The 285,918-nt window shown below is 37.8% G+C and overlaps 1 protein-coding gene and 1 long non-coding RNA gene across 4 annotated transcripts; both read right to left on the reverse strand.

Annotated features, from left to right (window-relative positions):
* Positions 1-16,474: 16,474 nt before the first annotated feature.
* LIN7A (lin-7 homolog A, crumbs cell polarity complex component) lies at positions 16,475-200,047 on the reverse strand. 3 transcript variants are annotated; one of them, XM_072655475.1, is made up of 6 exons: positions 199,939-200,047; positions 155,763-155,881; positions 96,778-96,849; positions 93,178-93,387; positions 39,464-39,685; positions 16,475-17,744 (listed from the first exon to the last, which is right to left on the reverse strand). In XM_072655475.1, the coding sequence occupies exons 1-5, from the start codon at positions 199,979-199,981 to the stop codon at positions 39,464-39,466; spliced, it is 666 nt and encodes a 221-aa protein (XP_072511576.1). In that variant the 5' UTR covers positions 199,982-200,047; the 3' UTR covers positions 16,475-17,744. The 3 variants fall into 3 exon arrangements, with proteins under 3 accessions (XP_072511576.1, XP_072511579.1, XP_072511578.1); XM_072655478.1 differs by lacking the exon at positions 16,475-17,744 and adding an exon at positions 180,247-180,384 and having other exon boundaries at positions 38,817-39,685; positions 199,939-199,993; XM_072655477.1 differs by lacking the exon at positions 16,475-17,744 and having other exon boundaries at positions 38,817-39,685.
* A 21,004-nt stretch (positions 200,048-221,051) lies between these two features.
* LOC140534431 (uncharacterized) lies at positions 221,052-225,931 on the reverse strand. Its single transcript, XR_011977296.1, has 2 exons — positions 225,370-225,931; positions 221,052-222,075 (listed from the first exon to the last, which is right to left on the reverse strand). It is a non-coding gene; the product is annotated as an uncharacterized lncRNA (long non-coding RNA).
* Between the last annotated feature and the right edge of the window lie 59,987 nt (positions 225,932-285,918).

Below are 285,918 nucleotides of genomic sequence, written 5' to 3' on the forward strand. Positions count from 1 at the left end.
TAGAGTGGTTTGCCATTTCCTTCTCCAGCTCATTTTGCAGAAAAGAAAATTAAGGCAAGCAAGGTTAATTGAATTGTCCAATGTCACACAGCTAGTAAGTGTCTGAGTCCAGATCTGAACTCAGGAAGAAGTCTTCCTGACTTCAGTCCCAGTTCTCTATCTACTATGCCATTTGACTGCATGGATGGATGGATGGATGGATGGATGGATGGATGGATGGATGGATGATTGGTTGGTTGGTTGGTTTGTTGGTTGGTTGGTTTTACTTATGTTTCCTCCCCTAGGGAATGTTAGCTCCTTGAAACAGGAATTATTTCATTAAAAAGTAAACAAAAACAACTCCCCAGTGCCTAGCAGTGTCTGCCTCATGGAAGGTACTTAATAGAGATTGCTTGATAGAGTCACAGCCTTGCTCTCATACCTGCATTTTCAATCAACTCCTATTTCTTCCCTTCGTTCATTATTCATTCTAGTTGGATTGGTACACTTGCTGTTTCCCATATCCCACACTGAATTTCCCACCTTTCCTCCCTTAGTACAGGTTATCCCCTGTGCTTAGAATTCAGTCTCTTCTTTTCTGTCTCTTAGAATCCTTAGCTTCTTTGAAAGGACAGACTACATACTCCCTTCTGCATAAGTCCCTTCATGGCCCCCCTCCAATTGTTAGCATTGTTTCCTCTCAAGATTGATTTGTATTACTTAATACAATTTCTTACCTACCTGCCTTTCTAGCTAGCATTACTTATGTACATATTATTTGTCCCAGTAGAATATGAGTTTCCTGAGGACAGTGACTTTCGTTTTGGTCTTCATACTCCCCTAACACAAGGATTTGATACACAGGAGGTAATTAGTAACAGTATATTGGTTTGAAATGAATTCAGAGAAATTTAGAGTTGAACACTCTTAGAATCATTTCTCTGGTTTAAGTCATCATTATCATCAAACATTTATTCATTTATATTAATTATTTTATATAATTCTCATGTGCCTACGATGGTGCTGGGAATACAAAGACAGATCATGTTTTTACATCATCTCTTCCTTCAAAGAGCTCACATTTAAATGGGAGAGATAATATGCAAACAATTATGTGTGTATATATATATATATGATTTATACAGTGTACATGGGAGAGGAGCTCAGAGGGAAGGCTCTGACAGCTGGGAGAATAGAAAGGCCTCTTGGAAGGAGATAAGATTTGCACTGGCCAATTTTTTTCTAAAGGCATTCGTTAGAATATAAATATTGCTATGTAGTGTCAATATATTATTAGAGTAAGAAACACTTTAACCATTCATTTTCTTGATTTATGAACAGAGAATAGAGCTCATAAAATATAGTAAAAAGACACATGAAATTCCATGGGACAGAAGTCAAGAAGCATCTGGTGCTAAATGGATAAAATTAGAGAGAAAGAACACTAATTGAATTACTCTTTATGTCTCACCATTTCCACTCCTTCATAGGCAATTGAGTTTGGGGGTTTTTTAAAAAGAGAGATAAATAAATAAATAAATAAACCTACCATGAAGCCTTATGCTAACCCTTACTGACAATGCATTTTGCTTCATCATTATCTAACAAAATGAAGAAGCAGATTTATCAAATATCAGAGTTTGATTTTTTAAGTAAATTACTAATGTATATAGTAGGATTTTTTGTTCATAGAAGACTAATAATTTGGAGATATCCTAATAACTATACTTAATGAAATATTGGGATCCTTCAGAGGGTATCTAGAGTGCCATTACAATTTTGCCATATGGACTTTGTCCAGACTTTTGCACAAGATCCTTGGGGGAGGTACTTGAAATGGTGATATTTGATCTCTACAAGTATCAAAAAACTTTCCGGAAGGGGAGATGTGAGAGGGGGAGCTGCTAAATACATCCTAGTTGATTTGGTAGGGACAGCAAACATTTAACATGGTGGGGATCAGGTGTGAGAGTAATCCGAGAAAGTTACTCTCTCCCTTCACCTACCTGATTGGACTAAAAGGACAACTCAGGAATGCATGGAGTCAAAACGAGCTCCAGTAGCCATTTCCAGGGCTGCATGTACTTAATGCTAAAGAACTTTGGGATGACAGAGCAGTCTCTTAGTACTTATGATGGATGACATCAGGAAAACGTACTTGTGCTAAAAACAGTTAAAAATGGACGACTGAGCCAAGAAGAGTGTCTTACTCAGTAGATGAAGAGAAATGATTCCACCAATGGCATTTTTCTCTTCACATCTTCCAAGACTGTTAGGAAGAGCTTGCTCTCTCTCTCTCTCTCTCTCTCTCTCTCTCTCTCTCTCTCTCTCTGTGTGTGTGTGTGTGTCTCTGTCTCTGTCTCTGTCTCTCTGTCTCTCTCTGAATTTCTTCTCTCTTTATACGGTTCAGTAGGAATAACAACTACCTGAATATTGCAGAGAACATATGTGCCAGCATCAGTGAGTGTAAGATTGTATCTCAGGGCTCTGATTGTTGTTTTTTTCCTGTTCTGTATCTTTCTCTGAGCACCCATGACTGAACAGCAGTCCTCAAGTGTATGTTTCTAGCTTCAGTGACTCCCATGTTAAGAGGTCTGAAGTCCTTGGGTGATTTTAGATGACTGGAAGAAGGTGCTCTTTGCAGCTGCTGCAATTTTTCTTGGAGGAGGTAATAATCACTGCTGGGGGGTTATGCCTGAGCCATTTCTTGGATTGTCTAGAATTAATGGAATAGTGTGATTAGCAGGGCTGAGGTGAACATATTTAATGCCTATTTAACAGTTTTGGGTGGTTTTTCATGTTTCAAGTATTGACTTTTCAGGAAAGTGTAACAGTAATTATAGGTTACTGTATTATATTTTAAGTTTTTGTCAGTAAGTGTTTATGAGTCTTTAGGGTTTTAAACATTTATTTTTTAGGGAGAAGATATAAATTGCTGTCCTATAATTGATATAACCTGAACCTCAATGCCTGTCTAGAAAGAGCTCTGTCAATTCCTTTTGGAGAGACCTTATAATTGGGCTTTAAGTGATTTCCCCTTAGGCTCTCAGATGCAGGCATACTAAACAACTGTAATCAACAAGAAAGAGCCTGACTATTCTCTTTAAAGGTGAGGCTCCTTCAGGGCTGAATCTAGATCATGTGAGTCCACAGTTAGGGATTCTTAACTGGAGGAATGTTGTCTCAGCCCTCTTGGGCTAACAGGATCCATTACACTAATTTGGAGCATGTCATTTGAGATGCTGATCCTCACTAGCACTTTATAATCACTTATATAACATATATAATTGTATACTCACTTTATAATATTGTATATAAAGGACATTTTTGCTCTGGACCTCTGTTCACAATTCATTTACTTCAGCTTGAGCCCATTCCAGCCCTTAACTCCTGCCCCTTTGTTATCAAGAGGAATACTGCAAGTTTCCATTGACTCTGAATTGAAGTGAATGTTACCAGCCAAATCATTTTAGGAGGAGATTACTTTGTCTGTTATTAAAGATTTTCAAATAAATCTTCATTTTTATATGACCAGGTGAAACTGACATTCATGATAATAACAACTGGCATTATATAGCACTTTAACATCTGCAAAACACTATACATGTTAAATCACTGATCTTCATAATAAATCTATGAAATAGGTGTTTTACCAGTGTTTTTTTTTTTATGGGTAGAAGATGTATTCTTCTTTTTTTATTATTTGTTTTCAGTGTTCTACAATCACTATCATATAACTTAGAATTTTTTCCCCTTCCTCTCCCTTCTTCTCCCCTCCCTCCCCCCTCCCTCCCCAAGATGGCGTGTAATTTTATATAAGTTCTACACATACATTCTTATTAAATATATTTTCACCATAGTCATGTTGTATAGAAGAATTCAAATGAAAGGGAGAAATCATATAACAAACCAAAACGTAATACAAAAGAAAATATTCTGCTACATTCTGTGATTGGATCCCATAGTTCTTTCTCTGGATGTGGAAGGTATTTTGCCTTAAAAGACCTTTGGGAATTTTTGAAGTCCTTGCATTGCAATGAAGTTCTAAGTCTACCAGAAAAAATCCTCACACACTGTGGTTGTTGCTGTATACAGAGTTCTCCTGGTTCTGCTCCTTTTGCTCAGCATCAGATCATAGAAGTCTTTCCAGGCCTCTCTGAAGTCTTCCTGTTCATCACTTCTCATAGCACAATAGTATTCCATTACATTCATATACTATTTTATACAGCCATTCCCCAATTGATGGGCATCCTCTTGATTTCCAGTTTTTGGCCACCACATAGAGTGCTTCTATAAATATTTTTGTACATGTGGGACCCTTTCCCATTTTTATGAGCTCTTGGGGGATATAGTCTTAGAAGTGCTACTGCTGGGTCAAAAGGTATGCACATTTTTGTAGCCCTTTGGGCATAGTTCCAAATTGTTCTTCAGAATGGTTGGATCAGCTCACTGCTCCACCAACAATGAATTAGTGTTCCAACTCTCCCACATCTTCTCCAATTTTTATCATCTTCCTGTTTTGTAATGTCAACCAATCTGATAGGTATGATGTGCTATTTCAGAGTTGTTTTGGTTTGCATCTCTCTAACCAATAGTGATTTAGAACATTTTTTCATATGACTACAGATATCTTTCATTTCTTCCTCTGAAAACTCCCTGTTCATATCTTTTAACCATTTATTGATTGGGGAATGACTTGTATTCTTGTACATTTGACTCAGTTCTCTGTATATTTTATAAATGAGGCCTTTACCACAGACACTAGTTGCAAAAATTCTTTCCCAGTTTTTTGCTTCCCTTCTAATCTTGGTTGCATTGGATTTGGTTGTGCAAAACTTTTTCAGTTTAGTGAATCAAAATTATCCATTTTGAACTTCATAATGCTTTCTGTCTCTTCTTTAGTCAAAAATTCTTCTCTTCTCCGTAAAACTGATAAATACGCTATTCCTTGCTCTGCTAATTTGTTTATAGTATCAATCTTTATACCTCGATCATGTATCCATTTGGACTTTATTCCTGTGTATGGTGTCAGGCATTTGTCTGTGCCTAATTTCTGCCACATTTTTAACCAGTTTTCCCAGCAATTTTTGTCAAACAGTAAGTTCTTATCCCAGAAGCTGGGGTCCTTGGGTTATCAAACAGTAGATTTCTATATTCATTGCCCTGACTGCTGTGTCTTGAGGACCTAGTATATTCCACTTATCTGCTCTTCTGTTTCTTAGACAGTACCAAATGGTTTTGATAATTGATGCTTTATAATAAAATTTGAGATCCGGTAGAGCTAGACCACCTTCCCTAGGATTTCCTTTCATTAGTTCCCTTGCTATTCTGGACTTTTTGTTCTTTCAGATGAATTCTGATATTATTTTTTCCAGCTCTAGAAAATAATTATCTGATAGTTTGAAAGGTATGGCACTAAATAAGTAAATTAATTTAGGTTGAATTTTCATTTTTATTATATTGGCTCAGCCTACCCACAAGCAATTGACGTTTTTCCACTTACTTAGATCTGACTTTATTTGTGTGAAAAGTGTCTTGTAATTGTGTTCATATAGTCCCTGGATTTGTTTTGTCAGGTAGACTCCCAAATATTTTATGGTGTCTACCCTATCCTCAGGTGCTACGAGATGGTTTGCCCCCTCTGCTGATCCCATTGATCCAGGATTTTTCTGGGGAAATATTTTATGGTTCTTTCAAGGTCAACAAATGGAGGGGGAGAATGTTTACCAATCACTCTGCCATTTTGGCTCCCAGAATTTCAAGTAGGTTACATTTAATTTGTGGGCTGAAAGTCTCAGACTCAGCTGCTGCAGATACTTGGGCCTCCTTCCACAGCTCTCATTTGCTCGACTCCATTTGACTTTTGCTCTGAGCTGCTATCTCACTGTGTTGCTGCTTTCTAAGACTATCCTGGGGCTTTTCTGCTTGACCCTGCCACAGCCAGGAGGCACTGCACTGTGTGCTGTGTGCTCCTCCAGCCCCATGGAACAAATCCTTTCTGTCAACCTTCCAGTCTGCCCTGGGCTGTGAATCTGCCACAATCTGTCACCTATTGGATTCTGCACTTTCAAAATTTGGTCAGATTATCTTTTTAGAGGTATGTGAGGGAGTTTGTCTAAGAGCTTAGGTGAGTAGTTGCTCTTACTCTGCCATCTTGGCTCTGTCTCCCATTTTTTTTTTACCAGTGTTGAAACTGAAGATGAAAGTGGTGAAATAATTTGTCTGAAGCAGGATTTGACTTTCTGGCTCTAGGTCTAGTGCTCTAGCCATTATATCATCTTGCTGTCTTTAGACAAAAAGGTCTTCAGCTGCAAAGAAGGAGGTAGGTACCATTCAGATCAAGGAGATACAATGAAAAGGAGATGCATAAAGAAAGAAACCAGGTGAGAATCCTGGGAAGCAGAGAAAATTCTAAAAGAATAAGATGTAAATTTTTTTCAAATCCTTGATTCCCACCCCACTGCTATTCCTAGTTGTGGGTTCTGATTTTTCATTTTATTTATAGACTTTTTAAACCAAGCTTATATATTTTTGACTAAAACAGCAGCCCAGGAGACTGGTATATAACAAATAAAGGAATATATGGTAATTTCATTTCCTATAAGTAAGATTAGCTTCCCAAAATTGGTCATTCTTCTTTGATATAATCTTAATTTGGCATCTACACTTCAGTGGCATCATATTTTTATACCACATGTGTGGAACTAATATTTTTTGTTGCCTTTACAATTTTACAAGGTAGAGATTTAGGTATTGGATGATTTTTTTAGAAGGTCATATTAACATCTTGCTAAAAATGAAAGCAGGACATATTAAAAAGCTACAGTTAAATGGAAGAAGAGTTTATATTTTTTTGGACATGAAAACAAGGAATAAGGGAAGTTGGTTTTATTATACAGCCAAAAGCAACAAGGAAAGCCATATCATGATACTCTTAGTCATCTTGCTTTGTGGTACTTCCTGATGAGGGGCAAGTAGGTGGTGCAATGGATAAGAGCCTCAGTGCAGGAGTCAGGAGGACCTGAGTTCAAATCTCACATCAGACACTTGACACTCACTAGCCGTGTGGCCTTGGGCAAGTCACTTAACCCCAATTGCCTCATCCTGGGTCATCTCCAGTCATCCTTTTGAATATCTGGTCACTGGATTCAGGTGGTTCTGGAGGAGAAGTGAGGCTTGTGACCTGCACAGCCCTCCCTCACTCAAATCAAAGTCAAGTGCAAGTCATGTCATTATTTCTGTGATGGCATGGTCTTCTTTGGCAACAAAGGACAAACACACACACTTCATGATGAACAGAGTACCAGATGAAATTAAATCTAAGTTGTGTACCAATAAATGCTTTAGAAAATTATGTGAGATAATATATATTACTTGACAAGAGCTATCAAATGAAGCCCCAACATATGCCTTTAATACATGCATTTACCTATATGGGACTTTCAACATGAGGTAGAATGATAAAACCTATGGTGAAAATGTGGTTTGGTGTCAAGAAATGTAAAAGATTTGTAGCCTCCTGTCAAGTCATGTTAAGCTAAGCATAAATAAAACAAGATGGAGGTAGGGAGGGATATTAGTAAAGGTATTGATTCAATTTCAATTTCTTAGAGAAATTTAATTGATGGCAAAAGAAATCAGCAAAATGAGGTGGCTGAAAGAGCTCAGAAACCACCATTATTATTTTTAAGAAAAGCACTTGACTCAATAAATCAAGATGCAATTTTTAAAGACTTTCCTCACACAAGATGTTTCCCACACATATGTTAATAAGTTGCACAAATCTATGGCAGAAGCAGCCATAGAAACATATATTCAGCTAACTGCTGATTATTAATGTTAATTAGAGTATAAAACTAGGGATTCAGATTCACATATGGTGTTACTGTAGTCATGAAGGATATACTTAGCAGGGTCTAATCTGAAGGATTTTGCTTTAATGCCAACTTTTACTAAATGTTCTTTGGTCACAAATGATCTATTGCACTGAGCTTTTGAACATTTTACAAACCAACTCTGTAAAATTCATAATTTTTAAAGAGATTGGTTTCACCATCCATACAGAGAAAAAGTGGATGAAAAGTGTATTTTTTCCAGCTTTTGACGTGCAGCTAAATGGAAAGTCCACTGAGTAAGTGGAAGAGCGGAGAGGGGAATACTAGCTGCAGAGTAAGAGCATCTGGGTTCAGATTCTGCCTGATACCTACTACCTGTGGGACCTTGGGCAAGTCATTTTATCTCTCTGAGTCTCAATTTCATCACCTGTAAAATGAAGAGATTAGACTGGATTGCACTTTAATTACCTTTAAGCTCTATACATAGGCTCCTTTGATCCTGTGTGCCTATATCTTGGACATAAACTGCAAATGGCCAATGAACTAGGCCTAGGTAAAACTAAGTTTAGATAATATTTGGGAAAACATTCAATGTTCCCAGTGACCCAAAGTTACTCATTACTATCAAGGTCCATTTTTTTTCTTTTAAAATTAATTTTATTGATATTGCTTCTTTTTATAACTCCTTCATTTCCTTCCTCACTCTTCACCCAAAAAGCCATCCCTTATAATAAAGACTAAAAAAAGAGAAAAGAAATTCAATTTAGTAAAATTAGGTACACTTCTATTAATTCTGGTAGCATATGTAGCATATCATATTTATATGCCCCCAACTCTACAGATAAGGGAGGCATACTCCCATAATTACAGAGCTTAGTTTAGATTTTTCTCGCTCTTTTTCTTGTTCTGTTATTGTGGATGAAGTCATTGTATGTATTTCTTCCTGGTTCTGCTTACTTCACTTTGCTTCAATTCCTATAACTCTTCCCATGATTCCCTATTTTTTCATATTACCGTTTCTCTTAGCACAGCAATATTCTATCACATTCATGATTTAAATACCTCAGTTTTTATTCAATTAAAAATTAATTTGCTAGTTTTAGTTCATCTCTCTGTACTTTAAAAACCCACAACACTCCGCTTGAAATGGTCAAGATTCTGCCAACCCATGGGATGTCATACTTTGATTCTCAATGGATATTGAACACCATCAGTGTGTATATTCCTGCCACTACGATAGACTTTAACTCATCCATTCTTTCTTATCTGCTGGATAGGATTTAATAATTAAATTCATGATATCATCAAAATTTGTTTAGCCAGTCTTTAAAAGGTGAGGAACTCTGTTTTCAGATTTTTTGCTACTACAAAAAAAATTGCTATAAATATTTTGATATATTTTGTACTTTATTGTCTCTGATTTGCTTGAGATATAGTCACACACACATATACACACACTCATATATATACATATTTATATAAATATATATGTATTGTGTATACTTATATGTGTATACACACATATGTATACACACATGTATGTCTAATGGTTGCATCTCTGTATTAAAGGTTGTGGATATATTATTAACTTTCGTACCATAATTTCAAATTACTTTCCAGGCAGATCCACCAGAAGCCCATGAGTGTGCCTATTTTCACATCTCATCTAAAGCTATTACCATCATTCTAAATTTTATGACAATTTGCTATCTGTGAGGTGAAATTTAATTTGATTTAAATGTCTCTTATTAGTGTTTTGGAGCAATCTTTATTTTAGTTGTTAATAGTTTGCAGTTATTTTAAGAAATATTTATTAAAAGTTCATTTCTTTAACATAGCATAATTGCAGAATCCCATGATTTTAGAAAAATCAAAATAGCAAATGATTCCAAGAGTACATGAGAGACAGTGGTTGTAAGGAAGCTAAGGTATATTTCATGATACATGGAAGAAAAGGCATAAAGGACATAAGTAACTAAAAATAGAGATGGACTAGCAAACAGGGAGACTAAGGGATGATTGAAGAATAGCCTATCTATAACCTAGGTACCTTTGAAACAAAAGGATAAGAAGAGGGCCTTAAGTCTGTGGGGCCAGTCTCATAATAAAATATTTATTAAATCCTATCCATCAGATAAGAGAGAATGGATGGGTTGTAATCTAAAGTAGTGGTAGGAATATACATACTGATGGTGTCCAATATCCATTAAAAATCGAAGTATGACATCCCATGGGTTGGCCGAATTGTGACCATTTCAAACTGAGTGTTGTGGATTTTTAAATTACAGAGGGATGAACTAAAACTAGCAAAGTAATTTTTAATGCAGTAAACACTGAGGTAATTTAAAATGTGTCGCTTTCAAAATGGAGATGCTTTTTCTTGCTGCAAAATATTTACAAGCAAGTTAAAAGATAAATGTTGATCTTGTTAACATCAGGCATAGTGATGAAGCAAGAAGGAGGTACTAAATTAGGATGAGAATAAATGTGATGAGATATGTGAATATTGCAGTGGTGGGGAGAGGGGTCCAGCACAGTGCACAAATAGAGATTCCTTTTAGATTATAAAGTTCTCCTGATGCTCTCACTTGTAGATGACATCTTGCTCAGTAATCAAGCCTTAACTGGGATCCCAAATTACTCAAAATACTTTGACCTAACAATGCATGTGGGGGAGGGGAGAGGAAGTACATAAAGAATGCTTATTGCCCAGATCACAGTATGCAGTTGGATAAAGACCCATGGAAAAGGTCCATCAGTTCATATATGGCATATTGGTACTGCAAAATAGACATTGGAGATGGGTCAAAAATTGAACAGTAGGAGAGCAGGCTGAATTGCTTTTGGGAAATTGTAGCTATTTTAATGATCCTGAGCTTTTTCATGAAGCAAAGACCAATATTTGTAATACCAATATTCTTCTGGTGGTAAAGGGTTATAATAGATGAAATAATTGCATATTCTCCAAAGAACTGAAGTTGGGGATCACACATGGCAGAAGAATGGTGCAACATAGCACTAATGAGTAATTATGCTGGAGTATTAGTGTGGACAATATCATTAGAAAAATCTAGGACCAGAAAAAAAAGATTGACTTGTCCTGTAGCAAGAATGACAGTCCAGCGTTGAACACTGTGTGCTTTATTGGTATTCAGATAGCAGAAGAATAAATGGAAAAGCCTTACAGTGTTGAATGGACTTCTCATTATAGATTTATAGGGGGACTTCTAGAAGAAGCATACAGAAGTATATCTGGATATCAAGCTGCAACATTGAAGGGATTACCATATTATTGAGATAATAACTCCACTGGAGCATATTAGAGAGCATGTGAATTTGGGTCATGTGGGAAGTCATAAAAGCAAGTGCTGAGGGAGGTATGAGTAACTAAGACTTTGCATTAATAAGCTCAGCTCAACTTCAAATCCAGGGACCTTTGATAACAGATAATTCCTTTAAATCCAGCTCCTAAAGTAATTTGAAACCACTTCTTGATAATAAAGACACCACTCCCAGTTGTATGTCTAGTATTTTATACTTCCCAGCAGAATGATACCACTTTGGTCAAGTTGAAATACTGCATCACATTTTGCAGTTCATAAAAATGAAAAATTTTGAGATACATGATGGGCATGCAGTGGCAGGACAACATTACAAATCATATTATATCTTGTAAACCTAAAATACCATTGAGTTTTACCCTACACTGTATTTCTAGAATAAGCCCTTTGTAGCAAGGACTAAATTCTTCCATATGTTGTAGCACCAAGTAGACAGTGTATTTTTTTAAGAAATAATATTGAAAAGGCATTAAAACACTTAAAATATCAGAAAGTTTTCTGGATTCCCAACTTTTGTCCATGCATCTGAAGTACTTTTACATAGTAACCAATATAGCCTAATACAGGGTCACAAATCTAGAACTGAAAAGGACCTTCTAGGTCATCTAATTTGTAGTGACAAGCTCATATAGAAATGGGAGACATTTTTGTTAAATATTTCCCAGTTACACTCTAATTGGTTTTGGCTATGCTGGGGAATTTCACTAGTCATATCACAGTCTGCATGTTTGATACCTCTGATCTACTCCAACTCTCTGATTTTACAAATGAGGAAACTGAGATCCAAGGTCATACAGATAGTAAAGGGCCAAGCCAGAAGTTGAACTCAGGTGCTGAGACTCAACATTCAGCACTCTTTTCTTTGTGCATATTCCTTCTCATAAGACACACAACTGCATGACTTGAGTTACAATTCTGTTTGTGCCACTAACTGCTTTATTGCATTCCTGATACTGTATTTTTGTTAAATATTGACTATTAAAATAATACCTTGAATTTCTAGCATGCTTTATGCTTTTCAAATCATTTCTTGCACATACATTGTCTCAACTAGTTAGGAAAATTAGGGATAATGGTACTGGGTGGTCCTGCCTACTGAGATATTATTGAATCATTGTTGATTTATCCTTTGTTTTTGAAGAGGACTGATGACTTCATGGGTTGATGTCTTGACTTGCATGTGAATCAGATTAAGTGAGGCAGAATTGCATGAAGTTTTTAGCCTCACTCACTCTTTCAGCATCAGTGAGGTCCAGTCCAAAGACAAAAACTGTAACAAAGTACTGAAGCAAGTTCTTGGGTCCAGTTGGATAATTGAGCTCACATATACCTTTGGAGGGGGTACTCAATGGCTCTCCATGGTTTCCTTGGTAACAAGTGAGGGGACTCATGTAGGTGTACCCAGCAGGGTGTTAGTAGCCACTTGGTGAGTCACTAACTAAACAACATAATGAATTTCTTCTTGGTATAAACCAAGTCTGAGAACAACGTGAGGAAAGTTAAATTTTAGAAAAGAGCTTTGTGGAGCATATTGAATTCCTTGAGAGTAAAGGGAGGTAGAGATAAATAAAAAAGTGTGTCATAAAAACCAAAGTTGCTGTTACTACCAATGTAAGTATTTTTGCTAAAGACAGTTATTTTACCTGATCTTAAAAGAACAGACTAAATCTAAAAAGTAATAATACTTGTAAATCGAATCCTTTGGTAGCTTACTAGTGCCAAACACTTTGAGAAAATCTCAGGATCAAGAAAAGCTTCCGTTTCTTGAAGGTTCAACCTCATCTCACTTAGCTTTCCAAAATTGGTCTATTAACTTAAGTAGCTCCTACAATTCTCTTCAAATTTTGTGACTAAGTTGAATGAAATGAAACTCTTCTAAGTACTCTTTTAACTCATTCCCAGTCATTTTACAAATACTTCTGAAAAGCAGTTGAATGGCACAGTGGATAGGGTATTGAACTTGGAATATAGAATCACAGGTTCAGACCTGAAAGGGATCTTAGAGATCCCACCTCTTTTCTTTATAGATCTTTATAGAAACTGAGGCCCAAAGAGATTAAGTGACTTGTCCAAGGTTACATGGGTAGTGAGTGAGAACCATGATTTGAACCCAGTTGCTCTGACTACAGACTCAGTCCTTATTCCATTGAACCACCTAGCATAGAGCTCAGTTTGAATTTTCTTTTCAACATTTAGTATTTATATGACCATGAGTAACTTAAGCTTTCTGAATCTTGTTTTCTATGTGCCAAGTGGGGATAATAATATATTCTCCCCTCAAGGGAAATTATGAAGAAAGTGCTTTAGGAGACTTAATGGAATAGAGAAATGTGAGCTACTATCAAGGCCATCTAATTATCGTTTATCATTTTTGCTGTGATGGAATTCAGAAAGAACATTTAACCTATTGGTACAGGTTGTGCAATGTTTAGAGCTGAATTATGTGTGTACCAAAGTTCTTAGTGCATTTCTAAAGTTACTAAAGCTTTAAAAATGTACTAAGAATTTTGCAGCACCTTGTGTATTTATTATCACTTTTTTGGTGGGGAAGGAAGATCATTCAAGATTTATTTTTTTCTCCATGTAGATAATCCTTATACCAGCATAGATTTCAGTCTCATCCATACTGCCACTAAAGAGACATATCAGTGTTTATCTAGAAACTATTGAACCAAATAGGCTACTGTACTAAGGGAACTTTTTATCTCAAGTCTTCCCTGGAACCACTCTAACTTACCCAAGGGAAAGGGAATGGAAATTGCCTAGGAATGATTTGAGATCTCCTCTTGATCTGTAGAAGACAAGCCTTTCTTATTTGTAATTTCTCCTAGGGCTGATCCCATTCATGGGTACAATTAAATATCTAGATTAAAAAGTTAAAAAAAAGTCAGTCTGTTATCTGTATGTTCCTAAATAACTTTGGCTCTTCAGAATAGCATAAGCATTTAAATGTGCAGATATCATAAAGACCCAACTGAACAAGTTAATCATAGATCATAGGATCATACATCTGGAGCTGTGAGTGATGTCAAAGGCCAACTAGTCCATCCCTCTCAATTTATAGAAAAGGAAAATGAGGCACAGGGTATTTAAGTGTCTTGCCAAAGGTCTTACTGATAAAAATTAGAGGCAGCATTTAAACTTAGGTCCTCTCACTCTAAACAAGTGCTTTTTCCATTTCACTATAAAAAAGATAAAATCAATTTAATGGTTAAAAGCCGCATTTGAAAATTGGCATAATTTCTCTGCATTCCAAGAGAGAAATATCTAAATCCATAAAAAGCCCATAAATACTAAATTTTGCATTTAGGTCTTAGAATTGCCTTACAGGATAGTGGTGATTTGTGTGACTAGAGAGCTACTTATTGATTATATGATTGAGGGAGCTCAGAAGTCTGTTATTCTTTCTACAATCAATTGTAATTTAAGTTCATTATCTCTTTCCCAGAGAGTCTCTTTCAAATGGCAACAAAATTAAAATAGAAATACTCCATTGAAAAGCTAAGATTGTCTGTTTCTTGTAGCTTCTGTTATAACCTTGTAATTAAGGGGGCCAAACCATTAAACACCAAGTGCATCAACTTGTTGAAGAGGAGGAGCCCAATTTTACTATTGTTATGGGTAGAGGGCCATGTTACTTTAAGTGTCCATTCCTAGTTCATTTATAGTGCACGATGTAATGCTGCTTGGTTTGAGCTCTAACTCATGTCTTGATTAATATCATCGACTGCTCTAATGAAATGTTATTGCCGATCATAGGATTGATACACTTTGGAACAGCAAAATCCCCTTCTCCCTATGTTGATTCAATAAGGTTTGAAGGAGCTATACATAGCACCAGAATATCCAACCTCAGCCATCACTTTGGCAGAGGAACCAACTAATCAAGGAGTAATTGTACTTCTGACAGCTCTTGAAAGTTGTTCTATTTGCTAATGATCAGTGAGTAATACAGATATGAAGACACAATCTAGTCTTCCTACAATGACTTTTCAGGAGACATGATATAGATTTAGCAGCAGTTCACTGCAGTGCCCAACTGGTCATGTATTTATCACCAGTATTTGAGTCACTGAATCAAAGTGAAAAAATACCAGGCTTCTTCAAAGATTACTGGTGACCATGTGTAAGTCATTGCCCCTGCCTCTACCTCAGTTTCCTCACTTGCAAAATAAAAGGGTTAGACCCGATAACCTCCAGGGTCCTATCCAATTTTGTATCTATGATCTGGTTGCTGTTACACTGTCTGACACTGTTGTACTATATTTCAAATGCATGCACAATTGGCATTTGATTTTGGAAGATCCTTCTTTAACACCACACACATAATAATGTTTTTGTATTAATGCAAAATCACCTAGTGACTTTAATATTCAGATAGTATTTGTGGTCAAGTAAAGACATTCTGTCTTCTGAATTGGCTTGATATATTGAATGCTGAAACTTGCAAATTTGTTGAAGAAATCACTGTCTCCCTTGTAAAAAATGTTTCATAAAGGAGAATCACACTCAGTTGTGCTGATTTTTCTATGTAATAACAAATAGCTTTTTTAAAAAGTAAAAACTACCTTTTGCAAGCTTAGCAAGTATCATCTAAGGATTTCCTTGCACCATATTTGTTCTCTTTTCATTTCTGCTGGTTGCATGGTGTAGCATTAGGGGCTCCTACTTCAGTCCTTTCAAATTCAGAGAGAATGGGCTTGAAGAATTTGGCATTTAATTACTTCAGCATGGCAATGTTTAAGTAGCTGATGGTCTGCTCTCCAGACTCCTTGCCTTTCAGTGGGCTTGTGCTCTCTGTTGTTAAGTAATTATCACTGTGGAAGATGTCAAAGTCTAACCAGCTATTATAATAGTGAATCGTTTGCTAAGACTTGGAAGGGGAGTTGAAAACTGTCATCATGCACAATAGTTTCGTTTTCTGAGAACAAGTAGAGTGTGCAATGGCTGTTTCATGTTTTTTAAGTTAATTAGAAAGTTTTGCTGAACCTATTTCACTTTGGTTAATAGACTTTCTCACTGAAGTTACCCATTTGTTTGGATGGTAGTCTTTCCCTTTCTACCTGGTCAAGGAAAATTCATTGTATAGCTCCTTTCTTTTCTCTGTTGAGTCAGTGTTGCTTCTTATGGGCTCTTTTGAACTCCTTTTTTGTGTCTAATCATTATCTGGGTAAATATTCCTTACTGAAATATTCTTCACTCTCTGTACAAATACATATAGATGTGTGTAGAATTTGAAGTCTATTTTTTCCCAAGGAAGAATTAGTATCTATCTATTTAGACTTTAGAGCATATAAAATCATTATTTCTTGCTCCTAATTGTTAAGAGAAATGATCTTTATTTTCAGTCTTCTAATCTCAGAAATTCCATCTAATAATCTTTGGGAAGGTAACCATTGAGACTTTGTATAACATATGTTATTTGTATGTATATATATGAAATATATATATACATACTTACATATGTTATAATTTGGTTTTTAAAGGTCTAAACTTTGATATCAAATAGACCTCTAAGACAGGAGTAGTGTAGATAGAAACATTTTACAGACAGGACAGTGTAGATAGAAACATTTTACATTTCTCCAGAGTTTGTTAACCATAAAATAGAAAACTTAAAATACAGAAAGCTGGGGTATATCTGTCATGTATTTACTGTTCAATGAAGCTGGGTCTTTTTTTGTGTAGTATTCTCTTACCAGATTTTGAATATATATAGTAAGAAAAGACCATAAATCTGTAACAAATACAATCTGACAATATATATCTTATGGAATTAAATATACATTATATTCAGTTAGATCTCAGAAGAGTAGTTACAAGCAATACCTAGGTTTAAAAATACAGTACTAGAGTTCTCTACTCTTGCTGCTAAGAAAGCAAAAGGTGACCTAAAGTTGCCCCATTCTATTAATTAATGCATAATAAAATTCATGGAAACACCAAGAGTAAAAAGCCAATTGCTTCTACAACCTGAATACAGTATAAATATAGTATAATAACTTGATATTTTTTTCAGAAAAAAAGTTTTGCATTTGTTATAAACTGGAAGTCCAATTCAAACAACTCTGCAATGTGTATATAGTACAGGGCATGAGGATGTTAATGTTGATGAGAAGGGTTTATCTTAAATGGCAAAATCCTTGAACTGATGCAGTTTGATCTATAGACTAATAAGGGGTGTGTTAATCTCTGGAAAAGCTTGAAACCAAAGACTCACTCCATTCCTGACCCTAGGAAGGTATTTAAAAGTCAGACTTTTTTTTGCTCCTTAGAGTGTTAAAGTCTGCAGATGGAGCCAGCAGCCTGTGGAGAAGCCTTCATTTTTACACATAGAGAACTCCCAGGGCTATCAATGGAAGGGCTGTGCATTTAAAGTGCACATGATTGGCAGGGGGTCAGACTCAGAGAAAGAAGGTATAGAGTTGCCTTGGTAAAGAATTTACACCACTTGTTCATAGCTTCTTTCTTGACAGGTATGATTATTGGTGCTTTCTTTGCCTTTCATCAGATGCTATAACCCTGAAGCACAGTTCCAACTCTACGTGATGGCCAGACCACTGGATCCAAGCATTTTTTTCTCGGTGACCTAAAAGGCAGAAAAAAGAAAAACCTGAGTTAAGAGAAATGAGCCATTTTTCTCCTCCATTGATGAAAATATGCTCAGACTATCCACACAGGCACATTCATTTGGAATTTTGTCATTCAGGCACACTGTTTCTAGGTGTGAGACGGGCATTGGATATCTGTGAGAGAAATATTTTGAATGAACAATGAAAAAGCAACACATCACAGGGAAGGAGAGAAAGGATGCTAGAAATAGCACTAGGCTGGAAACCTGAAAATGGGGAACATTTAGACTTTCTGTTTTAACTCAACTCAATTCAAGAAATCCTTATTAAATATCTCCTGTGAGCCAAGGGACTGGGGTAGGAAATACCAAGTCAGAAATAAAAAGTGTCTATGACCCTCAAGGGGATGATAATACACTTAGGGATAAATCATATGAAGAGAGAAAGAAATTGCAAGGAATCTGAGAAGGGAAAGGGCACTAATGACTAGGGAGAATCAGGGAAGACTTTCTTAGGTGGTACATGAATTGAACATTGAAGGAAGACATTGATTCTAAGAGCCATAGCTTCAGAGGATGGATATTCCAGGCATGGTTTCATATGCAGTCATTTTTTCCCTATTTTCCTTTGTACAGGGAAATGGTCATATTTGTTGGTGTTTGTTAAGTTCATGATAGTAAAAAGCAATTAAAATAACATATTAGGTCATTATTAGTACTTCAGCATCAATATATTTCAACTAGCTTGAAGAAATGACAGACAAATCTTCAGGGGGAGGTGAATGGTGAAGGCTGGAGCACTTCATGGTGATCAGGAAGGGCAACTGTTACTGAAGTGTCATTGTAGAGTGGTTTTAGCAGCTTGAGGGCCCTTTGAGGTCTAAATTTGGACCCTATTTGAGGGAATGGGATTTTGATTTCTGGGGAGATGGAAAGGTGCTGCAGAGAAATCCCATATATAGTACAACATAATCTAACCTTATGAGCAAATGAATGAGTCACATGTGCATGCTTTCAAGGTATTTGCTGTTATGGATATATCATACTCCATCTCCTACCTCCATGCCTTTACAAGACTGTCTTCTATGCCTTGAATTCACTCTCTCCTTAGTTTCCCGATCTTAGAGTGCCTTGTTTCCTTCAGTATTAAGCTCAGTGGCCCTCTTCTTACAAAGTCTTCTCTGATCCCATTTCTCTCCGGATATTAGTGTCTTCATTCCTCTAATTAACCTTCCATTTAATTTGTATGTGTTTTCGATATGCTTGCATAGTCACATGTTACTTCCACTGATATAATATAAGCTCCTTGAGCATAAGGATTATCTCATCTTTCTCTTTGTGTCCTCAGTGACTAGTAACGTGCTTGGCACATAATAGGATTGCTGAATGATGGAGTAATTTCATTTCTGAGGGATTTTATCCCCTGTACACCATTAGATGATTTCACATTTATAAAAATCAACTGCACAAGTCAAATCAAGCATTCATTAAGCACAGTAAGGATGGTGTCTGGCGCTGTGCTAACTAGCTGACACTTGAAATTTCACCAGAAGATAGAAATGTGAAGATCTAAAGATCCGAGTGGGTTGTAAACTCAACACAAGTCAGGTATTAGGAAAGCATACAGCAACAAGCAGACCTAGCGTAGCTCAGATGGAGAAAATAAGTGCATGCCAGGTCCTAATGACAGTCCCCAGGGCACAGCTTAACCTTTTGGAGATTAGAATTATGAAGTCCTGGCAGATGGAGATATCTCATTTTCATAGTTCTTTGTTCCCAATAAAAAGAAAGAACATCCAGGGATGGGATAAGTGAATGAATGACTCAATAAAATAACAACAAATAGAACAACCTGTATGAAGAGTTCACCATATGCCAAACACAATGGACACAAATGCAATATCGACAGTCCCTACCCTCAAAGAAACAGCTTACAAAGGATAGCAATAGTTATAGATGAGTTTTTAGGACAACTAGGCAAGCAGTAAGAATTTAATAAGCACTTACTATGTGCTAGGTACTTGAGAAAGTTCTGAAGTTAGAAGCAAAAAGATAGCCCCTGACCTCAAGGAGGTTAGATTCTAATGGGGGGAAGAGGACAGCACACAAAAGGAAGTTGAAAATGGGGGTAGAGGGAAGAAGAAGGAGGGGAAGGTATATTTTTGATGGTATGGTAACTAAGTTCAAAAAGTCAAAAGCACAAAAGTTCTGATTTAAGTTACAAAGAGGGTGAGTGAAACAATAGAACGTGATTGAATTTGAGAGTCGTGTGTGGGGTGGGCCACAAAAGTCTGAGGTTAAAAGGGACACAATCGATGCTTAAGTATTTTATGGGCTGTCATATGAGGTTAATAGATACTATCTTGGCCCCAGGGAGAAGTACTAGCAGCCATGGGTATAAGCTAAAAAAAATAGATTTTATTTTAATATGAGGAGAAAAACAACTTTCTAACAATTTGAAGTTGCCAAGAAGTAGTCATATTCCTCTTGTTAGCTGTCTTCCAGGGGAGATTGTATGGACACTGTTCAGGGATGATATACAAGGATTCAGGTACAAATTGGAGCAGATACTTCAGGTCCCTTCCAACTTGGGCATTCTGAGGGTTTTGGTTTTTGTTTTAATACTCGGTGAAGAAGGCAGAGATAATGGTGCTGGGGGAATTGTCCTCTGGTTACTGATTCCAAAGGTACCTTGGATATATTGATGCTAACTGGAATTTCCTTTGCACAAGAGTATTTTAAAAAGCATTGGATGATCATTCATGCCTTTAGCTTCCTAAATAAATCCACACTGACCTTCAAAGAAGAGGCTTTATGCCTACTCAAAGCCTTGCCTTTCCTGGGATTCATGAATCATCTGTGAATATCCACATGTGATTGGTATACAAATTAGAAGTACTTTAGACTGGTGCTTATCGATTGTTGACAGTGTGGTAAATGTGGCCTGGAAGGAGATGAGGCTTGACTTCAGCACTGGTGTTAATCATGGTCCTCTGAGAATTATATCCATTACATATTAAGAATCTAATTATGGATGATTGTCATAGAGTTATACTATGTTAAACTTACAACCAAGTAGTTTCCAGCTTCAGAGAAAAAAAATAGCTGATGCTATCGAGAGTGATTGATGACACTAATTCTGGTGTTGGCATTTGTATGCCACTGTGGCACACACAGCAGTGGCTCCTATCTTCTGACCCACAGCATAGATTCTGCTGAGGTTTCTGGCCGTAGCTGCTGATGGAAGAAATGGATGTTGCTTGCAATTCAGTATTTTCTCATAACTGGCTTCACTTACCAAGTGCCACCTAACCCAAATCTGACTGAGTAACCTTGCCTTCATCTCCCATAAGATTCCAGCTAGGCCTTAATATTTGGAATTAGGAAAGACATCTAGATATACATAAGGTGCACTATTAAACTAAATGAAAGAAGCTTGACTGTGTGTACAAAGAAGCTTGTACGTCTGTGCCTCTGTGTTTCCATCTTACAGTATTGCTAGTGGATAGGAAGAGGATGAGAGTATACTTAAAAAAACAAAACAAAAAACCTGATGTTTAGGAAGTAAGGATAGGGAAGCAAGAGAGACAGAGGCAGCAGACAGAAGGGAAAAAACGGTCAGCTTCTGAAGCGATTTAGTCTAACCCTCTCATTGTAAAGTTGGGAAAACTGAGACCTAGGGAGGATATGTAATTTGAGCAAGGGCCCACAGGTCAAGAAGCATCAGAGGCAAGATTTGAACCTATGTGTTCTAATTGCAGGGCTAGTGTACTTTCCATACTGTACTGTACTGTAAGATAAATGGGGGGAAAAGGGGAACAGGTGGAAAGTGCTGGTTGACAATCTGGAGGTCTAACAAAGTCATTATGGAGCAGTGTTGTATATAGAGAAGGGGATCATGAGGGTGGCCAGAAGACTGACCAGGCCAAATAGAGAGGCTTAAGGCTAGACCATCAAGAGGATCACAGCAGCTAGGAAAGGAGTATCTGAAACCAAGAGCAACTAGGGATGCTTAGGCCACAGAGGATTGGATTTGGCAGGGGTGGATGAGAAATGCACATAGTCCTGAGGTTTGGGAAGGCTGCCATGAGGAGGAGAGACTTATATGCTGGGCCTCCAAGAGTATTTCTGGGAGCAATGGGGCGATATAAAGAAAAAAACGATTCCTAACAATTAGAGACATATAAAAATGGGGAGTCCATGCTCTCCTCTATCCATGAAGATTTTCAAGTGCAGATAGCATGATCATTTTCAAGTAGAGTTCTTATTAATTTTGTACATGCTTTGTATCTATATACTCATTTTATCCTTATCTGTCTCCTCTCTCCCGCTAGAACATAAACTCCTTGATGGTAGAGAATGTTTGCATTTGCTCTCTATACTGAATTCCTGCACAAGCCTTACATATTGTAAATTATTGATAAATAATACTTGTAGGATTGAACTGGATTAATGAAGATATAAAAGGCAGAGCCCTCTCTGCTCAACGGAGACTCAGAAATTATAGGTTTAACCTGGAGAAGGCTCTGGTTGAAATTGAGTTTAACTACAAAGCTAAATTAATCTATCTTGGTTTGAAGTTATTGTAGCAGTTCTGCACAGTGTACCTGGAGAAACGTCTTGTACAACCTTTCATCGTTTTTCAACAGATATTTCTTTGCTGCAGTGAGCTGTCTGTATTATGTGTAACAAGCCCTGGCAAAGGGCTGACTGGCCACAAAGCACTGCAATTTGTACTCTTTCAGGTTTGAAAAATCAGCCTCTAAGGTGGTAGGGGATGGGCATGGCAAGTGGAGTTTTTCACACATGACTATGGTGGGCTGTGTGAAACTTTGGATGAGAAGAGAAGGGAAGCATGTGTGCCCTTTGGCAAATTACCTAAACTACTTGGGGTTCTCTCAGGGTAGCAGGGGCCTGCCATGTCTGCAGTTTCCTTCAGTAAGAACATGAGAGATGGTCTCCAATTCATTAGACAAGCTGAGAGGTATATGGGACTGTGGGTGTTTTATTTTAGACGTTTGCTCACTCAGCAGCAGGCAAAGGACAGAAACAAGCCTAAGGAGAGAGGAACACTGGACAAGCCCTGCCCTGTCCCATATTCCTTCCTTTTGTGGTTTTATTAAATGTATCCTGGTAAAGAATGTACTTGCTAGATTAATATTCTCTTTCATCAGCACTGTGATCTAACCTGTCCTTGGATTGCCAGATGGCTCTTTGTATGGGAGTGAAATGGGAGCCAGGCAGGAAAGAGGAACCCATCCCAGTGCAGGGCCTAGGAGTTCACTCCCATAGCATTGTTAGAGGTAAATTGGGGACATAAGCATGAGTGATTCATCACTACTATTCTATGCACAGCATTACTATGAACTAGGTCATAAATCTACCCCGTTGTAGATATTTTACCTTATTGTGGAAAGAAATCAGCTCAATCACAGAAGCCATGAGTCGTCCAAGTTACATATGTATCAAGCTAAGTTATGTCTGCATCAGGCAAACTTACTTATATATCAGGCCATGTTACATATGTATCAATCCAAGTTGTCGTGTTACATCTGCATCTGGCCATGTTACCTATGTATCATCTTTATCCTATTTGTTCAGATACCTTCTTGAAGTTAGTTGTCTTTACCATCTATCGTTTATGTCTTTATAAAAGCAGATGTTTCTTAACTGTGAGGTTGTTTTTCTGTACTCCCACATATTCCTGTACTTTGCTAATACTTCGAATCTGAATAGATCAAAAACAGCTTCTGATTTTGTTCCTGTTCTGTAAAAAGAAAGCCCTATAAGGAAAAAAAAAAAAACCCTAGTCTGTCTGTACTCAGAGACATCGTGTCTCCTGTTTCTATACTGTTGACTCATTTCAGAGATTTTCTTTCTTATGCCACAACATAGTCCAAACCCTTCATTTGACAATTTGGTCACTGAATCCCAAGTAGGTTAGGTAATTTGCCAAAGGGCACATATGTAGTAGGCATCAAAGGTGGTAGGATTTGACTCCTCTGACTACAGAGCCCGATTTCTCTCAACTCTACCAGATTGTCTCTCTAGAGTGCATCAAAATATCAGCTATGACAGTTACAGCTACACATTACATAATGGGGTGGCTACCTGGATTTCTGCCTTCACTTACATGGTCCATTAAATATCACTGATAAACTTACCACCAACACCACTTCCTCCTTGATTCCTTTCTCCTGGTCACCATATCCCTTTGCCTAATTCGTTAAATAACCTGTGCTGTCATCCCATCTCCAGATCTTTCTTCAGTGATGTCCCACTCCCTCCTGCATCTTTAATCTCTTCTACTCCAAGAGCTCCTTCTCATCTGCCAATAACATGCTCAGATCCCCTCTTTGTCCTTTTTACTCCATCCAGCTGCCTTTCCAACCTCTTCCTTCACTTTTCTGACAAAAAAAGCTTGACAAAAAGTTATCTGTATTTTGGGAGTGAGGCAGTCAGCAAAAGAGTGGATTAGTAAAAACTTGTCTAACCCTCCTTCATGCTCTCCCTACCTATAATTAATTTTTCATACTAGTTCAGGAATATTCTTAGCCACATGTAGATTTTATCATGTCATTCCTTTGTGAAAATATCTGTTGTGGCTCCCTAATGCTTTCCAAGTTAATCATAAACTTCTTTGCTGAGCATTCAAGGTCCTCCACCCTTACATGCAATTTATGTTCCAGTTAGAATGTTCTCTGTGTCACCCCAAGAGTGCCCTGTGTTCTCCTACCTCGGCTTATGTGTCAACTGTGTCTGATCGTGATACCTATCTTTGTCTATTTAATGTCTTCCTGCCCTTGAAATTTCATCTTATTTGCCATATCTTTCATGAAGTCTGCCCTGATCTTATTGGCCAATAAAGTTACATTCCCATTTGGGCATCACACAACCTTTTCTTTGAGTAAATTTCTAAAGCATTTATGTGATGTTGGGTATTATAGTTACCTGCATTTGTTTCTAGCTACTGGACTGTAAGTTCCATGAGAGCATGGGAGTGTCTTATTTATTTTTTAAAATTTCCCCTAGCTGTTAGCATGATGCCAAAGGATCACCATCCTGTCCTCTCCCAAATATAGCCTAAGGCATAAGACGGATTAAAATGAGATTAAGAAATGTTTCACAAAATAAGTGAAAATACAATACAACATAGATAATGTCAGTTTATTGTTTTCTAAGTCAGTATACTTCCCACGGGGATCTATTTCTATTTCAGTTTTATAGCACTGCTCTAGAATTCTTTGAAATCAAATCTCCATTTCTAAGGGGCAGGGGAGGAGAAAGTTACTGATTTTTTTCCTTGAAGAAATTTTAAGTATGAAAGTATGTAGTATAGTTTCTGAGGAATATTTTTTCTACCTGCATGCTGCATTATTAGTTGTTCTTTGACTTAAACGCCCACAGATAAGGTAAAAATAGATGTGATAACATATTCAGAATGTACAAACTGCAGGCCACTTAAAAGAGAGCAAACCCAAATCAAACATACATTTTGTAGATTGGCTTCTATTTTCTTTAAGATTGATCCCATTGAAAAACAAAAGTGTAAAAGACTTTTCCCAAAGCAAGAAGGTAATGATGAGGTCAGATCTTTTCTCAGAAGCAACATCCATCTGAGTTAGCAAGTGGAACAAATCCCACTTAAACCTTAAAAATCCAATTAATTAAACATTAAATTAATAAGTGACACCAAAAATCTGTTTGACTGGATACCACATCATACCCACAAGTAACTTCTTGTTTTATTCTTTTTTTTTGTCTGGACCTCATGAAATAATCAGGTTGTCAAATCATATGATCATAGATTTCTAGCTGGAAAGGATATTAGAGTTCATGTAACCCTGCCTTCTCATTTTACTGGCGAGGAAGCTGGGGTCAGAAGGGTTTAAGTGCTTTGCCTAAGCTCCCACAGGTAGTGATGGGGACCAGATTTGACCACAGGTGCTGGACTTCAAAGCCATTGAGTGATCATGCCAGCCTGAGGAATCTAGAGAGATCATCATCGACAGGTCAATCAACTAGTAAACATTTATTAAACATAGTTGTAGATATTAAGCATAAAAGGATAAAATGAAACTTATATCCTATGTCATACACTCCATTTTGTCAGAGAGAAATATCCATTTCTAATCTCATTCATTTATATATCACAGAGGCAGTGCTTTAGAATGAAGAAGACTTGGGTTCAAGTTCTGCCACTGTCATATACTAGCTGTAGGACCCTTGGCAACTCACAACCTTTCATTGTTCCAAACAGCTCTCTTATACTATCATAGATTACTGAGCAGTAAATGAATTACATTGGTGGAAGGAGCTTCAGTATCAGGAGTTTTCAATGCCTATGAAATCCATTTCATAGACAGTTCTTCCTCCTACCCTCCAAAAAATCCAGGGCCAACATAAGAACATTATATATACTTTACAGATATCTTGTTAAAATTATGTTAAAGCAATAGCATAACAATAGGCTGTGGGAGCATTTGTAGTTTAAATGGATTAACAATAAGGGAACAGAAATGGAATTAAATGTACTTTGCCACAAATTTCTGTAGGGCTAAACTTGGCACTTCTAGACACCCATAAATGATTATAATTGTTGAAACTGGTAGGTCAGTCATTGCATTCTGTATGAGACGTGCCTTTTCAGATCTTCAGAGTAAAAACATTAGGATCCCTCTTGGTAATTCAAATGGGTAATTTACTATGGGATGTTTTGGGAAAAGGGGGGGGGGCATAAAATTCCCTTATGTTTATATGATACCTAATTATTGCAAATAACTTTTAAAAATTTAATTAGAAGATTATTATCAAAAATAAACTTTCCCTACAAAAAGAAAGCCTGGAAATCAGCATGTTAAACAAAACTGTGAAATCTGTTACATACAGAGTGTTTCTTTTAAAATATACATTGAATTAAATGTGGTAGCACTAATATTGCCATGCTTGTCCATGTCCTCCTCTGAACTCCTGTCTGGGCTCCTCGGTGTATTTCTAAAGAAGTGGGGCCTTTTTACTTTCTCATCTATCTTTTCATTTCAGTTTTTTTAAACACTTTTTATTTAAAGTTGTGATTTCCAAATTCTATCACTTCTTCCATTCCAGAGATGGTAAGCAGATATAGGTTATATATGCGTAATCACATAAAACATTTCCATATTAGATATTTTGAAAAGAATGAAAGAAAGAAAGTAAAAAATAACATGCTTCAGTCTGTATTGAATCAATATCAGCTCATTCTCTGGAGGGGGATAGTATGCTTCATTATTAGTCCTTTGGAATTGTCTTGGATCGTTATATTGCTGAGAATAGCTAAGACATTCATAATTGATTGAACAATGTTGCCGTTACTAGGTACAATATTTCCCTTTCTATTCACTTCACTATGCATCAGTTGTGTTAAGTCTTTCCAGGTTTTTCTGAAATTATCCTGCTTGTCATTTCTCAAGGCACAATAATATTTATTACAATCATATGCCACAACTTGTTCAGCCACTCCCTAATTGATGGGTATCCCCTCAATTTCCAATTCTTAGCTACCACAAAAGGAGGTGTTATAAATATTTTTGTACAAATAGATCCTTTTTCTAGTTTATGGATGTCTTTTGGATATAGACCTAGTAGTGGTATTTCTGGATGAAAGGGTATGCACAGTTTCAAAGTCCTTTGGACATAGTTCCATATTGCTCCCCAGAATGGTTGGATCAGTTCACAATTACACCAACAGTGCATTAGTGTCCCAGTTTTCTCACATCCCTTCCAACACCCCAAATTTTCCTTTTTTGTAATATTAGCCACTTTGAGAGGTGTGAGGTGGTGCCTCAGATTTTTAAAAATTTGTGTTTCTCTGATCAATAGCGATTTAGAAAATTTTTTTTCATATGACTATAGATAGCCTTGATTCTTTTGTCTGAAAACTTTCTGTTCATATCCTCTGACCATTTATCAATTGGAATGTATTTTTATAAATTTGACTCAGTTCTCTATATATTTGAGAAATGAAGCCTTTCTCAGAGATACTTGTTGAAAGTTTCCCTCCCCCACTCCTCCAGTTTTTTGCTTTCCTTATAATTTTGGTTGCACTGGCTTTGTTTGTGAAAAATTTTTTTAAATTTTATATAATCAAAATGATCTACCATTTTGTAATGCTTTCTATATCTTCTTTTGTACTAAATTATTCTCTCATCCAAAAATCCAACAGATAAACTATTTCATATGCTCTCTTAATTTGCTAATGGTATCACCCTTTATAATTCATAAACCCATTTTGACCTTATTTTGGCTTATGGTGTGAGATGTTTTATACCTAGTTTCTGCCATAATGTTTTCCCATTTTCACAGCAGTTTCTGTCAAATAATGACTTTTTGTTCAAAAAGCTTGGATCTTTGTTTTTATCATAACTAGATTACCATAGTCTTTTACTATAGTGTCATTTATTCCTAGTATATTCCATTGATCAAGCACTCTATTTCTTAGATAGTACCAGATTATTTTTGATAATTACTGCTTTATAGTACAGTTTGAGATCTGCTGCAGCTAGACTGTCTTTCTCGTTTTTTTCCCACTGACTCCCTCAATATCCTCTTTCATCTTCCAGATGAATTTTGTTATTATTTTTCTAGCTATGTAAAATACTTTTTTTGATAGTTTGATTGGTATGGCACTGAATAAGTAAATTAATTTAGACAGAATTGTCATGGGTTGGCTTGGCCTACCCATGAGCAATTAATATTTTCCCAATTATTCATATCTGACTTCATTTGTTTTATAGTTGTATTCATATAGTTCCTGGGTTTCTTTTGTCATGTAGATGCCCACATAGTATACATTGTCTACTGTTATTTTAAAATGCAATTTCTCTTTCTGCCATTTGTTGCTGGACATTGTTGGTAATAAATAGAAATGATGATTTGTGTGGGTTTATTTTTTTCTCCTGTAACTTTACTAAAGTTGTTAATAATTTCAAGTAGTTTTTTAGTTGATTCCCTAGAATTTTCTAAGTATAACATCATATCATCTGCAATGATAGTTTTGTTTCCTCATGGCCTATTCTAATTCCTTTAATTTCCTTTTCTTCTCTTATTGCTATAGCTAACATTTATAGTACAATATTAAATAATAGAGGTGATATTGGGCATCCTTGCTTCACCCACGACCATAATGGGAAGGTTCTAGCTTATGCCCATTTCAGGTAATGCTTGATGATGATTTTAGATAAATATTACCTATCATTTTAAGATAAGCTCCATTTATTCCTCTGCTCTCTAGTGTTTTTAATAGAAATGGATGCTGTATTTTGCCAAAGGCTTTTTCTGCATCTGTTGAGATAATCATATTATTTCTGTTGGTTTTGCTTCTGATGTGGTCTGTTATGCAGATATTTCTCCTAATATTGAACCAGCCCTGCATTTTTGGTATAAATATCACCTGGCCATAGTATATGATCCTTGTGATACAATGCTGTAATCTCTTTGCTAGTATTTTATTTAAAATTTTTTGCATCAATATTCATTAGGGAAATTGGTGTATAATGTTCTTTCTCTGTTTTAGATCTTTCTGGTTTGGGTATTAGCACCATAATTGTGTCATAAAAAATAGTAATACTCTTTCTTCTGCTTTTTTCCCCAAGTAGTTTATAGTGCTTTTCATTTTCATCACTCAGTCATCCCATACTCTGACCCCTTTACTCCTCCCCCCCTTCCAAAATAGCATATTCAAGCAAATCCAATTTGGGTTGCAATGGTCCTGTCTAGAAATGTTTATCTCATTTTGCACCTAGAGTCCATCACCTATCCTGGAAGAAATAAAAAGCATACTTCATCATCATTCTCCTCTAGACATGATTGGTTATTTTGTTGAACAGAGTACTTAATTATCTTGATGTTGTCTTTTGTTCAGGCAGAAAATCTTTCAATTTTATATAATCAAAATTGTCTGTTTTGTGTCTTACAGATTTTTCTCAATCTCTTGGTTTGGTCAAAAACTGTTGGCTCATTCATAACTGTAAAAAGTATCTCTCGTTGGCTACTCTGTTTGTGATACAACTTTTTATATCTAGTTTGTATATTCATTTGAGAATTGTTACCATATATGGTGTGAAATGTTGGTTTAAATTTAATTTATCTCAGACTAATTTCTAATTTTCTCAGCAGTTTTTCTACAAATAGTGATCTTAATGTTACTATAAATAGTAATACTTGAGTTTTTACCATGCTACCATATTTGATTGCTTCCATGTCAGGAGTATATATTCTTTTCCATGGGTAAACATTTATATTTTTAACTAGTATCAAATTGTGTTAATGATTATATTTTGAACTCTGGTACTGACAACTCCCTTCTTTTTTCACTTATTTTTTTTTTCATTTTTCCTTCAAGTTTCTTGACTTTTTTTCCCCTGGAGTGAATTTTATTACTTGAAATAGTAGCTTGAAATAGCTCTAGCAAGCAATCCTTTGGTAGTATGATTAATATGACATTGAATCTATAAATTAATTTAGAGAGTCTTCATATTTTCATTAGATTATCTTGTCCCAAGAATGAACAATAAATTTCACTCCAATTATTTAGGACTGTCTTTATATTTTGTAATGGAGGTTTTGCAGTTCCATTTGTATAATTCCTATTTGTTTTTAGTCTTAGTTGTTGTTTTAGTTGGATTTTCACAACCATCATGCCATATGCCAAAAAAAGAAACCAACAAAAAAATAATTGTTACATTTCTTTATTATCTTTAATTATTCCACCAATTTCTTTTTCTTGTTTTATTGCTATGAAAAGTGTCTCTAGAACTATATCAGATAATCATAGCGACAATGGGCATCCATTCTTTACCCCTTATCTTCTTGGAAAAATCCCTGGTTATTCTCCATTAAAGATATTAGCCTTTGGTTTGGCATAGGCACTAACATGTTAAGGAATATTTCATTTATTCATTTGCTTTTAAATTCTTTTAACACAAAGGAGTGGTATGTATTGTCAAAAGTTATTTCTGCCTATATTAAAGTAGTCATGTGATTTTATAATTTTAAATATTAATATTGTCTACTATGTTGATAGTTTCCTTAATATTGAACTAATCCTGTATCCATCATAAAAATTCAACCAGTTAATGATGTATAATTTAATATGCTATTATAAATTATTTGCTAATATTTTATTAAATATTTTTGCTTTGATATTTATCAGATGCTGACTTATTGTTTTATTTATCTGCCTTATCTCACCCTGGTTTAGGTTTCAGGACCAAATCTGTCTTACAGCAAGAGTTTGATAAGATGCCATCTTTCCCTATTTTTTTAAAACAATGCTTATAAAATTAGGATTCATTTTTATTTAAATATTTGATAGCGTTCATAATTCTATATGATCCTTTCCCTCATCCATTCTGGGGAGTTTATGTGTGGATTGTGTAATTTCTTTTTTCTGTGTTCAATTTATTTCATCTCTTTGGTTCTTGTTCTGTTAATGATGGTATTTTGTACTTTTATACAAATTCATCCTCTTTATTTAAGGTACTGAATATTTGATAGTGGAGTTTTATTTTTATTTACTTCTTTTTGGGGAATAAGGCTTTAAAATGGTTGGTCTGTTTTATTAATTTTTTTTTTCAAAAAGCCAGTTCCACAAGAATTTCCATTTTTTCCTCCTTTTTTTCTAGATATTTTAACTGTAATCTCATTTTTATTAGGTTATCATGTCCCAAGAATGAACAGTCAATTTCACTCCGATTATTTAGGACTGTCTTTATATTTTGTAATGGATGTTTTACAATTCCATATGTATAATTTTAATAATTTTATATGTCTTTTGTTGGTCATAATTATTTTTTTCAGTGTTGTCAGTAAAGGATTATTTAATATTTCTGCTTTTTCTGCATTTATTTATGAGTATTTTATGTTTGATAACATGGTCATTTCATGCAAAGTTGAGATTTGCAGCTGAGAATAGGTGTAACCAGTTTTGTTCTCACTGAGTAATCACCAGAGAACTATCATATCTAGCTTTTGAAAATTCTATGCAGATCTTTAATTTCTTCTTTCTTTAGTTATTTTTTAGCTTTTAAGGGGGACACATTGAAGTATCCAGATATCATAGTTTTGCTGTCATTTCATGGTATCATAAATTTACAGATGATAGGGCTCTTAATGTAGTAGAGTCCACACTTCCATTTCATAGCTAATAAAAGTGAGGAAAAGAGAGGGTGTTACAGATAAGTACAATTTGAACCCAAGTCTTCATAAATACAAGTCCTGTAGTCTATACACAAATGCCTGCATTTTGATTAACATTTCTTTTTAAGAGCTTCAATGATATACTGTTCATCATAAATATTTTAAATACTGAAATTATTTTATTTTCTATGATGCTTTTAAGCAAAATATAGTTTCTCTTATCTTTTTAAATCATGTACCACTCAATTGTTGTCTCATCTAAGAGAATGATTGCTGCCTTGATACCTCTTCATTTTTAAAATTTGCTTGAAACCATAAATTCTGTCCCAGTCCCTTATTTTAACTCTGTGTCAACCTTCATATTTTAAGTATTTTTCTTGTAAACAACATCATCCTGAATCATCTTTTCTTATTCATTCTGGAGTTATTTTCCTTCTTATGGCTGAGTTCATCCTGTTCATATTCACTCATGATTGGAAGTATATTTCTCATCATCATGTAATAGTAACTAGCATTTATGCATTAATCTTTGCAAATGTAGTTGATCTTCAGAACAACTTTGTGAAGTAGAGCCTATTATTACCCCTATTTTGTATATAAGGAAACTGAGGCTGGGAGGGGTTAAATGACTTGTTCAGTGCCACATAGCTAATGAGTATCTGAAGTCAGGAACTCAGGTCTTTTATGACTTCAAGTACTACACTCCTATCCACTGCACCTCCTACCTGCCTAACAGCTGTTATACTTTTCCTCCCTTTTTACAAAGAAGAGGAAAAGGAAAAAAAGAAGGAATTTTATAAGCACTAATAATCTATAGGTTGTCTTTTCTTTCTCCTCTGTCCCCCTTCTCTTCATCATGCCTAGACCCTAACCACTGGTTCTTATACTTTTCCCTCTCTTTTACATCATACTCCCCACCTTTATCATCAACCCTCTGAAATTAAGGTTTGTTTTGCTTGTGGTCATTTCCTCCCTTTCTCTGCTTTCCCTATGATCCCCTTCTTCTATTTCCCTTTTCTCCATCTGTTTCCCTATATACATTAGTGTATTTTTGACACCCAAATTTTGAGCATATTGTTTTTAAATCTTCCATTATTTGCTTCAAATAAAAAGTGAGATGATTATTTCCCTACTCCCTTTCCTTTCACCATATCTGTATTCACTTCTTTTGTATACAATTTAAGCATAATGGTAAATTTATTCCCCATCTTTTGTATTTCCTCTCTATTTCTCTTTTCCCTCCTTTTTCTTTCCCCTCGTAAAATCAACAAAAAAAGAACAAAACCACATTTAGGCCCAAAATTTGTTTTCTTAAATTCTCTCTTTGACCCTTGAATACATTAGGGCTTTGTAGGGATACGTGCTTTTTCTAGTCATAATAGAAGGTAAGCACTTGATTATTCTTTCATCCCATCCAACTACTCAAATGGGATTGTCTTTCTAGGTTTCTCTTGACTTTTATTGTTACATTCAATTTTTTCTCTCAGCTCTGATTTTTTTTTCATCAGGAATTCTTAAAAGTTCTCTATTGCATTAAAAGCCCATAACTGTTTTTCTTCTGTAGGATGGTAATCAGTTCTGCCATTGGCAAGCTTTTTTTCTTTTGCTTTCTATAGCATTGTATTCCAAGATCCTTCTCTTTTAATTAGTTGCTGCCAAGTCTTGGTTGATCTTGACTGGTTGCTTCATATTTAAACTTTTTGGTGCAGCAGAGCTTTACCTTTTACTTGGAAGATCTGGCTTTTGTCTATCATATTAGTGAATAATTGGAATTTCTTTCAGGGGAGTGATTGTTTCTTTATATTTTTACTTTGACCTTTGTTCCTAATATGTCTGGACAGTTTTATTTTATAATTTCTTGAAATACGATGTCCAAGAATTTTTTTGGTCATAGTGTTCTAGTAGATGGATCATTCTTAAATTATATCTCCTCTATTAGTACAGTAGGTAGAACATTGGACTTGGAAAATTGGATTCAAATCCTGCTTCTAACACTAGCTGTGTGATCATAAATAATCCATTTAAGCTGTCTATACATTTCTTCATCTATAAAAAGAATACACTGAACTAGATGGCATCTAAGTTACTTCTAGTCCTCAATCTATGATCCACCAAGGGGTAGATAGTTTACATTTTCATTGATCCTTTCAATCATCTTCCTTTGTTTTAATATTCCTTGTCTCATGGAGTCTTGAATTCTGTGTGCTCTGTTTTATTTTTCAAGGAAACTAATACTTGGGTGTGGTTTTCTATCTTTTCCCCCTAATCCTTTTATTCTCTTTTCAATCATTTCCTTCAAAATTCTCATTTCATTTTATTCCTTGATTCATTTATTTCAATTAGTCTTGTAGTCCTTGTGGCCAAGCCATTTTTTTTCCCTTTGAGGTTCTGCTGGTTATTTGTTGTGAAGTGATTCTCTTTTGCTGGGCTTACCTCTTAGATTACATTCATATTCAATGTTAAAACTATAATATAATTATGCAATATTATATATATTATGTGTTACCCACCCATATATAATAATATGTAATTATATTATAATTATATTTAGTGTTTTCTTCTGTTTACTCATAATTTTAGTCTCATATCTCTGTTTAGGATTCTGTGTTTGGGTCAGACTTCACCAGGGCTCTTAAATGGATAGGCTAGGTCTTCTCTGTAATTTGAATGCTACTGCTGTCACTGCCACTCTGACTGGCATGGGCCTCTCAATTAATCCTTGGGATCTGTCTGCATTTTCTAGTGGCCCAGTGTTGGTGCAAGCTTTAGTTCATCTCTGACTCTCTTTTCATGATCTTTAATTAGGAGTTGTCTTCTGTGCTGTGTTGACAACAGACTAAAGTGGATTATTGGATGCTAGGTTAATCTCAAGCATCTTGTGGCATTGGAATTTAGTCACCGAGTTGACCTTTCTTCAATTGCGGCTACCAGTGTTCTGAAGAATGTACAGTTAGGCCCCAACCTTGTCTTCCTATCCAGTGATTTATTCCAACTGGTTCTGTCTCCAACTTCTGACATGTCATAGCCAGAATCTGGCTTCAAGCACCCAAATGTTAGACTTTGAAATCTGTGTGCAGAGCAATCAATAGCCAGCTTAATTTTGCAGGAAAGTATACTGATTTTATAGTTTGCCTAGCCTCTGCCTTTCCTACATTTATCCAACCTGATGATGGCTTCTAATGCCTGTACTCACGTCATTGACTGGCTTCAAATCCATTTGTGGGCATCCAGGCTAGTTCCCTGCTTCTCACCTCCTCTGATAGCTTCTGATCTTACTTAGAGATGGTTTCCCTATCCAAGGGGTGGCGAACCTGCATCCTTGAGGCCACGTGTGGCCTTCTACGTCCTCAAGTGTGGCCCTTTGACTCAATCCAAATTTCACAGAACAAATCGACTTAATAAAAGGATCTATTCTGTAAAACTTGGATTATGGGCATAGTTCTTGGCCCATGGTAGGCACTTAATAAATGCTTATTCTTTTTCCCTTTCCCCTCAGCTATTTCCATATTTACGTGAACTGGCACTGGTTTTTCTAGTTTGATTCTTCTACCAGCTTCTACCCTCTCTTGATATCTTTTGGTTCAGTTTTAGACTGGAGTATTTTCTTGTTCTCAGATTTCTTTGTCATTGATCTTTTAAAGGTCATTTCTGGATATTTGCTAGAGTTTTTGTGGGAGACTTGATGTTCTCTAGGACCTTTGAAAATACCATCTTACCTGTTAAACCATACAAATCACTTGTACATATATTATTTTCATTTGATCTTTGTTACAACCTTGTGAAACAGTATTGTTATGCCAAGTTTACAAATAAGAAAATTAAAGTATGGACAGACAGCATAGAGATAGCTGATAGATTCTGAAAGGGAAACAGCTATGCATGAAAATGAATGAGGTTGATTGTCTCTTTTCCCCACCCAAAAGGGAGAAATGTATGTAGAGGAATAGTAAGCACATTTTTCCTGGCACTGATAATCAGTAGAGTAGGCATAAGAAGAAAACTGAACCCTTGGTTTGAGAATTTGATGTATAAATGGAAAACTAGTGTTGCATTTGGAGTATTTTGTATTACGAGAGTAAGTGAGGGAAGCAAGACCAAGGGATTGTAGTAGCACAAGTCTATAATGAATCAGGATGTGATTGGAGTGATGTGACTGTAGAAGCTGAAAAAGTGCAATTCATTGTAAGTGGTTGTGGCTAAGAAATCAAGGAAAGAACATAGAAGGTAAAGTGGCCACCAGGAATGATATAGTCTTATCCATGTCTCAAATAAATCTCCATTTTAACTTATGCAACAAGCAGTGATCCAGTCTCTGCTTCTAACTGAGGGAGACCCATTGTATCTCAACAAAATCCTTAGGACCAACATTGATTTATGGACTGTGGGGAAAACAACCTTGATGTACAGAATGGAGCCATATTGCTCAATTTTATATTGCTAGCAGCAGAGACTACTGGGTTCTAGTCTCTGACTCACCTGACAGTTCTAACATCTGAGTACCCTAATGAAAGAGTCCCGATAAATTGTCTATATGACTTGCACTTATGAGTTCCATTAGTCTTGGAATGGGCAAAACAAACATGTAAGGAGCTATGAAGGAAGTGGACTGAGGAGTAGAGGATGAGCAAATCAGAATGCTAGTGTGAGTGAACCCACAAGAGTAGCAGAGTCAGGACTTTTTTCTGGTGTTTTTTTTAAGAAATAGATTTTTATTTATATATTTTGTTTTTACATCACCTGGATTTCCTACATCCCTCTATTCTTCCCACTGCCTTTTCCCTCCCCCCAGTAAAGAACCATCATTTATAAGAGAACTTATTTTTAAAACAAAAGAAAGAGAAAAATATTCAGCAAAACTAAACAAAATATCAAAAAAAAAATCCTGACACTATATACAATGTCCCATACCTGTGAACCCAACCACCCCTCAAACACACATACCTCTGCAAAAAAGTGGGTGGAGGTATATTATAATACCTCTTCTTTGGAGACTTACATCTTTGCAATTTGGCAACATTCATTTTCCATTGCTTGATGGTTGTCTGACACTTACATTGCTGTGGTCATTGTACATAACTATTTTTCTTGTATCTATTTATGTCACTTTGCATCAGTTCATGCAAATCTTCACATGCTTTTCTGTATACATCATTTAGAAAATTTCTTACCACATAATATTATTCCATTTTTCAATATGCCATAGTTTGCTTAGCCATTCTCCAATAGATGGGCATTTACTTTGCTCCTATAAAAAGTGTTGCTAAAATACTTTGTTACTAGTATTTGGAGCCTTTGTTTTTTTGGTTCATGATTTCTTTGGGGATATAAGCTCAGTAGTAGAATTTCTGGGTCAAATGATATAGACATTCTGGCCACTTTGTTTGCTTTCCAGAATGGTTATATTAATTGACAAGAGCCCAGACTTGCAAAACCAACCTCCAGACTCTCAGATCACTCTTCATCTCCCTATATCACAGTGCTGAGACTATCAAGTGGTATAGAATCAATATGACTTGATGACAAAATTGTGGTTTTGCTAAAGCATTCACTTTCCTTTAAAAAGAGACATTTGGATCAAGTTATTTCTAAAAGGGACATTACCTTTAAATATGGAATGAGTAGTAGAGAAATAATTTATTATCATAAAGTGGGCAGTTGGGATAATGTTAACTGGTTTCTCATGTCATCATAAAATACTAAATACATGAAGGCAAATATATGGTGACAAATGCATGAACTTATTGTTATGTAACTATGCCCATGTATTTCAATCTGCCAATATCAGAACTAACTTTCTTTACTTTTGCCCTATTACCTGAAGTGCCAAACCTTATTCTAGTATGACCCTTCTGAAAAAATTCTTTGAAATCACTTAAAAGTCCCTGGACAAGTGACACTGCCTACAGAATACTTTTCTAACTTTAGGAGCCACTGGGTTTTTGCTCCCTAAATTGGAAACAATGGAGCTACCAGGTGGCTTACCAACCTTTTGCATAGATTCTCATAAAATGTTGGTTTTAAATTTCATCAAAACAGAGTGGAAAATCAATATGAATTCTTTTCCTCTTCTCTCTTTTCTCTTCTTCCTTTCCCTCTTCTTCTTCCTCTCCCCCACTTTCCTTCCTTTACTTTTCTCTCCTTTCCCTTCCCTTCTTCCCTTTCTCTCCCTTACAAAAACTCCCTCTTACCAAGGCATTTATGTAAAGGATTTGCAACACAGCTTATAGGGATCAGACACAGAATTTTAACTCATATCTTCCTGATTTAAAGGCTGATGAGCACCCTATTTGACATTATAAGATCTGAGTTCAAGTACCATAACTGTTTCATTCTGTGTGACTTTTGTCTCTATGGGGCTTCATGTCATCTCATAAATGAAAAGATCAATCTAGATGGCCACCATGATCCTTCTGGCTGTCAATATACTCCTACCCATTGGGCCACAATGTTTCTAATATTCTTGTTTCAGAGTAGAATTTGGCACAAGACAGTACCATCATAGAGTTCATTAAATTGTGGTTCTGCTCTAAGTAACATAGAAGATAGAATGCTAGGTCAAGAAGACCTGAGTTCAAATCCTTCTTCAGACCCTGGCTATGTGACCTTGGGCAATTAAAAATCTCTCTGAGTCTCAGATTCTCTGTTTTTAAAATGAAGATAATAATACTTCCCTTGCTAGGTTGTTATAAGAATCAATATTACCTCTGTCCAATGTTTTGAAAAACCTGAAAGTGTTATATAAGTACCAGCTGTTATTTTTATTCTACACCAAAAGGGCACAATGAGATAGTCCCACAGCACTGACTTCGAGCATAGCATTAGGAGATGCCACTGTCTTATTTTTCTCACTGATGCATGGATTTTTAAAAGGATACAGAAACAACCACTTAGAGAAAGGCCACTCCTAATCCTCCCTTTTATCAAGCTGTTAGTGTCCCCTTCTCTGACCCCATCAAAGTGGGGTTATTTTGTGTTGACTTATCTTTGTGTTATATTATACTTCCTACTCTATAGAATGTTAATTCCTCAAGAACCAGGACAGTTTCATTTTTCATCTTTGTACCTTAGGGTATCTGAAACACTTTGTGAAGTTGTAGATAGAGAGGTCGTCTCAAAGCCAGCATCACCTGCCTTCAATATTTCCTGGGTCTGTGACTCCCAGATAAGTCACCAAGTTTCTCTAAGTGTTCTAGGTAATGCTCTAAGGCCGTAAGTTTCAGAGAAAGTGTTAACTACATTTCCAGATGGAGTTTCCTCCCCTTGGATTTCTCAATATCAATAAAATCACAGATACAGTCCCTATCTCACTCCCTAGTCTTGCTCACAATAAGAGATTAAGAATGTTTGTTGAATGAAGCAGTAAAAAAAGGTTCTACCCTAATGTTCTCCCTATTAGAAAGTAGCACACATGATGAGAGATGAGCTGAATGCACAAATAAAGGGACCCATTTTGTCTCATTTTGTTCCTTTACTTAGGTGAGGATTTTCCCCCTCTAACCATGCGGGTTTTTTATCCTGTATCAGAAGTCCGTCTTTGCCTAGGAAGCCAAGATGGTGCTCACCTAGGACATGTGGTTTTGCTGTGTCTGCTGCTGCTGCTGCTGTTGCTGCTGCTGCTGAATCAGCAGCTGCTGTTGCTGTCGGCGCCTGGCGGTCCGGAGCTTCTCAAAGCGGGCTTCCATCTCTTCCAGCACTTTGGGTGTGTAGCGGACCACCAGCTTGACACTTTCCTTAGCAGCCTTGAGTAGCTCCACCGCCTTCTCGTGGTGTTCCCCTTCCACACTCTGTAGGCACATAGTGAACAGAACCAGTGTTCATATGACTGATGGGTCCTCCCATTCTCCCTTAATCACTCATGCTTGAAAATGGATTGGGCTTTTGAAGTTCCAAAGCTTTAAGCACTATACAGCATTTAACTTTGGAGAAACCCCGACAAATAGAACCTTGCCTGGCACATCTTTAAATAATAGTATACATCCTATTTGCTGGCCCTGAAACCTACATATATCTGTGAACCACAAAGTTTTAAATAGATACGGGTGACTGAATTTTAAATGAATATGAAAATGCCCTCCTTGGCTCTGCCTCTTAGAATTCTTAGCTTCTCTCAAAATACAGCTTAGGGGCCACGTCCAAGAAAAAGAAAGTCTTGCTTGACTGTCTCAGTTATAGCCTGTCCTCTCAATATTACTTCACATCTACTTCTCCCATTCCTTTCATGTACAACCCCCCCCCCCGCCCCCCCCCCCGTCAAAACTAGTGTCTTCCCTTTGATGATTATTTCCAATTCATGTTATCCATATCCTGTTCATGCATGGTTGTCTGTGTGGCTCATCAACATTACACTGTAAGGTATTTGGGATCAGAGACTATCTTTTGGCTTTCTTTGTATCTCCAGCACTTAGCACACTGAGTGGGACACAATGTGTGCTTAATAAATGCTTGCTGATTGACTCGATGACTGATCTTTCTGTGTTCCTCATCTATAAAATAAGGGTCATAACGCGAGTTTGGAATAAATTACCTCTGGTATTTTGGCTTGGATTGAATGATAGATGGAAACAACTAAATGTACAGTTAGGTACATGTTGCTGTTCAGTCATTTTCCAGTTGTGTCAGCCTCTTCATGACACCATTTGAGGTTTTCTTGGCAAAGATACTGAAGTGGTTCACCATTTCCTTCTCCAGCTCATTTTCAGATGAGGAAACTGAGGCAAACAGGGTTAAGTGACTTGCCCAGAGTCATACATAGTAAATGTCTGAGGCTGGATCTCAACTCAAGAAGATGAGCCTTCCTGACTCTAGGCTAGGCACTCTATCCACTGTGCTACCTAGCTGCCCTATACATATATACATACACACATATATGCATAGTTATAATTATATATGTATATTTACATATGCACATATACATACATATATACACATACACATATATATATATATATATCTAGTGAGACTTGCTATCAGTGGACCAGTAGAGTAGAAATATATTATTATTTTTAATATGAATAGGTTGGCATTCTGAACTTAAACAAATACCAACAAATCTTAGGATTTTTATATACAGAGAACAAAAATAAGGATTATATCTGAAACTGTGACTCTCCACCACATATAGCTTATTCTTGCTTTTAGTATATAATATATCCAACATTCTAAAGCTGTCCAACCTGTTTGTGTTTCCTTCTAGACCTCCTTGTCTTCTGTGTCCCCCCTCTTTTAAAAAAACACCTCTTCACTGATGTATCACCTTTTCCCCTTTATTATTATTTTTCATATTATTATAAACTGATTGGTTTAACACTATTGAAATATTGTCACTTTAGCTGGAAATGGGAAAATTATAATAATATTTAAACAAACACAGCTGAAACAAGTAGTCTGATTTGTCATGGCTTATCTATGCATTCCATATGCTCCCAAACTGCTTCATTGACAAAATGGCGACCAGTGAATTTTTTAAAAAATTGTCCAAGTAATATGGATCACCAATTTTTTTCAGTCCTATATCTGACTGACCTGGTCTTATTAATCAATCTACATGCATGGGTTTAGAATATAGAATTCTCTTGTCTCCAGGGTCTATTCAGTCAACTTAACTATAGTCATTGCCATGGATCTAATATCTATTTACCTTTCCCTCTTGTTTTAGTTTTATATTACAAGTACTTTAGGTAGGGATGGGTTAAAGTCATTCATTTACTCAATAAGCATTTACTAAGCATCTGCTTCATTCACTATACTGTGCAACTTGATAGGTATACCAGATATGAAAAGAAAACTAAGGGTCAGTTCTCTGCCCGGCATATTTAGAGAATAATTTTTTTTGTCACTTGGCAATAATTATGTCACTGTTACTTAAGGTTACAATGGTTTATCCTTACCTCTCAATGGCCATTTTAAATGTTTATACCTTCCGTTTGACTTCAGAGAGCAAAATAAGTGAACCTGTCCATATGAGCAGTTTCTCTGATCTCTTTATGGCTTCCCCTCCACACCATTATTAATTAAGTGGTTTGGAAATGCCAAATCAGTCCCCTAAATCTGATGATTTCCTTTAAATATTACTTACATATATCTACATCTCATCCCTTACTAATATATAAGTTCATTGAGTGCAATGACTATGTCTGACATTATTTCTGTATTTTTAATGCCAAGCTAGCACAGCACAACATGTAATAAATAATGGGCCCCTTGAGTTTGAATTTGACACTTCCACCAAGCATTGATTATTCAATTTAACAATTATCTAATGATCACCTACTACATTCAATATACTTTGCTAGCAGTAAATGCCCCATCTTACTCTTAGACCTGCCTCAATCAGCTGCCAAGTCTTAGAGTTATTACTGCTACAATACCATTCTACTTGTGGCTCATCCTCCAACTAAATGTAAACTCCATAAGGACAAGCCCTGTTAAAAAAAATGGAGCAACAAATTCTCCCTCCCAGATACTAGTAAAGAGATCTAAACACATTAGATATTTACAATAAAAAGTGTTTGCTCGTTGAATAACCAGGTGAGTGACTAAATAAAATTCGAAGTAGGATGCCTTTAAGAAATGCATTCTTACTTAGCCATTCTCAGCAATTCAATGATCTAAAATAATTCCAAAGGATTTATGATGAAAAATGCAATCCACTTTCAGAGAAAGAACTGATGGATTGTCAATGCAGATTGAAGCATACTTTTCTTTATTTTTCTCGGGTTTTTTTTGGGGGGGGGTTCTTGTTTTCTTTCACAACATGACTAACATGGAAATATGTTTTATGTGATTGTACATAGCATTTATCAAATTGCTTGCTGTCTCAGTGACAGAGTAGGGGAAAGAGGGAGGGAATTTGGAATTCAATATTTTAAAAACTGAATGTCAAAAAATTTTACATCTGAATGGAAAAAAAACTTTAAAGGCAAGCTGAGATTTACAGAGATGCTTATTCTCTAAAATATGTTTTAGCCTTGCCCAATACAGTAATAGGGAAATTTAAAAGGATTGGATTTGGGCAAAAGATAACGAGTTCTGTTTTGGACAAATTGAGTTTGAAATGCTGATAGAACATTCAGTTTAAAATGTCCAACACAATATGGAACTGGAGAAATGAAATGAGGGCTGAAATTTGTGGATCATCTGCATATGAATGATAATAAATTCATGGAAGGGGATCAGATCACCAAGTGAGAGAATATAGAGAAACAGGAGAAGAGGATCCACAACAGAACCTTGGGAGACCATCCACAATGTCATTATGTAGATGAAGATCCATCCAAAGAGACCGAATAGTGGGTCAGACAAGTAGAAGAAATGTGAAAAAAATAAAGTGCTATGAAAACCAAATGAAGAGAAAGCATAAAGAGGGGTGGGACACTGGTGTTAATAGATGCAGAGAGATCAAGAAGGATGAGGTTTGAGAAATGACTGTTAGATTTGGCAATTAAGAAATTCCTAGGTCAAAGGGAACATAGTTCAATAACTCTTTGGGCATAATTCCAGATTGCTCTCCAAAATAGTTCCACCAACAGCGAATTAATGTCCACATTTGTCTATATCCCCTCCAACATTTGCCATTTTCCTCTTCAATCATTTCAGCTGATCTGATAGGTATAAAATGATATCTCAAGGTTGTTTTAATGTGTATTTCTCTCATCAATAATGATTTAGAGCATTTTTTTTCATATAACTATACATTCTTTTGATTTCTTCATTGGAAATTGCTTATTCATATTATTTATTTATTGATTGACAAATGACTTGTGTTATTATAGATTTGATAAAGTTCTATATATATAGATAGATATTTGTAAATATCTATCTATCTATATATATACATATGTACACATATCTATATATATACATATATAGATATATACTTGAGAAATGAGACCTTTTCTGAGATACTATCTATAAGTTCCCCCACTCCAATTTTCTGATTTCCTTCTGATCTTGGCTACATTTGTTTTATTTGAAGAAAATCTTTTAAATTTAATATTATTGAAATTATCCATTTTAGTATTTAATATTATTTTTATTAATTTAAATTATTTAATTATTGTATTATATATTGAATTATTTAATAATTATATATTGATCATTTAAATTATTAGTTATTATTAAATTATTAAACTGCCTATACCTTTTGATCTAGCAATACCACTACTAAGTCTGTTTCCAAAGATGATTAGGGGAAAAAGGAAAAGAGCCTATATGTTCTGAAATATTTATAGCAGCTCTCTTGGTGGTGACAAAGAACTGGAAATTGTGGGGCTGCTTGTCAATTGGGGAATGGCTGAATAAGTTTGGGTATATGATTGTGATGGAATACTACTATGCTATAAAAATGATGAGCTCAATGATCTTAGAAAATCATGGATAGACTTACATGAAGTAAGGAAGATGAAATAAGCAGAACCAAGAGAATATTATATATAGTAATAGCAATATTGTTTTAAGAACAACTTTGAGCGATTAAGTCATTTTGACTATTATAAATGTCCAATTAACTACCAAGGTTCTATGAAAGAAGACACTATCTGCATCTAGGGAAAGAACTGATAAATAGAAGTATGTCTCAAATGATTTTCCCTACATATGTACACTTATACACATTTGTGTCTAATGGGAGCCATTTCTAGTGAGATATGAGGAAGGAAGAAAAAAAGGGGAAAAATTACATTATATCTTTATTAAATATTTAAAAGGAAGAGCAAGTTGTATAGATAATAGATTTGTTGTTTTATGTGTAATCACTTTTCTATTCTACTATGTTATGAAAGTGCTTGTTTTATTTCTTAAATTCAGAATACAATAAATGACATTTAAAAAAATTCCTGGTAACTTTGAAGAAAACAATCTCCTTTGAATGACAAGGTCAGAAGTCAGCTTGTAGAAGGTTTAAAATCAAATCAGAGGAGATGAAGTGAATGTTCCTAGTGAGAGCTGGTCTCAGAGTCAGAGTTTAAGACACTGAGAAGAGAGAAAGTGAAGGTGCCCAATTCAGGTGGTATTTTCAAGGAGTTTATGTAAGAACAGGAGGAGAGATTCAGAATGATTGCTAGTAGGGATGATAGATTCTACTGGATGTTTTCTTGTTTTGCTTTTTAAACAAATGGGGAAGATTGGTCTGTGTTTATAGGCAACAGGAAAAGAGCCAGTAGATAACAGAGAGTGACAGTAGGGAGAGTATGGGGATAATAGAGAAAATAATCTAATGAAAAAGACAGTAGGGAATTGTAACAAGGCTTCCCACAGAAGCATTGGCCTGAGCAAGGTCAATATTCCCTCTGCATGAAGCAGGAGGAAGGAAAAGATAGAGGAGGGTGATGTCAGAAGGATATAAAATGAAAATAGGGGGTAAGAGAAAGCTTTTGGCAAATGGACTCTTTCTTTAGGTGAATTACGAAGCAAGGTCTTCAGCTGATATAGGGTGGTAGGAGGGAGTGGTATAGAAGGCCTGAAGAGAAAAGAAGTGATTTAGAAAAGCTTTTGTGATGAATGAAATAAAGAATCCATCGGGAAGCCAAGAATTTCCTTGCTTCAGTGAGAGTCCAGGAGAGATAGCATAAATTTTTGTGGACGTCCCTCAGCATGATTTCATGATTTCCTTTAATTTTGTTTAGCAGCACACATGTAGGAGTGAAGGAGGTAGGTGGTAGTTCTAATACAGTAATGGAGATGTGCAATACGATAAGGGAGCAAGCAATGTGGAGAACAAAGGGTAGCATAGAGTTGGTTCACTAGTGGGTCAAGATTTGGATGGAAGGACATTATATCCAGAGGAGGTTTGATGGCTTGGTAATGTACTGAGAGCAGAAGGACTAGAGGGTACAGTGAAGAAAAATAGATAATTTTGGATGAGTAAGGCTTATGGAGTGGTGGCAAGATAACAAATTATGATCAGATAAAGAAATTTCAGAGTTCACGTACGTGGAATTGGAATACTTATGGGTATGGGAAGATCCAAGGTATAACTGTTCCTGTGCAGAGCAGAACTAGAGTCACTAAGCACCTACTTAATGCTTATTGATTGATTAGTTTAAGATTCCCCTTTTCAATTTCATATGCAAATGACCCTTGAAGGTCCTTTGGCATCAGCCATGCTTTTTATTCTTTGGAGCTCCTAACAAAATGCTAAGGGCATGGTAGATGTTCAGTAAATATTTGCAGGGCTAACCAAACCTATAGGGAGAGCAAGCAGCCCTACATATCCATTGCTATTTGAGAACCATTTGTTAAGTCCTGAAATCCCTGTGATGATCCACTTGCAACTAGAAACTTTAGAGATGCCACTTATTTAAAGTCTTGGTTGATGTGCTGGTGTGGTATAGTGGAATATGTGCTAGATTCAGAGTACCTAAGTCGAAATCCAGTGGTGCAATAGAAAAAAAAAGATCTGGCTGGAGTTGGGAAGTCCTGAATTCAAATTCTGTCAAAGACAGTTGTGTAACCCTGGGCAAGTCATTTAACTTGTTTGCCTCAGTTTCCTCAGCTATAAAATGGTAATAACAATAGCATACGCATCCCAAGGTTTTTGTGAGGTTCAAATGATGTACCAAATGTAAAGTACTTACCAAAGTGCCTGGCACATAGTAGGCTTTATATATGTCATCATCATCAATATTAAATCCTAACTCTGCCACTATATGTGACATATAACAAATATGGCAAATACCTTAATTTTTCTGGGTCTCTGTTCCCTCCTCTACAAATAAAGGGAATTGTACTAGATGTTATTTAAAGTGCCTTCCAATTCTAAATCTGTGCTCTGATTATTTTCCAAATATTTGAAAGAGCCCTCCCCCCACCCGCTGGCCCCCAGGGTGGTGCTGTGGTGGTTAAGCATGTCACAAGCATAGTAATAAAGCAGGGATTTGAATCTCGGGCTTGCAGCTTCATTGCTCTCCCCTCTACGCCATAATGAAACTCCACTCTTTTACACTAAAGGATTTTCAGATGTTTATTAAAATATAAAAATGCCACGGGGAAGAGTTCATACTTTTGCACTAGTTAATTTCACAGATGCTATCCAATAAGGTAGCATGCAAAGGGCAGGTTTTCCTAAATTGATGCAGTGATGGTAAAGAGTACTGTAATTTTATTGGAGGTGGTAGGTGGGAAAGGGAGGATCCCTGAAGATAGATCCAACTATTCCACAGTATTGGCCAGCAATATGCTATCAACAATATAATTATGCATTCCTCATGTTCCAATTTTTATTTGAAATACTTAACAAAAATCTCTCATAGGGGAAAAAAGAGTTAAAAATAGTTTTATTACTATTTCCAGCACTCAGGACTACAAGCTAACAAAATCCTGAACAGATGTAAAAACATATGAACAGGATTTTGTTTAACTGTTAACACATAAAGAAACTCATTTCCATACAGGAAGCTAAGAACGTCTCAGTAAGTGATTACATGTGTACTTATTTCACTTATAAAGCCTCATGTTATAGTAGGCACTAGAAGCTTTAAAACTGGTTAATTTAATTGGAGGTAGGCAATAATCAAGAGACTGGTAAAATGTACTGAGTTTTTGTAATGCAAATGTTCTGATACACCAGCAAGCTTCCTTTTAGCGTTACCAAATGGATGGATGTTGTTCCCGGTTAGCCTCATACAGCCCAATTTTCCACACAGACTAAGGGTGGCACAGTCTCAGATAATGAAAATCCATGGGGAATCTGTTCAGTTGCGGGGTCATGCTTCTGCTCACTATAGCAGGGGAGCTTGGCATGGGCGTCATGGGAAGTCATGGCTATGAGCCAACAGATTTTATTGTTTGCAACTGGGTGAAATCCCAGGGCTCACTCTTTAAGGTGCTTCTCTGCTGTGGAGAATCATAGCAATTCAAGTATTTGGAAAGGGACCTTAGATATTCCTTAGATTTCAACCATATTCATCACTCTACTGAAAATATGAAATCTTTCTACCTCTCTAAGAGGGCAACAGCATGTGAAGAGTGATAGGGCTACTCATACCACTTGGATGATCTGGGAGACATATACTCCAATACTTGCAGAAGGATAGAGGACCCCCCCCCCCCCAGACCTTTCTACTTGTCCTACCCTGCCATACTAAGGTCCTCTGGCTCTCACCATAGATCTACAGCTTTCAGACCCCGGGGCACTGCAGTGCTGTCTGATCTGCTGATGCTCTGGAGAACCACTGCACCTTTCCATGCACCATGCAAGGGAATTCTCCTATAGGTGCTCTTCCCCCCATTTGGAGTGTGAGCTCCTTGAAAGCAGGGTTATTCTTCTTTTCTGTTTTTACCCTCAGCTCCTTAGCATGGTGTTTGACAGATCATCAGGGCTTCATAAATGCCTTTTTTTCATTCATTCAGTGAACATTCAGCTTTTTCTTGAAGACATTTAATGACTGGAGCTTCACTGTCACATCTGGTAGCCAATTTCATGGTTCGAAAGCTCTAATGGCCAAAAAAAAATTCTTCTCTGTTATATTAAAATGTGATCTGTCTCCCTGCAAACTCTCGCTACTTCTTACCTCTGGAGCCAAGAAATCTAATTTCTCTTTTCAGATATTAGAAGAGAGTGAACATATGCCCTCCTCCTCACTAAATCTCTTCTCCTCAATTTCCTTTAGCTGCAATGAAGGGTCATGAGTCTGATCTTGTATTTTAGGTGGGGAGAGACTCTCCTGTTTTGAACAGTGGACTAGTTCTTGTTCATTGTCCAGTTGGGATGGGCCTTAGGCATCTGCTGCGTACATAAGGAGGCAGTGTGGCATAGGAGAAATCGCACTGAACTTGGAGTCATAATTCGGTTTGAATTCCAGCTCTGCCATTTTCTTCCAGAGTGCCATGATGATGTCACTTGCTTGTTCTGGGTCTCACTTTCTTTATCAGTAAAATGATAGTGATGAATCAAATACCTTTAAAGACTCTTTCAGCTCTAAATCTATGATTTAATATGATTGGATGATGTCATCTGAGGAGGATTCCTTAAAGGTATACTCCACCTGAATACTCAGTGCCTTGCCACAGTGCCAAAAATTATACAGTTAGTCACTCCTTTGGGTTAAGGCACTAAAATGTATATGGCATCAAAAGGGCACATGATATAATCAGTCTTTCATATTTTAGTAAGAATTTGTTAGCAGCTCAACCTAGGAGGGAAGAGGATATAGGGTTTTCATTAGAGGAAGGGAGTCATGAAAGTACCAGTGCTGAGGACCCAAGACCCATAGAGGTATGGCAGGGGTAGCAGCAGGAGAAGAGTACAGGAAAATGGCATTCTGTGTAACAGCTTCATGAAATGATATCTAAGCCAAATTGTCGATTCTAGATTCATTTCCACTGCTGAACGATGAGATCACTGAGTGTACCTGCATTTCAACAGGAATCTGCTCTGCAATAACTAACAAGTAACGATCTAAAATACTGCTCAGAGGAGTACACTACCCCATGAAGTGGCTCATTCTACTTCTGGTCTGTTCTAATTGTGGAGAAGTTTTCCCTTCAACTGAGTCTAAATTTATCTGTTGATTTTCACCTAATACTCCCAATTCAGCATGATAGGCATCTAAATACTTAAAGAGGACTATTGTATCTCCCTAAATTTTCTACTTTTCTAACTAATCACCTCTAGGCAAGTGACCCATTTGTCACAAGACCTCCTACCTTCTCACCTTTCTGGCCATCCTTCTCTGGACCTATTTTGTTTGTTTTTATCCTTTCTAGAAAGTCATATTGCACAAAGAACAAAATACTCCAGTTATGATCTGTCAATGCAGAGGATAATGGTGTGTGTACGTATGTATGTATGTGTGTGTATACATATGATACATATACATAGATTTATATGTGTATATATGCAAGTGTATATGTAGGTATATGTATATATGTGTACATATGTGTATGTATATAAAATATACATAGCTATGTATATGTACACACATACATGCACACACACACACACACACATATATATATATATACATATGTGTATATATATCACCTCAATCCATCTAGATACTTTCCTTCTATTAATGAAGTCTAAAATCACATTAGTTTTTTGGGTTGTCGTGTCATACCATTAAGAAATATTGAGCTTGTTGCCCCTTAAGACCCTTGTATTTCTTTCAGGAAAAGTGCTGTCTTTGTTTTGTTCTTGTTTAATTAGTTATTTGAACCTAAGTAGAGGATTTTATATTTATCCCTCTTAAATTGCATCTCATTAGACAGGGTCATTATTCTATCAGTCTAATAATATTCTATCGGATAGATAGGAATTCTGTTGAAATCTTTTTGAATCCTGCTACTCAATCTGTTAATTATTCCTCCAAGTTTTGTGTCATCTGAAATTTGACAAGTATGCTGTCTTTGCTTTCACCTAAGCCATTAATAAAGCATTGAAGAGAACTGGGTTAAGGACACATGTGGGACACTCCATTATGCCTCCTCCTAGGTCAAGAGCACTCCATCAGCCATTATTCTTTGAGTCTAGTCATTCTGAATTCTGAATTCACTTGATTATACTAACATTTAGCCCACACCTCTTCATCTAGTCCACAAGGATATTGCCATTTGCAGAGATATGATTCCCATTATCTAATATTTACAGCCCTAGTTCTCCCTTTTTTTAAAAAACGGGATGCTATTTTGCTGCTTTGTGTCTAATTGATGCTTTTACGTTTAGCACCTTGAATATTTATCCCAACCTTAGTTATGGCATGTAGAAAAAAGCAAGCCAACAACAAGAGATTCAGAGTCGGAAGATGGACTCAGGTCTGAAATGAGCTGCTTACCCGTTCTATGACCTTGGCCAAGACTCTTACTGTTTCTGAGTCTGTTTCGTGAGTTTTAAAGCAGTGACGATATTTGTACATACTACCTGCTTCAAAGGGTTGGCCTAGAAATTATATGCAATGATCTATATGAAGTTTACTTCCTATGTGGTGAGGAACCAATTAAAATAAAACTATTTTTTGTAATAATAAAAAAGGGAATAAACCGTAGCCAATTGTCAAGATACTACTAAAGGGGGAAAAAGTCTCTTATCCAGCCCAAATTGGTCTTTTTCATATGTGTTATTTCCCTCTCTGTTGGCATCTCACTTGTTGTTTCAAGGAAAATGGTTGTCTTCTGCCCATTGGAGTGTGGATGCCTGATGGGGATGCATGTGTCTGTATTCTTCTGGCTGGCAAAAGGAGTTAGGGGATTAGTCCTTGTGGAATAGGTGGTTAGATGGTGTAAGTGCCTATAAGAACTGATGTCAGAGTAGTTGGATTAGTATTGTGCCTAAAAGTATGGGCAATTGGGTCAAAGATTTAGAGCTCAAAAGACCTTAGAGGTCAATCCCCTCATTTTACAGAAGAGGAAACTGCCTTAAATGACTTGCCCATGGTCACACAGCAACTAAATAAGCAGGATTTGAACCAGGTCTTCCTTACTCCAATTCTAGTGTCCAATCTATTGTGCCATGACCTCAAAGACCTTCTGCCCCTAATATCCAAAGAAAACTAGTTATAGGCATTGCTCTCACTACAACAAATTGGACTAGGTAAGAACGTAGTTAGGTGACCCAGGGGGTTAGAGTGCTGGCCCTGGAGTAAGGATAACTGGAATTCAAATCCAGCCTCAGATACTTATTTGCTGTGTGACCCTAGGCAAGTCATTTAACTTCTGTTTGTCTCATTTTTTTTTTCAACATAAATTGAGGATTATAACAGTATCTACTGTGGTGAGGATAAAATGAGGCTGTACATTGTAAAGCAGTTAGCAAAGTGTTGGGCACTTATTAGACACTATATAAGTGTTCATTCCTTCTCCTTTTCCTCTTCTTTAGGTACTCAAGCCTTGGAGAGATTGCTTGGTGCCTACATTTAGTAGGCAGAAGGTGGTAGCAGGAAGGGGGTGAAGAATAAGAGATCTATCACAAAACCAAAAGGAGGTAAGCATTTGTGGAGTGGGTGGTAGGTTAGTCAGATAGGACAAACACTGCAAAAGGGAGAATGAAGTACTGGAATACCATTGAATCTGCCTATGAAATAATCAGTGCTGGTCTTCAAAGGGTTACTGAGTGACTAGGTGAAGAGGACTGTTTCAGAGAATTTCAGTGATGAAAGGAAAGACACCCACCCTGAGAGATAAAGGGAGTAGCAAGATCAAAAGAAAGGATCTGTTTTTGTTTTTGTTATGTTTTAGGTTAGAAGTCATCTAAGCTTATAAGGAGAGCCTACAGAGGGAGACACTGAGGATGCAGGAGAGAAGGATGGATGAAGGTCATTGATGATGCTGGAGGGGATGGAATTGGGGACATAGACGGAAGGATTACACTAGACCAGGACGAAAGCCACTTTCCTCTTAGTCAATAGGGAAAGAGAAAATGCATGAAGATGCAGAATTTTGAAGTAGAGAGGAAGGCTCAGGTTCATGAAGCAGAAAATGATGACTACCTAAAACGGGGCAGGGATGGGCTTGGGCGATGGAGTATGAAGAAGAATTAAGACAGATGGGAGGAATAAATGATGAGGAGTCATCAAAGATGAATCAAAGAATTCAGGAAATGAGAGAGAGAGAACCTAGCTGAGATTAGATAATATGAATTTGTAATAGGTAAAGCACTATTAACTTCATGATTTTCTCCAACATTTAGAAGGGAGGGGAAGCAAATTGCAATGGTCACCCAGGGCTGGGGATTAGGAAAAATACGCATTGACAGGCCAAGAATGTAAGTGATTCTAGGTAACTAAAGCATCCTGGGTAACTAGAACAGTTGTATGTAAACATGCATGCTAAAGCATATATGCTTCACGTCTGGAAATATTCCATACAGAATTAAAGTGGATTGGGATGCCTAAGGAGTCTCATTATTCTGTGGCTGACAACGGTGAGGAGGTAACTATAGACAGAAGGGAGCTGTTAGTTGGGGAAAACAGCTAGGATCTAGGGGTTAGGACATGGAAAGTTGAGGAATTTGCAAGAACAAGATAGGAGTCTTGTTCCCCAAAATGTTTTTTTGAGAATTTGAGGTCTTAGATTCTGAATGATGGTGATGAGGTCCAAGGAAAGGTGGAGCTCTACAGTGATTTACCTAGAATAAGGGTGGATGTCATTGGTATTAAGCAGGTAAAGGAATCTTGTTAAGTCCCAGGTTTGCTAGTGTTATCAATATGGCTGCAGAAGAAAGGATAAGTGAAGTGGGAGACTGTCAACTAAATGTTTAAGTCACTAGGGAAGCTGGAGAACATTTTCTGGAATGGTAGGCTGAAGTAAAGAAGATGGGGATAAAGACTTGAGAATAGACTCCTCACCACACCCAAAGATGATATGTGGATGATAATTATGTGAAGAGAAGTATCCCAGTGATTGTAATAGAATGATGGTCGAAAGAAAGGATGGGGGGGCAAAGATTAGGCTGGTTCCTTCCATCTCTATGAGTGGAAATTAGGGGTAGAGAAAGTGATAGAGTAAATCTATTTGGAAAGGGTATTAAGGGGACTGCTGCCATTGGAGGAAAGCCTCTTTCATTTCCGGTGAAAGGCAAGAAGAGTCTTGTTGGGGGCTGGGGGAAGGGTAAGGAAGCAAGAGAGTTTGTTCATAGAAGGAGCCTATAAAGCACAAGGGAAGATGTACTGGATAGGGAAAGACTGAAGTGGGATGGGACTAAACTGAATAAGGATTAGAATAGGAGAGGACAGAGGTATTCATGCCCAGATAACTGAGAAAAAAGTAATAAACTCCAACCAAATGCTGAGATTGGTGGCCCTGATTATGCATCTCACCTCTGCAACTTAACTATCTTTGTGACACTGTGCAGGTCATTTACACCATTTGGGCCTCTATGAAATGCCTCCATTAAACATTAGGGTATTGATTAGATGACTTCTAAAATGCCTTCTAGCTAGAGAGATCTATGATCCTTGAGTTGACTTTCATGGCATAGACTCAAAACCCTTCACGTTTGCTTTCCTTTGGACATTCTCTACTGTAGTAATGCCACTCTTAAATACAGGCCCTCAGGGCTGAATATATGGTCTCTGAGGTGTTTTCTAGTTCTAAAATGAAGAGTATTGCCCAATATTTATTCTGTACATATGTTATAATTATTTGATTATTTGAATGACCTGCTTAATACGAATGACACCCACTTTCATTCCAGGTAAATACTGCAGAGCCCTGCCTTAACTTGGACCTCCTCATCATTATTCAGAATCTAAGACCCCAGATTCTCAATATTCCTCTTTTTGAACAAGATTCCTATCTTAAATCTGCAAATCCCTCACTCCTAATTGTCCTCACCTCCACTAGGACAATATAAGATCCTTGAAGTCAGGGATTCTTTCTTTCTTTTTTTCCTTCCTTCCTTCCTTCCTTCCTTCCTTCCTTCCTTCTTTCCTTCCTTCCTTCCTTCCTTCCTTCCTTCCTTCCTTCCTTCCTTCCTTCCTTCCTTCCTTCCTTCCTTCCTTCCTTCCTTCCTTATCTCCAGCACCTGGCACCTTACCCCAGCACAGTGCCTGGCCATCCTACTTCACAAATTATGATGGTTGACTTAAAATTTGTCTGTTGATTTCATCTCAACTCAGAGTAACATTGGGAGGCAGCCCACTGAGTGAAAAGAAGAAACAATCTTGAATCAGAAGACATAGGGTTAAATCTGACCTTTGTTAGCAACTGTCTGTCTGACCTTAGGAAAGTTATCTTAACCTTCCTAGTCCTCATCCACCCACCCCCCCAGTTATTTCAGTCATAGCCTATTTTTCATGACTCCATTTGAGGTTTTCTTAGCAGAGAAACTACAGTAGTTTGCCATTTCCCTCTCCAGCTCATTTTACAGATGAGGAAATGGAGGCAAACAGGGTGAATGAAGGGACTTGTCCAGGGTCACACAGCTAGGAAGCATCTGAGGTCAGATGTGAACTCAGAAAAATGAATCTTTCTAACTCCAGGCTCAGTATTCTACACAATTCACTATCTAATTGCCCTAATCCTCACTTTGCTCATCTGTGAAATGAGGGGATTGGAATAGATGCTCTCCAAAGTCCCTCTAGATCTGATGCTGTACTGTTATGAGTTAGGTAGTTAGGCATAAAGTAGACAGAGTGCTGGCCCTGGAGTCAGGGAGACCTGGATTCAAATCTAGCCTCAGATACTTCCTAGCTGTGTAATGCTGGGAAAGTCACTTAACCTATTTTGCCTCGGTTTCCACATCTGTAAAACGGGGATAATAATAGCACTGCTTACCTCTCAAGTGTGTTGTGAGGATAAAATGAGACAATAATTGTAAGTGTTTAGCACAGTGCCTGGCACATAGTAAGTGCTAAATAAATGTTAGCTATTATTACCATTTAAATTTTACTTAGAAAACCTCCTGTGTGAGCTTGGATTAATCACATACCCTCCCCTGGGTCTCAGTTGTCTTATTTACAAAATGGAGCAGTCAAAGTAGGTTACAAGGTCTCTTCCAGTTTGAGAGCTAGTGTATAAGATACAAGGAACTTAAGTGTTTAAGATACAAATTAGAATGTTTCAGCTGAGGTTTGGGCTATCTGGGCAGAAAGGGAAGCACAAGATTGTAAAGAGCTGGTTTAAGACTCTTTAACAGAACCAGCCAACTGGCTTTCCATCACCTTGGAGTAGTTTAGAAGTACCATCTGCAAAGACACAATTGATATGCTAATTAGAAATCATCATTATTTATTCATTAAAGTAGTTCTAAGAACCTCTACAATCATCTTTTGTTAAGAGGAGGAAGCCAGCACAGAAGAGGAACACGACAGAAACAGATGCACGCTGGGAAGAAATTAGAGGGGGAAAAATCCTTATAAGTAACCAAGCATTACCAAGGTCAGGTTAGAGCCAGAAGATCAAGGGAAGGGACAGGGGGAATGTATGTGCATATAATTATAGATAGCCTAACCCTAAGAGGCCTAGTTATGGCTATGTAATTGAACATCTCTTGAACCATGAAAGTGCAGTGAGTACACAGCATTAGCAGGAGACCCAGGAGGCACAGAATCTAAGAGAGGCAGAAGCTTTAGTTAAAATTGATGCCAGGAAGGAGCCCTCAGCAATTCTAACATTTGATTGAGATTGGCTCCACCTTTCAAATCTGGAAATTACATTTAGAAATGAAAGGCAAGTGACAGCACACCAACCCAATGCATGGCTCTGTAGTAACACCGGAAACTTCTGTTACTAAAGGAAAAAGTATTGCTCCCACCACCACCCCCAAACTATGATTCATCAGAATCAAGCAGTGGAGAGGGGAGGGGGTAGAAATCTACATCTGAGGCTAGCAACAGTTCCAGTGGGAATAGGCTGATTACTCCAACCATGCCGTACCTTGACAGCAGAATTAGGCTAGCTGGAAATATGTACTTGGAAAAAAATGATGTTTGAACCAGTCTGGGGGTGCAGGGAGGGAGGCAGACGAGATTGAATGCTGGCAATACGGAGGCTACACAAAAGCTTTCAGTCACAGATTTGTGACTCATGGTTCTGAAGAGTTGAGGTATAAACATCACTACCCCACCTCCTCACACCCCCTCTCAATTCCCAAAACTCTTTATTTAAGCTCCATGGGGTGCAGAGCTCCTTGCAGAAATGTACAAAATATGTGACAGTGCCCAAGTCTCTATATTTTACTCTGCAGGGGATTATGTGGGGGAGAGGGGTGGAGGGAGAAATATTAGTTTAACAGCATCTGGTAGATGACACACATGCATGTATATGTATGTATATGCATACTCAAATCTATGTATATATACATGCATGCATATATGTACATACATATATACACATACAATCAGTTCTTAGTATAGTATATATCTATAAGAATTGTAGTTCTTAGTATAGTATACTTATATAGTACATAAATATGTGTGTATATATATTGTGTACATATATATATGTATAAATTTTTCTTAGTATAGTATATATACTAAGACGACTCAGGACCAGAGCAAGTCCCTTAGCCTCATTTACCCCATTTTTGAGATGGAGATAATAAAAGTATTTCCTTCCCAGGCTTGTGGTGAGGATCAAATCAATCAACTGGCAAACATTTATTAAGTATCCATTACGTGTGCGGTTCTGGGCTAAGTGCTAGAGATACAAGAAGAGGCAAAAATGAAATAATGCATAAAAGTTTGTTTTCTGGTCCTTAAAACCATGTTCAACTCTTTTGTGAGCCCATTTGGGATTTTCTTGACAAAGATAGCTGGAATGGCTTGCCCTTTCCTTCTCCAGCTCATTTTACGGAGGAGGAAACTGAGGCAAATAGGATTAAGTGACTTACCCAGGGTAACACAGCTCATAAGTGTCTGAGGCCAAATTGGAAGTGAGGTCTTCCTGATCAGGCCTAGCATTTTATCCACTGCAGTGCCCCCTAACTGCCCAAAGTGGTCTATGAACATTAGATATTATGGCAAGTTTGTCAGGAGAGGAAGCAACAGAATTTGAGACTGAGCTCATAAGGGAAAAGGAGAAACAGCAGCCAGGAGAGAGTAAAGAGCTGCCATTTAGTTTCCTTCTTTCTCTCTGGACATCCAGAGATGTTGGAACAGTGAGTCCTATGAGGAATTCAAGTAGACTATTGTTAAAGCAGAGTCTCAAGCAAGTCAACTACCGAGGAGATGCCGAGAAAGAAAAAATAAGATGATACACGTCAATCCCAGATGGCCCATGGAGAGATGCTGGAGACAACTGGTTGGTAGGATTATGGAATAAGTGGAATCAAAGATACCTCGCTGTCAAATTAGGCCTTCATAAGTAAATAAACATTTATCATATTTGAACATATTCAAACATAAATAAAATATCAAATAAGATACTGGGTAAAGCCTTCAAACCTGAGGGAGCAGAGCTGAACTCAGGATTCTAGATGGGGTCTGGCCAAGGCAAAGTTACAGGGATTTTCTCCTCCTCATTCCTACAAGTTGGGTGGTTCTTAATGTAGGCTAGAGATTGAAGGACCTTCAGAAACCAAACCCAACTCATGCATTGCTCATTTTACAGATGCAAAAACTGAGGCCCCTGGAAGTTAAATGACTTCCCAAAGGTCAAAGAGGCAGGATTTGAATCCTGACTCCCAAATTGTGCTCAGCACCAGAACCAGTTGTTCTTCTTTCCATCCTATCAAGCTGACTCCCTTTAGCTGTGCTGTCTTACCTGTGTGACCTGGATTGTATGATTATCTCTCCTGGCCTCAGTTTATTCATCTTCAAAATGAAAAATATTGTATTTTTCAGTCATTTCAGTCATGTCTGACCCTTTATGACCCCATTTGGAGTTTGCTCGGCCAAGACATGGGAGTGGTTTGCCATTTCTTTCTTCAGCCCATTTGTCACAGATGAAGAAACTGAGGCAGACAAGTTAAGTGATTTGCTCAGAGTCTCATAGCTTGTAAATGTCTGAGGTCACATTTGAACTCATATCCTTCTGACTCCAGGGCCAGCACTGAGCCATCTAACTTCCCCCAAATGAAGAATAACAATATTGTAAAAATGAAACAACAAAAAAATTAAAAGACTTAAGAACTCAGACTAATGCAATCACCAGTAACAGTTCCAAAGGACCAATGGTTAAGAATACTACCAATCTCCTAAGACAGGGGTGGACTAAGTGTATAGAAGGAAACAAGTTTTTGGACATGGACAATATGGGGATTTGTTTTGTTTGACCATGTAGATTTGTTAAAGTGTTTTTCTTTTTCTCTTTCCACTTCCCCCTCCCTTCTTGAGGGACTGCTGAAGGAGAAGAGGTGGGAAGGAGAGAAAATAAATGCTTGTTAAGTGAGGATGGGCTAGATGACCTCAGAGCTTCTTTCTAGCATTAAATCTATGATCCACTTAGTTTCTTTCTTTTTAAAAGGATCAGATGCTTGCACTTACTGAGTAATTAATCAAATTTGTATTTTATGAATGGATATGGATGCTGGTGTTGCTTTAATAAAAGAAAAATAACTCCAAGTCTGGCTTAATTGCAAAGATGGGACACATGATTATTGTGAAAAAAGCAGTCTGAAAGCCTTAAGGAACTACATCAGAGTGAGGTGTGAATCTTAAAGGTGAATTCTGACCTGCAAGTGGTACCAGCACCTTTTCTTTTCTTTCTGGGGCTAGAGCCTGGTTGGAAGGTTTGTTTGAAGTCAGGATGCTCAGGTGGCCAGTAGCAATAGCATGTCACGTAGCTACCAAGAAGAAGAACCTAGGCATGAATGGGGAAGATACTAGAGGAAATTGGAAGTAGGAAATGGTTTGTTGGAGAGGCTGTGAACTCTCCTAGGATATATGAATCCTCTTGTTCTTGGACCTGGATGAGGACCCCAAAGTCACCCAAGTATTTTCTGGACAAAGTAGACCAATAGTCTCCGGCACCAGACTACTGGGCTGGAGAGGGAAACTGAAACAGAATTTTTGCCTTGCCAACATATAACCTAATTGAATTAGGGGTAAGGTAAGGGAGATCAACATGTTTAAATCTTAGGTTCACAGACTTAGAGCAGTACTTCGTAAACTGTGGGTTGCAATCCCATAGTGGATCATGAAAAATCTGACAACAGTTGTTGTGTTTGTCCTTTGATACCAAAAATCATGCCATCTGAGAAATGATGACGTGACTTGAGTTTTGTTTTGAGTGAGGGAGGGCTGTGCAAGGTCACCAGCCTCACTTCTCTTCTGGAGTCATCTGAATCCAGTAACCAGATATTCATCAGGATGACTGGAGATGACCCAGGATGCACAACAGTAAAAGGTTTCTGAAAGTGCAACGACTAGAAATTAATTAAAAAACAAACGTGTAATGAATCTAAGGTGTTTCTGGCAGTGCTTGCCCATGCTGTATCTCTCAACTTCAGTGGAGCCTCGTTTTTGAACACAAAACATGCACACTTTGCACTGTATGTGCCCTCATGCTGCTGAAATGCAAAAAAAAAAATGTTTCCAGTGGAAAAAAAAGTATAAGAAGCTGTTTAGAGATGGAAGAGACCTGGAAAGGCTTGAACTAGAATCCCGGTAGTAGAAGTGTAAACTCAGTTCAGATATTGGTTTTATCATTCTTCCTTGATTTCCAAAACTTGGGAATGGCATTCTCCAATCTCTTCACTGATTTCTTGCTTCTACTTTCCTCATCTACCTCTCTGACCAAACCAAGAAAACATTCCATTCAGCACAGATAACCCTCTAACATCTAAGGTCTTTACTAGCCAAGCTTATGAGCTCATTTATTTTTGGTTCAGTCCCCTGCTGCACCAGATGCTCTTTCTTCTTGTATCCCCATGCCTTCATTTAAAATTTCTTCTCCTCATTGTTCCACTCCAGTCTAAATATCCTTATTGTTGAAATTACAGTTTTGGAAACAAATTGTGGCAGATGAGTCTAATGAAAATTTCTACTCTGTAAAACAAGATGAATATGAAGAATTTGGAGATGCATTGAAAAAAAACATATGAACTGATGCAGGGTGAAGTAAGCAAGACCAGAAAAATATACATAATAACTATAATAATAAAAATAGAAAGAAAAGAAACTGAATAATATAAATTTTTCATGATCAAGTTTGACCCCCAGAGAAGGAGATGAGAAAATGAACATTCTCCCTTTTTTGGAGTTTTGGAAACTATAGTTTGGAATTATGTATATAGACTGTCAACCTGGGTTGATATTTGGGTTGGATTTGTCTTATTTTCCTCCCCCCCCACCCCAAAAATCTGTCACTGGTTAAAGGAAAAGTAAGTCAATATATTTGGAAATAAAACGATATAGAAACAAAGATATCAGTAATTTTTTAAAGTATATTTTCACTTATGCCCAAAGGGCTATAAAAATGTGTATACTCTTTGGCTAAGCAGTATTGCTTCTAGGGCTATATCCCAAAGAGATCATAAAAATGGGAAAAGGCCCCACATGTACACAAATATTTATAGCAGTTCTTTTTTGTGGTGGCCAAGAACTGGAAATCACAGGGAATGGCTGAACAAGTTGTGGTATATTAATGTAATGGAATGCTATTGTGCTATAAGAAACGATGAACTGGAAAAACCTAGAAAAACTTATATGAACTGATGCTGAGTGAAGTGAGCAGAACTAGGAGAACATCATACACAGTAACAGCCGCAGTGTGCGAGGACTGTTTCTGATAGACTTAGCCCTTCACAACGATGCAAGGACCTAAAACATTCCCAAAGGACTCTTGAGGCAAAATGCCATCCACATCCAGAGAAAGAACTATAGAATCAGAATGCAGAATGAAGCAGACTATTTTCCCCTGTGCTGTGTTTTGTTTTTCTCATGGTTTCTCCCATTCGTTTTAATTCTTCTATATAATATCACTAATGTGAAAATGTGAAAAAAATATATTTTCAAATTGATTGTTGTTACATATCATAACCTGTATGATCCTGACCCCAGGAACACAGAGCTAGCTTGGCTTTTCTTCCTCCCTCCCTCCTTCCTTCCTTCCTTCTTTCTTTCCTTCCTTTCTTCCTTTCTTCTTTGCTTGGCATAAGCAGGGCAGAGGGAAGCTCTTAAAAAATCTAACAACCCACTCATCCTCCTCACTGGAATAAGATTCATGCCCCTTATCTGTCTCTATCCATCACCTCTTTGGACTCAGAATTGTCTTAGAATGTTCTTCATGTACCAATTATTATTGTGTAAATGACATAACATTGTTCTGACATAGCACTAGAGCTGGCTTTGCTTCTGGGGCCTCACAGCTTGCCCAAGAAATTCCAAAAGGGGATATTATCCCTTTTCTCGAGAGCAGAGTATTTCTTAACCTTTTCTGGATCATGAACTCTTCTGGATGTCTGTGGATGTATGTCATATAATTTCTTAGAATAAGGTTTTTAAATGAAAAACCAAAACAAAGCAGCACATAGCATTACAAAGAGAGTCAGAGATTAGTAAAAATAAGGATATAATTTTTATTTTTCATCCAAACTCACAGACCCCTTGAAATATATAACTGAAAGGGGATCATGGGCTACAAATTAAGAATCACTTCAGAAGGAAGCTCATTTGGGATTTTGTGGATGTTTTTGTTTTGAGCCTCTGAATTTAACCCTAAGCTTCCTTATGACCCTATCCCACCTCCATCCAAAACTTTCAAGCAGTATGTAGCAGTGGTCACACACACTCCACTTAGTTATAGTCCAGATACGATTATAGAAAGACTGTGTAGGCAAGGACGTTTCAAACTATTTTCTTTGTACCCACATCGCCTAGCACAGTGCATGACGCATACTTTCTATTGATTGCCAACTGATTGATTGATGCTTGCACAATCAAATTGTTTACAAAACCTCTGTGAAAAAAAAAAATTAGAGAACTGGCCTGTGCTTGGGAGATGAATATTCCATGCCCCTGAAAATGCCAGAAAAAAATAGATCCCTGAGGTTATTCAATTAAACCTTAGAAGGGATAGAATTTATTATTTAACCTGCTTCAGAATTCTAGAAACCCAGGAGATTAATAAGAGACATGATGGATGAAAACAAATCTTAGGCAAAAACTCTCTGAGGACAAGGCTGTCAAATTTGTATCTTATGAATTGTAAAGAGACATGGACATTGGTGTTGTTATATACTATGAATAATAATAAAAATAACTTCAAAATTTGATTTAATTGCAAAGGTGGAACACTACCATTGAATTCAGACATGGAGCTAGGTCTTCTTTCCCCAGGGGACATGAAAAGAAAAATAGCCAAAGTGATTGATAAGGCCATAAGTGAAACCAATGAGGAACAAAGACTGCATAAACTAGTGGATGCATCATTAGTTCTCTTCTTTATGATTGTCGTATTCAAATGCACCTGCAAATGCTTACCCAGCATCCTCTGTAATTCAGCAGAAAACATCTAAGCCCCAGTGGTCAAGAGCTACTCAGGTCAATCTAGCAGCCAACTGCCTGCTGGATGGATGGATCCCATGTGTACTGAGGCATGTTCCCAAACCAGGAAATTATACCAGGTAATTAAGTTAGATGAATACACCATCAACTGTCAACTGGCTTCAGAATCCTTTGTTTTAACACAGGCACCAGAAATAGCTAGGTGCCCTACTGGGTAGACTTGGAACCTGGAATATCTGAGTTCAAATCCTTCCTTAGGCACTTACTAATTGTGTTAACATGGAGCAAACCATTTAAGCTCTCTCTGCCTCAGTTTCCTTATCCATAAAATGGGGATAATAACTGCACCTATCTCAGAGTTATTGTGAGGATCAAATGAGTTGACCTATGTGAAGTGCTTTGGCCAATCTATATAAATGTCGGCAGTGATTATTTATTGCTATTTCTATTAATAAACTGTAACTAAGTTGTCCATTAGAGTGAGTTGTTATTTTTTTCCTTTATGTCCAGGAATGGACCATTATGTAAAAGAAAAACTCATACTTATGAATGTGGACACATCCTTTTTAGTGGAGCAAGTCACAATCCATCCAGGCTTTTGTGATAGAGTGGAAAGGTAATGGGTGTCAAGTTACAGGTTTGCTACTTTCCAGTCATGCTCAATTCTCCACAACCAATTGAGGTTCTCTTGGCAGAGATACTGAAGTGGTTTGCCATTTCTTTCTCCAGCTCACTTTATAGATGAGGAAATTGAGACAGACAAGTTGAAGTGACTTGACTGGGATCACACAGCTACGAAGTATTTGAGGCTGGATTTGAACTCATGAAGATGAATTTTTCTGATTCCAAAGCCCAGTGTTCTATACACTGTGGTGCCATCTAGCTACCCAAAGTCGAAGGACCTGTGTTGAAATCTGGTCTCTACATTTACTTCCTGTGTGATCTTATGCAAACCCTTTCACTTCTCTGTGCCTCAGTTTCCTCCTCTGTAAAATTAGGGTGTTGGCTTAAGTCTATATTAGCTCCCTACTATAACAGTATGGTCCTAGCTCACTTAATCTTTCTGGGTCTCAATTTCCTCATTTGTAATATGAAAGGTCTCATGACCTGTAAAGTCCCTTTCAGGTCTAAAATATGTGATTCCAAAGTATCTTAACTTCACAGTGTCACTGGGATTTCTTGAGGACTATAAACTGAGGACCAGTTACTAATCTGAGTTGGTAGAGGGAGTTTTTCATAAGGAAAAATCAGAAGTCTGGGTAAAAATAATGTTTCTCATCATTAAATTTTGGATGAGTCACAGTTTTGATTTAATTAGGAGAGCAAAGGCTGAAATCTTCTAGGATATTTTAGCCTTCAAACTTTTCAATATCTACCTAGTTCTCCATATCAATGAACAATTTTTGGTCTGGAATCATAATTTCACTGACGTAGAAAATTCCTGGTGACAAAAGTACCCCTGCCAACTAAAGCACATGCCCAATTAAAATTACACGCACATACACCCTCCTCCTGATTCAACTTTGGCACTTTGTCAGTTTCCAAGTAGATGCCAAAAACAAATAAACAAACAAACAACAAACAACAAAAAACCAAAACCCAGCAGCTTTCTTCTTTCATTCAGTCTTGTCTTGTGCCCTCTGGTATAAGTTAGTGGATTTGAACGAGAGACTAGAAATCCGAACTTTTCTTCCGAACAATGGCAAGTATTTAAGTATAAAGTGTTGCCAAGGGAAAAATTAAAGAACTGGCTGAGGCACATCATAAAGGGTGGGAGAAATGATTAATTCTTTTTAAAAAGCACCTTGTGATAGGTTTTTGGACTCATTTGTGAAAAAATACAGTTCCAATTACTCAGGGAATTTAGGTTAAATTAGGGAGTTTTCAGCAAATTACTTAGGAATTGTGGTTGCAGAAAGCTGGCCTGTGGGGGCTGCTAAGCCACTATTATAACCGAATGTTTCCTCAATTACATTTGAGCAGTCATGAGTGAGCTTTTTCTCTCTATACTCTATAATTTGATGGAACCTAGGTTTTGTTTCCCTTGATTCCTTTCTAGCTGATTATTTTAACCAGTGCTCTCATTTTAGCTGGGTGTGCTGAGTTGATGGGAGTCTGGGCATTACATCACCAGGTTTTCAGGGTGCAAGGTCTGCCTGAAAAATGGTGAGAGTCATAAAATATTGCATATTTAAATTTTTGCTTTTCATCTAATAGCTCTTTAGATAAAAAATTGCAGCAGCTACTGAGCTTGATAGATGTGAGGTCCCACGGTGAGTTACAAATGAGTCAACCTAAAAAAAATTTTTTTTGGATATGTAGTGAAATGGTCTGGTGTTCTTTACTTCTAAAATTCCGAAGTCTGATAGAAAACAAAGAAAGAGATGGATTCCTTAGCTAATGGACTTCCCAGTGCCTAGCATAGTGCCTGGCATGTAGTAGGCACTTATTAATGGTGATCGCCTGATTTCATCAAAGTTGATTTTGGATATAAAGATTATGAAAAAATAACAAATTAGGTGTATGTTTACATCTGATGTATGTCATTAAATGATTGTTGCAACATGATGTGTGATCTTGAAATTAGCAATTTAGTGACATCCTCAAAAGTTTTATGGTAAATAATAAGACCCATATGTTAACACATCTCTGAGCTTAATTTATTTTTTTCATTTGATGTCAGTGCATTAAGATGGCATATACTTCACAATTATGTCTATGTTGACTTTTCTGTTCCCAAAGCTAACAGAAATTTCCTTAGCACCCTTCAGATATGCCAATAATACCTGATAAACAGTCACATAAAACTGAAAAGCACTGATAAACCACCAAAAATATAATTTACCTATGTTGTAGAATAAAATATAGCAGAGGACTTTGCCATTTCCTTCTTCAGTTCATTTTATAGATAAGGAAATTGAAGCAAGCTGGATTTAGTGATTTGCCCAGGGTCACACAGTGAGTGAGTGTCTGAGATCAGATGTGAACTCATGAATATGAGTTATCCTGACTCCAGGAAGAGTGCTTTATCCTCCGGGCCACCTAGCCACCTGTCTTTTATAATACGTAGAATTTTTTAAAAATATTTTAAGTATTGCAAAAAAAAAAAATTATAGATATTATATAACTTTATCCTTGCAACATCCCTGGGAAGTACGTACTATTACTAGCCCCATTTTAGAGATGAGGAAATTGAATCAATTTGCCTAGGATCACACAGCTAATAAGTGTCTGAGACAGGATTTGAATTCAGATCTTCTCTGCCTCTAGATTCAGCACTGTATCCACGGCGCCACCTAGCTAAGATGCTGTGACTGCACTTAAATCAGACTGATTATTTTTATTATTTAACGTATTATGTAATCTGAGCTGAAAAGGACCTTTGATATAATTTAGTCCAAACCCTTCATTTCCCAGATCAGGAAACCCAGACCAGATAGGTTTAAATTCTTTTCCATTCTCAAGTATACAGTATGTAAACAGCCTGCAATTTGTACCCTAGGTCCTTTGCACTGCAATTTCTGTAGAATAAAAAAAATGATTAAGTTGTTTAAGAGAAGATCTGATAAATAATCTTCCTGTTAATGCTACCAAGAACCACTTCTCAGCTTGGTATCCTGCCCTGCAGATTGATGAGAGTTCACCATATCTAGATGGCCCTAGACCCACCACTATGTACTCACCTTATGCCAAGCTGCTGCCTGGGTTGACCTTCAACCTCACTTTGCGTTTCTTTCTCTGGGAATAGTGATTAACACCATTCTAATATAATTTCTAGAAATAATATGTCAATTTCCCATGACTCTATTTATCCTTCCCTATGACTTCTAAGATCAGCCCATTCCTTGCCAGCTGCCATATTCCTGTATCCTTTTAGAATCCCCTCTATGACCCTTGAGAGCAAAGACTGTATAGTACCTTTTGTATTTGCATCCCCAGCATTTAGCGTATTTCTAGGCACACTGAAAGTCTTTCAATAAATGCTTTTTTATTTCATTTATTCATAATTGAGGTTTTAAAATCTATTTTAGAAAAATGATGTTGAACTATTCAAAAATACAAATTACTCATAGCAAACCCTTTTTAGGTCATTCTGTGCTTTTTATGGAGTTTTGAACTCAATAGCCCAGGTGTTTATTCTTATTACAACAGTTTCTCATCCTTCCAACAATTCCTGGAACCACAGACTGGGAATGGTAATAGAGCACCTGGGTAGGTCAGCTATTCTGGGAACTAAGAACTAACCAAACGACACTCTATAACCTAATCTGTTCCTGGGGCTACATTTAGAATGCAATTTAAAAAATAAATGATTGTGCTGAGAGGTGAGCAGTGACCTAGCTCTGGAAACAAAAGATGAAAATTTAGCATATGCTATCCTTTTTTTACAAAACTAACTGAAAGTACATCAGGTAATTTTAATATAAAAGTAATTTGATTGCTTTGTCTAATTCACAGTTTAATCAGACATGACTTTTAAATACTGCATGTAATTAGACTTCAAAGGATTCTTTCTAAGAAAAATCACATTATATATGTATCCAGACAAACTCTGAATACATCTGGCCCTCACTTTTTTATATATTTTCTTTTGGGAATAGGACTGGCAATTTCATTGGCCTTCAAGCTACTTTAATTACACCCTCTTATTATAAAAAGGGTGGGCAAACAGCTCCCATATTTATTTATAGATAAATGCATTACTGTGCTAATAATCATGTGAATTATTAAGCTTAAGTAAGCAAAAGAAATATAATAAATTGAGATAAAAATGAAATATTTGACCCTAGAATCAACAGGGAGCCACTGTAGCTTATGAGTAAGGGAGTGACATCGTCAGATCTGTGCTTTGGGAAAATGACTGGCAACTCAATGGAACATGGATTCGTAGATTCTTAGAGAAGAGAGAGAATTGAATCAAGGAAGATATTAAGATGGTATTTTAGTAGTCCAAGTGAGAGGTAAAGAGAGCCTGGGAACTAGGTTGGTGGCTGTATTAATAAAGGAAAGGAGACTGATATGAGAGATAATATAGAGACAAAGTATAAGACTTGGAAATTTGTAGGATATAGGGTGGAAGTAAAAGTGCTTGATTGAGGATGACACTGAGGTTGAGAACTAATGACTAGAAGGAGACTGGCATGCTCAGTGGGGATGTTCAGAAGAGGAGAGTTTTGGGGAAAAGGTAATGTGAAATCTTTGGGAGGTCTGAGAATTGAATTTGAGATATCAACAGGATGTCCAGGTTGTAATGTCCAAAAGGCACTTAGTGATATGGGACTGGCAATCAGAGGATAATTCAGACCTAACAGACCTGTGGTCATCTGCATAGAGAGAATATTTACACTCATGGGAGCTGATGAAGTCAACAAGTAAGAGAGGGTACCAAGAGAAAAGGGCCCTGGATAGAATCTTGAGAAAAATTCAGTCAGGTTGGATTATATAGATCCATCAAAGAATACTGAGATGGATCAAGAGAAAACAGTTTTGATACAATCCAGATGGGAGAGAGTAGGGAGTAAAAGATGCTAAATGTTGCACAGTGATAGATGAAAGTTGATAAAGGACTTGACAATTTAGAGATCATTGGTAACTCTCAGGAGAACATTTTTAACTGAATGAGGAAATTAAGAGAAAAGGAGATTGAATACCTAGAACGTAAGTCATCACTTTCAAAGAAATAGGTAAATTTTCCTCCAAAGTAAGGGAGATTTGGGGGAAAAAATAATAAAATTGCAACTCATGTATGGTTGTTTATGCTCTTTCCCACTGAAAAATGAAGAGTGTGTGGGTTTGAGTTGGGGAAAAGGGTTACTCTCTATTCTCCTCACCTGGTATTCAGACCCAATTGGAAATTTCTGGGGCAGACCAGGAACCTCGTAGAAGCATCTGGAGCCACCAATGGCCACTTTGATAGCTGTAAGTAGGCACGGAGGGGCCTCAATTCTTCCTGCTGCCTTATGACCAAATTCCCCCAAGTGAAGGAAACCAAGTCAGGAAAGTTCTGGAAAGGTAGCTTGCATCCTTTTCTGTGCCATTTTGGACTTTTCTATAAACAGCCACAAACTAAAGAACACCATATCTTCTCACGAAAAGAAAAAACAAACAGACTCTTGGAGGGACTTAAGATAATTAGCTACCAGTGTTTACCCTGAAATTCCTAAATTACCGTGTGACCATATTCAGTAAGGATGAGCAGGCAGGTGTTAATTTTTTTTTGCCTTTTCACATCACAGCCATACAGATCAGTTAGTGTGTTCGTGCGCATGATTTTCCCATGTACAGTCCCTCATTTATAAATTTTCTCTGCCTGGCTAGATGACAGAGAGCATGATGGGTAGTTTTCAGATTGCACTTTATGGATTTTAATAGAGAAGCTTTGGGGACTCCATCTGTGGCACAGTAAAACATCACTAATTTGGACGAAGGCAAAGGTCAGTTAAAATTAGCAAGAAGTTAGCTCTGTGGAACATTTTAAAGTAAATGCAGTTTCATTTCTGCAGTTGCCACCTTAAATTAGGCAAGACCAACATCAACTTTCCTTCCCTTCCAAGCATATGGTCCTACTTTTTATTTAGTTGGAAAGTAACTGCTAGGGAGATTCAATTCAACAAATTTTTATGAACTGCTAGGCTCTGAAAATCCAAAGGCAAAAAACAATCGAGTTCCTTTGTCCTCTTTGCAAGCTGTTTTTTAAATCTCTGGTATTATGGGAAATTTTGATTTCCTTTTATTGATTTTTATTATTAAGAAGGAGGGGTCAGGGCAATTTTCCCTAGTTAGGAAGTTACTGAGCTGGCTGAAACCTGTCCCATGGGACAGGAAAATTTCCTTAAGGTCGCAAACATTCCTTAGACAAGTCCAAGAAAGATTCTGAACTGCCCCAGGACACGTAAATCCCTTCTCCCTCAGTCACCCCATTATAAGCCTACTAAATGTAGCTTAATCTATAACCAGACAGAATAGAACAGAATACAGGATATAGTCTATAGGATCTGTTTAACTAGGTTGGTTTGTTTTGGCTGGGGGTGGGGAGCCTGCAGCTTTGAGGCCACATGTGGCCCTGTAGGTCCTCAAGTGTGGCCCTTTGACTGAATCCAAACTTCACAGAACAAATCCCCTTAATAAAAGGATTTGTTCTGTAAAACTTGGGACTCAGTCAAAAGTCTGCACCCAAGGACCACATGTGGCCTCGAGGCTGTAGGTTCCCACTGCTGGTTTAGTCAATATATTAGATTACAACTCTATTTAACTAAGTTTGTTTGATTTTTATGACATTGAAGGAAGTATGGGATTATGAATCTTTAATTTTTATGACCTAAAAGAATACATAAAAGAATGATTTCTCTGTCTCCCTGATATAATTCTGTCTATAAGAGGCTTTGTTGGAATCCCAATCTTGATTCAGATTGCTTTTTTTTTTTTCCCTGATACTTGAATCTGTGCCTAAGTATAATAAAAACTTAGTTTTTTGTTTGTTTTTAAAAAACCTTTAGAACTTTTGCATTGTGGTAGAACTGTTTTGGCTGCAGTTAACTAGAAAAGAAGATATATGCCTCACCACTGCCAAGCATGAAAGCTTTATTTTTGTTCCTGGTCCAAACTGGCACAACTTTTTCTAGAATAAAGTATTAGATTATCACCAGAGAATATCAATAAAAAACAGTTCTGTGCAAAATATATGTTTAAAAGTTGTTGAAGGGAGAAAGGGTCTGGCTCTTTAAAAGACCTCTTGGGGAATAAAAAGAAGGGAAGTCTCAGGTAAGAAGTGCCTTTGGGATGGCATATTTACTTCAAGGAAAGGTCTTCTTTAACTGATAAATAACCTATAGGCATGACTTGCATTGGACTTTGTTTTGAGTGAGGGAGGCACCAGCCTCACTTCTCCTCCAGAGCCATCTGAATCCAGTGACCAGATATTCATCAGGATGTCTGGAGATGACCCAAGATGCACTGGGAGACCTTAGCCCATTTAGGCCAGGTATTTGCATAGGAATACCAGGTGACTGGACTGAGATGGCTCTGGAGGAGAAGTGAGGCTGGTGACCTGCACAGCCCTCCCTCACTCAAAACAAAGTCAAGTGCAAGTCATGTCATCATTTCCCTGATGGCATGGACTTCTTTGGGCAACAAAGGATGAACACAACAACCTATAGGGAAAACACAAAATGAGGGACCTTAGGGCAAAGACAAGCATCTGATTTAGCCCCTGGCCTCAGAGTTCCCAATCAAGTAGAAGACACCAGGATAAAAAATGTTAACATAACATAACAACAGAAGAGATGAGTAGAAGTTCAGTACAAGACAGGGAAAGTGGCAAGACCCAATGAGATTCTTCGATACAGATAAACTCTCTGTGAGTAGTGTTCATTTAGTTCCTTGTATTTGCTTCTCTAGTTACCTAGAACAAAGCCTGGAGTCAAACTGAGGAAGGCCTGGCAATTAGGAGGGCTTAGCCATTAGGACTTTCTTTCTAAGGAGCAGAAAATTCAGTCAGTTCTGCTAGAACCTTGTTTTGAAAAATGCAAATGTATTTCAGTACAATTGACATATTACAGAATAATTTGAGCATAACATGAGGATTTCAGTTTGCTTATTAGAGATTCCCTGAGAGACATGTGAGAATACAGAAAACTCCCCCCAGCTGAACCAAGCTAGAGGACAATGAGCCTCACTCACCCACATGGATGTGAAGACTTTACCTTCTGATTTTCAATAACTCTCCTTCCTTCCCTTCCTGGTAACTCGCAAGTTACAGCCCTTCCAGCACCTACTAACATAGCACACATCGAGTCTTTTTCAAGGTAAAGTGCCATATTTGTTGTCTATCTTCTGGCGAAACAGGGGCTGTGGGCAGAGAAGGCCTGGTTCGTATCCCCACCTCCCCGCCCCTACCTTCCTTCATGCCATGGTCTCAGTGCCAGTCCTGGGCTGTGGGAACATGGGTGTAGGCAGAGTAGCAGCTGCAAGTGAGGCCTGTCTCTGCTATTTATATATTTCTTAACCTTTTCAAATGTATAAAAACTGTCACCCACTTTATTGAGTTCCTTTTCAATTTTTATATTACTGATAAAAGTTTTGGGATGTTGTGCCCCCCCCCATTTTTTTCAATAAGCCCTCTGATTTTTTTTTTTTAATTGCAAGGTTTAGCTGGTGATTTTTTAGGAATATGAATGTCTTATCATAGCAAAACTGACTGTAGTAGTAATAATAACTTACACAGCACTTTAAGGTTTCCAAAATGATGTACATATGTAATCCTATTTGATCCTCACAGCGACTACATAAAGTAAGGGCTGTTATCCCTATTTTACGCATAAGGAAAGTAAGGCTGGTGAAATGATTTGCTCTGAGTTACATAGCTAGCAAGTGTCTGAGGTGGGATTTGAATTCAGCTTCCAGCCTACTAATCAAACACTATTTACTTTGTCACCTAGGTACCTGAATGAAGACTGAAGCCATTTTTTAATAAAATTATTTTATAATAAATATTTTTATAATAAAATAGATCAACTATTTCAGTCCTCCTGGTTTTATAAATGAAGAAGGTTCAGAGACTTTTTCATGACACAGGGATTAAGTAGCAGAGGGAAGACTTGAACCCAAGTCCACCAGACTCCCAATCCAGTATTCTTTCTGCTAGCCCACCTAGACCTAGCAACTGCATGCAGGATGCATTAGAGGGGATGGAGATTGGAGGAAGGGGCATTAGGCGGCTGTCATGGCAGTCCAAATAGATGCATTATAAGTCCTGGAACACAATTGTGACAGCAGAAACAAAAGATGAAGGGAGGAGAGGGGGGGAGGGGCATTCTGATAATGAGGAGGGGAGTGATTCCAGAGTGTCAAGTCTAGAAGATTCCTAGAAGAATCAAGGTACTATGTAAATACACATAAAGAAAGGGAGTTGTCTTTGGGAGAAAGAAAAATTCAGTTATAGGTATAAATTCATCAAGCCTGGGAGAAATGACAGGGCAGGAGATAACAACCTCTGGGGAGTAAACAACCTCTGTCTCTCCTAGGGTTGAAGCTTTCAGAGCAGACATCTCCTGGCTATCCATTAATAAGTTGTTTTTCTTTTCACTTTGGAGCAAATTCCCTCTATCACTATGGCTATCCTCCATACCTGCCTGGTCCAGGGCCTGTTAGCTGCTGCCCTACCTAACCAAAAAGACTTCTCTTACTCTACCACTAAAGACTATAAATTTCTGGAGCCAACCTGAGCCCTAGGAATAGGAACTAGCTGTGTGACCTTGGGCAAGTCACTTAATCCCATTTGCCTCAGTTTCCTCATCTGTGAAATGAGCTAGAGTTGGAAATGTCAAAACACTCCAGTATTTTTGCCAAGAGAATTCCAAATGGAAAAAAATCAGACATGATGGAAACAACCAAGTAACAACAGGAATAGACAAAATTTTCTCCTTCAAGAAGATAGAAGCTACGCGATTGCAGCCTGGGGAGTGCCCAGTCAGCACAATCAAGGGACGATCTTGACTATGTGGAGGGCCTTTTGAGATGCCCATTCTTAGGGCACACTGCAGTGTCTATTCAGATACTCTGGAACAACTTCTCCACAGCGAGAATAGGAAGAAAACTCCAGAATATGAGAAAGTTCAACACATGTACTGGTTGTTCGGGGAGAAGAGTGCAATTTGCTGTTTCCATTTGGACACCTAGCTTAGAGCCTCTGTAAACAGTAAAAGCTCTATAAGTGAACTGAAAAGAGATTAATTACAAAGTTACTAAGAAGAGCCTTCTATTTCTTATAAATGTTGCTGCTTAAGATCAAAGATACTTTTTATTTTTCTTAGGTTTATTTGTTTTGGTCTGTGTTTTCTTTCACAGCATGACTTACACGGAAATGTGTTTTGCATGACTACACATATATAACCTATGTCAACTAGCTTGTCTTCTCAAAGGTGGTGGCAGGGGATAGAAGGAAAGGAAAGAATTTGAAATTCAAAAATTTTTTTAAAAAGAATGTCAAAATTGTTTTTATATGTTATTAGGAGAAGTAAAAAAATAAATTAACTGATTAAAATCTTAAGATACTTGTAATTTTTCTAAAATCATACCAATTTAGAGCTGGGAAAAAATCTTGGGGCTTCAGTTTCCCACTATGTAAAATTACAGTTAAGTGGGATAATGCTTGTACTTTCCATCTTCCAAGACTGTTTTGAGGAAAATGCTTTGCAATCGTTAAAATGCTACTAATAGTATCAATACCACCAGAGAGTTCTGGAGTTCTTAAATTTTGGGGTCATAAACCCTTCTGTAAGTCTAGTTAAGGACTTATTCAAGCCTGGCTTATCTTTGATTGATTGATTCAATGGATATATGTCTAGACCTTTTGTGATTAACTGAATTAATCTCACATACCAGTCAGAAGCAGAGATACCCAGATGATTGGATCTTACAAACTCAAACCCATTACAATGACAAAGCCAAGTCTGTTAACAATCTGGGGAGCTATGTGGATGGAAATGGGTACTTAGGGAAACTTTGGATCTTTTCGGACCAGAGAGTATTCATTCTGCATCATTAGCCAAAATGATATTCTTAAACCTTAAAACAACTTATGTAGACAGTAGGTAGGCTGCTGATAGCAATGATTAGCTCAGCACCTGGTGGAAGACATAATTCCCCCCTCGGTGAGCCCAGCTCTCTTTGAATAATAATAGCAGACACTTATACTGCTCTTAAGGTTAGCAAAGTACTCTACATACATTATCTCATTTTATTCTCAGACCAGTGGTTCTCAGAGATAGATACTGTTGTTCTAGCTCTGCAGATGGAGAAAAGAAGTTCAGAGACTTGGTGATTGGACTGTGATCGCAAAAGTACTAAATTACAAGGTACGCATTCCAGCCTTCATGTCTCATGCCACCAAGTCCAATGTTCTGTCTACCTCCACTATGACACCTCTATAGGAGGCAGATGGATGCAGTCATCCTGGAAGGATGGGTAGGGGGTTCTGTAGTGTAGCGGAGAAAGCATACACAACATTCTCATTTTATGGCAGAGTCAGCCATGTTAGAAATCATAATTGGTCACTATTCTGTAACATGAAGAAATAGTTTTAAAAAGAGGGAAGGGGGGTGGAATGTATGGCAACAAGAAAGGCATTGTTTCTAGAATCAGATATTGAGTTCAAATCCTAACATTCCCACATGCCTTAAGAAAGTCCCTTTACCACTCCAAGCCTCCATTTCCTCATTTGTAAAATGAGAGTGGTAGATTAGATGGCCCCTTGGGGTCCCTTCTAGCTTAGATCTATGACTTTGTGAAGGTCACACATCCTACCCTAGCATAATAGCAGGGGCCTTGACCCTGAAGGGTACATATAGAAATAATGTGTATTTGAGGTCCCTCCACCTAAATCCTCTGGGTCTCAGTTTTCTTTCTGTAAAATGAGCAGAGGGCTTCTAAAGTTCCTTCAAACTCTAAATCTATGATTCTAGGAACTTCCATACTCTGGCCATGAACTCCTAAGAAATTGAGATTTGGCAAGCAATGGTCAGACTACAGCTTGAGAATCTCACATGGACCTGCTGGCCACTTTACTCCTTCTGATCTGCTTTCTTTCTGTCTGTTCTAGCATCCTCTTTCTTTAAGAGAATCCCCGGAAAAGTACAAACTCAAGACTCATTATGGGGAATTTTTTTCAAGCCTGTTTTATCCCAATCAACTCTGCCCAATAATTTTAAATCATTTTTAAAAATTTTTTCTCAGGGAAGAAGGTAGTGGGAGGGATAGATTAATTTTAAAAAATACTAAACTGAAAAAGCAATTTATCTAACTTTGTCTGGTATATACTCTAATACTCCAATAATTCAGTGGATTTATGACCTCATCTATGTTGATATCTACTCAAAGAGAGTAATTCAAAACCCATACAAGCTATCTCTGCCTATGCCCCCTGCTGCATGCTGTTCCATATATCCCCATGCACAGAGAGTCCACTCAAAAGCCTGGCCACTGCCCTTTTAGTCTCTTCATCATTGTGATGGCTAACTAGGTGGCACAATGATTAGAGCAGCAGCCCTGAAGTCAGGAAAACTTGAGTTCAAATCTAGCCTCAGACATTTACTGACTGTGTGGTCCTGGGCAAGTCACTTAACAACTTTTGCCTCAGTTTCCTCATTTGTAAAATGAGTAGGAGAAGGAAATGGCAAACTACTCCAGTCCAGTATCTTTGCCAAGAAAACCCCAAATGGGGTCACAGAGTTTGGCATGATTGAACAAATCGTTGTGACAATTCCAGTAAGGCAGTCTAGGTGTACATCTCTTTACCTCTCATCAACAACCCACTTTCTTCTTTAGACCTACACCTCTATTTATAATTAGATTATTAACTTTTGCTCAACTTCCTATATACAATTATTTTGTTGGCCATAGATTGCCAGTTCTTATACCCGACATACATCCCTCCGCTGTCTTTAGGATGGCCAACAACGTTACTGTTTTGGAAACTGTGAATTTCCGTTGGCTGTCCTCTGTCCTTGTCTCCTTATCTGTGCCTCCTGGCTTTCTTTAAGTCCCTGCTAAAACCCCATCTTCTACAAGAATCCTTGCCCAATCCCCTTTAATCCTAGTTAGGCTTGCCTTTCTGGATTATTTCCAATTTAACTTGTATATAGCTTCTTTTATATAATTGTTTGTAGGTTGTCTCTTCAATTAGACTGTGAACTCCTTGAAAGACTTTCTTTACCTTCCTTTATAGCCTTAGAGCTTATCATAATATTTAGCACATTGTAAATAATTAAATGTTTATTGATTGACTTTGGAATTCCAAGATTTGTAGCCATACAGCATAATTAGAAGAATATTGGCCTGACTTCCCTGGCTTCCTTCAAGTCCCAACTGCCAGAAGCCTTTCCTGAACCCCTTTCATGCTAATGCCTTTCCAATTTGATTATTTACAATTGATTCGGTATACGGCCTCTTTGCACATAGTAGTTTGCATGTTGTCATCCTAGTTAGACTGTGATCTCCTTGAGGGCAGGAACTGTCCTTTTGCCCATCTTAGTTTCCCCATGCACTTAGTACTGGTGCCTGACACACAGTATTGTGCTTAATAAATGCCTATGGGAATAAAGTTAAAAAATGCTGTGGAATGATTGAACAAACTTGTTTTAGGAAGACTGTTCTATGTAATTGGAGAGACAATCCATACAGCTGGTAGAGATACATACATCTTGAATAGATATGGCACATGGACAATGAACCAAACCAAGAATTGATCAAATGGAAGCAAGCCAACTGGACTTCAATGGACAAGCTATGCTTTGTTTTTTTTTTTTTTTAACATGACCTAAACTTAACTTCTGTTACAGATGCAGCATGACATGGTGTACAAAGAGCTGGCACAAGGATCTGGAAGATCTGGATTCATGTCCTACCTCTGGAACACACTGGCTATATGACCCAGGTCACACCACTTAATCTAGGATGTTTCAAACCTTGTAATATTCCCAGACAACTCTCAGAGACTGTAAGTCACAGATCAGGTTCCAATATGCCTTAGTCTAGAGAACTCTTCATACTGATAAAATCATAGGTTGGGTTCAAAAAAATCTGATTCTAACCATTATGCACTCTCCTGTGTGCTCTCTCTCTCTCTCTCTCTCTCTCTCTCTCTTTCTCTCTCTCTCTCTCTCTCTCACACACACACACACACACACACACACACACACGTGTATATGTATATATAAATAAAATAGCCTTATATAATAGATAGAGAACCAGTCTGAAAAAGCCAGGAAGACCAAAAATGAATTCTCATTTGTCATCTCAACCTAAAATTTCGCTAGTCCCAAGCTCCATTTTCCTACTGGTGGCTTTAACTCTCAGTGCCAGTAGTATAAAACTCAAATAGAAATTGATCACTAAACCAAAAGGTAAAGAACCCTGCAGGCTGTATATTGACTTAGAACATAGATAATGTCAATATGTGGTTTTCTATTATACTTTTATTTAGTTAACTATTTTCCTAATTACATTTTAATCTAGTTCTATAGTATAACACTTCTGCTCTAGGAAAGTGTCTAAGATTATAAATTGTATAGAATGTACCTACCTGTATTATTAATAGGGGGAATTTCCTTATCTAGGAGTTCCCGAGACTATTTACAACTCAAGTTTAGTCCCTTAAGGTTTACAAAACACATTTAACCTATTATCTCAATGGCTCCTAATAACTAAAGGCAGCTAAGGTCTAGAGTCAAGAAGACTCATCTTCCTGAGCTCAGATTTGACCCCAGACACTTATTAGCTGTGTTACCCTGGGCAAGTCATTAAACCCTATTTGCCTCAGTTTTCCTTATCTAGAAAATGAACCGGAGAAGGAAACGGCAAACCACTCCAGTGTCTTTGCCAAGGAAACCCCAAATGAGGTCACAAAGAGTTAGATGCAACTGAAAAAACTGAACCAAACAATCCTAACTATCCCCGAGGGATAGTATGTGTGAGCTGGAGAGAGAGAAAGAGAGACAGAGGGAGAGAGAGAGAGAGAGAAAGAGAGAGAGAGAGAGAGAGAGAGAGAGAGAGAGAGAGAGAGAGAGAGAGAGAGAGAGAGAGAGAGAGAGAGAGAGAGTTGGGAGGGGGGCAGAGTGTAGCTATGCTGTATACTCCAGACCTGAGATTATCTCATTCACTGTAATTGTATCCTCAAGCCCTAGCACATACAATATGCTTAACAGTTGCATGTTGGTTACTTGTACAGATCAGTGGTTAGTTGCACAGGTGAGGAAGATGAAAGGCAAAGAGGTTAAGGGAATGGTATGAAAGGTGAGATTCCAGTCCACTCCTTTCTTGTCTCATTCTTGTCGTATCTAATGTCCTTACTCCATGTTCCAGGCTACCTCTCACTGGTCTAGTTGTCTCACCATTGGCTAGAACCCAGTGCAGCAGGTGGAATTCAGAAACATTCTAACCTCTAAAATTATTCTTGGCTGTTCAACTGAGACTAGAGCAGTGTTTTTCCATTTTTGATTTTCACTGAAAAGCTCTCTTCTCATGAAACTGTCAGGGTGAAGGGACTGAAACAGTCACCGTACAGCATTGCAAACCGTGTCAGAGTATGCCACATTGTTTGCACTGTTCCAAAGGAGCTGGGATGAAACACCATATTGCCCTGCTCTTGGCGCCCTCGTGGATGTGAGTGAAGAGTCACATGATGTTATTGCAGTGAACAAAAATTTCAAACACTTGACTGAAATTCCAGCTTACAGTCCTATTTAATTATAACCCAAACAAGCTCCCACTCAGTTGCCAAGAAAGGTAAAGAATCTGCTAACAACTCATGGACAGAGATGGGAAGTGAGATGAATTTATTCATCTGAGCCCAGTAAACCAAGAAATCAGTGGAGTTCTTGCTCAGTAAGCCTGTGGGGGAAGAATTTCATTTACTTTCTGATGTCTGTTCAGAATAACCTCTAATATCTGAATGAACATAGGGAATTGGGTTATAGAGGGCTCTCCCCTTTTACTGCCTCCTTGCCTGCTACCTACAAACATCCTCAGTTCTCCATGGTTTGGGGGGAAAAACCATAAAACAAAACTTCCTTTGACCCTGCTTTTCATTGTTTTCTTTCCCTTCATTGTAAGATTTCTAGAGTGGTTACCGGTTGTTACCTCATCTGACTCCTTCATCCATGCAACCTGGCTTCCACCCCTATTGCTGTGATAAACACTCCTCTCTTATGTGAATGACCATCTCCTTGCCTCCCTGCAATCACCAGAGCTTCCTTACCTACAGAGAGGCAGTGTGATTCAATAGAAACGGCATTAAATCTAGAGGCAGAGAATCTGCATTCAAATTCTGCCTCTGATTTCTGTGTATTTGCCCAGCCCTTCCTCACTTAAATCCAATTCACTTGCATATCATGGCATCACCACCCTGAAGTCATGGTCCTCTTTGAAAATGAAGGACAAACAACCACCTTAGGCAAATAAACTCCGTGGGAACCAATTTCCTCATTTGTAAAATGAGGGGATGTCTGCAGCTCTGGATCAATGATCCCCTGACCTCCCCTATATCTGTCTATATCCTTAGTTTTTCTGCTAATTCTTTGGCTCTTTTTTTTTTCTGCCTCTGGGATACGGTCTCCCAAGGCTGTGTCCTTGGGCTCTCTTCTCCTGCAATCTTTGCCTTGGCGATTTCATTCATCATTCCATATTTTTAGCTATAACTCCTATACAGATGATTCCCATGTCTGTTCTTTCAGCCCTGAGCTCCTGGATTCCCAAAGGCCTGAGGAACATCTGCACCTGTTAGCATAATAATGAAAGTTGCTAAGTAAAGAGACAAGAGGAAGCAGATGCAGCTGTGATCCTGGGAAGTGGCTGCAAGCAGCCCTGGCGTTGAAATAATGAACCACAGAAAAGGCTGCTGGTATTCCAGCTTGGTAGGGTTAGGCTGGGGCATTTTCTGTGCTGGTAGATCCCCTAAAGGGCAGCTAGGTGGTGTAGTGGATAGAGTTGTGGGGTCCTGAGTCAGAAAGACATCTTCCTGAATTCAAATATGGCCTCAAACACTTAGTAGCTGTGTGACCCTGGGCAAGTCACTTCACTCTGCTTACCTCAGTTTCTTATCTGTAAAAAAAAAAAAAAAAAAAGAAAAAAGCTGGAGAAGGAAATGACAAACCAATCCAGCATTTTGACCCCAAAATACCCACAAATGTGGTCATGAAAAGTTGGACATAATTAAAAACAACTTGACTATATCCCTGAAACTCTGATGTGCGATGGTGGGCAAATATACTAGTATGATATATCACTTGTTTCAGAAGGTATTCCTTCTACCAATGGATATCACTACCTACTCTACAATTTAGTAGACTGTCTTGGAGAGTTTCTATGAATAAACAATTTATTACTCCAGGCAAACATGCAGATGAACCTCCCCAAAATGAGCTAGTGTTCTGTAGGAAAACTCTTGACTTTGGCTATACACCATGGCTCTGTATAGGACTCGCTCCCATATTCCCTTTCCATACTCTTTCACTTGGTAACTTTGTAAGCTCCCATGAGTTTAACTGTCACCAGTATGCAAATTATTCTTACATAGCCCTAGATTCTCTCTTGAGCTCTAATATGATAATAATGAAAATAATAATACATACTGCTGCTGATAATACTTGTAATAATAGCTAGAATTTATACAGCATTTGCCATATGCCAAGAACTGTGCCAACGACTTTATATAAATTGACTCATTTGATCTCACAACAATCGCGGGAGACAAGTGCTATTATTATCCCCACTGATAAAGAAACTGGTGCAAATAGAGGTTAAGTGACTTGCATAGGGTCACACAGCTAGTAAGTGTCTGAGACCAGATTTGAACTCAGGTCTTTCTGATTTCAGACCTGGGGCTATATCCAGCAGGTCACCTTTAATACTGTTCTAGTTATACATCACCATCTACCTATTTGATTTTCTTGAACAGGATTGTCCCTTAGGCATCTCTAACTCAGCATGGCCAAAAGTGAATTCATTATAGCCAGGAGAGGTCTCAATTAGTGCCAATAATGAATCCTGTGAAGTGATCACATTATTCAAATTTATACTATGTATTGTCATTGGGCTGGAAGTCATTTGTATTATTTAAATTACTTCAAATAGTGCAAGTTAGAATACATGGGATCACTTCAGGGGTTTCATTATTGGAATTGAGGATCTGGTTTATCTTTTCCCCAAATCCCACTTCCCTTTAGAAATGTCCTATTTATGTCAAAGTCACCATCATCATTCTGATTCCCAAGGTTTATAGCTTTGGCATTATCTCTGATGCCTCACTCTTTCCTCATTCCATATATTCCATTAGTTACCAAATTTTCTTGTTTCTAAAACTAAAATCCATCTCACTTTTGAACTCTTCTCTCTACTCTCATGATGCCACCATCCTAATTCAGGTTCTCATCATCTCTCTTCTGGATAACTACAGTAATCTCCTAACTGGTCTTTCTGCCACAAGTTTTCCCCATCTCCAATCCATTTTCCACTCAGCTGCCAAATGTGATTTTTCAAAAGCACCTTCTGGCCATATTGTTATCTTGCTCAATACATTCCAGTGACTCCATATGCCTCTAGGATCAGATATAAGCTCTTCTGTTTAGTTTCAAAGCCTTTCATAACCTGGCCCCAACCTAGCTTTCCTGCTTTAGTATATATTCCACCCCTTCCTACACTCTAAGGTTGAGGCAAACTGGTCTTTTACGCATGCCGCTCCATCTCCCATCTGTCTTCCAAGCCTGGCATCCAAGCCCACCTCACTTCTACTTCTAAGAATCCTTCACTTCCTTCAAAACTCTGTTTAGATAGCATCTTTTTTGTGGAGCCTTTTTAATTTCCGCCCCCACACACATACCTCCTCACCTAAAAATGTGCATCTTATGCTATCTCCTTGCTAAGAGCAAAGATTGTATAATTATTATCCCTGTATGCCAAGCACCTAACAGTGCTAGCGCACAGTCAGCATTTAATAAATGCTTGTTGATTGATTAGTCCTCAGAGGACAGATGGTCCATTGCCAGACTGTGTGCCAAGCTGCTGGTATATATGGCCTTCAAGAAGGCAGGGCCACCTCCGTAGGCTTTAAGCCATAATGAGGAATTTGGAATGTAGAAACTGCTTCATGTCAGCCAGTCAGCCGACTGTTTCCTTGTTCCTTTGTTTAAATGTGATAGAATGTGTAGCTTATATAGATTCAGGGGGAGGAGGTCACCTCTTTTTTGGCTCTTCTCTCTGCCAGACAGCTCAATAACTTCCTTCTAAATTATTTCAGTTCTGGGTTTTGTTCTCTGCCTACAATTAAGCCGCAGCAGTTAATTAACATTAGACCACGGGTTTTTTTTCTTTCTATACAAACAATGATATCCTGAAAAGGCAGGTTATTATTATTTTTTGCAGTGTTGTAGATGACAGAAAGCTAAAAAGGACAGGGAGGATAACTGGTGGAGGGCATAGTTAATAGGAAGGACAAGAAGCCTTTCCTGATCCAGCATAATTCCATTGCCTTCCCTCTGTTGATTTTCTCCCATTCATCCTGTATGTACTTAATATATAATTATATGTTATCTTCACCATTAGATTTTGAGTTCCTCCAGGACAGAGGCTGCTTTTGGCCTCTCTTTGTATCTTGGTACTTAACACATTGGTTGGTTGGTTGCTATCCTTCACCTTCAAAGAGGACCAAAATTACATCACCATGATAAAGTGAAATTTCAGTGTGTCCAACTGGGGCTGATCAGACCAATTCAAGGTTGGAATGCTCTGCTACAGGTTGAGCACAGATAGTCTGTGTGAATATTTGGGGTGAATATCCCAAATCTGCGCATCCTGCATTTACTTTGTGTTGCCTCAGTTCTGCTTTGCTCAAAGAGCACAGCACCCTTTCTGATGTGGGCATGCCATGCTTGAGCGGTCCTGTGCCAGTGTCTCCCATGTTGCACAGTCAAATCCAAAGTTCCTGAGAGTGGCCTTGTATCATTTCTTGTGGCCACCCTGTGATCACCTGCCCCATGCAAGTTCTCCATAAAATAGTCTTTTTGGCAAGCGTACATTTTGCATTCGAACAATGTGGCCAGCCTATCAGAGTTGTGCTCTCTGAACCATAGTTTGAATACTTGGCAGTTCAGCTCGAGCAAGGACTTCAGTGTGTGGTACCTTATCCTGACAGGTGATCCTCAGAATCTTCCTAAGACAGTTCAAATGGAAGTGATTCAGTTTCCTGGCAAGGTGCTGGTACACTGTCCATGTTTCACAAGCATATAATAATGATGTCAGCACAACAGCTCTGTAGACCTTCAGTTTAGTAATCAGTCTAATACCTTTTCTCTCCCAAACTTTTCTTTGGAGCCTCCCAAATACTGAGCTAGCTCTAGAAATGCATGCATCAAACTCATTGTCAATGATACATCCCTGAAGAGTACACTACCAAGGTAAGTGAATTTATGCAAAGCATTCAAAACTTCTCCATTTGTTGTAACTAATGATTCCACATATAGATAGTGTGGTGGTGGCTGATGGAGCACCTGTGTTTTCCTGATGTTAATTATTAGGCCAAAATTAACACAGGCAGCAGAGAATTGATCCATACTTTGTTGCATCTCAGCTTCAGAGGCTGCATTGAGTGCACAATCTTCTGTAAATAGATAATCATGCATCAACACTCCTTCCACTTTGGTCTTGGCTTGTAACTTTTTCAAATTAAAGAACTTGCCATCACTATGGTAGTTTACCTTGATGCCATGTTCATCCTCACTGAAAGCATTTGTCAACATGGCTGAAAACATCAGGCTAAAAAGCATGAGAGCAAGTACACAGCCCTGTTTCACTCCACTGGTGACTGGGTAGGCACGAGAGCATTGTCCATTACCTAGAACCCAGACAGATATGCCATCATGAAATTGACTTACAATATTGATGAACTTCTCTGGGCAATCACATTTTGACATAATTTTCCATAAGCCCTCACGACTAACAGTGTCAAAGGCCTTGGTCAGATCTACAAATGTTGTGTACAGACCTCTGTTCTGCTCCTGGTATTTCTCTTGGAGTTGTTGGGCAGCAAACACCATATTGACTGTTCCTTGGCCCTTTCTGAAGCCACACCGCCTCTCAGGTACATACCCATCTTCCAGGTGAAGTATCAGCCTATTAAGGGGGACTCTAGCAAGAACTTTGTCAGCAATGGCTAAGAGAAAGATCCCCCTGTGATTGTCACAGGACAATCTATTCCCTTTGCCCTCACAGAGATAGACAATGGAGGCATCCTTGAACTCCTGGTGGATAACCTCCTCTTGCCATATAACCTGGAAAATTTCAGTCAGCTTTTGTATGAGCAATGGCCCTCCTACCTTGTAAATCTCAGCTGGAATAGAATCAGCACCAGTTGTCTTGCCACATGAGAGGAGCCTAATGGTCCTCAAAACTTCTTCTTCAGTTGGAAGTTCTGCTAAGGAGGGATTAACTTTAATCTGAGGTAAACGGTCAATGGCCTCAGCATTGATTGATGATGGACTGTTGAGAACACTATGGAAGTGTTCAGCTCATCTCTCTAGGATCATGTTCTTATCACTAATCAGTGGGACTCCATCAGCACTGAGTAACTGTGATGCACTATAGGTTTTTGGTACATGAAAGCTTTCAGGGAATCATAAAAGCACTTTGGATTGTTACTATCAGCATAAAACTGAATTTCACCTGCCTTCTTACTGAGCCAGGAATCCTTCATCTCTCTAAGCTTTGCTTGTCCTTTGCTTTTGATGGAATTAAATGCTGCCTTCTTAGAGGTGGATGAACTATCCTGCTGGTAAATCCTGTGGAGTTCTCATTTTTCATTTAGCAGCTTCTGCATTTCCCCATCATTTTCATCAAACCAGTCTTGGTGTTTGTGAGTGTTCTGACCCAGACAAGCAAATGCAGTGCTGTACACCAAATCTCTGAAGGCTGCCCATTCCTTTTCTGCACCACTGTTGCCAACTGGGTGTTGGCTCAACTTTCCCTCCAAATCAGCAACAAACTCTTCATGCTCAGAGAAGAGCTCTAATTTGTTGACATTAATTATTCTGGTAGTCATTTTGCCTTGAAGGGGCATACAATAGGTGGTTAATAAATGCTCACTGACTGATTAATACATATAATGCATGAAATAATTGGGATGGGTTGATGGGCATAACATAAGTGCAATAATATCTATATAGTGGAAAGAGTGCTATATTAGAAATTACTGTAACTGAGATCAAATCCCAGCTGGGTCACTTGTTGTGAAAGGAATGTGCATTTATTTAGGGCCTACTGTATGCCAGGTACTGTTCTAAGTGAGCTTTTATACATTCTCTCTTTGATGATTGTCTTGTAATCTTGGGGAAATTATTTAACCTCAGTTCCCTCACCTTTAAAATGAATGGAGGTCCTCTGAAGGATTCCTGGCTCTAAATCTATGAAGATAGTGGAAAGACAGTATGGCACTGTGGATGAAAAGCTGACTTCAGAACCAGGAAGATCTGGGTTCAAATCCCACTTCTGACACATACCTGGCACTATGACCCTGGGCAAATCACTTAACCTTTTAGGAACCCAAGCACATTTCTGTGACAAAAAGATCTAGTGAAAATGCTGATCTGCATTGGGACAGGATGTTTGCTCACCAGGAGTATACCATACCAATGAAATCAAAGAGCTGGTTCCCTCATAGCCCCAAATGAAGTTGTGATAGTCTGGAATGCTAGGCTGATTAATGATACTTAATAGAGATACATGTAAAATCCACAAGAGGTGGGGGAAAGCCAGCTACTAAAACATAAGGAGCTGTCACTCCATCACAGCATGTGTGAAAAGTCCTTTGAGTATTAGTGAACTGCAAGCAGCATTGTGCTGGCTTCTTGGAGAGCTGATAGTTAAATTTTCAACATGTGCATTTATATCTTGAAAATGAGCAAATGCTACAAATCAGGGCATGATTTACTGTTTTGTTGATCATCTAGACTTGAGAAAGTGTTAATGACGATTAAACTTAAAAGTTTGCTATGGGCACATTTTTCTCTTATTAGAAAACCAGCTGTTAAACATTTACCTACACTTTACTGACTAAAGATTCATTGGAGATAAGAATATGACATGGCAGCCAGTTACCTTTGGCTACAAGTGAGAGTTGCACTGCATTATCAGACTTTGGTCAGACCCCCATCTGGAATACTGTGTTCGGTGCAGGGCAATACACATTAGTCTAAGAGTGACATTGGGAGATGATGAAAATATGGGAAATGGTGACTAGGATGTTAAAGGAATTCCAGAACAATGCCACTAAAGGACCATTTGAAGTAAATTAAGGATGTTGAGCTTTCAAAAGACTTAGAGATGGGATCTTGGTCTTTAGGTACCTGAAGACTGGTCCTTTAAAGAAGGATCTGTTGGCTTCTGCTTTCCTCAGAAATCAAGACCAGGACCAATGGATAGAGCAGACAGAGTTTAGTTTAATATAAAGAAAAGTGCATGGTACAGCGGGAGGTACAATGGCTTTGGAGTCAGAGTACTTTACTTGTGTGCACCATCTAATTTAACCTCTTCATTTAAAGATGAGAAACTGAAAGCCAGAGAAGTCAACTTGTACTACAAGAAGCCAGATGTGAACCCAGTGCTTCTGATTCTTGAGCTATTGCCCTCTCCTGTGGGATCTTGGGCTCTCTATGACTCAGTTTCCTCATCTACAAAATGAGAAGTTGGATTAAATGACCTCTAAGGTCCTTTCCAGGTCTAAATCTATTATCTAATACTTTAATATTTCTCAATAATTTGTTCTTCTATCATTTTTCAGTCATATCTGACTCTTCATGACCCCATCTGAGGTGTTCTTGGTAGAGATACAGGAGTGGTTTGCCATTTCTTTCTCTGGCTCATTTTACAGATGAAGAAACTGAGGCAAACAAGGTTCAGTGACTTACCCAAGGTCATACAGCTTGTAAATGTCTGAGCCCAAGATCTGAACTCAGGAAGGTGAGTCTCCCTGACTCCAGGCCTGGCACTCTATCTACCATACAACCTAGCTACCCAGTTATACTTGGAAAATTACACTTGTCCAAAAATGGTATGGACTTTGGTTCAGTGCCTTATCTGCTAGCCACCATTTTAGCTAGATTAAGCATATTCATCCCTCATATGGTAAAGGTATTTGTGAATTGGGAATTTCAGAACAAGATAGTTTGATTTGATGACTAATACATCTCTCACCTCACTTTTGTGCTTATAAGCCAGTTAAGATCTTAAATACAGCACATTATTGCTTTACTTAGCACAAACTATGAGATGGCTAGGGCAGGTGGCAGAATGTATAGAGGACCAGTTGAGAAGTCAGAAAGACTCATCTCTGTGAGTTCAAATCTGGTCTCATTCACCTAATCCAGAGTCATAATGCTAGTTTAAAGGTCCCTTTAAAATATTCACATCCAAGGCTCTATATTTTTCTTTGCCAGGGAGACTATAATGGATACACAGAGCCAGCTGATATCCTTCTCAAGAACACATTGTGGGCATCCCTAACAACCCCTTTTTATTTATTCTAGGTAATGAGAGGGTTGAACTAAATGAGGTTTCATAAGATTCCTCCCACCTTTTGATTTCTGATACCATAAACCTTGTCCAAAGTCCGACCCTAAAGTATCCCTCCCAATGTCCCCCAGCCTGCCAAGTTAAGAATATTTTTGGATTCTACCACTGTGTTCAGAGGAATGACCTCAGTACTCTGAAGTCAGGGTCTCCTTAGTAGGACAGTAGGTGCTTATCTCCTTGGTATAATTTGAAAATTGTTGGAGTTTTGTTTCTCCAGAGTATCTTTCCCCATTCACCTGTACTGATGCCTGAAATTCTGCCATTAGAAATGAATTCTTATGCTCTTTCAACAAGACTCCTTATGAGATTCAAAGAGTCACAAGATGGGAAATCACCTTAACCATGACCCATTAAGACATTTTGAGGATCAAATGGATAGATTATTTTGTGTTTTAGAGGGTGCCAGGGGATTAGAGAAGAATTTAAAAGGGGAGTGGGAGGAAGGGAGAATGGAAAGGAGGAAGGAAGGAAGGGAAGAAAGAGGGGGAGGGAAGGGAAGAGGGAGGGAGGCAGGAAAGAAAGGATCATTTATTAAATACCTCCTATGGGGGAGGCACTGTGCCAAGTACTTTACAAATATTATTTTATCCTCATAATAACCCTGGGAGGTAGGTGGTGTTACTTACATCTTAGAGTTGAGGAAACTGAAGCAGACAAAGGTTATGTAACTTGCCTAGAGACTTTTGCTAAGCAACTTGTCACGTAGCTAGTGAGTGTCTAAGGCTGAATTTGAAATCGGGTCTTTCTGACTCCAGGTCCAGTACTCTATGCCACCTAGCTGCCCTTACCAAGAGTAAACTTTGCTCACTTTAAAGATTTTCACTTTGCCTAAAATTTTTTCTGTCAGTTCTCTGTTTAAAAATTGTAGATTAAAAACTATTTTGATATACGTGAAGCTTTATTAAGGAGGGACTTATAAACTTATCTTTCATCTTTTCAAATAGCAGTTGAAGGAGCTATATGCCGCCTCACTTTCTACCGTCAGATTCTCAGCTCTTGGCTACCCTGACAGCTGGCTGGTATAGTGATAATGGATTGAGCCTTGGACTAGGGAATCAGGAAGACCTGAATTCAAATCCTGCCTCAGATAGTTTCTAGTTGTGACTTTGGGCAAGTCACAGTGAGTGATTATATGCTTCAGTTTCCCCATCTGTAAAATGGGGATAATAATAGCACCTACCTCCGAGGATTGTTATGAGGATAAAATGAGATAATATTTATAGTGTTTTACAAATCCTAAAGTATTTTATAAATATTAACTATTTCTTTTAAAATTTACTATCTATTTTGAGAATGCAGTTAGCTTACTAATGACCCATTCACATTAACTCACATACTCAAACACTAACTGATCCACTTACTACCTCCATCCCTCCATTCCCATCATTCAAGAAATGCTTTTTTTTCCCATGGGGATACAATTAGTGTTTGAGAACTGTGTTAATTAGCTATCTACAGTTGTCCAAGCTTGTTCATTCCAGCCCCTATACTCTGATATTGCTCCATGGGAATTATTAGAAGATCAAATATCTCAATCTTGCCACATGGATGAATAATAGTGTTGGTCTCCATGGCCCACCTTGTACATCAAATAATAAGATTATTTGAGGGATGATCTCTAGAGATCCACACCCAAACATGCACCCCAGGCCATCAACATTGACACACTCATAGAATCATAGATTTAGATCTAGGAGAGACTTCAGAGGTCATTTATCCTCTCTACCCTTCATTTTGCATATGAGGAAACTGAGACCCAGAGAGAGTCAGTGATTTGCCCAAGATCACACAAGTAATAAGTGGAAGACCAGGATTTGAGCTCTAAATCATTTGCTCCCAGCATCAATTCCTCTTTCTTATTTGTGTTTGACCTTGGTCAAATCATTTAATCTTACTGGGTTTCAGCTTATTTGTAAAATAGGGGTGATTGGACTATATGAGCTTGAAAGTCCTTTCAAACTCTAGGTCTATGATCTCATGACTGCCCAGCACATGCTTCGTGTTGTTAATTTGGTATCTCTTTTTTGCTTTCAAAACTGCTTTTGATTTGTTTCTAAACAGATTCTACCTGTATAAAAATGGTGGCCAGAGGAGGGTACCTGACAAAGATCCCATAGCACTATTGTTTCTAAAGGGATCCTTTACCAATGCACAAATTAATGTAGGAAATAACACTGGTAACATCTAGATTTATAAAGTATTTTATTGCGGTCGTTATTCAGTCATTTTCTGTCGTGTCCAACTCTTTGTGACCCTATTTGGGGTTTTCTTGGAAAAGATTCTAGAGTGGTTTGCCATTGCCTTCTCTAGTCTATTTTACAGATGAGGAAACTGAGGCAAACAAGGTTAAGTAACTTGCCCAGGGTCACACAACTGTTGAGTTGTATGTATAGTCTGAGGACAGATCTGAACTCAGGTCTTCTTGATTCCAAGTCCAACACTCTATCCACTGTGCTGCCTCGCTAAGGTTTATGAAATACTTTACATATACTTTCTAATGTGATCCTTATAATAAGCCTTTGAAAAAGGTAGCTATTATTATCTCCATCTTAAAGATGAGGTAGCTGAAACATTGAGAGTTGAAGAGACTTGTCAAGGGTCACAGATGTCCTAAGTGTCTGAGGATGGATTTGAACTAAGGTCTTCTGATTCCAAGTCCAGCACTCTATCTGCTGCCTTTAGAAATAAAGCCTGTCCTTCTGGCTCTAGTTGACTGGACACAATGTGCTTTCTCTTTTTTTTTGATCAGTATAGAAACCACACTTCCTATTAGAGGCAGAAGGCATAGCTTGGGGACCAAGGAATTGAGCTGTCTTGACCCTATCCTTCCACCCATTTAGCTCCTTGCTCCAGCCCAAATTCCTCCCATGAGTGAGGAACTACTCAGGGTTCACAGTTTCAGCCAGATCACTGTGAGATATACAGAATCGATTTACACCTCTCATCTGTTAGACCTCTGCGATGTTTATGTGTGTGGGAGGTTCAAGCTTGGAGCTGGGAGTAATACTTATCTATAATGACAACACCTTCAGTCACCTCACAGCCTCCATCTATCTGAATTAGTTTGTTTCACTCACTACCTGTGGCCATCACATCTCTTAATTTTTGCTAATGATTCTTATCATTAAAATTACTCTGAGAGTCTAGGACTATGGATTAAGAAATAGCCAAACTTTTTTTCTCTCTATTTTTCCATAGTCATTATGATGATAGATTTTTAAATCTACTCTGTTTATGCACATAATTAATATATTCAGGCATTCACACATAATTTGCTTTAAGAACTGTCTGACCTAGTATAGCAAGCCTTCCATTATTTTCTTTGGACAAGATAATTCAGCTCTGAAATCATCAGTTAAAATTTGCTTTTGAAAATTCAGGCATGTTCAGAGATCAATTAAAAATTTTAAAATATCATCTTAAGTGATCTTACAAAACAGGAATAAATTTCCTGTCAGATTAAATGAAACCAGCTTCTTCTGTAACTGGGAAGGAGGGATTGCAGTTCTGATGCATGTGACATAGCATTAGCATCCTGAATAGTTTAGGATGCCAGGGGCTGATGATTCAGGTTCCGCCTATGTTTAAAAAAACAAACAAACAAACAAACAAACCTACAACTGAAACAACTCACAGAATGTTCCCAAAATCTTTATGCCCTTTAAAAAAAAGAAATAGGAATTTTGGGATACCTCTTGTACTATCAGATTTTAACTATGCCTTATTCATTTCTTTGCTGCTATACTTTACAAACAGGAAAGGAATGTTAACTGGACAACTTTTCCATTCTTTGTAATTGAAGTATCAAGGTTGTTAAGCAAGACAGCCAAGAGTGGATGAACGATCAAGATAAGTAGCAGATTTGATCCTCCTTTTTCTCATATCTTTGTCAGGAGATTTTTACATGGTGCTTGTGAAAATAATGAGAAAAATATGATAATTATCAAGTGTTCTGCTTATTTTGGGAGCCATAATGTGTACAGTGCATTTTGGTAGCAACCACAAAAACTTGACTTCTAAGTTCCCACCCCACAGCTTTCAATAACATTTTGGTTTATCATTCATCATAACATGTTTTTTCTTAAAGGTGAAGGAAAAGTAAGGGACAGAAAATGAATGCTTTTTAATTGAAATTTTAAAAAAAAGTAGATGCCACCTCTATGTATATTGACAAGTACCTGACACTTTTACATAATACAGTTTCTCTCTAGAATCTTTGTCTGGGTTGTGGGAAGGCCAATATTAAGTAGGATTATTTATTTTTTTACTTAAACTTCAACACACCCATAATTTTAGCACCATAGATTCTTTTTTCACTGGCATTCTACACCTTTCAAGCCTATTTATTAAGCAATCCTCATGAGTGAGTTTGGAAAAATTAACCATCTGGTGATCCCCCATCTGGAAATGAGTCTTCTGAACTTGGGAAGTATGGCCCTTCTAACCTAGAAACACAGTCTCAAGATTTTGCCAGAGCCTGTGTTCTGCTCATATAACCTGCAGGAACCCAAGCTGCCCTCCAAATCATGAGGTACCAGGGGAGAACCTTGTTGGAAAACCTATCTATCTATCTATCTATCTATCTATCTATCTATCTATCTATCTATCTATCTATCTATCTACCTATCTATCTATCTCTATCTATGTGTATATATATATATGTATATATATATATATATATATATACATATATATATATATATGTGCCCTTCAGGAGACTAAGACTAGTCTCTTGCTTTTTAATGTAGTCAGAAATCCATCCTCTTAAATAATTCCTTACAAAAAACATGTATATTTGTCTAGAACAGGAGTTTTTAATCAGGGGTTCTTGGATTGCCTTCCCCAAATGATCCATTGATAGATTTCAAGTGATCTGTGAACTTGGATATGAAAAAAATATGATTTTATTTTTACTGACTTCTAAATGTAATTTAGGATTTCTTTCATCATTAAAAAAAAAAAAAAACACCCATCATTCTGAGTAGTATTCATGTTTCACCATTCTGCCAAAGACTTATGTCTAAGTATCCTTAGTCTATCGTATTTGAATGTGTTTCTCTGTTTGAAAAAAAATCTGCCATTTATAAAACTCAGGTTTGGTGAGAGAATTGTAAAGACAGAAATTCCATACAGAGACATTCTCTCACTCAAGTTCTAATGCAGTTGAATGAAAAGTGAAGGCAGAAGCGCACCATAAAACTATCATTAAACCTTTACTATCCTCACTTATTTCACCCAAAATTGTTGTTTATACCAGGAGTTCTAGCTACAGTCAATTTCAGAAGTATCTAATAATTCCATGGCAAACTTGGGGAGAAAATCCAGGGTAATCATGAACATACCACTCCATTCACTGCCAGCAGCTGGTCTCCCCTTTTGAGGCCTCCGTGTCTTTCGGCCACCCCTCCGGGGATGATGCGAGAGATATAAATGGGGGAGTTCTGTTCCTTTCCTCCCATCACATTAAAGCCAAGGCCCTCATCAGTCTTGGGAAGTTCCACTACTCGAGGATGGGAATGACCTTCACTAGCTGCAAAGGCTGCGACTGTTGCCTGAAAGACAAGATGGTCATTTGGCCGTGAGATTAAAGAGAGACCAGGGTACCAATTTTACAGCAGGTAAACAGCAGCTATTCAAGCTAGGATGGCATAATCCTGGGAAAGAAAGGGAAGGAACGTGACTTTTCACTATTTAGATACAATTGTGCATTGGGATTTCTCCTCAAGGGCTGTCGACTCCCTTGCCTTTTTACTGCCTGTGAAATGTCTTTGAGGAAGGATGGCATGGTGGGAAAGCTCTGGACTGGAAGGCAAGGGGTGGAGGTCTGAATCCTGACTTATTATGTGCTCTCTCTGTATGTTTCGTGGCAAATCGATTCATTTTTATGGGCCTCGATTTCCTTCTCTGTAAAATGAACTCAATGATTTCTGACATCTCTAAATCTGTGATTTATCATTCAAGGTCCAGATCAAAAGGTACCACGACACCCTCCTTAATAATCATAGCTAGAATTGATTTCTCCTCACATGATACATCACATACTGGCTGGTATTGAGATAGCTGTCTTCTCTTTCCTAGTAGAAACAATGAGCTCTTTGAGTCCAGTTAAGCAAAAGTGAATGAACTGTCTGTCCGTCCGTCCATCCATCCATCCATCCTTCCTTCCTTCCTTCCTTCCTTCCTTCCTTCCTTCCTTCCTTCCTTCCTTCCTTCCTTCCTTCCTTCCTTCCTGATATATATATGTATACATAGAACTATATATATCTATATAGAACTATATGTGTATATATAATTATATATAGTTCTCTATATACTATATAGAGGACTATATATCTATATAGAATGATATATCTATATAGAACTATATATAGAACATATAGTTCTATATAGATATACAGTTCTATGTATTTATATGTATGCATATGTATGTGTGTACATAGGTACATGTGTGTTCATATATACACACATGTGCATATAGTATATATGTATATATCACATGTAAGTATATCTTGTACCTTTTACTGACGTTCCCAGACTGATTTTTAATTTAGTAAATTTCATTCCACTCCCACCTTTTTGACAAAATACTGATGATGCCTATAGGTACTAGTAACATTTAAAACACCTGTAGGTTCAAATAGTTCAGTTTTATTTGGAATTGGGCTCACTAGAAGTCCTGAATGAAATAACTAAATATGGATAACTCGTACCTTTTCCTGACATTCCCAGTTTATTAATTTAGTAAATTTCATTCCACTCTCCCACACCTTTTTGGTAAATACTCATGGTGCCTATAGGAACTATTACCATTTAAAACATCTCTAGATTCAAATATCTGTTTTATTTGAAATAAATTTGGACTCATATGTGGTCTCTGATAAGCCCGGCATTTTTATATTATTAAATAATGTTATGTAATATAAATCTGCTGAGTTTTCATCCTGCTTTTTCAAGTATTTTCACCCATCTTGCTATAATGAATTCTGCAAAAAGAGCAGCTTTCAAATATCACCTAAAATGGGAAAAAATTAATACCCCTATCTTTCTTTCTCAGCAACTACAATAATTGAATGCATATTTATTATTTAGCTTTTACATTTTCCAGTATATTCATCATTTACATTTTTATAACTTCAAATAATCAGCTTACTTTCAATAGAAATCCAATTCATAAGGTCATCAATTTAGATCTGGAAGAGAACTGAGAGGCTGCCAAGTCCAAATTCCTTTATTTTACAAATGAGGAAACTGAAGGCTCAGACACTAAGTGACATGCCTAGAGTCACACAGCTTACAAAGTATAACAGTATACTTAGTCTATATACGTAGTATACAAACTATAAGAGAGAAGGTTTAAACCCAGGTCTGCCTGGCCCCCGATCCAATGTTTATGTACCATTCATTATACCCGTAACTTTTTGTGACCCTAAGCCAGTTATTTCTACATCACTGGACAGCAGTTTCCTGATCTGTAAAACTGAGAGGTTTAGATGAGATGACCTCAGAGGTCCCTTCCAGCCAGGAATCTAGAACCCTATTACCTTAAAATAAGGAAAGTTTCTTTCAAGAACAGAGATTTTCACTTTTATTTGCCCTTCATAACTTCCTTTTGATTACCTGTCCACTGTGGAGTGATTTATTAAACATTTGTAAAATATTGATCCTTTCTATTTAACATTCTTTCCCCGACCTGATCTCATTAACATCAATTTAGCATTATGCTAATATCGTCATTTAGGGACAGGGAGTGAATGATATGACAGTAGTGGCTTGCTTTCAGCTGCATGCTTTGGCTCATGCAGACCTTGCCATCATGCATGGGTTAAGTGGCTGACAAGGATGCAGTGCAGACAGCCCAGAGACAACCAGGAAATACTGTACTATTGGCAACATGGCACTGCTCTCCTGCTGTTCTACATGAATAAGAAATGAGAATGGTAAAGCAGTACATAATTCTTGGCAACCTTAATTATACCACATAGAAAATATGTTTTTGTGTTCCATCTCAACATAAACAAATCACGATTCTAATGAGAATGATATTCCATATTTGCTCTACTATACCTTATGGATCTACAGCACTCATTAAATTTTTGAATGTGAATATAAAGGCTCAAAAAAAAAACCCGCAGAGATGAGAGAAACCAGATGAAGGTTAGCTCTCAAATAAGAGATGATGAAATACAGAAAAGAATCAATGGGGAGAAAATTCTTGCGATTTATGCCTTGTCAGACAGTTAGCTTTCCTGAGGAAAAAAATACATACCTTTTCTAAAATATGCTGAATTTTTTAAAAGTGTGGTTCATTGCAAATTATTATTTTTCAGAATATTGCACCATCATTTTTAGTTTTTCTTGCAAGGTTCCTGGTAAGAGAGCCTCTGATATCTCTGGTTCTGAGTTTCAAAAGGAAAAGGTCCCTGGAATATGATAGGAGAAGCAAGCCAGTCCTCTTAGGTCTCAAGATGGTCAGGGCTGCCCCTCTGGGTGCCCACTCCATTCAGTGCCCATGATACACAGAACCTGACTGTTTACCCAGGAGGAGTCAGGGATCAATGCATGGATGTGATACATTTACATAGCTAATAGATTCATTCTTCAGCCTTATGCAAAGAAATCCCCCATGCACTGAACAGGCCCTATTGTCCTAGAACAATATCAGAAAACCATGAAGTATTTCATACAATGAGCCAGTAGATTTGCTTGACGCTCGGTGAATTCAATGAAATCATTCTCCTTTGTTAAGCTACAGAAGCAGCAGAAACGTTGAATTTTCCATTAGGAGTTTTACCTGGGAAGCAGTACTGGTCTAGACTCTGGGCTGCCACTGATGTCTAAATTTTCTTACAGTGTACACACGAGAATACCTGAAACACACACGCGCACAATCAATTACTGGATCACTGGGGTAGAGTATATTTTTAAAGCTGCACAAGGCTTACCTTTGCAGTGGCCCTGGCACGGAACTCCGGGCAGCCATTCACTGTTATGGTTTCATGCATATATTGATACACCTGAAGGGTTCATGGAAAAAAAAGGATTTTGTAAGAAAAATTGAAAGGAATTTCATTCATCATTATTAAGACATTTGATTTTCACAAGGAGAAAGTAACAGGAAAAGTGAAAGAGAGAGATGAGGCTTTTGGCCCCAATCCTTTATTTCAAGAGGAGGTGTAGAAGCAGGGGAGAAGATGGGTTTCACTTCTGAAATTTCACTTTATTGAAATTTAGGACTTTCCCCTTTACTTTGCCACGTATTATCCATTACAATTGAATTATTCATGTGTTAGGAGTGTATTTAATCACTTGGTGGTATAAAGTGTAGTTGGTAACTCTTTAAAAAAGTTTCCCACATTAATTTTTTCCCAAGATAAACAATTCTTCTTTACACAGAACTATATCACTTTTTGAGAGTAAGCTGATTGTTCAAAGTATTGTTACAAATTCCTATTTTTCATGATTTGTAATTCAATTCACTTTATGAATCTCTTTGACTTTAAGTCTCTGTACTAACCAAGGAGTCCCTAAAAGACCATCCTTATGAGACTATAGGAGAGAGGGGAATAACATTCCAAGCAAAAGCAAGTGAAGGAGAAGAATCAGAGGTCTGATAACCAGGGATAAAATAAAAGTTGGGCAGTGTATGGAAATATGTAAATGGTTCTGCGATGTCTTCAATTTGGGAGTTCTCACCAATGGTGTAGGTTACAATCCATCCACGCCTACTCATCCTATGAGTCTCTTGTCTACATCCTCCCTTAAGTCTGCTACATAGGGTCCACCCATCATGCTAGAGGCCTTCCTAGCTTTCTTTTGATATCCCATGATATCAGGGGGCATACTCAAGCCTTTTGGACTTCATCCTTCCCAAGTGATCAGCTCATCTCCCTTTTCACTTCTACATTTCCCTGATGAGATAATGACTATTGTTCTTCCAAGTTTCTTATTTTTTATATGTTGCATCCTGATGACACTAATCATGTGCCTTTCCATTTCCCTCTGTGTGATACTCATTTTCAATTCTTGAGACTGTTGTTCTCCATGTCTTATTGCTGTATGAGATATATAATTTAGCTGATATGAGTATTTAATGGACAATGTTGAGTTTACCCTCATACCTTCTGTAAGTTTCTCTAAGTTCATGAGACAAGATATTTACTAAGAGAATTTTAAATTCCTGCTATAATGATACTCAGTTAAGATGGGCATTTCTCTAAAACACTAATTTTTTTCATAATTGGTTGCATCTGTCATTGAATATCATGTCCCTTCCACATAAAGTCACCATTTATCTAGGGTTTTGGTCACAAAAATTCTATCACTGTGACGTTTCTTTGCATGAGGGTCTATTAGGTGGTAGTCTTGGTTTTAAGTCTTCTATCAACAATGCTCCAGTAACTGACTAAAATAAAATAGTTTCTGTAAACATGCACACTTAAAATCAGGGTGCTATAGCAAGGTGGTGGCATCATAAATGTTTTTGTCAGATCCTCAGAGACCCCTTTTTTCCTTGCTGTTTCCTCATTTTCTTTTAAATCCTGGTCAGAGGCTCTTTTATTCATATAATTCCCCTTCTGGCCGTACCAAGAAAATGGTGCAAAGATTTTGTGCCAGGAGTTTGGTATTCAGCCACATAGTTAAGATCTATTTTCAGGTTGGGATTGATGAGTTCATCTCTCCAAATTATAAAATAAGCTAGAGTTCTTTAACTGGGTTGACCTCTTTCCTTATGTTATAGACATTTTCCTGCTCATGTCATGAAAATGTCGGTATGTTCTGTGGGTAGATCACAAAAAAATTGGTCCAGGATGTCAGTGATACAGCATCATTAAATGCTGAAATATGGCCAGAGAATTAGGTCTGCTTGATAAGACAAACTTGAAATCTATAGGGTTCAAATCTAGCACAAAAGGCCATCTTCTGCTCTTTCCAAGTCTTAAGCCTCCCAAAGTTATAATCCCCTATAAACTCCTACAAACCAATGAATATACAGACCCTAAGTCTTTCTTAGAGCATATGAGATAAAGGGGAACAGATCATAGTGATGGACTGCATGATTCTTTTCTTGAGCTCTTTGAAGTTAGCACAGTAATATAGCTCACTCCAAAGAATACAACTGACCCCTTCTGGAGACTATTATGGAAGGAAAAGCCTTGTTCTCTCAGTTCTTGCACACAGGCTTACTACAAGGTTCACATTCTTTTGTGACTCATTTAATAATTCAATTATTGATTGGGTGGTATTTTCCAAGGAAGAAGCTTGACAAGGTGATCCTAATTCTGGTAGCATGGTGACTAATCTAGTCCATTCTCACTAAATAATCCCCAGTACTTTGGAGGCTTCTTAGCTTCTTGACCCTCCATTGTGAATGTCTACTAAAGGTAGATGCTAGAATGTCTTCAAGTCATGTTGAGATAATAAGTTCCTGATGTCTCAGAGCCTATCAGAACTGTTCTTTGTTTAGTGTGCCTTCCCAATGGATTTCAAAGTTTCTTTGTCAAGAGGGTGATAATGTCATTATGAAATCATTTGTTTAGCCATTGATACCCTTTCTAGAGATGAGAGGATGAGTTCAGTCTCAGAGCCTTAGAAACACGACCAATCTGCTCAGTCTGTCATCTTTATTCAGATCCCCAATTTGGTGTCCAGACCCCAAAACAGCATATAAGTTATTTACATCAAGCTACAGGTATCCAGGGGGATGCAGGCATACTATAAAGGCTTATTGGCTGTCTCTTTGATGGGGTCAACAGCAAGAGCCTTACAGAATAAACATAAAGGAGAATATGGAGGGGTAGGAAGGTAATTCCAAAACATGTCAGGCTCCATGGAGCCTGGCCTGGCTTCTCAGAGTGCCTGAGGGATACACAAGGGAGTCTGAGATCAATGCAAGGAGTGCAATATATTTACATAGCTAATAGACTTATTTTTCAGCTCTATGTAAAGAAATTCTCCAGGCATTACAGGCTCTACTGTCCTGTCATACACTGCACAGTGAATCTCACAAAAGGTGCTGTTTGTGACAGCCATATGTTAGCCCTGATTTGACTGGTAACCTTGTCTAAATAATTTCTCTTCCATGAGTTATATATGGATGAGGCTATGAGATCTCATCTCTTATACATGGTCTCTGCTATGTTTACCTTTCCCTAAATCCACTGCCAATACCCCTCATTTCCAAAATTTTATTTGTTAAATATTATACAATTCAGGCTGAAAGAATTTTTGGAGAATCTAGTCCAAATCATGCATTTTAGAAATTCGAAAATGAGACCCAGAGAGGATGAAGGTAATGTAGCTGGTTTGTGGCAGAACCATCATTCAAACCTCAATATTTCCACTCCTGATTCAGTGCTAAAGATGACTGTTGTCTGAAATTTGCTAGCTATATGACTTTGAACAAGTCCTTTAACCTCGGTGAGTCTCAGTTTCTTCATCTGTAAAATCAGTGATAATTTTTGAGATGGAGAGAGTGTTTTTTCACCTAAATTCCTCTTCCCAGACCAGCCTTGTGATTCACTGATATATAGAATTTCCAGTGAGGAAATTCCTTCAATCAATTTTGATTGACACCTGCTTCAACTTATGATCTTAGAGAGTTGCCTGGAGACACTGAGTTAAGGTGACTCACCTAGGGTCACACAGTCATTAGCAGATGGAAGTAGAAGTTGAATCCAGGTCTTCTAGAACTTGAGGCTGGCTCTCTAGCCCCTATGCTAGTGGATGTCAAACTCAAATAGAATTAAAACCACTAAACCATATCTAAGGATGCCATTGATAGAATATTGACTTAAAAAACCACCTACTGACATTATCTATGTTGTTTTGTATTTTTACTTTATTAAATATCTCCAAATTGGATTTTAATCTGGTTCCAGCTGAACTAGGAAGTTTTATGATACCTCTGCACTACCCTATGCTGCCACTTGCTGTTAACACTTCATACAGAAGTACTGTACCAGAAAATATAGCACAGAACCATAGGTGATTTATCTTTAGGAAATTGCAAGGATGTTTTAGTTGCCTTCTGCACAAAGATTTATGTGATTTGTAGAGCCACAAATAGAGCCACACAACTGGGCAATGAGAAAAAGAACCAAGAAGTTTCAGAGTTGGGGGTTGAAAGAAATTTGGAATAAATATAATGGATGCTTTTATTTCAAAGCTAAATGGGAAAGTTTTGAGAGAGAGAGCAGTAGTAGTAGTACAGTTGTAATTGTAGCAGCAGTAGTTGTTGTTAAGTGACTGTCACCAAGCCAGTACTTTGTATGCTGCCTGCCACATAATTGGTGCTCAAAGTTTACTGCTTGATTGACTGATTGTTTCAAGACCAAATAGAACAGTAATTGCAAAGCACCTAGCACAGGGCTTGGTGCATAGAAAATGCTTTGTAAATATTAATTATTTTTATGATTATTATTACTGACTGTCTCAAGATCAAATGAAATCATTATAAAGTACTTAGCATGCAGAAAGCTCTGTAGGTTTTAGTTATTAATACTATTTGTTTCAAGATCAAATGAGATAATAACTGCAAAGAACTTAGCATAGTGCTTGGCACTTAGCTGTTATTATTAAGAGGCAGCATTTGATCCCAGGTCGCCCTGGCTCAGTGGTTTGCTCTGGTCCAACCGTGCCATTTCCCTTTCATATAAGGTTTTATTATACCAAAGAAATCACAGCTAAACTTACCCCTTCACCAAATGCCTCTATTGTATATTATAGAATGGTTCTAAGTATCACAAGATCTCAAGACTATAGATATGGAGCTGAAAGGGAACTTAGAATCTATTTATACCAACTTTCTAATTTTACAGATCAGGAAATTGAGACCAATGAAATTAGGTGAGTTGCCAAAGGTCACACAGGTGGTAACCTTTTAGAGGGGGTACTTGAACCTATATGCTGTGACTAGAGAGTTTTATATTCTTTCGATAATGTGAGAAAAGAACTTACGAAAAATAAAATTAGGTAACAATGTATTATCTTCATCGTTGATGGCGACAGCAGCAGCCTTTTGGGAGCAAGATACAAGTCTGTTTCTAATACTTTTGTTATAAAATATCAACCTTTTTCTATTGGGTAGGTACCTAAGAACTGTGTCTCTCATTTTAATGATAATAAGAAAACAATCTACAATAGATCTGCATCGCAGCTACTTAGAGAATTTTGTTAGAGAATTTTGGTTGTGACCTGAATAAAATACAGCACCTGTCCAAAGCTCCTTGAAGATATCTGATGTAAAGGAGAGTTTTGCAATACAGGAACTATCCATGGTTCTTGATTCTTCCACTTGTTGTTAAACCATTGGAAAACAAAGAACATGGACTACATTATCTCATCCCTCAAAATAAACAAGCAAACAAAATCCCCAAACTTTCACTTAGTTATGATTTAATGTTATGCCCTTTGCCTTTTAGAAGGTGACAACTCACTGCCTAGGTAGTTTTATCCTGTGTTTTTTGCAAAACTCAGAAGATATTGTCTAATGTGTTATTCACTATTCTTTATAAACAAATCTTTGTGATAAATTCCTGCATAGGCCTGATTGTGCTGAATCTTGTCTCAGCAGATGAATTTGAAAGCTTTCCTTTGTCAGAAAATAAAAATGATATAAGAAAGCATGGTCTCTTTTGGATTGAGCTGCCACGAAACTTAAAATCCAATTTATTGCTCAAGTGTTCAAATATTCTTAACTCATAAAGGTACACATTCCAACTCTTCCCTTCAGATAATTTCTGTTCAGTTTTTACCTTACTTTTTCCTTTTAATTTGGGACTCCTTTCCAACTTCTGAAATAAGGCATGGTATATATCACATATTGAATATAATAGTAGCAGTTGGTGGTAGAGTGGATAGAATCCTGATGATGGTGTCAGGAAGATCTTTTTACAAATCTGGCCTGAGAAACTTTCTGGCTGTCAGACCCTGGGCAAGTCAATTAACCAAGTTTTCCTTAGTTTCCTCAACAGTAAATGGGGATAATTATAGCACCTACCTTGCAAGGTTACTATGAGGATCAAATTAGATATTTCTAAAACATGCTTACCACAGTGCATGGCACTTAGTAGATGCCATAGAAATGTCTTTTACCTTTGCTTTATAGATCAGCTTAAAGATTACAAACAGTTATAAATGTGTTATCTCATTTAAGTTTCATCACAACCCTATGACATAGGTGCTATTATTATTCCCATTTTACACATGAAGAAACTAAGGGTAAGGGAGGTAGGTTAAGTGACTTGCCCAGTGTCACACAGTTAATAAATGTCTGAAGCAGAATTTGGAAAAGAAAAGGCTTTTCTGACACCAAGTATCCTCTGCCTGATTTAGCTGCCATATTTCTACATCTAAATCTACATCTCTATATATAATTCAATAAATTTATGAACTCATCAACGTTGGTAGTAACTTCAATAGTGCAGATCATATCCCAACTATAGCTTTCTATCCCGTTACCTCTTATACACGTCCGTAGGAGGGATCCCTAAAGGGCGCTGGAAAGGCTTTGCTGTTCAGTCATTTTTCAGTTGTGTCTGACTTTTCATGTCCTCATTTAGAGTTTTCTGGGCAAAGATACTGGAATGGCTTCTGTGTCCTTATTTGACTCATTTTACAGATGAGAAAACTGAGACAAACAAAGATTAAGCGATTTGCCTGAGGTCACACAGCTAGTAAGTGGCTGAGGCCAGATTTGAATTCAGGAAGATAAGTATTTCCAACTTCAGACCCAGCACTTTATGTACTGCACCATCTAGCTGCCTCTGGAAAATGGAAACACTAGTACATCCCTATTCTTCAGTTTCCATTGCTGCATTTAAACTATTGGTCTCTTGTTCTTTGCTCTCCCTGTGTGCCTGGTTTATGTCCTTTTTCAATCATCCATTCCTGGGTAATATCTTTGACGCTTCATGTATACAAGTCAGCATTAACAATATGTTGCAGTCTATTTCTGTTTACCATATATTTCTCTATTTCTATGTGGGTCCAAGGTTCTTAAGATTTTTTTTTTTTGGTGTCATAGATCCCAGTCTGGTGGATTATATGCACCTCTTCCCAAAATAATGTTTTTAAATGCATAATATAAAATACATAGGGTTACAAGGGAAATTGACTATATTGAAATAAAAATGTATTTTTTTCTATCTAAGTTCAGACACCCTAAAATCTGTCTTTGGGACCCCTTAGTGGTCAGTGGATTCAAGATTAAGATATCTTTCCCTAGGTCACTAGTAACTTTTTTTTCCTTTAGGGACTGTGGTGGTCCAAGATTCAGAGATATAAAATATAATTGGAAGAATATTGGTGTAAAAATGAGTTTTTATTGTAGGGAACTGCTTTAGAGAACATGAGGTAAATGCCTAACAATTTGCCAAATTGAGTATGGCCCCTTCTCTTCCTTTTGGGCAAGTTTGAGCTATGTTCAGTGACTTCTGCTGTCTTTCTGAGAAACATGTACTGATGAACCATTTTAGTGGGTAACTTATCTAAGTGCATATCGCATAGAGTCTCCTTCCTAGGAGTTCTTCATTTACTTAATTTTTTTTTACTGCATAGATTTTTCCTTTACTCTCATTAAATAAAAGTTTGCTGATATTCCTTCTTTCCTTTATTATCTGAGACTCTATATTTTTGCATAGTTTTGAAATACTTTGTAGTGCTAGACTATAAGAGTTTTTTTTTGACTGTATTATTATCTTTCATTCTATGGAACCAACAATGCTAGACAATTTTTGCTTTTAAGAAAAGCTGGAGGGGGCGGAGCCAAGATGGCGAAGTAGAAAGACGCACATACACATAGCTCCGAACCCACAAACCACAGAACGGCTAGAGGGGACCAAGCCAGGGCGAATTCTGCACCCAGAGACCACGGAGTATTGGAGTGAGGGAGATTCCTGCTCCGGAGAGACCTGCGGACCTCTCACGGGGGGTCCTTCGAGCCGCGGACTGGGTGCCGGGACGGGGAGCGGAGTGCGGCCCTGCCACGGCCACGACACTGAGGGGAGGAGATCCGAGAGGGCTACGGGGACGGGATCTCCAGCAGCCACGCGGGTCTCCCCACCCACAGAGGGACCTGCAAACCTCTCGCAAAAGGTCCGTCGCGCTGCAGACGCGGAGCCCAGCCCGGACCTGCGGCAGCGGCGGCCACGGCTCCGAGAGGCACAGATCTGAGAGGGCTCCGGAGGCGGGATCTTCAGTGGTGGCATGGGCCCCCCCCACCAACAGGTGACTGACGGGGGTGGGTGAGAGAGTCTCTTTGGTGGGTTGAGAGGGGAGTGGGGTGGGGGCTGAGAGGCGGCTGCGGACGGGGGCTCCCCAAACGGGCAGGAGCCTGGATCCATTGTGGAAGGTCTGTGCATAAACCCCCAGAGGGAACTATGCCTGATAGGCGGCCCTGCCTCTGACCACCTGAACTTAATTCTCACACTGAATAGCAGCCCTGCCCCCACCAAAAATCCTAAGGCGGGAAGCAGCATTTGAATCTCAGTCCCCAAACGCTGGCTGGGAAGATCGGGAGGCGAGGTGGGTGTGAGGAGAACATTCAGAGGTCAGGCCACTGGTTGGAGAAAATGCCAAGAAAAGGGAAAAGAAATAAAACTATTGAAGGGTACTTTACCGGAGAAAAGACACTTCCTCCCTTCCTTTCTGATGGGGAGGAACAATGCTTGCCATCAGGCAAAGACACAGAAATCGAGGATTCTGTGTCCCAGCCCACCCAATGGGCTCGGGCCATGGAAGAGCTCAAGAGGAATTTTGAAAATCAAGTTAGAGAGGTGGAGGAAAGACTGGGAAGGGAAATGAGAGGGATGAGGGAGAAGCATGAAAAGCAGATCAGCTCCCTGCTAAAGGAGAACCAAAAAAATCTTGAAGAAATTGGCACCTTGAGAACTAGCCTAACTCAGCTGGCAAGGGAGGTGCAAGGGGCCAATGAGGAGAAGAATGCTTTCAAAAGCAGAATTAACCAAATGGAAAAGGAGATTCAAAAGCTCACTGAAGAAAATAGATCTTTCAAAACTGGAATGGTATGGATGGACACTAAGGACTTTTTGAGAAAGACAGATATCTCAGAACATACCGCGCAGATTCGAAAAATGGAAGATAATGTGAAATATCTTATTGGAAAAACAACTGACCTGGAAAATAGAATCAGGAGAGACAATGTAAAAATTCTGGGACTACCTGAAAACCATGATCAAAAGAAGAGCCTAGACATCATCTTCCATGAAATTATCAAGGAAAACTGCCCTGAGATTCTAGAACCAGAAGGCAAAATAAATATTCAAGGAATCCGCAGAACACCGCCTGAAAGAGATCCAAAAAGAGAAACTCCTAGGAGCATTGTGGCCAAATTCCAGAATTCCCAGGTGAAAGAGAAAATATTGCAAGCAGCTAGAAAGAAACAATTCAAGTATTGTGGAAATACAATCAGGATAGCACAAGATCTGGCACCCTCTACATTGAGGGATAGAAGGGAATGGAATAGAATATCCCAGAAGTCAAAGGAACTAGGACTGAAGCCAAGAATCACCTACCCAGCAAAACTGAGTATAATACTTCAGGAGAAAAAATGGTCTTTCAATGAAATAGAAGACTTTCAAATTTTCCTGATGAAAAGACCAGAGCTGGAAAGAAAATTTGACTTTCTAACCCAAGAATGAAGAGAACCATGAAAAGGCGAACAGCAAAGAGAAATCATAAGGGACTTACTAAAGTTGAACTGTTTACATTCCTACATGGAAAGACAATATTTATAACTCTTGAAACATTTCAGTATCTGGGCACTGGGTGGGAGTACACACACACACACATGAACACACGCACACATACATAGAGACAGAGTGCACAGAGTGAATTGAAGAGGATGGGATCATATATTAAAAAAAAAATGAAATCAAAGAAAAGCTGGAAATCATTATTATAGAAGGGGGCAGTGATAAACATTTTAAAGCACTTACTATGTGTCAAAACACTGTATTAAGCGGTTTACAGATATCTCATTTGATCCTCCAATAACTCCATGATACAGGTGCCCCCATTTTATAGTTCAGAAAACTAAGGCAGACAGAGGTTAAGTGATTTATCTGCAGTCACATAGTGTCCAAGTCTATATTTGAAGTCAGATCTTCCTGGATCCAGGCCCCATCCATTGTGCCACCTTAGCTATAGAGGAGACATAATGGATCACAGAAATAGGATGCTTCATTTTAAAAAGCATTCAAATTGGAGTCAGAGGGCCTGGGTTCTAATCTCAGCTATGCCATTTACTACATGTGTGACCTTGAGTAAGTCAGGAACAAGGGGACATCTTTATCAGAGAAATAATATCTTTATAAAGGTTTTATTATTTCCCTCTGAATAGTTCCACATGGATGGCAAATGAAGTCACCAGCAGCACAGACATTCACTTTCACAAAGTTCTTAGGATACAATAAAATCTAGTTCAATGAATAACACAGGTGAAATATTTCAAACAGCTGTGCCGAATCTCATTGCAAAATTTAGCATCCATTGTCTAATCCTTTAAAGATTCCTCAAAGGAGATCAAATTAGGTAATCTTTATAAAGCACTTAGCACTGTGGCCACAACACGGGCACTATAAAAATGCTTATTCTCTTGCCTTAAGCTTGCATAAATCTCACAGATTCAACAGTGTTGTCTTCAGAATTTATTATAAGCCTATCATGGCATATTTAGAGAGAGCTATTTTATAAAGGAAAGAAAAATGTGCTATTATAGTTACAAATGACAGACCAGAAGGTCATTTATTAAGTCAGGTTGCAGAAGAGTATTTAATAGAAACTTAAGAATATTAACCTTTCCTATATAGAGTTCATTGTCATTTGCCTTTATACTGAAAATAAATGAGATGATTTTCTCACTGGCTGAAAATTCCTTTATGAGATAATGCAAGTATCTTAATAAAACAAATACAACTGATGTAAAAAGTCCAATCCATTTACCAATAATATCCTCACTAAAATGGAATTTAAATTGTTAAATTTCTGAAGGAATACTGTTGCTTCACCTTGAGACTTCCATTGATATCGATATCGTTCATTAAAACAACTGAGAGAACATTACTATATCAAAGTGCAAATTGCATATATAATAGTTTTACTCAGAGAATCTTAAAGCATTGAGAAGAAAGAAATTTATGTAGTAAATTTCTGCAACACAGCAGTAATTCTGTGGGACCATTGGGTAACAGTTACCTGTGAATTTGAGAGGAATTTTGGATTAAAAAAAATCCCAGTGTCTCCAAAGTGCTATGTGCCTTTTGCTATTGTACTCTGGATCATAGTTCATCAAATGTAATAAAAGGTGGTTACCTTAGATATCAACCAGTCAAATTTCTTTAACTTACAGAGAAGACAACCAAGGACCAAAAAGGCCAACTGATTTTCCCAAGGTCCAAGATCATCAGATTCTAAAATGAGTGATCCTTCCATGGAATCTTAGGGCACCAGGACCTAACTATAAGGAAATCTTAATTCATTTCATTTTTTTTACAGTTGGGAAAACTGTGGCATTACTAATATCATATGATTAATTAATGGTGGGTGTCCTGACTCATTGACTGTCCACATGAGAATGCATATTTAGAGCCCTCAGTGGGTCAGTGTCCATACTCCATTGTCCTAGATAATAGACAAAGAAAACACTGAGACTTTTCTTTTTGCATTTAGTCTTTTGATGCTTATTTTGACAATAATTAACATATTCCATTTATATCAACTAAACTATGACATGCTGATTTTTTTTAAAGCTGTATGTATTATTTCATAAGGGTAGCTAAGCGGCACAGTGGACAGAATGCCATGCCTGGCAATGAGAAAACTCAACTTTCTGAGTTCAGATTTGGCTTCCTGCACTTACTAGCTGTGTGACCCTGGGCAAATCACTTTACTCTGTTTGCCTCAGTTTCTTCATTTGTAAAATGAGCTGGAGGAGGGAATGGCAAATCACCCCAGTATCTTTGCAGACAGAATCCCAATAGAATCACAAAGAGTTGAACATGATTGAAACTACATAACATCAACAACAATTATTTCATAGGTGTTTGGAATTCCCTCTACCAGTCCTGATTGGCACTTGCCCTGTAATTTATAATCTTAGTTATCTAGGGCACTAAGATATGACTTAACTAAGATTACATAGAATGAGTCAAGACGCAGGACTTCAGTCCAGGTCTTCCTGATTCTGAGGGTGACTCAGTAAATAGAGTGTTGAGCCTGAAATCAGACCTGAATTCAAATGCAACCTCAGATACTTCCTAACTGTGTGACCCTGGGCAAGTCAATTAACTCACTTAACCCTGTTTGCTTCAGTTTCCTCATCTGTCAAATGAACTGGAGAGGGAAATGGCAAACCACCCCAGTATCTCTGCCAAGAAAATCCCAAAGGGAATCAAGAAGAGTCAGGCAAGACTGAACGAAAACAACAGACTTCTAATTCAGAGGTCATCTTAGTATCCATTATATCATTGCCTTTTTCTGCTGTGCTGGCAGGTTTATACTTGATATAAAATCACAGTAGTAGTAAATATGGCATGGAATTGCAACTGATTTTTTTAAAGTCTTAACGTTTTCCTAGTCACCATCAGGTCAAAGAGTTAGGTTATACTTAGCCCATTACAGAATCATGCAGATGCTTGGTAAGAATCCAGAAGCATCAAACTGAGAGACTGATGAAAATTGTAGTAGGTAATAATGGAGGCTTCTATTCAAAGCTAGCTGGAAAAATTTTGAAAAAGGAGTCAAGAAATGCTGATCTTATGTTAGGTACCGAACGACAGGGCTTTGAAATACAAAGAATATGATGCACAGTCTTTGAGAAAGGGTTTGAAATAATGCCAAAGAGACCCTGGGCTCCAAGGGTCATAAATGTGCAAAGGAAGTAATCTACTTTAATGGATGATAAAACCTCTTAGCAGATACAGGAATGCACCAGTGGTTTTCTAAGGCTTCAGTCTGGATAAGACGGGAACTCAAGTGTCAAAAGAATTAGAATTAGGATCAGTTTGGCCATTCTCTATCTGTGACCTGGGGGGAGAAATGACCCTTTCACTATAATTGGAAAAAAATGAAAATGATACTAGAATGAGCTGCCTCAAGAGAGGAGGAGGAGAAAAATGGGAAGTCTTACATAAAGGAGTAATACTGAAGTGAATAAGTGACTTTATGAGCATAGGCCATATAATGGGAAGGGAAGGTTAAGGATTATTAAGTACTATGCTAAAAATATCGCCACAAAAAGAATAGAAATTTGATTCAAAGAAAAAAAGAATTTTGCATGCATAACGTTGTATATGTATTTTTAAAGAAATACTATTCCTTGATGTGCATTAGCACAACACAGATAAAAAGAGAACTAGACCAATGCAGCATATAGTGGAATTTGAAGACATGAAACTCTGAAACTTGTTTATAGCATCCCTAATAAAGGCTGAATCCTCATGTCCCTTCATAATTTCAGACCATCTGTGTGCTTGGACAACATTTGCAATATTAAGCTACACTGTTTTTGATCATAATACAATAAAGAGCCTCAGAATTTTTATAGCAAACAGTAGGGCGTGGGAATTGCCTAAAATTAATTAGTGACTTGGAATTTAAATGTACTCAGTGAAATGGATTCCATCAGAACTAACTCCCATCCAAGTAAAGTCCCTGTAAATATCAAATGTACTGATGGAAAGATACATATCATACTCACTTTTATTAGGGAAAAGCAAAGGTACTTATCATGTGCCTAAGCTAAACACTTTGGGTTATTTTACAGAATTAATTTTGACAGAATTGAATATTGGTTCAGATGCTAAGGATGGTATATATTTTTGTTTGGCTGAAAAATCCCAAGCTTTGAGGGTTTTTTATTTTCATTTTTTGGTCTGTTCTCTCTTTTACAACATGACTAATATGAAAATGTTTTGCATGACTGCACATGTATAATCTATATCAAATTGCTTACCTTCTCAATAAGGGGGGAAGGGGAAAAGAGGGAGATAATCTGCAACTTAAAATTTTTAAAAATTAATGTCAAAAATTGTTTATGTGTAATTGGAGGAAAATGAAATATTAAATGAAATTTTAAAATTCTTTAAAAATCCCAAGCTTTTCAAGTTGTTGCCTTGGAGTAATGATGTTCCAAAATCATCAAAAGATATTTTCTCACCAAAAAAAACAGTGCAAAAATGTCAAATATGAACATCTTTAGAAAAATAAATTGTCTAATGGCATTACTAATAGTTTTGCCACAAGATGATTTTTTTTTTTTGCCACAAGATTTGATTGGAATGCACAGATTGTGAGACGTCTACTACATTAAGAAATCCTTGTTGTAGTGTACGGTCAATGTAAAGGCACGAGAATAAGCAATGGCAACCATTAAGAATCGTAGAATTTTGAGGTTGGAAAGGACCCCAGAGGCCATCTAGGATAAACAAAGCCTCAGCAGAACTCTCTACCGCACATCGCAAGTGGCCTTCCAATTTGATCCAATCTGTTCCATCCAATCCAACCCAATTCCATACCACAAGCATTTGTTAAGGGAACTGCCATGTTTAAAACACTATGTGGGTCACTTGAGATATAAAAAACATGAAACAAAATAGTCTTTGCCTTTGAGGAGCTTATATTCTATTACAGTCACACCAGCAAGCATGTATTTGTTCTTGCGGTTAAGTCATTTTCATTTGTGTTTGACTCTTCATGACTTCATTTGGATTAGGTTTGTTGTTTTTTGGCAAAGATACTGGAATGATTTGCCTTTTGCTTCTCCAGCTCATTTTACACGTGAGGAAGCTGAGGCAAACAGGTTTAAGTGACTTGCCCAGGGTCATACAGCTAGTAAGTACCTGAGACCAGATTTAATGTCAGGAAGATGAGTCTTCCTGATTCTAGGCCTGGCACTCTATCCACTGCACCACCTTGCTGCCCGTTTATTAAGCAATTACTAATGTGTCAGGCCCTGTGCTAAGTGCTAGGAATGGAAATATAGGCAGAAATAAAGATAGCTATAAATAACGGATATAATAAATAAGGAATTCAAATAGACATAAATAATAAAAATAAACATAGCAAACATTTATGGAACTTATATTTTAATGATGGAAGATAACACATGAAAAGGAAGGAGGCATATTAAGGTGACATGGTAGACAGAGTCTACCTAAGTGCAAGATTTTGTATTTATTCCTATATTGAATTTAACCTTACTTGATTCAGCCCATCATTTTAGCCTTTTAATATTCTGTGGATTCTGTGGATACCTCTGTGAAGAGGTATCAGGTCACGGTTGGCCCCAGGCTTTCATACAATGGAGGCTGTGGCAAGGACCTGTCAGTCAGAGGAAGAGGCTACAGAGGCAGAAAATACTTCCAGTGTGACTCTACGAGCAGTGGTCTACCTCTGCAAGATCCCAGGGTGGAACAAGCTTCCAGGGTGAAGAGGGTTCTATGGCATAACAGACATCATGCGTGATGATGAATCAGTAGTGAATCCTGAAGGAGAATGATAATCTACTTGACATAGAATGTAATTTTTCTTCTTGAAGACCTCTAGTGAAGAGGACTTCATTGCCCCCAAGGCATCCCCTATCTATTTTCAGACAGTTCTGTTAGGATTATATACTGTATTTTAAGACCAAAACTACCTCTCTGAAACATACACCCATTCTTCCTATGTCTATCCTCATGGGTCAAGCAACAGAAGTGTAAGACCTCTTCATCATGATAATGCTTTAAGTAGATGAAAGACAGTGATGATGTCCACTTTAAAGGTTTACTAGGCTAAATAACCCCAGATACCTACACCAATGTTGTTATTATAAGACCCTTTTTTAAACTTAAAATTCTCTGGGCACCAATCCTGAAATGTGGCACCTTGAACTGAACTTGACATATACCATGTGTGGTCCTACCAGATCCCAGCCCAATAGGAGAATGAACTTCCTCATTGTGGATGTTATTAATGCAACCTAAGATCCGCTGTTTACCATACCATTCTGTTGACTTAGATTAAGTTTAAAATCCCTTAAGAAAAAAAGATTTTTTTCACACATGTTGTTGTCTGAGTCATCTATTTTTCTACATTGTATTCGTGCATTTGATGTTTTGAACCTAAGTGAAAGATTTTGTATTTATTCCTATACTGAATTGAACCTTACTTGATCCAGCCCATCACTTTAGCCTTTTAATATTTCTGTGGATTCCAAGTATTTCATCCAATATATAGCTTTGAATTATCTTCAGATTGGATAGACATCCCATGAACTTTCATTTAAAATCGCTGATTAAATGCAAAAAAAACTGGACAGAATAGACCCAAGCATAGATAGCCCTATGACACTCCACTAGAGATAGGCATCCTTTAAGCATTATTTCTGCAAAACATCATCTGTGATGAAAGCTTATCTAAATGTCAGGTAAGAAAAATTCTGGTCAAATGAAAAAACAGAAAACTCAGATAAACTGATGAAGAGATTTACTAAAAATGTATTACTATAAAAAAGGCATGATGATATCAAACTTGTCAATTCATCCATTGAAATGTCTTCTTGATAAGGCTAATTGAACATAATTGGTTTCCTTTGAAATTTTATGTATTTTTCTTCACTCTAATTTGGCATAGTGTCACACACCTGTAGTCCCTTCTACTAGGGAGGCTGTCTGGTGCCTCTTTTGAGTTTAGCAGTCTCAAATTATAGTGAGCTATGCCTATCAGGGGACCACATTAAGTCTGGCATTTGTACATGAGCCTCTGTGAGTGGGGAGCAGCCAGATCACCCAAGATTGACTCCTGTGCCAATTAGTAGTGGAATCAGGACTCTAAGGAGTTCCACCCATTACCTGTAATTTCCAGGTTAGGCAAGATGGAGAGATCAAATCTTAATAATAAATAAATTGTTATACTATCTATATACTTCCCCAGACTTTCGAGGAAGTCTGTAACTCAAGGTTAAGAACTGTGATCTAGTTTAGAATGATTGTACATAGTATGCATATAATATGATTGTACATAATATAATAATATATCATATTGCTTGTCATTTTGGGGAGGAGGGGGGAGAGAGAGAGGGAGAAAAATTTGGAGCTCAAAATCTTATAAAATTAAATGTTGAAAACTATCTTTGCATGTAATTGACAAAAATAAAATACTATGAAGTGGAAAAACTAAATTAAAAAAAAAGAACTGTAACCTAAACCAATATTCTAATTTTACAAAGAAGGAAACAAAGGCCCAAAAATTAGATATAATTTTTAGGGAGAGCCTGATTATTTGATTCCATTACTGAAAAACTGTTCAAAAGGGAAAATACTTATTTCTTTCTAAACTCTCACACATAAGGCATATACATGTGTGTATATATATATACATATATATACATGTATATATGTGTGTGTATGTACACGTATACATATATATGAGTATATATATACTATATATAGTGTATACTATATATAGTATATATGAGTGTGTGTGTATATATATACATATATATATATACATATATACATATATATATATATATGAGTATACCTTGCTTCTTTGTGCCATAAGCATCTGCTTAGTTCAGCCTTTCTGTTTGCAAAGTGAAATACAGAATTTTGGGGGAGAAATGAGACCTAAAGGATATTATTGATTTATTTAACAACTGGGATACATTGTATAATGTAATGTGAGGGGTCTGCATTTGGAGTTGTCAGGAGAACCATTTCTTTGTGCCTACAACAGTGCCTTCTTCCAGAAAGTCAACCTCTATTAACAGTCATGGATATGAATTGATTTACAAGATTTGCCACTGGAAATAAACTTTAATTTCCCAGTTTGCAATGCACGACTAAATTCAGCAGGAGCATTTATGTTAGGAGAACCATCCAAACATCTTGAATTTGGGCTGTTCCCCAGATTTATGGTCATTTTATTTGGCAAGAGCCCTGCTCTAATTTATTATGAGTAACTGTGGTATTAACTGCATGTATCAAGAAGTGGCTATAGAAGTAAAATCAATAAACATTTATTAAGCACCAGTTGTATACAAGTCACTAGGGATAAAGAGGACAATGGGAGTTTGCATTCTACTGAGGATGGCAGCCTTCATATGAACAGGTGACTGACTACGAGATCATTTCAGAAGAAAGAGCACACCAACAAGTGAGATCAAAGGAAATTTTGTTCAGGAAATTTGTTCCTCTGAGTGTGAAGGTGGCTAAGAATTCCAAGAGGTTGTATCTTCAAGGAAATGAAGTAGAAATACTGTTTGGGGAACAGAACATAAGTCAGTTTTAACTTCGATGCAGAGTGTAGGAAGGGAGGAATGGGTCCTAAGCCTAGAACCATATTTTGAAAAGCTTTAAATGCCAGATTGAGGCATTTGTACTTTATTGTAGAGGAAATGGGGGGAAGGTCATTTTATAACTTTAATCAAATCACTTAATATTTCTAGGCTTCAGTTTCTTCTTGCATCAAATAAGGGGATCTGACTAAATGATCTCTAAGGTTATTTCCGAATTTATGATCTAGATCGTTTCTGAGCAGTCATGGAAGTCAGAACTGGTCTTTAGGGAGATTATTTTGTCAGATATATGGAAAACAGATTAGAGAAAGGGAGAGATTAGAGACAGGAAACCCAATTAGAATGCTACTGCAGTAGTCTAGGAAAAAAGTGATTAGAATACAACCTAACCTGGTAGCTGTGAGTGGAGGAAAAAGGACAGATGGGGAAGAAATGATCATTGAACCCATGGAGGTTGGTGAGGTCACTAGGCAAGACAGCAAAAGAAGACTCAGAGGACAGCTTTGACAGGGAAACCACCTTTAGCAGTAGATTATGAATTCAGCAAAGGAATATGAGGGGGAGTAGTTAGACCTGGAAGATAACCAGCAAAGATAGCACTGTTATGGCAGCCAAGCCAGAGGAAAATGTCCAGGAAGAAAAGGTTGTCAATAATGATCAAAGCTATGGAAAGTGAAAAAAAAAAAAGACAAGGGAAGACAAAGAAAAACCTATCATATTTAGCCTTGAAGAGATCATGGATAGCCTTCGGAAAAGCAGTAGTTGAGTGATGGAGTTGGAAAAGCCAGATCACAAAGGATTGAGAAGCTAATGGGAGGTGAGAAAGTGGAGGCAATTATTTAATACATCAGTTTCTCTGAGTTTGACAGAAAAAGAGAGAAGATGATAGCCTGAGGATGTCAGAACCAATGAATACTTTTTTAAATACAGATTTTGATTAATTTTTTAAAAAAAATATTGAAAAATTACTCCTTCTCAAGTCCTGTGCAAAACAGTTTTTGATAAACATTCCAAATAATCATGGCCTTCTTTATGCTTCATCTAATGTCCTCAGTATCTCTATCAACTGCTCATTCTGTTGAAATTATTTCTACTATTTGCTAAAAGAATGACTGGATTACATACCAAATCCTGAAGGAGATAGATGACGGCTATCCTATACTGCAGAAAGAAAACTAGAAGATAGCATGGTCAAATATAAGTAAAAACTAAATACAGTACTGTAGTTAGTATTTGAAACAGTACTCCCATCATAGTGACAACTCACATTATTGAGACAAAGACCATGTAACGTATCCAGATTGTTAAGCTTGGACTGGGTTTAGTGCATCCACCCTCACTGAAGCAGAGCAAAGAATGTTATTTGTACCCTTGTAATTAATCATTTATTTTATTATCATCTTTTTAAAATGTGACTATATTGACTAGTAACACGTTTTTCAGATAGTCTATGAAGACTCATTCAATTTAAAAGCTGGTAACAGTTCAGAATAAATAAGTCAAACAACTAGGATATACGGTGACTAAGTGGAAAATAAAGGTCACAAGTTACCAAGCATTTGCCCCAATGACAGGGCAAGCAGCCAAGGCCCTAGGGAGAAATCTGCTTTTTATGGTCATCCAAATGGAACTCCCCAGAGGCAACTGCTTGCACTCCTGTCTCCATCACAGGGCCAGAGTTCCCCCTGGCAGGAAATGCCTGAGCAAAATTTTTCTGAGTTGTCATTCCCAATCAATGTATCGTAATGTTCAGTGGTGGTGTCACCCTATTGGTTTAGGCCATCTACAGAAGGTAAACCTCTGCTGGGAATCTAATCTCAAAAAACAACTCTATTAGAACCTTCTGAGTTCACTCTCTTGCCCTATCCCTTTAGTTGATGGTATTTTGATGTGAAATTCCCAGCAGGTTCTTAATAGCCTGACTAGCAGCAGGATATAGATTAGCCGAACAATTCTGCTGCATAGTCCAAATTTTCACATTGTCAGTGAATCAGAGCCATAACGAGTCCTGATGAGGACATCATCATCATTGTCAATAATTTGTGGTAATAATAGTGATGATAATGATCATTTTTAAGAAAACTTTATATAATTCTTTAAGGTTTGCAAAGCACTTTACATATCTCATCTCATTTGATCAGCCTAACCTGTGAGGTAGGGACTATCATTACCTCGATTTTACTGGTGAGGAAACCAAGGTTTTAAATAATTTGCCCAAGTATTAAATATAGCTATTAAATATCTGAGGCTGGATTTGAATTCAGGTCTTTCTGACTCCAAACCCAGTGTTCTCATCATTATACCACTGGCATTTCTTCAGCAACCATTCTCTCCTGTACTCCTGTAAATACTCTTATGAGGACCAGCCTTTCCCCGCAAAGCACCAGACTCCATGAGACGGGTCAGCCCCTGATACTGTAACCTTGATGGGCCTGTCCTCAGCACTTCCTACTCCCTTTTCCTCTGTAACTGAATTTGTCCCAAGTTCTAAGGAAGTCAGGACTCTGATGTGAACCAATCCATCTGAAATCAGTTATGTTTTTCTCAGCACTTATAATTTTTAAATAGCACATCATCAGTTCTTAAATAGCTGTAGTTCAGTTATAGATACAATAGAAACAATAGATAAGTTATTTCATTTGCTAAAATGATCAGATCAAATGGCTATTTACTGACTATCAGTCCATGACTTGGGGATCTTTCAAATCCACTTAATGATTATCCCTTTGGAAATGGTTTCAACCCCACTGGACAGACATCACAAAGTAGATAAAAAGGAAGTCTCAGCCGGAAAGAGTTGGGCTTCCTTCAAGTCCTTCCTAATGAGTTTGAACTCTATCCCTTCAACTTCAAAACAGATGACCCTCAGAGCAAATAACACTGTGGACTACCTCAGAACCCCAGTTCAGGAAGGTAGACACGGTGAACAGTAGTGAGCTGTCCAAGCTTTGAAACAGCCTCTTGAGTACTGATTCCAACATGGGAGCAGTATTTCTTTTTCAGTGTATCTTTGAATTTAGACCTGTTGGGCAGTTAGGTACCTCAGTGGGTAGAGGACTGGGCCTGGAGTCAGGAATATTCATTTTCATGAGTTCAAATCTGGCCTCAGACACTTAGTAACTCTGTGACCTGGGCAACTCACTTATCCCTCAGTAGTCTCATCTGTATACTGAGTTGGAGAACGAAATGGCAAATCTCTTCAATATCTCTGCCAAGAAAACTCCAAATGCGATCACAGTCACAACTGAACGGCAGCAGAACAGATGAAGGGAACTCTTGGCGAAGACTGTCCCATTGCCAATGCAAATAGACATCTGCTCTGCAACGTAGTCATACCCGAGGCACTGAAAGATTAAATGACTTGTCAAATGCGACAAAGACAGCAGATGTAGGGGGAGAGACTTGAACCCAGGTCCTGCCTGCAAGGCCAGCTCTTTATCCATTGCATCATGCTAGCTCTCCATTTCAGGGTTACACCATTTTTCTTTTTTTTTTTTTTTCAAAGAGGTATCATTGTAGGAATGAAACTTATAGCTGGAAATAACTTATAGTTGGACGAATCTAGCATATCTTTTTCCTAGCTCCTGACTACGGCTAATTTGTGATTGTTTGGTCATCGCTGACTAATAATTTCTTCCTGGTCTAAGGGACTAGAAGGAGTAGCCAGAAACCGTTCTTTCCATGGCCCTAACTCTGGTCCACTTCCCACAAGACCTTGAATGGGTTGCATGCTCTTTCTCCCTTCTGTCTGATGTAACCCAGAGTTTCTCATTGCTGCAGTCTTTAGGTCCAGTATCCCAACATAGCTCTGAGACCATCATCCTTCTCCTTGTTCCCCAGGATCCACTGGACCTTACCATTTGCCCAGTTTTCTATCTACCATTAGATTAGCTAGATCTTTTTATATGTATTGCTTCCTTTAAAGTGTGAGGGTTTTTTGAATAAAGTAACATTTAGCACACTGCTTGCTTAGTACACAGTGAGAGTATAATAAATACTCTTCCATTCCAGAACTCTTTAACCAGCATTGGGATATTCAGAAAATGACTGTTTTCTCAATTCTAGCTTCATTGATTTTGTTTTATGCAAGAGCTTTTCAATTTTACGTAACCAAAATTGTCCATTTAACTTTATGATTACCTCTCTTTTCCCAGCCATAGTTGTAAAATGTACTGTCCTCCATTAATGCTAGAATATTTTTTTTGTGCTGTGACCTTTTACATTTAGGGTGTGTATTCATTTGGAGGTTATTATTAACACATACAGTTTTAGACATGACCAATGTGTTGAATTGCTTTGCTTGTCTCTACTTGTTTTGAGGGAGAACTCTACTGGAAAAGTGGCAGAGGGTGAGTTACTCTGAAGGGATAGGAATGTGAAGAAAGATAAAGAAAGAAAAGCTCATTAAAATGGGGTGTCTCATAAATCTTAGTGCAGTGTTAAGCTTTAATAACTTGACTATAAATGTTACCAACTTTAAAAAACCATTTTAAAGTTTAATTATTTAAATTTCTTTTAAGCTTATTTTTCTAAGTTTTGTATGATTTATTTTTGTTTATTTTAATTTTATTTTTGCTTTAAATTTAGGGAGACAGGACATCCTGTCATTATACATTGCATGTTTACCAGTTTCTGGATGGCACTTTCTCCAACCAGCAAATTGGTAGAGAATATTCCCTCATTTGGCCACCTGTTGCTTGATTTACTTCCATTATACTTCTTGTGCGATCATGTCGGAACTGTCTTGTATATGTAAACAAGTCAGTCTTTGAATGATTTTAAGACCAGGATTACAAATACAATCTTTTTAGTTACTTATCAAGCAGCTGGTGAGTTTTAGAAAGTTTGAAAATTAACTAAAGCTATTATAGCATAGTATGAAGGTTATCTTGAATTATAATGAGAAACCCCAATATTTTTAAGAATGTAAATGCTTAGTTTTTCAATTTCCGTAGTCTCCTCATCTGTAAAATGGGACAGGGGAAAAGAGACAAGAACTCAGCCTCTGAGTTCTTTCCAGTTCTATGTATCTCTGATCCTACAGGATAGGATCTGGATCTGTGGTTTCATTGGTATAAGGAACTCACAGATGAGAAAACTTGGTCTACCAATGGCAGTCAGAGAATCTGCCGCCTTGTGCCTAGAACACTGAAAGTTTAAGTCACCTCTTCAGGGTCAGAAGGCCAATAGGTGTCAGAACTTAGGACTTCCTGGCTCCCATGCTGGTTCTATATCCACTCTAAGATACAGCCTCTTGTGAGCCTGTAGTCTTTATCAATAGCCTGATCTAACAGAAGCATTGGTCTGAAGAACTCTACCCTATAAAAACAAGCAAACAAAAACCAAAACTATGAAAGCCAAAGCAACAGGGAACAAATGGAAACGAAAGATAAAATACTTTGTTTCCTTCAAGGCATATGCCTAATTTTCATGAGGTTCAGTGCCTAGTGTCCATTAGTTTAACTCGTGTAGGTCAAGAACACACAGGACCTAGGGTTTACTTTCATAATTGATATATATCAAGTGGATTAGAACAAAGATATTTTAAAAATACCAGTGACTTGTATTATTATAACAATGACTGTTCATTATTAAAACCATAATTTTTTACAAAAGAGATCTGGAACATGCTGAGATACAAATCCAACCCTTTTAGATGTGGGGTGAGGATGGGGCAGGGTGGAAGTTCATCTTTTTTTCACAACATTAAAAGGCTGTCAGTCTTTCCAGTTCCTTCCACTGACTCTTGCTTCCATTTGTCAAGACCTCTTTGTTCATCAGTTTCTACTCTGGCACATCTATTGGTCTCACCACTAAACCACTTGAAGAGGAGGAATAATGAGGATGGACAATCAGGCTTTGAGTAGAATAAGGAGGCATGATTTATACTTTTTTAACTTTATTAAAATAATTATACATTCTCTGCAATCTAATCAGCAACAAAAATTCTGATTTTTTTTGTGATTTCTAATTTTTGCTCCATTAAAAATAAGTCTATATATTCTTCAATCTAACCACAAAAATTATGATTATATTTTTATGATTTATAATTTTTTTTTGCTTTACTAAAAATAAGTGATCTAACCAACAACAAAAATTCTGATTATCTAGTTTTTAAAGGAATAGTTTTTTAGGAAGTTCTGTAGACAAGGGCAGGGGGAGGGAGTCTATTCCGCAAACTGCCAAAGGAAATATTTAAAAATCATTCTTCTTGGAAAAACTAGGACTCAAGCCCCAGAAGGCTGCTGCTGCCTGGGTGGCTAACCAGAGACCTCCAATATATTGATCGCAAATCGTGGTATCCATTCATGAGGTTCTGTGACATCCAAATGCACCACTCCGGTAGTTAATTCAAAGACTGTTGATTCAAAGAAATTGAATGCATTTTGTGGGACCTTGTTTTGCTATAACTATAATTTCATTTGTTTCTCCCTTTCCTCCTGTGCTATTTTGGTTCTGTAAAGCTAAATAAGGTTAACAAGGTTAAGGAGGGGACAAGGCAATAGAAGGAAGATGGGGACATTTCATTACTCAGCTGACTGTAGCTGATGCTAATGGGATCCAAAGCTGTACACAGGAATTTGTTTTCCTTGTGCTATAAATAGAACCCTGAGAAAATATCTACTTAAAGGTTAAAAGTAAATAGCCAAAATGAGATTTCCACATGTCCTGCTGAATACCTGACCCTTTCCCTTTCCAATATGAAAATACCCATCAGGATAGACTGGTTTAAATGAATGAACCAGAATGAGCCAGAGAAAAATTTCTTTGTGACTGTCACCTCTAGGAAGCCACACGAAGCATGAATGTGAGTCAGGAAAACTACATTCTTGTCTATGGTCCCCACTGACTCATTGTACAATCGCTAGTGACTTGCTAAGGCTAAAACGACCTCTTCTGCTTTGAAAAAATGGGAAAAAAATGATACTCTCCCCTCTTCAGGAAGAGCTGTTGAAACAGTGAGGCTTTACATTTTACCATGAGTACTTATGAGTTGTATGACCCTAGTTAAGAAGGGTAATATAGTAGGGAAAGGACTGCTGTTTGGGGAGTCATAGGAACTGGGTTAAAATCCACATACTTTCTCTTACTTCAGTAAATCAATTTACCCAAGTAAGAGAAAGTATGTGGATATATGTACATATATATGTATATATATGTATACATATATATACATATATATATCAAAAGACTTTCATTTTAAGTAATTTTTTCTTTAATTAGCAAAAATCTACCTCTTTCCCTTTCACCACCTAACTGAGAAAGAAATAAGAATAAAACCCCTGCTAACAACATGTATGATCAAGTGAAACATATTCTTGCATTAGTCATGTCCCAAACTCCCCTATTCTCCCCCCCCCGCAAAGTCTCAGTCTGTATTCTCAGCTCTTTATATCTCTATCAGAAGGTAGGTAGCATGTTTTTATGAGTCCTCTGGAATTACAGTAGATTATTATCTTGATCAGAGTTCCTAAATTTTCCAGTCATTTGTCTTTATAATATAATTGGCTTCTTGGTTTTGCTGTCTTCACTCTGTATCCCTTCAAACAAGTCTTCTTAAAACTATTCCTTTATCATTACAGATAACACAATAGCACTGTCACATTTATGTAGCATAACTTGTTCAGCCAGTGCCCATTGATGGGCACCCCCTCATTTTCCAATTCTTTGCCACTACAATTCTTTGCTATAAATGTTTTTGTCCATGCTCAGTTTGTTTTGTTTAGGACTACTCTCTCCTTTGATCTATTCTCTTTCAACTGTCTTCCTTTTCCCTCTTCTTTCCCTGAGTGAAATGTATTTCTGTATCCAACTTTATATGTATATTCACTCTTTCTTTATCACGTGAGGGTAAGGTTCAAGTCCATCCCTCTTCCCCAGTCCCTGGTACCCTTTCTGCCTTGTTTTTAAAGACTTCTGTTTGTGCACCTTGACAATGGAATTTTCCCTCACAGCATCTTCCTCCCTACCCTCAGCATATTTTTATTTTTCATTCTTTTAAGTTCATCAAGATATAAGAGAATCACTTCCAAGTCTTCTGTACTCCCTTCATGACCTTGATGAAGATGAGTTTAAGAATTCTCCTATTATCTCCCCTATTAGAATGCAAATACTTTTTTTATTATTTATTCTCTTATGATTGCTCATTTATTCATATATGCATATATACATATACATACACATGTTATATACATATAATATATACATATATATATATTCGGTTTCTCTTGATTACTGTGTTTGCATTTGAAAGTTTCTATGCAACTCTTCTCTTTTCATCAAGGATGCTTGGAAGTTCTCTTTCAATAAAAGTCTATTTTTCCCCCTTTAGGATTATATTACATTTTGTGAAGTTATTCTTGGTTACAAACTTATATTCTTCTGGATATATGACCTTCCAGGCTCTCTGTTCCTTTATGGTGTTGGCTGGTAAATAATGTGGGATCCTGACAATAATTCATCAGTATTCAATATTGTTTACTTTGACCAAGAAACTTTAGGTTTTGACCGTTTCAGGATTTCTTTTAGGAGGTGATTTTTTTTTCCATTTCCATTTTTTCCCTCAGATTCTAAAACACCTGGGCATTTTTATGAATGTTTGAAGTATGATACTTAGGCTCTTTTTTGGTCGTAGCTTTCATTGATTCTTAAATTATCTTTATCTGTTTTCCAGGTCAGCTGTTTCTCAAGTTGAGGTACCTTAGTTTTGTTTTGTGTTTTTACTTTTTCATTTGTTTGATTTTGTTTTAATATTACTTGTTGTCACATCTTCTATTTGGTCTGTTCTAAGTTTTAGGGAGTTTGTTGCTTGGTCAACATTTTGTACCTTCGAGTTATTTACTATTCTCTTTCTAATTCTTTCTTCCATAGCAGTCATTTCTTTGCCCCCTCTTTTTTCTAACACTCTCATCTCATTTATAAACCCATTTTAATTCTTTTAAAAGAAATTCTTTTTAAAGAAAATTCTTGCTTCATCTCTTCCAGGAATTCTATGACCCAAGCAATGCTTTTAATTTGAGGATTTGCTTGCAGATGTTTTGGAGTCATTCTTTTCTGGATCTACATCTTGAGCATCAATAGTTACCATAACAACTTTTTTTATGTTAGGGTTTTGTTTGTTTGCTCATTCTTCCAAGCTCATTACCCGACTTTAGACTTTATATATGGTTAGGAGATATGTACTTCAGGAAGGAATGTCTGAGATGGTGCCGGTGCTGCTTTATATGGAGATCTGCAAGTTTGTGGTGCTCCCAAAATTATCTGTTCCAGGGCAAGTCTGATTTCTGTCCTTCTGGCCTGAACTCCACATGTTCCTGACCAGGATTTGGACCTCAGAAATATCCATGTGGGCTTGCCTTTGTGAGTTCCATCAGATCATTCTCCTGGGTGCAGCTACCATTGACTAGCTGGAAATTTCTGTTGGTTCACAGCAGGCTCCCCTTTGGTCTGGGATTCCTGCCCTGGAATTACACTCCAGATTGCAGTTACTAAACTTGTAACTAGAATTGAGACCCTGCTTCCCTACTTGGGTCCAAGCCACACAGCTGCTGTTTTGCTTCTAAGAGCTCTCCCCCTGCTTAGCATACAGCCTAGGACCTGCAACCTCTCCTTTCTGTGAAACATCCCCTAGCTACAGGTCCTCTTTCAGTCTGCATTGGACCTGTGATTGGACTCTGCCACGAGCAACACAGTTGCCATTTTCTACTTATCCCTGCATTATATGCAACTTTAGGACCCTCTCTGCTGGATGAGAGATCTTGTCTTGCCCTGATGCACAGCTTCTCCATGCCCTGGAATGCTCCAGGCAGTGACTCCTAGACTGAACTCTTTCCCTGTCTTGTCCTAGTCCTTTCTCCCCCTTATCCACCCTACCAACTAGGTGGCATGGTGAACAGAGTGCAGGGGCTGGAGTTAGGGATACTTGAGTTCAAATTCAGCCTCAGATACATACTAGCTTGTGACCCTGGGCAAGTCAATCAACCCTATTTGTGTCAATTTCCTCATCTATAAAATGAGCTGAAGAAGGAAATGACAAACCACTCCAGTATCTTTGCCAAGAAAACCCCAAAAGGAGTCACAAAGAGTTAAACATGGCTGAAAATGACTGAATAAATAAAAACCATGTCCATAGACTTTTCTTATCTCTCTCTATTGATCTGGGCTGAGAAAGTGATTCACTGGGATTTTTATTGGATTTCCCAATCAAGATCAAAATGTGCTGTTTAAAGGAAGATCTGTTTAAAGGAAGTGGGAGGGGGGCAGTGGGGGTAGGGAACCTGGGGTAAGGTGAGGGGAACTTATTTTACTTCTCTCTGATACTGTACTCTCTTGGCTCTCCAAAGACTTTAGAAAACATCTAAATCAACCTCCTGATTATGCATGATTCAAAGCTGGAGAGGACCTCAGAGATCATCTAGCCCAGCAGTGCCAACTCAAGTCGAAATGGAGGCCACTCATCCATACATAAGGCCACATATTGTAGGCCAGTTACTGACATAATTTTAAAATATAATCTTATCTATTTTTTATTTATTTTGTCAAATACTTCTCAATTACATTTTAATCTGGTTCTGGCCTCAGGCTGTAGGACAATGAGCCTGTGATCTAGTCAACTGCCCTTATTTTACAAATAAAGAAATGTATTATGTGATGCTGTGCAAATCACTTACCCTCTCAGAGGTTCAGCGTCTTCATCTTTAAAGTGGGAATAATGTGAGTTCTTACTGAAGAACTATTTATGAAATAATTTAAGATATCCCAAAAAGAAATATGAAACTCATCATAACCTTGTTGACATCATGAGCCACCAAAAGCACAAAATCAGGTGAAACAAATTCTAGAATCCCTTCCCATCTGGTTATCAGGAGGACTTTATTACAGCCCCATTTCGTCACTGAATCTCCCCTCTGCTTAGCTCCCAAAGGTGTAATTACATCAATGGTGAGATTTACTAATCCTGGGGGACAGACTCAGCTTGAATTTAACATGGTGGGTGCCAAATTAATATTAAGCACTCATGATACTGTTAGTCAAATGCACATAGCACTAATCTTCAAGGTGCAGTTCATGTCCATAATTTTGGTACTTAAAGGCAGACTATATTATTGAACAATGGCTACAGCAGTATTATTCTCCAGTCTAGGAAAGAACAAATGGGTACACAACGCAGTGGCCATGGTTTTTCAATGATTCCTTGCCTAGAAACTTCAGAAGTACTAAGATGAGTTTGCTGACCAATAGAAGGGAAGGCTTTTTCTTTTCTCTTTTTCAGGTTTTATTTGATGCCTTTTGCTTTTCCACATTTCATTTGTTTCTGAATTTAGCATTGGTCCTCTCCATCCACTGATCAACTCTCGTAAACAAAGACTTTAAAAAGGAACAATTATTTTTAAGTCATCTTACAAACCCAACCAACCATATTAATATTTAATATTACTAAACTACATCAACATAATATCAACTTATGTTAAAATGCAATTCTCCATATTCATAGCCTGCCCACCCCATGTCTGTAAGGAGGAGAGACTTTGTGAAGTTTTCTCTGGAACTAACTTTGGTCATTAGGGTTAATCTTACTTTCAATTTTTAAAAACTTCTTTATTTGCGTTCTTATACTCACTACATATGTTTTACCTCAACTCCGGATCTGCATGTTTTACTCAGCATCAGTTGTTAAAATCTTTCCATATGGTTCCAAATTCTTAATAGTCATTGTTTTTTTATGCTGCAATGAATACTTCATTATATTCAAGCACTACAATTTATTTATCCATTCTCCAATCACCAGATCATAAATTTAAAGCAGATCTTGGAGGTCACTGAATTCAGCTCCTTCATGTTACATAAATTAAAGCACTGAAGGGATTTGGTTAAGTGATTTGCCCAGTCACGTAGGTGCTAAGGTAGGATTTGAACCCAGACATTGCCTCCAAGTCTAGCAGTCTAGACTACACCATCCTGTTCTCAATGGGCGTCTACTTTGTTTTCAGTTCTTCCTTACTACAGAGAGTACTGCTGTATTATGATGTACGTGGATCTTTGTTTCTATTTGATCTCCTTGGAGTATCACTGTATTCCTAGCAGTGAGGTGTCTGGGTTTAGAAGAAAGGAAAGGTTTTTATTTGTATTTTTTAAAAAGCACTTTAATTGACACCTACTTCTGTAATGAGGAGGAACTTCAAAAAACTTGTCTCTGGGATTGACTTTGGTCATTATGGTTATCCCACTTTCAATTTTTTAAAAATTTCTCTCTGCATTTACATTCTTATAGTCACCATATGTGTCTCTGCCCTCTTCCTCCACCCCTGCCCTGGATCTGCTTCCTTTACATAATGTACCTTTTCTACCATGTTCTCTCCTCTTTCTCCCTTTGTTCTTTCTCCATTTCCTTCCCTCTCCCAGAGAACCAAGATAAAAATAAATAGAACACCCCATGCTCCCAGAAAAGCCAACCAACAAAATGTGTCTTATGCTATTTGCAGTAGTGAACACCCATGGTCCCCCCCTCAGCACAGAAATGAGGGCAGAAGTCTTTTTTTGGGACCAAACTTGGCCATAATAATTTCGCAGCATTTTGTAGTGATTGCTTTGTTGTGGTGGTGGCTGATTCTTTCTCTAGTATTGTAGTCATGGAGTATGTTGTTTTCTTGGATCTGCTTACTTAGTGCTGTGCCAGCTCACATATTTTCCCATGTTTCTGTATATTACCCAAATTCATTATTTTTTACAGGACAGGAACATGCAAAGGTGCTAATAAATGATTAACAGCTGGATCCTCCCCACTCCCAAATGTGGGCATGACATATTTTTTAAATTGATATACATTATTCACTACTTTCTTAATAAATCTAAGAAGCAACAAAACCATAAATCATGCCCTGATTTGCAGTGTCTGTTGACTCCTGAGGCATAAATTCTCATATTGAAAAATTCAACAACCGGCTCTCTTGAACCAGTACAAGCTGTCTCCAGCGTCCTACTGACACTGCATTCCTTCCCTATAGCACAATTCATTAGCCATTCCCCAACTGGTAGACATCTTTTTGTTTTCAGTTCTTTGCTGCCACAAAGAGTTGCACAGTCCTAATTAGCTTCATACTACAGGTAGTAACACAGCCATAAGAAGAACTGCCCTAAGTTCTACCCCTCCAAACTGTGGAGCAGAGAGTTTGTCCCAGGGCACCCAGACCCGCCAACTCTCTATTTCTCCTCTGGCTACACTACTATGGACTTCACCATATTGCTCCCTATCCAGGTACCCTCACTTTCTGCACCTCTTTTTCAGTTCCTTTTTGTATGTCCTCCTTCATTCTTTTTTTTTTTTTGCATTTTTATCCCCAAGTGTTTGGCACATAGTAGGTATTTAACAAATATTTATAAAGTGATGGATATGTTTCCTGCAATGGAAAAAAGCTTTGTACTATGAATCAAGAGGCTCTGGTTTGAATTCTGAAGTCTTTGTTAACTGGTTCTATGACCTTGGGGAAAATATTGAATTCCTATGGCTTTGGCTCCCTCCTAAAAGGAGGGTGTTGGACTAAATAATCTCTAAGGACCTATAGTACTCAAAGCCTATGAGTGTAGAGAAACTCTTGCTTTGTTTGACTACTTTTTACCTTGGCAATATGAAAAGAGCAGGGGAAAAGAAGACCGTACTAAAATATGCTTTTCTCATTAAAACAAAGGTCAGAAGTTATAAGCACTGATCTTCAGATAACCTATCATGAAATCTTTCAACTTATCTAGGTCTGTTAAGGTCAAAAATAATAGAGGGCAGATGCAATTCCAGATTGCCATAAGGTACACACCAATGTGTCCAGCCGATCACTCAGCAAGCGTTTTACTTGACCTAATTATTACAAATGGTTGGCCACCTTCAACTCACACACTGAAGAGTTATTCAGTCTACTCCATTAAGTATGTATAGACTTTGCCACTTAAATAGAGATGAAAACTGACCTTATCGTGTCTTCCAAAAATTGTAGGTTTTAAAAATACACACACATATAAAACACATGCATATACATATGATACATATATTAAATTACAAATGTAATATAATTGTAGCTATATATTTAAATGTGTACATAGATATGTGTGGATATATGATATATGCATATACATATACACACAGACCTACCTATTTAAATGTATCCAGATTTTTTCTTGTGGAAAACACCCAAATGGATTTTTAAAAATTAAAATTGCTTTATCATATTGCTTTAAAAATATTTTGTTTTAATCAGCCAAGGTGCTCCTTTTCACCCTCCCACCCCAACAGTACCCTCCTCCCCCCAAAAAAGATTTTTTATAGCCCTTTAAAAAAATAAAAAATATTAATGATTTGAACTCGGGGGTCTTCCAAAATCTAGGCCTATCTCTGGGGAAGTAAATTCACTTATCTTTGAAGCTCTTGTCTAGGGACCAATTTAGTTAACTGATGACTGAGTATAGGCAAACTAGCCCACTTAGCCCTGTTTGTTTACTGATAGGCCCTAGGTGACAAGACCATGTTTCAGCTTTACATCCTACCAAGCATCCAACCATCTACCAGGTCATATCTCATGTTCTTCCTTGTTATCACCCTTGCTCAATTAAAGAGCCTTTCTCAAAACAAAACAGCTCTCCCTTGATCCCTGGTCCCCTTTATCTTCTGTCTTCCATCACAGGAATGAACCAGGACAGGATATGAATCCTTTAAAACATCTTGCATCCACCACTGCACAGTGTCTAGCACATAGTAAGCCCTGAATTTCTTTTCTCATCCATCCATTCATTTCATCAGTGAATCCCCAAGGAATGAGATGCATTTATGAATGAACGTTTACAGTTCTTACAGGAAACCTCAATTGTATTTTGCAACTGAATGAACCTATCCTTAAATATGCTAAATTCAAAATTGCACATCAAATTCATCTCCAATAACAAAATTCTGGAGCCTTGACCCCTCTCCTCTAATCAGAGGAAGCCAATCCACCTAGGATCAGCCCTGGCTTTTGTAAAAGCTGATTCCATAACACAAAAAAGACGTGCTTTCATGAACTGTCACCACCTAACACATGGAGAGAAAAATGCCAAAGAAATAATGAGCTGTTTACATTTGCCATTTGAGGGTGCAGGTATTTGAATATTTTGTTTTGAAAATGCGTTTTTTAAAAATTGCCAAGAAGTTGTCATGCGTTTTCATTAGGGATATTGTTGGAAGATAATGACAAAGGGAAAAAAAGCATCTGCATCATTATCACTGTTGTCAGAAAATTTCCCTGGCATGAGGGAGCTGTGGGTGTGTCATTTCATCTAAGACAGCAGAGGAGGTAACTCATTTGAAAAAAACACCCAAACCTGAAAATGAACTAAATTTCATGGAGCTTTCGAAAGAGATCTGCTGGTTTTAATTATGGGATGCAAGGCAACGCAAGACACAAGTTGCAGCATTTTTAAGGTGAAAGTGTTTCAGAAGATCTTTAGTCTCTGAAAGGAAAACTAGGTCAGTTTTAGCACTGGGAAAGATGATTTGAATCAGAATGCATTATTAACCTGCCCTTGGGGGCACAAGCACATGTGCACACACACGCGCGCACACATACACACATACACACACGTATTTCTGCCTATGTGCTTCCAGAACCTTCCAACTAAATTCTGTGAAAATCTGAGGGACTTAAAAACAAAAAGCACACCTTAAAAGTTTTAATTAAGGAGAAGAGTTTTGTTACAACCTATATTCCATCAGGTAAAGCCTGTCAATTCATCCAGATGCAAAGAATCTTTCAACTACTGATTATTCTTGCCGGAATGTCCATTCATTTTTATCAGAGATAATTGCCAGGGGTATCTGGCATTCAGTGTAAAGAGTCTCTTGATTCTTGCTCTGTTTCAAAGTCTGCGATGACCTTTTTATGTTTCTATCCCTCTATATATCCATATCTATCTATATGTCTGTCTGTCTATATACACATACATACATATGTGTTATGTGTGTGTTATTATACTTAAGATAATAGAATTTAATTGGCTTTATTAGAAGGTCTACAGTCTTTTTAAAGTCACAGAAATAAAAAAGGGTTAGTTAGATTCTTTGTATTATATTTTTCATTTCTCTTGAGGTATCTTTTCCCCCCTACATTACCCTGATGATTGCTCTTGACTTTGGAATCTTTAGAGGGTTTTTTAAAAAATTTTTATAGCCTTAGGTACTTTTAACCTAGGTGAGCAACAGGGAGTCATGGCAAAATGCCTGGTCTGAAGTTTCACTCTGCGACTAACTATCTGGGTGACTTTGGGTAAGTCATTTTGTAATGTGATGCCTCATCTGTAAGACAGATGTTGGGCTAGATCCTCCGCTTGCTTGATTAAGTACTACAAATATGTTAAACAAACCATTTGTTGCACCCTCTGGCTATTTAGGGATCTCTGTGTGGACCCTTCCCATATTTCCCCTGCTACTTAAGGATGAGTCAAATAAGGGAGATACCTGAAGAGATATGGTATAATTCTCTCTGATAGGGGTGGAGGAGAGAACTTGTAATATATGATGAGGCTGAGACTTCTTCAAAGAAAAAACATCCCACAAGCAATTGGAATTTCTTCAAAGACGTAAAGGTTATCCCTGGCAGTTGTTCTATTTGGTAATCATGTAACTGGACAAGCAAGGTAGGGACTGCCAATTATAAAATATTTAAGGTTTATAGTTAATCTACGTGGAGGCAGGCTCAGTGTTAAAGCTTAAATAGCTAAAAACTAAACTAAGATTTTGGGGATAATTTCTATTATACTTGGGAGTATACAGCAATAAGACGTGTGTATGTGTGTGTGTGTGTGTGTGTGTGTGTGTGTGTGTGTGTGTATGTGTGGTATAGAAGTTAGATGACACATGGATAGAACACTGGACTTGGAATGAAGAAAACTCATCTACATGACTTCAAAGCTGACTCCAGACATTTAACTAGCTGTGTGATCCTGAGCAAGTCAATTAGCCCTGTTTGCCTCAGTTTCCATATCTATAAAATCAGCTGGAGAAGGAAATGCAAACTACTCCATTGTTTTGCCAAGAAAACCTCCAGTGGGGTCACCAAGAGTTGCATGTGACTGAAAATGATTGAAGAACAACCGCACTTATAGTCATAGAGATGAGACGCATTGAATCAGGTGTAATGGAAAAAAAGCAACAACACTAGCTTTGGACTCAAGGGACCTGAATTTAAGGCCTGGATCAACATCCTATGAACCTAGTTGATTTTGGAAAAGTCATTTCCCACCTCTGGACTTCCAGTTTCCTGTAAAGGGAACTGTGAAAAGAGAGCACAATGCCTGGCCCAAAATAAGAACTGAATAAAGTTGTTTTTCTTTCATTCACTGTATTTGTATCTCCAGTGCCTAGCACACAGTAGGTGCTTAATAAATGTTTACTTATACAGATTGTTTGATAGAAGATATGAGATGACATATCAGTAGAGCAACAACAATAGCATTTATCCTTAAAATTTTTGAGAACCAGGGGATGCCCCTCAATTGGGGAATGGCTGAATAAATTGTGGTATATGAATGTAATGGAATACTATTGTGCTATAAGAAATGATGAGCAGGAGGACTTCAGGGAGGCCTGGAAGGACTTATATGAACTGATGCTGAGTGAAAGGAGCAGAACCAGGAGAACTTTGTACACAGCAATGACCACAGTGTGCGAAGAATTTTTCTGGTAGACTTAGTCCTTCATTGCAATGCAAGGATTTAAAAAATTTTCAGTGGTCTCTTGAGGCAAAATCCCTTCCATATTCAGAGAAAGAATTATGGAATTTGATTGCAGAATGAAGTAGACCATTTTCTTTTGCATTATGTTCTATTTTATTTTGGTTTATGATTTCTCCCATTCATTTTAATTCTTCCATGCAACATGACTAAGGTGAAAATGTATTTAATAGGAACGTATGTGTAGAACCTATATAAAATTGTATAGCATCTCAGGGAGAAAGTGGGGGGAAGGGAAAGGAAAAATCTAAGCTATATGGAAGTGATTGTCAAACATTGAAAATAAATAAAATAATTTTTAAAAATATTTGAGAATTAATACTTATAAGATCTCCAAACTAGAGAAAATGAAAAGCTTTCAAAATAAAAAGACCAAGTGGAAGAAATTAATGTCATGTAGGAACAGGATGTAGCACTACGTATATCATCCCTGTGATTCTGTCAGACACTAGGAATTTCAGTGATTCTATAGAAGGGAAGTTTCTGTCCTAAAACTCTTATACAAGTACATAATGCTATTATTATCCTCTTGACCTGTGGTCTTTAGAACATTAAATGTAAAATAATCATAAAAGGAGGATAAACAACCTGTCCTCAGTCTGAACTTCATCCTTCACAGATGAGAAAAATGAGTTAATGGTGATGATAGAAATCATGGTAACTTATAGTTTACAAAGCTCTTTTCTCATCACAGAATTGTGAGGCAAGCAACACAAATAGCATTATTCCCATTTTACAGATGAGGAAACAGACCAACTTATTGAGCTAAAATGTTGATAATGATCAGCTTGTAAATGGCAAAGCAGAGACTCCAATTCGGATTTTCCAACTCCAATTATGTCTTGCTACTACTTCTATTATACTTTGCTCCCAATCAGAATACTATGTGCCTTTCAGGTCCTTGAAGAAAAATCCCAATTTCTTTTCGGTATTTCTTAGGCTCTCCCTTAATCCTCTTTCCATTTTTCCCATCCAGTAGAGTGACCCAATAACTATTTTTAGCCAAAAATACAGATTGCTCTCCCTTTTTAATCCTCCTATTCTATTTTCAAACCTTTGACCTTCCTTCTTCCTGAATACTGATTTACAGAGCTGGAAAGAACATTCAGCAATTATGTAGTCCAACAAGCATCCCTCAAATAATTCCTTTTTTGTAATATACCTGAAAAATCGTAATCCAGTCTTTGTTTGAAGTCCTCTAATAAAGAGAAGCCCATCATGTCACAAGGCAGTCCAATTTCCCTTTTTTTGGTAAATCTTCTTTTACATTGTGCACTTGAGAATCATCAACAAACATGAGTATTTTGATAGCCAAAGGGTTACATGAAAGAGTAATTGCATATGGAGTCATATGCAAAATCATAAATCTACCATGTACTGCTTGTTATTTTCAAAATGTACATCAACTTTCATGTGGTATTGCCAACACTCCCTCCTCTTATCTGTGGCCCCTTCTCCATGTCTTCCTCACTTCTGTGTATTTGTAATTTGCTTATTAGCATGCCTTTCCTTCTTTATCTTCTACCTTTTTTCCCCAAAAGCCACTTTTTATAGAGTTTTGACTGTACATGTCTATGTATTGACCTCTGTTAATTCTATACCTAAATGCATCTTTCTTCTTCCATTTCTTTCACTTGTGAATATTTTAGATCTGAAAGGAACCTTGAACTGTTCTAGGGTCCATCTCTCCACCTAAAGGTAAGGATGGGGAGACCATAATTGCAAATAGCAAAACCACAAACTATACTCCTTCCAGGCTTTGCCACATGTGCATTGACCCACAACAATGTGTGCTTTGACAATGGAATCAATCTCACCCCTCACATCTCCCCACACCAGAAATTATTAGAGTCACTTTGGTTTCCCTTTTCCAGGATTTGCAACATATCATAAGACAACAGATTTAGAACTGAGAGAGAACTGAGCTGTCATCGAGTTCAGTTCCCTTGTTTTTGCAGATGAAGAACAGACATTGAGAGACTTAAGTGTTTGAGACAGGATTGGACCTGAAGACCTCCCGATTCCAAATCCAGTGGCCTCTTTACTACTCTATAACACTGCCTCATTTCCCTTGTAAGTCCCCAGAAATGTATAAATGTTAGCAATAGAATACGATGATCAACTACGAATGACTTAGCTGTTCTCAGCAATGCAATGATCCATGACGATCCCAAAGGACTCATGATGAAAAATGCTATCCATATTCAGAGAAAGAACTGATAGAGACTGAATGTAGATCAAAGCATACCATTTTCACCTTTTATATTTTCCCCCTGGTTCTGTGTCTTCTTTCACATTACTGATATGTTTTGCATGATTAAACATGTATAACCCCTATCAAATTGTTTACTGCTCCAGGGATGGGGGAGATGAGAGAGTGAGAGAGAAATTTGGAACTCAAATTTTTTAGTGAATGTTAAATATTGTTTTTACATATAAGTAGGGGAAAATAAAATATTATTTAAAATTTAATATAATTCTCAAAAGATAAATGTTAGTTACTTTCACCCTTTGACAAAGATTATTTTCTTTCTTTTAGTTTACTTTTGATTCCAGGGCCTAGAAGAATGGTTTGACACTTTGGAGTTGCTTAATAAATGTTTTTTGATAATCACTTATTTTACATTCTTTATATTTGCCTTTGATACAACAAATTTAGCAGCGTAGTATTTAAATTTGAATTTAAGCATATACATACACTTCTAGTTCTGAACCCTTTGAATACTGATGACAGAGCAACCCAACGCCAAAAGCATCTGTTTTACACCTCCCTGAATGAAATAATTGTTAGAGACTGCACTGTGCTGTAAGAGTGTTTCCTCTCCCTAGGAAGTTTTGATTCGCCTTCCAGAAATATACAGTCATAATAACAGGAGGCCATCTGCCTAGTTATGAGGCGGTCAATCACAACGTTCTTACTTGGAACAAGTCAATACTGGCACACCCAGAAGATAGAAAGACACTTGCTGGGGAAACTGTTCTTAAAAAAAAAGCACCAGGAAGTAACACTCTTCTTTCCTGCCATGTGTTACTTGTCCGTTGGCTTAATTTATGGTCAAAGTCCCCAGTAACTAATTGATACCAAACTCCGGAAATGACATGTCTCTCATTCAGCCTTCCCCTCATGAGTTCTCAAAGAAACCCTCATTGCACAGCTGTTCACTCTGGCCTACTCTCCAAGTGTTAATTAACTAAATGATACCATACAGCTCTAAGACTGCTAAATGAAGATGGGACCTGCTACAGATAATAGGTTGGCGGTAGGAACTGTTTTGTGAGTGGTTCCCATTGGCCATGCATGGTGTCAGATGGCCCACGAGGAAATTTTAGGGCCTGATTCACACACTACCATCCGAGTTACTGTCAAAGCAACTGGAATTCTTGGGATGTGATGCATCTGAAGGATGAATCCAGATATGGTGCTGAAACTAGAGCATGAAGCTATGGGCAGATGAGGTGGAACATTGGTAGAATGTAAAGCAAATGTAGCCTGAGACTTGGCTTAATTGGGGAGATGCAACAAGTCCAAATCAGAATTCCTTCTCTCTATACCACCTTCAAACTACTTTACTTCTTTTGAGGGATATCATCATCCTTCTAGTGTTCCAGGTTCATAAGATCAGTGTTATTTTTGACTACACTCTCCTCATTCCTACCTAACAATGATAATAATTATTAATAATAATATTTATATTGTCAAATTTCTCCACTTCCTTTAAGGGATATCACCACCCTTCTAGTGTCCCAGTGTTCCAGGTTCGTAACATCAGCGTTATTTTTGACTACATTCTCCCTCACATCTACATAATTTTTATTATTCATAATAATAGAATTTATATAGTGCTTTGTGTCAGGCACTTACGCTAAGAGCTTTACAATTATCATCTCATCCCATCCTCACAACAACAACGTAGGTACTATTGTTATTACATCCTCTTTTACAGATGAGGAAACTGGGGTCAAAGGAAGTTAAGTGACTTGCCTAGGGACACACAGCTAGCAAGCATCTAAGATCATATTTTAATTCAGATCTTCCCAGTTCCAGGCCTGATGCTCAAACCACTGAGCCATCCAGCTGTCCCATATCCAAGCAGCTTGCCAAATGTCATCATTTTTACCTCCACAACATCTGGTATCTTTCTCCCACCCAAAAACCCTTGTCTCTCCTCTCACAGCCACCACCTACTTCCAGGCCCTCATCACCTTGCTCATGCAACAGCTTCTTAATTGGTCTCTCCACCTCAAGTCTTTCCCTACTCTAATCATATTGATCCCAAAGTGATTCTCCTTAATTATGGATCCTCATAAGACACCAGTGGCTCCCAATGGCCTCCTAGGATAAATAATACACTCATCAGCTTGTTTTTAAAGTCCATCACAAACTAACCCCAAATTATCATTCCATCATCATCATATATTATTCATTCTTTCTGTGCTGTAGCATCTGCACAATCCAGCCCTTTCTTTTTGCTTCAACCACAGTCTCTTTGACAACAATCCCTCATCTCTTCAACTTTGGATTAGCTGTCTCCTCTGCCTAGCATGAGCATCTTTAAAAAATTTCTTGTTTTCTTCATGACTGCTCAATCACCACCTGCTATATAAAGCCTTCCTTGATAACTTCCATTGCTCGCACCCTCTCTCTCTCTAATCACCTTGTATTTTTTCTGCACATATGATATATGTATGTATATATACACAAATATATGTATGTACATACAATGTATATATGTAATTACATACATAGTATTAGATATACTTCATATTTATATACATACTATATTCCCATATATATAATGTATACACTATTTATAATATATATACCATAAATTTATATGTACACTACAAGTATATTAGGCTATATTTATGTATAATATATACACAATATATTTATTTGTACACTATATTTATATATAATATATACACCATATATTTATATGTACCCTGTTATTTATAATACATACACTATATAGTTATATGTACACTATATTTATGCATATACTATGTTTAAATATAAAATAGATATAAATATATTTATATGAAATAAATTTAAATATATATTTGTATGTATATTATATTTTTATATACTGTATGTTTATATGTACATTGTGTTTATATATAACATATTTTTATTACATCATACATACTATAAATACATATTTATATTTGCATATATGTATATTGTCTATCCTGATATTTATGTAAGCTCTAGAGCAGGGTCCTTGTTTCCTTTTTGTCTTTGAATCCAAAGGCTTAGTCCAGTGTTTGGCATATAGTTCATGTTTAATATATGATTATTGATTATGACCATGAAATCACCCAATGGGGGGATCTCAGCATAGACATAATACAGGGGCTGGAAGAGAGTATTCTCTTTGGGAATGACTGTGATTGATGATACATGGGCAAAATGACTTAGTCTATAAATGCTGGGCTTGGAGTCAGGAAGACCTAAGTTTGAAGCCTGATTGAGACTCTTACTAGCTGTATCCACCTTATTAACAGAAACTCCAAGGGTGGAAACTCCTTCCACCATAGCAACTTTCAGAGACGTATTAAAGTAATGTTACTTGGAGAGGGTGTAAGTGTGAGTATATGACGAGGATTAATCACACTGGACAAGTAGATTAGAATCAGGCTGTGAAGGACCTTAACTGCCCAAATGAGGAGTTTTGAGCAGGGAAATAACACATGGTCAGATCTCTACTTTAAGAATTTCACTTTGGCAGTTGTGTAGAGAATGGTCTAAGGAGAGGAGAAACTTGAGGCAGGAGGAACCAATTATAAAGCTATTAAATTAGTCCAGGTGAGAAGTTATGGGAGATGATGCCTTGCGTGGATAAAGAGAAGGGGTATATGTAAGAGGTGTTGTGTAAGTAGAATAGATGTCTTAGAAACTAGTGGGATATGGGAAGGGGTGTGCTAATGGAGGAAGATGACTAGAGAAGGTCTTCTACCACTTCCAACCCCTTCAGTGCTTCTTAACTGTAGATCGTGACCCTATGGGTCATGATCCAACTAGAGGATGATCCAAGGTTGCACACCTGGTTGCCTGGAAAGATGATGGTACCCTAAGTGAAATCTTATATCCAAACTTCCTTAGTCCCCTTTGCTCTCTCCTCATCCACATTCCTGCCCTTTACAGTGCAGGTATCACTATCTTCTCTTCTGGGGCAGCTAGGTGGCCCAGTGGACTGAGCACCAAGCTAGGAGTCAGGAAGACTCCTCTCCCTGAGTTCAAATCTTGCCTCAGACACTTACTAGTTGTGTGACCCTGGGCAAATCACTTAACCATGTTTGCCTCAGTTTCCTCATTTGTAAAATGAGCTGGAGAAAGAAATGGCAAATCACTCCAGTATCTTTGCCAAGAAAACCCCAGATGGGGTCATGAAGTCAGACAGGGCTGAAATGACTTAACAACAAATCTCCTCTTCTTTCCCCATACTTTTTCACTTATTGACTTCAGCTCTCATGAGTTTAATGATTATCTTCACACAGATGACTCACAGATCTGGGTACCCAGCCTCTTTTTTGAGCTCCTGACGTGAAGCAATAGCGTATTAAATATTTTAGCTCAAGTATCTGGTAAATATATCAGCCTCAGCATGTCTAAAGCAGAATTCATTCTAATTCTGTCTTCTCTTCCAGTTCAGCTCCTGCCTCCAAAATTTCCTCCCCTATCCTAGCAGTCTTCTCATAGATGCCTCTAACCTCTCCTCCAGTTAGTGGGTTCCTCCCCAGAGCCACCATTTAAGGAAGTACTCAGGCTTCCATCCATGTTCATTAATCTCCTGGCTCTACTCCCGACTGTCCACTTTTTCACCTTTGGCCCATAACCTCCCCCCCCCCCCCCCCGCCGACTTGTTTGATTCCTCTGGTCTAAACCATCCTTCTTCCCTATTCCCCATTCAAAAACACCATCATCCTCCCAGTCATCCAGACTTACAACCTCAGTGTCCCCTCTTACTTTCTGTCACCTCACATATTGAGTTACTTGCTGAATCTTAATGTTCGCATCTCTAAAACTGATGTTTCACCAAGATGCCATCTTAGCTCAGGCCATCCTCACCTCTAGCCAGAACTATTGCAACAGCCTCCTAATTAGTCTTCTGATCTGTATCTTTCTGTTCCAATCTATCTTCCACACAACTGCCAGAGTAATTTTCCTAAAGTGCAGTTCTATGTCACTTCCCTTCTCAATCACCTTTGGTGGCTCCCTACTGCCTCTAGCATCAAACAAAAACTCCTCTCTGAGCATTTAACATCTTTCCTATCTTTTTAACCTTATTACATATTCATCCCTTTCATATGTTTTAATCCAGTTAATCTGACCTTCTAACAGTTCCTCATACACAATACTCTCCATTTCCTGTCTCTGAAGCTTTGAACTAGCTCTTCTCCATGCATAGTAGGATGTACTCATCCTTCCCCTCTACAAATCGCTAGCATCCTTCAAGACTCAGCTCAAATGCTACCTTCTGCAAAAAAACACCGTTTCTGATTGCTAGCCCCTATAACTGCAAGTATCCTTCCTCTTCCAAATCATGTTAATGTTTTTTGTATATCTCTGGCTATGAATATATTACATTATCTCCATGAATAGTTCCAGTTCATGAGTTCCACGAACATTTCCATTTCTGTCTTCATAATCCTCACCACCTAACACGGTGGAATACTATTGCATAATAGGAACTTAATAAACACTTGTTGACAGATTAATCTTTCACTTAAGTTTATAATATATCACCTCCTGTAGCTAGGCTGTAAGACATATAGAACTTTCCAATTTGCTTGCATATAACTGAGAAGAGGAATCACCTTGATAGTCATTGAAGTTAGGAGTTCCAAGAACATTTAATTGAGGCAACTAGATTCAGTAACCTCTAAGGTCCTTTCCAGCTCTAAATCTATGATTTTACAGTCCTGTGCCCTAGACCCTTTGGTTTTGACCCTGTCCCCCACCCCAGTCTAATCTTACTCTCACCGCTACACTGTCTGGGAAAAGAATCTAATTACAGATCAGGAGCACGCATCTTCATTCTATCCTGAGTTCTGCAGAAAGTGAGTTTTTTTGTAAATTAATTTATTTGTTTTCAGTTTTCAACAATCACTTCCATAAATTGAAAGTGTTTTTAAAAGATGTTTCTGGAGGAGCCTGGGAAATCAACCATATCTGCAGCCCATTAGAAGTACCTGTCCTGCCCAAGGGATAGGAATTATATGGTTCCATAATCTTATTTCTTCATTTTTTAATATATTAGGAAGCTCAGATCTTTGGATTAAAGAAAAGTACTTAGAAATTGGAAAAATGAGAAGAAAGTGTTTGTAAACAAGACACTTTTTTTTTAAGACTTTGTTTAAGATGATGTCTATATCTCGTAAATAAATGTAGAATTTAAATTAGCAGATGAAAATTCATAGCAGCATCTCAATGGTAGAGTGAATAATTCACAGGAAACATTTTTGCCAATAGTGTTTTTATATGTTAAAATATAATATATTACACAACATAGAACAAATTATATTCTTACTTGTTGCCAGTATTTTTATCAATATTTTTGCTAACATTTTTGCCATTTTTTTCTTCATGTAGTAAGCCAAATATATATTTTTATTCTTCTATACTTGGTAGAAGAGACAGCTTGTTGTAGAGATTAGAGAGCTGGTAAAGAACTAAGTTCCGACTGTACACTGAAACAGCAATAGAGTAAGATGAGATCAGCTATGAATGACTTAGCTACTCTCAGTAACTCAATGATCCAAGACAAGTCTGAAAGACTTAGGATGAAAAATGCTATCCATCCCCAGGGAAAGAACTGATGGTATCTGAACACAGATCAAAGCATACGTTTTTATTTTGTTTTTCTTGGTTTTTTGGGGGAAAGTGTCTGTCATATTTTACAACATGATTAATATGACAATATGTTTTGCATGACTACACACAAACCTATATCAAATTGCTTCTCAATGAGGCAGGTGGGAAAGTAGGGAGAGAATTTGGAAATCAATTTTTAAAAAATGCTGAAAATTTGTTTATATGTAATTGGGGAAGAATAAAATAGTACATTAAAAAAAAAACTGGCTCAGGTGCTCTCTCTGACACATCCTAGTTGTATGATCTTGATTCTGTCTCATAACTTGGGGGGCAGAGGGGATTCTCTATGCCATAATAATGTACCTGTCTTTTTTTTAATTAAAAAAATCAACACAAAATCAGAAAGGAACTACATTTTAATCTGGTTCAGGCTGTACTTGGGAGTGTTACAGGCTAGGCTTGATACCTCTGTAGCCAACTCTCCAACCCTCAATATGCAGAAAAGAAGGCAACTTGCATTGATTGACGGAATTTCCTTATATATAGTTTCCTATACTTAAGAAATCACAGGTACAGTTCATTTTTTTCCCCAACCCTATAGTGAAGCGCTAAGGAAAGGAGGGGAGGTAGGGCAGGTACTACATTCACATTCCAGCTGCTTGCCCATATCTGGAAAAATCAAAACAAAACAAAACAAAAAAACCCTGAGCTCCTGAGTCAAAGATAGAAAGAAAGAGTTAATTTAATTTAATTCAGCATGCTTGTCGAGTTCAACCAGAGAAAAGTGAAAGGGTATGGAAACCAATTTTTATAAGAGAATATCACTTTGTGTTGACAGGGCCCTTTAAAGTTTGTAAAGCACTTTCATCTCTGTGAGGTATTACAAATGTCATCCCCATTTTAAAGATGAAGAAGCTGCAACTCAGAGACATCAAAATGACTCACTCAAAAGTCATAGAACTAACAAATATCAGAACTGGCATAGGATCACTGATGTATGTGGTCTTGACTCTACCACACCATGTTGCCTCTCGTATTAATATGATAAAAACTGAATGAAATGAGGATGTTTCTTCTATAGGAGAATGAAGGGTCAGAGGGGTTGGAAACATAATAGCTATCTTTTAAGTATTTGAAAGTCTGTCATGTTGAAGAGTACCTTAGAAGTGGTCGTTCTCTTTTTCCTTTTCCAGTGCAGTAAGCCCATCTACATTGTTCACAAGAGGTGGTCATTAAGTTTCAGTCTGAATACTTCCAATCATAGGGAGCTCACAAATATTTGAGCAGCCTGTTCCATTTTGGATAGCTCTGAATTTAGAAAGATGAACCAAAATCAGCCTCCCTCAAACTTCCACCTATTGGCCTTAGTGTGGGTGTGTGTAACAACAATGAATAAAAAATAAAAAAAGACTAACTGCATCAGATAGGATGTAGCAAAAGATGACTTCTCAAGTCCTTTATAAAGGACTGTCATTCCCCTGGTGCTCAAGAAAGGGCTGGATCAACTCCTACATGGAAAGAATACAAGTCAAGGGCAATGAAGAATGTCTGGGGATGTTAGCCTATTTCTGTTGCTTTAGGGGCAGTGTCTAAGGCTGGGGAGAGATCCAATCTTCCATTTCAAAAACTAAAATAACATATTTGAATTAGTTTCCAAGCCTACATGTTAAACTGAAATTCTGTATGTTATCATAACAAATGTGATCTCTAAATGAATATTTCTAAATGTGGAAAACAAGTCAACATGTTTAATTAAAATGCAACTTTTTGCAACTAAAGCTGATTAAATATTTCAAAATTCCCAGACTTTGCCAAATATATGGAGGATTCAGTACTAAATGCTCCATTTTCAGCTTTCAAAATATACATTTAGCAAACAAATACATGGTTTTGATATGGAGCAAATAAGCATCAGATTTCCTTACTAGGATATATATATATTTTCCCACCAAAGAATAAAAGAATGTATTATTTGGAAACATATCTGACATTGGATAGACAAGATGTCTACATAACTGACTTATTAAATTATAACTAGATATTTTGGCATTGCAAAGACACATTCTTTATTAAAGCTCTACTCTAAAATCAAGAAATTTATTGTTAAAAAGTTTCTGGAATGGGCCATTAATGCATTATCCTTATTAAGCCAATGAATTTCATTATCTTCACTGGCTAACTAGTGGCCACCATAAATATTCAGCTCTGAAATACTTTTTTAAAGAAAGTAAATACATCTACATGAACACATTTTTACAACATTTTCCTGGCCTCATTAATGTATTATCATGGAAGTGATTTTTCTGAACTAATTAGTAATGACTGATTGTATACAGTGCTTTATGGTATACAAAGAGCTGTCTCTGCATATGTATATGTCTGTGTGTCTATGCATGCATATACATATGTGTGTACATATATCTCTATTGATATATCTGTCTGTCTATGGATACACACACATATGCAGATTTGATTTTTTCAACAACCTTATGAAGTAGATACTACAAATAATATTATTGTCATTTCACAGATAAAGGGCTATAAGAAGGGAAGAGACTGAGTGATTTACTTATGACCATAACCAGCTAATATCTGTTCGTTGAAACTAGATCTCACCTATCTCCAAGTCTAGCATGCTATTACAACATAATTCTATGGTTTTCCCCTGACCACAAACTATATTACCAAATATATCAAGGAACATAATTTTAAAAATCATAGGAATTTGTTTTAGCTATATAGAAATTTGAATTGGGATAAACATTTAGATATCTGGTCACATAGACATACAGCTTAGTGTTTTTCTTCATTCATCTAGAATTTAGGACAACATACCATATCTTAATATTCACTTTACCAATTACTGTCCAGTTTTAATTATTTGTATTGCTTTATAATGACACTTGTGAAGTTAGAACTTTCAATGAACTCGTTTTATTACCCAAGTTTATATTTTAGAGGTAATTCCATATTTCATTTATGCTGCCATTATACATACCCCAAGGTCCTTTAGTCATGGAAATCCCCCAAAATTCCTCCTTCAGTCCTGATGAGGTTGTGCCAAAATTAATTAAGGCAAATGAACACTCTAAATTAATTCCTTCCTTTTAACTATTGTTTGATTAATTGCCTGTGCTTGACAAGATATTTTGCATGAAATATCAACAATATGATTTAAATCACACTCATAATTACTAACTCTTCAACCATAGTAATTAATAAATTGCTTTCTTCCCAAGGGACTATGTTCAAACATTTAAAACTCTTCCAACTGGGATGGTCCCCTGGGTTTCTCTTGCTTCCTACTGATTACAGGAAACCTTGGATGCCTCCCAACCCTGTCATATGGTGACCCAACTCCTTCAAGTCTATTGCTGTCCCATTCGATCTAAGACAACAATATCTCATTAGTAATGAACTTCTGTCTAACTTGTCTAAGGGGGAAAATAAAGTCCAATTAACACACAGGAAATTCTGGTAACTTTCATTCTTTTAGAATGCAAGAGGAATTACCTTATCCATCTCCTAGGTAAAAAATGAACAAAAGCCAAAACTGTCCATCATTTTTTCCCCTCTGGCTATAAGAGAATCTTATGATTTTCAAATTAATTTTCAGGTAAATGGAGTAACTGAGTGCTTCTGCAATAAAAGACCATCCAATCCTGGCAAAGGCTCGAGATATTGCCAATCAGGAACCCTTAGAAGAGGGAGCATTTTTGGATGCCATGCTGTCAGCAACAATTTTTCACCTTGGTTTCAATTGTATCGGTACATGTAAGAATGAAAACACTGAGGAATTTTCTAGGATGGTGTACAAACACATACCACGTATTCAAATTCACATTGTTCAAAGTTATAATTATGTAAAATATGGTAATTGAGTCCAGCTCAATGAAAACATGCGGTATGAATTCAAATAATGCAACTGCTTTGTGGGGAGGGGGTTCACTATTCATGCTAAATGGGACCTGGGTATAGACTTTCTTATTCTGACTGTATATTTGCTTATATCCACCAGGATAGAAAACCCAAATAGTCTACAGGAATATGTGTAGAGAAAATGATTTGGATGAAAATTATGAAAACTATTTGTGATAAGAAGTGAAAAATTCATTTTTATTAAGGTTTTATCCTATCCTGGTAAACATCCGGATAGTTGTATGTACTTCAACTAGAGGTTCTTAACTTGAAGATTATGGTTTTTTTTTGTTCTGTTTTTTTAAATATTCTAGTATCTACATTTCAGCATAATTGGTTTTCTCTATAATCCTATGGATTACATTTTAACCCTTTAAAAACTTTATTCTTACAATGGATCTACAGGATGGCCAACAGGGGCCTAAGACAAAAATGTTAAGAACCCCTGCCTTTATATATGTATATTCAAATGTGTTCATATCTCCCCCAAAAAGATATAAGCTCCTTGAGGGTAGGGATAATTTCATTTTTCTTTGTTATCTCCAGTGCCAAGCACAGTACCTGGAACAGAAAATACATTTAATAAATGTGTGTTGATTGATGACAATTTTGACATGTCTCACCTCCAGCATGATGGTAGCTGTTAATTTTACTCTATTTTTTTCCTTTCTCCTGTGAGGGAGAGAGGCAAGCATACAGTCTTAGAATATTTTAAGTAGACAAAATCTACAGAAAGCCTGGCTCAAGAGGCAAAACTCATTCTTAGTGGATGTGTGGGGTAAAGGGTCAGGTGCTGATATTCCATCTAGCTACGCACTGACATATACAGAGAGAATCTGGAAACCCTATTCTCTTAGGTACCTAGACGATGGCCAGATCTACCGTGGACTGGTGCAAGATGTTCTAACCAGGAGTAAGATAAACCCGACTCCTGACACAAGACGCTGTAAGGACAGGGTTCCTGTGCAAGTCAGATTCGTCTTTGTATACACATACATACATACATATATACACATGCATATATACACATAAATAAATGTGTACACATGTACAGATCTGTCTTTGTCCTTTGACACATATTGTATATGCATATGTGTGTATCCATATGTATACAATACACATACAGTAGGGCTATGGCTAGGAAAGAGAAGGATGATGACCTCCCCCTTCCTACTTCTTAGCTTTGTATCTGCATCTTTCTCCCTACTCTTCTGCTCACTAATTTTCCCTGGAGAGATGAAGGGGCCTTAGAACAGAGAAACCAGATCCTTTGGGCCAGAACAATTGTTATTCTTAAAGAACAGTATGTACCATTAAAGGTTCTTCACTATTTTGAGGTCATGGACACCTCTGGCAGTCTGATGAAACTGATGGACACTTTTTTCAGAATCAAATTTCTAGATGCTAGGAGACTCAGGAAATAGAGCACTGGGCTTGAAAGTCAAGGCAGACTTGAGTTCAAATATAGTCTCAGACATTCACTGTCAGTGTGACCCTGGGAAGATCACTTAATCCATTTGCCTCAGTTTCCCCATCTGTCACATGCAGAGTAACAGAACCAAGGATCAGATGAAATAATCTTTGTAAAACACACTTAGCACAGTGCCAGGAACACTATAGTAATACAATATTAGCTGCTATTATTGTCATTGTTGTTTTATACAAGGATTACAAGAGAACAATTATATTGAAATATAATTATTAAAAATGTTTTAGATGTTCTCAGACCCCACATTAGGAACTCTTAACCTACATGTATTGTGAGTAGGCACAGTCTACACTGAGAATCAGAGATTAAAAATATGGGGCTTATGGAATTCTCACCTCAAACTAGAATGTGGTCTCTGATACAAAAATCCAAGTCTTGAATTAAGAAATTTCGTTCAAAGGTTAGCTTAAACCGGACAGCAAGAACTATCTTATTAGGAGTTTCTGTGCTATGCCTCCAAAAGCCCTTGGTGCCAACGGTAAATAATTTCCTCCTGAACATGAAAGCCCATTGTGTGAAAAATACCAGAGTAAGATAGGGCACTGTTTCAGTAAAGAAAAAGAAAGCCAGGGTGGTTTCTTCCCCATAACCTCCTTCATGTGCATAAGCAAACACATACACACACACAAAGAAACATGCACACACATACATATATTCACACACAGTCACACAAATGCACATTCATACAGGGATGAACACACATACACACAAACACTCACACCCCGACAAGGGCAAATTTTGGATTAATGATAAAATCACAAAATCTCAGAGCTGGAAGGGCCCTCAGCCCCATCTAATCCAACATGAAACAATTCCCAGTGATCACAGAGCAAACACGCAGAAATTCAACTTGTGCATAGAGCCTTCTAAGTGGAGCTGGTGAGACTCTCCAGAAACCCCATTCCACTTTTGGATGACTGATTGTTAGGAACTTTCTCCTGATATCAGACCTAATTTACCTTCTTTTCAACATCCATACATTGATTCTAGTTCTGTCTTCTAGGGCCAAATAGAATAAGTCTAACCCTTCTACATGGCAGGTCCAGAAAAAGAAAGTGGGTTGGTGGTGGAATGAAAGAATGATAGATAAAAGAAGAACATCTTGAATGCTTTATGGGCACTGTTTGAGTCTTTGGGACCCCATTTGGAGTTTTCTTGACAAAGATACTGGAGTGAGTTGTCATTTCCTTTTCTAACTTATTTTACAGATGAGGAAATTGAGGCACAAAAGGATAAGTGACTTGCCCAGGGTCACAACTAGTAAGTGTCTGAGATCAAATTTGAACTCAAGAAGATGAACCTTCCCAATTCTAGGGCCAGCTCTTTAACCATTGTGCTAACTAGCTGCCCATTTATAACATTAGGGCTTTAAAGTTAAAAAAAAAAAAAAAGTATGGTAAGAACATGTTCTTCCCGAGAAAGAGAAGGAAAAGGACACAAGGCCTTGAGTTAAAGTTAGAAGCATTGAGAAAGAAATCTGTGACTTCTGTGGGGCAGAAGTCAACAAACACTAAATCTCCAGGAAAGTGAAGTGCATCTGGCAGAAAAAATATTTCTAGCAGAGATCAGGGATCAGGACTGCCACATGATCCCAAGAAAAGACTTTATAATATTGGGAGCAAGAACTAGCCCTTTAGGCATGTGCCAACACCTCAGTAATTCTCTACGTTCGTGTCCTCCCACAAGTATTGCTTGGCCACGTGTGTCTCCTACAAGTTAACCTCCTATTTAGGTTCCCATTGACAGTGTTTGGTTTGTGGGAGAGTGTGCCTTAGGTTTATGGGGGAAATGTATAATGGCTACTTTTTTTAAAATTATGCTATTAAATTAAAGGATTTTGCTTTGAATTGCATCTTCTTCCTAACTATTAAACAGAATGGTGGGGACTATGGCTTTATATGGCTGTAGACCCATAGAGTACCTTCAACTTGGTGAACCCTTATATGGAAGATCTAAACTGTGAGTTGGAGGAGGAGCAGAGAGGGTATTCCCAGGCACTACAATATATTACAGGATTTTTTTTTTTACTCCAGTGAAACTTTACATTAGGATAGGAGGGAAGCAGAGTGAGGAGGTTAGTAATAGTGATATGTCTTGCTATGTTTTGAATGTATTGAAAAGTTGCATTTTTACCAGGATAAAGAGAGAAGCTCTTCCCAAGGAGCAATGACTGGGTTTAGTTTTTAGTTTGTTTTGTTTTTGCATTTTTTTGTTTGCTTTTTAAAATCCTAATGGTGCTTAGACTTCAAAATTCTCAGAATTTCCCAGCAGAGTCTGCATTCTAGAAAGCCAACTTGACAACTTTGTTACTGCTAGTATTAGCAAAAGTTGAAATATTTGACTAATAAAATCATTTTTAATCAGGACATCTGGATAAAACAAATACACAAGTATTATTCACAGCATTTAAATGTCCTTAGGTAAATGAGACATAGAAAGAACTCAGGATCACAGTGAATTATTAACTCAGCATAAGTAATTAAACTTCTGCTGTTAGAAAATTAAGGATGACATAAATTAGAGCCAGCAATGTTAGGGGCCATGAAGTAATTCTCCAGTTATTTCTGTAATGCCTCCGGTTCACAACATGCAGAACCTAGACAGGGCTTCTTAGTGAGGGTTCAGAGGAGAACCCTGAAGAATATTAAATGATCAGAAAGTAAGACTGGTTAGGAAAAGTTAAAAAAAGAGTGAGGAATCTTTAAGAATATAAAGCTTTTCTAGAAAGCAAATTCTCCAGTTCCACAAAGGATTGTTCATACTGGTATGAAGGACTTATACTAGATATAGCTTAGCATATTAGGAGGGTCACTTAGATTAGTTTTTTGATCATATGTTGACAAACACAGGAAAGAAATGTTTCAGGAACTAACTTTTTGAGCATTCTCTGAAATTGATTAAGTCTTATCTTTTGGAATTATTGATTTGTAATTTTTCTGAAAAGAGGAGAGGATGATTTCAAGTCCCCTTCCTGTTCTGATATATATATATATATATATATATACACACACACATACATACATACATATTACATATATACATATACATATATATGCATACATATATATACATATGTTTGTATGTGTATATATAATCAGAATATTCCACATTTTTTAATATTACAAATCATCTTATCTTATAATAAATATCATGTCACATAAAGTACCAAGTAGTGCTTATAAAGTCACTCCTTGATAACTGGGTGGCATAGTGCATGGAGTGCCAGGCCTAAAGACAGGAAGACCTATGTTCAAACTTGGCCTCAGATACTAGCTGTGTGACCCTGGGCAAGTCATTTAACATTGTTTCCCTCAGTTTCCTCTTCTGTAAAATTATCTGGAGAAGGAAATAGCAAACCATTCCAATATCTTTGCCAAGAAAACCTCAAACGGGATGACGAAGAGTTGGATGGGACTGAAATGAGTGAACAACAGAACACTCACGTTCATTATTTGTATAGGCACACCAAAAAATTCATGTATTTGTGTCAATATTTATTCAGAGTGTATGTGTATGTAGTTCTATGTAAAATATTTAAATCCACCTAAAAACACTACTAATCATAACAAAAGAACCCACCACCACCACCAACTAACCTTTCTATGGTGCTTACTTGTGCCAGGGCACTCTGCTAAGTGCTTTATAATTTTTAACTCTTTGTATCTTCACAGTAGTCTTGGAAGGCAGGTGCTACTATTCTCCCCATTTCTTAGTGATGAGGAAACTGAAGAAAACTATGGTTAAGTGACTTGCTCAAGGTCACACAGCTAGTCAGTGTCCTAGGCTGCACATGAACTCAAGTCTTCCTGACTCCAGGCCCAACACTCTATGTACTATACCACTGAGGTCCCTAATTATTAATAAGACTATTTTGTGAAATATTGGGAAGAGAACTAGCCTTTGAATTGAGAAGATTTGGATTCAAGTCCTCTACCTGCTGGGGGAGGGTGGGAATCTCTCTGCCTCTACGACTCTGTGACCCTCAACAAGTATGCAACTTTCTGTGATTACAATTTGCAGAACAATTGAAGCAATATATTGTTTGGAGGAGTTTTCTCACTTATAGTCTCTGCTCACAATGAAATCATATCATGTACATATAAACACACATGTACATGCATGTGTATCTATAGGGGTGTATATAAAATTTATCATAGTTTTGATTACAATTTTGTTTTCAAGGATAATTTCCCAAAATTTTATTAATTTCTTATATTTCCACAACAAATTTAAAGTAGGAAAATGTTGTCTCGGGCTAAATTAATGTATGAAATGTATCCCTTGAGAAATTCACATGAACTTTAATTTACTCATGAAAATTAATAGCTTTGTTGACAGCAGAAGCCCTTACTTCAAACAAAGAAAAATTAACCTTGACAGCAAAAGAGGAAAGAGAACTATAATTAATGAATTTTTAAACCCTTCTTCCTCGCATGTTACAAAAGTCTGCTGCCTTACATGATTAGGAATAGTAAAGAAAATATTAGCTGCCTTTTTCTTGTTCTATAAAACCTAGATGGAAGGCAATCTGATTTTCAAAAGCAACTATAACTTTAAAAATACCTATTTGTAGATGGTTGGGCCAATCTGGAGCAAGGAAAAAGGTTAAAAGACTTTTAGCTGGGGGAAAAAAGCACAACTGCCAATCAGTATGCCAAAAATAGGATTTGTGACTTGCAGGCCTGTGATCTCAGCAAAAGGAAAAATGGTCACTTCCTCGGACTGATGCAAAACACAACTTCTGTGAAGACTATTATTGAGAACTGCGGCGTGAGTACACGTAATTACAAGCTTCTGAAAATGTGTACTATTTATTTTATCATCTGTAATCGCCCACAGAAACAGGCAGGGGTAAAGTATTTACATAACTGTTCTGTGCAGACTATTTGGGAAGGTCTGTTTCGATATCTTTTTAAGATCAATGACCCATTAGTGCAGTTACAGTCTCAGGCTTCTGAGATGTCGTTCCAGTTAACTACAAGTGGCACCATTGATGGAACAGACATTTTGTGCATGTTGTTTAAAATGTTCTTTTATCAAGGAGGAACTAACTAGATAACTAGAACCAAGAACTCATGCAGTCATTCAATAATTTGCCTTATTAAAAAAAAATATGGCACTGCTTTTTTTAGAAATCAATTAAGCACTTATTAAACACCTACTATATTCTAGGGGCAGCTTAGGTGGTACAGTGGATAGAGTGCCAAGCTTGGAGTCAGGAAGATTCAGCTTCCTGAGTTCAAATCTGATTTCAGACACTTACTAGCTGGGTGACCGTGGGCAAACCATTCAACCCTGTTTGCATTAGTTTCCTTATCTGTAAAATGAGCTGGAGAGGTAAATAGCAAACCACTTCAGTATCTTTGCCAAGAAAAGTTCAGATGGTGTCATTGCAAGTCAGACATAACTAAAAAATGGCTGAATTACAACAATAACAAATGTTCTTATAGAATTTTAGATGTGGGAACCCCAGAAATTATCTTGTCAAAGTGCCTCAGTTTACAGCCAAGAAAACTGGGCTCGAAGAGGTTGGGACTTTCCCAGGTTCACACAGAGAGCACTCTACTAGGCACTGGAGAAAGAATGTACTTCATAAGGATATATGAGAAACAAATGATCACTAATTCTCTTGACTGACTTTTACAGTTCTAAAATCTTCATGCAATTTATATGTACAGCTATATATACAAGGACATCCACAATCTTCTCTCTTAAGCATGAAATGGACTCTAGTCACTGACTCACTCCTTGGTAGTAGAATCGTTGATTTTTCAGTCAAAGGGAACTTTTAAGGTCACTTAGATCCACCAATCAATCACACAGAAATTCCTGAAGTAGTAACCTAGCTTTTGCTTGAAAACTATCGATAACAGGAAGCTCATTCCTACACAAAGGAGCAATTCTATTGTAGGATAACACTAAATGTTAGAAAATTCTTTTCTATGGTTGAGCCCATCTGACTTCTATTAATGAATCCAATTTCTTTCCTCTGGAGTCATTTTCATTCTGCATGACTGCCCTCCAAATAACATTTTTTCTACCAGTTTTCCCTCCTCCAAACTAAACATTTCTAGTATTCTAGAACCCCCCTTTAATGACATGATTTCCAGACTCTTTCACCAACCTCAATATGCTTGTTTATCAGTGTCCTACTTACAATAGGGCACATGGAATTAAACAAAAAAGTCTGATACAAAACACAGTTAGACTACTAACTTCCTTGTTCTGGATATTCCTATTTAAGAAATATAGGTTTTTAATGGTGATATCATTACATTATTGGCATAAACTAGAATTATATTTAATTGGAACCCCTAAAGATATTTCTTGTGAATTCCTGTCTGGTCACATATCTATCATCCTGTACTTAGCGCAACTAACATATTTTAAAAATCTAAATGTAAGACTTCATATTTATTTCTATTAAGTTATACTTTGATGGCTTGGGTGTAGCATTTTAGCTTCCTGGATTCACTTATTACTTTCCATCTTTCATCTACCTTTTATTAGTTATCCCTTCCTGGTTTGGATCATATGAAAATATGATAAGGTGACCTTCTTTGTGTTTATCCAAATCACTGATGTCTGTTGCAGAGTACCAGGTGAAATAGGAAGCCCAGTGACACACTCCTAGGGACTTCTTTGTTTGGTGACATCAATCCCTTAATGATCTTTCTAAGACTGAACCAGCTTTGTATCTGCTTATCAACTATCAGGTCCCATCTCTCCAGTTTATTTTTAAGGACATCATAAAAGACTGTCTCAGCTGTTCTGCTGAAATCAATTTACATCATGTCAAAGACATTCCCTGTTCTAATGATCTAATTAGTCTATAAGAAAAAAGAAATTACGTTTGTTCTGTATGGTCTTGGGCAAGTGACTGATCTTTAAGCACCTCGGTTTCCTCATCTGTTAAACTAGATTGGGGTTCTTAACCTGGAGTCTATGAATGTATTTTTAAAGACATTCTAATATAATTGTTTTCCTTTGTAATCCCATGTCTTTTATGGTGCAATGGGTAGAGTAACAAGCCTGCAGTCAGGAAGACCTGAGTTCAAATGTGGCCTCAGAGACATACTAACTGGGTGACCCGGAATAAGTCACTTAACTTCTATTTGCCTCAGTTTCATCATCTGTAAAATGGGGATAATAATAGCACCTATCTCCCAGGGTTGTTGTGATGAGGATCAAATGAAATTTGATATTTGTAAAGTTCTTGTAAAGCTTGGCACGTGGTAAGTGCTAGCTATGATGCATTTAAAACCTTTTTCTGAAAAGGGGACTGTAGGCTTTATGAGGTGGCCAAAAGGGTACAAGGCAATGAAAAAGTTAAGAACCCCTGATCTAGGTAACCTCAAACGCCTCTTTTAGATTGAACTTCTCTGATTTTATAGTGTAAATAAATGACGTTCTTCATGAACACATTAGTCTCTGGGTGATTGCCACTTTCTCTTTTCAGTGCTCCAAAATAATTGGCTTTAATTATCTGGCCTAGAAATTTGTTAGTGATCAAGCCTACTGGTCTGTGGTTTCTACCATATCCCTAGTTATGCTTCTTCAAAATAAAGCCAACATTTTTTTTCCTTTTTCTAATATTTTGGTACTTCTACTGTTCTCAGAGATTACTTGCAGAGTCTCTGCCATCAACTCTGAGCTCTTGGAGCAACCTAGGAGATCACATACCTAAATCTGGAGATTTGAACTCACCTCACATAGCTGCTAGGTGGTAGAATGAATAGACACTAGACCTGGAGTCAGGAAGACCTGATTTTAAATCTGGCCTTAGAGACTGTGATGAGTCACCTAACTTATGACTGCCTCTGTTTCCTCATGTGTAAAATAGGGGAAATAACAGCATCTATCTAACATAGTATTTGTGAGGACAGCTTACTAATTTCTTGACCCTGGAAAAGTCAATTAATTTCTCTCTGCCTCAGTTTCTTTTTCTGTAAAAATAGGGAAAACAATACCTTACAGGATAGTTGCAGGGACCAAATGAGATAAAATTTGTAAGTTGCTTTGTAAGTCATAAAGTGATATAGAAATGCTAGCTATAATAATTATTATTGTTATCTCATGACTACAAGATTATAAGGTTTTTGAGTGCAGTGGGGGAATGTGCCATTTATCTTTGTAAGCACCACCCCTCGCTCTGGGACGCCAAAGAAATTTTTAACATAACCACTAGCAAAATGAAAGCTTCAATAGAGCTCAAGATGTTGAAGAGGAAAGAGAGCACAGTTTAGATAATTGTCAGTTCACTGCCAAGTCATGATTCTCTCTGTTAAAATTCTGAAAGTAGGTTAAAGAAAACCCAGTCTTTGCCCCCTAAAAAGCAGCCTCAGTCTCCAGAGATCTTAATATGACCATTATACAACATAGTGCCATGATCACATGTCCCTGTCTCCCTAGTTTGCCATCTCTCCCCAGTTCCCCACATGTAGCATTTTGTTTTTGTAAGTGTACCAATTTCATTGGGGTTTAATTTAAGAATTTCACAGAATAGATTGTGTTTTATCATCTGTCCAAGAAGCTAAAAAAAAGGAAAACACAAAGATTTAGCTCCAGTCTGTTTCCCTGTTTACAGATTATAAGCAGAAAACAAGTCTACTTGTATGCCATATGGCTGAATGCAGTGACTAAGAGCTGGATGCCATACCTCACGAATAGCTGTACAAAACTCACTCTGCAGAACTTTTTTGAGGGACTGAAGCTTTTGAACGGGTACTTCTCCAGATTCTTGTAGTTTCTCCAATAACTCAATCGCTCTTGCAACATCTGAATGGATTAAAAAAAAAAAGAGAGGCCTTGAATAAATTCCCTCTGAAATAGAATTACAATACTATACTACAACACAATACAATACAAAATCACAACCCTAAACACCTACTGTGAGCAGAGTAGTAGCCGGCAGATATACAAAGTTTAGATAAGATTGTCCATGCTTTTATAGATTTACAGAATTTGAAAGTTGGAAGGGACCTAATTAGCCATCTGGTCCACCTCATACACAAGTAATCCCCATGATAAGGTAGCTGACAAGTAGTCATCCAGTCTGAGCTTGAAGATGTCCAAGAATAGGGAACCCACTCTCTCTCAAGGCAAGCCATTCCACTTTGGGAGAGTTCTAATTTGTTAAATTGCCACCAAACTTATATTGACCTGTGAATCTTTCACCCATTCTTCCTGGTTTTGCCCTTTGGATATGAACAGAGTAACCCCAATATCTCCTCCATTGTGACAACCTTTTAAATACCTGAAGACATCTCTTCTCCAGATTAAACACACCTAATTCCTTCAATCAGTCATCATGTCATGCAGTCTCAAACCCCTTCACCATCCTGGTGATTCTCATCTGGACACTCCAGTTTATCAATGTCCTTTTTAAACTAGGACACGCAGAACTGAGCCCAAAACCATTGGTGTGGTCTGAAGGCAGAGTACAGAGGGGACTATCACCATCCTATTGCTGGAAGCTCTGCCTCTCTCAATACAACTCAAGATGGTACCAACTTTGGCAGCAACCACATCGTACTATTGACTTGTACTAAGTTTGCTGTTGACTAATCTTTAGTACCTAGGTCTTTTTCAGAACCATGGTTGTCTAATCATGCTTCTCTGCCCATCTTGTACTCGTGAAGTTGATTATTATTTATTTACACAAGTGTAAGCTTACACTTGTGCCCTGTTGAATGTTCAATGTTCTAGGCCGTCAAGACCTTTATGGATTCAGATTGTTGTCATCTAGAGTGTTAGCTGTCTCTCCTAGCTCTGTACCATCTGCAAATGAGATGAATGTACCTTCTATGCTTTTTGCCAAGTCATTAATAAAATGTTAATTCAGAAATGATCACTGACATCTAGCCTGCAATTTTATACTATATATAGTATATGTGTATACATATATATATTTATATAATTACCATCACACCAACTGTGTGAGATAGATACTAGAGTTATTGTCACCATTTCTTAGACAGGAAACTAGAATATGGAAGCTTAGATCAAGACAGTCTTTGTCTTCAGTGATAATGAATGATATTTACATAGAATTTAATGTTTTCACAGCACTTTATATATATCACCCCATTGAAACCTCTCAACAACCCTGAGGGGTAGGTACCATAGGGGTTATCACCATTTCACAGATGGGAAAACTGAGGCTTTTAGAAGTTAAATGACTTGCCTAGGGTCACAGTAAGTATCAGAGACAAAATTTCAACTCAGAGCTTCCTGACTCCAGGTTTGGCACTCTGTCCAATCCACCACCCCACCTCAAATAGCTTACAGAGAAGTAGGAGGATCAGATCCCTACACAGTATTGCTTAAATGAATTACAAATTTCTATATAGTATGTAAAGGAGATGAGGAAACTGGGGTTAGGTGACCTGCCCAAAGTCACACAGTTAGTGAGTATCAAGTGTCTGAGGTGAGATTTGAACTCAGGTACTCCTAACTCCTGCACTGGTGCTCTATCCACTACATCAGTCATTCTGATGAATATCTAGTCACTGGATTCAGATGGCTCTGGAGGAGAAGTGAGGCTGGTGACCTGCACAGCCCTCCCTCACTCAAAACAAAGTCAAGTGCAAGTCACGTCATTATTTCTCTGATGGCGTGGTCTTCTTCAGCAATGAAGGACAAACACACACACACACACACACACACAGATGAGGAAACTGAGGTCCAGTGAGGTTGTGCCCAAGGTCATACACGAAGTAAATGGAAGGAAGTGATGAGAACCTGAGTTTACAATAAGAGCACCAGAGAGTTGAAGTATGCATGGGCATATTCAAGCCATGTATACCCCAAGGGAGTCAGGAAGAAAGAAAGATCTCCTATACACCAAAATATTCAGGGCAGGACTTTTGTGAAATAAAAGAAATGTGAACAAAGTCAATGTGAAATCAACTGGAAATAATTAAATCAATTAAGAGGGAGGGAGAGGTAATGAATAGAAAGCTGGCTTAGTAGTCAGAAAGCACCATTTCTGGTATCTACTAGACATGACCCTGGGCAAATCATTCTTCCTCTCAGTGTCTCAGGCCACTCTCTTAGACTGGAAGTTGAAAACTGGGTGTTCTCTTGCATGTTAGAAGAAATTTCTTTAGTGAAACATTCCCTGTATACATGAAATCAAAGGTTTGGACAGAAAAATCAAAAGATCAAGGTGAAGGATTCAGAGATGAATGGGAAGACATATGAACTGATCCAAAGTGAAATAAGTAGAAACCAAAAGACAATTATCAACAATCATTACAACAAAACAGAAAGAACAAAGAAAAATGAAACTTTTCACTTTGTAAGTATAACAAAGTTATACTTTAAGTAGTTTCCAAAGAAGAGATGAAAAATGTACCTTCCTTGGAAAGAACAAAAAAAATGAAACTTTGCACTTTATAAATGTAACAATCAAGGTGGTTCCCAAAAAAGTGATGAAAAATGTACCTTCCTTCCTTCTTTTTAAGGGTGGGAGACTATAGTTCTGGAAGATGTCATATACTGGAAAACTTGGTTGATGTTTGGGTTAGTTTTGCCATCTGTATTTTTTTCCTCTTTATTTTTTATTACAATGGGGGTTGGGGGAAAGGAGGAGGATATATTCAGAAAATGATGATGTAAAATCAAAAAATATCAGTACTTTTAAATTTAAAATGTTGAACAAGGAATGATGGAGCCAATACTATGTGACTGAGTGTAATGGCAAGTAAAGTAGGACCTTTTCGGTGTTTTGGTTTTTAGTATAATCAAGAAGTATACTATCTCTATTAGAATGGGATTAAGAGGATCTTTCCCACCCATTGATGGGCCTGTCCATTGTGAGAAGCTTGACTGGGGGAGTTGTTTTGTAGGAGGGTCCCAAGTACCTTTTGTTTTTTCTATTGAGGCACTGGGTCATCAGGTAATGCCCTGTGGCTGTGAAAAGTGTACAAATACTCTGAGCGTGAGGTTTTACTTGGGGCTTACTGACTGGAAGTGTTTGTTTGACCAGATGAGGACTCTGGGAAGCAGCTTTAAGGATCCACCCGGCATTGAGAACCCAGATGTCCTGCTTTCCTCTCTGGTAATGATGGTCAGACAGTTGTCCGTTGAATTATGGTCAGACATTTTGGAAGCATGTCTGTTGACCTTTAACTTGTCTGTATTTTCTTTGAAGTTCGGGGTGCTACCTCCCCTGAACTAAGTGAATGATATATGTGCTTGGTTAAAGGATTGATACATATACTTGATTAAAGTGATTGTTAACCTCTCAAAAGCTGCCTTTCCTTTTTTTGAATGCAGATCTAAGAATCTGTTGCAGTAGGTCCCCCTGTGTATACTGGGGTGCTTACTGATACACTGCATCAAAGATTATACAAATCATAACCAAGCACTCCATGCTCTGAAACACACAATCTTCAAGGATTTTCAAAGAAGAAAAAAATTTCCCTTTCTTTACAGTGAGTTTCTGCACTGCAGAGCTGAGAGAGCAAAGGGCATGTAGTATTTCAAGGAGTTTTATAATGTTGTTTTAAAAATTATTTCTATTATAAGAATATTTCCTCATACAAAGAAGAGGAGAAATGCCCTTGGAAAATCTTGACTAGCTACAGCTTGATTTTCACAATTATGTTTCAAATTTAATATGTTAATTCTAACAATGTTTTGCTCATCTGTGTACCCTTCTGAACTTCTGTTCTTTTCTTTGTATTTAAAAAATATATTTATTGATATTATATAATTTCACTTTTTCCTTTTTTGGGGGGAGGGGCACTCCTTCAGAGTCCTCTCCACTCTTCCCTTGACTCTCTCTACCACAAAAAGCCCATCCTTGTAATAAATTAGTATAATAAAACATCCATAAAATGGCCATTTTTGAAAATGTATGCCTCATTCTATCCCTGGTCCAATCTTTTCCCAATAGGTAGGAAGTATGATTCATCACCAGTCTTCAAGAGACCTGATTGGTTATTGCCTTGATCAGAGTTCTTGAATCTTTCAAGCATATTTCCTTTGTGATACTGTAGTCATATAAATTTTTTCTGCTTCTACTCATTTCACTTGACATCAGTTCAAACCAATCTTCCCAGACTTCTCTGTATCTATTCCATTTATCATTTCTTACACCCCCTAAATACTCTGTTACAGTCCTATACCATAATTTGTTCAGTCATTTCCCATTTTTATGGACATTCACTCTCTCCAGGCTTTACTACTATAAAAAGTGCTGCTATAAATTTTGTAGGTTTAGGTATTGCCCTTCTCTGTTCACTTAAGAGTATAAACCTAGTAGAGGTTATCCAAGTCAAAAAGAATATAGTTCCAAAATATAGTTTCAAGTTTCCAGAATTATTGAATCAAGAATACATTAGAATGCCAGTCTTCCTACAAGCTCCTCCAGTAATTGTATTTTCTATTTATATCAGGACTGGGGAACCTGCAGCCTTGAGGCAACATGTGGCCCTCTAGGTCCTCAAGTGTGACTCTTTGACTGACTCTAAACTTCATAGAACAAATCTTCTTAATAAAATGATTTATTCTATAAACCTTGGAATCAGTCAGAAGGCTGTACCCAAGGACCAAGAAGGCCTCCAGGCTACAGGTTCCCCAAATCAATCAAACTGCCATGTTAGTTTATGAATTAATTAAGATAATATCATTTTTATCAAATCAACTCAGCCCAACCATGAGCAATTAATATCTCTACAATTATTTGACTCAAGATGTATTTCTATATAGTGTTCTTTATGTTTGTGTTCACATAATTCCTGTGTATAACTTGAAAGGTAGATTCCCAGATATTTAACATACTCCATAGTTATTTTGAATGAAATTTATCTATCTCTTCTTGATGTTTTTTGTTGGTAATATATAGAACAGTTGAAGATTTTCATGATTTTATTTATTATTCTGTTTAATAATGTTTATTCCAATTAATTTTATTCCCTAAAAATTTTCTAAGCAAAACTATCATATCACCTACAAAAAACAATATTTTTGTTACTTTTTTGCCTTTGCTTTCCCCCCCTCAGTTTTCTTGTCTCATTGCACTACCCAACTTTTCTAGAACTCTATCAAAAATATTATGATAATAGATATCCTCACTTTATTCCTGTTCTTATTGTGAAAGCCTCTAGCATCTCTCCTTACACAGTATAAGCTCTTGGTTTCAGATTTTCTAAATTGGCTACCAAAGAAATGGTCAGTTTGTTCCCATGCTTTCAAATGTTTTTTGTTTTTTTACATAAAGTGATATATTTTGTCAAAAGCGTTTTCTGCATTGCTTGATATATTCATGTGATTTCAGTTGTTTTACTATTAACATATTATGTTTATAGTTTCTCTATTATTAATCAACCTTCAGGGAATTTTTTTCCAATTAAGTGCTTTTCCTTGGTGCTGTAAGGGACTGGAGGTTGCAGCTCTTGGGAAAGGTCTGTCCTCATGATACAATGCTCTTTGTGAATTGGAATTTCCTCTTCTCTTAGTAGTTTTGTTTGGGGGAAAGAAGCATGCCCACATAGGGATGTGAGTGGAGAGCTATTTTTCTAGGATTAGATAGCTAAATGTCCTAGTTTGGCTATACAGCCTAGTTTTCCAAATACCTGCCCTAGAGGTTATTAAGCAAAATAGCAAGGTCTGAAGTAATAAAAAACCCAACAGACAACAGCTGGATCCCAAATCACCACTTAGAATTGTACATATAATGAGCAAAGACTTCCACAGTACATGTATTGACATTGTTTTAACTACATTTTACTTCAATTCCATTTAACTGATATTTATTCATTACCTACTGTAGGAAAGGTCTTGTGCTAGGATCTCTGGGGATTAAAAAAAATTAGTCTTTGGTCTCAAGCATAAGATATTCCACCGGGACAATACAACTTGTACATAGATAAGAAAATGGGAAAGATATACAAAGTAATTTCAAGACTATGAAAATGCTATAGCTGGGGAAATCAATAAAACCCTCATGTGTGTGACTTAGGGATTCAAGGAGGGGAGAAGAATACCTTTATTCCATTAATTGGGGACCACCTTGCAAAGGTATGGAGGTAAGAAATTTCTTACAGTATACAGTGAACAGCTAACAGTTTTATTTGACATGAATGGAGAGCATAGAAAGAGGTTGTTGGAAGCCATCTCATGAGACAATTTCAGTGCCAGGATGCCAGTTGTGTATTTTACCATACAGGCAATGGGGAAGCTATTGAAGAATTCTCTGTAGAGAATGCACGTAGTCACTATTTGAATTTTAGATTTTTTTTCAGGACCTGTGCTATAGGAAAACTCTCAAACAGCCCAATCAAAACATACTTTGAAACTTCTAGTATAAGAAAGTTGCCTGGGGAACTCTGAGATCAAGTGACTTGGCCAGGTCATACAATTAATATTTCAGAGTTGGGACTTGGACCCAGGCCTTTCCTAACTTCTGTTCTCTACCCATCATGATACCCAACTTCTCTTAGGATGCTCCAAATATTTAAGTTAGCCAATCGTGTTGGTTTTAATACACATGCAAATGCATGCTAAAGAGTATCCATTTTCAATCCCAATTCTGTACCAAAAAAGTGCGCAATCATCCTAGAAAAAAGGTCACTAATTCTGCATGTCTTTAGCTGTGTTTGTGTGCCAGAAAGTACAAAGGGCAACCACATATCATTTCCACATATCCTGGTATGAAATGGGAACTTAGACAATTTACAAGTTATTAATGAAACATGACAATCAGTGCATCCTATTAATCTGACACCGTTGATATTTCCACTTTGATCGACTAACCATTGTCATGTCTTTTAAATGCAGGCTAATTGGTAAACCCTGGGGAGAGATTTGTCAGCCAATTAAAATGCTCAATTTTAAAATAATTTCATACTGCATCTTATGAAGTCACTCCTTCCCCTATTTACTGTCTAATGATGAATTATGTTTTATGCATAGGATCCGGGAGGGTTTTCAAGCGCATCACCCAAAAACGACTTGAGTGTTTCATTTTTTTTTTTTTTTAAGAAATCATGTTTCTGTTGTGCAAGTCTAAAAAAAACCCCTGACCTTGGATGCGATTGGTTTTGTCTAAGCCCAGTGCATCTAAGAGGAAAACGTCCGCTGGGAAAGGCAAAGCCTAGCTGCTATAACATTCTCTGAAATTGAAGTTGCCCGTTTCACTTGAGAGTGATTACTTGCCCAATAAACAAATCTTAAGGTACACAAAGCTTAAGATGTGGCCTTTATTATTAAATAATGACAGTCTCAGTAGTTTTCAATGCTAGATGGGGTTGTGCTGCCAGAATAAGAAATATATTACCATCAGCTTTTCCAGGAACAATATCTGGCTTTCTTCCTTTTTGCTTGTTTTTTTTTTTTTTTTTTTAGTTTTTTAAATCAGCAGTCCAGCATTTCAGTTTCCTCAAGCAATGGGATAGGGAGAAATAAAATTGTTTTGTAGACCATTCCACATTCCACACCCAGCACTTTAAGCAATGGACCATGAGTAAATTCAATTCCATTCCATTCCATAGATATTTGTTAAGCATCTTCTATATACCAGGTGCTATGCTAAGTTTGGGGAGATATAAAGATAAAAATTCAGTTGTCCCTACCCTTAAGGAGCTTCAATTATACTAAGTGACAGAACGTGTTCCCAGATAAGTCAATATTAGTCTTGAGGAAAAGAATACCAGCACCTAAGAGAGCACTGTCTTTGTTGTTATTTCTTCGTTGGGTCCTACTCCCCCCCCCTTTTATTTTATTTTATTTTATTTTTTGCCTTTTCTAGCTGACTATGTCATTCTTAGGCCCAATTTTCCCTGACTAGAAATAATGGAAATGGAAAGAGGTATAGAACACATACATACACATACATACATACATATGTATGTACACACACACATATATAATATATAAATTGCATGTGTGTGTGCTTCTGTTTGTGTGTACATATGTAAATATATGTGAGTGTGCATGTATGTATGTGTGTACATATATATGTTACTGTTGAGTTTTTTGAATCATGTCTAACTCTTATGGCTTTATTTGGGATTTTCTTGGCAGAGATATTAGAGTGATTTATCATTTCCTTCTCCAGCTCATTTTATAGATGAGGCAACTGAGACTAGTAGGGATAAGTGACTTGCCCAGGGTAACACAGTTAGTAAGTATTTGAGAACAGATTTGAACAGGAAGATAAATCTTCCTGATTTCAAGTCTAGTGCTCTATCCACCAGACTACTTAACTGCTCTATCTATATCTAGATATAGATATCTATATAAATATATGTGTTCATGTGTATGTATATATGTGGATATGTCTGTGTACTTACGTCAATGCATATATGTATGTGTGGGTATATACATCTATTTCCATGTGTATATATGCACATATACATGTGTATATTTTATGTGAGTGCATGTACACACATATGTATGTGTGTATACACATACACACATATATCTCTATCTATATACACACACATCTATAAGAAAGATAGTCATCACCACTCCAGTGGGGGGAAGATACCTGAAAGGAGCCAAAATGAGGGTGGGTGGTACTGAAGGACAAATGAAAGTTCCTGTCATGAACATTACAAAGTCCTCTACAGTCAAGAGGATAGCCTGTAGAGGAATGAAGACATGGGTGCCCTAGACATCTTCAAAATGGGGGTTCTGGAAGGAACTAGCGAATCAAGGAAGAGATTGCACAGGGGGAGTACCTTCCCCAAATTGTTGAGTCAAAGGGAAATAGAGAGATGTACGGTGGATGTGAATTCATCAAGTGATGACTTCATGCAAAAAGTGGAAAAGGATGTTATTGGGGAGATGTATGGCTGGGAAAGGATGTCAGATATTCACATGTTAAGAGCAAGTCATAGAAGATAGGCAATCTACATGTTGCTCTGGTATCCATGTGCTAGTATAACATAATTGGTCAGTCCTAGATGGAGACTTTCAACTTGTTGGCTAGATCCTATGAGATGACATTGAAAAAAACCATAGAGGATTAAAAGATTTGAATTGGTCTTGATTTTCCACCAATGGAGGGAATGATCACAGAATAGGGATCTGTTGAAATGCTAAAGTATGGTATGGGCAGTAATCTCACTTATGGAGAGAATTCAATAGTGGAGGGAGGAATGAGCCAAAGCATCTTCTTAGTGCTACAGACTTCTTATAAAATAATGAAACTGACTTAGAACTTTCTGGTTTTCATCCCCCTTGCATGTAAAGGCATCCACATGAACAAGCATGTGACTGTCTTTTCAGGATCAAAATAAATTTAAGATGACAAAAAAAGGAATCAAGTAATCAATTGTAGGAAATTCATTAAGTTCCACCTATTATTTCCGTGTTATCTTATTAATGGTTATGTGTAATTGTGGAAAATCTAAGTCTGTTTTAAAGAAGCTACAGGACATGAGATCTGAGGTTATCTATCTAACAAATGACAAAAGCGTGTTCTCTAAAAAACATCACTACCAGATTACTCTCGCTTATGCATAAATCTGGTCATGTCACTCCTCTGCTCAAAATTCTTTAATGGCTTCCTATTGCTTATGCAGTAAAAACATTTTTACATGGCCTCCATAATCCAAATTCATCTCATGCCATTCTCTTCCATTTACTTCCATGTTCTGACCTAAATGAGCTATTCCACTTCTATTTCTTTCCCGACTCTTTGTTTTTTATCACATTGTTTCCTATGCCTGAAACCTCCTCTCCACCTCCCGTTCAATTGTACCCCATCCTTTAAAGCCCAACTCACAAGGCACCCCCTTTAGCGAGCCTCCTCTGCCCCCGTAGCATTTCACCCTTCCTGTTTACCCATTTTTAATTTATTAGATGTGTGTGTGTGTGTGTGTGTGTGTGTGTATGATGTTACTGGGGAGATGTATGACCTCTCTACTAGACCATAAACTCCATGAGAACAGGGATTATTTATTTTCTAAACTGACTATTTTTTTCCTGTCATCCCCAACCCAGGATTCTGTGCAAAATAGATATTTAGTAACTCTAATTTGAATTGAATTTTGTCTGGTTCAAGTCATTTACTCTTAGTGATCAAATTAAGCCCCCACCTCCAGGAACTGTAAGGGGAAGTAAAATTGGCTAGAAGAGAGAGGCGTGGATCAATGTAGATTGCATAGACAGGTGAAAACTCCTAGAAAGAATTTATTTTTCACTACCACATATACAAACATATTGAAGTACACTATTTGCTCACCAAAATATAGCATGACAATATCTCCTAAGTCTCTTGGGAAATTATTTTAATGAACTCAGTTTTATAATACCCTTAAGCAACATAGAGAGAGATGCCATAGGAGCACAGTAAGTACTAGACACAAGCATTTTATAGCCATAAAACATTTGGGACCATGTGCTGTCCACTACCCACCTCTCCAAATCAGTTTCCTTTATGTGAAGTTCATTCATGACCTTTCTTTTAAAAAGTTCACAACAAAGCAGATTTCATGGAGCTTTCTGGTTAGAAGTATAATTTCATCTTTTAATTTGAAGTTAATTTTTCTCAATTTTTCTCCAGGCTCACTCAAGTTTCTTTTGAAGACTCAATGAAAGTGAGTTAAACTAGACTATCTGACATTTTAAGACACCAGGCACAGTGAATGGTTTGCTCCTTTGCCTCAGGGATTGTAATATTTTCCAGTACTAACCGCACATAAATATAACATCCAGCTCCCATGTATTACTTGGAAGGCTGAAAACTAGAACAGCAGAATTGAGAGTGTTCATTTGTAGCTTTCATCAGGAAATCCCAATTCCCTTTGCCATAGGGCTCGGGAAATTGATAGGGGGAGACTTTATCAAGTTTTGGGTTTGCAAAGAAGATTCTTTTTTTTAAATAAGGAATTCTATGAATTTAAGTTTCTACATTCTCAAATTCATCCTATACGTTAAAATGGATGAATGTTTGTGACCAAACTGACACTTTGATGTATTATTCAGCTATCATGGTACTTAATAACATGTTTCCTCTCTACATCATCACTGTTATGTCATGCTGTCATCCAATTTCTAAGTTACTTTAGGGATAGTGCTGCAGCAAAAGTGTGCAAGGGGTAACCTATGGCTCTGAAAGATGATTCCCATGCAAAAGCGAACCTTGGTGCTAGTGGGGTCTTTCTATGATATATTCTTTTGTTGTGATCCTGATTACACCATCACACAGTCCAAAAGATCACTTAAACTTCAAAGTTAGGAAAATAGAGTGATGATTTTTCCTCCTCCCTGTCATGAGAAGTCTTCTGATGTTGCTTATTCAGACTTTCTATTGATGTTTCTTTCATAAGATATTTCCTAAGGACGGGAGGAAAATAATTATTTGGAAGACTTCTGCAGGCAAAATGATTTAATTAATGAGCTGGTGGTTAGTCATTAGTGGAGGAGACCATATGAATAAATGAATAAAAACCACCAACTGTATGGTATTTTATATTTCCTCTTTTAAAAAGCCTGATTCAGGGTGTAGTGGTAGAGGGAGGGGAAGGTTATTAGTAGAGAGACTTTTCTAGTTAGAGAACATGATGTTGAACTGTTCTTTAAAAAGCTATTTAAAAATATAAATATTGTCAAAATGATAAAAAACCACAGATTCACAGAAAAGTCATCCAGTCCAACCCCCCCAGAGAAGACTCCTCTCATCATAACATGCCCAACAATCTCCAACCTTTACTCCAAAGTCCACAAATGAGGGAAAACCTTCTCCTATTTCAGGCAAAGCATTCCATTTTTCATATTTCCAATTCTTAGAAAGATTTTCTTCACATTGCACTTGAATTTTTTTCTTTGCAAGTCTCCTAGTGCTCCCAATTCTGCTCTCTAAGGCCAGGCAGAATAAGTTTAATCTTTCTTCAGTGGTATGTAACCTTTCAAATACTTGAAAACAGCTAAGATTGCCACCCCTGCTAGTGGTACACTGAACGGAGTGCTGGGCTTGGAATTGGGAAGTGGCTTAATCTATCTGTCTCAGATTTCTCAATTGTAAAATGGATATAATAAGAGCATCACCTCTCAGGTGTTCTGAAGGTCAAATGAGATAATATTTGTCAAATAAATAAAAGCACTTAGCATGGAACCTGGCAAATAGGTACTATATAACTCCTTACTCCCTCCTTCCCTCCCTCCTACTCCCAGTACCCCCAAGTTTTCTCTTCTCTGTAGTATCCATTCTCATTTGCTCAGATTTCTTTTCACTCTCCCTCCCCATATGATCGTAGATATAGAGCTGAGAAGTCATCTAATCCAATTCTTTCATTTTATAGATAAAGAAACTGAGGCCCAGAAAGGTAAATGATTTACCCATGGTGACCCAGGTAGTAAATGCCTATGTGCCAATGTGAGATATGAAGCCAGGTGAATGTTCTTGTCATGATTTGGTTTATTTGGGACTCATAAAAAATCTATCCAAATGCATTTTCCCCTCCGCAAGTACACACTTGGCCTAAATGGACCAAGGTCTTCCATTCCATCCAAGGCCATCTCCAGTCATTCTGATGAATATCTGGTCACTGGATTCAGTTGGCTGTGGAGGAGAAGTGAGGCTGGTGACCTGCACAGCCCTCCCTTACTCAAAACAAAGTCAAGTGCGAGTCATGTTATCATTTCTGATGGCATGGTCTTCTTCAGCAATTAAGGACAAACACAACAATCTCTGAGTAGATGCAGCTGAATGGGGACCCAGCCAGCTGGGTAACTCAGCTCCTCTTCTCCTGTCTGTCTACCCCCTCCCTTTCCTTCTCCTCTCCAAAGGAAGGTAAATTTGGATGGCCAGAGGATACCCAGTTAACTTGGAGTTTACTGGCTAGATTTCTCTTTTCCTTTCCTTTCCTTCCCTGCCCTTCCCTTCCTTTCCTAATAGACCTTACTGCACTCTGAAGCCCATAGATCAGACAATACTAGGGCCCTGTCCAAGCTCCACTTAAGGGTTGTTTTCTGGCCCCTCCTGGCTAAAGAGTGAGCATCAGTAGTAACTGTTGCTATTTCTCTCCCAGCCTGATGTAGTTATTTTTCTTTGCCTCATTAAAGTGGTCATCCCCTGCTTACTTCTTAAACAGGCCTATTCACTAAATGGGTATTACCTCACCCTAAGGGAGTACCTGAATGGACCTTGGCCTAAAGGGATCAAGGTCTTCCATTCCATCCTGGGCCTTCTCCAGTCATCCTGATGAATATCTGGTCACTGGATTCAGATGGCTCTGGAGGAGAAGTGAGGCTGGTGACTTGCACAGCCCTCCCTCACTCAAAACAAAGTCGAGTGCAAGTTATATCATCTTTTCTTGGATGGCATGGTCTTCTTTGGCAACCAAGGATGAACCCAACAACACACTATTTTATGACATAATTCCACCATTATCCTCCATAAGCTTTTCCAAAAAAGTTTATATTCTAAAGGAACACTATTTTCAGCTGCCATCAGTGTTTTTTGCCTCGGGTTACTTCTAGGTTCTTTTGGCCTCTTCATTGTGCCAAAATTGATTTAAATTGCTTAAATTTTGGTAAGAAATTGTGATAAACCATATCAATATCTGTTATATTATCTATTTCCAATTTTTCAACATTAATAGCTTTTAAAAATAGATCAAATTGGAGTTCTGTTAACTACATCTTTTTTTCTTATTTTAATTTATGTTTTTCATTTTTGTACTAAAAAGCTAGTGGTCTAAGCATATATCCAAATAGCTGATTCAGACATCTGTAATACATTTTTTTCCAGTCATTAAGAAAGTCCTTAATTTCGTTTCTTGTTATGTAATTTGAGACTCACCAAATCTATCGCCTCTTCTTCCCCTCTCCCCCCCGCCAATTACTTCTTGCAGAAGTACTCATTGGATATATGTGTGTCTTTTTTGTTGCATACCAACATTTGGTGTCTTTTCTTTCTTTATTTTATCATGTTTCCCAACTATCCCAGATAACTACTTTTGCAACAAAGTTACAAATAATTACATATGTGCTGTTTTACCTAGGAAGGTCAGATTCCATGTTGTCTGTATTATGTTTTCCTATCCATCTATCTGTATCTATATCTGATATTATGGCATCATCTTCATGGTAATCTTTTGGCTTTTGCTCATTCTAAGCACTGAAAGATAAGGTGACCAAGTAGGTCATGAAATGACCTCTTTTGTCATCCATAAAAAAACAACTCTCCAACTCCTTTGTTTGCCTCTCAAAGGAGAACACTGAGGTATCCTTTTCATTTAATGGAAGTTTCTTTATATCTCTAGTTTTATTTATAGGGATAATGTTAAGACTGATATGATTTCATTTCTCCAGTAACAGTGAAAACTGGGGTATGTAGCTGGACAGAGCACTCTTATTTAGAGTACTGACAGCTGAAGTTTATGGACCATCTGAAAACCTGGTGATTCTTATTGACCTCTGCTCCTTTTTTCCATTCCTCTGTCACTCTTGCTGCAGAAGCAGAAGATAGAGACAAAGGACCAACTGCCAATCTGTACTGTTCTTTGTTTCACAGATTGCCATGGGCCAGGAATTATTCACCTAGAGGCCAGGCTACCTAGCTGGGCTGGCCATTGAAAACCATAAACAACTTGTTTCTGGGATGATAGTCGAAGCCTTTCCAGAACAGCAGAACCTTACAATAAATTTATGCAGTGCTGCCATAGTCTTTGAAAACCATGGGTCACCTCAGTGTCATCACAGGGCATCTAAGTTGTGGTAAGATTCCTGTGTAGACTCAAACTGTTTTACAAACCCAAAGCTGTTAATTACCACTTAAAGAACTGAATCTCAAATAACTAATAGGGACCGGGTTTTTCATGTAATTTTCTCTCTTCTCAGGGAATCAAATCTTTATTAAAATTATTGAAATCATAAGAGCATAGATTTTTTTTAAAATTGCACAAAGAGTCCATTCTCATTCATTTTAACTAGACAGAGACTTGTAATGCAGAACTGATGCTTTATAGTCAAATTACCAAAAAAAACCATAGAATTTAGATGAAGTAGAAATCATTTTATCTAATCCTTTCATTTTCCTGATGAAGAAACTGAGGCTCAAAATTTACACAGCTAGTAAGTAGCTAAGGGAGAGCAGAACCCAGGTTTTCTAACTCCACATCCGGCACTGTGCCCCATATCACTTCTCTGCTTTTTTTATTCTACCTTTCAAAGGGAGTACAGAGTTAATGGAAAAGACTTGAGGCATTTGTGTGACCTTGCCCAATTCATTTGCTATCTCTAAAGTCTCTTCTCACTGTTATATCCTATGACGTTATAGTAATAATTAGGCTTACATTAGGCTTCCTTGGAATCATAGGGTTGTAAATGAGGAAAGAAGGAAGGATCCCAGGATCCAGAGTGTGCAACAGCTACAGTCCAGAAGGCACACACACACACAAATGACTGATAGCAGATTCTTGCTTTCCTTGAGGGAAAGGGGTTTAAGAGGAAACATTATTAGATCCTGATAATTGGGGGAGGGGAGAAGGTCAGTTAAGACTAAGATGGGAGAAAGGAGGGAAAGCAAAGAGTCAAATGATGCCCATCATTTTGCCTGGTGCCAGCAGATTTGTCTCCAAAGAGGAGCTGCTGATGAAGGTCTCTTGACCATACTTTTTTCCTCCTCCTTGGATCCCTGGCTTTCTTCAACACTCAACTCAAAACTCATCTGTTATTGGAGGATTTTCTCAGTCCCCTTAAGCTCTAGAGGCTTCCAGGTTGCCTTCCTTGGATTCTATATGTCTTGTGTATACCTAGCTTTTTTGTAGGATGACTCCACCATCAGAAAGTGAGCTCCTTGATATGTGTTTGCCTTTCTCTGTATCCATAGTGCTTAGCACAGTGTCAGGGCCCACAGTAAGCATTTAATAATTGCTTTTTGACTGATTATTAATTGACTGCTTAAGATCTATTTTGACAGTTCCCTGATGGACCAGGTTCTTCAAAGACTTAAATATGATAGATGTTAAGGTCCTACAATGTGTAAAACACTGAACTAAAAGCCCTAAGTGAATATTTACTCTTTTGCTGTACATACACCATGTCATAGAGTCTGGAGATTGGCACAGGAAAATGAAGAGTTAAATCAGACATTCAGCCCCAACCACCTTCAGCATCTTTCTTAACTGTTTTGCTGTTCAGTCCCTTATAAGTTCCTGACCATCTGAGCACAAGAATGAACCTCTAATCTCTGCAAATGTTTCCCACAGTCTCGTCAAAGCCAGAAGAACAAGCCCCTATGCCTATGAGAACAGACCCAAAGTCATCCATTCATAAGTCCAATTCTTTCCCCTTTTTTTCTTCCTTTGTCCTCCCAATTGACTGCAATGACCAAAATCCCAAGAAGTAACTTTTCCAGCTTCCTCAGCAATCATTGCTCTAGAAATCCTAGAGAGGAAAAGTTATGTCAGATATGGGACATTTCTTATACAAAAAGAAACTATCTCTGCTATCTCCACCCATCTCCCCCTGCCCCTTACCTACACACACACACACACACACACACACACACACACACACACACACACACACACACACACACACAATCTAGTTGATCTGACACAGACATAAAGATTGGCAGTATCCCTTTCAGAGACTCTCTTTAGGTTGCTAGGTTTGAATTTTAGTTCAGCCCCTTACAGGGTGAGTTTGGACAAGTCACAAACTCAGTGCCTCAGTTTCTTCCCATGGGAAGAAATAGACTCAAACTCCAAGGTCCCTACAAACTCTAAATAGATGATCCTGTAAAGACAAGGATTGTTTCTTAGGTTCCCTTTCTTTTCCCCCTTTCCTACTGTATGAGTTGATTTGCCACAAACATCACTCATTTGGAGAAGCATCTGCCGCCAATGTAAAAATTAAAATGTGTGCAACTCTAGCATTTCTCTTCATTTTAAGGGGGAAAAATCATACAATCTCAGAAAACACCAGTTCTAAAAGTATGCAACTTAGTAAGATGATCCATTAAAGCATGACATTTGCCAACTGTTTCAACATAATTTTTATAGATTTTTCATTTGTTTCAATGTTTTAAATGACTTCCCTTGGAACCAAGCAGTGTATTCCCCACCTGTAGACTGGAGAATTATAGGAAGGTAGTCACAAATCTATACCTTCCCCAAAGACTGTCATTTTGTCATCAGGCATTTTCTCATACTAAAATGTAGCTACTGTCATATAGAAATCGAAGCCATTGTTTTTACCACGAAAAAGAGCATCCTCACACTTGAGAAAGTTGGGATTCATTAGAATAAAGAAAGAGCAGGTTGGTGGCACCATTGTCATTAGAGCACTGAGCCTGGAGTCAGGAAGATACATCTTCCTGAGTTCAAATCCGGCCTCAGACCCTTACTAGCTGTCACCCTGGGCAAGTCATTTTAAGCCTATTTGCCTCAGTTTCCTCATCTGTAAAACAAACTAGAGAAGAAAATGGCAAACCACTCCAGTATCTTTGCAAGACAACCCTAAATGAGATCACAAAGAGTCAGACACAACTGAAACAAATGAAAAAACAACAATGAATAAAGAAACTTGGTTGTCTGTGGCTTCCTTAATTGAGATCACACAATGCTTATCTACAAAGTAGGAAATAATCAGTTGTAGTGAGTGATTAATTAGATGGTCTTAGAGAAGAGAGTTGGGGGGAGGGGTCATTGTTTGTAGTGAGGCAAATATTATCACCCCCATTTTACAGATAGTAAAACTGAGGTTCACAGAGTTTAAGTGGTTTGCCAAATTCACATAGCTAACATGTAGCAGTACTGGCAATTGATCCTTTCACTACATCACCATTCCACTTTGAGAAAATTAGATCAAAATAATGAATTTACTGGCACGATGCTGGCCTTGAAATGCTAGCCACTGTAGGACCTTACGCATGAGTGACATTATACAAGGGATGCTTTAGGAAGATTAATCTAGCATGGTTTTGCAAGATGAATTAGAGGCACGGAGACTGGAGACAAGCAGATTATTTAGGAGGATATTACAGTGAGATGAGGAGGGCCTGGAGGAGAGTGACAACAGCAGAAATGGAAAGGGAGCTCTTCCTCTGGAGGCACATCCACAGAAATGCATTTTAATGATAATCCAGAGCAACACCACTGAAGCCTTTGATAATTGTACTGATGTTTTATTTTTACATCAACTTCATTTCTAGATTTATGTCTTGCCCCTGTACCCAGTGAGCCATACCTTATAACAAAGAATGAAAAGAAAGGGAAAGGGAAAAAAGCACCACCAAAAGGGACCAATGTGCCAAATGAGTCTAAGAGAATAAGCAATCAGTATGGCACAGCCAGAGAGTCCTTCATCCTTGGAGAGAGGGAAAGAGAGAGCAAGAAGAGGTGGAGGGAGGAAGAGAGACACACAGAGAGAGGGAAAGAGAAAGAGAGAGAGAGTTGGGGTGGGGTTTAGGTTGAGAGAGAGAAAGGAAGACAGAAAAAGTTAGAGAGAGGGAAGTGATGGAGAGAAAGACAAGAGAAAAGAAGGGATAAGAGAGATTAGGAGGAGAAGAAAGGAGAGAGAGGGAGAGGCATTTTCTCATCTCCATTTCCCTTTAATAATTATATAATTATACAACTTCAGTTGGGGGGGGGGATTGTATTTTTTGGTCCTCCCCATTAACTTTGTTACAACATAGGACAGGCCCAATTGAACAAAATCTTTGAATACTTCAGGTCTGAGATTTAGGCTCATGAGATTTGTTGGATCAGGAATGGAGAATTCTGAAGTCCTGCACATCCCAAATGAAGCCTCTTATTCAGATGCCTATTTTATTTTTTTGGAGACCCCTTAGCATTGTTTTCTAACATTTTTTGAAGCCCAAGCCTACTCTTCCTCCAAAGACACTATATCATGTAGATTTTCTTTAGTCCAAATTAATTTTATTTAGAGAACCGTTCCAAATTTCCACATCTGCTCCCTTAAAATAGAAAGTCTTATGTCTCTCCTATCCATTGCTGGGAGACACAGCACCTCATCCTTTCAATTTACAAAATTTGGAGCTAATAAAATACCTCTAATTATGTTTTTATGAAGAAAGTAAGCAAATTGTCTGATAGTTCATTTTGGCTCTTCTTTAAAGCAATCAATATCCTTCTTCAAACCATCTGACTCCTGAGTTTTTGGACTTGGACTGACACTGGGTTTCTCCAAGATTTTAAGCTTTATTTCATGTTCTACACAATCAAAGAGTTCTTGAAAGCCAGAAAGCAAGGGTATTCTGTTTAAGTGCTCTCATTTTCCAAAAGTGGCGAACAGAGTCTGCTAAAGGGACCTGTTCAAGAAGACTCTAAAGGGGATTAGGGCAGGAGCTTGACCAGAATCCATATCTCTAAAATGGAAGTAAAGCCTTTTTTTTTTTTAAACTGGATTTAATTGGTTCTGGGAACTCCAGCTGAGAAAACTACCTCTATCAATTCATAGTAGGCAACTACTCTGCACTGTACAGGTTTAGAATGCTGCTTGGGACAACTACTTAGTTACATAATTAATAAAGTGTATATGACCAGTTATAGCTTGTGCGGACAGTAATGGTCAAACTGAGCATATTGGGTTTAGAATAATCTCATTGAACCTTAATGGAAATTGCATCACTGCCCCAAACGTGTATTATTATTTGATGTCAAGGGAAAAAAATGAAGAGCTAAGAATGTAGCAAAACTGTAAAGTGTACTGGAAAGACCTGAGCTCACACCCAGCTTCAGACACTTACTAGCTGTGTAACAGCATGCAAATCACCTAACTTCTGTTGGCCTCCATTTCCTTAACTATAAAATGGGGATAAAAATAGCACCTACCTCACATGCTTGTTGTAAGGATCAAATGAGATAATATTTGGAAAAACAAGCACTTAGCACAGAACCGAACATAATAGGCTCTATAAAAATGCATGTTCCTTTTCCCTACCCTTCCCTACAAGATTTCTGGTGATGGGGGTTTGGGGAATGGGGAGGGAGAAGCTTTCTCAGGGCCCAATTACATAGATGACTACTTACCCTATTTAAAATTGGATATATTTCCTTTTATTTCAGTTACTAGACATTTGTGACAAACATTGCTTCCTATTATATATTATGTGGAAACTTTTTTCTTCAATTATCAAGCATTCTTTTTCTATGTTCCACTACCCTCTACTCTGGGGGGAAAAAAAGAAACAAAACAAAAAGCAAATATGTATAGTCATGCAAATTAAATGTCCATATTGCTGCTGAAAAATATCTTATTTGGTATATTAGTCCATCACCTCTTTGTCCTGAGATGGGATAGCATCCTTCATCATATGCCCTCTAGAATCATGGTTGATCATTTTATTGATCAGAATTTTTAAGTCTTTCAGAATAGTTTATATTTACAGTATCGATGTTATAAATTGTGCTTCTTGGTTCTGCGCAATTCATTCTGCATCAGTTCATGCAAGTTTTCTCAGGCTTCTCTGAATCAATCTGAGAAGGAACTTGTTGACTAAAATCTAGACTAGGGATGGGGAACCCATAGCCTCAAGGCCACAGGTGGCCTTCCTAAGTCCTTGGGTATGGCCTTTTGACTGAGTTCAAGTTTTATAGAACAGATCCTTTTATTAAAGGGATAATCTATTAACTAGACAATAATAGCCTTGGTAGAAATAATAAGTTGATTTAAGAGAGTCAGCTTGCTATAGCAGATAAGGAGAGGTGAGAGGGCAGAATGAGTAAGACTTACAATCAAGAAGAATCCTGAGTCCAAATTCTGTCTCTAATGCTAGCTGCATCAAACACCCTGACTGAGTGAAGAGCTCTTGAGTCTCTGGTAACTTTCTAAGACTTCTAAGAAATAAAAGGGTTTCTCTCTGCATTGGTGGAGGAAATTCCTGCACAAATGAATTCAGAGGTCTTTGATTTATTGACTGCATAACGTTGGAGATTCACTATGGTGTACACGAAAAAAGTGCTAGGCAGTTAAAACAGCCCTGGGATCCATTCTGCCTGTAATGCTACTACATAACCCTGAGCAAGTCACTGGAAATCTCTGTCCCTCAAGTGTCCTCATCTGTCAAATGAAAATGATCATTATCTCCCAGGACTGTTATATGAAATACATAAAACAGTATATGAAAAATATCATATATATAAATACATAAAACAGTATATTGAAAACATTATCTGTAAACATCAGCTGTATTACTATATAGTAAAATTACACTCTTATGAACAGATAACTAGTGCTACTAATAATTACAAATTGCTATTATATAAAATATGATTTAATGTGAACTGAAATGGCCTCCTTCAGCACAAGAGTTGGGAGTCCAAGAGAGGTCTGTTTTCCAGGCCTTCCTCTGACACATGCTCTTACAAGTCTGAGCTTTAGCTTCCTCATCTGCAAAATGAAGGTAATACCTCACAGGTTTGTCATAAGTACTGAATGAGATAAGATACTGTCCCCACACAAACACTAGCTATTATCATTATTCTTAGGTGAACTATAACTTAAGATGAGGTAAAAAAAAGACATTTTAATTTTTAAATATGATTTATAGTGGTTTAAGAAGGTTACTTATATTTAACTATAATTTAAGGTGAGTTGAAAAGCTACTTTAATACAAAAAGAAAAAAATGTAATGACTGTATTTTCCCATTACATGAAGAACCTCAAATTCACCCTCAAATTCCACATGATCTGTAGGAGCAAGTCCTTAAAATGACATTTGTACCTTAGTTGCTTTATGAGTCATTAAGAGCCTAATTGGCTCATAATAAACAGCCAAATGCAATGAACTTGGAATGGCTTGTTCAACCAGGGCCTGAATTTATAGTAAATAGCTCATTTCAGTTCTATTTTAGGAGTGATTAAATAAAATGAACTTAACTTTGGGTTACGTTTTGGACAGCACACACTGGCTTTGCTGAAGTGCTCAAAACTGTGTATCATTCATGAGTCTTTCAGGCAAAATGTATGTTGATCTTTTGGTGCCAAAGAAGACCATGCCATCAGAGAAATGATGACATGACTTGCCCTTGACTTTGTTTTGAGTGAGGGAGGGCTGTGCAGGTCACCAGCCTCACTTCTCCTCCAGAGCCATCTGAATCCAGTGACCAGATATTCATGAGGATGACTGGAGATGACCCAGGATGAGGTAGTTCGGGTTAGGTGACTTGCCCAAGGTCACACAGCTAGTGTCAAGTGTCTGAGGTGAGATTTGAACTCAGGTCCTCCTAACTCTTGTATTGGTCCTCTACCCACTGCACCACCTAGCTGTCCCTTCAGGCCAGATAAATGATGATCACAGGCGGTCCAGGATGATGGAAAGCATGCTGAATTTGGAGTCATAGGGCCTTGTTTCACAGTCAAGCCACTAGAGGTACCCCTCTCAGCCTGGTCACTTGATTCCATAATGACCTTGAGAAAATTGCTTCATCTCCCTGAGCCTCAGTTTCCCCAAAATGAGAGGGGATTAGGTGCTCTCTGAGGTCTCTTTTTCAGCTCTAAATATGTGATTTTATAATCTGCATTAGGTAAAGCTGATGGAGAGGTCTGTTTCAAGTTGTTTCTTGACACAAATTCTCTTGCCATCACTGCCTTCATCCCTTTGTCTAGTCTTTAATTCTACTTACACGAAATACCTTAATGTGGTATTTCATTCACATCTTATTAATGTTTTAAGTCCCTTCACTCTCTTACTCAATCTGCCCAGAGCATGCTGTGACAGATAAGGAAATGATTAGTATGCATCTCTTTGGGATCCCTCGTCTCCAGGGTCTGAGTGGTAACACATCAATGCACATATGTAGGGAAAGGATGAGTTTGGTGGTTGAGAGCGGACAAAAAAGCCTTTCTTCCACATTTCCTTATCTGACATTTCAATCCTCCAATGCCATTTCATATGCTGCAGAAGTTTGAAAGCAGTGCCTGGCTACAAAGGGCCATTGTTTACCTGGAAGCCATTGTTTTCTTGAAAGTCATTTATTTCCCAGGGAGGCAGGAACAAAGAGAGGGCCTGAGTGGACCAATATCCATTCCCTTCTAGGAAGGTTTTGAGATGAATCAGATTGGAAATAGATGTGGTTGTCCTTACAGTAACATTCAAGATGATTTCTACCAAAATCTTACCAAAAAACAGAGCCATAAAAAATCTAAGTGGCAGTCATCAAAAGCACTCAACACTGAGTATTTATTCAGTTCCACAAGCAATTATCAAAGGCTTTTTATGTGTTGTTGGTGCTAAAGTACAAAGATAAAATGGGGGAAAAAAGGTCCTACCCTCAAGGAACTTGCATCCTACCAGGGAAAACATGTAAACAGGTAATCATGTAGTACAGAGGAAAGAATTAGGGTTCTGGCATCAAACGAGCTGGGTTCAAATCTTGCCTCTGAAGCTTACTTATCTCTGTGACCTTGGGCAAATCAATGAATCTCTCCAGAACTCAGTTTCTCCTAGCCACAGTTTGGCTGGAACTACTGTGGGCAAAAGGGCAGCTCTCTATCCACTGCATGAAATTGCTGCCTGGAGAGATAGAGATAAAATTTCATGGACATGAGATTAAGAACTCTTGCTCTAATTTCTCCTTAAGCTCCCAATTTCCTGACAGTATGATCTCAACTTTATAATTTGCATAAGGATCTTTCCAGAATCAATATTAGTCATATTGAGTCCTTATCCTCAAGGATCTTACATTCTACTGAGGAAAACATTAGGTGCATAAACTGCATGCAGTAAACATATAAATGGGCAGCTAGATGGTGCACTGGATGAAGCACTGGATTTGGAATCAGGAAAATATCTTAGTGAGTTCAAATCTTGTCTCAGACATTTACTAGCTGTGTGACACTAGACAAGTCACTTCACCCTTTTTGTCTCAGTTTCCTCATCTATGAAATGAGCTGGAGAAGGAGGTGGCAAATCACTCTAGTTACTTTGCCAAGAAAATCACAAAGGAGATTGTAGAGAGTTGGACACAACTGAAACACCCAGTACACCGTAGACAAAACAAAATGTCTTCTGGGGGAAGGGAGAGATTAAAAACAATCCTCAGCATAAGTGAAAAGTGGTTTTGTAATTCATGGTATTTAAGAGTCAAAATCCACCTTAGAAATATTCTTAATAACAATTTATTTATATGACCTTTAAGGGAGCAGTTATGGAAAAAGCCATAGCTCTGGAGTTAAGAGGGCTGGGTTCACATCCTTCTAATACTGGCTACCTGTTTGTCCTTGGCCAAGTCATGAGCCTCCAAAGATCTCATCTTCCTCTTCTGTCTAACAAAGGCAATAAATTCAGTAGGCTGAATCAAGTCCTAGAGAGTCCTTAGGGTCCACAAAGCATTTTCTTCTCTACATTTCTATGAGAAAATATATATCAAAAATATTGTCATCACCCACTTTTACAGGTGTCAAAAAGGTTCAGTGACTTGTCCAGGATATCCCAACGAATATCAGTACTGGTATTTAAACTCAGTTTTCTCCTGATTGCACATCCTCCTGTCTTCCCACTAAACGATTAACTCTCTAAAGTATCCCCTTTCCCAGTGCGAGCATCATTTCTATGACTTCAGTGTAGTTACTGAAGTAGAGTTACTTGTATTTTAAATACATTATGCGTATTTTAATTCCATTTCATAATAATAACTTGTATTTTTTTAATCATCCTAGCTTTTAAGATTAAAAATAAGCTTGATGCTTTAAGGCGCTACAAATTATTTTTAATACTTTGCTTCAAACAAATACATTAGCTAATGTTTACTGAATAGAAATAAAAATCTAACATATACATTTGGGGGAAGGAAGGGGGATGACACTTGTTTTTAATTGCAATTAAAATGTTTCGCATAAGAAACCACAAGCCTGTGGGTAAGCACAGAACTACACAGGTGCACAATTCACAGGCTAAGAAAACAGTAGGAAGGTGACCAGCTGGGGCTAGCTGGCTGACTTGCTTTTCCTAGGATCCAACCTTCTGCTACACATTTCTTTCCCAAAATCTATATTTTTGACCTTGAAAGAAACAGGAACATTTTTATTATGTTTACTCCCATAGATAAGTCTGAGTGGGCTTAATAGTGCAAAAGATATGAATGTGAAAAGGAAATAGTATATTCCATTTAATTGATTCTCACTTCAGTGTTTAGATTTCATTTAGGTCAATTTTCTTGTTACAATGCTTGCCCACCTTTTGCAGTAAGAGGCTTTTGTAAATTTCCTAATGTTTTATGGGTACCTATGCTTGAAGGAGCCAGCAGGTCGACTGTAAAAGTATACGGCTATAGGGAAGTTTTTGTTTTACATTAGCTGGGATTTTATTGGTTTGTGACACTCCTAGTGAGGAAACGACGTCAACAATAAACTTTTCAACAAGTATTTTATTAATATAAAGAATGAAAAAAAAAACCCTCTCTCATTTGAATAGGAGAGATAACTACATGTATACATGCATGAGTGTATATGCATATATATGGTGAGGGAGGGAGAAAGGAAGCGAGGAAGAGGGGGAGAGGGAAAGAGAGAAAGAGCTGTATATATGTATATGTGTATAATTTATACACACAGTTATCTCTTCCTCCTTGTGGGGGTTTGGGGAACAACGCTGCCTCCCCCCCCCCATCCCCACCCCCTGCCATCTGGAAAATCTTCATAAAAAATTTTGGTCCTCCCTTCATACCAGAGAAGAAATTGTCTGTATTTATGGTATTAAAAGATACAATATGTTGATATTACACAATACTATGCATATATTTTATGCATTTCTGAGTTTCTAAACTACTGGCCTTTACACATTGTCTGCGGCTTCTGCAAAACTCCCCCCAAATTTCCATTTAATTTATATCAAAACTGTGAAAGGGAAAGTCTCAATGTGGAAAGGATAACTATATTTGTATATATGTATATATTCTAAAGAGAATAATTATAATATAAACCCCAAGTAATTAACTATAAAGTAACTAGGGAGGGAGGGTTCAGGAAACAGTTCACATGGAAGAGAGGGTCTGAGTTATATCTTAAAGGAAGGGGGGGATCCTGTGAAGTGAAAAGAGTGAACTCATCCCACGGTTTAGAAGTGGCCAGTGCATGGAGCGTTTGTTGTGAGCGATGAACAAAGAGAAGGCCAGTTTGGTCAGATCACAGAGTACAGGAGGAAGGAATACTGTCCAGTGATGCTAGAAAGATAGACTGGAGCCTGGCTGTGGCAGACTTTAAAAGCTCAACAATTTACATTTCATTTTAGGAGTCAATATAGACCCGTAGCATTTCTACAACTTGATTGTTAAGAGTATTGCCTGGGCACTCAGGGGTGAAAGTGACTTGCCCACTGTCACAAGGTAAACAGAGATGTCAGGAGTGAGATTAGAATCCAGTATAATGTTGGCTCTTTACTAAACCACACTGCTTCTCCAAGGGAGAAGGGGATTTTAAAACCAACAGGGGGCAAAGCAAAGGAAAGTATAAAAAGAATATGCCTACTCTTCCCCCCCCCCTTTTTAAAATGCTTGTTATTCTTAATTTATGGAAGAAAACAAACATTTCCTTAGCACAGTATAATAAAAAAGATTATTGCACATGAAGCTGCAAATCTATTATTTACAACCTGCTATTCCTTTTAAATATGTAAAGTAAAAGTAAATTTATATGAACATGCATATTTTAACATCTGAGCTTTCCCAAATGTCCCCTTCACCAGCTGTAATGTGTCATTTTTTGGAATTCCCCAAGTACTGTATTATCCTATGGCCCATCCTAAATTCTGCTTTCTGTGATACATTTGTTTATTTTCTAACATTGGTTAAGTTTCTTGAAGACAGGACAGTCTTTTTAAATCCCCCAAAGCTGCATCATGAAATGACTTGCACAGAGTAAGACTGCAATGAATGTTTGACTGAATGAATAAAACTATAGCGTGGAACATTTATGTAGGCATTAAGGTTTGCAAAAAGCTGTAATTGCATCATGATCTGTATTCTTCACAACCATACTGTGAGGTAAGGGCTACAAGTATGAGGATTCCCTTTTTCAGATGAGAAAACTGAGAGCGCTTAAGTAATTGGCTCACAGCTATCATGTTTCAGGGCTGGAATTTATACTTTTTTTCTCTCCTGCTTCAAAGCCTAGTAGTGCTCTTTCAGTATTTTATTCACCTGAAATTATTCCTAGGCAAATATAAATGCAAATTCTGTCCTCTCCAACAACGCTACCCTCTCTTCAAAGTTTAATGCTGGGAAAATATTGCAACACTCTGCGTGGTAGTAAGGAACTGGAAATCAAACAGATGTCCATCAACTGATAAATAATTGGCAAGTAGTTACAATGTGGCAAAAGAGTGTAATGGAATATTACTTCATCATAGGAACCAAAGGATGTAATGAATATAGAAAAATGTTAATTGACTTATATGAACTGATTCAAAAGGAAGTAAGCAGAACCAGAAAAAAAAATATACACAATGACTGCAATAATGTGAAGGGAAAGACAAAAACAAAGAAAACAAAACAAAACAAAAACAGAAGAAGCTAATTGCTGTAAAATTATAATGACCAAACTGGATCCTAAAGATGAAGATACTTTCTCCCATTTCTTTCCAAAGGTGGGAGTCCATGGGCATTGAACATTGTATATAATGTCACTTTTTTTCAATACTTTGGTTAGTTTTGCTGATTTTTTTCATTTTTATTTTTTTATAATAAGGGATGGGTAGTTGGGGATCTGGTAGTTGGGGAAGGGGCAAGGATACCATTGATAAATGTAGTTGATAATAAAAAAAAGCTGTCATTAAACATTAAAAAACAAAACACCACCTCAGAGTTGGCTGACATTTAACCCAATGTCTTCCTTAGCCCAGAGAAATAAATTATCTGTTTTTATGTAATTAATTTCTACTTTTTCTAGGGAAGTAATAGACCTGCTATAATGTTAATGTCAGTCATAGTGAACATATTGAGTAAATTAGTTTGACAGACTACTTAACGGGTTCTTTCTGAAAGAGGGATTGCATGTGGTCCAAAGCAAACTGAGTAGTGTAGTAGAAAGAACACTGACTTTGGACATGGTCATAAAAATAAAATAATGATTAATAATAATAACAATAATAAAACTAACATTTATACAGTGCTTACCATGTGCCTGGCAATGCTCTGAGGAACAATTATCATCTCATATGATCCTCATAACAAAGCTAGAAAGTTGGTGCTATTATCCCCATTTTTCAGATAAGGAAACTAAGTTAAACAGAAGTGGCTTAATCCTGTCTTTGATGCTTATTACTTCTGGAATCTTGTATAAGGCAGGTAACTCAGCTTCCTCTTTTATAAAATAAAGGGACTGAACTAGAAGGACTCTGAGATTCCTTCTAGCTCTGCATCTAGGACCCTATAAAACATCAGCTTCATAGCGTCATAGAGCCAGATGAAGAGTGATCAACAAATCAGAGTTTTGGAGATGGGGGTCATTGGCTCTAATGCCCTTATTCTTACAAATAAGAAATGGAGGTCCAGAGAATTTGGGTGACTTCTCCTGGGTCACACAGATTACAAGAGGGCCACCACCATTTTATTTTAACCTGGTCCTCTAACTGTACCCTTTCCACTGCAAAACCCATAGGTATGAAATTATATTAGTACATTGAACGGCCATATCAAAGAAATATAGAATTTTATAGTTGGATAGTACCCTAAGCTCTATTAACTACATTTATTCCCTTTCATTTTCATAGAAACATCAAAAGTCTAACATAGGAAAAATATGTTCTCAAACAGAATTTCTGTGGCTTAAGCTTATTTTCAAAATACTGTCTTGCAAATACAAAAGACTCCTATATGCTAAATCCTGACACTTCCAAGGCGGATTAGCTGCAGTATCTGTATCAAGGATGTAAAATTTGCTGAAACTTTAAAAGTGGTATGATTTCTCCTTTCAGATCCTATGGAATTTTTTTCTTAGGAAAATTCCTAATTTTTTGCATTTGTACTCTCCACTCCTCAATTTGTCTCGTATCTACTTAGCTGTGGTCATATAGTCTTCCCCAGAATAATGTCAACTCATCGAATTGTTCCAAGTCTGTTTCATCCTTCACTTCATCCCCCAGAACCTAAGAAACAAGAACCTTTGCTTTGTAAAGAGTTTCATTAACAACTATATGATGCGCTTGTAGGATGTTAAAAGTAATGTCCATCTTTAGTTTCTACCATACTTCACCACATTGTCTCTTTATATTATGTGAATTGGATTTTATATTTAGAAAAGAGAACAAATAGCAGCTATACTATCATTCTGAGAGAAATATGATTCAGTCACTGTATTATTCATCAGATGTGCAAATAAGTGCAAAAATTCATCTGGCGACTGACTTCCAAAAATATTTGTTACCACCCTCTCTTCCCCAAGGGAAGCAGTGGACAGTTTTCCCGCTCTCCCAGCATAAATTATGACTCATCCAGGTAAAACTGGCACTTGCAAAGCTGCAGTAGTAGATGTCACACTGTTCCTAGGATGGCCTAAGGCCCACATTTGTTCTAGACCAATAAAGCTCTTTATTTGCAAATAAAACAGTTTATTCCTCAAGCTGTCTTTGTAGAAACTGAATTGGTAATTTGTTAGTATGAAATCTGCCCTTCTAGCATGTTCAGGAAAAGGCATTTAGTTGAAAAAAATTAAAGGTAATTCCTCCCCAAGTCCCCCAAGATCAAGAAATTTTTAAAATTATTGTTATACAAAGGGATAAGGACTAGACTAGTGGTGAATTCATTATTTTATGGATATTTATCCTAGATAAAGCAACTCCCTCTGTCAATGCAGGTCAACATATTATTAGCAATTTAAGAGTAAGAGACTTACCTAGGATCATTCTACCAGTTTGTGTGTAGGGACAAATGGGGCCTAAAACTCAGATCCTCCTGGTTCCAGAACTAGCTCTCTATCCACTACAACATGTTGCCAACTCTTAAACATATTGGACATATTAGTTAGCTAGGAATTTCTAAGCATGTAGAAGGAGTAATAAAATTGGGCAGAGATGTTCATATAAAAATAGTGCTGCTTGTCTGTTACCAGTTAGTAAATCTTCTTAGAGCCCAGGTCTAATGAGGCTAAAATCATAGACTAGATAACGCTAGGCCCACTTAGCTAGGCTCTACTCTATGGCCATATACTACTCCCCTAATTCTCTCCAGATGCAAGTCATCCCAGAACTGTGCTAACTGTGGGTGTATGGTAGATAGCCTAACTTATCTGGAAACCACGCATCTGATCCAACCTTAAATATCTGGAACAAAGCTTTGAGTAAGCATCAAAGGCTTCCTAGAGACCAAATAGAGGATTCAAAGCCCATACACTGAACTTATGTGAGAAACCCTTAGGCCTGTCTTGAAAGTCAATTTTTTGTTCATTCATTCCTTCATTTTTTGATTTATGGAATAAAACAAGCATTTCCCTAACGTAGTGTAATAATAAAAAAAAAAAGGTGATTGCACATGAAACTGCAAATCTATTACATACAATTTGTTATTACTTCTAAATATGTAATAGAGCCAATATTTTATTGAGGTACAGCTAATTCTAATTCTGGGTCCAATTTAACCTGTTTGAAATATTCTATTTTACAAGGCTAGGGAGTTTGTACTATAGTTTTGACAGATTTCTTTCTGAAATGGTTAAAATTCAAGAAATTTTCACACTAAATACTCTGGAAGATGTAACTATAAGAGCCACCTCATTCTTGCAAGGTTGTCAGATACATAAGCCAGGCCCAGAGTCAGGAGACTCATCTTCTTCTGACCTCAGATACTTACTAGCTATGCAGCCCTGGGCAAGTCATTGAACCCTATTTGCTTCACTTTCCTCATCTGTAAAATGAGCTGGAGAAGGAAATGGCAAACCAGTCCAGTATCTTTGCCAAGAAAACCCCAGATGGGTCATGAAGAGTCAGACATGACTGAACAACAATTGATAAAAGCAGAAATATATAAATGTGTGATTTTCTAAGTCAGTGTGAGGCCCCGGGGATCCTCATGTGCAGTTCATTGGCCCCGTTTCTATTTGACTGTTCTAAATCACAAGGGGCTGTCTTCTTAAGAACTCTAGAGTCCCAAATTCATGGTAGTAGCAATAATACATTTATGCAATGCTTTACAGTTTGCAAAATGTTTTCTGATACCATCGTCATTATCATCATAACATCATCATGAGGTTCAGGAGGAAGAACATCTTCTTTGGAGGAACTTCATTTGGATTTAATTCCTGACTGCGCTCCGTCCTATTTTTGACCTTGGACTGGACGTTGAACATCTGTGGGTCTCAGCTCCCTTGGAGGGTTGGACCACAAGATGACCTCCTTTGTAGCTCTATAGTTCTGAACCTATTATCGGAAGGGGTCATAGTTATCTAGTGCAACCTCCTTATTTTACAACTGAGGAAAGAGAAGAGAAGTGATTTGACTACAGTCACACAGGTAGCCACTGGGTGGCAGAGATGGGAACTTCTTACTCCAAGTCCATGTTTTTTTCCATTGAACCACAGGAGACAGAGACTCTGAAAGGTTAAGTAATTTGTTCCTGATCACACAGGTAATAAACATATGAGAAAGACATAAAACTCAGGTCTTCCTGACTCCTGAGATTAGAGTTCTCATACGATACTTTAATAACAACAATAACAATCTTAATGGTAATATTTTTTGTTAATTATTGTCATTACTATATGCGTATGAAATATGAATAATTATGATTATAATAGCATTATTATTATGTAAATAGCACTTCAAAGTTGGCAAAGCAATTTACATATTATCCCATTATCCTGTGAGGTTAGTGCTACTGTCATTCCCATTTTGCAGATGAGGAAATTGAGGATGGTTAAGAGATATTCAGGGATTCGTCCAGTGTCACACATAATTTAATCAGTGTCCTCACACTGAAGTCTTTTTGACCTCAAGCCCAGCATTCAGATGATTATTTTAAAGTGGAAAAATGTACACCCAACTTTGGTTCCCCTTTCATATTCATGGTAAGTGGTAAAAAGAACTCTGGGAGGCTGCCTGGTGCAAGTACCATTTTTGCCTTGATCTGTTTCAAAGCTGGCACTCAGACCGTCACTACATAAGCACTAAAGCTAACTAAGGAGGACGTGAGTTAAGAGTTTCAGGTCACTGTCTACGAAACCCAAACATTGCCCTAAATACACAATGCTGATCCTACAGGAAGACAATGCTGGCCATGTTCTTAGGCTTGTGTTGTTTTTCAGTCACATCTGTAACCCCCATTTGGCATTTTCCTGTTAAATAGTGGTCTGCCATTTCCTTCTCCAGCTCATTTTATGCATAAGAACTGAGGCAAACAGGGCTAAATGACTTGCCTAAGGTCACAGAGCTAGTAAATGTCTAAGGCTGGATTTGAAGTCAGGAAGATGAGCCTCTCTGATGCCAGGTCTGGAGCTCTATCCACTGAGCCACCTAGTTGCCTGTTCAAAGGGTTGAAGCAGTTTTAACATATTTCCTTCTTTATTATGAGAAGAGAAAATAAGAATGATACTTTAAAAAGGATAATGTAATAATATTTGTAAGGGGTTTAGCACAGAGCTTGGCATACTGTAGGCACCAAAAAAATGCTTACTTATTCCCTTCTCCTTCCCTTCTCCCCTCCCCTACTATAGAATTGGGCATCTTAAGTTTCCTGAAGACTATTTTCTTCTTGTAATCTGACTGTACATGTCTCTTGGTATCTGATTGGTTAATAAAATGTTGCAGATTTACATAACTTTCTGTAAGTTGAAAATGTTCCTTCTTTGGTCGCTATCCTAAAGATTTCATACTGAGGAGAAAAAACTGCCACTATATTGGGAAAATGCACAAAAATAACAAAGTAAATTGGAGTTGAAATCACTACAACATTTCTAGGGGAAATTACCATCAGTTTAATTTAGAAGTCCTAGATTTGCTTCCAAGACATTTCTCTATCTGCATATATCTTCAAATCAAGCTTCCAAGCCAAACTATTTTTAAGCATTTTTTAAGGTATTTGTTTCCATCTGATATTTATTTACATTTGTTAACTTTTATGGGCACTGCAAGTCAGTAGTGATAGAATTTTCTTAATTTCTGTTAAAGTTTAAAAGCAATCCACATTGAGATAATCAATATTTTAAGGTTATGTTCACATTTGCTAACACCTGAGAAACTTTAAATTAAATCCATTTCAGGCTGTTCTGTTTATTATTTCAAAGAGCCAAAAGTCACAATATGGATTTTACATTTAGGGATTCATCAAACTCCGTGGAACTTAATGTCAAAACATCTTTCTTTTCCCTCTAAGTTGCTTTACAGCCAAAGAGTAATCAAATCAATGAAACCAGAGCTGGAAGCTGGGGAGAGTGATCTCCAAGTCTAGTTCCAGTATTTTAAAGATACAAACTGACTGTCTTCCAGAGGATGATGGCCAACATGGTGAAAGAACTGGAAACCAGTCAGCACTGATCTAACTAACTGGTCTAACTAACCTGGAGGCCACAGACCCTGAAGAGGTCTATGGATAGACATCAGATAGCCCATGAATTTGGATGGAGAATAGTTACATCTTTATTTTCCCTAACCTCTAATTGGTATTTAGCATTTTTTCAGTAATGACTTAAAAAATAATAATTCTGAGAAATCCATAGGCTTCATCAAGCTGCCAAAGGGGGGCTCCTTTCTCTCTCTCTCTCTCTCTCAAACTTGTGTAAAGAGAAGGCACAGTGGGAAGTGATAGAGCTACCTTCAAGAGTGTAAAGTGTTGTCACTGTGATAGAGATGTGAGAATTTTTTTGACTTGGTATGAGGATGAATGGGAGAAGGAAAAAGAAGAGGAGGAGAAGCAGAGAAGAAGGGGAAAAAGGAGGAGGCAGAGGTGATGAAGAAGGAGGGGGAGGAGAAGAAGGAGCAGAAGAAGGAAAATAAGGAGAAGAGAAAGAAGGAGGAGGAGAAAGAGAAGGAGAAAGAGAATAAGGAGAAGGAGAAAAATAAGGGGAAGAAGAAAGAAGAGAAGTAGAAGAAGGAGAAAGCAAAGAAGAAGGAGAAGAAAGAGAAGAAGGAAAAGGAGATAGATAAGGAGAAGAGGAAGAAGGTGAAGAAGGAGAAGAAGAGGAGAAGGAGAAGAAGAGGAGGAGAAGAAGAACAAGAAGAGGAGGAAGAAGTGAAGAAGGAGAAGAAGAAGGGGAGGAGGAGACAATGATAGTCATAGCCTCTCACACTAGCAGTCTAACACCTGGATTAATCACTTAAATTCTCAGAGTCCCCATGCAACAATCTATAAGTTGCATTTTTTTTTGGTATGAGTGATGTCTTTTGACTCATTTGCAAATTGGAGTTGCACAAAGTCATTGGCTTCACTTTCTCTTGCAGAATCTTCATAGTTCAGTGGCAGGACAAAGTCAAGATGATTAACTAAACTCTGAGCATTCCATAGCACCTACATCAGCTGCCTTCATGGCCATTGGAACAAATTGTTTTCATCCACCCATTCCACCAGGAGAAGTCTTCCCATGCTTGAGGTAGACATAGCCCTAACTCACCAATGGTTTTTAGACTCCTTGGTTATCTTCAAGCAGGTTTAGCCCACCTGCTGAAATGGTTTGCCAGAGTGTGGCTGCTGCACATGCTGCAGCTTCTTGGAGCCACAAGCAAAAGTGAGGTGCAACAGGTGGACACCAATGATGAAAAGCATTCCTGAAAAGGGCTCAGCAGCCATTACACTGGAGGTGCTAGTCTTCCCTGAATACACCCTATACCCCAAGATGTGTAGGGGAAGGTCTTAGTAATGAAACTCCCTCTTATCAATACAGATCTAAAGGTTGTCTCTAATCTAAAGTTTGGGGTGGCACAGTGAGAGGATGAACGAGCCTGGGGTCACACACATACACTATAGGGGGAAAGATCTGAACGTGGGTCATCCTGAATTTGACACTAGCTCTCAGAAATTCACTGCCCAAGACCTAGTAATTAAGCCTATCTAAACTTGGTCTAGACCATCTCCAAATGAGTCAATTTCTTATCACTGGGATCTATAGGTGTAAGATTTATTAGGAAGCAGAGTTTTCAAGTATGGGCTATTGAGGTTCCTTCAGGCTCTGATATTTTGTGTCTATGAAAAGAATCCAATGAAGACACATCACTTTTTCCCCCAAGGACACAGGACTCAGTAGGCATGCCTAGAACCAAGGTCTCCCAGGCACTCGGACATTAGTACACTTTACATTGCTCCACATTGCTTCTTTCTGCATAATTAAGGTAGATTGGTGACAGCATACCACCAGCAGCACCAGTTCCACCACCATCGCTACATACTTCACCTTTCCTAGTTTGTACAATGCTCTACTTAGAAGGAACCACAGTTGAGTCATTGGGAGGCCCAGTATGTGTGGCAGAGGATACTGGGAAACCTATTTAATGTACTACCCACTATACTTTCCAGGGTCTGTCTTGATATAGGATGTCTTCACATGGGACAGTAAACAGAGGGGTACAGGCTTTGGAGTTGGAGGGCCAGGGTTCAAATCTTAAACCTCATGCTTGTTACCTGTGTGATCTTGGTCAACTTATCCTCAGTTTCCTTATTTGTAAAATGAGGGTGTTGGACGGAAGGCCTCTGAGATTTCTTCTAGCTATAATAATAACAATAATTAGCAATATTTAATAATTAAATTGATTAGATGAATAATGATTATAGCTAGCATTTATATAGTGCATATTATATATATATAACATTTATGCACATTATATATTTGCATGTGTTTATGTGTGGGTATGTATATATATATATATATATATATATATATATATATATATATATATATATGTATATGTGTATTTGTGCCAGGCATCGTGCTAAGTGCTTTACAAACATTATCTCATTTGATCCTTACAACAAGCCTTGGAAGTAAGTGCTATTTATTATTATTATTAATTGTATCCCCATTTTATAGATGAGAAAAATGATTTATGAGACTACAATTTCATTTGATTAGGTCAACATCTTAGCAACACTTCTGGCAATGCAATTTACCCCTGCCCCTGGCAGCTTTTGCAACCAGAAGACCACTCTTCTGACATTATCTTCATGTTCCTTCAACCTCCCATTCTTTACTACCCTCCAAAGTCTTCTCTGCCCCACTCCCAGAGGAGATCTTAATGGAATTGCTAGAATCCACTGTGAATATCTGTCCCACAAAGTGAAAGCAGTAGCTACATGCATGCCAGTTCGCATCTTGGATGGGTGTCAGTGTAAAGGAAAGTGAATACAGTCAGTCTTGGAAGTGTGATGACAAGCTTTTTATGGGTGCTCCAGAAGTAGGTGAGATTATTTTCCCTGTTTTACAGAAAAGGAAACTGTGGCAGGCAGAAGTTAAGTGACTTGACCACGGTCACACAACTAGTAAATATCTAAGGCAGGACTCAGGTCTCCCTGACTCCAAACACTCACTAGTGGTTCAATCACTTTGATTCTCAGAATTATTTTTAACCCTCAGAGATGAGCATTTGTATCTTTTACAAGACATAATTGTTTAACAATGAAAGAAGGCAAATGTGGAAAAATTCTGTCTTAGGTGCTATCAACATTTTAAAGCATCCTTAATGGTACTGCTTTTGGAGAAGTACCTATTCTTTCCCAGCTCCACTCCCACCCCTGGCCCCTCCCCATTTACTTATTTATTTTTAGTTTTCAACATTCACTTCCCTAAGTTTTAAATTTTCTTCCCCTCCCTCCCCAAGAGGGCATGCAGTCTGATATGGGCTCTACATATACATTGCTATTAAACACATTTTCACATTAGCCATGTTGCAAAGAAGAATTATCATGAATGGAAGAAACCATGAGAAAGAAAAACAAAACAGAAAAGAAAACAGTCAGCTTTCCTCTGCATTCATACCCCTTTGTTCTTTCTCTGGATGTGGATGGCATTTTCTATCATGAGTCTTTTGGAACTGTTTGAGGTCCTTGCGCTGCTGAGAAGGGCCAAGTCTATCAAAATCAGTCATCTCACAGTGTGACTATTACTGTGCACAATGTTCTACTGGTTCTGCTCACTTCACTCAACATCGGTTCATATCAGTTTCTCCAGGTTTTTCTAAAGTCTGCCTGTTCATTCTTATAGCACAATAGTATTCCATTACATTCATATACAGCAACTTGTTCAGCCATTCCCCAATTGATGGGCATTGCCTCAATTTCCAGTTCTTGGCCTCCATAAAAAGAGCTGCTGTAAATATTTGCATAGCTTTGGGTCCTTTTCCCATTTTTATGATCTCTTGGGGATACAGTCCTAGAAGCAGTATTGCTGGATGAAAAGGTATGCACATTTTTGTAGCCCTTTGGGCATAGTTCCAAATTGCTCTCCAGAATAGTTGGATCAGCTCACAGCTCCACCAACAATGAATTAGTGATCCAACTTTCCCACATCTTCTCCAACATGTATCATTTTCCTGTTTTATCATGTTAGCCAATCTGATAGGAGTGATGCAAAGAGGTACCTATTCTTGAAAAAAACAATCACTTGACCTCCCTCAGAGTTAGCTTCCTCATCTGTAAAATGGGTGACAGGAGAATGGATTTGTTGGTTTCTGAAGTCCTTTCCAGTTCTAAATCTGTGATCCCATGAACTGTAGCTTTACCATGCATTAGACACGTTCAGATAGGGCTTTTTAAAGAAGCAAATGGTTTATGAAAAGAATTTTTGAAAATGGTCAACAGAGCATAAAAAGGATATAATTAAAGTGTTGGTAGATACAAAGTTGTCTGATTGGCTTCTCTTCTTCCAGAGAGAGGGCAGGTAGGTAGCAAAGGGGCTTACAACAAGTATTCCTCTTCATTCCCAAACACACACACACACACACACACACACACACACACACACACACACACATTCCCACCTCACTCCTCAGCCCTACAGGCTTAACTTCTTTAAAACAAAAGAACCTAATTTCCCTCCTCTAGACACTAAATGCTTGGAAATAAGGTGAGAGAACTCCTTTGGACTGAAAGCAAAAACAATTTTCAATCTAATATGGATTTTATAAATACTAGTGAATACTACTGTTTAGAAATGCTACAGGCAGCCTAAGACTTGGATTGAAAGATACATGAAGTAATAAATTCTGTATGGTTTAAAAACTGAGAAGGGAGGAGGAGAGATCTTTACTGTTGTACCATCTATGAGAAGACTAGAGTCCCATGGGAATTCATTTGCATTCACTTTTAGCTCTTACAGAAAATGATTTCCTTGAAGTTTGAAATTCACACAATAGCAACTCTTCATTTTTATATGTGAATTTTTGAAAAGGCCAAGGGTTTTGTTGTTGGTTTTTTTTTTGGTTGTTGTTCTTTTAAAGGGCAAAAAACCCCAAACAAACCCAAAATCCATCAATTGCTATACTGCTCATGTATTAATGTAAATTATGGCTAAATTCAGAAGCCTCAAAGTACGTATACTGGTTTCACTGCTAGGTCAGGTACAACATCTGAAATAGGCTTAATGCATAGAAAAGATAAATGATTGTTAGCCTGCTAGCCTATGAATAAAGATAAGGCATACAAGAGAAGCACCTATCATGTCACAAGCAAATGGCATTAAGATATTTAAAAAATGATGGTTTTACCCATTCCAGAAAAATAACTTTTAACTACTAATGTCCCTAGGTCTTTATGTCTATAGGTCCCTATATATCTGTAAAACAAGGTAGGCGTAGTGTGGTGGCATGGCAGGGGTGGTACAGGGTGGGTAGTGGATTATTCGAGTTTACGAGTTCTCATAGGGCCAAAGCCAATTAGATATTCACACTAAGTTCTTCACCAATATGGCAAACTCCCAAGAGTTTACAGACACCAAGCTAAAGAAGAAATATTTGGGATTGGATCTTTGCCACTGCAGTTCCAACCTGGGCAAGATAGAGAGACATACTCTCAAATAAATAAATAAGTTGGATGTTTGAAATTATGTTTTTTAAAAAGTTGATAAAAATAGATGCTCCAAAAGATTCTGTTGGATTATCTTCTCAGCCCTTAAAATGAAAAGTGCCTGATATCTGATCAAAAAGACTTAAATCTAATCTGACCTTATATGTAGTTAATTGACCCCAGATCCAGTGCTATGAAACACTCTGGTGTCCCAGATTTCAGGAGATAATCCTTGATTTGATCTATCTATTTCAGGACACAGGTCACCCCCAGATTTAAAGAGGAAAGTATGAAAAGTCTAAGTCCTGGGAAAAAGGATATTTTGAATGGAGTGAGGTGGGGGGGGGGGGGAGGTAGAAAAAGTCCATTTCAGTTTTTCTGTCAGAATCCACTCCTTTCCTTTCCCATCTGGTTAAAGATGCCATATATTTCAAGAATATTGAACTCTATTTATAATAAAAATTACTATGTCTAATAGATTGGGTCTCTTGAATTCAACATGTAGATTTATGCCAAATGATAATAAATTGGGGTCTTCAATTATTATTTTATCCTTATCTCATTCTTTATAAAAGATATAAATTGATGTCTTCTATTTCTTACATCATCACAGTTATTTCTATTTTTAGTTAATTTTTAGAAAAATGGCTTAAAATCACATTCAAGGCTAAGTCTAGAGTTAAAAGAGAAGTCAAAAGGTACTTAAGAGAGTAGGGAATTACTCTTTCTCTTTTCCCCTCCTCCTCTCTCCACTATAATTTCTGGGTTCAGGATTGGCGATCTGTCCATTTAGTATTAGGGTAGTTTAGGGCTCTTTTCAAAAACCCTTCCCTTGAAGATCATCATGACTATTGGGTTGAGACCAGAATAAACTCATTCAATTAACAGGCATTTATTAAAAGTCTAATGTTTGCCAAATACTGTGCTACCACCGGGGATATGAATAAGAAATTTGTCTCTGACTTCAAGGAGGTTATAGCTCAGGGAGACAATATATACATATATAATTGTAGGCAGCTTCAGATTTTTCCATGACCAAAGAGAATCACCAAAGCAAAGAGTCACCAAAGCTTTGCCGCTGATGTGGTTACACAGTATGTGGTTACACAGAGCATTCAGAATCACTCAGAGTATTGTGGCAAATATGTGGACACAGTGAAGTAGGCTTTCCAATTCATTTAGTTGCAGGGATTCTGGAACCAACCTACTTCAGCATTTGGGAGAGCAGCCTGGATCAGAAGGCCTATGTTCCAGGAAGACTCAGTTGGAATCTCCTCCATATCTTCCCTCCTTGTTCCAGACCTCCAATCTCCAACTTTCTTGTTTTTTAAATCATGAACCAGAAAGCATGGTTAAAAAAATCATAGTAATAAAAATAGCCAGTAGGAGTTGAGTCCCTAGTCCATTTCTAAAGCTCCAAGGCTTTAAAAACCAAAACAAAACAAAAAAACCTGTTACTCAGTTTATTACCACAGGTTTATTTCACTTCTAAAAGGCAAGGTCATTTTAAAGAGCTTTGCTTCCCCCTATGTAAAAAATCGGATTTTTATGAATAGTTTGAAACTTGAAGGTGTATTGTCCCTTATACCTGTTTAATAATAATTTCTTTACAAAGTACAACATTTTTCTTTTTTGGCAAAGCCCTAATATGCAAAGACACCAGGACAGGTCATTAATCAATAATTCCTTCATTTTTTTTTCTAGTAATCAGAAGATGTGGGCTCTTTTCTGGCCAGTGCCTCTTAACTAGCTATGTGACCTTGGGCTTTTCTATCCCTCATGGAGCCTCCTCTTTGAAACAGGAATGAAAGGATTAGAACTGGAAGAGGTCTGGGGGATTATCTAGATCAGCTCCTTCCCTTTAGAGGTGAGGACATCAAGCAAAGAATATAGGGGGAGTCGATCAAGGTCATGTAGTACTCATCCGGGTCACCACAGAGGAAGACAGTGAGGTTCAAACATAACATTATATATGTAGAAACTGTAAAATATTACATAAAACGTACTCTTCCTCCCACCATGCTTTCTGTGCTAGCTTACTAGACTGCCTGCCAAGAAAGGAAAAAGGCAAAAAACCAAAAAAACCCAGTTTGGACACTCCCTTTTCTATGACAGCACAAAGGGGTGGTTTCTCCCATAACAGCTATTCCTACAGGATCCCAAGTCAACCAATTGAATGATATTCATTGAGAAAGATCCTCTAACAGGACCTGTGCATCTGTCCATATCCCTCCACAGGAGGCTGCAGAAAGCAAAGTAGGAGGCAGAGTTTGCTCACCACCCTGAAGGCTTTATCAGTCACTTAGGGAAAGGCTGTGACAGTCCCCAGAATTTACCTGTGCAGAGCCTTCATATTCTATGCGCTTGTTCAGGACTAATTAATTACATGCATTTTTGCAAGTCAATTGAGGAGGTTGGGAGGCAACTGGACATAACAGAGAGAGGGCTGGACCTGGAATCAGGAAGACCTGCAATGAAAATATGCCTCTAATCTTTGCTAGCTGTGTGACCCTGAGAAGTTACTAAAGCTCTCTCTCAGTCCCAGATGTTGAAAATTAGAGCTCATGGAATTTTTATAAGGATATCAAATGAGATAATATAAGTTAAAGTATTTTGCAAACCTTAAAGCACTATGCAGATGTTAAATGATAGTTAGTAGCTGCAAAGTGGGGATGATTACTATACCACACAGGGTCATGAGGATATAGATTTAGAGTTGGAAAGGACATTGGAGTTCATTTAATGTGGCCACTCAAGTCACTGGCTCAAGAAGTCGGAGTCTGAACACAAGTCCTCTCTGTCCAAATTTGGCATGTTCCTCCCCACCACCATCATCTCCCGCTCCCCAGCGCATTAAAAAAAAAAAAAAAAAAAAAAAAAAAAAAAGATCCTGTATGTAGATGCACTTTGCAAACTTAAAAGCCTAATATAAATGACAGATATCATATAGCTATGGCCACAGAGTGGCCAACCTTGGGCTTTCTGAACAACTCAGCTAACCAGTCACCTATGTTGCTATGCAGCCCCCTTTTAGCCTGTGCTTTCTTAGAAGTTGTGTTTTGTTGGCTGTGTTTAAAATATTGAGAGACTGGCTTAAAAATGGGAGGCTATGAGGGGTGCAGAATTAAAACAATAATACTTGAGAAATTCATGATTACTAATGGCTTGCCATCTGGTTTGCTCTTAAAGGCAATGGATTAATTCGGCTTTGGGCAGATGACAACACGGAAGGTGAACCATGAACTGAAACAATTCATTTTTGAGCTAAATACACTTATTAATTTATGATGTTGCAGACCAGCATTTCTTCCCATTGTGAAATCTATTTATTTATTTTTAAATTTTACACTCATAGTACAAGGTTGCTATGGGGACCATACAACATCTGTTCTAGCTCCAATCGGTTCTGATAAGTAACCTACAAATTCTCCAAATTAAAAATCTCAAACTGAGTTCGTTGGGTTGTTTTTTGTTTTGTTTTGTTTTTTTCATTGTGCTCAGAGCAGGGTGCTCTGTGCCTTGCCCTACAGTCCGGTTTAATCTTCTAGAAAGAATATTTTTAGAGGCACATCGGACTAAATCATTTCCCTCTGAGCACACCATTCCCCAGTGGCTTCTCAGGGTCCTAAATTCACCAGCTGCAACTGGGAAGAAGGGAATGCCCTCCCATTGCAGAGTATGAGCTGGGAGTCAGCTGGAGAGCTCGGGTAAACTAACCCCGGTGAGCCAGAAAAGGAAAACTGAGCAAATAAAAGCGAGTTACATTCATTCCTATCTGCTGCCATAAGAAAGAAATCAGAGGACTCCTTGCATTAGATTATATGGACCAAATAGGTACTTTTAGGCTGGTCCTGCCTGGGAAGCCGACGCTGCTTCTCTCCTATTCCCATAGGGTTGGCGGGGTGGGGGATGGGGGAAGGTAGGGTGGGGAGAAATAGGTTCAAAGGGTCTGAAGTTGAATTTTAATCCAGGCTACGTGTATTCCCGGTGCTGTTACACTCCCGGGCACTGAGCCTCGGGGCTAAGGGGATGCTCAGTCAGTCAGCTGGGGAGGAACAAACAGCTTGCTCCATTCCTGGGCAGCCAGCCCAAGACGCACGTTCCTTGACGGCCTTTCCAAGCGCAAAGGGACCAGGGAAGCTAGTCCCCTTGGCACCTGGCTGCCCCCCCACCCTGAGCTCCGAGTCTGGCGGTTCAGATTGCCCTTTGAACGGAGGGAAGCAGCTCGGTGACAGGGCAGGCAAAGCCGCAGGGCGCACCCGGTCGGGGCGACCTCCTTAGTGCGCCCTCCCAGGGATGGACAGACACTTCCCCAGCAGGCGGTCGTCCGTCGGTCCGGGCAAACTTCCCGTCCTTGGCACGCTCCCCTTCTATTCTCCGAGTGCTCTTCTTTGTAGCCCCCATGCCAAGGGAAAATGGAAGGGGGTGGGGGGAAGAGAAGGGCTGGCGGGCAGCTAACCCTCCTCTTTCCTTCCTTCCCTCTCTTTCTCTCTCCTTCCTTCCCTCCCCACGCTCCGATGGCACTCTCCCTCCCCCACCAAAAGGCTCATCCCTTCCACTCCCCACTAAACCTAAGCCCCAGGCTCGGAGCTGTCCCATGGCAGCGGCGGAAACAAAGCCAGATGCGGGGGAGGGGGCACCGGGAAGGTAGGGGGAGACAGCAGCCCAGCCCAGGTGAAGCCGGCCAGTCACCGGCTCCGGGCTCCGCCAGCCGGACTGAGCTGAGCGCTCGGAGCCGGAGCGCACGGGGGCAGCTGGGCTGTGGCCGCCCAGGCTGAATAGATGCCAGCAAGGCAAAGAGGAAAAGTATCGCTCTCCTTCCCTGCGCAATCGCTTCCCTTCCTCTCCCTCCCCAAAGCCCCGGCTAGGCAGCCCTGCCCGCGGTGCGCCTCCGGCTCTTGCCCGGCTGGGAGTTGGCAGTGGGTGAGGAGAGGGAGGAGAGACAGGCTAGAGGAGAGGAAGCAGTTGCCAGGGAGAGTGAGCAGCGCTTACCTCTGTCCAGTGTGAGCGGCTGGACCACTGTCAACGTCGCCATGTCTGCGGTGGGAGCTCAAATGACTCTCAGCCCAGGCAGCCGCGCCGCTTATAGTGAGAAAAAGAGGAGGGGATGGGGGGCGGGGGCGGAGGAGGGGAGACTAGGAGGCAGGCAGAGGAGCGGAGGAGGGGCGATGTGGAGGTGCTGGGGTGGAGGAAGAGAGACGAGGCTGGAGTGGGTTGGGAGACAGATGGGAAAGCGACTGACTACTAGGTGATGAGCAGCCCCATCCAAGCCGGAGGAGCAGCGGAGAGTGGAGCGGGGCAGGTATCCCCTAGCCATCACGGGGCCGCAGGGCCCTGCAACTTTGCTTTTCACTCTCGGGGAAGCTCCCTACAGTCACCTTCATCTAGTCCTTTCCTTAAACTCTCCCGTTACATCCACATTCGATGGGCTTGACCAGCATGAGAAATTGTCCAGAGCAGTAAATTGAGGCTGCTATTTCTCTATCACTGTGAGAAAGACAAAACAGCCATCTCCCTTCTTCGCCTTTCCCTCTGCGCATCCCCTCCCCTTACAAAGAACGGCTTGATTAATTAGAAATAATGACATCTACAACGATACCGATGTTTCCACCGCTCTATAAGTTTCTGTTTCAAATAGAATTTTGGAATGTTTACTTGTATGGGTATTACAGGTAACCGGCTTAAGGTGACTCCATCTAGGAGTGTCACATTCTAAGGAGCATTTTTCTTTCGAAAAAAATGACTTTTGGGAAATGTCTGTTCTTAAAAGACAAAAGTCAAGAGGAAGTCAAGATGTGAGGTACAGAGAGCAGTGGAGACCTCTTGATACTAGGGAAAGAAGGCCTATTTAAATAGCAAAGATAGCAGCTAGCAAATATATGGCTAGCAAAGTGCTTTGTATGTTATTTAATTTTGCCTTTACACCCTGATTTAGAACAATGGCTATTTCATTTGGGTTTCATTTAATGGCCCATCTGAGTCCACTTCTTTGCCCCTTTCCCGATATCCTTGCTCCCTTTGAATGGAGGGTGGGGGTTGTAAATGCAGCTGTCACCATCTTGTCATAATAGGAATTCTTAATTCACAACTCATGTGACCAGTCGATGCTAGAAAACCCTTAGGATAAGAAAAATGATGGTAGTGATAGCAGTTTAAAAATAATGAAACCTCAATGGAGCAGAAGTGTTTTGGTGCTTAGTTAGACTAGAGTGTGGTGCTATGGAACTTGTGATGAGCTTGGAGGATTGTACCCAAGACAGAGTCTGAATCCTAGCTTTACTGCATTCCTGGTCTTGGTTAAATCATTTGACTTCTGGGCCTCAGTTTCTTCATCTATAAAATGAAAGGGTTGGTCTAGATAATGTTTAAAGCCCTTTTCAGTGCTAGATCTACCACCATATGACAGAAAACTGGCCTTGTAGACAGGAGGGCTTGGGTTCAAGCCTTCACAGGTTTATATAAGCCCCCACCTCTAAACTACTATAGTAAGTGACTTGTCTATAAACAAATAACCTCTCAGTGCCCCAAGGAACTCTCTAATGACTGCACTTCATATTGAATTTACATATCTTCATGGTATTGGCACTCTGCCCATAACCATGAAATCACATCCCGGGACTAAAACACAAAATCAGCCATCAGTTTCCCTGGACTTTGTCAACAACAACTTCTTTTTAAAAACAGGGTTTGCAGTAAAACAATTCTGTGCTTTTAGATCTCTGATTCTTGTACACCAAAATGTTCTTTTTGGGTGAGGGGTAGGGAACTAGCTTAAAGTACTCCAGCATCCTACAAGTTCTGTTAGAAATAAGAAATATTTAGCAATAATTAGAAAGTATGTCACAAGTGGAATGAGCAACAGAAACTTAAGGAATGTGTACACTGAAAGGAAATTAGTGTATATTGAACCAGGGTTAGTTGGAAAGATCTGGGTTCAAGTTCTGCTTCTGTAGCCCTGGGCAAATAAATACCTTTACTGTCTCAGTGCCCTTAGATAGTTTTCTAAGACTATATGTTTAAGAGGAGATGGCAAGCCTTCTAGTACCTTTGCCAAGAAAACCCCAAATGGGGATCACAAAGAATCGGACATGACTGAAATGACTCAATAACAACAACAATAATTAATAAGAAGTAATTAATTTAGGAACTGCAGTGGTAGAAGGAGTTTCCATACTGGGAGTTCTATATGCCAATGAAATCATAGCCATAACTCTGGAGCTAGAAGAGATCCAGAAAGGGAAGAGGGGAGAGAGAGAGACAGACAGAGACAGAGACACAGAGAGAGACACACAGAGACAGAGAGACACAGAGAAAGATACAGAGACAGAAACACAGGACAGACAGAAAGTGTTTTAGACAATTTTCTAACTTAACTTCTCTAAGATTATATAGAGAAGATGTTGACCTATATTAGCAGAGTGAGTTTTCTCATCTGAGAGTTCTCTATTCAATAAAATCACTTCCTCTTTATCCCATTGTGCATACTTATTTTATGTACTTTTTATGTACTCTGGCAGCTTAAGTGGTAGAATGGACAGAGCTCTAGACTTGGAGTCAAGAAAACCTGAGTTCAAACTCAGCCTCAGACACTTATAAGATGTGTGATCCTCGACAAGTCATTTAACTGCTCTCTGCCTCAGTTTCTCCATCTGTAAAATGGGGATAATAATTGTTTCTCCATCCCAGGGTTGTTGTAGGGATCAAATGAGATATTTGTAAAATGTATAGTACAGTGCCTGGCACATAGTAGGTGCTTCCCTAAATGCTTATTCCATCCCTGCTAGACACAATGAACAATGTCTTTTTGTCTTTTTATTCTCAGTGCCAAACAATGTTTGGCACACATTAAGGCAATTAATGAATGATTATTGTCTGATATATGTGTGTGTGTGCATTTTTGCATAACTACTTAAATCTTTTGAACTTTCATATTCAAGCTGTATAAAAATAATCTGAACTTTGCACAATGGGCTGTATGACAATTTTGTCTAATCTCCTGATATAATTAGGAATGTTAACTGTGTCCACAGGTGGTTCCAATGTCAAGTTTGGATCTTTTAACAATGTGCTTGAGCATGAACAGTTTTTTAAAACATCTAATTTATAATACCCAAGCCAACAGTTCCCAGGTCCTCCTACCCACATTTCTCCATTGCTCTGTCCATAGATCAGAAATTGATCTTTGAAACAAAAATATCTGTAGAAAAGGTAGGCCACAGGAAAAAAAAAAAAGACCGAGGCTAAACATTAAAGGGCCTTAAAGACCCTCAAAGCAAGAGTTTGAACAAATAGAGGTTACTACTAGAGTGGATACTCGGATATATATAAGCTGATCCTAGTAGAAAATCAAGTCAAGAGTCTTGCTCTCCTTAATTGATGTGACAAAGACAAATGCATATTCTTAAGTTATGCAGAAAATGTGTTTAGTTAAATTATAAATAGTCTGCACCAAGCACACATTTAAAGGAGAAAATATCACCCTAAAACTGGGACTCTCTTAGCTTTGAGAGTGTTAGAAACTTTTTTGAATGATAAAAGACAGATAAAGCATTATCTACCTTAATTCACACTCCATCATCCAAACAATTTGAGGAGTTTCAGGTAGAACAGTTAGGCAGCCAGATAGTATAGCACATCAATCCCAGAGTCAGAGAGATCTGAGTTCAAATCTGATCACTTAATGCTTAGTAGCTATGTGACCCTGGGTAAAAAAGACAAAATGTTAAGATTTTTCTTTGAGTGTAGTTACATGTTGGTTTATTTTTTTTAAGTCATTGGCAAACAGGCTCTTGCCTTATTTTGTTTGCTTAGGTTACTATTTTTTGATAATTTCAGTCATTTAAAATTGTGATTCTTATACCCACATGATTCCTGAGCAGTCATTGGGGAGATTTGTGTGTTTGCTTTTTTTTTTAAATTTCATCTGTCCAGATTTTCATCTTGGAGTCCTGGTGGACATACAGTTCAGTGATTAGCAAACAGACAGGCTAAATCTCTTATTAGCATGGGCAGCACATTCTGTTGGGAGGAATAAAAAAACCTGCTAGTTATTTGGCATTTGGAATGACAGAGTTCCATCATTTAAAAAAAAATATATATAAAAACGACTTTGTTATGCCAGGGGATATACATGAAGAGCAATTTAATTATTTATTTACCTGCATTAATATAATCAACATCTTTCCATTAGAAACCAGCAAGAAATATAAATGAACTTGTAACATTAAGTCACTTTGTGCTCATCAGGCAATAATATGTATGAGCAATAACCTTCAGGAGCAAACAAGTACTAAGTAGAAAATCGATGTTATAACCCTTGCATTAGAAAACTTTAGTCAAATCAGAATTAAATGGATCCGTAAATAGAAAATGTTTGAATATCATGCTCATAGGATTATAGATTTAGAGTTGGAAGGGACCTTAGGTACCACTGAGTCCACCTTCCTCATTTTACAGATAAAAAAACTAAAATACAAGAGATTAAGCCCAAGGTTATAACAGTAAATGTCAGGTTTTTCTAATTACAAGTCCAGTCTACCATCCACTGCATTATGCCATGAGAACCATTTGTTCCAGCGGCCATAAAGGTGACTGAAGCAAGAATTGTGGAAAGCTTAGACTTGGTCAGGCATTGAGGATGCCAAGTTCATCCATTGCATCCTGGCCCATCATCAGTCATCTAGCAGTCATCTTGACTTCTATCTTGCCACTGGACTTTGATAACTCTGGGAGAGAGAATGAGACTGATGCCTCTGTGCAACTCTGCCTCATTTAAATCCAGTTCACTCTGTGAATCAAGACATTACCCCGTGATATCATTGGTCCTCTTTGAACATGAAGGACAAAACACCACCACCACCATGACACCTTTAAAATATGAGAGGTGACTCTAAATTGTTAAAAAGTTCATTCAGATTCCTTTTCATTTCTTTCTAAATAAAGACGTCAACATTTTGGTTTCAGAAAACTGAATATTTAATAAATGCACTTTCACTTCTTATAAGGGCTCACTGGCGTCATCGAAAATTGCCAGTTATTATGAAAATTCCAGGTAGGCTCATAAACTGTTTTCCATGAATAGTTGCTTGTCATGTTTAAGACTTACAGTAGGAAGTCTGCTTTCCTATTTAAGGATGTTTTTACCTAGTGCTTAATAAATGTCTGTTGAATTCTGAGAGCGTGCCTGCTTAAGTCAAACACCACACAGAGATAGCAATCATTTTTGGAAGAGGTCATTTTCTTCCCCACCTGAAGAACAGGACTGTCCATATAGCATGAAATCAGCCTTTGAAATATACAGGGCAGTTCTCAGTCTTTTGCTCTGAATTTAGTCCCCACTTTTACCATTTGTGAATTCACTAGCAAAAAAGATACAAAAGATTTCATATGGCTTTTAAAAGAGTTTAGATCACTTCGTTCAATCCTCCTTATTCTGCACTTGATGAAACAAATCAGTGTAGCTTTTTCTTCCTTTGTACCTTCTCAATAGTCTTCATGCCTTCTAAGGGCCTTTTAACCTTTGTACCATTTTTTAAATTTTCTTTTTCTTCCAGGCCTAGATCTGGGAGGTATTTCAAAAATCTTGTAGCCAAACCATTTAATTTTACATTTGGGAAAACTGAGGTCTGTAGAAGTTATATGAGCTACCCAAGATCACATAATTAAGAAATGGCAGAACTGAAACTCCAAATTCAACTCTCTTTCTATGTTATCATGCTGTTATATTCACCTTTTTGTACAAAAAAAAATGAACATGCTTTATCTGAGTCCTTACCTTATACAAACCCCAGTTGTGGACAACTGCACACTACATAGGATTCTGGGGAAGATACAAAAGAATCTCCTTGATGAGTAATTTCATTTATATAGTGAATTCCCACGTGAGAAATCTCCCTTCACTATAGCAGGTTAGAACCTACCCTGTAACTTAAAAGGAGTCTAGAACAGTGATATCAAATGGAACTAGAAACTAGGACAGATAATCTCTTCCTGCTGGTATATACTGACTTAGTTTTAAAATGTAATGTTTTCTGCTTTATTGTATTTTTATTTATGTTATGAAATATTTCCTCATTATATTTTATTCTGTTTTGGTCCACACTGTGGAATGTGGTGGGCTTCCTGTGTAAGACCTCTGACCTAGAGCACTGAGAGACTGAGTCACTTGCCCAGGTGTCACACAGCCAGTAAGTATGTGCCACAGGCTGGACTTGAACCCAGATGTTCTAAGAGAGTTGCCTAGAACATTGAGAAACTTAGTAAGGCACGCAACCAACATAGGTCAGGCAAGAAACTTGAACACAGATCTTCTCTTTTCTGGGGACAGTTCTCTCTTTTCATTATGCCAAGTTGACACTCATAGTGGATAGAGTACTGGATTTGGAGTCACAAGGACCAGCATTCAAATCATGCTTCACATACTTACTATATCCCTGAAGCTGGACAAGTCATTTTCCCCAGGGAAACAGGGAACTCATGAAATTAATCAAAGCTGATCAAAACTTCCAGCTCAGTTCAGTCACATTTACATTAAAGAAACCTGGAAAATAGGGAGGGGCAAAGCCAAGATGGCAGAGTAGAAAGATGGACCTGCACTACCTCTCCCACCATAGCCCATAAAATACCTGTAAAAAATGACTCTAAACAAATTCTAGAGCAGCAGAAGCCACAAAAGACAGAGTGAAAGAGATTTCCAGCCCAAGACAGCCTGGAAGGTGGACAGGAAGGTCTATTGCACTGGGCTCAGAGCGGAGCATAGCTCAGCCTGGGCCATGCAGCACAGATAGGACTGGAGCAGGCTTCAGGGCACAAAACCATGGGTAGCAACTGCAGTTCCCAGATTTCTCAGCCCACAAATGCCAAAGATAGCTTCAAAGGTCAGTGAGAAAGCTCTTTCACCTGGGTGAGAGGGGAGGGGCAGTCAGGCCTCAGCCCTGGCCCCAGGGCAGCAGCAGCCTCTGCTGCAGCAGCATTCACTTTTGGAGCCCTCAGTCTAAAGACCCTGGGGGAATGGAGCTGGCCAATTTGGGTCTCAGGCCTGAGTGGTGGCCCTGAATTGAGGAGGAGCACTGGAGTGGTGGAGCTGGTAGAGCCTCTGGAGAGGGAATCCTACTCACAGATCCTGGGCAGAAAAGAGTACTTGCGGTTGTGCCCAAACCAGAGCAGAGAAGAGGAAACTCCTCTCCCTTGACTGTGCCACCTTGGAGTTAGTGAGAACTTAAAGGTCCCTAGGGTATGCCCTCTGCTTGACAAAGGACTCAACAGTCAAGTAACTGGCTGGGAAAATGCCCAAAAAAGGGAAAAAATAAGACTATAGAAGGCTGCTTTCTTAGTGAACAGGTATTTTCTTCCATCCTTTTGGATGGGGAAGAACAAAGCATACCATCAGAGGAAGACATAAAAATCAAGGCTTCTGTGTGCAAAACCTCCAAAAAAAAATATGCAGTGGTCTCAGGCCATGGAAGAGCTCATAAAGGATTTTGAAAATCAAGTAAGAAAGATGGAGGAAAAAATAGGAAGAGAAATAAGAGCAATACAAGAAAATCATGAAAAGTGCTTCAACAGCTTCCTAAAGGAGGCTGAAAAAAATGCTGAAGAAAATAACACCTTTAAAAATAGACTAACTCAAATGGCAAAAGAGGCCCAAAAAGTCAATGAAGAGAAGAATGTTTTAAAAAATAGAATGTTCCAAATGGAAAAGGAAATTCAAAAGCTCACCAAAGAAAATAGTTTTTTAAAAATTAGAATGGAGCAGATGGAAGCTAGTAACTTTATGAGAAACCAAGAAATTATAAAACCAAACCAAAAGAATGAAAAAATAAAAGACAATGTGAAATATCTCATTGGCAAAACAACTGACCTGGATAATAGATGCAGGAAAGATAATTTAAAAATTATTGGTCTACCTGAAAATTGATCAAAAAAAGACCCTAGATATCCTCTTCCAAGAAATTATCAAGGAAAACTACCTTGATATTCTAGAAACAGAGGGTAACATAGAAATGGAAAGAATTCACTGATCTCCTCCTGAAAGAGATCACAAAAGGAAAACTCCTAGGAATATTATAGCCAAATTCCAGAGTTCCAAGGTCAAGGAAAAAATATTACAAGCATTGTGGAAATACAGTCAGGATAACATAGGATTTAGCAGCTTCTACACTAATGGATAGAAGAGCTTGGAATATGATATTCTAGAGGTCAAAGGAGATAGCATTAAAACCAAGAATCACCCATCCAACAAAACTGAGTTATCATACTTCAGGGGAAAAAATGGAATTTCAATGAAATAGAGGACTTCCAAGCATTCTTGTTGAAAAGACCAGAGCTGAATGGATAATTTGACTTTCAAATACAAGAATCAAGAGAAACATGAAAAAGTAAACAGGAAAGAGAAACCTTAAGGAACTCATTAAATCTGAACTGTTTACATTCCTATATGGAGATGTTATTTGTAACTCAGGAGAACTTTTTCAGGGTACTTCAAGGGAATATACATATACATATGTGTGTGTGTGTATGTAGGTGTGTATGGGTATGTATGTATGTGTATATTATATATGTGTAGGCATATATATGTATATCTGTGTATGTGTGTATATATGTATATATATGTGTGCGTGTATATATATATGCACATGCATACATACATAGACAGAGGGCACAGGGTGAGCTGAATACGAGAATGCCTAAAAAAATAAGATTTACTGTTGAATGGAATGTACTAGGAGTAAGAGAAAGGGCTAGGTGGAATGTAGCAAATCATCTCACATACAAGAGGGAAGAAAGAGCTTTTACAATGGAGGGGAAGAGGGGAGAGATGAAAGAAAATAAGTGAGCTTTACTCTCATGGAATTTGGCTTAAGGAAGGAATAACACTCACTCAATTGGATATGGACATCAATTTTACCTTGAGGGAAGGCAAGGGGGAAGGGGATAGGAGAGGGAAGATAATAGAAGTGACAGCAAATTGGGGAAAGGAATAATCAGGAGCAAAAGTATTATGGGAGAACAGGTCAAGGGAGAGAATGGAATAAATGAAGGGCAGGATAGGACAGAGGGAAAATAGTTAGTCTTTTCCAACATAAATATTATGTAAGTGCTTTGCATTGTTACACATGTGTGACCTATATTGAATTGCATATTTTCTCAATGAGGGTGGGTGGGGAGGGAGGGAGAAAATATGGAACTCAAACTTTAAGAATGAATGTTAAAAATTGTTTTAGCATGCATCTGGAAATTAAGCTATACAAGCAATGGAGTATAGAAATCTACTTTGCCCTACTGGAAAATAGAGGAGAAGGGGGATGGAAGAAAGGTGGGTAATAGAAGGGAGGACAGACTGGAGAAAGGGGTAGATGGGGTACATGCTGTCTTGGGGTGGGGAGTGGGGAGAGATGGGGAGAAAATTTTGAATTCAAATTCTTGTAGAAGTGAATGTTAAATCTGAAAAATAAATTATATATTTCTTTAAAAAAGAAACCTGGAAAATAGAAACTGAAATGTCTCTTTCACATGTGTCTCAGATTCAAATGTTATTAGCATCCAGCTCCATGCTAATCCTCAAGGACATAAAGTTCAGTAATTAGTACTATTAATCCCAGAGCTAAATGTGCTTTTATTAACATGGGCAGTGTATATCAGCTCAGAGATGAAGCTCCATTATATTCTGTTTACTAATCCCTCAGTTCTATCCTTTTGCCCTTTGCCAAAACTGAGGTCTAACTCAATTTTTAGACTACTTTTTTTAGACAATTTTCCGCCCACTCCTTTGGGGTGTCATGCAGACTTTCTGGCCATTCTCCATTCCTCCCCACCCCCAATCCCCCATTCCAGACTCCATACTTGCTGAACAAAGGTTTTGTGAGTTCATTTTTCTTCTTTTTTTATTGATTTTTTCTGTTCTTACATTGCTTTTATTACCAAGGTTTTCATTCCTTCCCCTTCCAGAGAGCTGTCCCTTAAAATAGAAAAAAAAGAAAAAGTTAAAAAATTTGGCCAAAATTATGACTCTATCAACCAAGTACAACATCATATACAGCTTTCTATGCTCATTGTCCCCTCCCTCTGCAAGAAGGGAGAGAGATATATTTTCATTTCTTTTTTTGGAGGTCGTTTGGCCATTGTAATTATTTATATTATATTAATTATATTATATCATATTACATTACATTATATTATATCTTTATATTCTATATTATACATACATATATATTCTATATACACATACATATATATGTATGACTTAAATATTTATTATACTATTTATATAACAAATATTTATAATCTATATAATATATAATCTAAATATGTTTGTGTATAGTTATATGTGTGCATATATATAAATAGTGTAATTTCATTCCACTCAGTTTGATTTATTGTTGCTGTTATTATTCTTTCCATTTCCATTGCAATAGTCATTCTGCATATGGTTTTCCTGATTCTCCTTATTTTACTTTGCATCAGTTCATATAACTCTTCCCATGCCTCTCTGTATTCCTGGTACTCCTTATTTCTTGTAGCACTGTCTCCTGTGAGCATTTTTATCTCAAAGTCTTTCTCATTGTTTCCCATCCTTGAAATCCCATGTCTGTCACAAATGCAGAAAAATGTAAATAGAGCCCCACAATGAAAAGATAAGAGTTTCTCTTCCTTCACTTCGTAAGTAATTTTACTTACTGAGTAACATCTAGGTGGTACGGTGGATAGAGCCTGGACCTAGAATTGGGAAGATTTGAGTTTAGCTTTAAGGGTGTACTAGCTGTGTGACCCTAGGCAAGTCACTTAACTTTCATTTGTCTGAGTTTCTTCATCTGCAAAACAGATAATAGTAGCACCCACCTTGCAAGGGGTATAAGAATCAAATGAAGTAACATTTATAAAGCCCGTAATATAGTGCCTGGCACATAGTAGGTGCTACATAAATCTTAGGGGGAACAAAGCATGATTGAAAAAGTTTTAGATCAGAGCCTGAAGACCTGGGTTTAAAATTCCATTTCTCAAATTTAAGCTGTAAGACTTTGAGTAAATCATTTGAATTTTCAGAGATTCTTTTTTTTGTATGTACTTGCACATATATAAAAATATGTAATACTACTTACTTCTTAGGGTTGTAAGTAAAATAGCTTCAAACTTTTAAAGCACTCATAACCCTAAGAGGTAAGTAGCATTACACACATACAAAATATTTGTATATATTATTATATATTATGTATATATACAATATATTTTATTTATAATCTATGTGTAAATATATTTAATTTTATTTATTATATATGTGAATATATTTTATTTTACATTTTAAGCATGCATATATAAATTATATGCAAAATATGTGCATACATACTTTAGAAGAGGAAAAAAGGAACTATTTTGTCTATAGATATGTACGCATATGTAGACTATCAACTGTAAACAAAGTTTGTGTTAATTCATTTTTATATAGGACTTCATAGATTATACTGCATTTTTCTCATAAGAATCCTATAAGGTATATAGAACAGGGGTTGTAATTCTTATTATACAGGTAAGGAAGCTTTACAGAGCTGAAGGGACAACCTGTATTCATTCAGCAAGTACCTGCCAAAGGCAAACTTGTGATCCTGGTCTTCTCACTCAGAGCGCAATATTCTTTGGACAATCGTCCATAATTACCTTGATCTGTGGTTTTGCTATTGTATTGTCTCTCCCTATGTTGGAGAATTGTGTTATACTATGTTATTTTCTCAATATGTCATTGTCAGGGCTGTGCCTTTCAAATAGTGTGCCACCAGAGGACAGAAACTATACTTGTTTGATTATATTAGAAATAATAACAATGACTTTCATTTATATGTTAATACTTTATACTGTTAATACTTAGGTTGGCAAAGCAATTAACTATAGAGATTATTATCCCCATTTTACATATGAAAAAAGTGAGTCTCAGGGAAGTCAAATGACTTGCCCAGGAATCACACCGCTAGTAAATATCTGAGACAGAATTTAGACTCTAGTCCTCCTGAAATATCAGTAACTAAAGGAGAGAAAAATAACATTTAAACGTGCTCATCAGAACCTAAAATGCCAAAGTAGTTTGTGCATGTTGTGTGCGTGTGTGTGTGTGCGTGCATGTTTCCATGTGAGTGTGGGTATGAATTTTTAGAAGTTGCTTTATACCAGTTGCTTTTTGTCAGCATAAACTAACTAAGTGGCTCCAGCACAGTGTACACTGCTCAACAGCCTAGTCAGCCAAGACCTTTAACATAAATTTAGCCTAAGTAGGTACTAGCTCATTTTTAAATAAACGGAATAAGCTAAAAACGACCATTCAATATTTCTTGTTCTTACTTAATATCTTCCTGCTGTGGTATGGAGACCCAAGGTGGAGAAGGCTGGAAGAAAGAAAAAAGAATTATATGCATGTACTTTGTTGAAATAGAATAATCAACCATGCTAAGTTTAGGACAGAATGTAACTAGGGTTTAAAATAAGAGAGAAATTAAATGCCGTTTACTTTTAATTGGTGAGCAAAAAAAAAAAAAAAATTCAGTGAATGTAGTGCTCTCTCTGCTGGCCTGAGTTTTATTGCAACTACAATGTTTGAAATATTTGTAATTTTACAAAAATTCTCAAAAGTTTTATCCCCAATGGCTCCCAGTTTTCTTTAATTTTTCTTTGTATTCCATTGTAAATATGTTGCTTCTTCTTTAAGAAAATATTTATAATATGTTTGACTCTTTAGAATTGAATTTGCCTTTAGATTGTACAAAGAAACCCTCTGAATCCTCATATTGGCAGCTCATGGCACAGTGGAGTCAGGAACATCTGAGTTTAAATCCAGCCTCAGACATTTAACTAGATTTGTGATCCTTGGGCTAGTTATCTCATCTGCTGCCTGTCTCTGTTTCCTCCTCAGTAAAATAGGGATAATAATAGCACCTAACTTCCAGAGTTATTGTGAAGATCCAATGAGATAATATTTGTATAAAGCTCTTTACAAACCTTAAAGTGCTACATGAATGCCATCATTATCATCATCATCCTTATCATCCTCATCACCACCACCACCACCATCATCATCATCATCATCATCTACAGGCAACCATGGCAACCAAGGATAGAGAGCTATCCTTGAAGTCAACAAGACCTAGAGTTCTGTTTCTGATACATACTAGCTATAGGACGTTGGTGAGTTATCTTCTCAAAGACCCAGAGAATTCTCTAAATCACAGAAGAGATTCTTTACCCATAGAGATCTTTTCCTCTACACAGATGGTCCAAATATTCATATGTTCAATTCTTTACACAAGAAAAGAAGACCCAGAGTCATAGTGAGGCCAGTTTTCCTCCACCCAGCCACTGGAGAGAAAGATGTTTGTCACTGACTTTAGTGAATAAGAAGGAGGCAGCTCTGTTTCTTTCCTTGGTGCTTAGACCTCGAGAAGGAAGCAAGGATGTATCAAGGATATAACTGCTCAAGCGAGGCTGGGCAGTTCTGATGGGATACTTGTTGCACTGCATACCCTGCCCCTGCTCTCTCTCTCTCTCTCTCTCTCTCTCTCTCTCTCTCTCTCTCTCTCTCTCTCTCTCTCTCTCTCTCTCTTTCTCATTTCTAAAATATTAAAGGGAAATTATATCACCAGTGATAGTAGAGGCACCTTGCTGCTATCATTCAAGCTCACGGAGCAGTCATTCAATAAACATGCTAGAGGTCAATTTCTACAGACAGGAAATCCCATAATGTTCCTCCCATAGGATGCCATAGGGAATTGCCCTAACTGATAGAGTGGAGTTAGATTGATCAACATGCATGATTTCCTATCCTGAGGGAAGAGAAAGATGGAAGTCATAGTTCAATGTCAATTGATAAGGGTCGTTCTCAGAAGAGAAGGAAGGTGAGCTAGCCTTGGTCAGTCCCCACAGACCAGCAGCTCAAGGTAGAGGGGGGTGACAAGTGACAAAACCATAAGAGAATTGTAAAGCAGGAAAAACCACAGATCCTAGGAGACTAGAAGCTTTTGCCAGGCAAGTAAAAGTGGAATAGCAGTGAGGTCAATAGTGCCCTGGGCTATGGGGTGTGTTTCTGTGGATTCTGTTGTGCTCAGAAGGCAAGCCGCAGGCAGGTGATTCCTTACTCTTTTTCTGCCTCTCCCTTTCTGGGAAAGTAGTGGTTCCCCATTCTCGTTTTCGTTGCTTTTCATTTCATCCTTGTTTTAAAGCTGTTTTGTATTCCTAAGACAAAAATGAATAACCATTGAATTACTGATGTCCTTGTCCAAATGCTGCAGACAAATGACAAGAGAATATCCAGAAATGGTAGCTGGGAGGAGATAAGAGAGGTGGGGTTAAAGTGAGAAAGAGAGACACAGAGGGAGGCAGACAGAGAGACAGAGTCAGAGAGAAGAAGGTGGTGAAGAAAGAGAGAAGGAAGGAGGAGGAGAGAGATTAGGAGGGAGGGAAGGAAAGAAAGAGGGGAGGGGGGAGGGTAGAGAGAGACGGACAGAGACAGAGAGACCAGCAGACAAAGAAACAGAGAGAGACAGAGAAAAAAATTATAATTGCTAGGACATTTGTTTCATGGAATGGTATCTGAGAACTGAACAATAAAGAATTATTGATTCACATTTAATAACTTCACAGAGCGGGGAGAGAAACTTGGACTTAGATCTTCCTAATCAATGAAATGTAGCTTTTGTAGGGACAGGTTATTCCTGTGAGGTGAAGCCTTGCTACTTCCTCTTCCCATTGTTTCTTTCTGGATGACTGTTTGGACAGAAAGCCAAGTCGTACTTGAGGGTCAATGCTGAAGGTAGAGAAAAATCCATATCTGATGGGAGTGACTGGGAAAAAATGGGTTTACCATCAGGAGTGAGAGTCAGATGGAGGGGAGCACATAGCTAGCAGCACAACGTCACTGATTCCCACACCACCACTACACTTGTAACAAGTGTGATTTAAGGAGATAATCTTGGAAAGGAGCAAAGGGACAGTCCTCCTTTATATTTGTCACGAAAAGATTGTTCCAAGTGATCAGACTTCCTGGTTTGGCTAGGACCATTTCATTTTTAATCATCTATATTAGGCAAACACAAGCTTTTCAAAAGCACCCCAGGCGAGACATATTTTGCACAAGATCCCCATGATGAAAAGGCTATATAAAGTACCTGAGTTACATCGTTAATTATCATATTTAAGGTTTTTTAAAAAATTTTTAATAACTACATGTTATTTCATAAAGTAACTTCAAGTGTTCCAGAATTAGTCGTCAGTGTAGTACTCAAGCATACTTTGCTGGAGCATAGAATTGTCTTAAAAAGAAGGACTCCTTGGATCTATAAATTGCTTCATAGTAAAAAAATAAAATAAATTTGGGGAATATTCAGGACCATGGAGAACCCCCCTAACTACATTTCCCAATACCACTTCCACCAGACTACCCCTTGAATATCCCCATCTGTGGAGTTCAGCATGGAGAGTTTTACCTTTTGGTCCCACACCTGTATTCCAAGATGGTAAGTAACAACTATAAGGCCTTTACTGTTGAACCCAAGACACTTCTCTGAATCATAAGAGAAGTTGACCATGATCTAAAGGAAATAATACTTTATCTGGAATCACAGTTCTTAGGTTAAAATCTCAAGTCCATTGTTTGCTACTACTACCTGTGTGACACTAGGCAACTTATTTTCTCTCTTGGACCTGGGTTTTCTTATATATAACATGAGAGGATTGGACTACATCAATGGTCAGCAGACTATGCCCCACAGCCTGTTTTTGTGTAGGCCTTCTAGCTAAGAGTATGTGTGTATGTGTATGTGTTTGTGTGCGTGTGTGTGTGTCTTTTTAAAGAGAATAAAATTGTTTTAAAATGTAAAAACCATTCATAGCTCAGTGGGCATACAAAAACTGGTTGCTCCAGTATTTGATCCTAGGGCCTACAAAACTACAGTTTGCTAGTCCAAGACAGATGATCTCTAAAGTCCCCCCTAAAATCCTATGGTCAGTTCAATTGCAGTAATTTTTATAATAATTGCTTAATTTGGAATAAATATACAATAAAACATCATTTAATTGGCACCCTATAAACTTGGGATCTCTGATCATTAAGAATGGAACTTAGCTGAAGCTCATCTTTGCACCATTTACGATTAAATGGTTTACTAAGCCACTGATGGACAAAAAGGTTGCAGGAGAATGTTTAGCTTACAGAAGGAAGCAGACAATTTTCAGGTATAGTGAGGATGACTTGTATTACTCCATGAAGGAACATTGAGGAATGAATCTATACAGACCAATTTATAGGGCATAAGCTGAGTCACTCTGGGCACTTCCAGGTAGACATACGGAAAGAAATGTCCATATCGATGATGAAGATTCCTTGGAGATTCCTTTGGTCCAGTGACAGCTAAAGCAAGTGGAGGTAATGTCAAAATTCTGTCAGATATAATTGGACATTGTTCTCAAGTGACAATGACTCATTGGAGACTGAAAGAAGGGAGTGACTTGGCTTTCATCTCTTTGCTTCTTTCTTCTGCCCTCTGGGTAGCATCATATAAATCTGGGACTTCCTCCGAGGGATACAGGAAAGCCAGCTCATTATGTTCACCACCCTGGTCACTATGTAGCTACAGGTACATGGCAGATAAGCATGCATCATGCTTACATAAACCTGTTACTGGATCTCAGAATCCTGGCCACATCCTGGCTTTGAAATGAAAGCGAAAGGAACTTGAATTCATCGTGTGAATTCCCTTTGTGAATTGGTCTTATGAGTATAAGGTCCTGGGTGAGTCAGTCAGTCGGTATTACATTAGTTAAGTTGTTGTTCATCCTTCATTTTCAAAAAGATGATCATGGTGTGATGTCTTGACCTACAAGCGAATTGGATTTAAGTGAAGCAGAGTTGCACAAAGTCATCATCCTCACTCTGTCTTTGATGTCTGAGACAGCAAAGTCTAGTGGCAAGACAAAAGTCAAGAAGGCTGGTGATGGCCCAGGAGGATACAGTGGATGACCATGGCATATTCGATGCCTGACCAGACTCTAAGGTCTCCACAATGCCTGCTCTGGCCACATTCATTCATCTTGAAACAAGTTGTCATTTTCTGCCTATACACCTATTCTGATCTTCATATGTCAGAGGCAGACATTTCCCTAACTCACCATCAAGTTGGAGAAGTGTAAATTACCTACCTACTATGTAGCAGGCATCTTGCTAAGCACTGGGTGTACAGAGAAAGATAAAACACAACTTCTTTCTGGGAGCTCACAATCTAATAGGAGAGAACATGAAAACAATTATATACAAAGCAATTATGTATACAGGGTAAATTGGAAATATAGAGGGAAGGCATTCAAATGAAGGGAGATTGAGGAAGACTTGTGAAAGGTAGAATTTTAGCTTAGACTTAAAGGAAACTAGGGAAAGAGTATGGAGTACATTTCAGGCATGGAGGACAGACAGGGAAAATGCCTGGAATCAGGAGATGGAGTATCTTATTCAAGGAATAAGTAAGGAGATTGGATCACAGTGTACATTGGGAGTGTTGAGAAGACTAGAAAGGTTGGGGGGGGGGCAGATTACGAAGAACTTTGAATGTCAAATAAAGGAGGGTTTATTGGGTAGAGCTAACTGGTTGCAAGGGAAGTTTTTCATTAAAAAAAAAAAAAACTCACCAGGTTGATGAACTCAAACTTTGACATGGATTGGCAGAAGATGTGAACCAAGAATTATTTGTAGAGTGGAGAACCAAGGTATAATGTCAAAATGCTATTCATCTGAACCATAAACTTCTTTACATTTTGATATTTATGATTCCACTTCCTGGCGGATCTTAACAGTAGCAATAAATTATAAATTCCTGATTGCTTAAGTGTTATCTATGTATGTCGTAAGACTTTTATGTCTTTTAGAATTTCTTTTATGTGTTGGAAATGAAGATCTGGCCTTGAGCTGTTCAGGGACAGGTACATAGTGCATTGGGTACTGATTTCCACTGTATAATGAAGACTTCTTGTTTCCAGCTTTGGGGAAAGCCTAAATATGGTCAAAAACCTAAACCTTAATCAGTATTTTACTTAGGTTCATTGGTTGGGATTAAATGAGCTGGAGAATGTGAGAGAAGGGAACCTAATCCCTTGATGTAGTTTAACGCTAAAAGAACTTCTTAGTTGAGAAGGAGAAGGGCACAGATCACAGCCCTTTATTAGCTTAGAATTCAATCAAGCAATATGCTAATCACAAATTTTTCTTACCTTTTTAATGAAGGACCTCTAAATCATTCTACAATATGGATATTTCATTAGTTCAGAAAGACTTCAATCCATTTCTCCTTATATCAAGTCCTACATTAGTTGGGTTTTATATATTAGTAGAATACAAATAATTATCTTTCCGTCTTGAACATAATTAGAGATAATAAAATTTGTAAACACCCTAAGAGGCTATCACAGATAGCTAAAGGATTAAATTTGATGGTTTGGAGTAATAAAATCTTCCACAAGCACATAAAATTTCATTGTTTATTTATGTTATCATCAATTGTAAAACAGTTTTTGACAACCCGTCAAAGAGGTTCACTAAGTCTTAGGCAGATAAAAATATTTATGTATAAACTTTAGCCTCTGGCATCTTTGCCAGGTTTTGTGTACTTACTTACAGCAATAATACATTTGATCAAAAGGATCAGCCTAAAGATGCATACAGTAAAGAAAATATGTGATATTTTCAAGTCTTATTTAAATACATGCCTGTATTTTTCTTAGTCCAGCTCTAATTTCAGCAACTAGGTGGCACGATGGATTGAGTGCCTGGCCTGGAGTCAGGAAGACTCATCTCCCTGATTTCAAATCTCACCTCAGACACTTATCAGGTGTGTGATCCTGGGCAAGTTTGCCTTAGTTTCCTCATCTGTAAAATGAGCTGGAGAAGGAAATGGCAAATCACTTCAGTATCTCTGCCAAGGAAACCCTCATATGAGGTCACAAAGACTCAGATACTACTGAAAATGATGGAATGAAATAAATAGTAGAGTACTAGCAAAGGCAAGTGAGATGGGAGAGAGACATTGGAGAGCTGGAATCAAGAGGATTTCTTTCCGATTCATACTTCTTTTCATATTCTTGGATGTAAGGAATAAAAGACTTTTAAGAAATGCGAGCTTTATTAAAAGGTTGAATTTATATTGGCCTCCCTCATAAACTTAGCAGTCATGATTTAAAACTGTGGATTTGTAACAAAAGGTTGAGAATTTTTTTTAACTTACAGAATTATGCTTTGCAATTTCTATTTTGACTACTCTGGTTAAAAAAGATCTAGAACAAGACTGAAGAGTAGATTTTTTTTTTCCTTTTTGAATTTTTTAAGTAGGTTTGCTAAAGTTTTTGATATCTTGTTTTAATTATCAGTTAACAAAAAGAATATATTTAGCTAGAAAGAATTTCCATCTGCTATCAAGCTGCGGATCAATTGCACTTGACTATATTTTATTATCATTATTTCCATATTTAAAATATTCTTGATTTGAAATGATGGATTTTGGCATGCCTTGTAACTTCTTTGACTTAAAAAAATTCATATGTTTAAAATAGTTATCCTGTGTAAGGTCTCAAATGGGAAATCATTTTAACATGTAATTCCCATGATGCCCTAAAGGAAGTTTCCCAGCCATTAATGAACTGGAACATAACTAAATGCAATTCCAAGGATCTTCCAAGAGGGAGAGGAGATTTAGAACAAAAAGAATAAGGCCCTCCAACCATACCTCTACCTGAGGAAGAGATACTTTCTCTTGAGAATATGATGTTCCTTACAACCTAGCAACAGTAACTGTTTTCGCAGAACCATGTCTGACCAAGAAGGGATGTTGCCATATTGTAGAAGGATTTATTCAGATTTTGACATGAAGTTTCATCATGAAAAATACCATAAGGTTTTAATTCATCCCTTTAATGTTCACAAAAGGAAGAAATTCTTGATCTTATATTTCTGTAAGTGGTTAATGAGAAAATCCTATTGTATTTCCAATGTGTATAAACCTGAGGCATAGCTACCATGGCTAGAAATTTTTTTTTACCATTTTCTGACAAAGACAGCTTAGAAATATTTTAAATCATACTAGAGTACTTGTAAATTATCTTGGTTCCACTCCTGTGTGTCTGAGTCATCCTTCTCAAATTTCATCATTAGATTGGGTCCATTTTTCCTAATAACTCAGGATGTCTTAGGACCACTTCTCTTGTTGCTCTGATCTTACTTGGTGTTCTCATTAGCTTCCATGGATTTACTTATCTCTACTCAGATCTCCATATGTACATCTACTAGGATATCTTTCCTGAACTCCAGTCCCACATCAACTACCTTTTGGACTTCTTAATTCAGATATCCTGTATGTTAAAAACTTATCTTTCCCTGAAAACCTTTCCTTCTTCCTAACTTCCCTATTACAATCAAAAGGACCACCATATTTCCAGACACCCAGCTCCACAAGTTCTTTGTCCTCCTCAACTCCTCAGTTTGACCCCACAACATATCTTGCATCTGGAACGTTACCTCTGCTCCCTCACCTACCACCCTATTTCAGGACCCCAATGCTTTTTGCCTAAATTACTTAACAGTCTTTGATTTGGTCTTTCTGCCTTGTCTCACTCTGCTCCAATCCATCTTCTTCTCAGTTGCCAGTGGCCATGGTCACTCCCCACCCCACAAACATACACACTCAATTAACTGCAGTGGACCCCTATATAAATTTCTTCATTTAACATTTAGAGCTGTAGCATGTGCAGTGATGACACCCCAGTAAAACCACATGGACAGATGGGCCAGACCAGGTTGAGGGTAACTGACAGACTCTAAACTCTTTAGTAAGTTAGAGGGATGTCTACCTCAAGCATGTGGAGACTTTCCTGGTTAAAACTGGAAGATGAGAACAGTTTGTTCCAATGGCTTTGGAGACGGATGAAGCAGGCACTGTAAAGTGCTTATAGCCTGGTCAGGTATCAAAGACACCAAGGTCATCTTGAGCCATCACCAGCACTCCTGGAGTTTGATGACTCTGAAAGACTTTGGTTGATGACTGTGTGAGGGTCCCAGACCACCGACTCAAATAAAAATCAGAGACTTCTCAAGGTAGAAGCAAAGCAGCAAGATTTTATTACGATCTCTGGAGAAAGGGCATCTCCTCTCTGACAGGTAGTCAGGAGAGTGAGGCAATTACAGAAGGCAAAAATAGAGATTATATAGCCCTAACACAGATCCCACCCCTCTGCTGGCCTTTTTATCCCATTGGCTGGGAGGCAGGCTCACAATCTAAACAAGACAGTCTACCCTGTGAACTGGGGACAAGGTAGCAGTGGAATAACCAATAGACATTATGTTGATGTGGATGTTGATGTGGCAACCCAAGGCGGGGTCGTGTTATGCTGATATGGCAACCCAAGGGGAGTAGTTTAAGTTTTGTCTTCCCAAAAGTCACATGATTTCTGGGAAACCAAAACTTAGGCCTAACCATCTACTAAAAGCCTTTTGTTAAGCACTGAGAAATCTTCACTAACTTCATTCCATTCAATCCCTCCTCTTATTTTTGTACCTTTGAAGACTTTTCATACCATGGGTGATACATAGCCCCAACTATCATATCCCCCTCCTTCTCCAGGCCATGAAGACTGGGCTGTCCCTCCTGATATATTGGTACCCAGCCCTGTTTCTTGACCACCATGAGTCGTATTGATCCCTTGGCTTTCTCTTCTAGCCTAATCATTTTGGACAGAGCATCCTCCAGGAGAAACAGAGAAATGTGTAACCCCTAGAAGATAAAAAGACCTAGAATGAAAAAGATTAAGCCCAAAAGAATCAGTAATAACAAACACCCTATAAACTTCCAATATTTGTTCTTTCATGATCTATGTGACCACCTGGTAGGTGATGTTTTCCAGAAGTGCAACTTCACCCCTTCAGATCCTACTGGATTCACAGTCCATTCAGTAGCAGGAGTCACTGGGCTCTTTATTCTAGTGTGATGAGTCCTGGAAGGGTCCCTCTCAAGATAGGGTGAGTTTCTCTTCCTTCCATGTCTGAATCAATGCCCAATCACCAGGCTGGAATCAATGTACAGAAAGTCCCAGAGGAGGAGTTTGGGCTATCAAGCCTTGGGTCTGCAAGACACGAATATGCTTTGTCAGGATAGATATATATTCTCTAAGAAACCTGTCTTTGCTTTCAAATATTGAGTCCCAACTCTCCCCATTCCCTATTCTTGGGTAAGGATGACCATATCCAAGGTAAATGGGTTTCAAGTGTCAATCTGATGAACTGTCTTTTAATTTCCTTATTCATCCTTTCAGCCTTGCCAGAGGAGGGAGGGTGCCATGGAGTATGAAACTCCCATGAAATATCTAGAGCTTGTACAAGAGACTGGAGAACTTTAGCTATGAAATGCGTTCCCTGATCCAAGTCTATCCTCTCAACCATCCCATATCTTGGAATTATTTGTTCAATCAAGACTTTACCAACTGCTTGAGCATTTGCAAGAGTCAGAGGGTAAGCTTCCACCCATGAGGTCAAGTGGTCCACTATGACCAGCAGATATTTAAGACAACTCACTGGGGGCAACTTAGTAAAGTCCACCTGTATGCTCTGGAAGAGGCTGAGTCATCCTCCCAGGGGTGTTTGGCATTGAGCTGACTTGTTAGTCCTTCGATAGACAAGGCAACCCTGTACCAACTGCTGGGCTAGGGTGTATAGATCTGCAGGCACAGATCAGATTAAAACTGTATCACACAGATTCTGGGCACTCCAGTGGCTACCTTGGTGCAAATGTTGCAGCACCCATCTCATATCTGCTTTGACCAGTACCTCTCGATCATCTGGGAGGAACCAATGCCCATGGCTATCCTTCTGAGGCCCAAGATCTTGGGCCTTTTTAATTTCTTCCTGAGAAAAGGATGGAGAGGGAAGACTAGAGGAAAGGAGGGAATCAAAACTAACATCAGGTCACCAGGCTCAAGTTCCCTTTCTCCTACCCTCTTTGCCTCTTCATCGGCAAGTCAGTTACCCCTGGCCTCAAATGAGGTTCCAATCTGATGTCCTTTTACATGAATAATTGCAATTGACTCAGGGAGCAATAAATTCTCTAATAAGTATGTGGCATGTACTAGTTCCTTCCCTTTGCTATTTATCATGCTTCTTTCTTCCCATATTTTCCCAAACATATGTGTGACTCCCCAAGCATATTTAGAATCTGTGTTTATATTACCCTCTACTCCTTTTAATAATTTTAGAGCTTGGTTTAGAGCATAGAGCTCAGATGTTTGTACTGACCAGGATTTGGGCAAACTCCCAGATTCCACCAGGGAATTCTGATCTCCATTTATGATGGCATATCCATTTTTCCTTTTTCCCTTGACCATTCATGAAGATCCATCCACAAATAAATTTAGCCCTCCAGGAAGTGGAGATTCTTGAAGATCTTCCCATACCTTTGTCTAGAGATCTATGATCTCCATGCAATAGTGCCCTGACTCTTGGCCACTCTCTGGGCTAGCAATAAGAAAAGAGGCAGGATTCACATTTGAGTACTGTGACAAAACCAAATCATCTTGTTCCAGCAAGATAACCTCATATTTTAGAATCCTTGAGTTGGTTAGCCACCTTCTTGCTTTTTGGTTAAGAATCATCCTCACCTGAGTGGGACACTTACTATCAAACTTCCCCCAAGAGTGAGCTTTTGGCTCTCTTCAACCAAGATGGCAGTAGCAGCCACTGCCTGAATGCAGGTAGGCCATCCTCTGGCTACCAAGTCTAGGAGTTTAGATAGAAAGCATACTGGCCTTCTCTGCCCTCCTCTTATTTGAGCAAGAACCCCAAGAGCAATCCCCTTGTCAGCATTTACACACAAATGGAAAGGTTTTTCCAATGAGGGAAGAGCTAGGGCCAGGGGTGAAACTAGTCAAATTTCTCCTGACTTTCCTCATCCCAAAAGATAACATCTGGGCTCTCATCCAATAGGTGATCATACAAGGGTTTAGTTATATTATCATATGAGTCAATCCAATGTCCATAATACCTCACTAACCCTGAAAACTTGCGTAGTTATTTGACTTCTTTTTCCACAAATTGTAGTTTCTTCCTTGAAACCCAGAGTTCCTGCATCCCTAAATAATTCAACAACTGTATCAATGCTTCACTAACATGCTCCCTCCTATCTCCGATAATCAATAAGTCGTGCAATACTCAGGTCCCACAAGGGGACTGGTACCCCTCAAGAATTATTTCAAGTACTTGGCCAAATTGGTTAGGGGACTCTGTGTATCCTTGGGGCAATACACATTACCTATATTGCTGCTTTCTTCCCATCCTGGCATCCTTCCACTCAAAGGTAAAAATATCTCTGCTTTCTATATCAAGAAGGCAACTCCAAAAGGCATAGGACACTCCCTCTTAAAGTGACCCTCCTTCCCACAGTTCCAACATACAAAGGGAGTTTAGGAAATGACCCCCATCCCCATGCTCCAGGAAGGAACCTGATGTTCCTGGGGTGGGAAATTCCCTTCCCTACCTCCACCTCACTGTGGTGTCTCCATCCACCTTGGAGTGGGTTTCATTACTGATCTAGCTACAGTCTGTAGCATAACCTTATTCTGCTTTTTCTGTTGCTTTAAAGACTCCCATTGTTTCAAAGATTTCTCCTGTTGTTTTAGAGATTGCAATATAATCTTAGAGATCTTTTCCTTTTCCTTCTTTTTGCTCTCTGTCCTGGTTACATATACTTTCAGGCCAGGAAATCGTTACAAAATAGAATCTGAGCATGGTCTGGGTTTGTTCTCTTTCACTCATTACAGAATATTTCCTCATACTTTCATTAAGTCTCCCTAGGTATTCTGATGGCGTTTCATCTCTTTCTTGCCTAATTACTGAAATTTTATTCATATTTTGACTCCAGGGGATGACGTCTTGGATGCCCTGCATTATGAGAGTTCTAAGATCTCGTAGGTCTTCTCTATGAGTGGGATTATTATGATCCCAGTTAGGGTATCTTAGGGGAAATTTTTGTTTCCCTGTAAGTCCTCTCTGTGCTATCAGATGGGCAGTTTCCCAAGCTTCATTGGTGCCCTCTGAATTTGATCAAATTACACCCACTCCTATCAGGATACCACCCCAAACTATGCATCATTTTCTTCTTATCCTTTCCCTTATACTTTGGTAATTCATCCCAGTTCTCAAGTTTATTCCCCAAAGGACTGTTCTTTGGAATATCACATGATTTCCTGGTACCAGTGGTCCGGGACTGCTTCTGTCCCATTTTGATTATTTTAACCAAGGAGGGTTGCCCTCTCCTTCCAGTTGGAGACTGACTTAATTAGTCTAATCTGTCTATCAAAAGAGGTCACCCTCCCCCTACAAGTCACCCAAGCACTCACCAACCTCTAAGGTTCCCTGGTTTTGCTTACCTGGCTCGTGCCTGCACAACTTACATGACTGAATCCAGCCAATTTGCTGTCCTTACTAATGTGCTCCAGAGCTTTACCACTTGCTTTCATTTTGCTTCTCCAACTTTCCCTCTTCAGGATCCTTCCACCCATTTGGGGTGGAGGCCTACCCTTCCCAAGCTCCAAGGTCCACTAGAGAAAACTCTGGTTGGCGCCTGCCCATGGACTCAGAAAAGGAGGGTCTTCTGACAAGTGGGCGGATCCTGGACGAGCCCCCAAAATTGTGTGGGTCTGAGACCACTGACTCAAATAAAAATCAGAGACTTCTCAAGGTAGGAGCAAAGCAGCCAGATTTTATTACGATCTCTGGATAAAGGGTGTCTCCTCTCTGACAGGAGAATGGGACAATTACAGAAGGCAAAAATAGAGATTATATAGCCCTAATGCAGATCCTACCCCCCTGCTGGCCTTTTTCTCCCATTGGCTGGGAGGCAGGCTCACAATCTATACGAGACAGTCTACCCTGTGAATAGGGGACAAGGTAGCAGTGAAATAACTAATAGACGTTATGTTGATGTGGATGTTGATGTGGCAACCCAAGGCAGGGTTGTGTTATGCTGATATGGCAACCCAAGGGGAGTAGTATAAGTTTTGTCTTCCCAAAAGTCACATGATTTCTGGGAAACCAAAACTTAGGCCTAACCATCTACTAAAAGCCTTTTGTTAAGCACTGGGAAGTCTTCACTAACTTCATTCCATTCAACTACACAACTCTGCCTCACTTAAATCCAATTTACATGTAGGTCAAGACATCACCCATACCCTTACTTCACGATATCATTGGTCTTCAATAGGCAAACAACAAGGACAAAGGATAATCAACAGCAAAGGTCTTTACAACGTGATTCCTTCCTATCTTTGCAGTGTTACATTAGTGTCCTCTTCCCCTCTCCCATCCAAGTCTCACTGCTACTCACACACAACATTCCCTCTCCTATCTGTGTGCCCTTACTTTGGGCATCCTTTCTCTAGAATATTTTCCCCCCTCACATTTGTTGAGGTGACCTTCAGACCTAAGCTCAGATTCCTACTTCTACCCAAGACTTTTCTCAGTCCACCCTCCACTCTCTTCTCCCCTCTGGTAATAAGACCTTCCCTTCTTAGATTGCCATGATTTCTACTTATCTAGTTATTTACAGGTTTGCCTCTCCCTTTTGAATGTGAGTACCTTAAGGTCAGAGGCTACTATTTGCCTTCCATTATATTCCTGGTGCTTAGCACAGTATCTGGCACATGGTAAAAATAATTGTTTGTTAACTGATTTCCCTGTCTTCAAGTAGCTTATTTTCTTATCTGTATATATCTTGTTCCCACAGCTCAGTAGAATATACACTCCTTGATGGCAAGCACTGTCCTTCAATATATTTTATTTCAAGTGCCTAACACAGTGATTGGAAGATGTTAAATAAATATTGGATCCAATTAAATAAATTCTTGTATCCTCTGGATACACACAGAGGGGTGATGTGATCTTAATTCTGGGGATTCATGCAGGTGGAATGGACTGATAGCAAAAATAAATAAAATGAATTTCAGAGGTTTTCCAGCTATTTTATTTGGGGAAGAAACTAGAGGAATCTTTAGGAGAGCTATGGTCTCTGGGATCAATTAATGGGATGTGGGTGTCCATAGAGTTTGTCTGGGTTAATTGATCTGACTGTGGATTTTAGAGATGGTCTTAAAGAAGAATGAAATAAGGATTGAAGTCTTGCCCTAGAAGTCAGAGATAGAAGAGTGAGAAAGTCTGAAACTGAGGCAGCTGGGAATCACAGGAGGCCCTTGATGACCTGGTTTCTTCTTCTTGGCCCTACATTTGCCACCAGGGACCAAGTGAAATGATCTAATCCCTTGGCCACGTGGCAGCACACCACATGAAGATCACTATCCTGTCTGTCAATCATACTACTGATTCAACCAGTTAATCAAATAACAAGCCTTTATTGACCTCCTGCTTTATGCATGGCACTACATGGCACTGAGGTGGAGAAGACTGAGATGAAACATCCCATACCCTCAAGGAGCTTCTGTTCCATCAGGGCAATGTCCACAGCTAAGTATCTACACACTACATACAATGTAAATACAAAATTATGGGAGGAATAGGAAGGAAGAAAACAGGCATTGAGTGCCTGCTATGTGCCTAAGTGCTTTACAAAGATTACCTTTTTTGATCCTCCCATGTTTGAGTGAGGGAGGACTGTGTAAAGTCACTAGCCTTAATCTCTCCTCCATAGCCATCTGGGTCCAGTGGCCAGATATGGATCAGGATGACTGGAGATGGCCCAGGATGCAGTGGGAGAACTTGGCCTTTTTAAGCTAAGGTTTTTTCAAGTTCTCACTTAGAGTGAGGTAATCACATTCAGTGAATAGGCCTCTTTAAGAAGAGAGTGAAGGGATAGTCACTTTACTTAAAAAAAACCCCTCAAACTGGGAGGGGAAGACCTTTAGGTTTGTTGGTCAAAAGAGAAACTATTACTATTTACAATCACACTGAGCCAGGAGGGCCCCAAAAAGAACTATTAAGTGGTGCTTGGGCAGGGACCTATTGTAGTCCAGTCAATGAGATCCACAGTGAGCTGGGTTTAAGGTCTGGTCTTTAAGAAAGAAATCTAGACAGTAAAACCCAAGTTAACAAGATGGGTTTCAGTCATCAAAATGCACTTTCCTTTGGGCAGAACACCCTTAGGTAAGGAGAGGAAGTGGGAGGGGAGAGGAGAAGCTGAGTTGTCCATTTGCCCAACTAGAACTGGCCAGCTGGACCCCCAATACGTCACAGTAACCCTGGGAGGTAAGTACTATTATTATCATCCCCATTTTACAGATGAAAACACTGAGGCAAACCCTGACTTGCCCAGGATCACACAGCTAGTAAACATATAAGACTAGATTTGAGATCAGGTCTTCCTGCCCCCACACTCTGCCCTCTATCCATAGCTCCACCTACCTGTCTCTAAGATAGGTACTAGCAACTGTGGGAATCAGAGAAGTTTTCATAGAGAATGTATTAGCACCTGAGTTTTGAAAGAAACAAGGGATTAATTCTAAGTGGCAGAAGGGAGAAAGCAGGGCATTGCTGCCAGGGGTATAGCCAGTTATTTACTCATATTGGATCTTCAGCCACCTAAAACCCTTAAATCTTTTTTTCTCTCAAAAATTGTTTCTTACCAAACTTACCTCCTATCATAGAAGTATACAGTTTATTTTTTTGAAACCAAGTACAGAATTTCACTTCTCTCTTAAATTCCATCTCACTGGAGTCAACTTGAATTGTTAACAGTTCAGCAATGATATCATTTTTTAACCACTTGCTTTGTGTGATACACTGTTTCAGATGCTGGGGATGCAAAAATGAAAAATGAAAAACTCCCTGGAATCAAGAAGATTTTGTCATATTTTTTCCCAATCTCTCTAAGTCTTTTGAGATTCCTAGTTCTTCTGTCTTCTGATATATGAGTTATTTGTCTTTTCCCTTATAAGAGCAGAGTGTGGCGGTCTGACAATTCATATGTATACCACTTGTAACTTTATCCATATCTTTCATTAAAAATAACTGAATATATTGGTGCACAGTCCCTGGCACATAGTAGGGTTTTAATACGTGTTTATTGTTGCCCAATTGACTTACTACAAACCTGTAATCCCTGCAACAAAGAGACTGTAGTTTGTGGATGTCTTTATTAGAATGGAATTTGTTGGTCAGGAGTCAGCATTAAGTCTGTTACCAATATGATGAACATCTGGCTGCCAAAGGAGGGGTAAACTATCCCAGTCGGAAAATGGTATGGAAGTCCATGTCAATTAGCACTGGGATTGGGCCAGTAAGTGCCTACTGTACTTCCTCTAGTCTGGGCTAAATATAGAAACCCAATCTTGAAAGGATCCAAGAAGAGAATCCTGGAAAGAGGTTTCTGGTCCTTTCTATAACCAATATTGGGCAATGCTCTTTGAGTTCTGTAAATTAATCAACATTGTGCCTACTTAATATACTATCATTCCAACAATTTTCTGTCTTGTCTAAGAGAATCCATAAACAACTTTGGCAAATAATTTGCTATAATCCATATGGGCATGATCATTTATAGGATGCTTTAAGATTTGCAAAGCCCTTTAACAATTATTAGTAGTGAGCATTTAAAGGTTTAGAAAGTGTTTTAGGTATATTATTTCATTGAATCCTCACAATAAGCCTGAGGTAGGTGTTATTTTCATCATCCCCATTTTATAGATTGGAAAAATGAGGCTAAAAGTGGTTAAGAAGTTTGCCCAGGGTTACACAACTATTAAGTACCTAAAGGAGGGATCTATGAGTCTAGTCACCTTATCTAAGAAGGAAATAAGGTATGTGTGGTGTGGATGGTTCTTTTTAAGCCTTATTTAACTCATCCTGATACCACAATGCTCACAATCCATCCTTTTAATAATTCATACCAACAAGAATGCTTGTAACTAAGCCTACAACATAGGTTTTACTAGTCCATGGGTCTTTGAGCCATATTTTCCGTGGAACTCCATCTTCTTGCCCTATGGGCATATGAACAAGTTCATAAGCCATAACTAGGTTGGCCAAGCTATTGCAAAGATTTAAGAATTTATGGAGTTTTGTGTAATGTAACACATATAGCCTTAGGGTGGATTTTCTGTTGCTTCCTTTCAAATAAGAAGAAAGTAGGTTAAATAATATTAAAATTCTGAGAAGTGGAGATGTGAGCTTAAGCTAAATTTCAAGAACAACCACTCCTTATGTCCAGTTTCCATTTTCCCTCCCTTTTACAAAACTATTAAATAGATGTCTGATCTGATATACCATTTACTCCTTAGTTAATGTTCTGAATCCAGTATCCAGGATTAGTAATGACTGATGCCAAGTGGTATCTCAGCCAGGCTAGTCTAAAAAAAATATTTCTTGGATTAAGTCTTCTACAGTGGACATTTTAAAAGAAGATGGAGACCTTATTTTCAAATGAAAACTGTGAAGTTAGGCAGATTTGTTGCTTTTGCTAGCATGAGCATATTTCTTGTAGGCTGATGTATTCAAAAAAATTTCTTTAATTTTTCCAACCTACAGGATGTCCCAAAAGTCTTAGTACAGTTTTAGGTTTAGTGCTTAAAACTAACTAGTACAGTTGATAGAACTCCAAGAACTGAGGAAGACTCCACTTCAAATTTGGCTTCTTCATCAGTTCCTTTATGTTTTCCTTTGCTTCTCTGAATTCTTTCATGTTCATTATTTTTAAAAATCATCACCAGGTATTTAACAACATTTGACAACAAGATGTCATTCGGTGCCTCATTGGTTAGAGCACTGGGTCTGGAGTCAGGAAGACCTGAGTTCAAATTCAGTCTCAGATATTCACATTAGCTATATGACCTTGGTAAGTCACTTAACCTCTTTTTTGCCTATTTCCTCATCTGTAAAAGGGAGATAAAAATAGCACCTCTCTCCCTGGGTTGTTGTGAGGATCCAAATGAGATCGTAATTATAAAGTGCTTAGCACAGTGCTTGGCACATGGTAAGTGCTATAGAAATATTAGCTTTTATTGTTAGTTATTCCATTAAGCTTAAAACTGCACTCAGATTTTTGGGCATCAGAAAGGTGGGAAAATTTTAAAAATCCATTAAACTTAGAACTGTAATAAGACCTTTGGACCATAATTTGGCTATATAATTCAACGGGAGTGACTTACTCAATACACTTAACAGTTTTTATGGCCGACATAGGTTAAAATGGTCTCTAGAAATAGAGAGGTATTAAGGTATAATAGAAAAGAGGAGGACTCAGATAAGGAAGACCCGGGTTCAAGTCTTTTCTCTGGCACATAGTAGGTTTATATGACTCTGGGGAAATCACTTACTTCTAAATAAATCATTCACTTTTAGGTGCCCTAGGCAACTCTCTAAGACTAAGTTATAGCATTGGCTCTGATCTGAATGGGTGCAGGGGATTTCCTAATTAGGAATTCTTTTTTTTTTTTCTTATTTATTTATTTATTTATTTATTTATTTATTTTTTTTTATTAATTTTTTTTATTTTTTTAATGTTTAACAATCACTGCCATACAATTGCGATTTTATCCCTCCCCACCCACCCCCCACTACCTCCCTCCCTCCCCACGACTGCATACAATTCTGTATAGATTCTACATATACTTTCCTATTGAGTATATTTTCACTATAGTCATGCTATGTAGTCAGACTAAGATAAATGAAAGAATCCGTATAACAAATCAGAACATGATACACAAACACATACACATACACAAACATGATCTGCTACATTATGTGAGTGACTTCCATATTTCTCTCTCTGAGTGTGGAAGGGATTTTGCCTTGAGGTCCACCATTGGGATTTTTTTTTTTTTTTCAGAAGTTCTTGTGTTATTACAAAAATCTAAGTCTACCAGAAAAAACTCTCACACACTGTGGTTGTTGCTGTGCATAAAGTTCTCCTGGTTCTGCTCCTTTCACTCAGCATCAGGTCATATAAGTCCTTCCAGGCCTCTCTGAAGTCTTCTTGTTCATCATTTCTTATGGCACAATAGTACTCCATTACATTCATATACCATAATTTATTCAGCCATTCCCCAATTGATGGACATCCCCTTGACTTCCAGTTTTTGGCAACTACATAGAGTGCTGCTATAAATATTTTTGTACATGTGGGACCCTTTCCCATTTTTATGATCTCTTGGGGATATAGTCATAGTAGCGATATTGCTGGGTCAAAGGGTATGCACATTTTTGTAGCCCTTTGGGCATAGTTCCAAATTGCTCTCCAGAATGGTTGGATGTGCTCACAGCTCCACCAACAATGAATTAGTGTTCCAACTCTCCCACATCCTCTCCAGCATTTATCATTTTCTTGTTCTGTCATGTTTGCCAATCTTATAGGTGTGATGTGGTACCTCAGAGTTGTTTTGATTTGCATCTCTCTAACCAATAGTGATTTAGAGCATTTTTTCATATGATTATAGATAGCTTTAATTTCTTCCTCTGAAAATTGCCTGTTCATATCCTTTGACCATTTATCAATTGGGGAATGACTTGTATGATTATACATTTGGGTCAGTTCTCTATATATTCTAGAAATGAGGCCTTTATCCCCGAGCTTAGCTGTAAAAATTTTTTCCCAATTTACTACATCCCTCCGGATTTTGGTTGCATTGGGTTTGGTTGTGCAAAAACTTCTCAGTTTAATGTACTCAAAGTTATCCATTTTGCATTTCATAATGCATTCTATCTCTCCTTTAGTAAAGAATTCTTCCCTTCTCCATAGATCTGATAAATACACTATTCCTTGCTTCTCCAGTTTGTTCATGGTATCAATCTTTATACCTAAATCATGTACCCATTTGGACTTTATTCTTGTGTACGGTGTCAGGTATGGGTCTATGCCTAATTTCCGCCACACTGTTATCCAGTTTTCCCAGCAATTTTTGTCAAACAATGGGTTCTTATCCCAGAAGCTGGGGTCCTTGGGTTTATCAAACAGAAGGTTGCTATATTCCTTGCCTACTGCATCTTGAGTGCCAAGTCTATTCCACTTGTCTACCTCTCTGTTTCTTAGCCAATACCAAGTGGTTTTGATAATTGCTGCTTTATAGTACAGTTTAAGGTCTGGTAGCGCTAGGCCACCTTCCCAAGCATTTCTTTTCATTAGTCCCTTTGATATTCTGGACCTTTTGTTTTTCCAAATGAATTTTGATATTATTTTATCCAGCTCTAGGAAGTAATTGTCTGATAGTTTAATTGGTATGGCACTAAATAAGTATATTAATTTGGGTAGAATTGTCATTTTTATTATATTAGCACGGCCTACCCATGAGCAACTAATGTTTTTCCACTTACTTAAATCTGAGTTTATTTGTGCAAAAAGTGTCTTGTAATTGTGTTCATATAGTCCCTGGGTTTGTTTTGGCAGGTAGACTCCTAAGTATTTTATACTGTCTACCCTAACTTTAAATGGGATTTCTCTTTCTATCTCTTGCTGTTGAACTTTGTTGCTAATATATAGGAATGCAGAGGATTTGTGTGGGTTTATTTTGTACCCTGCAACTTTGCCAAAGTTGTTTATTAATTCAAGTAATTTTTTACTTGAATCTCTGGGATTCTCTAGGTAAATCATCATATCATCTGCAAAGAGTGATAACTTAGTTTCTTCTTTGGCTATTCTAATTCCTTGAATATCTTTATCTTGTCTAATTGCTACAGCTAACATTTCTAGTACCATATTGAATAATAGTGGTGATAATGGACAACCTTGTTTCACCCCTGATCTTATTGGGAATGCATCTAGCTTATCCCCATTGCATATAATGCTTGCTGAAGGTTTTAGATAGATACTGCTTATTATTTTATAGAAAGTTCCCTTTATTCCTACGTTCTCCAATGTTTTTAGTAGGAATGGATGTTGTATTTTGTCAAAAGCTTTTTCTGCATCTATTGAGATAATCATGTGGTTTTTGTTAGCTTTGTTGTTGATGTGGTCGATAATGCTAATAGTTTTCCTAATATTGAACCAGCCCTGTAGTCCTGGTATGAATCCTACCTGATCATAATGTATTAATCTCATGATAAGATGCTGTATTCGTTTTGCTAAAATCTTATTTAAAATTTTTGCATCTATATTCATTAGGGAAATTGGTCTATAATTTTCTTTCTCTGTTTTGTCTCTTCCTGGTTTGGGTATCAAAACCATATTTGTATCATAGAAAGAATTTGGGAGGACTCCTTCTTCCCCAATTTTCAAGAATAGTGTATGTAGTATTGGAATTAACTGTTCTTTAAATGTTTGATAGAATTCACTTGTGAATCCATCTGGCCCTGGAGATTTTTTCCTAGGGAGTTCATTGATGGCTTGTTCAATTTCTTTTTCTGAGATGGGGTTGTTTAAGTATTCAACTTCCTCTTCTGTTAATCTGGGCAATTTGTATTTTTTAAAATATTCCTCCATCTCGTTTAGATTGTCGAATTTGTGGGCATAAAGTTGGGCAAAGTAGTTTCTAATTATTGTTTTAATTTCCTCCTCATTGGAGGTGAGTTCACCCCTTTCATTTTTAATGTTAGTAATTTGGTTTTCTTCTTTCTTTTTTTTGATCAGATTAACCAAAGGTTTATCAATTTTATTAGTTTTTTCATAAAACCAACTATTGGTTTTATTTATTAATTCAATAGTTTTCTTTATTTCAATTTTATTAATCTCTCCTTTGGTTTTCAGTATTTCTAATTTGGTATTTACTTGGGGATTTTCAATTTGTTCTTTTTCTAGCTTTTTCAACTGCAAGCCTAAGTCATTGATCTCCTCTTTCTCTATTTTATTTATGTAAGCATTCAGAGATATAAAACTTCCCCTAATAACTGCTTTTGCAGTGTCCCATAAGTTTTGGTACGTTGTCTCACTATTGTCATTCTCTTGAATGAAGTTGTTGATTGTTTCTATGATTTCTTCTTTAACCCAATCCTTCTTTAGAATTAGATTATTTAGTTTCCAATTGATTTTTGGTTTCTCTTTCCATGGCCTTTTATTACATGTAATTTTTAATGCATTATGATCTGAAAAGGATGCATTGATTATCTCTACCTTTCTGCACTGGATTGTGAGATTTTTATGTCCTAGTACATGGTCAATTTTTGTAAATGTTCCATGTACCGCTGAGAAAAAGGTATATTCCTTTCTATTCCCATTTAATTTTCTCCAAAGATCTATCATATCTACCTTATCCAGAGTTTTATTTACCTCCTTAACCTCTTTCTTGTTTATTTTGAGGTTGGATTTATCGAGTTCAGAGAGGGGGAGGTTGAGGTCCCCCACTAGTATAGTTTTGCTATCAATTTCTTCCTTCAACTCCCCCAACCTCTCCTCTAAGAATCTGGATGCTATACCACTTGGAGCATACATGTTTAGTAATGATATTGCTTCATTGTCTATGGTGCCTTTTCTAATTAGGAATTCTTGACACCAACAGAAGCATAGTCAGATGCAACATGGGCTCTGATTTTGTTTAACTATAGATGTTGTTATAATGGTTTTGTTTTCCTTTTCTTTTCATTTATTCCTTTAAGAAGGGGGACCAGCATGAGAGGGAGAAATAATAAATGTTTGAAAGTCTGATAGGGAGAAACACTAAATGTTTGATTGTTTGATAGTTGAAAACAAATAGAATCTAAACAAACCCCCTTCCCTAATTCCTTCTCCCCACCATCACATATCTGAGAGGTAGCATGACATGTTCAGAGGATTCTGGGCTAGGAATCAGAAGACTTTAGTTCCTGTCCATCCTTTGCCACTTAGCTGTATGACAAGGGACAAATCATTTCTTATCTTGGGGGCAGCTAGGTACTTGAGTGGAGAGAGTGCTGGGTCTGGCATCAGAAAGACCTGAGGTTCAAATGTGGCCTCAGGGTCTCACTAGCTGTGGCCCTGGGCAAAGTCAGTTAACCTCTGTTTGCTTCAGATTCCCTCATCTGTAAAATGTGGATAATAACAGCTTTGTTGAGTCATTTTCAGCCATGTCCTGCTTTCTTTTCATGACCCCATTTGGGCTTTTCTTGGCAAAGATATTGGAGTGGCTTACCATTTCCTTCTCCGTCTCATTTGTTTGACAGATGAGCAAACTGAAGCAAACAGGGTTAAGTGACTTGCCAGCAATCACATAGCTAATAAATAGGCCATATTTGAACTCAGATCCTCCTGACTCGAGGGCCAGCACTCTATCTACTGCACCTCTTAGCTCCCCCATACAGTACCTACCTCTTATAGTTGTGAGGAAAAAATGAGATAAAAATTTGTAAAGTACTTAGCATAGTACCTTGCACCTAATAGGTGCTTTATAAATATTAGCTATCATCATCATCATGATCTTATTAATTACTCTTATGATTGAAGATTTTTATTTATTATTTCTTTGCTATCTCTCTTCCCTAGGATTTATCCTAATTCCTAATATTTGGTCCCATCACTGGTGGAAAAAGTCCACATACCCAAAGTTTCTTGACCACGATCCCAAACCCAGGGATACACGGTATACTTTTGTCAACATTTGAAGGCTGCACTCAGGCACCAGACTTGGACATTGTTGCAAACTGTTTGTCATAATTCATACTTTGCAAGGTTTAATATGCCAGTGGCAAGCTGTCAAACAGGCACATGGCTTCCCCCAATATCAGTCATGCCCATTCTCCCTCCTCGGAGGTTTCTTCTGAAAACTCTTTGGGATTCTTTAGAGCCCTCAAGAGATGTGCTAAGAAGTACTCACATTTTAGAGTGGTTTATTTCAATTACTTTGAATTACTCCCTTTTGTTTTTTAGGGTTTTTTATTTGTTTGTTTTTGCTTGGCCTTTCTGTTTTGTTTTCTAATCTGAATGCATTTGAAAGAGTTTGAGAAATGTCGGGCACCTTTAAGAGACTTTTTGGTCTGTTGGTCTGTGCCTTATCCAAATAATGACTTGAAAGTGTGGAAAACTTTTCCTTCCCTTACGTGAGATTGCATAATATTTTTGAACTTTTGTAAACTAAAGAAAGTTATGTAACTTGTCCAAGTTATACAAGAATTGTAGGCAGAATGTTAAATGAAAGCTAGGGAAGTGAACAGTCTTTTATTATGGTCACTAGATTCTTTTCCCTTGTTCTGTTCTTGCTTTTTACACTGTTTCCTCTTTGTGCACTTTATTTTTGGCTTTTACAAGTGGATATTTACTGTGAAGATATAACAAAAACAGAAGCATAAACATTCCCCTTTGCCAGTGATTCAGAGTAGACTGGCCCCTATATCACCTTAGTCTGTGGGAAAGAGGAGGCTTTGACTTGAACATAGTTTCTACATAGCATTTGATCCATCTAATTCACTTCAGAGTTGGATGGGGGAAACGAGTCTGCATCTCTGCTAATTCTGGCAGGTTGCTCTGGACATCCTTTCCAGATGGCATCTGGTAAAACCTATCATGTACTCCATTTCTCAGACTTTTAGTGCCTTGGTCCACTGACTTTTCAAAGCTCACGGCACGTAATCCGTAATCGCTTAGTCCTTAAACAGGGAGGACAAATGCACAGAGGCAATAACTGGAGACAGTATCCTCAGGCTGATGCCCTTTTGCAGTCCAGAGATTTGTAGTATGTCTTATTGCTCAAACACCTCTAGAAAGAAAGAGAGAGAGAAAGAGAAAGGAAGGAAGGAAGAAAAAGGAAGGAAGGGAGAAAAAGAGGAAGAAAGGAAGGAAGGGAAGGAAGAGAAGGAAGAGAAAGAAGAAAAGAAAAAGAACAGTAAATTGCAGCTTGCTTTTCAGTAACGATCAAAGAGAATCAGAAACTATCAACAATAAGGGAGGCATTTGTGTGTGTGTGTGTGTGTGTGTGTGTGTGTGTGTGTGTGTGTGTATTTTTAAGGGGGAACCTACTGGTGTTGAAATTCCCACTTGTACTGATCTGGATCAGCAACTTGCCTCCTATTTATAGTCTTAGAGACTTTCTGGGAGTTCCTTAATTTAAGGAACCTGCCCAATATGTCCGAGGTAGCACCTGGACTCAGGTCTACCTGACTCCCAGACTGGTCCTTGGGTATCTTCTCACTACTCCCAAGTGCCCCTCAGTGATGGCACAGGGAGATTAAGTCTAGTGATTTCATTTTAACCAGTATGTTCACCACAGCCTAATCTTGTATATGAGTTGAAAAGTTGCTATTGTGGCATTTAAAAGTTTGAGAGATACAGTTTCTGGGTAATTTAATCCTTTTATTAGCAAGATTAGCATGTTTATTAATAAAAGGATGTCAGCAATCCTTTCAAATGCCAAAGATCCCTCATGATGGTGGCTCACAGTTTATTTGCTCTTGGAAAAGTAGGTGTTCTTGAGATTGGCAATCCACTCTGATTGGTTAACAATTAATGAGAAAATGAATATTACAATGAGTGGTTGGACCATATTACAATGAAGGTCTTGGGGTATTGACCTGGATTGCCCAAATCTTGGTCAAAGAGATTTATCAATTTCCATATCACCTGTCTGACAAAAGGGAGAATCAACCTTTTTTTCAGGCCTTAGTGAACACCATGAGCAGGAATCTCCCATTAGCCCCAACTTAGAATTTCTTTTACCATCTGATTAGATCTTAGCCTGGGTAAATCTTTGAGAAAGATTTCCAACACTTATTGATTTCTGGATAAGGAAGCGGAAAAGAGGGAAAAACCTTGGTTCCAATACAGTAATTAATTATTAAATACAAGAGAGAAATAATCATTTCTCTCACTGCCTAGCAATTAACTGGTTGATATTTTCTTCCAGTCCCTGGAGTGTTTCTTTCTCCTTCCTTAATACCTTCTTCTGTGTAAAATGGCAATGGACAAATGGACAAATTGGAGGTCACAGAAAAAGGAAGAGAGAAGGCTTTAAAAATTACTTGTAAAATTGACAATCTGCTGCCAAATAAACTGGGTTTTATTTATTATTATTATTTATTAAGCCTGTTCTATTAGTACAGAAGTTCTTAATCTTCTTGTATCATGACCCCCTCTGGCATTTGGCTGTCTGGTGAAACCTAGGGATGCGTGAGAATATGTTGAAATGCATAAAATAAAACATAAGATTACAACAGTAACCAATAACATTAGAATACTTGTCAGTATTTTTTAAAACAAGTTCACACAGTCCAGGGTAAGAACCCCTGTGACAGAGGTTTCAACTTCCATATTGTTTTGCTTATCATTAAATGCCTCTTAATTAACATTTATCAGCATACCATTGATTATTGTCTGTTCTCTGTCGCATTAGGACTGTATTATTCCTTGTTTGTTGAGTAGTTTCAGTCATCTCTGACTCTTTGTGACCCCATTTGAGGTTTTCTTGGCAAAGATACTGGAGTGATTTGCTATTTCCTTCTCCAGCTCATTTTACAGATGAGGAAACTGAGGCAAACAGGGTTAAGTGACTTGGCCAGGGTCACACAGCTAGGAAGTGTCTGAGGCCAGATTTGAACTGAGGAAGAGGAGTCTTCCTGTCTCCTGTCCTAGCACTCTATCCTCTGCATTACATTGCTGCCCAAGGCTATGTTATAGACTATCAGATCAATTCAGCAAATATTTTTTGAGCACCTACTATGTGTAATGCCCTGCTACAAGTATTGAGTCAGACTGAAGGAAAAATAAGACAAAAGCCTTTACCCTCAGTATGCTAAAAACAATGGGCTGATGTGAAATGGAAGGGTGTAGGACAAGAAAAAGTCAAAAAGTAATGCAAAGTGAAAAGCTAGAACAGCTAAAAGTATGTAGATGTTGAAATGGACAGAGCCCCCAGCCTGGAGTCAGGAAGGCTCATCTTCCTGAGTTCAAATCTGGCCTCAGACACTTCCTAGCTGTGTGACCCTGGCCAAGTCACTTAACCCTGTTTGCCTCAGTTTCCTCATCTGTCAAATGAGCTGGAGAAGGAAATGGCAAACCACTCCTGTGTCTTTGCCAAGAAAACCCCAAATGGGGTCATAAAGAGTTGGAAAGGACTAAACAACAGCAATGTGCCAGGCACTGTGTTAAGCACTGGGATTATAGCTCCCCCCACACCAAAAAAAAAAAAGCAAATGCCCCGAACTTTACTCACAGGTGACATATTACCAATCAAGAAGATTAAAAAAAAAATTCAAGCAGATTACTTTCACAGACATCTTTGAATTTCTTTGCTTAGTATCTTAAAACAGCCTTATTCCAGAACCTCTAATACATTGTGTGATTGGTTATAGATTCCACATACCTCATCCCCCTTCTCCCAGCACAGGGCAGTTCATTAATTATCGTTTATAGGTTATTAGGTGGACACGGATATCTTCTGGAAGAAGCTGATGTCTAATTCTGAATGAGTATGCTTCCTGAAATGTGCAGGGAAGTCCTCTTCTTTTTGCTGTCTTTCCCCACCCCCACCCCCATACAAAAGGAACCACTATTGTAACATTCACTGTAATTTCCCAGAAGACTTGGTGACAAACTCTCCTTCTCTGTTCCCTCCCTCCCTCCTCCTTGCTTTTGGTTAGCTTCCAAGATAGAATACTTGAATTAAATTTGTCCCCACTAGACTTACCCTTTAACTGTATTCTTCTGTCTTCCTGGTATCTGTATTACAAAGAGCCCCTAAATGATTTCATTATATTTCAGAGTATGACTACTATTGCCTTTTTTTTTCCTGTGGTTACAAGTTTTTCCAGACTTGATTAGATGCATGCAGAGTACAATGCAAAAATTACAAATTTTCTATTTGCAAGTATTATCATGGAATATCCTATCCTGTTGTATGTCAGGAGAATAAACATTTACAACCTTTTTTGTGTGTGCCTTTTATTCTATTCTGCCAGTCAGTCATGATTTCATATCTAAGATATAATTATCCAAATTTATAATTTAATAGCCCTTCAGACCTTTTTTCTACCACAGTTACTTCTGGTCAGCTGCTCTTTAAATTATATTTCAACAGTTTTACATCCCTGAGAATCTAGAAGGAACAGTTTATTTCAGGAAGAAATTAACAAAGATATACATGATGGGCCTTTAAAGCAAGGAGGCTATATCCACAAGCCACTTGTGGGCAAGCAGTGTCGTTACTGATCTGTAATGTCAAATCTGGCCTGATCCAGAAAAGCAAGATGAAATATACTTCTGGGGACTCCTCCAGCCTACACAGAAATCCATAGAGGGACCCCTGGGATCCTACAATGATTCTGGAATGCTCAGGTGATGCTCAGAGAGCTGATTACAGGCAGCTGCTCCTGGAACCTTCAGGTGGTACTAATGATCCCTGCTTGAGCTCTGATGCATCCAGGTCCAGCCAGTCTCAGCCTTACCCTAGGCAGAATAGAGGGCTGTCAGGGAACTGGGGAGTTTGAAAAGGATTTAGTATGTGGCCTCCTGCCCTAGCCAGGCTATGTACACAGTTGAGCCTTTGCTAGACATATGACTGGCTGCCTGAGGTCAACAGAAGTGCTTGAGAGTGATCAGGGTGAATGCTTCCCAGCTTTTCAAGAAACAGAGTCTAAGGCTGACCCACACCCAAACAGCTGATGAACTCCGTTCTGGTCAAGCAAAGAGAGATGGTTCAATGCATTTCAGGTTGGAGTCATTTCTGCACCAATAGCTCTGGTGAGGCAGAAAGGTCCTAGGGCAAAATCCAGCCCAAGCAGACCCTGAAACTTAGTGGTGCAAATTCAGCACAGGATGAATCCATGAATCCAAAAAGAGGAAGGAAGGGTGAAGCCTATAGGAGAAAGATCAAGGAGTTCTGTGACAAATGGGGCCCCCCAGACTGAATTCAGACCTGGAGTCCCTGGAGGTAGAGGCTAGTCTAGACCACCATGCTCAATTTAACTCAAGTTTGACACTTCCCCCACAAAAAACACCCATCCCTGAGCAAATCAAGAAAATCTCTATCAAGAGGAAAAAATAAGTTGGTTTGAGAAATGTTTAGGAGGTACCTCTGAAAGAGGATAATTAACCCAGAAGTCCAAGTAATGCTTCAATAAAAAAATGCCCTGACCACAGGGATTGCATATGTACCTAGAGGAAATGAAGCAATGACTACGGAATGGAAAAGGCAGGGAGGAAAGACTGGTGAAAAAAGCTGATACCTCAGAACAGATGGTATAAAATCTCATTCAAGAATTGAATGCCCAGAAAATTAGAATGGCTGGCTAGAAAAAAAATGAATCAACGATACAACATGAAATATAAAAATAAAAAAAGGAGCAAAAAAGAAAACATATCAAAAACAACTGACCTGAGAAAGAGACAAATTTAGAATTTTCTGACCATCTAAAATTATAATCAGAAAAGTCTGGATGCTGTATTTCAGAAATTATAAATGAAAATTAGCCAGAACTCATAGAATCAAAGGGCAGAATAAAAACAGAAAGAAACCCCAAAATGAAAACTTCCAGGAATATAATAAGCGAAGAGCCAGAGCTTCCAGGGTAAAAAAAAAAAAATACTATGAGCAGCCAAAAAGGAGTTCAAATACCAAGTGTCCAAAACAGGGATTACACAGAATTTAATAGCTGCCAAGATAAAGATGAAAAGAGCATGGATTATCATATTCCAAGAGTCTAGAAATAAAGTTTTAGAACCATGGAAAACCTATTTAGCAAAACTAAGTCTAATCCTGCAGGACAAAATGAATTTTTAATGGAATAGAGGATTCTCAAGTATTCCTGATGAAAAGACCAGAGGGAAATAGACATTTGGAAATGGAAATGCAGGTGCCAAGAGAAATATAGAAAGGTAGGTGTATTTGTATAATTGGAAGGGGATGCATAGGGATGGGTTGTTTACATGTTTATAGGGAAACGAAAAACAAATGCTTTATGAATATCCTTATATCTTTAAGGGTCAGAGAAAAGTTTAAGTGACAAAGGTCTGTGGGTGGTTCAGTTTTATTTTGTCTTAGGAAAAGACAAGTAGGAGGGACAGGAGTCTATACTAAGGAAGAAGGGAGAAATGAAAGAATATCATTATTGAATAATAGAAGTGCATATCTTAAAGAATAGATAGATAGATAGATAGATAGATAGATAGATAGATAGATAGATAGATAGATAGATAAGGAGATAGCCTGGGAGGAAGGGTTGTCCTGTGAAACTCACTCTCATTTGAAATAGGTAAGTTAAAAAAAAAAAAAGCAGAAAAGTAAAAAAAAAAAAAAAAAAGAATTGCACAATCCTACCTTCCCTATCCCACAGGATCTTGGCAAACACACACATTAAATTCAAAAGGGCGTGGTGGGGAGAGGGATAGAGGAATCTAAGAGGGTAGGTAAGTGAATAGTCACAAGTGAAACAAAATAGAAAAGTTAGAGGGAGGAATGTGAAGGCAGGATTAAAAGGAAAAGGAAGAAAGAGAAAAACTCTAGATGAGAGGTGGGGTAAGGAAAATAGAAAAAATGTAATAAGAAAGGCTGTTTGATTTAGAAGATTACAGTTGTCAAGTCAGTCCCTCTATTCTACCACCTTCTTCTCTGTGAAAAAGGAGGTGGAAGTAAAAATGTACATAGTCCAAAAGGACAGGAGATGGAGGGAGATCTACAACAATTATAATTATGAATGACACTGGGGTGAACTCACTCATAAAATAGAAGAGGACAGCAGGAGGGGAAGGGCATGGTATATTAGCAGCAGATCTCAAATAGTACTACAAAGCAGGAATCATTAAAATGATTTGGCACTGATTTAAAAAAAAGAAGTAGAACACATTAAGTACACAAGATGTAGAAGCAAACAAAGTAGGGTGGTGTTCAGTAAACCCAAAGATAACAATTACTAGGCAAATAGCACCTTTTGACAACTGCTGGGAAAACTGGACATCAGTATGGCAGAAAATCTTAGACCTACACTTCTCAGCATAAGCCAAGATAAGTCTGAATGCTATATTTCAGAAATTATAAATGAAACATGAACATATGACTTCGGTGTAAAAGGTCACATCATTACCTATATAAGAGGAACAAGGAAGAACTCTTTTCAATCTATGGAAAGGTGGGAGGGGAGTGGGGATTCATGGTTAAACAAATGATAAAGGATCCCACAAGACAAAAGGGACAATTTTGATTAAATAAAATTTTATAAGTTATTGCATAATCAAATCTATCATACTAAAATTAGCAAAAAGTAGAAAGGAAATAAGTAATTAGAAAAAAAATCTTTGCTACAAGGTTCTCTGATAAAGGTCACATTTCTAAGATACATAAGGAACTGATGATTCAAGTGTATAAGATTAAAGGCTATTTCTCAACTGGAGAGCTCTGATGAATGAAATGAGAACCCACAAGTTCAAAAGAATGAAGATGAAAAATGTCATCTTACCTTTGGACAGAGAGAGGATGAACTTAAAATGGCTAATGTGGGATTCCCCACCCCCCTCCCAGATTTGTAAATGTATTTTGGATTTGTTTATGGCAATTTTTGATTATTAAATTTTAACTTATAGAATAAAATGAGCATTTCCATAACAGTATGATAAAAAAGATGATTGTAGATGCAATCTACATGTACAACTTGCTATTCTTTTCAAATACATAACAATATTATCATCTAAATTTCTTTTTTTCTTCCCTCTCCCCATCCTTACTCTAGAGGTGACTGCCATTAGACATAATAAGTATATACAAATGAAATTATTCTGTATACCCTTTTACTTACCAATTCTTTCTCTGGATGCAGATAGCATCTTTCTCCTCATATCCTTTATAGTTAATTTGGGAATTTATGATAGTCAAAATAACTTTTTCATTCAAAATCATTCTTAAAACAATATTACTTTTACTGTATACAACTGTTCTGCTCATTTCATTTTTCATTATTTCGTGCAAGTCTTTCCATGTTTTTCTAAAATCATTGAGCTCATCATTTCCTATAGCACATTAGTAGTCCATTACAATTATATACCACAACTTGTTGAGTCATTGCCCAACTAATGGGCATCCCTGCAATTTCCAATTCTTTGCCACCACAAAGAGAACTGCTACAAACATTTTAGAACATATAGATTCTTTTCCTTTTTCCCTAATTATCTTCAGAAACAGACTAAGTAGAGGTATTGGTGTGTCAAAGAATATAGGCAGTTTAATAATTCTAGATTGCTTCCCAAAATGGTTGGGAAAGTTCACAATTCCACCAACAATGAATTAGTGTCCTAAGTGTTCTATATCCCCTCCAACATTTGTCACTCATTTTAGTCAATCTGGTAGGTGTAAAATGGTATGTCAAAAATGTTTTAATTTGTATTTCTCTAATCATCTAATCCATGATGATTTAATTATATGACTGTAAATTGTTTTAATTTCTTCATTGAAAAACTGCCTTTATCAGTTAACTTATCAATTGGGGAATAACTCATATACTTATAAATTTCCTTATAAATTTGACAAAGTTCCTTATATGTTTTAGATACAAGCCATCTGATAAATTATCTATAAAATTTCCCCCCAATTTTCTATTTTCTTTATGATTTTGATCACATTTGTTTTATTTGTACAAAGCTTTTTTTAGTGAATGTAATTGAAATTATTTATTATACAGTTTTTTTAATTGTTCAATTGGGGGATATTGATGGGGACAGAGTAAATGAAAATAATTTATTTGAAAAATAGAAAATAAAAAACTCAAATAGCGAGACACACACAAAAAGAAAAAAAGGCAAGAACAGGGGAACATGTCACCAACCTCAATTAGACTTAGCCTGAAACTTTTTTTTCAAATTAAATTGCTTTTCTAGAAACAAATGGTCTACCTATGCCTTCTTTCTTGGCTGCACCAGTTTCTAATTGCCTTCATTCCTCATGCTCTTCTAATAGAAAATAATAGAAAACTTGCTTGATGATGTCATCATCTCTTAAGGATTTAACTAATATATCTTCCCAGATGATTCTCAGATCTATTTATCCAGCTCTTTCCTGATCTCTTCTTGCTTCTGCAATTATTGGGCATCTTGAAATGAATGTTCCCTAGAATCTAAAATTCATCATGTCCAAAACTGAATCCATTATTTTTCCCCTTCGAGCCTCAGCTCTTCCAAACATCTGTATTACAGTCAAGAGCACTCCCATTGTCCCAGTGACTCAGGCTCGCAATTTTGATGTCATCCTTGATTTCTCATTCTCACCTCCTATATTCTATCTGTTGCCAGGTCCTGTCAACTGCAGCTTTGCAACGTCTCTTGTATGTGCCCCCCTTCTCTCCTCTGGTGCTATCATCACGTTGGTATAGACTTTAATCACCTCATGTTTGGACTGCTGCAATAGTCTGGTGGTTTCTTTTCTCTATGTCTCTCTCTCTGTCACTGTCTCTCTTTCCCTCCATCTCTCCCTTTCCATTCCTCCTTCCCTCTTCCCTCCCTCCCTCTCTTCTCTCTTCTTCTCTCCCTTTTATTTTTCTCTTTCTGCTTTTCTCTCACCATTCAATAAATTCAAAAAACAAATTCAATAAATCCCAGGGAACCTATTCTATACAGAATCAAATCCTTTTCTTGGCTTTAAAGCCCATCACAACCTCACCCCTTCTTGCCTTTCTAGTCTTTTTACACTCTACTCCCCTCCTTGCACGCTATATTTTGGTGACATTGACCTTCTTGCTGTTGCTTTCACAAAACACTCCCCTATCCTGACTCTAATGCATTTTCCCTAGCTGTCTCAAAAGCCTGGAATGCTCTCCCTCCTAGGTTCGTCTTCCTAGCTTCTTTAAAATCTCACCTAAAATTCCACCTTCTGCAAGAAGCCTATTCTGGCTACCCTTAATTTTTTTATGCCTTCCCTCTAAGATTTTCTCCAATTAATTTATCTGCATATTTTTTTGCATATAATTCTTAGCTTGTTGTCTCCTCCATTAGGTTTTGAGTTCTTAGAGAACATGACTTGTCTTTTTGCCTTTGTATCTTCACTTCTTAGCACAGTGCCTGGGAAATAGTAGATGTTCAGTAAATGCTTATTGGATGGATGAATAATTGAATGACTATTAATGAAACAACAAAAACACATTTATGGATACAAAGTATCATTATCTAATTTGATCCTCACAGCCACCCTACGCTATCTCCACTTTGCTGGCTTGAATAAGTTAAGCAATTTGACTTACATGTGCCTAGCAAACAAACAGAGCTAGGATTCAAACTCCAAGTCCAGAGTATTTTCCATTATACCATGGTGCCTCTGTGTATTTTAAAGCTATTAGTCAAAAACATAGACTGCGAGGACGTTCCTTTTAATAGAGATATTCTAAATTCATTTTAGCATTGAGGCAAGTACATATGCACTGTGATTTGCTCCTTCAAATGATTTTCCTTTTGAATTTTCTATTGTATTGATGTTTTTATTTTTTATGTAACCTAAAATTTCAAGTACATCCTTCCCCTTTTTTCACCTTGGCAAACCACCTCTGTAATGAGGAATAAATTTTTAAAAATGAGGAGAAAAAGCAGTACAGCAAAGCTAATCAATGCATCAGCTAAATCTAATATTATATGCAGTGTTCTATACCCACAGTCCCCCACTTCTAAAAAGAAGGTACGTACATTTTTCATCTTTTTCCTTGGACTAAACTGCATCATTGCTATTACACACCATTATTTCATTTTTTAAAGATTGGAGTCAAGTTTTTTTTTTAAGTTAATTTATTTTCAATTTAATTTATTTTCAATTCATGTAGCAAAACAAGCATTTTCATAACATGGTATAAAAAAAAAAAGATGAGTCATATGAAATTACAAATCTACCCACTTGCTACTCCCTCCAAATATACAACAAGGTTAGGGCAGCCAGGTGGTGCAGTGGATAGAGCACCAGTGCAGGAGTCAGGAGGACCTGAGTTCAAATCTCACCTCAGACACTTGACACTCACTAGCTGTGTGACCTTGGGCAAGTCACTTAACCCCAATTGCCTCACCCTGGGTCATCTCCAGTCATCCTGATGAATATCTGGTCACTGGATTCACATGGCTCTGGAGGAGAAGTGAGGCTGGTGACCTGCACAGCCCTCCCTCACTCAAAACAAAGTCAAGGGCAAGGCATGTCATCATTTCTCTGAGGCATTGTCTTCTTTGCCATTGAAGGACAAACACACACACACACACACACACAACAAAGTTATCATGTAAATTTCTTTTTTTCTTCCCTCTCCCCTGTGTGTTTACACCCACCCCTTCCCACACACATGTATTATGTATTTCCCTGGTGCTGCCAACTTATTCTGCATCAAGTCATAAGTTTCCCCATGCTTCTCTAAATTTTCAATATCCATTATTTTTATTATGCTTTAGGAATAACATGTCTAGTTTGGCTAGACAGCAGAATTTCAGAAGCTGTGTAAGACTGGAAAGCCAAGTCTTTTCCCTCCCACTTTCTTCCCATCCACTCTCATGGGTCGGCACACATAGCCTGGAAACTGTCATCACCATTCCTCCACTATCTATTTTGAGTGAGGGAAATTGGCATATTTGTTATTTGTGCCATCTCTTCTCTCTATTAAAACAGAGAAAAGAGAGTTGACTATATATTTAAAGTTAAAGATGGCAAAATAATGGAGAATGACAGCAATGGATAGAATCAGAATAATTAAATTTGCTTTAGACAAACAACTGTTGAGTTTTATGGCATCAGTTAATGAGTTGGTATCTGTAGCTATGTATAGGTTTGTTCTCAAGTGTGAGAATAGCCTCTGGCTTAATAGCCTAGAAAATACAAACCATAAACGTTGAGCCATGAGAACTGAAACTAATCAGAAAAAAATGAGGTCAAAGGAAAAATCAATAACATTTATTTGAAAATATCTAAATTGGAGAATAGTATAACGTCATCAATTGACATAGTACATAAAACATGATATAGAAAGACAAGGGGAGAGAGAGAGAGGCAGAGACAAGGGAGATGGGGAGGAAAGAGGAGAGAGGAGTGGGAAGGGTAAGATATTGAAAAAGGAAGAGGGAAGGAAAGAGAGAGAAAAGCTGGAAAAATACTTTCCAGTACTCCCTCCAAAACATATTAGCTGTGTGAATACTTCCAGTGTCCCATGTAGCCCTCTGAGTACATATATAAATTATTATATATAATATAATATAATATATAAATTATAGACAAACTGCATCTCTTCCTTGGTGGAGGGAATTTCTGCTACAGAAATTGTCTGATGATGAAATCCCACTTCTGTGTGTTCCTTCCTTCCTTCCTTTCTCCCTCTTTTTCCTTCCCCCCTCCCTTTCTTCCTTTCAAAAAAAATTCAGTTTGTGTGTTGTCCTCCCTTATATAAGCCCCTCAAAGGTAGGAACTGGTTTTTGTTTTGAGTTTTTTGCCATATATGTGTATCCCTAATACTTGGCACATTTCTGACAAAGAATAGTCACTTAATAAATGCTCTATTTATTTATCTTTCTATGTGTTTTCTATTTCTCTAAATAGCCCCAAACATTTTCAAATGTTTTCTCTTTCAACTTTACAACAATCACTGTGAGAAGAGCAATTATTAGTAGATGGCACATTGGATAAAATGTTGGACTTGGAGTTAGGAAGATACGAGTTCAAATCCTACTTCAGACACTTAATAGCTTTGTGACCTTGGGCAAGTAGCTAACCTACTCTTAGCCTCAGTTTCCTCACCTGTAAATGGGGATTGTACTAACACCTACCTCCCAGGCTTGTTGTGAGGATCAAATGAAGTAACATATATGAAATATTTTGCAAACTTTAAAGTTCCATGTAAATGCCAACTATCATTGTCATTTTAAAAATTATTATGTGTATTAGATATTATTGTTATGGTTGCTTCCATCTATAAGGTAAGGAAAAGGAGGCAAAAAGAGATTCATGAGAATTGGAGTAACTATTTTTATTACTTCTTTAAAGAAAAAATCCTACAAAATAAAATCATACTTTGTTTCTAATTAATTTATTAAAGTGACAATTTCCTAGGTGTTTAATAGCTGAATATTTATCACCTGAGACTTTATCTGTTAATTGCAAAATATAGTGATGTTTTTCAATTACCCTAGTGACACATATTTTATTCTTTGAGATATAACCCAGAAAAGGAAACAATGCCTAGAAGATGCATATCTAAATGTTAATAGGATTTTATTCAACGATTAACAGATGGGATTTTTTCCTCCAGAATTCCTGATTATGTGTGAGCACCTGAGTAATTAATTTATAGACTAGTGGCAAATTTCATTTCACATTTCAAAGTGCAGTTTGACTGCTTTAAATGTTTCTCACATAATCTTATCCTTTTGAATGTGTCTCATTCTCATCGAGAGATTTCACAAGGACATAAAATGGCTAAGATGGAATGCAGATTTGTTTTCTCCACCATTGACTCAAAAGAAGAAAAAAAATCAAATGGACTGTAGTCTCAGAAATAAACAATAGAACTCCAACAAGGTCAAGAAATTCAAATAACGTGTATTAGGCATCTAGCATGTCTATCTAGACACAAGGAACAAAGCAAATTGGATTCCAAATCCTTTATGATGGGCTGTGTTCTGTAAGGATGCTTAATGAGAATTGTTAAATTTATGTTCCCACCTGAGAAGACATCTAACAGTCTTGAGATTCCTCACTTTTACTTTCCTGTCAGTAGGCTTTTGATACTGTATTTGCTTTCTTTGTCTTGCTGAAGTTATATACCATCTAAAACTGTTTATGACAAATGGGAGGATGAGAGCATTATTCAAGGAAATGGGAAATTACTCTAAAGCATCTTAGTAATTCTCCATTTCCTTGAACAATTCTCTACTTCTCTCATTTGTCATCTACAGTTTTAGTTTATGGTAAGGCATTTGAAAGCAATAATTGAGCCATTCAATTCTCTATTGTATAGATTTTAGCATGAAGCCATATGAGAAGACACAAGAATTATAATAATTCAGAACTTAAAGAGGGTTTTAATGTTTGTGAGGCACTTTCTTTGTAAGGTAAATAGATCAAACATTATTAGTACTGTTATTCCTATTTTATACATTGGGAAACCAAGGCTAAGATAGCCTATGTATCTTATCCATGATGGCACAGTGTCTGAGGCAAGATTGAACTCAAATCAATCCAACTCAGTTCAATCAATATTTATTAATCACTTCCTGTGAATGATACTCTTCTCTGGATGCTGGGTATACAAAGACTCCCAAATAGGGAGTAGTCCTTGCTCCTAAGGCATTCCAGGGGTAGAGAATACAACTCATATATAAACAGTTTAGAATCTTAGGAAGGAAGCCTTTGTACAGGGGAAATACCACTGACTGGAGACACAGTACTTGTGTTCTAAGTTTGCTTCTGATACTTAGTCAACACTCCTTAACCAAGTCCAACCATGTGCCAGTACCTTAATATATATATATACATACATATATTATACTTTGTTAAGTCCTGGGGTACAATGCAAGATCAAAGTCAATCCTAGCTGTCAAGGAACTTACAGGCTAATGGCGATGCTAACTGAGTGACCTTGGGAGAGTAACTTAGGATTGTAGACTCAGAGCTGGAAGGAGTGTTAAAGGACTCTAGACACTTCCTTTAATAGATGAGAAAATTCAAGCCCACAGATGTTCAGTGACTTGCCCCAAGTCTCACAAATATCCCCTGGGATTTAGTTTCCTCACTGGAACTTTTTATTTATAAAATAGTTCCACGCATTGCTTGGCATGTAATAGACACTAAACAATGGTTCTTCTTGTTTAATCCTTCATTTTCTAAGGGGATCAGTGTCACCCCTGGGTGATGGCTTGACTTGTGAATTAGATTTAAGTGAGGCAGAGTCATCAGCCCTCTGGAGTCATTAAAGTTCAGCGGCAGGATAAAACTCAAGATGACTACTGATGGCCCAGGATGTGATGTATGATCTAGTTCCAAGAAGCTGCGGCAGCAGCTACACTTTGACAGATTTCCTAAAATAACTGATAGGTCTCAAACTTGTTGGTGAATTAGGGTGATGTCTACCCCAAGCATGTAAAGACTTCCCCCAGTGGAATTGGTGGATGAGAACAATTTGTTCCAAAAGGCTGTGGAGTGCTTAGAGCAGGAGTGGGGAACCTGCAGCCTCGAGGCCCTCAAGTGTCCTCTAGGTCCTCAAGTGTGCCCCTTTGACTGAATCCAAAATTCACAAAACAAATGCACAGAACAAAGGGCCACATGTGGTGTCGAGGTTGCAAGTTCCCAACCTCTGGCTTAGAACTTGATAATTTTATCAATTGATTTAATGACCTGGAAAAATATATGATCATGAAGAAATATAGCATCTAAGAAAGAGAATGTGTTATAAGACTGCTGTGTGTTGTGTTGAGAACTGATTAATGTTTAGCAATGTAGGACATTGTGGTTCCTCAGTTCATTGGCATGTAACTGTTTTAAGACTCATGAGGGTAAAACTTATAAACTAAAAAAAAATTTGGACGTTGTTTTGGACATTGTAGAATGATGAGATAAGGACTGCTGAATTCATAGAATAAATTTGATGAGTTATCTCATGAATGAAAGGTGAATTACTGAGTAGAGTAGGAGGCCCCGATTTAAATAATTAAAAATGGAATTCTTATCTTTCCCCTCAAATCCTAACTTCTGCTCTTCCTAACATCCTTATTGGGAAGTGTGTTCATCCTTTGTTGCTGAAGAAGACCATGCCATCAGAGAAATGATGACATGACTTGCACTTGACTTTGTTTTGAGTGAGGGAGAGTACCACTATCCCTCCAATGTCACAACTATTCTCTACTTGCTCTCATTTCCTCTACCCTTCTGTTGCTTTTTACCTTTGAAATATCTTTTGATACACCCCCCTTCTCTCCTCTGACAATGCCCCCCTGATACAAGCCTTTATAACCTCTTGCCTAGACTATTGCAATAGCCTGCTGCATAAATCTCTTAAATCATCCTCCAATCAACTGCTAAAGCATTATTCTTAATGTACAGTTCTGACCATGATACCTCTATAACCAATAAATTCTAGTGATTGTAGGATCAAATAAAATATTCTCTGTTTCACATTCAAAGCTTTTCATAACCTAACCTCCTCCTGCCTTTCCACTCATAACTTACATCTAATCAAGTACCCAGGGATTCAGTGACACAGGTCTCCTGGCTACTCCTTGCACAAGACACTCCATTTCCTGAGTCCAGACATTTTCATTGTATGTCCCCCATTCCTAGATTTCTCTCCCTCCTCATCTCCATTTCTTAGTTCCTCTGGTTTCCTTCAAGTCCCAACTAGTAGGAAGGGTTTCCAGATCTCCCTTAATTCTAATGCCTGTTGCTTATTTCCAGTTTCCACTGTGTGGCTGTTTACCTGTTGTTTCCCACAATAGAATGTGGGCTCCTTGAAGGCAGGAGCTATTTTTTAGATCATCTTTGTGTCTCCAGGCCTTCATATTGTTCATGGCATGAAAAATGGTTCTTAATAAATGTTTATTAACTGACTAAAAATAGAAATGGTGAAAAGATCTGACAGGACTGGAAGACTCAGCAAAGTGTCAAAAATCTGTTCTGTAAGAGCTATTTAAAGAAACCATTTAAATAGAACAGTCAGCAGAGAAGAAGGCTTTAACTGGTAGTTTCTGATTGGCTGAAAACAAGCACTCAGAATAGTGCCTAGCACATAGTAAACACTTAACAAGTTAAGTCAACTGGCATTTATTGACAGCATAAATATTTTAGTTCAAGTGAATTGGATTTAAGTGAGGGAGGGCTGTGCAAAGTTACCAGCCTCATTTTCTCCTCTGGAGCCATATGGCCAGATAGAGATCAAGATAACTGGAGATGTTCCACTTTGCTATTTCTTATCATATGCTGAGATCCAATTGGACTATATAGAACCTTGGTGAGTGGATAGCTAGCTAGTCTGTTCTGTATTGGCCAAAGAGAGTCATCCTGATGAGTTTTGCAGTTTTCTGGTTTAAAGGAAATTGCCAGACAGTTCAATAGAGTGACACTTTTCCAGCGTCCTTTTTAAGTTTGAAAGAGCTTGTAAATGTTTCTTTGATTTGAGAATAGAAGAGATGAGGCTTTGGCCAGCTGGAATGTGGTAAGGACTAGTAGACAAGCAGCTACAGAGAATCTCCTTTATGTTATGCCAGAGTTCTTGAATAGACCAATAGTATCAAAGCCTGCAGTCAAGAGTTGTGTTACCCCAAGCACATGAATTTTTTTCTCATATTGGAAGAAAAATCTCTGCCAGGTTTCTATAAGCGTGTGCTTTTTATCCCTAGCAAACACTAAATAAATTGGTGGGAAAATGTGTCCCAGGTTTATGCATGAATTATAATGTATTTATTATTCCTGCATTTTCTTTAATATACAATTACTTGCAATATTGTGATTTCTTTTGTCCTTATTGCTAAATAAATAGTTATATTTAAGATCTAAAAGTTTTATTATTGTGAGGGGCTAGATTGTGCAAATGGAGACCCTCTGGTGGGAGTTCAGTAGCTAAAGTGGTGAAGAGGGGAGTGTATACTTCCATTAAATAGAATGCCCTTAGATTCCTGAGAAAATTTGAACATGTGCTGGTAGTCCTTCTCTTGGAACCTAGTCTCCAATGTGAGATCTAATCTACTTAGCTATTTTCCTTGTATTAATCTAACATTTCCTTTCCCCATAACCTCTATTCATTGTTGCTAGTTCGTCCTTCTGCTTTTTGGTGATGACTCTTCAAACATTTAAAGAAGATTATCATAACTCCATAATTCTTCACACTAAACAAATTAATTTCTTTCAAACCATTTTTGTATATGGCATGATTTTGATTTTTTACCACCCTTGTCACTTTCCTTTACCTATAAGATCATTAAAGGGTCATGTGTTCAGAAATGAAAGGAACCTGTGGAGTAAGGTCCAACCCCCTTTTATTTCTTTATTTTTACAAACAAGAAAACTGAGGCATAGAATTCTTACAGAACCCTGTGAACAGTGACTGGATGCAAAGAGAACATCAAGAGACTGTTGTGTTCATCCTTTGTTTTTGAAGAGGACCATGCCATCAGAGAAATGATGACATGACTTGCACTTGACTTTGTTTTGAGTGAGAAAGGACTGTGCAAGGTCACCAGCCTCACTTTCTCCTCCTGAACCATCTGGATCCAGTGTACAGATATTCATCAGGATGACTGGAGATGGCCCAAGATATAATGGGAGACCTTGGCCTTTTAGGTTAAGCCCTTTTCAGGTACTCACTTAAAATGAGGTAGTGCCCATTCAGTGAATAGGTCTCTTTAAAAAGTAGTCAGGGGGATGGCCCTTTTAATAGAAAAGAAAAAAATAATTAAATAGATAAATCATGCTGGGAGGGACAGGAGCCTGAGGATTGTTGCTTCAAAGAGAAATCAGGAGATATGTCCTTGAATGAAGAAGAGACCTGTAGAGAGCATATGTTCCTGGTGGCACCCCATGTGGGATGGATGGAGCACTTGCCCACAGAGCCTGTGAAGACAGAGATGTTCTTTGTCCATTTTAAAGAGGAAGAAAAAAGAGCTCCAACAGACACGAATGATTATGGTGACCAGGAATTGCAGCAGGCTTTTGAAGACTCCAGAGCTAGTAAATTGAATGATTGAACTTGAGAGATGAGCATAGATCGCCAGACTGGCTACAGAGATAGTGTTGAGAAGAGAGAGGGAAGGAAGGGTAAGGTAGTGAATATGAGTGTTAGATTTGGAGTCAGGAAGAAATGTTGTGAATAACTCTGTTCAGTTTTTTGGCTGAAGTCCTGCCAAAGCTGGGCATGGTGGCACACATCTGTAATGGCAGCTGCCAGAAATACTGAAGCTGGCAGATATCTTGAACTCAGGAGTTCTGAGTTACAATTGGCAAGGCAGATTAAACATCTGCACTGAATTAAGCATCAATACAGTTAGCCCTCAGGAATGAGGATGAGGCCACTAGATTGCCTAAGGAGCAGTGCATTAGCCTAGGTCAGAAATGGTGGTCAAAGTGGCCATCCTGATAGGTGATACGATTGGGCCATGAGTATTCCCTGTACTTCTAATCTGGGCAAGATAAGGAGACTTGTCTTTAAAAATAAGTAATTAGTTAATTAAAAAATAAAAATATAAAAATACAAATGAAATATGGCCATGGTGTGTTTGTGGTTTTTCCCTAATGTACCTCTTACCTCCTGCCCAGAATGTTAGGTTGTATTTATTTGTCGTATTCTTTATTTTAATTCAGTTCCTCTCAAATTTCTTTGTTGTGGGTCAGAATTGGTATAGCCCATCCTTGAGCATGCCACTTTTTCATTCATGAGATTAATGTCTTTCTTGAATCATCTCTGATATTAGGAGATTTTATCCTTTCCACCAGTACCACAGAGGGACAGGGGACAGTCTTACAACATCAGTATGTTTTCTTACAATCTGAGGAATCTTCCCAACAGTAAAATTCTCTAAAAGAACACAATTAATTCAGTCTACTCCAGTAGTTCATTCATTCCATTCTACAAGTATGTTTTGTGTGTCTACTGTGTATTAAACAATGTAAAATGTGGGATTTAATTTTAAAAAAATACCTAACATCTCACTCTCTAGGGAGCTTTTAAGATTGGGATGAAATAGGGATAATCTGACAAACCAGATTCAAATGGAATCAGCCCATGGGTAAACAGCAAGTTGGCCTACTGCCAATCACAATCTATTTAGTCAAATCTAACTCAGTTTTAGGAACCAAGCTAAAATCTGCCTTTGGCTCCAATTGTGGTCCCAATAAAGCAAATGTATAAAGCTAGTTATTTTCAAAGCGATTTAAAATATCTTCTGTACCATCTTCACTAAGATGGCCCCAGTTAGATTGACCTTGATATCAAAAGGAGAATTATAGCTATGAAAAATACATTTAAAAAGACTCATTGAGAGGAAACTAAAGGATCTAATAGTACCAATGCTACTTTGTTTTCTGTGTTGAGAGAAAACGAAGCAGTCATTTGAAATAAAGAATAGTTTGTGGTTAAGATTTGAACAGAGACTGAAAGCACTGTAGGCTCAAAGATTTTCTTTAAATCTAAGAGTTCTTGTATACCTTCCAGGACGTAGAAGATAGACAGTCCTCTCATTGCTTCTTACTGTATTCTCTAGCTCAGCTGGATTCATTGGACAACTCTGCAGGCACTAACATCAAGCACATTTCCGCTGATTTTCACACATTTAGAGCAGCCCCTTCCCCAAATCCCCTGTAGGTAATGTTGCACAGAATGTCACTCTCTAAGGCACATCATTCTCCTTCGTATTCTCTATTGACCTTCCTTTGGTCATAAATTTCTAGGCTCTATTTCTAGTTATGCTCAGGCTCAGTAAAATTATAGAGCACAACCAGAGTGTGCTGGAGTCAACTTGAACCTCCTCGCAAGAGCCAAATGTTAAATTTTTAAGTGGACATTTTTACCTTGGAAATCACAAATGTTACAGATCAGGGTTTGATTTATTGATTTGGTGACTGCTTAGATTTAAGAAAATGATAGAGCAAATGTTAATAATGCAAATTAAGCACAGAAATGTGGCATGAGTAAGTCATTCAGCATTTACCAGCGTGCCACTTAGTACAACTCAGCATTAACACCAGCCAGAAAGCATGGCTTAGTCAGTATTGTGTTGGACTAGAAGAGTGGATTTGTGAGGAAGGGGAAGAAGGGATGTATGTGCATTTGGGAAAGAAGACAAGGTCGCATGAGAGAGGTCAAATGAATCTCATGTGTTATAATAATGAAAATAAGCATGAGGCAGAATTTTTTTTCTATACAAATGTATATGAGAGAAGAGATATTTCTGGATTTCCCTAACACTAAATTAGTCATTTGGTCAGTCTTCTATTTCATTGAATGACCATTTTTTTCCCTGAAGTATTATACTCAGTTTTGCTGGGTAGATGATTCTTGGTTTTACTCCTGGTTCCTTTGACTTCTGGAATATCATATTCCAAGCCCCTAGATCCCTTAATGTAGGAGCTCCCAGATCCTGTGTTATCCTGATTGTATTTCCACAATACTTGAATTGTTTCTTTCTGACTGCTTGCAATATTTTCTCCTTGATCTGGGAACTCTGGAATTTGGCTACAATATTCCTAGGAGTTTCTCTTTTTGGATCTCTTTCAGGAGGTGATTGGTGAATTCTTTCAATATTTCTTTTACCCTCTGGTTCCAGAATGTCAGTTTCCTTGGTAATGTAATGAAAGATGATATCTAGGCTCTTTTTTTTGATCATGGCTTTCAGGTAGTCCCATAATTTTTAAATTGTCTTTCCTATATCTATTTTCCAGGTTAGTTGTTTTTTCAGTGAGATATTTCACATTGTCTTCTATTTTTTCATTCTTTTGGTTTTGTTTTGCAATTTCTTGGTTTCTCATAAAGTCATTAGCTTCCATCTGTTCAATTCTAATTTTTAAAGAACTTTTTCTTCAGTGAGCTTTTGAACCTCTTTTGCATTTGGCTAATTCTGCTCTATAAAGCAGTCTTCTCCTCATTGGCTTTTTGGGCCTCTTTTGACATTTGAGTTAGTCTATTTTTAAAGGTGTTAATTTCTTCAGCATTTTTTTGAGTCTCCTGTTGACTCGTTTATCATGATTTTCTTGCATCTCTCTCATTTCTCTTCCCAATTTTTCATCTACCTCTCTTACTTGATTTTCAAAATCCTTTTTGAGCTCTTCCACATCTTGAGACTATTGCATATTTATTTTGGAGATTTTGGATGCAGATGCCTTGACTTTTAAGCCTTCCTCTGATGGTATGTATTGTTCCTCCTCATCTGAAAGGATGGGAGAAAATACCTGCTAACCAAGAGAGTAACCTTCTGTTGTCATATTCTTTTCCCCTTTTCTGGGCATTTCCCCAACCAGTTACTTGACTTTTGCATTCTTTGTCAGGGGAAGGGTATGCTCTGGGGACCTGTAAGATCTCAGTTCCTCCAAGGTGACATAATCAAAGGAGAGGGATTTATTCCTCTCCTTGCCTGTGCTCTGGTCTGTGAACAGGGTTCCCTCTCCAGAGCCTCCACCAGTTCCACCATGCCAGCCAGCACTCCTCCTCACCTCAGGGACACTACTCAGGGCTGAGATACAGATCAGTTGTTCAATTCCCCAGGGGCTTTAGGCCAGGGCTCCAACAATGGAAGATGCCACTGCCTGGGGCCTGGGTTAGACTGCTGCATTCCCTTCTCACCCAAGTGAAAGAGCTTTTCCACTGGCCTTTGAAGCTGTCTTTGGCATTTGTGAGTTGAGGAATCTGGGACCTGTAGCTACTGCCAGTGGTGCCTTGAAGCCTGCTCCAGTCCTGTCCTTGCCAAGGCATGTCCCATGCTGTGCAGCACTGTGCTCTGCTCCTGGTGAGATAAACCTTTCCTGTTGGCCTTCCCAGCTGCCTGGGTCTGGAAATATCTTTTACTTTGTCATTTTGTGGCTTCGGCTGCTCTCAAATTTGTTTAGAGTAATTTTTTACAGGTATTTTATGGACTGTGGGAGGAGAGCTCCTAGGGGTGCATCCTTCTACTCTGCCATCTTGACCTGCCCCAGAAGGTAAGTTTCTTGCAAAAGGCGAAACTTAACCTATTTTGAAGAACAGGAAAGCCAATGGGTGGAGAGCTTTTCAAGTTTGAAGGCAGCTAGTGCAAAGATGTGGAGTAGAGAGTGAGAAATTCACAATAAGTACATTTCTAGATAGAGGGAACTAGTTTGCAGCTCCAAAGCACTTAGCATGATGCCAGGAAAAGTTTAAAATTGAATAAATTCTTTACAGTGATGATTACTTTCCTTTTCTTTTCCCCTGCTGTGATTTCAAGAATTTACAGGTTTTGTTTAAAGGCTGATGGCATACAGGAGCTATTTAGAATCATTGTTGTTTACTGTTCAGACATGTCTGACTTTACATGACTCCATGGACCATAGCATGTCAATGTTGTTCATAGGGTTTTCTTGATAAAGATACTGGAGCAATTTGCTTTTCCTTCTTCAGTGGATTAAGACAAAGAGAGGATAAATGATTGCCCAGGGTCACACAGCTAGTAAGTGTCTGAGGCTGGATTTGAACTCAAATCTTCCTGACTCCCGGTCCATGGTGCTATCCACTGAGCCATCTAAATTCCTCCATTTAGAATCACAAACTCATAGATTTTTGAGCTAGAAGGGATAAGAAAGGCCATCTAGTCCAAACCTCTTGTTTTTCAGATGGGGAAACTGAGGTCAAGACAAATTAAGTGACTTGTCCTAGGTCAAACATATAATAAGTGACAGAGCCAAGGTTTGAATTCAGGTCCTCTGATTCTCAGTCAGGCCTCTTTTTCACTATCCCATAGAAAAATACCTTCTTATTTTAAAAAACTTTTTGCCATATAAACTAACTACTTTAGGTAAAAGACATATAGACTTATGATTTTATGGATATAGGAACTTATATGTGGAAACTCCATTCATTTACACAGAACCTCCAGTCTTCTTAGAGATGTTTCCAGCATGCAGGGAGGTTAAGCAAATGACTCAGAATCAAACAACCAGGATGTGTCAAAGGTACATCATGAACCTAGGCCTAACTAGGCCTTTCCAACTCCAAAGCCAGCTTTCTATTCATTGTTCTAGGTTGTTACTATTAATAATACAATAATGGTAGACATTAAATATTAGTAAATACTGATTAGTAAATATTAATTAGTAACTATTCTAGCTTCAGATACTTATTAGCTTTCTGACCCAAAACATGTCTCTTAAACTGCTGACTGCCTCAATTTCCTCAGCTCTACAATGGGAATAATGATAACACTTATCTCCCAGGATTGTTGTGAAAATAAAATGAGTTAATGTTTATAAAGCACTTAGGGTAGTGCTTGCATGCACATAGTAGGTACTTTTATTGTTCAGTCATTCAGCTGTGTCCAACTCATAGTAGGCACTAAATAAATGCTAGCTATTGTTTTATTATTTTCATCAATGTTAATATAGTTTTATTTATGTATTTTCTTAAAGTGAAACATGAAATACACAATATTTAAATGAATGTTCATAACTAAGTTAAAAATAAATGGATGGATGGATAGACATATACATATGTATTTGAATATAAAAAGAGGAATTGGGACAGTAGATCATTTAGTTTCATGTGAAACTAAGGAAGTTATTTTTGAGACCAGTAATATCTTCCTGTTTTGTAGTCAGCATGAAGGTGACTGACTATACTTGGAAAAAAAACCCAATATTGAATTATTCAACAAAGAAGCTGAAATTGTTTTTCAGCCAATGGCAACTAAAAAATTGGGAGAAGGGGGATATAGAAGTAACACACTTAGCTTTTGAATAGATATATGTGGATGATATTGAACACAGTTAAATTTCAAATATAATTCATGATTTTACTGACAGCTGTGCTGTATCAAAAATATTATTTTTTCCTACATATATTATAGCTAGATATGACTTTTCCCTTCTTAGTTATAATATTTAAAGGGGAAAAATCAATAATTAGACTTACTATTTCATGTCAGGGCTATGACAAACATTCTACATTTCTGCCCCAGTTTCTTTTTTACAAGATTTATGAATTCACTATTTTTTCACAATTTTTAGTTGATATTTTTTTATTTTTACATTAATTTTACTCAGGGAGCATGTAGTTAAATGTTTAATTATTAGCTCTCAGGACTAGGAGCAGGGGATACCATTTACTTTGCATTATTGACATTTTTTTCCATCACTTTTTAAAGTCTAGACAATTAAATAAACAAAAAAATTCAAGTCCGGATTTGTAGCACTTGCTGATTTTAGAAATGTAAATGCTTGCACTGAAAATTTGACAATTGGTTTTCATGAGCTGGTTTGAATTAGCCTTAGAACACCCTTGCCTTTATTTTTGAAAATATCCCTTTTGCCTTTCTTCCAGAGAGAAAGATCTTTTGTACCAGAAAAATAAAATAGAAATAAAGAAAAAAGTTTAGCAAAATCAACTAAATCTAACAATATTTGAAATATTGTATACATGGAGTTATCTCTCCTACACAAAAAAGGGAAGGAGGTGTATTTTCCCTTATTGGAGCTAAGCTTGATCTTTGGGGATTGTTCAAATGACATGGCTACATTTTAAATTCCATTATTTCTGTCTCAGATAACCCAAAATCTCTTTTCTTTTTCTTATCTTTATATCTAATTAATGTTGTCTTCAAGGTCATCATAAGAACCCTGGTAATGAATAGTTTAACCCAATATAACAAGACTTTACAGTTTGTATGTACCTTCATGGTACAATAGAAATATCATTGGATGTAGGGCTAGACAATCAACTCCAATACTGTTTCTGATTCTCATCTGTCAGTGTGACTTTGGCCAAGTAAACTGCTTTCCTTGACCCTTATTTTCCTCATCTCTAAAATGAGAGGGGTTAGGTGACATGGCTTCTGAAAGGCCTTCCAACTCTAGTTCCCTGATCCTATGATCAGTATCCCTCATCATGATCCTGTTTGATAACTATTGATTCAAATCAGTTCTCAAGATTCTATGTTGATTAATTCATATTTTTCTTGTTTCTTCCAATCGTAGATCACCTACTTTCTACTCTATAGCTGTAGCCATTGTCTCCCAACCTGCCTTCTTGAACTGAAAGTCTTTCCCTTCATCATTCACACTGTCTTCCTTTAACACATTGATTAATGAGAAGGAAAAGGTAATATTTCATTTTCATGATTTACCCTTCTCAGCTGATATGTTTGTCAATTTGTTCTGCCATGAGCCTAAATATTATATGGGTCCAAGTAGAGTAACTTATCAGGAAGTCGTATTTCCAGTAAACTCAGCAGCCCAATGCCTAACTGCAAGTGAGCCAAAAAGAATGGTGAGGAGAGAGGAAAAGAGCTAAAAAGTGAAGGACAGTGAAAACAGCAGTGTAGCAAAGAGGGGAGAAGGTTAGACAGATAGAAAGGTAGGTAGATGATAGATACCTATATAGCTAGAGAGGTAGGGTGACGAGAGAGGTGGGGGAGGGAGGGAGATAGAGGGAGGCAGGGAGAGAGAACTAGATACCCAGTGAGACAGATTGATGATAGATACACAAATATGTAGATACCCAGAGAAATAGACAGATAGATAAATGGATAGATAACTAGATGCCCAGATAGACAGATTGATGATAAATAGATAAGAGAGAGGGAGAGAGAGAGAGAGAGAGAGAAGGAGAGAGAGAGAGAGACAGAGAGAATGACAGATACCTAGATACCCAGCTACCCAGAGAGATAGAAAAGATACCTAGAGAGAGAGAGATTGATTATAGATAGATAGATGCACAGAGAAATGGGTGAATAATAAAAAAAAATAGAAATACAGACAGTTATATAGATAGCTAGATACCTAGAGAGATAGACTGATGATAAATAGAGACCTAAAGAAACAGATTCCTAGATACCTAGACAGATAATAGCTTAGCATAGTTCTGGCACATAGAAAGTGCTTAATAAATTCTTCTTTATATTACTAGATAAATAGAGCATTTAGTAAGCACTTACTGTATACCAGGCACTGTGCTATATACTGGGGTTACAAATGCAAGTAAGACAGCATGTCCTTAGATGATGCATGAAGGGTGCCTGAAAAGATGAGGGGCACAAGGATGCAAGGAGGTGTAGCAATTGGCAAGGGGCAAGAGGAGAAGTCTGGAGAATCTAGGCATAAGGGAAGTGGAAGATGACTGGGGTCCCTCCCAAAGTGTAGTGGTTCTGGCAGTCAGACAGTCACCAATGAGGAGAGTAGGTCTTCAGTAGCTCTTCTACTTTTGGCTTGCATGATCTTTGGAAAGTCTGTGCTTTCTATACCTCATCTCTAAAATGAGAGGCTTGGATCTGCCTGAAGATTTCTAATATCTCCTCCAGCCCTAATTCTGTGATCCTAGGATCCTAAATCTCCCTGCATTGTACTCTGGGAAAAATACATAGTATTGTTTTCTCTTCTGGGTGATAGGTTTTCAGAGGAACTTTGATGAACTGAATGTGTTCAGAGAAATTGAGCTAAGTGATGAATAATTAATAATAATGATAATAACTAGCATTTACATATGTTTTAAAACTTACAAAGAATTCTGCAAATATCTCCTTCAATTCTTGTACCAACTTTAAGAGATAAGTGCTATTATCCCCATTTTACAGATGAGGAAACTGAGGGAAACAGCAGTTAAGTGACATGTCTGGAGTCACACAACCAAAAGGTATCTCGGTCGAGGATTGAACTCACGTCTTCCCCATTCCAGTTATAGCACTATAGCCACTGAGCCCCTATGGCAATGAAGCTAGGTAGTGCAGGGGCAGCTAGATGGTGCAGTGGACAGAGCATCAGTGGAGGAGTCAGGAGGACCTGAGTTCCAATCTCACCTCAGACACTTTACACTCACTAGCTGTGTGACCTTGGGCAAGTCACCTAACCCCAAATGCCTCATCCTGGGTCATCTCCAGTCATCCTGATGAATATCTGGTCACTGGATCCAGATGGCTCTGGAGGAGAAGTGAGGCTGGTGACCTGCACAGCCCTCCTTCACTCAGAAAAACAAAGTCACGTGTAAGTCATGTCATTATTTCTCTGATGGCATGGTCTTCTTCAGCAACGAAGGATGAACACACAGCAATGAAGACCATGGTTAGAAGGTCATTTCCTAGAATGTTATTTAAAGTGTATGTGTGTATGTGTGTGCGTGTGTCTTTTCTGATTGACAATGGTGTATAATTTTTTTTGTTAGATGTTGTTAAAGCTAAACTCCTAGTGAAGAGTAAACAGCTGATCCAGCTAATTGCTATTCTGATGAATAGTGATTTGTATACTCATCGATATATTCAACAGACATCTTAGCTCTCCTTGCTTAAAAATTTCACAGCAAGGCATCCTAGCAAGACGAATGGAGAACTGACCTCAAGAAGAGCTAGACTCATGTCCTACCCCTGACACATGCTATCTGCATGACCCTATCCAAGTGAATCTTTCCGTGTGTCCATGAAACTTTGGGATTAAAAGTTGCAGAGTAACTAAGGGTTTCCATTTTGAATTGTCAGAGGAAGCTTACTTTTATCATTTAACATGGTGCTTGGAACACAGTAGGTGCTTAATAAATGTTGATTAATTGATTACTGGGAATGGCCTATATTAATGAAATCATATTTCAGGACCAAGAAAAGTAAAGATTGTAAGAATATGAATCTCTGGGATGAATCCACCAAGATGTACTTTAGTATTACCCACATGTTTGGCATAGAGTAAATGCTTAATCAATGTGTGTTGACTCTTGCCAAAGTGAAAAGAATCTCCAGTTCTCAGACTTCTTGGAGTGTATCTTAAAGGAGATGCTCAGAATAGGGAGTCTTAATAGCACTATTCCACACAAGGATGATTTGAAGAAATTGGGGAGGAGAGAAACCATGGCAGAAGGTTTTCAGTATGTCTTTTATTATTGAAAGAGCTGTCAAGTGGAAGACTTAAGGTTAAGCTTGCAGAGAGAAACCAGAGGAAATGGATGGAAGAGGCAGACTGAGATTTAGATTTCATAAAAAAGAAAAAACTTTCCAACTAGACTTGTGAAAAGTAATTCTCCTGTTGCCTCAGGAGGTAATGTGTTCCCCCTCACTGTAGGGCTTTAAGCAAAGGATGATTGATCCCTTGTTGAGGAGATGGTTTCCTGAGAGGGAAATTGCAGAAAAAAATTTGATTTTCCTCCCCACTACCCTTGGTGAGGAGAAGAAATTAGAAGGTACATCTTATCACCCTTCTCTCCTTACCTGAAAGCCAAGAGGCTCAGATACTGTCATTGTATCTACTTTAGCAAGAGCTAGAAGGCATTCAGAAAAAAAAAAGAGAGAGAGAAAACAATTCCAATAGGAACCAAGGAAAAGTCCCTTTCATTTGTAAAGTTCTTGACGTATGATCTCATTTGAACCCTATAACAACTTTGTGAAGAGTGTAAGATTTTGATGACACCCCGTATATCTTGCCAAGAGAGATGTATAAGCAAGGTAACTAGAGAAAGAAGGGAGTCATCCATGTCTAGGGGGACAGTGAAAGGTTCCTTGGACATTTTAGCCCCTGAACTAATCTTTGAAGGAACTACAGGTTCCAATGTCAATAATACTGAGTCATCAAGAAAAGATTAAAAAATGGACAATTCATTATATTAAAGAGAACAGGGAGATATGTGCACTCTATTCATTTTAGAATATTGTCTATAAAAACAAGAAATACCTTTTTGGTCCTTAAAGGAGCTAACATTTTAAAAAATAATTTCTTTGGAATAGTGCATCCTTCAATAATGCTAACTCCATGAGCTACTGGCTTATGTAATTTACTAACATAAGAGAAAATGATAATAATCCCTGAAAATAAAACTTACCAACAGTTTTCAGCTTAGTTATGGACATAAACTTTTTTTTTCTTTCAAAGAGTCATAAATTCTTTAATGCCCATTAGGAATACACATCATTAGTCTTATTACTTATCGTGTTCATTTTCAAGGTTTAGCTCAAATGCTATGTTCTATATGTAGCCTTTTCTGATCCCTCTGCCCCTGATTCCTCTGCTTTACTAGATATTTGTGTTTTACAACTTATTAAATTTCCATAAATTTATTTATTTATGTATCTTCTTGGTTGAAGGGAAGCTCCTTGAGGGCCAGGGAAGTTTTGATTTTTGTCTTTTTTTTTTTAAATCTCTAGTACTTAGAACAGTTCTTTGCACATAGGAGGTGCAAGTCTAATATATGTTTATTGATTTATTCATATCCACTAGGGGTCACGTTTCTTAAACTCATACACAGGAAGGTCGGCGGATAGATTTTAGAGGGTCGTTGAATTTGAATGGGAAAATACATCATTATTTTTCCTAACTTCTAACTGAAATGTAGCATTTCCTCTGATTATGAACAATAAAAAAAGAAACACATTATTTTGAAAAGGGATCCATAAGCTCCACCAGATTGCTAAAGAGCTCTATGTCACACAAAGGGTTAAGAATCTCTGCTTGTAGAGGCAGATCTCGTGCAGTAATTGAGAGCTAGCTTGGTTGTCAGTGATGATATCTGGATTCAAGTCCATCGTGTGACATACATTGGCTGTGTAACCTTGAGTGATTCATTTGACCTCTCAAAGCCCCAGGCAGTAAGTTGTTGGCAGTTACTTGTGTGCATTATTAGAGAAGTTTCCTCTTCACAAAGTCCTTGTAATAATGAATTCACAGAGTAAACAGAACCAGGAAAATATTTTGTACGTTGACTGCAACCATCTAAGTGGAAAGAACCACAGTAAAAAAAAAACAAACAACTGAATTTGGCATCAAAGAAGAGAAAATGTACCTCCCCACCCCTCTTTGCATAGGAGGGTGGGGGAAAACAATGAACATTACACATACTATCAGACTTGGTTGATGTATTTTCCCCTTACCTTCCACAAAGGATCATCTCTTCTAAAAACCAATGAGAGAGAGAGAGAGAGAGAGAGAGAGAGAGACAGAGAGAGAGAGAGAGAGACAGAGACAGAGACAGAGAGAGAGAGAGAGAGAGAGAGAGAGAGAGAGAGAGAGAGAGAGAGAAAAGCTTTGCTCAACTCCATTTTCCTTTTCTCTTTCTAAAATTTTGTTTTTGCTTTTCCCCTTTCTTTTTAAAATTTATAATTAGAAGAGACTATTCTTCATGGAAGGGAAGGAAAAGGAATGTATTTGAAAATGAAATTGTTTATTAAAACCAAAAATAACTATACAATTTTTAAAATGTGGAAAAAAACCAGTACGTTCATGGTTCTTATGTAAAAGAATACCAGGCTAAATATATGCCATCACTGCAAAGTGGAGATTTGAGATTATTATTTGTAGAATTAGACAATGTGAAGACTCAGAGATAGCTCAGCGGTCATATAGCAAGTCCCTCCCTTATTTTATAGGTTGGAAAGAGTGCCTCCAAATGGGAAAGTGAGTTTAAGGTCATCTCCCTAATCACTGGCAGATCCAAGGAGTGGAGGAGAGAGTGAGACTAATGACATTGCCTGGCTCTGCCTCACTTCAACTCATTTGCAAGTCAAGATGTCACACTCCTGGTTTCATTATTCCTCTTCGAGAAGGAAGGACAAACAACGACAACAGCATGGCAGATCCAAGCAGAGAACCCCAAACTATTTTTTGACCTTAAAATCATCCTGAAAAAAGGATCGGGGCAGCACTATTTGTTCCAGCCAAAATTACATTACAAATTTTATCCTCAAAGAAATCCAGCTATTGTGACCCTCCTTAGCGAAAGCTTTAAATAGGCTTTACAAGCTGGGGAATGAGAGAAGACTATTGATTCTGGAGCTGAGAGACCAAGAAAGGCTTTGTACAGAACAGGAGTCTTGCCAAATCAAAAGGTCAAGGCAAACAAGAGGCAGTCAATCATCACTGGTAAAATGAATAGTTGAAACACTTTCAGACAAGATCCCACAATCTCATCTGTTGTCATGTCCCTTCCTCCTCCTCCGTTGTCTTCTCCCTGCTGTGGCTGCTCTTGGTCCCATCCCAATTTTGGCCTGAGTGATTCTTGGAAATTGTTCTCCATTTAGGAAGTGTTGAGAAGTTTTTTTTTACAGAGCCTGTAGTCTTCATAAGGGACTGGAGAAATCTAAAGCATCAAACTACATTAAAACCTCACCCTCTTTCTCTCCCTTTCTATCTTTCTTTATAAATGTCTCTGGGAAAAATAATCTCCTGCTCAGGGACAAAGAATACATTAAAAAGGGCCTGAAGGAAATCAGGAAGCTGGCTTTAAAAGAAATTCATTATACTCTGATTCTACCTTCTTTTCCCTGTTTATTGGGCTTTTATGGAAAGCCGTGTGTGTCAGGAGAACTCAGGGTACAACAGGCTTGCTAAAGGCAGATGTTTTTACTCCCTTAATCTAAAAAGAGGCAGAAGGAACTAGTGGAGAGGAGGAGGGAAGAATGAATAAATACAGGAAAGACTGTAAGAATTTTTTTCAGGTCTTGAAATAGTCTAAGCGAAGGGCTTTTTACCTGGAGCTCATGTACACTTTATGAACTTGGAACTTTTAATATTTTGATGATTATGTGAATATGATTGGTTTCTTTTAAATTCCTGTCTATTTTATGTATGTAGAAAGATTATTCTGAGAAGGAGGTCTATTGACCTCACCAAATTGCCAAAGGGGTCAGCGGCACAGAAAAAATTAAGAATCCCAAGTCTAAATAAATAGGGCAACATAAAATACAGGAACTTGGATACAGAAGACCTAGGTTTCCCCCACTTACAGCTCTGTGAATATAAGTAATGTGATGAGTGCATACTGAAAAAAAACCTGCAGAGGTTTGTGCTTCTGAGCATATTGATATTAAGCAATGTATGCCAATTACATAACAAATTGGGACTAAGCTTCCTCACCTTGGCGGTGAACCATGAATACAAAGAGAAGACAGATTTCTATGCATTAAAAAAAAGCAATTAACAGGATATAAAACAGGATTTAAGATTAAGTAATCTGATTACTAATTGGAGGAAAGTTTAGGGCCTTTCCAATGTGGTAGAGGGAGAGCAACCAGGTACAATTACCTGAAAAAGAGGTGTCCCACCCCTCCCAGGCATCTGCATTCAATCAAAGGAATACAGAAATAATAACTGATCGATCAGTATGGGCTTAATTTTCAGATGAGACCTATGGGTTGCTTGAGATGCAGAACTGTGAGAAATCTCCTTACATCAGTCTTTGGATCTGACTGGATTTCTGGGCGGCATAATGTAGATCCTTCGTTAAGGGTCTCTAAGCAACAGATAGAAGTGGTCCAGCTTCTCAGCCACACAAGGCTAGACTCAAACAATGCAATAAAGTCCTGTCACAATTCCCATAATTGAATAAAGTTTTCTTACAAGATAGAAATTGGACTAGACCCATAATTGAACAGAAATGGAACTGAGCTAACTCCAGAATGAAGTCAGTTCTCACAGTAAGGCACATGATCTCTCTGGGTGTCAGTTTACTAAACTTTAAACGGGAACACCACTTCTGTTACTTGCCTAACAGGGTTCATTGCAAGAAAGAAGTGCTCTATAAGCTTGGAGGGACAATGTAGCTGAGTAGAAATAAAACTGGTCTTAGAGGAAGAGGATATGGTTTTAAGACCTGGTTTGGCTATGTTTGAGTTTTATAATTTTGGGTAAATGACTCACTGACCCTTTATGGACTTGGAACTTTTAATATTTTGATGACTGTATGTCAAGGTGATTGGTTTCTTTTGAATTCCTATCTATTTAGGAAGATTATTCTGAGAAGGGGTCTGTTGGCTTCATCAAATTGCCAAAAGGGTCAATAGTACTGAAAAAAATTAAGAATTCTGAATCAAAACAAATAGGGCAAAGAGTGTAGTGATGTTTGCAAAAATTAGTACCCTGGGGTGTTCTAAATATAATGTTTTCTAAGCCTTAAAGTTTAAAGCCTTAAGGTTTTTTTTTTTGTTTTGTTTTATTTTCTTGTTCCATGCCTGTGACTTCACTACTGTGGAAACTATATCCATGGATACAGATGAGAACCTCATTTGTAATTTTTAGTCTTGGTTGTTTAGTGTTCTGAGGGGTTAAGTTGCTTGCTCAGGGCTGTAGAGCAAGTGCATGGCAGCTTGTACAGGTAGGTGGCATAATGGAGAAAGCACCAGACCTGCATTCATCTTGGAGTCAGGAAGACCTGAATTTGAATTCTGCCTCAGATTACTTAGTAGCTGTGTGACCTTGATTAGTCACTTAATTGGTATCAGACTCACCTGTAAAATGGAGTAATAGTAGCCACCTCATAGGGTTGTTATGAAGAGCAAACGAGATAACATGAGTTAACATGCATTTTGAAAACCTTGAAGATCTTCATAAATGCTACTATTAGTGAAGCCAGGTCTTCTGTGCCACAAGGACACCATACTGCATCTCAAATGTGAAATATTATTGTTGGCTATGTCTATGTGATTAAAAGTGAGCACTTTGACAAGGCATAAGCTAGTGTATATGACTGGGCTTCAGGTTGGTGTACTGTGAAGAGTGTTTATTTGGGAATTAGGAGTCCTGTGTTTATATATTACATAATCACATGAGCTCCCCAAATCACTTAACCTCCGTGTATCTCAGTTTCTCCATATATAAAAGGACAGGGTTAGTCTTGAATATTTCTCATGTCTCTTCAGCATTAATATTCTATAATTCAGTTCTGCCCTTTAATTTCACGTTTTCCTTTCTTCATTTTTTCAAAGGTTAGTTCCACTATGTGAAAGGGAGTTTTCCAGAGAAAACGTTCTGATTAACTGTCAAAGAGTATGGTTCCCATCTTATCAGTAGCAAGTTATCAAACTCTTTCTGCTTGGTGGGACACTGTAACTAAGAGGTGATAGAGTCAAGATGCAAAGTGAGATATATTTTTATACCTGGTCAATGTGGATATTTGTTTTGCTTGACTATGTATATGAATTATGTATATGCAAATAGGTATACGTATTTGTTTTTCTTTCTTTTATTTTTTACTTTTTAATTGTGGGGGCAGGGTGGGAGAGTGATAAAATAAATACTTCTAAATAGGAAAAAACATTGGGGAGTTGGATTCAATGATTTCTGAGATCCTTTCCACCTCTAAGTCTCTAATCCTGTGAACTTGTCCTAGATCATGATAGATCTAGATCTAATCCCAGAGTCTGGAACACTTCTTAGGGAATAGATTCATTTTGCCATCCTCAAGGATCTGAAACCACTGTAGGAGAATTTCATGAGGGAGGAGAGAATGGACCAGAACCCAAACTCCATAGATTCCTGAGAAGGATTCAGAGCTCCTAGCTGGAGCTGGAGGAAAGGAACAAGGGGGGAACAAAGAAAGGAAGAATTTGCTTTGGAGTCAATATACTTCTTTCTGTAGGGTTTCTTAAATAATAGGATAGAGAATGAAACCCAGACATTTTGGGTTTGTGCTAACTTTCCCACTCTTGACACAAACTGTGGAGCAGTATCAGGGCCTTGGAGGTTTTTCATGCCATCTCACATGGCAAGTGGAAGCTTAGTGACAAAAGTCTTGAAATTCCAAAGGTGTCAAATCACTATAATGAGAGTCTTGGGAACCTTGGTTTAATCTTTGAGTGTTGACTTTGAATTGTCTCTTTACCCCTGAAGAAAAAATTGTAGGATGGAAGAGACAAAGTCAAATCGGTTGGTTAAAACATATTACAGTAGTTTGGAAAGAACTGCCTGGTACCAATTAATTTCCTGGAATCTTTCAGTCACTCTGTGAGAGGAGACAAATAACAATGCCTCTCTGATCCTATTTCTTCGCCAGTAAAATGGACGTAATACTCATGGTTCCCTACTTTTCAAGATAATCTCAAAGAACTTTGTAAAATTTAGAGCAGCATATACATATGAAATATTATTTATGTAATATATTATTATTGTGTTATAAAATTATTTAGGAAATAGAAGAGATGTTAGAGATCAGCTAGTCCTAATTACTCATTTTAGAGTTGAGGAAATTGTGTTCTAGAGAGCAGAAGTGACTTACTCTAGGTTATACAGCTAATTAATGAGAGTAGTAGAAACCAAAGTCTTCTCTCTCCCATTTGATTCAATTGGTGCTAGTTCCTATGAAGTCAGCTTGGTTAAGAGAGTGAGGAGGTAGTGTGAGCTCTGATGACTGGGAATATGGTGGTACCCTTGATAATAACAGGGAAGTTCCACTCAGAGAAGGTTTTTCTGGTGAAAGATAATGAGTTTCATTTTGTTCACTTTTTTTTCTTAATATCCCCAATGCCTGTAGAGTAGTTTCTGGCATATAGTAGGCAACTAAATGTCAATTGAATGAATGAATGAGTAAATGAAGGAGAATATTAAATAATCCATTCATCTTCTATAAATGGGGTTTTTGAGGTTATCCTGGCTATGTAGTTGAACATTTCCTCTGGCATGTCAAAGAAGAGGTTTCATGTAAAAAAGCCTCACAATGAGATCTTAAAAGCAAGATGCTTTTTCTAACACCCTTTTTTATTCACTACTTTCACATCACAGGCACAGCAGATACAGGTTAAATTCTCATTTCAGTGCATAATACCAGACTTAAAAAAAAAGTCATAATTACTACTTGTCTTTTCGTTATGCTTGAAAATTAGAAAAATAGTGACAATGGAGAGCCAGAAAGGTCCCTATTTTTTTTTCTGCATATTGTTCTCCCCAGTGAAACAAAATGTGAAAATGGCAAGGCCATTGTGGTGAATTCCATGGGATCTAGTGACTATATTAAACTGGGAAAAACCTATCACAGCCCACCAATAAAGCTATTTAGTTCAGAGAACCCTCACCACCATTGAATGCTGATCCAGGGGATAGGCAGACAAGTGCAGTGACAGGGAGTTGGTGTGATTACAAGAGGAGATCTAATAGAATTACAATTGATTGTAACTATACAGAAAACAACAAGAAAAATCAAGTGCTAACTTTTGTTGTCCATGGCCTGTTTTCCTTGCAAATTTATGGATACAAGCTGTAGATGAATCAAGCCCTGACTGACCATCTGATGAAGACCTGAGCATTGTAACTTGCAGAAGTCATACTGTAAAACAAAGACCTCATCAATGGGAAAATGCTTCTGTCCTGGCCTGGTTCTCTTTCCCTTAACTACATATTTTTCTTTATCCTCAACAAAGGATCATTGTTTTTAAAATGATAAATACTCTATTATGAATACCTCCCAACCCTCCTCCAAGTTTGCAGGTCATTATAGTCTATACTAGGTACATGACTCAACTTCAGTATATAATGATCTGCAATATCAGTTCAGAAAATGGGTCCCAAATGATTATATTGGCAACAATTTGATCTAATCAGCCAGCTAAGTGACTTATCTCTACCTGGCACATTGCTACCCTCTTCATCGACCACAGCTACCCATGCCAAAAACAAATTAGAATTTTCACTGCTTGGGTAGCAGTGCCCATAGCAGCTCATTTGTTGGGCGCTTGGCTTCATTAGGATCTGAATAAGATACCAAATATAATCCTGCCTTACATGTCATAGGACCAATATTCTCATTTCCCGTAGTCTACTGTGTGCTCCGGGAAACTCAATAATTCAAGAGAGCTCACTTGGTCTTACTTTTTGACAGCAGGGTATTTTTGGCAATGAGAGGAAGTCACAGCGAGGGAGACCAAATGGAAGATAGAAGATAGGAGAAAAGAAGAGGAATTACCTATTACTGGCACCTCTGGTCCATAGTTCTTACTGCTAATACATTTCCAAACCCTTGACATCACATACTTCTCTTACCGTTTCACTATCAATTGGATCTCTATGGCATGGCAAGCACGCACGCATTAGCACTAGGAATTGTATTCTTGTTTTCCATCTCAAGTATCCCTGCCAAATAGAGTGTATCTGTGTGTATGTTCAGGCTTTATGAAGGAGTAAAGGGGCCCACATAAATATTCTTTTGTTAGTAAATCAATCAAGAATACTAAATGCTAGGTAACCTAATAAAAGATCTGTGCAATAAAAGATGATGACAACAACAAAATCGTTGCATTCAGTAGAATTCAGGTGCTATCTGAAGAAGAGGTAATCTCCTCCTCCTCCTCCTCCTCCTCCTCCTCCTTTTCCTCCTCCTCCTCCTTCTTCTTCTTCTTCTTCTTCTTCTTCTTCTTCTTCTTCTTCTTCTTCTTCTTCTTCTTCTTCTTCTTCTTCTTCTTTTGTATTTGTATTCCCAACACCTAAATCAGTGCCTGACACATAATATGTGTTTAATAAACATTGATTTGAACTGTCTCTGAGATTCTTCTGACTTTATCTCAGTTCTCTGAAACCCCCTGAAAGTTTCTCCATGTTTCCTATTATCATTTCATTCCATTCTCCCCCTTTTTCAGGTTTTGAAAGGAAGTGGTTTTTCCTTCATGTGGTACCAGTCAGGTGTATTGCTGAGAAGAGGCAATAATATGTAGTGAAAAGAGTACAGAACTTGGCATCCAAAGACTTGCTCTTGAGTCTTGGATCTTCTAATTTTTACCGTTTCCTTGTCAATAAAATGGGGCAGGGAGCTAAACCAGATAGCCCTTGAAGGTCCTTTCAGCCCTTCAGTTCTATTGTCCTGAATAACTTAATCTCTCTGAGTTTGAGTTTTCTGTAGATTGAAAATAATACCTGCCTTATCTGTCTCCTAGGGTTATTATATCCATAATGATAATTAGATTACCTAGCATCTTACAGAGAAATGAGCACTAATTCCAGACCCAGTGAACCTGGGTTCAAAACCCACCTCTGATGTTCATTGTGTGATTTAGGGCCAGTTACTTAAACTCCCTCAGTCTCCTGGTCCTCTTTTGTAAAATGAGTAGGTTAGATTAAATGGCTCTGAGGTTCTTTCCAATTCTAGAATGATCATCCTATGATGAAATTGCATTCTAATTGCTATTGAAATCATTAATTTTAGATTTCAAAGGGACAGTAGGACCACATAGTCCCATACCCCACTCTGTCTATAAGTTTATGGCATCATTGTTCAATCCCATACCCTGCTCCATCCATAAGTGTATGGTGTTATTATTCAGGCTTATGTTTGACCAGAGCTCTTGAAGGTTCATGTATTTTAAGCCCACTTATTGGTGAAATACTTCTACTATCAACTCCTAGCAGTAAGTAAATGCATTTAGATATGTGACAAACACCAAAGAAGTGAGATTGATGTCTAGCCCTGAGTTTTTCTTATTGTTCATTCAAGTCTAAAGAAACAAAGTGTTTCCTTCATGACGGCTAATTTCAATTTAATTGTTCAATCATTGCTTTCCCTTATCTTCTTTTTCTCTATTTGGAGCTGAAAAAAGTTCCTTGAGCTAAAATAGAAAATTGGGTATCGAAAGTCAAGGCTATATGAACTCAAGAGGATTGGACCAGACTGAGAAAAATAAGTCCAGTTTAAATTATGATACATCTGCTGGATGCTTCATTCTTACCACACATGTGGCATTGATCAACAATCCATCTTTAAGGGACTGCTGAATGCTAGGCACTTTTAGGCACGATGGTACAAAGATAGCAATGATGCAATCCTTGCCCTCAAGGATCTTATATTTTATTGGGGAAAACATCACATACATACATTAGTATATACTAAAAATATAAATGGGTAGCTAGGTGGCACAGTAGGTAGGACACTGGGTTTGGAATCAGGAAGATTGGTCTTCATGAGTTCAAATCTGGCCTCAGACACTTGTAAACCTAGGCAAATTGCTTAACCCTGTTTGCCTCAGTTTCCTCATCTGTACAAGTGAACTACAGGAAGAAATGACAAGTCACTCCAGTATCTTTGCCAAAACCCAAATCTGGCCACAAAGAGTTGGACACAGCTGAAATGACTGAGCAATGACAACCACAAATACATAAACAGGTTCAAAACTATAGGAAGACACTCTATATAAAATAGTACAATGACTGGCACATTGGAGGTGCTTAATAAATCCACGTTGATTGAATTACTGATAATTCCAATAATATATATTATTAATTATTAGTAGTAATATAATCATTCCAAGACAGTTTTGGGAGAGAGGACATGAAAAGCGAAAGCCATCTAAGAGTGCTTTCCTTTAGAAGATCGTGCTTAAGCAAAGTCTTAAAGGAAGTGAGAGACTCTCCAAGGCAGAGGTGAGAGAAGCCCTCCATTCTAAGCATGATGGACAGTCAGCGCAAAGACATACAGGAGAGATGAGGTAGAATGTCAGGTTTCAGGAAAGTCATGGAAACTGGTTTGGCTGAACCATAGAGTGTGCAAAGGAGAATAACACGATGTAAAACAGAGGTGAAAATAGACCATAGAGTGCTTTAAATGCCAAAGGAAGGTTTTTTTTTTTCTTTCCTAGAGGCAATGGAAAACCACTGGCATTAAAGTAAAGGCATCATGTAGTAAGACCTGGGCTTTAGGCAAGAAAACCCAAAAACTGAAAAACAATTTAATTCCTGTATATTGCATCCTGTATATACAGTCTCCTGTATATAGATTAGAGCAGGATAAACAAAAAGCAAAAAAACAAAAAAGCAAAACAAAACAAAAAAAAAACTTGAGCCAGGAACATCAATTAGGAGATTACTGTAGTAGTCCAAGCCAGAGTTGAGAGAACCCAACCTAGAGCAGTAGCAGATTGTGTGCTGGTAAATGTTTAACAACCAGACTACCCAAAAAGAAAAAAAATGTATGTGCACGCAAACTTTTAACTTACGTTATTCACACTTTATTATGTTAACACTTTACTCAGTCTAGATAATCAGCTATGCAATAAATCAAGCCCTAATTTGTAGAAATTGTCTATTTCTGCAGCATAAATGCTCACACTTAAAATTTGCCATCAGCTCTCACAAGCTAGTTAGAACCTGCGCAAGCATACCTCTGAGTGGTCCCTATGTGAGTAGAGAGGAGGGGCCAGATGTAAAAGATGCTGGAGAGGTAGAAACAATAAGGACTGGGTGCTGAATGTTATATGGGATGAGGGAGAGGGAAGAGTCAAAGATGATGCCAAGGTTGCAAAACTGGGAGACTGAGAATGGAGGTGCCTTGGACAGCAATGAGAAGAGGGGAGGACTTGGGGGAAAGGTATGTCCAATAGCTTGTGGTATGTGGCTAGAACTCAGGAGCCACATAAGTGTTCTGAAAGTCATCTGCATAGAGCTGTTAATTAACACATGATGGCAGAAAATATCACCAGTAAGAGCATATTTAGAGCTTTCTTGGCTTTGCAAATAGGCAGAGTTGGTCGTTGACTAGATCTTGCAGGTTGAGCAATGCCAATGAAACTTTCTTGTCCAAAAGTACTTTCTCTTCTCATTATTCTCCCTTGGAGACTGATTTCTTTGAGTTATCAAGCTATTCTCTTAAAATGAAAATAGCACTGTCACATATTATCATTAGCTCTTCTCAATTTAATTTCTTCTCTATTTCTAAGAGAAACCAACTAACCTGATGCAATGGAATTCTAATGAGATGGGGGTGGAGTATCAATTGTGATGGCACTAGTGGTGCAGTGAATAGAGCTTTGGGTCTGGATTCAGGAAGACCCAAATTCAAATCCAGCTCCAGACATTTACCAGCTGTATGAACCTGGACAATCTCCTTAACCTCTGTTTCACTCAGTCTCCTCAACTGTAAAATGGGGATAATAACAATACCTATTTTGGCAGGGTTATTGTGAGGCTCAAGTGAGATAATTGTAAAATGCATAGCACAATGCCTGGGACCTAGTAGGCAATATATAAGTGCTTATTTCTTTCCCCCATCACCCCCTCCATTCCAAGCTAAATTGGTCCCTTGGTACTGACCATCTTAAAGAAATGGCAAAAGACTTGCAGAAAAGGAGTTGGGATAGCACCAAAGACAGAATTTACTAACTTCACAACCCAGGTTGCTACTGTTCCTCTTGAAGGTGGTGTCTGAAAAATAGACTGCATTTTTCAGTTCCAGGAGGATTTGCCTGTGCTCCAATCACCACGATTTCATGCAGAAGCTTTAAAGAGGCTGTTTCCTCTCAGTTTGGTGAGTTGAACAGTTCCCAACTCTCTTCCAAAGATGCTCATCTAGCTTATATTCTCTCTTTTGTCTGTTTCTTGCTTAAATAGAATACATTCCTTGCCTTCACGGCAGAATCCACTTTTAATAGTTTATTGTCCCTCTGACTTTGTTTTTTCATTAAGTGCCCCTCTCTGTATGGCTGCGTCTTAGAAAAAAATATATATATATACAAGTCTTTTTGAGGGAATAAAATTCTGGGAATCTTTCAGCTGTCCATTTTAGCTGTCATTATGCCAGCAAATGGGATGGTGGTGGAATATAATGTAGTAATATAATGTATGTCATTAAATCTAATAGTCCTAAATTTAGAGAAACACTAAAGACCATGTTAAGTTATCCTAGAGATAGGGAAAGGATAGGTAATGACTAAATAGTATAATTCTTCTCTTTCTGAGAAGGGAATAAAGCTAGTTTGAAGTAAAGCCAAAGAAAAATTTGATTTGGGAGAATAGTTCTAAAAGTATTTCAAATGAGGGATCACATACGAAGGCACAGGAAACAAAGCCCTTTATAAATGGCTTTCATCATTTACTAGCTAAAAAAAAAGGGGAAATGTACTTGTGTGGATAATTTATCTATATGAAGATATATATCATCATAGGGATAATGGTTTTTATTGATCAAAATAATTGTGTTATGATATTGCAGTACACCTGGGAGGACAGAACCATCAAATAAATTTTCAGTTTAGTGCAAAACAACGAATGAACAAACAAGAAGACTCCAGATTAGCTGTTTTAAATTTAAAAATATCAAAAAACTTGGAGGATAATAGCTGAACAGTAGCACAAACAAAAGTAATTTTTGCCTAGGGAATGGTATGTGCAGAAGTATAAGCAAAATTAAGTGTTGGAAGTCAACCAGGCAGAAGCCAGAAAGTTGCAGGGGTAATGAGAGATGGGTTGTTTGAAATATGCATGGAGTGTGATATGATGAGACAGGTTAGTCCTCATTAATATAAATCTAGCTGTAAAATTTCTGGAGGCAACTTTAATAGCTGGAGGAGAGACCATCCAACAGTGAAGGATAATAAACTCACATAAAAAAACCAATGCTTGGACAAAAGTGAATCTTGTACTTTCAGCATGATTTAGAGTCCAATATCTTTCCAGAAGTGAAAATGGGGAACTTGGTAATGTTTCTCAAAAGACATCTCTGAATCAAAATGATCTTCAAAATGTCATAGTGATAGGTAGTTTTTAATCACCTGTCTCCCAATAAATGTTCCTAATTCTAATAGTCTTTTAATTTGACATCCCAGAATTAAATTAATTTATATTAATATCATGGATTATATAATGGATCCAATCAAATAAAAAAGCTAAAGAGTAACTCTGTATTTCATGTGAATGACCTCTAGATTCTCCAGAAGAAAGCATTCTTTCTAATGATTGACTTGGTTTTCTAATAATATTGCTTGTGAAAAATCATAGGCAAAGCACATAACAGAAGCAACCTGTGCTTGAGGTCATTCCTAGAAGGATGTGGCTAAAATAGCCACTAGAGGTGTCATCTCTGGGTGAACCACCAGAGGGCATTCTGAGCTGAAACTACTCCAGCACTCTTTCATTGTGCAAAATCAAGCAAGACCTGGCCAGCGTAGGCTTCAAATCTTTCGCTCTTTCTGCACATTTTCTGATGGTGCTTCAGCCTGAGTTTCTGTCTTTTCTAAGGGTGGGAATGAATTTCTGGCAGTATTGAATAATTTACTTGGCTCTTGGTTGCTTCTGTCTCATGGAAATTTTATTTTCCCCAACTTTAAGTGATCTGAAAGATTACCTATTCACTCATAAATTGTTATACATTTATGGAAAAAAGGAAAGGAGAAAGGAAGGAAGGAAGTTAAAGAAAAAAGGAAAGAAGTAAGGAAGGAAAAAAGAAGATAAAGGAGGAAGGAAAGAAAGAAGGGAGAGAGGATATTAAATATCTTGAGGAAAGTCTAAAAAGTCAACTCATCTGGAATCTTTATTACAGTTAAAGCAAAATTAATAAGGTTGACTCTGAAACTGTGAAGCAGTGAAACTATAATCTCGGTTTCCCCACCTAGTCCTTCACACCTGACATTTCCCAGCCGCAAGACAAATGCTGCTCAGGGAAGTAATCTCTGGTCAAATTGCTTCAACAGGCTGATCATTCAAGGTTGCAGGCTTAGGTGTTGTCTTTGGTTTATTTTCTCAGGTGCTGTTGTCAGACCTGAGGTGGTTTCCCAATCATACCAAATACCTGGCATCCTTCCAAGCTTGTACTCCAAAGGCAAACCTCCTGAAGCTCACAGTCTATTGAGTTTCTCTAGAATCTCTGGCTTCATTCTTATAAACCATTGCTGATACTTTTAAATTTCTTCTTCAAAGTGTAAAATTAGAGAAACCTTAGGCAATCACTTTCAAATTAAATGCTTTGGGCAATTTAATTCTACCATTCTCAATTTTATTCTTATGCCCTGATATTGCAAGAAAATGAAAAGTAAAATAAAAACCAAGTCCAGCTGAGGTTACATTCATATAGCCTATTTCCTTCCTCTTAATTTGGTGTCTATTCAAATCTCCAGCCCTATGAGCCTCCATCTGATGAGCCCATTGATCAGACCAAGTAAGATTCATAAGTTCAATGTGAAAAAACACTTAATAAAGCAATAGCAAGGTGGACCTAACAGACTAGATCCCATAGAAAATTCCCAGTATCCATATCTTAGTGGCTACCTCCCATGATTCTAAAGGAGACTGAGGGACTGTCCTGTCTTTCCTAGGTTTTCAACTCAGCAGGAGAGAGGAAACAGCCACTCTAAACACAGAGATGTGCAGTCTAAAGCTACACTGCCTAATTAGCTCTTTTTTAATGGTCAACTCATCAGGGAAGAAAGCAATGCTCTCCCTGCTCCCACAATACCATAGTTGCTTTCTGCCTCACTGTGTGCTCATCAATCCCTAATTTTGTTAAAGAACCTGTATCTTTAGAATCTCTTTTATCTCTTCACCCTTGCCGTGTATATTATCTGAGGGGAAAATGGCGATGGTGTAGTGAAGGTAGATGATATAGTGTGTGTTCGTCCTTCATTGCCGAAGAAGACCATGCCATCAAAGAAATGATGACATGACTTGCACTTGACTTTGTTTTGAGTGAGGGAGGCTGTGTGTAGATCACCAGCCTCACTTCTCCTCCAGAGCCATCTGAATCCAGTGACTAGATATTGATCAGGATGACTGGAGATGATTCAGGATGAGGCAGTTGGGGTTAAGTGACTTGCCCGAGATCACACAGTTAGTAAGTGTCTAGTGTCTGAGGTGAGATTTGAACTCAGGTCCTCCTGACTCCTGCACTGGTGCTTTATCCACTGCACCACCTAGCTGCCCCTAGATGATATCGTATAGTCAAAGTAGATGGTATGGTGATAATATGGAGATTTTCTGAGCCCCTAGGCATTGTGGGAACCTTGGTATTTTTTTTTAAAGAGGATCTTTACATTTAAAGATAAAATATAGACTTCTGTACTTAGTAAAAATATTCTTTTCCCCCCAATAAATTTTTCCCTTTTTATTCTTGTTGCGATATGTTTTTATTTGTATAGTAAAATTATTTATTTGATTTTTTAAATTGCCTTAATCCCTTCTTTGGTTTAGCTATAAACATTACCTGATTTTTGTGTGTGTGACTTTTGCTGTTCAGATCATCTATTAACTTTGACCTGTTATAGTATATGTTATAAATGTTGACTTAAACCTAATTTTTGCCAAATTGCTTCACAGTTTTCCTGGAAATTCTTGTCCAAAAAGGAGTCCTTGCCATAACTATTCATGCTCCTGGGTTTCTCAAATGTTAGATTACTATTTTCACATGCTTACTTATTTTATTATTCTGTTACATTCATATACTTTATCTGTTGTGAAATAGTGTTGATGACTACTGCTACATACTACATTTTGAGGTATAGAAATATTAGGTCCCCTATGTTCCTTATTTTTCTCATTATTTCTCTCTAGATTCTAGACCACTGGCTCCTCCAAATGAATTTGGTTATTTTGCATGCTCCTATAAAATATTACTTTAGCAATTTGATTGGTTTATTAAATCTGTAAATTAGTTTGGGTATTCACTCTTAATTCTTCGAAATGAATTGTGATCCAGCTATCGTTGTTGGCAAAATTCCTTAAGTATAAATTCCATTAACCTATTAATATTGTAATCAACCTTTCCTGAAATAGAAACATTAATTAACTTGAAGATAGACTAGTTAATGAAAATATTTAAATTCACCATTTAAGCTTATAGCAGAAATTACATTCCATGGGTAGAGGTATTGGAGTTTAACTAGATGTAGAGTCCTTTGGTGGTGATAGCCATGGACTGATCAAGGGTTATCGATATTTTTCAAATGCAATATCCAAGAAGAGTTTGGATGCTTTTATTGATTATATTGGTTATAGTAGCAAGAGGCCAAGTGACATGTACATACAGCCCATGTATGATGGTGCCCCAACCAATGTCTTCTTTGTACTTTGAATTAATAAAGCATTAGCACACTCAACAACATTTTATCTTTCAGTCAATTAGCCGAGACTGCATCATTTTCTTCTTGGCTCTCCTCATGAGGGCAGCCTTTGATTAGCTTGACGCTACACCAGCATTTGTCTTTACTACTCTGAGTAGTTTAGCTGTACTCAGTCTTTCCTTGGTGCTTATACTTTCCAGGACCCCAGCTAGACTGGAAGTGTTACCCTCAGTGCAGCTGGACTCTGACTCCCTAACAGTCACCCTGTGCCTAGAAATGCATCCCCCAATCCTCACAGGGCTCTGAGGTTCCTCACCATTCTGATAACGTTGGCTTGTCTAATGTCTTGTTTAGTAGAGCCCCTTAATCATGTCTGGTGGGGGCATACTGCTGTTCCTTATAAATATGATCATAGTTGAGGGACAGAAATCTGGCACCATTGACACAGTGCTGGACATGCAGTTAAGAAGACCTCAGTCTAATTCTTGACTGATAGTTAGGATGACTGTGGGTAAAATACTTAGATCTCTAAGTCTCAGTTTCTTCATATATAAAATGGGGATAATAATACTGTTTTTAAAAGGAGGTTATGAAACTCAACTGACTTAATGTATATAAAATATTTTGCAAACTTTAAAGTATAGCTTAAGTGACAGTTGAAATTATATTTATGTTGGTTTATGCAATAATAATTATGCAGAAAAGTGTTGTGGTGGTTCAGTCCTTTCCAGTTGTGTCTGACTCTTCATGACCCCACATGAAGTTTTCTTGGCAGAGATGCTGGAGTGGTTTGCTATTTCCTTCTCAAGGTCATCCTACAGATGAGGAAACTAAGGCCCGCAGGATCACACAACTAGTAAGTGTCTAGAGACAGATTTGAACTCACGAAGACCATTTTCCTGATCCAATCACTGTGCTCTATTCTTTGTACCTAGCTGCCCATTTATATAGTTAGTACATACTAATTTTTGTACCTGATATTTTCCCCAATAGAATGTAAGATCCTTGAGGGCAAGGACTGTATCATCACTGTTTCTGTGCTGTGATGCCTAATAGTATCTAACATTCAACAGCCCCTTAAAAGTGGTTCATCGATTAATGCCACATGTGTAGTGAGAATGAAACAACAAGGGGATCTATCATAAGTGAAGTTGGCCTCATTTTTCTCAGTCTGGTCCTGTTCTCTTGAGTTCATATAGCCCTGACTTTAGATACTTAGTTTTCTATTTTAGCTAGTAAGCGTCTGAGGCCAGATTTGAACTCAGGTAGATGAGTCTTCCTGACTCCTCACCCAAAGCTTTATCCACTGTCCCACCTATGCAATTGTATTTTATTTTTATTTCATCTTCCTTACCCCAAGAAGCTAATTTTTTAATGGAGAAGACAACATGAAAATATCTATGTACATAGAATAGGTATCCAGGGTAAATGGGAGGTCATATAAGAGGAAAGACTGTCAGTGGACTGGGTTGGACTGGAAAAGGCATCTTGCAGAAAATGGGATTTCAACTGATTCCTGAAGGAAGCCAGAAGGGGTAAGGAAAGAGAACATTCTGGGCATTGAGAACCATCTGAGAAAGGGGGACAGAGTTGGGCAATGGAGTAGGATGGAAGGAGCAGCAAGTAGGCCAGTGTGAATGGTTCAGAGTCCAGGAAGTGGGTTAAGGTATAAGCAGAGTGGAAACATAGGGAAGGATAGGTTTGCGAGGTTATTTAAAGCCCAGAGGATTTGATATCTGATCCTGGATTGAGGTCCTTTATTGTCTACTTCTGAACATTCTTCGGTTTATCAGCAGCCTTCCTAATCTGTGGCCCCCAGAATGGAACCCAAAGTTCTGGTGTCATCTGACCAAAATTAAGTACTTGCACTTAATGAATGATCGCAATGGCTGCTGGGTCACACTATTAACTCACCTTGAATTTGGAATCCTTCAAAATCCCCACATCTTTTTTTCAAACTGCTGCCTAACCACACCTATATTCATGCACTGTTTTTAACCCAAGTGAAAAACTTGTTCATCTTTTTTCTATTAATTTTCTCTATTGCATTTAATCGTATTCAATGTGCTTTCTGAGGCAGCTAGTGGATGGGCACAGTAGATAGATTTCTGGGCCTGAAATTGGGAATATACAAGTTCAAATAGAACCTTAGACACTATCTTTGTGACCCTGTTATCACTTAATCTCCATCTGCCTCAGTTTCTGCAACCGTGAAATGGGAATAGTAGTTGTACTTAATCTCATCAGTTGGTATGAGGTTGACAGGATTAAATGACAAAATGTTGGTAACACACTTAGCATAGTACTTGACACATAGGAGATGCTTTATAAATGCTTCTCCCCTCTCTATCTTCTAGTCCGCCTGCTTGCTTGCCTATCTGTCAGCATTTTTTTTCTTTGGATTCAAACTGTGTTATTCAACATTCTCCTTGCTCCCTTTCACCTACCACATACCAGACTCCTGTCATCTGCACATTTTATAAGCATGCCATCTGTGCCTTCATCCAAGTCATTGCTAAAGATGCTGAATAGCCCAGAGTCCAGGATAGAGCCTAGAGGCAGCCCACCAGAAATCCCCTCCAAATTGACACTGATACACTGTCGACTACTCCTCTGCTCTGTTTGTTCAACAGTTTTAAAGCTACATAACTCTATAGACTTGTAGCTCATATCGTTTCATCTTGTCCACAAGGATAACATGAGAGATATTCTGTCAAATGCTGTACTGAAATTCAAATTTTAGCATATGTTGGTAGGCCAGAAGTTCCTTTGATCTAACAGCCTTATGAGTTTTCCAAAGAAAGAAACCAATTTAGTCTAGCATGACTTATTCCTGATAAAGGCATGCTTGCTCTCAACTGGCACTGGTTTTGCTGTTCAGTTCAGTCATGTCTGATTCTTGGTGACCCCATTTGGGGTTTTCTGTGCAAAGACACTGGAGTAGTTTGCCATTTCCTTCTCAAGCTCATTTGACAGATGAGGAAACTGAGGCAAACAGGATCAAATGACTTGCTGAGGGTTACACACCTAG

Source organism: Notamacropus eugenii, chromosome 3, assembly GCF_028372415.1.
Source record: "Notamacropus eugenii isolate mMacEug1 chromosome 3, mMacEug1.pri_v2, whole genome shotgun sequence".
Taxonomy (NCBI): domain Eukaryota; kingdom Metazoa; phylum Chordata; class Mammalia; order Diprotodontia; family Macropodidae; genus Notamacropus; species Notamacropus eugenii.

Bases quoted from the DNA above. Each gene is read 5' to 3' on its own strand.
- LIN7A (XM_072655475.1), bottom strand. From the start codon at position 199,981: ATGGCGACGTTGACAGTGGTCCAGCCGCTCACACTGGACAGAG. The intron at 93,388-96,777 runs GTAAGCCTTGTG...CTTGTCTTTCAG, and splicing joins GTGCCAGGGCCACTGCAAAG to GCAACAGTCGCAGCCTTTGC. The intron at 39,686-93,177 runs GTATGTTCATGA...ATGTGCCTACAG, and splicing joins TGCTGGCAGTGAATGGAGTG to AGTGTGGAAGGGGAACACCA.